This window comes from Amblyomma maculatum, chromosome 1 (genome assembly GCF_055883805.1).
Source record: "Amblyomma maculatum isolate TAMU_Amacu chromosome 1, ASM5588380v1, whole genome shotgun sequence".
NCBI classification, from domain to species: Eukaryota; Metazoa; Arthropoda; class Arachnida; order Ixodida; family Ixodidae; genus Amblyomma; species Amblyomma maculatum.
This window is the reverse complement of record NC_139344.1, coordinates 255,796,419-256,084,776: the sequence shown is the minus strand read 5'-3', so window position 1 is coordinate 256,084,776 and position 288,358 is coordinate 255,796,419. Positions and strand designations below refer to the sequence as shown.

General features: G+C 44.8%; 7 protein-coding genes, 1 long non-coding RNA gene and 1 pseudogene across 11 annotated transcripts; 7 read left to right on the top strand and 2 right to left on the bottom strand.

Moving 5' to 3' along the window:
• Positions 1 to 31,271: 31,271 nt before the first annotated feature.
• On the bottom strand, positions 31,272 to 33,977 carry LOC146206282 (uncharacterized). Its single transcript, XM_084587009.1, has 3 exons — positions 33,663 to 33,977; positions 33,389 to 33,569; positions 31,272 to 31,518 (listed from the first exon to the last, which is right to left on the bottom strand). The coding sequence occupies exons 2-3, from the start codon at positions 33,556 to 33,558 to the stop codon at positions 31,326 to 31,328; spliced, it is 363 nt and encodes a 120-aa protein (XP_084443135.1). The 5' UTR covers positions 33,559 to 33,569; positions 33,663 to 33,977; the 3' UTR covers positions 31,272 to 31,325.
• Positions 33,978 to 56,287: 22,310 nt separating this feature from the next.
• Positions 56,288 to 60,344, top strand: LOC146206281 (snake venom vascular endothelial growth factor-like). The gene is made up of 2 exons (XM_084587008.1): positions 56,288 to 57,116; positions 59,423 to 60,344. Exons 1-2 carry the CDS (start codon positions 56,922 to 56,924, stop codon positions 59,648 to 59,650), a joined length of 423 nt encoding a protein of 140 aa, XP_084443134.1. The 5' UTR covers positions 56,288 to 56,921; the 3' UTR covers positions 59,651 to 60,344.
• Positions 60,345 to 80,840: 20,496 nt separating this feature from the next.
• LOC146206280 (uncharacterized) lies at positions 80,841 to 84,043 on the top strand. The gene is made up of 2 exons (XM_084587006.1): positions 80,841 to 81,205; positions 83,480 to 84,043. Exons 1-2 carry the CDS (start codon positions 80,981 to 80,983, stop codon positions 83,702 to 83,704), a joined length of 450 nt encoding a protein of 149 aa, XP_084443132.1. The 5' UTR covers positions 80,841 to 80,980; the 3' UTR covers positions 83,705 to 84,043.
• A 17,178-nt stretch (positions 84,044 to 101,221) lies between these two features.
• LOC146206279 (uncharacterized) lies at positions 101,222 to 101,884 on the top strand. The gene has a single exon (XM_084608707.1). It carries the CDS (start codon positions 101,222 to 101,224, stop codon positions 101,882 to 101,884), a length of 663 nt encoding a protein of 220 aa, XP_084464833.1.
• Positions 101,885 to 104,692: 2,808 nt separating this feature from the next.
• Positions 104,693 to 105,451, top strand: LOC146206278 (uncharacterized; annotated as a pseudogene).
• An 18,848-nt stretch (positions 105,452 to 124,299) lies between these two features.
• Positions 124,300 to 126,531, top strand: LOC146206277 (uncharacterized). The gene is made up of 4 exons (XR_014703258.1): positions 124,300 to 124,506; positions 124,580 to 124,682; positions 125,958 to 125,999; positions 126,092 to 126,531. It is a non-coding gene; the product is annotated as an uncharacterized LOC146206277 (long non-coding RNA).
• Positions 126,532 to 133,255: 6,724 nt separating this feature from the next.
• LOC146206276 (D-ribitol-5-phosphate cytidylyltransferase-like) lies at positions 133,256 to 139,773 on the top strand. Its single transcript, XM_084590896.1, has 2 exons — positions 133,256 to 133,909; positions 133,996 to 139,773. The coding sequence occupies exons 1-2, from the start codon at positions 133,559 to 133,561 to the stop codon at positions 134,371 to 134,373; spliced, it is 729 nt and encodes a 242-aa protein (XP_084447022.1). The 5' UTR covers positions 133,256 to 133,558; the 3' UTR covers positions 134,374 to 139,773.
• A 2,825-nt stretch (positions 139,774 to 142,598) lies between these two features.
• On the bottom strand, positions 142,599 to 241,714 carry mbc (dedicator of cytokinesis protein myoblast city). 3 transcript variants are annotated; one of them, XM_084590894.1, is made up of 43 exons: positions 241,513 to 241,714; positions 240,959 to 241,042; positions 240,485 to 240,581; positions 240,319 to 240,415; positions 239,873 to 239,962; positions 239,475 to 239,530; positions 239,258 to 239,384; positions 235,677 to 235,822; positions 232,847 to 232,928; positions 232,698 to 232,761; positions 232,096 to 232,194; positions 227,069 to 227,144; positions 221,994 to 222,205; positions 220,957 to 221,081; positions 213,591 to 213,689; positions 210,260 to 210,332; positions 210,075 to 210,178; positions 204,982 to 205,198; positions 199,483 to 199,580; positions 198,504 to 198,593; positions 198,317 to 198,417; positions 192,776 to 192,919; positions 190,336 to 190,515; positions 190,168 to 190,274; positions 185,658 to 185,881; positions 185,364 to 185,557; positions 185,201 to 185,273; positions 185,015 to 185,115; positions 184,875 to 184,933; positions 180,590 to 180,795; positions 170,832 to 170,917; positions 167,916 to 168,072; positions 165,883 to 166,335; positions 164,365 to 164,592; positions 162,708 to 163,046; positions 160,776 to 160,859; positions 160,456 to 160,587; positions 160,097 to 160,215; positions 155,059 to 155,088; positions 152,272 to 152,536; positions 146,298 to 146,397; positions 144,043 to 144,272; positions 142,599 to 143,858 (listed from the first exon to the last, which is right to left on the bottom strand). In XM_084590894.1, exons 1-43 carry the CDS (start codon positions 241,556 to 241,558, stop codon positions 143,703 to 143,705), a joined length of 5,850 nt encoding a protein of 1,949 aa, XP_084447020.1. In that variant the 5' UTR covers positions 241,559 to 241,714; the 3' UTR covers positions 142,599 to 143,702. The 3 variants fall into 3 exon arrangements, with proteins under 3 accessions (XP_084447020.1, XP_084447019.1, XP_084447021.1); XM_084590893.1 differs by having other exon boundaries at positions 144,043 to 144,275; positions 241,513 to 241,713; XM_084590895.1 differs by lacking the exon at positions 155,059 to 155,088 and having other exon boundaries at positions 144,043 to 144,275.
• A 280-nt stretch (positions 241,715 to 241,994) lies between these two features.
• On the top strand, positions 241,995 to 269,342 carry LOC146206274 (kelch-like protein 26). Of its 2 annotated transcripts, XM_084590891.1 has the most exons (12): positions 241,995 to 242,174; positions 242,955 to 243,114; positions 244,785 to 244,937; positions 246,526 to 246,728; positions 248,539 to 248,739; positions 248,902 to 248,989; positions 251,620 to 252,318; positions 255,922 to 256,099; positions 256,171 to 256,354; positions 257,455 to 257,652; positions 267,986 to 268,212; positions 268,965 to 269,342. In XM_084590891.1, the coding sequence occupies exons 2-12, from the start codon at positions 242,968 to 242,970 to the stop codon at positions 269,267 to 269,269; spliced, it is 2,583 nt and encodes an 860-aa protein (XP_084447017.1). In that variant the 5' UTR covers positions 241,995 to 242,174; positions 242,955 to 242,967; the 3' UTR covers positions 269,270 to 269,342. The 2 variants fall into 2 exon arrangements, with proteins under 2 accessions (XP_084447017.1, XP_084447018.1); XM_084590892.1 differs by lacking the exons at positions 241,995 to 242,174; positions 242,955 to 243,114 and adding an exon at positions 244,412 to 244,539.
• Positions 269,343 to 288,358: the final 19,016 nt, after the last annotated feature.

Below are 288,358 nucleotides of genomic sequence, written 5' to 3'. Positions count from 1 at the left end.
ACTGTATGTATAAGGACGTTAGTTTTTGAATAATGCATATATTTGATTGCTACTTTTGCTTCACCTCTCGTTTGCTAAGTTGTGCGTAGAAAGGGCTAATTTTTCTTATTTGCAACAAAACATTGATTGAAATTTTGGTGTTGCTGAACTGTTACCTGTCGCCGGCTCCGACCTCATCAAGCTGCCCTGACAGTTTTTTCTCAGCGAGTCTGTCAAAATTGTGAAACGATGGAAATAAATTTGAGCTGAACTCAATTGAAGTTTACGGAGCAAATAAATTGCGCTCAAAATAAAATTAGAATTGCAGTTAAATGGCTACTGAAACGAGCACCCTTGGTTTCTGTCAGACACGCTACCCCTCGGCCTCGTAGGCACTTTCTTACAGCTTGGTAAAAGCGGTGCTTTTTATCTGTGTCATGTTATGCATCACATAGTGTGGCAGCTTACGACTGTACGTTAATTAGTATGTGTGAAGTTACAGAGGTAGTAGTTAATCAATTAGTGATTAAATCAGTAGCAAAGTGAACTTTGGTGAGAGGTGAGTGTGCGCGGACAAGAGAAGTAGTTGGCAGGATCCACTAACTCTGTCGTGCTTAAAGGCAGACCTTTTATTCATTTTCAAAAAGTTGATTTAGTACACTGCATTACATCGATTATTAAGTCCTATGTCACTGTAATTAATTTACTAATGCCCTCATGGCTCACTAGGGACGTTACAACTTGGATTACTTAGCATGTTTTTGTTAGCTATACTGGGCTTGAAATTGGGTCAAGAGAAAAGAGGTCTTCGCATTTGTTTGACGCCATCGAGAAACGATAGTAGCTTTTGCATCGCTTTGTAAGACCATGTATTCCTTTGAAGAGAGGAAAGCAACTCGGAGTGACGTGCCCCTTGAAGAGCAGACCTCCTTACTTACGTTACTAAAGCGGAAGTTCGGAACTGAATCACTCTTCCGGATACCTTTCTCCACGACCATAAAAGGCATCTACAAGAAATTCGAGGAAGGGTCCGCATTATCTACCGGTAATGCTTTCGCCGCCATCATTGCATCTTTTATTGTTCCGTGCTTTCCTGTTTCAGTCAGCATGAGGTCGTGTTACCCGCAACCAATAGCCAATGTCCTGGCGTGTTCACCGTAGTGCCAGAAGCTATAACCTCCAGTTTCGCTTTCGTGGGGAGAGAAAACGACATGACGTTCGTACCAAACATTTTCACAGTTGCACCAAGTAACCTCACTACACTTTATTCCCCCTTAAGTTTTTTACCTTGACACAGATGGGGACAAGGCGTCTCAATATTACTTTCTCGGGTGACAGCACGAGTATCACAGCTGATGTCACGAAACTCCCACCGTATACCAGACACATTGACCCTGCTTAGCACAGCCTTCGTAGAATCGCAACGGATTCTTTGTGTCTGAGCACCTCACACCCTCGTCGTGGACGCAGCCAGCTTTTTCCTCGGTCATTCCTTGAACGGCTGTACGTGCTGGGCATTTGACGACGCTCGCCCACCGTCTGCAATGCAGTGGATTCGTGGAACGGGTAGACCGGTCACTCCCCAATATTCCGTTACCATGCGTCAGAAAGTAAAGTCCCTAGTTGTAAATAATATCCTTGATCATTTGTGTCTAAACAGCGCATGCCCTGATGTCGCCGCAATGGGAAACAGGCGCTCTTTGTCTCCTGGGGCAAGGTGGACCATGTCACCTACGCAAGACATGTGCCTTTCAAATTGGCGCGGACGAATAAGCAGATTTTAACACTGAGGTACAGTTTAGTGGTATACTTAGCAAAAGATAACTACCGACGCTATACGTAAGGTGGAGAAGCTGCTCGTTGGCAGGACTATGTGGAAATTGCGCTAAGGACATTTCCTCATTAAATGTATTTATCATTGCTGTGGCTCGAGGTTAAACCAGGGGTTTTCATCGACGTCCAGAAAATTTTCTTGACACAGCCACTGTAAGAAGAATCGGCACATCGGTATATTTAGACGGCATTTGCTACCTCTGCCGTCGTTTTCTCGCATTTCTGCCAGTGTACATGCATTCCTTTTTTCCATTTTTTTTTTTTTCGTACACATGACTCTGACTTCTATCCATGGGTATAGCGTTTGAGAACGAGAGAAGTCGGCAGCTGCTTTTGGGGGCGAAAGAGAACATAAACAAGTGCGCCATTTTGGGTTTAACACGGGCTAAGTAGTGAGATGCACTATATATATGTAAATACGCAGCAGCCCCATAATAATACTGATTGGTAACAAAACAAGCATCATTATTTTTTTTATTTCCCCTGCAAATAATGCGGCGGATGGGCTTTTGAGCTCGAGCATGCCAGGCCGAAATGCGCCTTGCATAATTTCACAACAAAATCAATTTTTTTTGGCTGCCTTTAAAATATGAATGACCTCATAAAAAAGAGATGGGTCGTTTTAGAATACGATGCGCATTTTTTTTTTTTAATTTCACGCGTACATGTATTGGACTTTCATTCTAATTTAAACGAAGACCATGGGCACAGAAGCATAGCTTGTGGCGCAAGTAAAATTAAGACTACCTAAAAATGTCACAAATGTAAACGTCACTTCAGTTTTTAGCTGTGACAACTGGTTAGTTTCGTCGGATAGCCTACGTGTTGCTACCGGGCCGCAAGCATGTACGAGCAAAATCTTTAAGTGGTGTGCTGGAAAACAAAGAACATAAAATTACCAACTTCTGGCGGATTGAGGAAAACCTAAGCCGACACTGCGGCCCTTTACATGGCTGGCAGCAATGTTAGACATAACGTGCAGTTCTTTACACAAGTATATCGACTACTCTTTACACATGATAAGCGAAAAACATGTGTGGTGGCTCCGGTTGTTGCCCACACAGATACTTCGACAGTCCCGTATTTGCCTTCACCACGAGCAATCGCCTAATCGAAAAGCAATAAAAGAAAGGATGCGCGAAAGCTTTTGGGGCAAGGCCGCCAGCAAGGTCAGCGGCAACTCGCACACAGTGCGGCGCAGAGCAATTATCGCTCCTATAGCTCGGAGAATGGTGCAACTCTACCGCTGGAACGTGTCGCACATGTAAATCAGGGGTAAACAGGATTCTCTCACAGCAGCCTAGAACCTGACGGCGTCGGGGAATTCGAGCAGCCGCGGAGAGCAAAAGGAAACGAGAGTTTCTCGCTCAAAAGAACTTTACACGCCTCCTGAATATTATAAAAGAGGTCGCAGTACAGGAACACGAGAAGTTTCAGTGTTTCGCGCAACTTCATGATAACCAAATGATCCCGAGTGCTCGAGGCATAGCTTCTTTCACCTGAATAGTGTGATTGCCTTTTGATAAAGACACACAGCGAAAAAAAAAAAAAAAAAACAGACGCAATGACGGCCGTCGAGCCGCAGAAGTGACTTTATACTCCGTCAAACTACGCCGGTAGCAACATATGACATGTACAGAAAAATCTCATGCCCCGCACGTTTCTCTAAGTGCCCGGTGAATTTCCGTTTACAGCCCTATGTGCGCTCGCGTAACATGTTCCAAAGAAACATGGCATGGCTACTTCGAATGGAAGCAACGAAAAAGGTGTAATGAGGTGTCGGCAACGTCGGCGACGTGCCAGACGGCGTCGCTGGTAATTCTCACGTCGTGCGGGTGGCACGTTTCATCCTCCCTTGACGGCAGTTGAAACTCAAAATACACCTGCGCGCATCTGATCCTTTCTCCACGCACGAGTTCCTTGCGGCCTTTGGAAACATCCAACCGTAAAGCGGACGTCAGGTCAGGGCTTTTCTTTTTCTTTTTTTTTTTCCACTAAGGTGCAATACTTGCGAACTAAGCCGATAATGTGCTGACGTCACGAGCACATTCGCAAAGATTTGTGTAAACAAGACATTGGTTGCAGCCTAGAACGTCGATTATGGTCAACACCGACCAGCCCTCTCTGGCGCCACTCAACAAGCTGCGCGGTCGTCGCATTGCATGTTGGACAAAAAGACATGACGCCAGATATTGTACTAAATAGAGTCCAGGCGGTCAATTTTTACAAAAAAAAAAAAAAAATAAACGAAAAAATAATGTTATGTCTGTTCTGCATAAAAGTCACCGACACGTGTTCAACAAATTAATTTTTGAAGTGAACAGTAACCAAAGTCCGATACATAAAAGCATCTCAAGTGTCCTGAACACCTGTTTAACCGCACGTTTCGAGCAATTTAGGTTCTTGGGGTTGAAGCAGCACCGTATGTGTATTTGTGTGTGCATGCCTCATGTGTCAAAGAGCGATGTTCATAGCGGCTCTTAGATCTGCTTTTTTTCTTCGCTTTATTTCGAATTTGCAGTACATTCTTTCACCGGAGTGCCAACCACTCACACACTGTTATACCGATGCACAATTTCCTCTAATTATATTCAACCATTTGAAGTCGCGCGTTTCCTGCTTCTTGTGGTGCTTGCATTCGCAAAAACGAAACTGTAGCAGCTGATAATAGACCCGTATATAGCACCCTTATGTGCTATCAACGAAAGTACATTTTACACTGTTAAGTTGTGCCATATAATGACCACGAGCAAGAGAGAAAAAAAAAAAAGAAAAATGAAATGAAAGATGTGCGAGTGATTAGGCAGTCAGGAGATCCCGTTTAGATACGCTGCGCCAAAAAAGTGGTCCCCTGTACAGAGTTACTTTCGGCAAGGTGCACAACGGCTGTCAGAAGTAACGGTTCACGGTACTGTGCTCTATCTGAGTTGACTTATAGGGAACTGAGAAATGACAGAGTCTGTATACTGATGCCCATAAGTGGCACCGTAATGAGCGTGCAAGCCCTCGTATATTCTGAATTTTATGCGTGAAAAACGTCGATCTCCACAACCATACTCCGCTTACTTTTAACTTGTACATGATTGCATGGTTGCGTGGGTAAACCTCACTCCAATGGCGTCAGAGCGGGCATATACGCCCTACTCTGTTTCCTTTAACTATGTTATAGCCACAGAGAAGAACAATGAGTATACCCATTATGCCAGCCAGTCCGGCTACTTCTGATGAGCATCATCATTGTAGCAGGAAAGAATGGGTTTATGAGTAGAGGAAAAGACGCGAGCGATTAGTGATGAAGAAACGAGAGTAAATAAAGGAAGCTACTTCCCTGTAAAAAAAAAAAAAAAAAAAAAGGGAAAAAAAAACTTAAAATACTTCCATACTTTTCGCCCTTATTGATCGTGCCTCATCCGGGTGCCTGCCTTGGTCTAATCCACCTAAATCACGTACAGCCGCACTTTCGGGTGTCGACTTCCAGACGTCCAGTTCTTCGAGCGACGTCGCAGTTCAGAGCCAAAGAAGTCGACTAAGCCTAAGCTCACAGCTACTTTTCACAAGAGTAATAATAATTGGTTCGCAGGAAGGGAAAGGCGCAGTATCTGTCCCACTTGTTTCTGTAGACACCTGAACCGCGCCGTAAGGGAAGGGAGGAGGGTGGGAGTGAACGCAGATAGAGAGAAAGAGGTGCTATAGTGGAGGGCTACGGAGTAATTTCGACCACCTAGGGATCTTTAACGTGCGCTGAGATCGCACAGTACACGGACGCCTCTTCGTTTCTCCTCCATCGACACGCAGCCGCCGCGGTCGGGATCGAACCCGGGTACTCCGGCACAATAGTCGGGCGTCGTACCACCACACTCACAAGAACGAGTGATTTGCGTTTGCGGAAGAACGATGGAGAAAATATTGGCAGACGCTTAGGAACAGCCCAAACGTTGACCCGATAGCGTGCGTGTGTTTCCCACATCTTCGGCGATTGCTGACGTGATGCCAGGTCACGCCAAGGCATCCTTTCGGCGGAACGAGCTGCACACGCTATCGCGTAAAATTAGCAAGGGTTTACCCGTCTGACATGGATTGGCATGGCCTTGCTTGGCGATGTGGCTTTGATAAACTGGCACATAGTTTGGCAAATTGTTAAACATCTTTGATAATGATTGGTCCACAGGAAAGGAAAGGTGCACTATCTACCACACTTTCTGCGTAGACACCTGAACCGCACCGTAAGCGGAGGAAGGAAGGTGAGGTGGGAGTGACAGTGGGAAGAGAGAAAGAGGTGCGGTAGTGGAGGGCTACTGAGCCACTTCGACCACGGAGTGATCTACAACGTGCATTGACATCGCACAGCACACGGACGTCTCTCCGTTTCGCCTCCATCGAAACGCAGCCGCCGGCGGTCGGGTTCGAACCCAGACTCCGGTACAGTAGTTGGGCATCTTAATCACTGCGCAACCGCGCCCGGGCAAACGTCTTTAGTTGGTTTGCTTTTCTGGTGAAAGGAAAGGCGCAGTGTCCGAATTCGTGCCTACACTTATACTTACCGACTTTCAATTGCAATTCTATTCAATTTATGTCGTAGATTCGATTCCCTTTCGCAAACTAGCTTCCAACTTGTTTAACCGCTGGACACTGAATGGGAAGAGAAATTGTATGTTACACCACCCTGAACGCTGCACAAAAACGGTTGCATCACAGTCTTGATACAAAATGACATGCGTATTTTTTGCGACACGCTTGGAACGATGCCCAGATTTTATATACGCTGTCGCTTAAAGGCCCACTGTCCACCCTCCGGTCGAAAATATTTTCTTCCCCGGTGACTGTGAGACTTCGCCCCTGGAACGCAAGGCCGCAAAATATTTTTGAAAAGAGTAACTAATAACGCAGTTACAGCCACCGCAATCACCCGATTCTATCCTGCCTCTCTCCTTCCGTTCCCTCGCAAAGGTTTTTCACTCTCCTGCCCGAGGTCGTCTAGCCTCCGCAATACAAATTCCCCTTCCTCCTCCGCGTTTGGCGGGAGGTGGGGCGTGGCTCTCCGCGAGCGCGAAAAAAAAAAACGGTCGAGGGAGCTCGCGCCGCTGGATTCAGTCTGGCCGTGGCGAGGGAAAAGCGCGCCGCGAGCGGTAGACACCCATCCTTCTCCCGTCAGTCAGCGAGACGGACCAATGGACGTCGTTCGCGGTACGTACGTCATTATCGGGGCCCGTCGGGCCAGCGCAGGAAGCGGTGAAGCTGGCTTCTCAAAGGAGAGCATATGAGGGAGCTTTGAATTGTATTTTCGATGCTTTGCGGCGCGCGTGTCGCTGTAGAATTTTGCACAGACTATCTCCGGTACCTGATCGAAACACTGGGCTCCTTTTCTTAAAAGGGCCTTCCCTGGACAGTTGCCCTTTAATGCGACGCTTTTAGGCGATAGCATATAGATCGTGCCCTATATGCTATAGCCGTCGCCATGCCCCAGAATTGAGAAAAACGTGTGAGAAAAAATACGTATGTGATTTCGTATCGATTAAGACTGTGACGCAACCGTTCGTTGGAACACAAAGAAAGCAACTGAAACCGGCAGGGAAATTTTAGCTTAAGTATACAGAACACTAGAGCACTTGATTTCCATTTCCATGGCGCAAGCATCCATGCATCGCCTATATACTTTGTCTCCAATGGGTAATACTTTCCAGTGTTTTTGGTTTTGGTTTGCACTTGCCCTGTTCGCTGTTCACTTGATTCTGATAGTGCATGCGTATTGATTACAATAGCCGATGCAGAGTAATAGCGAGTAACTGAATCTATCTAGATTATGCATTACTTAAGCAAATATGGAGAGTACTGTTGATACTGTTACAAGCCTTGCTATCCTAACACATTTCTTTGCAGCTTATGTGCGCTAAAAATACCCTCACTTTGCACGGCAGTGCACACCACGGGGGCTACATCAGTAGGTGCATGTAGGTGCATCTTGTATATCGCTCGCCTAGCAGCCACATAGACAAAAAGATAGATAAAATTTGTGGGAAGGGAACATGTAAACTACGCCTTCAAAGGTATGTCTCGAGCGTTAACGAATTCCATCCGCTGCTCTCTTTGCGGGTCCTCCTTCGCGTGGCGTGAATGCACTTTGCAACTCAATCAATCATTGATCCCTTAATTTGTACCTCCATTAGCTCACGCGTACACTATGTAAACTACCACGCTATATGAGACCACCCGACATAACTATAAATCCCCGCTTAACCAAGCCATTCAAACGTGTCTGGAATACAAGAGTCCTGGAGGGTTCCGATTCCCCTCACCCTGCGATCTGAAATGAGGAACCCGTAATCGCGGCTTCTGCGAAATCAATCATGTAGTGTGGACACGTGATGACGCACGACCAGTCATTGCCCGGTCATGTCACCTGCCAGTTATCACCACCTGCTCCTGATTTATCGCTCACAACGCCGACGCCGCATTTTCAAGTGAACGGAGTCTTATCGCGTTGAAAGCTCTTACGTTCGCTCTCGCATTGCTACGTGCATCTATACTACAGCGAAGCTGATAATAAATGTTCTTTTTTTTTTATTTCACTTGGCATTGCTCGGTTTCGTGGATGGGCGTCGACTGAATATTCGCCAGGTTTCCACCGGCAACCGCGTCCATTATGTAGGCGCAGCAGCAGTGCACATGCGGCAGCAGAAATACGAAGCCATCCGGTGGACGGAGAAGTGCCTTTGTTGGCCGGATTCTGACGCGTATCCGGCGGTTACCGGAGCTCGTGAGGTATGCGGTTACCGACGCAACACCTATAGTCTGAAAGGTTCCGAGACACGTACGGTTGGGGAAATTTCCACTCGACGGTTTCAGTTCTCGATCAGGATTATATTTCTCTGCATGACGGTCACAAGCGACACGTGTAGGCCAGTACCAGAGTATACTCTGCAGCTTCTAGGCATGGTGTGAAATAGTTCACTTTTTACGCACCAAACCAGCCCAGGGGCGCTTTTGCATCTTGCTTCTATGAAAATGCGACCTTGATTTCACTAGCTAACTCGTTTTCAGCAACCGAACGCTGTTAGCTGAGCGTTCCTGCTAAAACACTCATGTTCAGACGGAGCTTGCCACGTCTACCCTGATGGGAGCACGCAGCACCAGCGAACAAAACGTGTTCGTCTGCTTCTTTTAAGTCCGCATCTGTCTGCGCTACTGTACATGTACATGCGCTACTGTACTGTACAACAAAACGTACTGGCCATCTCGCCTCCTTCAGTACGTGTAACCATACAGCGATCCCCCAAAACACCATCATGGGGAGTACATTCATCCCTTGTTTTCTGAAGGCTCCCCCTTAAATCATGCTGAGAGAAGCGGCAGTCGTTTTGGGAGTTACCAGCGTAAAAAAAAAAAAAATGATAATAATAATAATAAAAAAAAAACAAGGTAGGAAGGATACACCTCCCCATGGGTGCTGTGTAGGAAAATCACTCAATGCAGAAGTATCAGGTTTCATTTACGCTCCATTGGACTGCCACGATACAACCGATTTATTCAGTCTGCCTCGTCAAGGTCTCGTCACCCGGAATCTCCCAATTAAAGCAAACAGACATTGTTAGCGACTATATTATTTCGAATTTCATACATCTTTTCTGTAGAAACCACGAAAATCGTGCAACTTCGAGTCGCCCGCGCATAGACTGCATATGATACGTACGCCGTGACGGCAGTGGTGGTGGTGGTGGTGATAAACGTTTAATGATTTAAAAGGGGTGAAAGCAAGCATGAGCCGGATCTTTGAAGATTCGGCCCTTTCAGATACTAGGTGGGGTTCCTAGTACAGGACCCCAGTAGCGTCGGCCGCTGCCCGGGCGCGCTCGACCAAGGCCTTTTGGGCCTGCAGGTCATAGCAGCCGAGCAGGGTCGCCTCCCAGTCCTCCCGAGTGGGGTTGGGGTGAGGAGGAATAGCTGGGTTGGATGGGCAAGCCCACACCATGTGGTAGATGTCCAAAGACTTCTCCGCACAGTGCGGACAACTGCCCGTGAAGGAAGGATTAAAATGTTTTAGTGCTGCCGGGCACAGCAGAGTGTTGGTATAAAGACGGAGTAGAAGCCGCTCTTCCGTCTTAGACAAACCTTTACTCGGGCGAGGGTAAAGGCAATGGCAAGATTGATAATGACGGCAGTGGTGGCAAGCTCTCACTATGCACCTCCAGGCGTGCTTGGTGACAGGAAGATTGTGCTACTGTCTTGGTATTTTTCAGTAGCACCCCTAACTAAAGAGTTAAAAGGCGTGTTTTTCCTTGCGCCATTTCTCAGCAGTGCAGCACACACAAAAAAAAAAAAGAAAAAAAAAGAAGAGCTCTATTCACGGTTTTTTTATGCAGTCTCTTATGCGTCTGTTTCGCCAGTATACGGCCCAGAAACGCTAAGCCTGCCGGTAAATACTGGGCCGACGAAATTATTCGCCCCTGCTTCGTGAAACGTCATTCCCAACGTTGGTACATGATCGTCGCCTCAGTAAGGGCGAGTTATGCTCATGAGGCCATCTTGCGGCAAAGCGATGTACTATATTGCGGCGGAGAGGGGTTTGGGGAAACGAGATGAAACGTTTTCTAGCTTAAGTGGAACCAATGAGTTACGTTCACCCCATTAAGGATATGATTCAGGACCATTAAACAGCTCAGTTATTGCCCCAAACAAACATGCTAGAACACTGAAACATTTCCAAATGTATTCGAAATTTCTTGAATGTGCATCAAAAAGCTCGATTATGGAGAATTGCCTGGGCCGTTAATAGACATGTTATTGTTGCAAGTCGGCGATTTCTAACGGCTTAAATCAGATACAACTAGAAAAGTTGTAATAGTGGGTCCGGAAACCAAACTTTTCTGCAAAAACGAGACATGGTGCTTTGGGATTTAAATAGACTGCCAACGGTTTGGCTTTGCATCGAGAAATGGAACACAGGGGAACGAGGGTACGGGGAAAGATGTCACTGTATCCTTCCAATATTCCTGGTTCCTGGTCAGGTTCCGGTCAGACGATTCTCCTCTGGACAAACAGCAGTTCGTTGCGCACGTGCGTGGTTAGGTTTTATTCAAAACAACATTATCACTTTCAAACTTCCCGCATTTAATTCGCTACTTGGGGCCGCTGGATGTCACAAGTAACAGGTCTTGATTACCCGGGCGTGGAGACAGAACGGAGTGGCCGTTTAGCCGCTGGCCGTTAGAGAAGAATTCGGCATACCTGTGCGCGCGTCACTCGTCTAATTCGCTACGGGCTTCTTAAGATCAGCAGACTTATAGTTAAAGGTCTGCTTCAGAGATTTCGTACCTTTAGATTACTTGATGACAGCTGTTTTTCCTCGCCCATCGCATTGAATGTGATAATCGCTGTTACTATCTTGTCAAACCCAAGCTAAGCAACTCATTACACTGACCTATAATGCCGATGATTATGATCTGACGCTTCACGTAGGGTTTCGCAAGCAACGTCCAGCCCCTGGCGCCGCCACATCCACTATTCTTATCAGGGTGCAGTTGCTGATAGTGGCTGCCTGCTAGCATAGGATAATGAACTTCCTCTGTTAACTAATCAAGTGTTGAGGAGAAGCAGCTAAGTACCGTGCCATTTTTATCACCCAGTTTCACATGTACTGTCGCATCCATTCTGGTGACATATTTTGAGACCAGCTCCCTTGAGTAAATTATTTCAACAGCCCGCGAAGAAAATGCTTAAGAGGCGGAAACCAGAGACATTTTTTTTTCTGCGTCCTTTGATATCGTTTTCATGCAACGAATATGATGTGCTACGCGGTACCCATATTACCCCGCAACCAAAGCTGCGCATTTCGGTGTGACCAGGCACATGTGAAGCTTAATGACGAAACTATAGAAACTACTGGCACGACCCTGGCCCAGCTATTTTTATCAATCTATTGTTTCGAGCGAGTGCTTTTCGTATGTGCGACTACGTCACCAACTCAACCGAGTTCACGCGCGTGCGAAATGATCCGCCTTGGGAACAAACATATTGAACGGGTGAAGTAGACGGGCCACTTTAAGCGCGTATCAGTAAATACAAATTCTCCTGCAGGTGCGAAGATTAAAAGCCTAGTTAGGAGACACTGTGATAATGCCTGAGAACAATGCACACATGGTCAAAAGTTGGTCATTCATGCGCTTACATCTGCTAGCCAACAATCCCGTAATAGCGAGAATTCGCGTCAGTTTTTGTCTCAGTGATTCACGTGTGACCAGCCAGAGTACGGTGAAGCAAATTCGGAGTGTCATTTTTAGCGCCTGTAATTGCACGTGACGAAACGGCAGCGACAAAGACTTGCGTGAAGTCACTTCTCCATTGAAGCGGAAGCTGACGATGGGAATTTTTTTCAGTGGCTCACTGATGACGTTGGTAGAGGGGGCACTGGCGCTGAAATGACGTCTGGGACACTCCACGCGCCGTGGGCGCACCGGAAATGGCAGTTCACGGCAGTTCCGGCTGCCGGAACCAAGCGCGATTAGACGTCAAGCAGATGTGGGAGACGGCCCATATCGGCCGTCACTCGTTATTTTTCCCCGCCACACGATGCAGCCAGGACACCCCTGCAGACACAATAGGATGTGTGGAAATCGCGACGTACACAAAACACACCGCGACAAAATATGGCCCTTACGGGCTTCCTTCTTGTTTTTCCCAGAACAATGAAACAGCTAATCGTGCATTCTTCGTTCGTTTCAGTTCTATCCGTCTCAAGGCCTAGAGGCATTCGAGAGATGGTGATGAAAAGTTTTGCACCACAGCGCTTTCCCCAGCCCCCATTACAGAAAAATTCTAGCTAATACTGTATTTTTCTTGATTTGAATGCTGAAAGAAATAGAATGTTTTGCCGTTTTCGAAGCATAATATGTGACGGTTCTGAAAATATTTCTCCCACTTGTTACTCTAACGCAGCTCTTGATGCCAGTATGGTGCCGTTGAAGTGTTATCTTGTGCTTAAAAAAATCTTGTCAGTTTTTTTGCCTTTCGCTCCTACATAATGTACGAGAAATGTAGCCCATTTAAGTGAAAAGAGAATAAAGAGAAGGCATCCACCTTTCTCTGTATATATAGATATATATATACAGAGAAAGGTGGATGCCTTCTTTTTATTCTCTTTTCGATGCCTTCTTTTTATTCTCTTTTCAGGGAGTTAGGCGGGATGGGAGCGTAGCTTCTTGCTTCTTCACGGTTCTTCAAGCTGTTTCTCATCGCTTGCTCTGCTTCCGATCTGCGTGCTGTAAGTCGACCTCTTTCACACTACTCGAAGCAGGCCGCTCTCACTGTCATAGGTGGCAATGGAATGTTGTATTGTGGCGCTTGATAGTATCTGATGTGTATAGGGTGGGCATGTCGTCGTGTGGAATATGTGTAAATCCTGACAGTGGGTGCATATGTTATGATTGAGTGTTTCGTGTCTGCCCAGAAACCACTTGTCAAGTATGTGGTGTGTAGGCTGCGTTTAATAATACTTTGTTGAGAAATATCTCTTGTGGTCGAGTGAGCCCTTTCGTGTTGTCAAACACCGGCGTTGGTGTTGCTTCATATAACCTAAGCCTGCTGTCGTGTTTTATTTTGGTGCGTACATAGTGCATCACCGCTCTGCCAGGGGACCCTTTAGTGAGCATTGTTTGGTAGGGATTTAAGTCTATCGCGGGTTAGGCATGGAGTTGGGGTATGGGGCGTTGTACCTGTCAGCAAGCTCACCCGCTTGCGCGGCTGCCGAGTGCGCGGCTGCGTTTCCCCCGTCCGTGCCAGTATGTCCCGGTGGTATCCACGTAATTTGAATTTATTTTCCAACTTCCCGCATTCGCTTCGGCCTCTTTCTGATGTCATTGGCCACTGCGTCTTTTGTAGTTGGTGCCGTCAGCTCTGCAATCACTGCGTATGAGTGGGTTAAAATTCGATATCCATTGAAATTATCTCTTGTGGCTGCAGCTGTCGTAATGGTGTTTATGGCTCCCCATATGGCAAGCAACTCGGCGTGTAAAATTGTTCCTTCGGGTATAGTGACATGTGTGCTGTCCGTTGTGTTGGGGTGCTGGCATATAAACCCATGCCACACTCACCCTTTCCTTTCTAACTGCAGCGTCAGTGTAGTGTGCAGCGGTTTTGTGAGGGCCGTTCTCTGTTCTAAATGGTGCCTAGTCACCATGTTATGCCTACTAATAGATCGTTGTGTTCTTAGTGCGATTACCGGCGCCTCCCACGGGGGTGAAATGTCTGTCCCCAGGGGCCTCGGAGCAGTGTTGATTCGGTTTCCCCCGCCATGATCTGCTTCCCTTGAGTCGTGTTTACTAGTCGGGATCGCATTCGTATTTTTGCTTCTCTGTTAATGTCTCGTATAGCTGGTATGCTGACCAGCTTAAGCAGCTCTCGTGTGCTTCTTTCAGGTCGCGATCAGAAAACTCATCAGCGGGTGCCCCCTACAGAATCCTGCCGACAGCAACCGCTCTAGACAGTGTTTGGTACGATTTTTTTGCCGGATTCCACTGTACTTGTTTGAAATCTGGCAAAAAATATGCAACATCGGAGTCCAGTTACGCTGCAATGTACGAATTCATTTACGAGGACTGTTGCAACTAGAAATTTGTGCCCCCAAGATTTTTGTCGGCCCGTTTGCAGACGTGATGTTGTGTTCTCCAATACGCAGTGTAATCTGTTTTTTTTTTTGGCGTTCGTGTCATTCTTGCCATCTATGCTTATGAGTTGTGTCTTTTCAGGCGACAGCTGTAGTCCCAATGCTTCTAAGCTGTGAAAAGGCTGAAGATCGCTGCTTGCAGCTCGGTCTGCATGCTCTCTTCATTTGGGTAATACACTGCTTCTGTCCATATGTTGGCATCGTCTGCGTAGATGGTGAAGCGGGCCGAAATGTCTTTCGAGCGCTTCTGCTACGCGGGTCATGGCCGAGTTAAATAGCAAAGGGCCGCGGACAGAGCCCTGGGGTACCCCCCTCTATCCAAGTAGTAGGTTCTGGGGCTCCATCCCGAAGCTTTGCCATGAAGCCTAATAGGTCTACTTTGAAGGAAGCTGCATATCCAATTGTATGTTTTTTGGCTGGGATATCTCTTTGCTTATTCTTGTAAGATTACCTGTTGTTTTACATTGTCGAATGCTTAGCGCATATCAACCGGCGAGGATGTAATCGGTGTCTGTTTGCGAGGCCTGCGGTTGATTACCCTGCGGAGCAGCCAAAGACAATCATGCACTTCCATATTCGGCCGGAAGTCTGCCTGAGCCGAATACAATCCAGGCCGTTACGTATTCGATGTAATGCTGTATTTTTGTGGCTATCATTCGCTCAATCAGTTTGTAAATGGTTGACGTGAGAGCTATTGGCCGTAGGTCCTCTGGTTTTGTGTGATCCTTCCTTGATTTCGGCATGGGGTAGATCAATGATAGTTTGAGTGCATCTGGCACCATTTCGGATTCCTATGAATCGTTTATGATAGTTAAGAGCTGACCTAGGGCTTCGTCGCTAAGGTTTTGAGCTCCGGCCATGTTAATCCGTCGTGTCCGGGGGCCGATTTCGATTTGCCATGGGCTAGTGCTGCCAATAGCTCCCCAAATGTAAATGGTTTTACGAGTTCCACCATTGTGTTGTCAATCGTGATTGTCGGCAATGGTGGCGTTGGTATCTGTGAAACATGCGGGAAGAACGTGTGAATTACCTTTTCCTCGAGTGCGGCTGGGTTCTCGCGCGGGAACAGCTCTGCCAGCGATGGTGCGCTTTTCTTTTTCCCCAGTAGACGTCGTTCTCTACAGTTTTTTAAGGTCGGGTTCGCGACCGAGCGTCGCGCAAGTGCTGTGCCATGCATATGTTTCGAGTTCTTATTGGTACTCCTTGATAAGTCGATACTGGCTCTTAAGTCTCATGAGATCCCGGTGGCGCTTTCCTTTATATCCGCATTGCTGCGTAAGGATGTTGACCTTTCGCCACAAGTTGGCAAGGTGCCTATCTATGTGTGTGGTAGTGTCGTCACATACGATTTTGTCTCGGCCCCATGGCCGTGCTTCCGCAACCATGGCACCGAATTGCGCGAAGTCCATGAAGTTGCCACCAGTGGCTGTCCGAAATTTTTTCCCAGTCGATGACAACCGTTTGCCTTTTTTCTCGAATCTTTTTTCGGTTAAGAGTGATCAAAATTGGCAAATGGTCACTTCCCCATGTTGTCTGTTCGTCTTCCCATTACCTGATGAATCCTGATGTGGCCAGCGTCCGATCGGGGGTCGTATCTTGTTTTCGGGCGTCTAGTCATATGCGTGTTGGAGTGTCCGGGGCGTTGTATTTATATATAGACCAGACGGTGTCATGCAGCATTCGCCCCCTTGGGCCAGCTCTGGCGTAGCCCCAGTTCGGGAGCATAGCATTGAAGTCTCCTCCCACCGGGATCGTAGGCTTCCTGCCAGGGCCAGGACCTTGGCGAGCCCCTCGTGTGAGTCGGTATTATGACTGCCAGTGAGAGGCAATACACGGAAACTGCCACGGCGTGGGCCGCTGGCCAGGAGGGCATAGCTTAACAGCGACTTCTTCTCTAAACACATTACTTAGGCCAGGAATTTCTAATTTGGTTGCTCTACATTCGTTTCTGACAAGGAGAGCAGCTTGACCGCGTGCATGTTGGTTTCCTCTGTTCTGATAAAGTATGGTAGGCTGCTGAAATTTACGGTAACCATGAAGTGCAAGGCCCTCTTGTTCCATGAAATAGGATGATCAGAGGCTTCAATTTTCTGGCTTGTTCTCTTAGGGTAGGTCTAGACTGCATGAAATCTCTGCAGTTCGATTGTAGGCATATTGGTCTCACTCTTATTGCGCTTCTGCGAGCTTACGTCTTTTTGGTTCATCGTTTTGCCGTTGAATACTTTTGTGCAACTCTGTAAAACTTGCTTCAATCTGAGTCTGTACCGCGTTTGTTATCATTTGAAACTCGTCCCGCGGGCTCTTTTCTAGAAGCTGTGTCTCGTTGTGTCGCTCTTGCCTCATGATCTTCAGCATTTACGCATACGCCGAGTCTTGTGCGGTAAGTGCCTTCGTCGCCTGATGAGTCTTTGTCGTTTCAGTCAGTGGCGTTTCGGTGTGTTGGGAATTTATGGAGTTTGCAGTTGTTTTACGACTGGACGACCGTCCGGGCCGCCTCTTCGAACGCACACATTGCAAGCGCCCAATGGGCGTGACTGAAGCACGTTGCCGCTGCGCGTCTGAGATGCATGAATGTCTTGTCCCGGGGGTAGCCCTGCAAGAACTTTCTCCAGCATTTCTCTAAGTTGCTGATTTTCTTTTCGCAACTCTTCCAGTTGTTGGTAGACCGAGGGCAGCGCAGGTTCTATCGACGTGTTCTGTCGCGTCTTGTATGCTCATGTCACTTCTCCCTTAACTACATTATGGTTCTGCTTATTTTTTTTAGGCCCCTTTGTTGCACGACTAGGACAATCCAAATTTATTTAAATGTGGCCCGGTTTCAAGCAGGCGACGCAGAATAACTCTTGATCGCATTCTGTGTCCTTGGAGTGCAGCCGTCCGCACTCATTGGCTAGCAATATGCCCCAGTCCGTGGCAGTTATAGCAGGTAATAATTTTCAGTCTGTGCTCATAGACCCTTGTGATTTCGTAATCGGAAACGAGCCTTTTGGGTAGTGGCTCTGTATCGAATTTTAATAGCAGAACGTTTATCTTTCCTAGCAGACGCGCGTAGTTTCACACCTTAGGTGGTCCTTGATGTACTCAATGGTTTGACCAGGAGGCACCTTGATAACGCCCCAACGTTTTTCCTGGCCTCGTGTTGGCGTTCGTTCAATCGAGACCTCGTATGTGCAGATGCGTCCCTTCACTTTCCCGGCCAGTAGCGTAAATGCGGTGAGCCTATTTGCGTGTTCCTCATCCCTGACAGTGACCTTGACGCGATTTGCTACCACATCGTAGCGGAAAGTAATCAAAATCTGCCAATTCCCAACATTTTGCAGTCATTTCTAACGCCTCTGTAATTGCTTGTTCAGGTATATCATGTAAATGTACTCCGTTGAGTGACATGATCGAGAGTGGAAATAGAGGTCTACACTTACCCGTTCAAGACGAAGCTGTTCCGGCTTCACTTTCCTTTGGGGTTTTCGTTTCTTAATTAAACTCTAGTACCCGTAGTCGCCGACGTCCTCACTTTCATCATCGGTGTCCATTTGGTCCCTTGCGTGTTGCTCCTTCGTCCCAGTTATTCCCACAGAAAGACCACTTTCAACGTCTGCGTTTGCCAGGTGATGCGTTTCGTCCAAGTTCATCGCTCGTTGGGCGTTGGAACGCTTTCTCTTGGAGTCTGCTTGTGATAAACCCACAGCTCCCGCACTTGGGCCACTCGGGTGCGAGCGAACCGACACCGGCTTCGGCATGGTGCGTCCTGACAGCCAGGGCAGCAGCGGAGCTGCGTCTGGGCGTTGTTAGGATTAGCAGTCTATCGCAGAAAACGATGTCAAAGCCGACACTCCGCATGGCCGGTGGCACTCACTAGGACATTATCCTTTGTGTCGTACACAAGAAAAACATTTTCTGCACAAAGAGCCGATTTGCGACACGGCTGCAACCTGCGGTGATCGCAGCACCTCCCTCAAACGCTTCAGCAAAGGCATATTTTTAATACGTGTAGCAAAACAATGCATCTAATCGATTTCCTTTGGAAAGCATTAGTTATTCGTTGTGAGCGCATAACGAACTCCAGAAGCGAAATTTTGCTATGTATCGAGAGCTCAGGCTATTCTCATCAACCTGAGCATAACACATGTATATTAAAACCCTTCAATGTCCTCGCGATTAAAAGGTGCACCAGAATAATCGACCTGTATTTCACTAAAGCAAATAATCGCCTTACTAGATGGAAAGAGTCTAACAAAAAATTGGTTGTGGTTTAGCTCTGCTTAACTCTAGTTGAATTGCGAAAGCAACAGCGGAGCTTCTTTTGCCTGCTACATTATTCCCATATCACGCCCTATCAGTGTAAGGTGCTACATTATTGGGGACACTTAAGCTCATCCTATAATGGCATCACGCGAGATCGTAAGATACCAGCCCACATATAAAGTCACGCTTCAACCAAGCCGTATGGACGTGCCTGCGTGTCGTAGGGGTAACGAGAATGCAAGCGGTTCTGGCAGGCTGATTCTGATATCACCATCCCATATGAAAGGAGCGGCCCGAGATGGCAGCTCCTGCCCGTGTCATAGGGGTAACGTGAATTCAAATGTCATGGCAGGCTGATTTTTTTTTATGAGGAGACCGTAGCTACGCCTCTTCACGGCGTAGCTGCGGCCACCGAGACCTCGATGTGTGCTCCTCTGCCCGCGGAGCGCACATCTGGCGCGAGCGAGCGGCAGCGGCGCGGCACCGACTGCGGCGCCATCTGGCGGAGCTCGGCTGAGCGGTTGCTGTGCGGTTGTTCAAGGTCACTCGTGACTGCGGCCACGGCATACGCGGCGAGCTGAAACATGGGGTGATGTTGCTTTCGCAAAAAAAGAAAAAAAAAGAAAAGAAACAGCGTTGCTGTGACTAAATATCATCAGCCGTTAACTGGTCAAGACAGTTCTCGTCAAACGAAGCATTATTCTGCCTTCTAATATTCCAACTATGGCTGTGGGTGGCATGTCCGTTTGCATGCTACCTTTTTCCTCTTCTAGCTATTTGCAAATATTTTTGTCGCTGAAACGCGCGTCTCGTACGACAGCTGAATATGGGCTTGCTATTGGAAAACGGCGAAACGGAACCGACATTTGCACTCTGTATAAAACGCTTAGAATGTGTGTGTTAGTATAATGTAAATGCATAAACTAATTGTTTGTTCTCTAAAATACTTTGTAAAGCTTTAATTAAATATCAGTATAGATTTCCGTAATATACGAGTGTTCTTGTTGATCATATATGAAAGAACGCGATGCAATAGGCACGTGGGCGAGCAATACCACAGGCTCTATATAGTTGTATTGCTCTTCCGCGTCACCAAATGAATAAAAAATCAAGTGTGGAACTCGGCGCCATGTTTTGGGGGCGGCCGCGGGAGATTCAAATCGTGCGCAGAAGGCAAGAACTTTTGAATCTCGCGCGGACGTCCAAAAAAGATGGAGCCCAAAAAAGTGGTTCCCCACGTCACTAAATGAATAAAAAATCAAGTTGATAGTGTTAGCTAGCTAGTCCCTTTGTAACGGGTGTGTGGGACTCGGCCAGCGCCATCTAGAATTTTTTGAATAATTCTAGGTGGCTCTGACTCGGCGCCATGTTTTGGGAGCAGCCGCGGGAGATTGAAATCGCTCGCAGAAGGCAAGAACTTTTGAATCTCGCGCGGCCGTCCAAAGAAGATAGAACCCAAAAAAGTGGTTTATAGAACAAAGGAGGATAAACGCAATTCGGTTGCGCCCGGCTCTAGCCGTTGTAGAGATAATCGTATAGCTCGTCGGCTGGAAGTGGTGTGTTTTCAAAGCCCGCGGTTAATCTGAACGTATAGTTTTTAACGAGTTCGAAAACGCAAGACTATGAAATGCTTTTGGGTAGTTGTTTTAATGGTGGAACAAAAATCCGGAAGGCTCCGGCTTTCGTAGCTAAGAATACTGGTTTGAGCTCGCAATAACCTTTTTGGACAGAAAAAGCAAGTTCGTGATCTTAGCACAGTGTTATGCGGCAAGAAACAGCCCTGCACCCAATAATTTCTCGCTAATTGTGGCATAAAAACATTATTGGGGGACACTTAAGCTCCGCCTTTAAGGGTACGACGCGATAGCGTTAATGGTTCATCTTGCGGTTCCTCCTCCTACGCGTACATGTAGTTTCGACTGCTCGCTTAATTACCAATCTATTATTTTTGCCTCTAATATTTTAAATGCAGCTACCAGTCGTAAGCGACCACCTAACATGGATATAAAGCCCCGCTTTAACCAAGCCATGCTAACGTGCGAGCGTGATCTATAGCAGGTGCGTGCCCCATCCGGCACCCGATTAAGAGGCCTGAAAGGTTGATTCCTATCCATCCACCCCTTCTACCTCAAATGAGCAACTCGTGCTGACATGATCCTCCCAACATTTCATTGTCGCGTGGTCTCGTTACATACCGCGTGCAACCCACCGACAAATCGGTGCTCGGTCGTGTCACCCGCCAAAGGTATGCCAGGGATTTTTCTCGCACAACTCCGACAACGCCGGATTCCCTGCGGAATAGTGCCTTTAACGCTACCGCATTAGAATCATGCATGTCGGTGCTTCCCGAGCATTACTCTCGTGAAGGCATCTTCATCGAGATCGACTAAGACGACAAATTAGCTTCGTTAAAAATTCCACCTGCCATGGCTCGCAAGTAGCAGAGTGAAGACTAGGAATTCTTTCCCCCTTCATTTAAACGGGTAGACGAAACAAATTTTTCTTACTGCAGTTAGGCTTTATAATTATGCGTGATACATTAGTAACCATGCATCACCGCGGAACATTAGCCTACTTTTAGTGAATAATTTGCAATTGCATTTTTTTTTTTTTCCTGTTACATAATTTCAGTTTTCGTTTCACGTTACCGAACGAAGGTCCTGACGAAACGAGCGAGTGTGCGATCACGTAACTCATACGAAAACTGCAATATACCCGCTGCTTTGTATTTTCAATTCAAGCTAACTCTTACGCTAAGCTATTCCCAAGACCGGAATAACCTCGACTGGACGAAGAGCTAGTATACGGTAGTTTTTGTGTTGCTCTCGCGATCTTATACTAACGAAAGACTTCGGAACCTTTGCTCGGCAACCTGAAACCGAAACTGAAACAGCGCGTCTGAACAAATGCAGTTATAAATTATTTACTGAACGTAGGTGAATTTCAGCAGTGTTTCATATTTACTGATGGCTCACGCATAATTCTAAAGCATGAATGTAGTAAAAAAAAATTTGATATATCTACCCCTTTCAGACAGAAGGAACAGTATAGAAACGGGTCGCTTATAATGCTTGGGGCTGTGCGCCGAGCGTAAAGAAATTCGCTAACGGAATGGGGCTTCCAAGGGAAGGACCCGGAGGTTGGCTACCATATAAGGAGGAAGTTGTAAGAGGCTCCAGAAAGTGCAACCTGAGGTTGATGCTAAGCGAATGAATGCACCTCAAAGAAGGGTTATAATTAAAGGAGTAGGAGGGACATCCGTTTGGAGAGTGACGAAGGCTACGGCGGAAGAGCGAAATGGTAAAGTGTGAGATGGGTAGAGGCAGGGGAAGGGAGGAGGGGGGTAGTGCGGTTTTGGGGAAGACTGGTTCCGCTCAGTATGCACCGGCTGACGCATAATATCACCCAGGGAGAATTGAGGCTCCTATTCACTGTAAAAAACTGGCGTCTCTGTTGTAGTTGGCCTTGTGAATGAAAAATCACAAATATGCCCCAGGTATTTGGGATCCGACAGGTCACATGGATTTCAGGCATGCAGGTGGTACAGATTTCTACCCGACTGCTGCTAAATGAGAGGGTGAATGGGAATCGAACCCGGGAGGCATGCGAGTCAGGTAAGCAACCGCTAAAACGTAAAGAGCTCAGTTAATGCGTGATTTTATATATATATATATATATATATATATATATATATATATATATATATATATATATATATATATATATATATATATATATATATATATATATATATATATATATATATATATATATATATATATATATATATATATATATATATATATATATATATATATATATATATTCATACAGGATGTCACACAACTTTCCCGATTATCTATTTTATTCCAACAGTTTCGGACGGTGGACCGTCCTTCTTCAAAGTAGAATTGAATATATATATATATATATATATATATATATATATATATATATATACGGCAACTTTTCGATGGAGGCGAAAAATTTCCGGAGTCCTCCATATATATATATATATATATATATATATATATATATATATATATATATATATATATATATCCAAGCTAACTTTCGCCAAGGGTTACAAAATGAAACATTTGAGATAGGCCAGAGAAGCCACCTGTGTACAGCTGCCAGCCATTTAGTGCATCATAAGCAATTTGTTGTTTTGAAATTAACTAATTAGTAATTAAGATAATTTTTCTCATTTACTAACTATTGCCTTTGGACAACAGATGTGATTTGCAGGGTTGAAGAGCATTTTCTAAAACCCTCATTCCATCTATTTCCGATAAAGAAAGCCTCACGTGTATCGTTTTGCCAAGCCTTAACGAATGCCCGCTAAATAGAAAAAAATATCACGTGACTGGCGCATTTTTGCGCAGGTTGAGAGCAGCACAATCGAAGCGCACGAATGCGCTAGTCACTTGATATTTTTTTTTTTTTGTATTTCGTGGGCTTTCTCTACACGTGAGGCTTTCTTTGTCCGAAATAGGTGGAATGGGGGTTTTAGAAGATACTCACCAACTTTGGAATGCAGATTTGTTGTCTAAAGGCAATAGTTAGTATATTAGAAAAATTATCTTAATAATGATTAGTCAATTGCAAAACAAAAAATTGCCTGTGGTGCACAAGATGGCTGGCAACTGTATGCAAGTGGTTTCTCTGGCCTATCTCAAATGTTTCCTGTTTTTAACAATTGGCTAAAGTTAGCATGGACACCGTATATATATATATATATATATATATATATATATATCTTTGTGTGTGTGTGTGTGTGTGTGTGTGTGTGTGTGTGTGTGTGTGTGTGTGTGTGTGTGTGTGTGTGTGTGTGTGTGTGTGTGTGTGTGTGTGTGTGTGTGTGTGTGTGTGTGTGTGTGTGTGTGTGTGTGTGTGTGTGTGTGTGTGTGTGTGTGTGTGTGTGTGTGTGTGTGTGTGTGTGTGTGTGTGTGTGTGTGTGTGTGTGTGTGTGTGTGTGTGTGTGTGTGTGTGTGTGTGTGTGTGTGTGTGTGTGTGTGTGTGTGTGTGTGTGTGTGTGTGTGTGTGTGTGTGTGTGTGTGTGTGTGTGTGTGTGTGTGTGTGTGTGTGTGTGTGTGTGTGTGTGTGTGTGTGTGTGTGTGTGTGTGTGTGTGTGTGTGTGTGTGTGTGTGTGTGTGTGTGTGTGTGTGTGTGTGTGTGTGTGTGTGTGTGTGTGTGTGTGTGTGTGTGTGTGTGTGTGTGTGTGTGTGTGTGTGTGTGTGTGTGTGTGTGTGTGTGTGTGTGTGTGTGTGTGTGTGAAATATTTCAGGTACAGTGGTAGAATAAGGTGCAACGCTTCAGAAAAGGCATAGTTTTAATACGTGTAGCAAAAAATGCATCTAATCGATTTCCTTTGGCAAGCCTGCTACTAGTTGTGAGCGCAGGAAAAACTCCAGAAGCGAAATTGTGCTATGTATCGGAAGCTCAGGTCATTCTCATCAACATGCGCATAACACATGTATATTAAAACACTACAATGTCCTCGCAATTAAAAGGTGCCCTAGAATAATCGACCTGTATTTTACTAAAACAAGTAATCGCCTTACTAGCTGGAAAGAGTCTAACAAAATTAGTTGTGGTTTAGCTGTGGTTAACCCTAGTTGAATTGCGAAAGCAACAGCGGAAGCTTCTTTTACATTATTCCCATATCACGCCCTATCAATGTAAGGTGCTACATTATTGAGGACACTTAAGCTCATCGTTTAATGGTATGACGCGAGATCGTAAGCCACCAGCCCACATATAAAGTCACGCTTCAACCAAGCCGTATGAATGTGCCTGCGTGTCGTAGGGGCAACGAGAATGCAAACGGTTCTGGCAGGCTGATTCTGATATCACCCTCCCATGTTAAAGGAGCGGCCCGAGATGGCAGCTCCTGCCCGTGGCATAGGGGTAACGTGAATTCAAATGTCATGGCAGGCTGATTTTTTTTTATGAGGAGACCGTAGCTACGCCTCTTCACGGCGTAGCTGCGGCCACCGAGACCTCGATGTGTGCTCCTCTGCCCGCGGAGCACACATCTGGCGAGAGCGAGCGGCATCGGCGCGGCACCGACTGCGGCGCCATCTGGCGGAGCTCGGCTGAGCGGTTGCTGTGCGGTTGTTCAAGGTCATTCGTGACTTCGGCCACGGCATGCGCGGCGAGCTGAAACCTGGGGTGATGTTGCTTTCGCAAAAAACGAAAAAAAAAAGAAGAAAAGAAACAGCGTTGCTGTGACTAAATATCATCAGCCGTTAACTGGTCAAGACAGTTCTCGTCAAATGAAGCATTATTCTGCCTTCTAATATTCCAACTATGGCTGTGGGTGGCATGTCCGTTTGCATGCTACCTTTTTCCTCTTCTAGCTATTTCAAATATTTTTGTCGCTGAAACGCGCGTCTCGTACGACAGCTGAAAATGGGCTTGCCATTGGAAAACGGAGAAATGGAACCGACATTTGCACTCTGTATGAAACGCTTAGAATGTGAGTGTTGTGAAAGATTATACTTTTGTTTCTTGGTATCCCACTTGCTGTATCTAATTATATTGCTCTTCCACGTCAATAAATGAATAAAAAATCAAAGCAGGGGTTCGGCGCCATCTTTTTGGGCGGTCATGTGAGATTCAAAAGTCCTTGCTTTCTGCGCGCGATTTAAATCTCGCGCGGCTACACCAAAAAAAAAAAAAAATGCCGCAGAGTCCCTGCCTCGATTTTTTATTCATTTAGTGACGTGGGATGGACAATGTAACAAGATAAAGCAAGTCATATTACTCTCCCACGTGCTCATTGCATCGAGTTTTTCTATAAATCTTCAACAAGAACGCTCCGATATTGCAAGATGTGAACTTATGATCAGCAAATTCGATCCCGCATCCTTGGGCACAGTAAGCGAGCGCCCTTAAAGGCCCGTCTCCATAGACACCTCTGCGTCCTTTGAGCCGGGCGTTGTGCGCGCCTGCGCGGTGAACATCGCGCCGCGGCGCGCAAAAAAAGCGGTACACAACTCCAAACGCATGGCGCGGTGTACGCGCCCGGCTAGCCTGGCCGCGCGCTGCGAGTAATGTTTCTAGACCAACTACCAAACAATGTGCAAGCGGCCAAATGACCAATCACTTGAATTGTCATCTAATGGTTTTGCTGCCGTAGTTCATCAAGATAATAATACAGCGAAGATCCTTACATTGAACCTCGTTGCACAGGACCCCTCCGCGACGAAAAATGAATCTACTGTGCAGGATGCCAGGACGCGGTTCTTTACCAATACTGGCAACTAGCTTGTATCCGTGTGCTCCCAGCCCAGTCCATGATAGCGGGTATTTAGCTCAGTTTGCAGCTCACGTGTTTAAGTGCGATTCTAGTGCCGGTTTGTTCATCATGCCAGCGGTGAGCAGACAACGGCGGCTTCTGCTGCTTTTGTTGAGAGCGCTCTTGCTTCTATTGCTGAAGAATAGGCAAGCGCGGCGACAGCGGAAATGCCCCTGCTGGTGGGTACGGCCTGTTTCAGAAGGGCTCTATCGTACTGCTGTAGGTACATAATTTTGCTTACTATAAGTGTAAAATGAAAAAGTAGCGTGCCAAATGATATGCAGCAAACTATTTTGCAAATAAGCTGGGATATGCTGGAAGTATGCTGAGGGGGAAATACACTGGTAAGCGGCAATAAACCGCGGTTTTGTTATAAAACAAAAGATGCAAAAGCTATTTTGTTCCAGTATCCCCCCACCATCTTTATGACTGACCCACAGATTCGCCAAGCAGTAATAGACCGCTTTTATGTAATAAAACAAAAGGTGGAAAAGCTATCTTGTTTCAATAACCCCCCCCCCCCCTCCCCACCGTCTTTGTGACTGACCCATAGATTCGCCCCTGGTCAGATGTTGCACAGTTTGAAGTTTTTGTTAAGCTAAGGTGCTAGTCATTTAATAAATCCATTGTGTTAGGATAAACCATTCGAATAGTGTGTGCCCCCGTACACCCAAGAAAGGCAACAAAAACACATTTTATATTACACTGTGGCACATCAGTGCGAAAAATTATCAGCGATTCATCCCTCTGTTATGACTGCATGACGGAGAACGGTCATAAACAAAAAAATTGTATCCCCATCATCAGAACACTCAATGAGTGGCAAGTTACGGGAGAATTTCAGCTCACTGGTTCTCATTGTTGCCATATTTTAGTAAACAATTGATCTGTAATATTGAAGGATATCGTGCTAGGCTGTATTTCTGTCTTTTCATCATTAACATATTACATTTTGTGTATTTTTTGTCAACAGATGCGTCGCATGAGAGAAGGGGACTATCAATTTTTTTTTTAATTTTAACGAATGACGCCACCGCTCTTCGATGAATTGTTGAGCTATGTGGCCCCTGAGCTCACCAGGCAACACGTCGCAAGAGAGCCCCTGGAGCCAGGCGAGCGACTAGCAATAGAACTGAGGTATGTTCGATTCTTGGTTTATGTGCAGTGTTTGAAATTGTACTGTGCTTCGATTAATACTTTGTGTGGACAAGAATTTGACAAATGTCGGAACATTGTTGAGATTTCTTAAATTAGGAATAATCTGAACCTGCAATCTTACATATGCTAAATCTTCAAATAGCAAGTCCTGGCACTGTTTTTAGAGAATGAAATTATTGAATACTAGGATGTGGTACCAGTAGAGAGGCTGAGCAAATACTTCAACATAAATTCATTCTCATCTTTTTCTTCCAGTTGCCTGGCTTCAGGTCAAGACATTTGCAATGTTGCTCTGGCATACCGTGTTGGGATAGAAACCACACGACGGTGCATTCATGAGTCTTGTCGGGCCATATGAGCACAACTCAAGGATCGCTTCATGCAGGTTGGTGTACCCTTTGAAGTGAAGTCTATCACCCATTTAAATTGCTTTCAAATCACTAGACCCTATTTTAATTTTGGAAAAATTGAAACCGCAAAGGACTGGCTGATGTTACTAAGTATACAGGATAAGTGGTCTTTTGTAAGCAAATTTTCTTCCTTATATCAGACTTCTCGGCCTAGAAGTTCAATTATTATTTCTGCAGGCTACAAAAGGTATGATGTAATCATTGTTTTGAGTTAGAGCACATGGCATGTCAAATTTTGGCCCATTGCTGTGATACAAATGCTTTTCTGCAGTTATTGAAACTTCAACAGACTTAGTTTGGCAGTCACATTGTGTGTTAACTTGCAGCAAACAAAATTTTAAATGCAACCTGCTTGTATATAACACCTTACTGCCCTGTATAGCTGCTAGTTTGTTTGGGATTAGTTACTACTTAAAAGAACATATTGTTACATATATATTATCCTACAGCTCTTTCTGCTTTTTATACCAATGATGTGTAATGGTTGAAATGTTTGTTTATTAGTTTGCTGCCTGCTTTTGTTTGTATGTCTTGAACCACCATATTTTATATATTGTAAGGCTGCTTGTGCTGCTGTTGTTATGCAGTAAATAAATAAGTTATGATTGTATGTACCTAAAGCCTTCCAGATTACTAAGATACAAGTACTGAAAAATGTGGTTTACAGTTATGCATACAGCTGGCCTGCCAGCTAAAAAAATGTGCACACTTGATGCATGGAAAAGTTCTGAATAATAGGAGATTGGCTTGGGCAGAAAATTAGAAAATCTACATCCATAACAGTCATTAAGGAGCATAAGTGAAAAAAATGAGCCAAATAGGTATTTAAATTTCATTGCAGCAAAAGCGCCACTTTATGTTTGCCGTCATAAGAGTTCAACCTTTTCACTCACAATGCTACTGCTGATTGCTTCCAGATGCCCTCAGAAAAAGATTGGAAAAGAATTGGAGAAGAGTTTGCCGCACGCTGGCAATTTCCTAACTGCTTAGGGGCAGTAGATGGAAAGCATGTGGTCATTGTTTGCCCCACCAATTCAGGGAGCAGATACTTCAATTATAAGGTAAAGCTAGGTGTATTATAGACAACCATTATGTACATAGCATTATTGCCGTGATAAAGTCAGCCTTAGATGTTAGTTCATTTTCATCAACATTATCTGACACTAAATGAATGGTTTCACATGGGAGCATTGAATGTGAGCAGTCATACTTGAGTGGCACAAAGAACTGCATTTCTGACATTTAAGTTAGGTTGTGGCACTTCGAGCCTGAGAAAAGCACAACTTGGTGCGCACAATGCACACCACAGAAAATCTGCAAAGTCTGTCATGCAAGAAACTTCGATCTGAGAAAATGAGTTCATATTTATTTATGAACACATTGAAGCTAGGCACATTCAAATTTACAGCACAGCTAAATGGACTGTAGAATACCCAGGTTAACCTCCTTCCCGTATGTTATGAGTAGCACTGCTATGAGCCAAAAAATGGCATAGAAAGGGATTGGTGCGCAATTTGAAAATACCAAAGACAAAAATGGGTAAACAAGAAGTGAAATAATGTGACGTAGGAAGATAGTGAGAGACCGGAAAGCGTGGCGTGACATGGTCAATAGGGTCACGAAGAGTCGGACACGACTGAACGACTGAACTGAGAGGATGTGATGACACACAACTGGAAGTAGAGCCAAAAATGGCATAGAAAGGGATTGACGTGCAATTTGAAAGTAGCAAAGACTAGAATGGGTAGAGAAGAAGTGAATTAAGAAACCAGGAGCAACCAACCGCAGCACCCGTGCTTTCACATTACTCCAATGCAGATTCTGCAGCTCTCTTTAATTTTTTTTTATTTATTGTTGTCCTTAGGGTAGGAACATTACAGAGGGGAGGGGGTGTAGTACAAGAATACAAAATATGCACAACGAAAAAAGCATACAAGTAATATATAATAAAAGAGGGCAACATAGTTACGAAATGCATAATACTGCACAAGTATTAATTCTTAATTCAGACAACAAAAAGTATGACAGTGTATCATTAAACAATATGTAAGCACTATTTTCGCAGAAAAATTATAAATACATGGCACTCTGAGGTGAACACACAGAAATTAATGCAAAACTTATACAGTACTAATGAAAATTTGCATGGTCTACATTGCTCACGGCAGACTGGAATAAAGAAAAATGAGTGATGGTTGTGATAGGATTAGGAAGGCGATTGCAGTCTTTCACACATTAAGGGGCACATTAAGCTTAAGCATTTGTGACTAATGCATTGAGATGGCACATGTGCTTATTGTGCTGTACTTTCCCATTTCAGGGCACCTATTCAATAGTGCTCATGGCAATTGTGGATAGCAACTGCAAATATGTGCTAGTTGATGTGGGTGCAGAGGGAAGAAATAGTAATGGTGGTACATTTAAAAACAGTGATTTCAGAATAGCACTGACAAATGGGGCTCTTGATATTCCTGAAGTTGGGCGACTGCCTGAAACCAGCCTGACAGCTCCATACGTCTTTGTCGGCGATGAAGCTTTTCAGTTGAGAAAAGATTTCATGCGGCCATATCCTGCCAGGCACCTTGAGGATGAAAGAAGAGTCTTCAACTACCGATTAAATAGAGCAAGGTATGACCTCGTGCTATGTCATTAGGCTTGATAAAATATTGAAAACAAGAAGCCTGCAAAAGAGGTAAAGAAACATTTAACCTTCTTTGTTTCCAAGGATGTGTATTTCATTTTACAGACAATGTGCCGAAAATGCCTTCGGGATCACCGCAGCCAGATGGCGTAATCTGTTGAAAACCATCGCCCTGCTGCCAGAGAATGTGGACTATGTCGTGAAGGCTGCCTGTACGCTGCACAACTTCCTCACTGTTCGCAATCCAAGATCAGAAAACTTCACGGATAGAGAAGACAGCTTTGGAAACGTTGTGTCAGGTCACTGGCGGCAAGGCATCCAAGCGGTGCTGGCCAATGATGCACAGCCTCACTTCTTCCCACTGGAAGCGACCCAGGCACGAAATTACCATGGCAGTGCTGCAGCTGCCCGGAATCTTTTCGCTGCATACTTTTGCAGCAAGGCTGGAGAGATTCCTTGGCAGTGGGAGCAGCCAGGTATCTCCAAGGAGAAAGCCTTGCATCGAGTGAACCAGCAGCAGTGCCATTCATGCCAATGAAGATAAGCTATATTTGCAACAAGAGTACATAATGGGTACCTCCAAGTGCTCGAGTTGCTTTGAGCTGTAGTGGTGCCCCAGAAAAGATGACAATACAGAATGTGCGATTGAACTAAACCATTACATATCATAAGCTTCACAAGTTTGGCCGAACAAACACACATCGCTTCTATTAAGCTGGGAACAAATCGACACTTCGAGCAGTTTTATCCGTAGGCCATTTTGGTACTCTCGGGGAACCCTTTTTATCATCTTTGCAATGGTCATCCCGAATAAATCACATTCGTCGTATACATCGGGGACTGCAGCACATTAGTGACGTTTGCAACTTGAGCGAGAATGGAATTTTCATCTAATGCTGCTCTCTTTTTACGTTTTCCATGTGCAGGTGTCGATGGCGCTCGTGATGCTGGTGCTCCCTGTGATGCTTCGTCCCATTTTGATGCTTCGGGCACTTGTGACGCTTCGGGCACGTGTGACGCTTCGGGAACTTGTGAGGCCACACGTTCCAGCAGCTCCACACATTCACGGGATGTGGAGTCCTGGAACTGGCGTGATGCTGACTATGAGTCAGTTGTTGACGTGTGATGGCTGTTGGGTGATGTGCCTTCCAACAGTGATGGCACATCTTCAAACCGCTCCCTGTCATCTGTTACTAGCAGTATGCTTTGTTGACTGCACTCCTCTAGACTGCTTAGCTCTACCTTTACAGCAGGGCAGTGTTCGCGTGCCCCTTTTGTGAAGTTTCCAGAGGTCCTGCAAACAAGAATATGTATGCACACCATGAGCTGGGTCTTCAAAATGTTTGCTGCACTGTGTTGATGTATTTCCATCTGATACAAACTGTCGTTTTAAAATTGTCAATTTTAAACCTGTCCTGAAGTGTTTCCTTTCAAATGCATGTGGGTAGAAAATGGGGTATATGGCATTTCAACATACAGTGTGTATGCTCTAAGGTAAAGAGTATACTTGCTATCTCATTACCTAACCCAAAAAGAATTTTGTGCATTAGAGTGAAAGCATATTAGAGTGATTAGTGTAGCAAGAAAACAGTTTATAATGTATTTGTTGGTAATTAGTCATGATTCAAAGTGAGGATCAAGCACTCAGTTGTGCAGAATTAAGGAATTTCTGTGATTTGCATTAGCCAGATATTTCATTCAAGCGCATCACATCACATCACTTTATTTTCCTTAAAGACCCCTTGCGGGGTGTTACATAAGGGGTGGGTTTTTATGAAGTACAGGTGTTCAATGCAGTCAAAAAGTGCACTAGTCAAAAACAAAGGAAAACTGTCTGCTTTTAGCCTTGTGGTACAGTTAAGTTACTGTATATGAATGAAATTACTAGAAGAATCAATGTGACTTGTGAACCAAATACTTTGTGTGCATTGCAAAATTTTTGTACTTCACTCATAGGTTAAAATGTAGCTGCCGTGTATATGGCTTTGTCTTACATATTGTTTTCTGTGTTGTTACTTTACGAAGCGAATATATGTATTATGCACCAGATTTGGTTTTATGTGGACACTGCACTTGTGCACTTTTTTTTTAATACTCTGTGCATTACAAAAGTTTTGTACTTCATTCATAGGTTAAAATGTAGCTACCGTGTATATGGAATTGTATTTCATATCGTTTTCTGTGTTGTTCCTTTACGAAGCGAATATATGTATTATGCACCAGATTTGGTTTTATGTGGACACTGCGCATGTGGACGTTTTTTTTCTTTTAGTATGTGTGGTGTGCAATTCAGAATGTATTATATTCGTTATGTTATCACTGCAATGCTGTTTCCATTTTGAAAATGTCATGTAGCACAAGCAAACAAAACATTTGCAGTGCCAAAAAATAAGCTGCAAGCACTGAAGCGTAATATAAAAATGTTCTGCACGGATACTTATTTTATTCCTTGTTCAGTATATGCCCCTTAACATGCATATATAGTAGACCTGTTGTCAAGTTTTTCAGCTATGTGAAGTGTTCGTCAAAGTTCATATTGCTGCAGGTGTTAATATGTAATTTATTAAACTTCTTTTCACCTCACTGGACATATGAAAAAAGAATCATATTCTTGCTCAGCGCTGTAGGTTGTTGAATGCACGCTACTATCTAGAATTTGAAGCACTGTTGCACTGCATTCCCTAGGCATTTATTGACAATTCCCAAACACTCATCGCTTTATACTACCTCGCCTAACTTAATTTCCGACGGCTCTTACCTACATGAATAATTTGTAAATAGACATCGCTTTCCAAAATTAGAAGAGCGTACATCATTTCGGTCTACAACGGCTCTTGAATGACGTACTGCACAAGCAGCCCAAATAATTAAATATTTTTGCTTTGAGGTGGGAAGCATTAACACATAGCGAGGCTTGTTTAGAGAGCTAGAGCTTTCGCCAGTGGGCAACGGATGCAAAACACTAAAACTGCAGGAGCCATTTCTTCAGACCACAGTTCGGCACACATTGCTGTAGCTACACAAATAATAGTCAAGCACAGCGCTCGTAGGGAAGCTAGTACAGCGCCGTTGTCACAGGCAAAACAAACGGGCTACCTGCTTTCTCTACAGTGACATATCATTCCCATTACTTCGATAGCAGCGAAAAACTTTTATCGACTTACGGTCTGCACTCCATCGTGTCCCTTAAAAACATCATCAGGGTGCAATAGGGCCACATGATTGCGCTCCCGTCGACATCGTCAGCTCCGGCGCCGCTTTTCTTACTGTCTTGTTCTGCCATAAATAGCCGGCGGAACTTGTCTCGTAGACTCTTCCAACGCTTTTGAAGCATTTCTACGGCATCTGCGATGAAAACACGAGAACATACACGTCATTTTTCTTTTTTTTTTTTATGTGCGCTACATGAATAACGAACGAACAAGTTCAGTATCTTACCTTCACGTGGGAGCCCCGGCAAAAGTTCCGCGACCACCTCGCTCCATAGAGCCGCTGTTACAAGCTTGTTTTTGTGAAGTGCGTGGCCCGCAAGCCATAGCGGTCGCCGTCGTTAGCAGCTCGTTATTCACGTCATTCATTTGGCTGCTAAAGCTAGACGACGAGCTTCCACAGAGGTGGAGATCCGCCATGTTGCTCAAAATATGCTTGGAAGACGCGCCAGACCAGCTCCGGAAGACACAGAAGCAGGACGCCCGCTGATTAGTCGATGCTTGCACGCCGGAAATAAGGCGCGCGCTGCCGCGTGTAGCGCGCGCGCTGTCGGATCCGAGCGTCCGAGCGTCGTGAACGCGCTCGGCTTTGGCCAACGCGTCGCGCATGCGCAGACTTCCTCTGGCCGACGCGCGGGCCTCCAAGCGCGCAGCCGGCGGGACCAGAAGCAGCTCTTCGTAATCGCTTTCGTTTAATAACAGACAAAGAAATCACGCTGTTCCATTAACAATAATGCGCATCTGAAGTAGCACTATGTAAATGCATAAATTAAATATTTATTCATTAGAATATTTTGTAAACATTTACTTAATAATCAGTATGCATTTCTTAATATAGGAGCGTTCTTGTTGATGATATATGAAAGAACGCGAGAGAATAGGCACGTGGGCGAGCCATACCACCGGCTCTAGGTAGTTGTATGGCTCCCTCACGTCATTAAAGGAATAAAAAATCAAGTGTGGGACTCGGCGCCATGTTTTGGGGGCGGCCGCGGAGATTCAAATCGCGCGCAGAAAGCAAGAGCTTTTGAACCTCGCGCGGCCGTCCAAAAATGTAGTTTACAGAACAAAGGAGGCCGCGGGAGATTCAAATCGCGCGCAGAAGGCAAGAGCTTTTGAACCTCGCGCGGCCGTCCAAAAATGTGGTTTACAGAACAAAGGAGGATAAACGTAATTCGGTTGTTCCCGGCTCTAGCCGTTGTAGAGATAATCGTATACCTCGTCGGCTGGAAGTGGTTGATAGAATAGGCACGTGGGCGAGCCATACCACCGGCTCTAGGTAGTTGTATGGCTCCCTCACGTCATTAAAGGAATAAAAAATCAAGTGTGGGACTCGGCGCCATGTTTTGGGGGCGGCCGCGGGAGATTCAAATCGCGCGCAGAAAGCAAGAGCTTTTGAACCTCGCGCGGCCGTCCAAAAATGTGGTTTACAGAACAAAGGAGGCCGCGGGAGATTCAAATCGCGCGCAGAAAGCAAGAGCTTTTGAACCTCGCGCGGCCGTCCAAAAATGTAGTTTACAGAACAAAGGAGGCCGCGGGAGATTCAAATCGCGCGCAGAAGGCAAGAGCTTTTGAACCTCGCGCGGCCGTCCAAAAATGTGGTTTACAGAACAAAGGAGGATAAACGTAATTCGGTTGTTCCCGGCTCTAGCCGTTGTAGAGATAATCGTATAGCTCGTCGGCTGGAAGTGGTGTGTTTCTCGGCGCCATGTTTTGGGGGCGGCCGCGGGAGATTCAAATCGCGCGCAGAAAGCAAGAGCTTTTGAACCTCGCGCGGCCGTCCAAAAATGTGGTTTACAGAACAAAGGAGGCCGCGGGAGATTCAAATCGCGCGCAGAAGGCAAGAGCTTTTGAACCTCGCGCGGCCGTCCAAAAATGTGGTTTACAGAACAAAGGAGGATAAACGTAATTCGGTTGTTCCCGGCTCTAGCCGTTGTAGAGATAATCGTATAGCTCGTCGGCTGGAAGTGGTGTGTTTTCAAAGCCCACGGTTAATCTTAACGTATAGTTTTTAACGAGTTCGAAAACGCAAGACTATGAAATGCTTTTAGATAGTTGTTTTAATGCTGGCACAAAAATCCGGAGGGCTCCGGCTTTCGTAGCTAAGAATACTGGTTTGAGCTCGCAATAATATTTTTGGACAGGAAAAGCAAATTCGTGATCTTAGCACAGTCTTATGCGGCAAGAAACGAGACAGCCCTGCACCCAATAATTTCTCGCTAAGTGGCATAAAAACATTATTGGGGGACACTTAACTTCGCCTTTAAGGGTACGATGCGATAGCGTTAATGGTACATCTTGCGGTTCCTCCTCCTACGCGTACATGTAGTTTCGACTGCTCGCTTAATTACCAATCTATTATTTTTGTCTCTAATACTTTAAATGCAGCTACCGGTCGTAAGCGACCCCCCAACATGGATATAAAGTTCCGCTTTAACCAAGGCATGCCAACGTGCGAGCGTGATCTATAGCAGGTGCGTGCCCCATCCGGCACCCGATAAAGAGGCCTGAAAGGTTGATTCCTATCCATCCACCCCTTCTACTTCAAATGAGCAACGCGAGCTGACATGATCCTCCCAACATTTCATTGTCGCGTGGTCTCCTTACATACCGCGTGCAACCCACCGACAAATCGGTGCTCGGTCGTGTCACTCGCCAAAGGTATGCCAGGGATTTTTTTCGCACAACTCCGACAACGCCGGATTCCCTGCGGAATAGTGCCTTTAACGCTACCGCATTAGAATCATGCATGTCGGTGCTTCTCGAGCATTACTCTCGTGGAGGCTTCTTCATCGAGATCGACTAAAACACAAAATTAGCTTCGTTAAAAATTCCACCTGCCATGGCTCGCAAGTAGCAGAGTGTAGACTAGGAATTCTTTCCCCCTTCATTTAAACGGATAGACGAAACAAATTTTTCTCACTGCAGTTAGGCTTCATAATTATGCGTGATACATTAGTAGCCTTGCATCACGCCGTAACATTAGCCTACGCTTAGTGAATAATTTGCAATTGCATCTTTTTTTTTTTTCGGCCACATAATTTCAGTTTTGGTTTCACGTTGCCGAACGAAGGTCTTGACGAAACGAGCGAGTGTGAGATCTCGTAACTCATACAAAAGCTGCAATATACCCGCTGCTTTGTATTTTCGATTCAAGCGAACTCTTACGCTAAGCTGTTCCCAAGGCCGGAATAACCTCGACTGGACGAAGAGCTAGTATACGGTAGTTTTTGTGTTGCTCTCGCGATCTTATACTAACGAAAGACGTGGGAACCTTTGCTCGGCAACCTGAAACCGAAACTGAGACAGCGCGTCTGAACAAATGCAGGTTTAAATTATTTACTGAGCGTAGGCGAATTTCAGCAGTGTTTCATATTTACTGATGGCTCACGCATAAATCTAAAGAATGAATGTAGTAAGAAAATTTTGATATATCTACCCCTTCCAGACAGAAGGAACAGTATAGAAACGGGTCGCTTATAATACTTGGGGCTGTGCGCCGAGAGTAAAGGAATGCGCAAACGGAATGGGGCTTCCAGGGGAAGGACCCGGAGGTTGGCTACCATATAAGGAGGAAGTTGTAAGAGGATGAAGAAATTGAAATCTGAGGTTGATGCTAAGCGAATGAATGCACCTCACAGAAGGGTTATAATTAAAGCAGTAGAGGGGACATGCGTTTGGAGAGTGACGAAGGCTACGGCGGAAGAGCGAAATGGTAAAGTGTGAGGTGGGAAGAGGCAGGGGGAGGGAGGAGGGGGGTAGTGCGGTTTCGGGGGAGACTGCTTGCGCTCATTATGCACTGGCTGACGGATAATATCACCCAGGGAGAATTGAGGCTCCCATTCACTGCAAAAAACTGGCGTCTATGTTGTAGTTGGGCTCGTGACTGAAAAATCGCAAATATACCCCAGGTATTTGGGATCCGACAGGCCACATGGGTTTCAGGCATGCAGGCAGATTCCTATGCGACTGCTGCCAGATGAGAGGGTGAATGGGAATCGAACCCGGGATGCTTGCGAGTCAGGCATGTGTGTGTGTGTGTGTGTGTGTGTGTGTGTGTGTGTGTGTGTGTGTGTGTGTGTGTGTGTGTGTGTGTGTGTGTGTGTGTGTGTGTGTGTGTGTGTGTGTGTGTGTGTGTGTGTGTGTGTGTGTGTGTGTGTGTGTGTGTGTGTGTGTGTGTGTGTGTGTGTGTGTGTGTGTGTGTGTGTGTGTGTGTGTGTGTGTGTGTGTGTGTGTGTGTGTGTGTGTGTGTGTGTGTGTGTGTGTGTGTGTGTGTGTGTGTGTGTGTGTGTGTGTGTGTGTGTGTGTGTGTGTGTGTGTGTGTGTGTGTGTGTGTGTGTGTGTGTGTGTGTGTGTGTGTGTGTGTGTGTGTGTGTGTGTGTGTGTGTGTGTGTGTGTGTGTGTGTGTGTGTGTGTGTGTGTGTGTGTGTGTGTGTGTGTGTGTGTGTGTGTGTGTGTGTGTGTGTGTGTGTGTGTGTGTGTGTGTGTGTGTGTGTGTGTGTGTGTGTGTGTGTGTGTGTGTGTGTGTGTGTGTGTGTGTGTGTGTGTGTGTGTGTGTGTGTGTGTGTGTGTGTGTGTGTGTGTGTGTGTGTGTGTGTGTGTGTGTGTGTGTGTGTGTGTGTGTGTGTGTGTGTGTGTGTGTGTGTGTGTGTGTGTGTGTGTGTGTGTGTGTGTGTGTGTGTGTGTGTGTGTGTGTGTGTGTGTGTGTGTGTGTGTGTGTGTGTGTGTGTGTGTGTGTGTGTGTGTGTGTGTGTGTGCGTGCTCTTGCCTTGTTCTTGCCTTCTGAGCGCGATTTGAATCTCGCGCGGCCACCCAAAAGAGATGGCGCCGAGACTCTGCCTCGATTTTTTATTCATTTAGCGACATAGGAGAGCGATATAACTAGAGTAAAGCAAGCCGTATTGCTCTCCCACGTGCACATTGCATCGCGTTTTTACATACATCTTCAACAGGAACGCTACGATATTGAGAGATGTGAACTTACGATCAGTAAAGTTTTGCAAAGTATTCTTACGACTCATTATTTCTTTTGTGCAGTGATATTGAGCTTGCTTAGACGCGCATTTGTGTTAAATGGGTAGCTTCTTTTTTTTTTTTTTTTTTTTGTCTACAATTAAACGAAAGTGATTACTAAGAGCTGTTCCTGGCCCGCCGGAGTGGCGTAGTGTTTAGAGCGCTCGACTGCTGTGCCCAAGGATGCTGGATCGAATCCCGGCCGCGGCGGCCGATTTTCGGCGGAGGCGAAAAGCAAGGCGTTCGTGTGCTGCGCGATGTCAGGGTTACGTTAAAGGGCCACTGTCCAGGGAAGGGCCTTTTAAGCAAAGGAGCCCAGTGTTTCGATCAGGTACCGGAGATAGTCTGTGCAAAATGCTACAGTGACACGCGCGCCGCGAAGCAACGAAAATACAAATCAAAGCTCTCTCATGCTCTCCTTCGGGAAGCCGGCTACCCCGTTTCCTGCGCTGGCCCGTCGAGCCACAGTTATAACGTACTTGGTCCGTCTCGCTGACTGACGGGAGAAGAATGGGTGTCTACTGCACGCCGCGCGCTTTTCCTTCGCCACGGCCAGATTGAATCCAGCGGCGCGCGCTCCCTCGCCCGTTTTATTTTTTTTTTTTATTTTTTTTTCGCACACGCGGAGTGCCACTCTTTGGCCAAGCCTCACCTCCCGCCAAACGCGGAGGAGGAAGGGGAATTTGTCTTGTGGAGGCTAGACGACCTCGGGCAGGAGAGTGAAAAACCTTTGCGAGGGAACAGAAGGAGAGAAGTATAACAGAATCGGGTGATTGCGGTGGCTGTAACTGCGTTATTAGTTACTCTTTTCAAAAACATTTTGTGTCCTTGCGTTCTAGGGGCAGAGTCTCACAGTCACCGGGGAAGAAAATATTTTCGACCGGAGGGTGGACAGTGGGATTTTAAAGAACCTCAGGTGGTCGAAATTTCCGAAGCCCTCCACTACGGCGCTTGTCATAGCCTATCTCGCTTTGGGGTGTTAAACCCCATAAGTCAAACCAAATAAAACGTGAAGAGGTATATGAATCTCAGTCCATTCTCCCATCGGGAATTTCCCGCTTTACCATCATATAAATTTCCGGATTCACAGGTTTTTTGCTCTCTGTAAGCACTGTATGTGCAGGTTGTATTGAGTAAAAAAAAAAGGTAATAGTCAGTTTGCTCTCAACAACGAATTCTGTTATCTTATCAGCTTTGAAACTGAGAATGGCTCACGGACATTACACGACCGGAGGAAAACAGTTTAGGAAAGAAAGAAAACATGCAGTTCCCTCGTACTAACGGAGTAAGCATTCAAATGCCGAGAACATGTTCCCTTTCATATTGGAGCTGCCAGTGCATCTACTTACGACGTGAATCGAGGCTGCAAAGTCGAAGATAATGGCATTATGCCAAGTCAGTTCTTTAACAAGTATCAGCAACCTTCTCCGCACATCAACGATCCGTCACCAGAACCTACACACCTTCTCTGGCGACTCACACAGGCAAGAAAAATGTTTAGAATAGTGCTGCCGCGAACCGCTATACCGCCAGTCGCCAACTCATGCGCAGATTGCGTCTAGCGGCGGCGCTATGCGGTGTGCGATAACGCTCTGCTGTACTTTCCAATAATATTCATGGAGAAATGCAAGAAATAAGTTGCTGCTGACCATGTGTTACTTTTTTGCCCACGTCAAAAGGTTCAGCAGTCAGGCCTAGCTGTTTGCGTTTGCGGGTTCCGCGCCCAAAAACACCCATGAGGTACTTATTACTGAGAGCTGAAAAATGTACGGGGAATATAGAACTGAACGAGGGCAAGACAGGGGCGCAAAGCGAATAACGCGCATCAGCGGACCCTGCAGCCAGCTATACAGAAGCCATCGGAGCGGAACCGAAACAACGAAAGCAGAGCCCCTAATGAGGCGTCTGCGCTTATCCTAACGGAAACAGAGAGTCAACAAGAAAAACCCGGCCACTGACTTACTTCAAAGCCTGTAGAGGAGCATGCATAACTCGTTTCAGGCATTAGTAGCTTGGATACATTTTAGACGAGGTGTAGAATAGTTGTAAGGGTTTTGAGCAAAAATGTGTCACAGTCGTTTTCGCCGTCAAAAAGAAAAAAAGGAAAAAATGTCAAGAACGGCCATCAACAATATTCTGGGCTGGCAGCGCATATGTATATGGAGATGCATATGCAGCTGTAGCGTTGGAATTCGCACCCCATTTACGTTGCCTTTGGTCACGTTCTTTTGTGTCTGCGTGGTGTGTTCGTGGCTTAGTATTAAATGATGACAATGCGTGTTAAAGCGTTAGGCCGGACCGATTATTGGACCCTTGCCAATTTTGTTTTTCACATCTGCAGGCACAACTGTGGGCAGGAAAATGCATGCACGTTTTTGCGACGTCGATGACGAATCATTTGTTCTTCGTGGCTTCGGTGTTGAAGTTCCCAGCGAGGAGAATTGCCGGTGTAGTGAGATCAAAAGAGGCGACGCGGAAGTCTCCATAAATTTCATGACGTTTTCCGTGAGCTGTGATGCTCTCTTCGATGATTTTTTCCATTTTCAGGGAATCTGGAAAGTAAAATTTCGCTGAAAGAGATTTTTACGCTTGAAGGAATTTTACGAGCTAAACGTTTGATTCTTTTTTTTTTTTTACACACTAGAGGATATTTCAAGCTTCTTTTCAATCGAAGCTTTCAAGCGCCTGAAAAAGAGATTTTCGGGTCTTATGGAGGAAATTTCGGTTACGGCATGGGACATCAGTCCCTGAGAGACGGTTCGTTGCGACCGCGCGTTTCACCCGGGGACAGCTAAAGTATAGCCGAGATGCTAGACACGGGTTAATACTATTTCCCTCGCACTCCTCTTCTCTTCCGCGAACGGCGACTACGCGATACTCAAGTACCTTCATTATTTGCAGCTAGCGCTTTGCTTCACGGTATCGATTTTGTCTCGAATGTGTGCATTACTCGCGTATAAAACAGATAGGGTTCAACGCAGGTGATAATACCGCTGTCACACGGGCATTTCGAAGGCCCTCGAAGCGACTGCCCATCGACTCGAAGGCCTTCGAAAGCTGCCACACGGGCGTTTTCAATGACCATTGAGTCGATAGTCTATCGAGTCAGCGGAGCAGCCCAGAACTCTATCGAGATCTCGAAGGCCCTCGAACGTGCGCAAGGTTGCTAGCGCTGAATCGAGGAGCGTCACGCACACACGTGCACAGCACGTTTACGATACAAAAACGTGAACAAGCGTTATTTTATATCTTTAATTTACGCGGTAAAATATTAATATCCGTAATAATTAAAAAAAAACATCGCTCTTTTTAAAGCAAATAATTTATGCACTCTCTACCCCTGTAACATGCGCCGCAGAGAAATGGAAACGCAATGAAAAGCACAGCCGTATAAACGCCAGCGAGTTAAAAAAAAAAAAAACACACAGTTCTCTTTGAATAACAACTAAACATCTGCAGTTATTAAAGAAAAGGTAACAGTTACATTTTATTTTGCATTTATAGAGAGATTTTAGTTCTTTAAGCAAAACCAAAAGCAACCATAGTGGCGCCACAAAAGTTTGGCGCCAAACACCATAACTATTTCAATAGACTTCGAGTTTTGCCGTGTAGCAGCGGCACAACTCCTTCGAGTTCGATCGCGATTGAAAATCTCGAAGGCTATCGACTCAATCGTGTGACTAGGGTATAAGTCTAAATATTACAGTTAAAGTGTGTAACAGACTTACTACATAGCATGCGTCCAGTATTTAAACATATTCTTTCTTAAAGGCTGTAGTGTTATAGTATACGAGCCTGGAATCAACAAACGGAGTGCAAAACCAGGCCGAAGTCGAGTTCGGGGCGTTCACCTGAATGATACGTGGCACAGCGGCTAGCGTGTTCTCTATCGTACCGGTAGTCTTTGCCAAAAGTAGCCAGGCTGCGTAGCTTGCTTCCTAGTCGTATATGACGACCTGCAATATATGGTACGCTCCATTACTTTCTCATCCTTTCTTTTCAACATGGTTCGCTGAACAACACGAGTAGCGTTCTACTCAGGAAAATATCATCGGTGCAGACAAAACGATGTACAACTGTTATGCTTTTCTTTTTACTTTGACGTTCGTTAAAATCAAATCGGCCTAGCATTTTCAAGAACGGACACCCGCGATGTGCGGCGATGCAATTTGCTGCCCCACAATCGCGCACCAGAAAGAAGGAGGGGCGACAAGAAACGCACCATATGTCAACCCCGTTCGCAACGTTTAGGCCCTTCAACTCAGCTGTTTTCGAATTGGGTCTCATGTGTCCGGCGGGAATTTCCCCGTCCGCGTGCATAACCCGAGCAAACTGTACTGCGAAGAGAGGAAGTTTCTTTTGCATACAACAACGTCCCCATGGAGCAGGTCACACATCCAGGATCCTTGCGTCTGAGGAACCAACGCGCTTCCTCAACGCTGCCGGCCCAGTGACGTGCGAGTTGTGCGGTCGCCGTGGAATGCAGCCCAGCGCAGCTGTGGGCCGAGTGTTTCAGCGCAGAGGCGGCTCGTCCCGCAAATCACAACTGCCGATGTAGTCTCATATTTTTTTGTTTTGCATCCGGAGATGTAAGTTGCGTCCTTGCAGAGGCACTCCCAAATTAAGAATTCAGGCGCACGCGTATCTATCTGCAGGCAATGCAGGCTTCTCGCTCCCCAGACGATTACGTATGCGCGAACCCCGGAATGGTGTGATGTCTGACGTGCTGCTATAAAACGCGCGAGTAGCTGTACATGCGGGTGAGTCACGTGCGCAGCAATCGGTCGCTTCGTGTAGCATTCGTAACGCTTAGTCGCATGGTGTATTTTACACGCTTCCGGACAAATTCATAAATGAGACTGAGCATGCAAAGCATGGGAAGCATTCTTGTACGGGTAATAATGACGCGCTACCAGTGAATATTTAACACAGAAATTAAACGGCAACAGACCTCATAAAAATCTTACTGGCTGCTGAAGCTGCTGCTTTCATTGCAACTTGAATATAGATCCCCTGATGCGTCCCTCAGTACAGGAGAAAAGGACGAACCACTGCCACGCACACCCACGCAAAAAAAAAAAAAAAAAAAAAAAAAAAAAAAGAAGACATTCAGATATAAGACGTCAGCAACAGCGGTTTTTACAAAATTCGCCAAATGTTTCCCACGCACTCGAATGGAACAATTTGCTTCAAACGAGCAATTCGGTTTCACGTCCTCCTGTTGCGGTGGTTCTTTAATTTGCAATCACACTTATTATCATGCACCTTTTGCTTGCATTGGGCAGGAACGCGGGGAATCAGTTGCAGCTGGTCTTGATTCAGGCAATCCCGCCTTCTAATTCAACTTTCCAGCTGTTCGAATGTCCTAGCATAGGCTTGGCGATTATGTTGAGAATGAGCGCACGGTCCATTTTTATTAAGCGTGCGTGTCGGAGCTGAAAGAAAAACGTCATTGTCTTATTCGTCGAGAGAGGCGCTGGAAAGAAACAGGCAATGAAATGCCAGAAAGAAGAGACAATGACGTCACAAGAAGTTGAACAGTATAGTTGTAGTGACTCCTGGTCGACAGAACGTGCCAACGCTTGAAGTTGCCGGCACAATTAACTAAGACGAAGTATAGCTCGCAAACCATTCTTTCAGCGCACTCCACTTTTATTTCGCTATGCGTCACGCTGATATCTGCGTTTACTTTGCGCTCCTTCTCACTTCACAGGTTGACGCGTTTGGTGGTGCTGAGCCAATGCAAGGAAGAGTGTGTCGTTAGGCACGCCTAATTCCTTCGTAAGCTGCGCTAACCTGAAAGAGAAAGAGAGAGAGAGCGAGAGAGATCGAATGGTATGGCAATATTTGCCTGACGTTATCATGTACCAAAGAACCTACCATGCAGTCGACGGGCATTCGACTAAAAGTCATACCTGTGATAGATATGTTTAAAGTTAATGATTGTCACGGTTTCTTTTACCCCCCCCCCCCCCCTTTTTTTTTTTTGTCATCATATCTAAGAAAAAGCGTATAAGACTAAGAAAACGAAAACTCGCTGGGAACATTCAACTTTGGGATTGCTTAGCTACCTTTGCCATGTATTACGCCAGCAAGAATGCGCCCCAGTAGTAGTTTTACATGGCTGCACAGATGGAGAGTGACAGAGGGGGCAGACGCGGGAGCATTGAGGGTTTTTCCGAGGGGCACGTTCACGCGCATTCTAATCGCCATCTAGTTCTCCGTATCGGGGAGCACGGACCCACCATTGGAGTTGCAAAGCATTGGTGTTGGCTTGTAGCTGGTCGACAAGCCAAGCGTGCATGCGGACCTGGGGTCGTATGTACAGCCACAAAATAAAATGACGCAAGGAGAAGAGAACCGTTTGCAGACCACTTTGTACACACGTAACATGCATAGAGCCCCTCCAGCCCGCGAGTCACGTGCGTAATGCGCATGAGTAATTGGTTGTCAGAAGCGCCCCCGACCCTCCACCCGCCTCGACACACACGTAGTTCACAGACGCAGCAGCCTGTCATCTGCATGGCCTCCGGTCGAAAGTGAAACCCCCCCTGAAGAGCGCCGCAGCAGCTCGGTGCATGCACAAGCCTGCAATTTGGAGCGCGTCATTAGGCAGACCACAACAGCATATTTCCGCGCAGTCGTTCACCGGTCGCCGGTGCGGCCCGCAGACTTTCCCCTCTTGAACTGAAAAGTCAAGAGCCGCAAGCACTGCGCAAGGCAGTGCGAACGCGCGGGCTGAGTGCCACGCCCACGGACGGAGGGGGGCCCGTCCGGTGACCCTCGTAAGGGGTCCACTGGCACATTCCGGATCGCAGCAAAGTCCAGCTCGTTCGGCGCGTGGCGCGATGCAGGATCGCGTGATTCACCGGGCTACCCCACCTTGCTGCACGAGCGCCCCCTCCTGTTCCGTCGCTGTTCATTGATCGCCCTCGGTGCGACGAGGGCCTTCAACTTGACCTTGTCCTTATATGGGACAGTATCCGGAAATACGAGCTGACTCACTGCGGGAAGATGTCGTTCCGCCGATGCGCTACCCTGACTCAGTCAGAGTACAACTGCTTCGGTTCGATCGCGGTCGCATGTGTTCTTATCTCCGGAGCGTAGCCCGCATTCTCCCGCGTACCAGAGTTCCGCTCTACGCCAATGATAAACAATAACAATAAAAACTTTCGCTGGGAAGTTGTTGCACACACCCTCTCACGATGTCATGCAGAGTGGTTTAGTGTAGTGATGACAGTGATGAAAATGCAAGATCACGTTCACATCTTTTTTTTTCTTTCTTTTTTACTGTCCGTGGACACCATCGGCTGTTCCCTTTGTTATGTGCAGAAAAAAAAAAAACAACTATGAAGTCAGCCACCTTCAATAAGTAAAAACGGGCAATCATAGGCGCACACTTCCGTTACCATATGTCTTGAACAGGGCATATTCCTTCCTTAGTCAATATTAAGGCGATACATTTTATTGATGAGGAAGCCCAGCATCCTGCACTTCAGAAGGAGAGAGACTCCAGCAGGAAAGACTAAGGGACCTGGCTTTGAGCAAAGGGGCAGTATTTGTGCCTTTCTTTGGCACCACAATCGCATTAGGCACCACAAAAATTAAAACAGAAAAAAATGTTACCTTTTTTTCCGGGGGGGGGGGGGGGGGGGGGGCGAAGGGCGCAGTAAGTGCGACACTTATTGGTGGAAACCCGAACAAAGCCTTGAGGGAAGTGATGAAGAAGGAAGGGAAATATTAACAAAATTGTAGAGGTTAAACTATCCTTGAACCAAGTTTCACGATCGTTAGCCATCGGCACCAGACGCTGCTGTTGCTTCGACCTTGGCTCCCTTCCGCGCTTGGTAAGCCTCTCGGCAACGGGAATGTCTAGCTTCTCGTTGTTCAATAGTCTCGGCAGCCTGTCCGGCTTTATTTCATTTGTTTATTTATTTATTCGCCCGACTCTCTGCTCTCAGAACTCGCCCAAACAGTGCATGTGTATGGCGTATTTACCTAGTTTAAAAGAAGGAGCAGTGCAGATGAACAGCGCGAGAGTCTGTTCCATTTGGAACTTGATGAATACGATGATGTTTACTGCACAGCGTGAGAGTGTTTTGCAGTCTTACACGAGACGTGATCGGCCGCGACGATAGCAGAGTGCTCTCGTGCCTGGGCAAGACGATGAAGACGACGATGTTGGCTGCAAATGTTCGGAGCCAGATTAGCTTTAGGTCTGACATGGGAGCTTCCGCTCTAAAAAGAGACGCCGAAATAACAGGCTACGGAATAATTTCGAGAACATGGGCATCTTTAATATACACAGACTCTGCACAGTGCCCAGGAACACTTCTGCACTTAGCCCACCTCGAAACGCAACTGTCCCGGACCGAGTCCCCTAGCTCAACAGACGAGAGAGGATTGAAGCAGGGACAGAAAAAAAAATAAGTGAGAAGGACAAGCCGTAATGGAGGGCTGCTGAAAATTTTCACCATTTGAGGTCCTTCAACGTGCACTGGCACGCAGAACAGGCGGGCATCTTTGATCCCGCGTGCTTGTCCTCAACAGCTGACTGCCGTAAAAGAGGCTGCCAGGGAACTAGCGATCTTGGTGTGCTCGTGCATAATGACCTTCGACTGTCTAAATTTAGCGGCACATGCCAGTTATCATGCGTCTATTAAGTGCAGTGAGAACTCTTTTTTTTTTTTTTTTTTTCAGCAGTGTGACTCTGTAGTATGTCTGTCGAACTATGGGATGTCGCCGTCATCCCTTTGCACCACACAGAAAGGAACTGGGAATTTCTTTTTTGTAAACGAAAAAAATGTAGCTTTCTTAACAGGAAAAAAGAGACAAGGACAAGACAGAGCTACATAGCTCTGTCCTCGTCTCTTTTTTTCCTGTTAAAAAAAAGCTACGTTTTTTTGTTAAACAAATGTCTGGCCAACTGGCCCCACAGTATATTCTGGTAAGCTTTTTCTTACATGTCTGACCACCAAAACTGACACTAATGTTGTCATGTTCGCTCCAAAATTGTTATACTTGAGCATCCAACTGATGCACTTATTCAGGCGAAAGTCCTATATGGCTCATCAGCAACGAAACCAGGCGCTGACCGACGCCCAGAGAAAGTGGTACCTAAACCGGTGGTCTAGTGACGTCTTCAGTAGTGCCCAAGATAGTTAAGAGTGTATCGAGAATACAAATGTAGAATGAAAGGCTAAGTGTATTCGGATTGATGCAATTTTTCAGGAAGCTTCCTGTAACGAAAGGAAAGTAATTGAGCTGAAAATAAAAACTGCCTAATTTGATTAGGGTGGAAATCAAGCCCAACATTCCGATTTCCAGACGAGCCCACTACCCACATGCCATGAAGGCTCGTTGGTAAAGGCGAACCTAGTTAATGGGGCATGAAGTCAGTTCGTGGCAGTTAAAAAAAAAAAAAAAATAGAGAATAAAAAAAAAAAACTCATGTTGAGACACCCTGCCTTCACAGCTCATGAGCAGTCTTAAGTGCCCTCCGTAAATTTCTTATTCAATTCAATTCAATTTTATTTGCCATCTTGGTACGTACAAAGGATAGCGGGAGCCCGGGGTAAAAGCTGCCGTTTGACAGCATGACAAGGCCACCGGCCCCCATTTTGGCAGCACTACAGCAGTCATGCATATGTATGAGAAAAAAGTACATGTCATGTGAATTGAAAATTTATTTCCACTAATATACAGGAAATGGGCCTCGGGCGAAAATTTACAAGGATAGCTTGAGAGATGCCAGACATCCAGTAAAGGCAGAGCAACAAGACGTGTGCGATCAAGGCGAACATATACATATATAACATGAAAATTATGACGCACAGAAAGAGCACAAATATACAAATGAAACAGCCAATTAAAAACTAGGACAGTAAATTAACGGCCAACGATTATCTACAGTATGCACGCAACATGGCAAACCGTAATGAAAAAGAAGTGACTATTCTCATAACAATGTTCACCAAGGCAAGGAACGGAAACTACAGAAAGTCAGCGCGGAATTGATGAAATATAACTTAAAGTTCATAATTGGGGTGGTAAAGATGTTTGGTTTCAATCAATCAATCAATCAATCAATCAATCAAAAGCCTTCTTTATTTGTACGCAAAGAAATATATAAAGAATATTTGGACCGATAGCCGCGGGGCTAGTAGACGGTCCAGTACAAAATATACTCGATTAGGCAGCAGTAATGAGCGCAAAGAGAAAAGAAAAAGAAAAAAAAAGGAAAACAGAGCAAACAAACAAAGAAAAAGAATCAACACGCACGGAGGAATATACATTTCAGTAAACGGTTAATAGGCGAGTAATACAAAACGCAAGCACACAAAAAATTGGAGGGGGGGGGGGGGATGAGGACTCTTCTTGGCTATTAATAAAGAACATTTTGCAACTCAGCTTAAAGTTATTAGCAAGCATCACATTAATAGGCGACCTATTCCAACTTTTTTGCTCCGGAAAATTGTACTTAACGTTCTCCGTACACATTACGGCAGGCAGGCAGGTTGAAATTGCCATTTAATGCATGTCTGGTATTGCGAGATGGCAACAAGAAAATATCAAATGGCAGCGGAATACAAGTATTAACGATGTTATTTACCTATTTACCAATACACAGATTTTGTAATTAAGCAAGGATTCTAATGAAAGTACTCGATTTTCTAGATATAAATTATTGTTGCTGCATTAGGAAGATACGTGACATATTACACGCAATGCTCTCTTCTGTATAGTCTCTGCAAGGCTGAGTTGCTTTGGGACGTTAAACCCCACAAACCAACCAGTCTCTGCAAGGGAAGTAAATAAGTTTTCTGCGTGTGTCCCCAAGATTGGCAGCAGTAGCTAATGTGGCAGTGAAATAACGAAAAATACAGGGAACGTAGTATGGTGTACGGGAAATACCTTTTTGCCTTGGCAAGTGCGTAGAAACTGAAAGCTAACTTTTTAGATAGCTTATCTATCTGCTCTTGCCAGTGAAAGTGTTGGTCAAAGACGATATCAAGGTGTTTGAAAGAAGAAACCTGCTGAACAATATTGTTGTTTAGAGATATGTGAATCGTACTAGGGTCAATGTTTCTTCTCTTAGAGTGGAATATTACATACCTATTTAGTTTTATCTACATTTATTGTTAGTTTATTAACACGAAACCACTCTGAAACATTAATCAGTTCGGACGTTATCGTGTTTTCTAGGCCCAAGAGTGACTCAGATGTGAACAAAAGAGCAGTGTCATCTGCATACATAAAGACCTTTGAAAATTGAACGGCCTGCGGGAGGTCGTTCATGAAAATAGAAAACAAAACAGAATCTAATACAGATCCTTGCGGGAGCCCGCAAGTCACGGGTGGTAGTGTGGAGTGCCTGTCACTAAGCGCTACTTTTTGTTTTCTGGCGGAGAGGTAGCTATCAAAGAACTGGAGAGAGACATTATTAATACCACATGCTTTTAATTTTTTCAGCAACCCTGAGTGACAGACGCACTCAAATGCCTTTTTTATGTCGAGGAATATTACTATTGCAATTTGAGTGTTAATTAAGGTGAGAAAGTGATGTGACAGCAGTGGCTGTTGATTTGGCTAAAACAAAGCCATGCTGCTCAGCACAAATTACATTATTATCAAGCAGAAACTTGTTAAATTCAAGGCTATTAATTTTTCGAAAACACTATTGATTACACTAAGCACTAAGTCTGTAACTATTGGGGTCATTGGGATCTCCTGTCTGCGATCGATGAAATGATTATTGAAGGTATGAGCCACCTCCTCTGAGTATGCTATAATGATTTAGTATGCACGGTAAAGTAAAACGAAGGCTCCGATTACCGTATAACATCCTCGTTCAAGGAACGTCCCATATTTGTTTACTTTTGGTGCGAAAGCGTTTTTCAATAGTCTTTAAAATGTCGGTTAAGCATTGAGGTGATAATTTAAGGCTGTGCAACAAACGATACTCAAACATGGGATGCACACGATGAATCCTATATTGGGGAAATAATGTTTCCGTGTGGCCAGTGTAGCATGTACCAGCGATCAGTCTAATTGTCTTCTTTTGGAGACAGAGTATGATGTTTAGATTTGTGCATTCTACGGACATCCAGTCACCGTTTAATAATTTAATATAAACTGGACGCGTACAAGGTTATTAAAGTTAGCAGCCATGCTCTGCCCCGGCGCTAATTATCAGCAGTCAGTAAGTGAATAAACATTTACTTGGCACAGGCCCAGGACTACGTGCGCAAGTGCGAACTCGTATACGCACGCTGAGATAAATTTAACGGACAAATACGTGCATACCCCTACTTGTTGCAGAGACGTGTGGTGGAAGCCCTGTGGCATCTTTTGGATGCGCTTGGTAGGGAAAGAGAAAGACAGTCCTCCTACTGATTTGGTTTGTCGGGTTCAACGTCCCAGAGCGAATCAGGCTATGAGAGGCGCCGTAGTTCAGGACTTCGAAAATTTTGACCACCTGGGGTTTTTAACATGCCTTTACATCGCACAGTACACGGGCACCTTGCTTTTCCTCTACACCGAAAAGTGGCCGCCGAGGCCGGGATTCGATCCCGCATCCTTGGGCACAGTAGTGGAGCGCCGTAGCCACTGCGTCACCCCTGCGGGGAGACCTATACTGGTCAAGCCATTATAACGCTAAGGACATATAAGGACACTGGCACGACCACAAGGCTGACTGACATCTCCGGTATTATAATAAGTGCACTCGCAATTACCCTGTCAGGTGCTAGGTACACAATTGCGTACACAGCGATTTTGCGGATTGTTCGACGATTGTGGGAAACTAGCAATGATTGCTTTGCTTCAGACAAATTTAACGCTTAGCATAACACAATTAAATAAAATCATCTATTTCTCTTTTATACAAAAGAGGGGAGCAGCCGCAAAATGCTGCTCTGCTTAGGGTGGTTACGGTGCCTTTTTATGTTCGGTAGAAAATGCAGCATATAATATTGTTCAATACAGTCTGCACTGTAGCACGCCCTTCGACATACTCGTGTAGGCAGATTTTGGCACTCGTAATAATGTTTTCTTTTTCCACTCTGTGGCGCCCCGTAGGGCATTACGTGCATTAAAATTTACGTCTTTAATTCATTCGTTCCAGCATAAAGGTTATGCAACAGTTACGCCGAGGTGCTTCACAGTTCGAACTTCTTCAACTGCTACCCGACTATACAATTTGTGTATTGTAATTACCTCTTCTTAACGTTTAACGTTTATTACCAACTGTGAACACAACTGATCGTAAAATACGGCTTGATCATCCTCCGATGTAAGCGTTGTGGGCACACACTGTCGTCTGCAAAGTTGTACGCAGCATATGACTCACAACATCATACGTATAACCCAATTGGCATCGTTTTCTCAAAATGGCTCTTCCTTATTTTGAACTCACACAACAGCAAACTATTAATGCTTCATCAGCGCTCAACAGCCTATATAAAGCATCCCTTAACCTCCCTGTACACACTTCAAACAAGAGGTTCTACGACACAGGCCTTTTTCTTCGCCTCTCCACATTACTCGTTCTCCACAGAGACAGGCAGCTGGCTCGACTGTCTGGCACTTTGCAGGCTCGCTGGCTCCTAGAGAAAGCAAATCTGTCTCCTATCAACCTGACTATCGAAGAATCATCTGCACCCCTTCCCTCCAACATGCGCGTCTCCCCTCTACCCCGTCATATGGCCCCTTGTGTGAATAATGGTCGCAGGGAAGCTCAGGCAGCTCACCACCCTTATCAACACAGACAGCAGCATATACAGACGCCACCATATTGGACACAGGTTCTGTGGCATATGTAATTTTCACTCCTTTGGAGGCGGACCCTTCCCTTCATACATGCGGCCCATACAACAATCCTCCCCCCATCGCTACTCTAGCGATTGTGCCTATCATTCATGTCATCGTGTCCTTCTCTGAACTTCCTCGCACTTCTTCGTACACCATTTACACTGACTCAATGGCGGCTATTCGCTTACTGCAGCGTCGGCTAATTCCTTTGGACCTAGAAACAGCAATACACTACGCCTTACGTTCGTTGGCTCCATCGTCAGTCACTATAAGGTGGGTCCCTGGCCATGCAGGGATCACAGGAAATGAGCTGGCTCATCAGCTAGCCCGCGATATTCACATCCGGGCGCCTGTGATCCCTTGGTCAAGCCCTCAGACGTGGGACGACGCGTTGGCCTATAAACTCACAATTAAGAAACACTACCGCCAACTAAAATGTGCTCTACCTAAAACTAATTTCTTCGTTTCAGGTAAGTTTAGCATTCTTCACTTTGTGAGCAGGAAGCTTTCTTACGATAGCTAATCAGTGACAGCTATTTCAGGAAACAGTGGACCTACTGACGCGTCTCCCGCCATTTTGTTGCTGACAGATTGTGCCACCATTTCGAACGTATTTTCTTCCTCAATTTCTTGTGGCATCTGTATCATTGCAGCTTGAAATTATTGCACATCCCCGCGGTTAAATTTCATAAATTCCGGCGTTTTAACATTAGTTTAAAATTATTTTGTCAGCGTGTATAATATTTCTTTATACGCGCGTGCAAAAAATTACCCATTAGCGTTTTCCTCTGGGAAACTAAGGAATTGGCTTTCCTGTGGCCTGGACGTGAACGCTTTTATTATTATTCTATATGATAAGTGGCGTCTTAAAAGCTATTATGTGAACAGTTAAAAACTATCACTACGAGGAAAAGTTATAGCAACACCTCTTTCAAACACGGGTGTAAGGCGAGCAAATTTAATGCTACTCCCATCAAACGCACTTTGTGTCGCTTAGTGCCATTTTAAACGGTGACGTAGCGATAGAGGGAGCCAAAAATAACGATGATAGTCTTGTACACATAATACATACTAGACTTCCTTGAGAGCCCGCGTAAGTTTTTAAGCGACAGCATTTTTTTCATCACACTGGAATTTTCCTTTTTTGTAAATAAAAATAATTTCGAAAGCTTTGTTCTCATAATAAGGTATTAACCTCATAATAGGGTATTATCTAGAGCTCGAGGCAATCATAAAACATATCCATAAAACATAGCAGAATATCGTATTAAGTCTTACTTGTAACATGCTTACTGTGAACATGAAATCGTTTTTTGAAAGCTAATCTGGTAATACATTTTATAGCACATCAGCACACTCGTTTAGGGGTGCTAATAATTTATTTTCCAAAGCCCTGCTTGGCGGCTTCGCGCGTGGACAGTGTTGCCAGATTGGGAAGTGACCGCGACACCTGAACCTCACCGATATTTCCTAGTTCATTGCTATCATAAAGCGCATAAATATGAGCAAGAATCGATCAGCTGTCAGCAAACACTCGTTTTATTAAAATAAAACCGTGTCTGTCAGCCCCTATTCATTACTTTGCGTATCATAGATGTCTGACGGGAACCTACGTAGTATATCGTCGGCGATAATGAATATAATTCAGCACATCTCCCTGGAGGCCAGCGTTGTGCGAATCCGTGCAACGGCGTCCAAGCTTTTCAGGAACACCTTGTTTCCTTACTTCGTCTTGAATGAAACACGCGACTTGACTGAAGACTTGTTCCACCACCAAGTTCGACAGTGGGAATGAAAGACGGTCCACTGCATATAATGCCCGTTCATTGCAGGGCTTTTCACCCATTGTTATTTCCGCATTCATTATGCTGCAGGATCCTGTGGAAGTTTTCCCTCGAAAATGGCCTCCTCACTCCTAATATGCAAAGCATGACAAATCTCCTTTATTGCACTGCAATAACGTGCAGGTGTTTTTCAAACAAGGTAGTGAAGTGGAAGTTGCAAAACAGTGTCGTAATTTGCGACAACACTCGTGAAGGGAGAAATCTACTCACGCCTCCGAAAATGGCTTCACTGACAGGAAGGCGCTCTTACGTCTTCTTAGTTTTGGAAGTGTTGCTTCAACCCTCGCCCGGTAGCTTTATCGAAGTTAGGCACCTGGTGCTCCTCAATGGAAGACGAGTTCACCGAGAAATTTAAGCTCGAAAGTGTGTCATTCCAAAGAGAAGCTGACTGAAAATTATTGGCTCTAGTGTTTGCAGAAAAGTCAAGCTCTTCGAATATTCTATCTGGGCAAATTTTCATAGAGTGGAAGTGCTAAAGGTTTGGATGAGCAACGCAAGTAGGCGGGGATTTCGACATGCAGTGGTTTTCTCCAGAAATCACAATATATTTTCTGGTGTAGCCGCTCGCTTACCTCGACGTCAAGAGCTCTAAAATTTTGAAAGGTGTCTGAAATCTAGGGACAGATTTCACCAGATGGTAACGCTGTACGCGGACGTCCGTCCTGGCCTGCGGTGGTTGTCGCTGAAGTTCGGCGTGTGCAGCGTGCACGAATGACACCAAAGGCGAGTGCCTCTCTTTGAAGGTGGCACTAAAGTAGCCCGTGCAACAGGCGTATGCATGCTCCCTGTCAAATTCATTAATTACTGTATACCGTTTATTCTAAAGGCATAAGTCGTTTCCGATTGTTTTGTGTGTATGTTATTTTTTCCAGGGCCTTAGCAGAGCCCAAAGATTCCTATATTTGGAATGAAAGAACAATTCAGTTGTTCCACACTCTAATGATTGACGACCACCAGAGTGATGTCTTAAGTTCCACTAAAGTGTTCGTTCTCGAGTTAAGCTGAGCATGCGAATTCAAGGTTTATCCGCCGCGGCACCTTGAAATCAACTTGTGAAGTTTGCTTGAACAGCGGCACAGCCAGCCAGAGCGGTGCGTGAACAGCAGAGCGTGTAGGAACCGAACGAAAACTGCCACTGGCGAAGATGGTCCCCAGGAGTGTGCTGTGGATGTATACCCGTAATTCATCTTTAAGGAAATTTATATTTATGTAAACAAAAAATTGTCAAGATTACGCGGAACCCTCTAAGCTTTTTTTTTTTTTTTTTTTTTTTTTTTTTTTTTTTTTTTACCCAGAACTGCGGCGATTATTGTGTCGGTCTGCTGTTCCAGTTACTGGCGGATGAGGGATTTTGTTACATGGATATCATCAACAAACTGTTCATTATTTGCATGCTTCCGCAAAAAGCGCGTCTTGAGCAAACAAGCGGTGCAGATTAATTTCTAGCGATGCATGACGCAAGGCCCTTTTCTCTTTCCATAACTCTGTTTGGTAGAGTTCACATTCTGAACTATGCCCCCTTTGTATTTTTTTTACATATATTCAGTTGGCTTTTATGTTATAAAGTCCCAATTGATGCAGCTATTCAAGGCTATTCTGAGTAGATCTGTCTGCGGTCGGGCTATGGTGTGCAAAAGAAAAAAAAAATCACTAGCATTTGATTCAGCCCGCTTTCACCAGCACAGACTGAAAAAAAAAAATACAAATAGCAAAAAAAAAACGGCATTTTAAACTTAGAGAGTAGATTGTAAGCGGCGTCTACCACCCGCTGGCCAGAGCTCGGGATTATATTATTTTTGTTGCTACTATCTGTCACAGTTGTTCTCCCTCCCCCCACTCCTTTATACCATTAATCATCTCTCTACCATGGACCGGATGCCAGGTCAGACAGACTCCAGCGGTCCATGCGGCACGTAACTTGCTTCACCAGCCAGTGTCACATTCATTTCTTCTTCACTGTCACGTTTTCAGGCTATCTGACACGGCCGCACTGGTCGGGTTTAGGCGCGACCCAGGCAGCGACGCCGTAACGACGGTTTCAGATAGCCACTCACGTATCAGCCTTGTAAATAACCGCATTCTGGAGGGTCTTCACCGCGCACTTGTGAAGAACTCGAGAGCGTCTCGTCACATCGCGCCGGAGAAAACCCTCTGGCAGTTGCTCCCTTTATCCATCCATCCCGACGGCGGCACGTGGCCCCATGCCTCATCGCGTGCGGCGGGGGCGCGCGCCACTTGGCGCTGCAACGGAGGCTTCTTCCGCGGGCTGCTTCTTCATCGGCAGTCAGCTCACGCGCTCCTCCGTGTCGGGACGTAAACACCCTTGCCTCACCGCATGCATAGTCTGCACGAGTTTGCTCAAGTTAACAAGACCGGCTGGAACGTGCGCCGAAGCGACGGGAGACGCGGCGATCGCGCGCCCCCTGACAGCGAAATTAGTCCCCAACGCCGTACCGGAAGGTCGAATATGAAGAGCCAAGGGCACGAACCCTGCGTGCTAGGTCGGCGGGCCAAGGGAGCTGCTCGACAGTGAACTTTCGCCGGGGCAGCCCCGAGGTCCAGTGAAAGTGACGGCAGCGGCGCAGAGCCGGCCAGCCCCGTCGTCCTGCGGTGAGAGCGCGACCTCTACAGCGGCGGGGGGGAGCGCCAAACGGCTGGGCCAGATTACGCCGTCCAGAAGGAAAGCGGCTCGTGTGACAGACCACGATTGGCCGTGCTTGTTTTTTGCCGGCCCCGAGGAGCCGGGCGCCGCGCGTGGCGTCCTCCATGTGCGTGATAGCGGGCCCATCGTACGGCGGCTTAAAAAGCGCAGCCCAGCGATGCGCCGCCTCGCGCTCACGGTGCTGGTTCTGAGCGCTGTCCTGTGCCGCGCCGCGCCGGCGCCACGCCGGCCGGCCAACCCGGCGTCGGCCAGGGCCGCACGCCACCAGGAGTTCGTGTGGAGGGAGGCCGCCTGCCGGGTGCCGCAGCCGCGCGTTCAGTGCCTCAAGGAGCTGCAGCCCAATGACACCAGGGTGAGCTCCGCCGCGCACTTGCACCAGAGCCAGAGCACGGCAGATAGCTCCCGATAACGTCCGACTCGAACGTTGTTATTAGGTGTATCGCATTGAACGGCGCCCTTCGTCTCCTCATGGGCGCACCGCAGAAGGGATTTGTGCAAATACTTTCAAGTGGGATAAGACCTTTTTTTCGCCGACATGCCGAGCAGTCTGATAGAGAGCTTTTTCCCTTCATCGTGGCGATGCCCCTTCAAGAAGGCAAACACTTTTGTGTTTGGCTTGATGAAGTGGCGCAAGCTTCTGCGGATGCTTGACACAAAGTATATAGCGAGACTTTATCAACTCAACTCTCAGTAAGGCGCACAGCAGCGAGAGGCCTGTTTAGAGCGACCGCTTACCTATCATGGCAAACTTACTGAGCGATTTCTTTTTATATCTAGCTTTTTGCCGCACACTCAATATTACGCAAAGAAAAAAAAAGTTGCTTGCTAGCCTAACGTATTTGTTCACGTAAGTCCGCTGACCAATTCTTCGACAAAGGGTCTTGTCTTCGCCCGACGAAGATTCCCGTTGTCAAAATGCTGGTTAGCGGACTGAGGTTTCCTTCCTTTGGTCCCCTTATTCACTGGCTTACGTGGACTGCGAGTAAAGCAACTTACTTTTCAAGCGGGGCGGGATCAAAATAACTAGTCTGTCGGCCTCCGTATCATAACCTGCGAGTTTTACCGTAAGCGAGTTGAAGAGCTTAGCAACAATTTTTCGGTGCGTGATCCGGTTACGGCCTAACATGCTCTCAACAATTAGCTTTGTAATAACACGGAAGGGCCAGCAGGAGATAGCAGCATGCCGTGGCGCCAAAACACGCTTGTTTTATCCAACAACTGTCGTGACCTTAATGGGGTAGGCTTGGATATTAATTCGTTTCATTTTTTTTTTTTCTACGCTCAATTCCGGTATGTGCGTCATTTGCTTGTTTTGCTGGCTATATGTTAGGTACGGTAAATTAAGCCCCTGTCGAACGGACGTGCATGTGCGAGAGGTAGGCTGGTGACGACTGAAAAGCGGTACTCCAGTAGTAATTCATATCCGCAAATAGGGTTAATTCCTACAAGTAATCGCTTTCGCGGAGTTATACATATTTATAGACTTATCGGATTACATAGTTTATCACATGTGACACCTAGCTTGACAAATTGAGTTGGTATACGCAATTATTCTAGGCGTTTCCCTGTGAATTCAAACACCATTCATAGCAAGGCTTGGAATCAGGCCAGAGCTTTGATAGTGGCCCAAAATCAAACAAATGTACTCTGCCAGGTGTGGAATGAGTAAAGCGAAGCGCTGTTGGGAGCGAAGGTGAGTCCACAGCTGCACGCTGAAACACAGGAGCTGGAGGGAAAGATGAAAGAACCGCGCTGCCTGTCAACTTCCGCTTGGAGAGGGAGTGTATGCAAACGTGCCTCGTCAATTGTTCAGTTGCCTACTTTTTTTTTTTTTTTACGTACAGGTAACTCTAACCCATAGCTGGGACACTGCACGAGCAATTCACACAGTATCCCTATGAATCGGAACCCTCGTCGAAAAAAATTGTGTCTGGGGAGCATTCGGTGTCAGCGAAAGTCAGTTGTCCTGTCGACTCCACGGGAAAGCTAGCACAACCGTCATACCGAGTTAGGAGATTTAACGCATTCTAGACTCATGACTTTCTGACGGAGGAAACTTATACTAACCATGTCAAAGTTGGCGGACAGTGCATTTGTTTCGTCTTTTCTTTTAGCCCGCAGGTGTGTAATCGTCTGCTGTTGCGGGTTCAGTAACATGTGGACAACTAGCCGAGGTAATCGTCCTCAGTGAAAATTGCAACAAAATGTAGGAACGTGTCTGAACCCATATTTGACTCAAACCTAAACGACCTTACGCAGGAAAATATGCCTAAACAACGGAATAATCAGCGTGAGCCATACGGCCGCAAAGGAAAGATTTCACAAAAAATTTGGGCACGCCCAAGAAAAATACGCCCGGGGCGCCGCCAATGTTTTCTTCAGTTAGGAGCATTTGAAAAAGTTTTCCTTGTTTTCCAATGCGACAGCGTGACAGTGCTCAGGTGACTGTGAAAGGCGTTTGCATGTTCCTGCGTTTCAATTCTTCTTTTGAGGGCTCTTTTATGCACATTGCTCCAGCTTTCTTCATAAAAGCGTCTTGTTTTATTATGAGAGGTTTAAAGTTTGCAACTTTAATTGGAGATGGAATTGCAGTTCTGCACAATTCGAGAGGCCGAAATGTGCGATTAAAGTTAACGCGCCTCCTTCTGCACCACGCAGAAGTTTGTGCCCCACTGCACCATCCTGCACCGGTGCGCACCGGACACGGGCTGCTGCGCGGCCGAGGAGCAGCACTGCCAGGTGAAAACAGTGCAGGCGGTGCAGCTGCCCTTCCTGGTGCTTCACCTGGACGCCGGCGGCGGCCCCTCTCGCTACGAGCCGGTCACGCTCGTCTTCGACAACCACACCGAGTGCGAGTGCCGTCTCCGCAATGAGCCCATCCGCTGAACGCGGCCTACCTTCTCCTACGTCGGACAGTCAGTGGCCTCCGGGGAAGGCAGCCTGTGACCGCGATTTCCCCGCTTGTGCGCGAGCGAAGCCGCGCCGACCTCGACACTTGCGCCGACCCCACGCCGTATCGCTTCGCCTTTCCGCTCTGTGTTGACGGTGAGAGCAGTGCCACCTTTGACTACCGGCCAAACCGCGCTCAGTGGTGCTTCGCCAACGAAGGCCAGGGCACCGGCGACAGAACTCCCTCGTGCCGCGCACTTTCACGTGCCACAAGTGCTCGAGAACAGATGAGAGACGGACGCTGCACGCAGAAACTTTGTACAGAGATCATGATTCATTGTCCCCAGTATTGTGATGTTGGATCATAGAAATTAAACGCTTTACACTGCACCCCGTGTGGCGTTCGATGTTACGGGCTGACATTCAAGACAGCTACTTGAGGCGCTCTTCAAGAAGTAATTGTACTGCGATAAGCAAAGAGGTGACCATATTCCCTACATTGATGTTATTGTTGTTTTTGTAGTTTGTTTTGTTTCTAGTTTTGGGGCTTCAGTGTACCCAATCCTGGAACCTGAAGCGAGGGTGAGGCAAAGATAGGCAACTTAATGTGGAACAGGAAACTTTTTCCGCTTCTGCACATCTCAAAGAAGTTGATAAAATTTTGCAAATCACCTTATCTTTTGTGCATAATTAGAGGTATGTTTCCTAATGTGGAGAAAATTATCTATAGCCCTCCACTACGGCCTCCCTCGTAGCCTGAGTCGGTCTGGACGTCAAACTCCATAAGGAAAAAAAAAAGGTGGGGGGGGGGGGGGGGGGGTATATTCCACATGCCGGCATGATCAAAATTTCCGGTAGGTAATCGATCGTGGCTGGACCTTAGCGAATTGGGGATGTTCAGATAGTCTGTAGATTTCTTCAGTGCTCACTTGCTATGCTGGTTTGAGCTCACTTGATTCTCTGAAAACAATGCTCATTTTGATTTCGATACACAGTGCTGCGTAAAGAAAAATTTACGCTAGCTGAAGGAAACGTGATCAGAAAGTGAAGCAAAACGTTTCTGTTTTGCTTCATAAGGCGGAGTTTTGCCTGGCTTCTCAATATTCGTACCTCGACAGACGATGTTCCCTCGAGCTGTCGACTACCCGTGGAATAATGTATACCCGCGTTTGAGGCGGAATTTAAACGTAGTACTGCTATTGTCCACCAAGGTCTCGTGATTAAAGTCGTTGCTGTAAACATGCTTTTCTATGCTTCGAGTATTCGCTTCGACTCTAGCTAATAAAAGTGGCGGCGTGTAGTCGGCTGTATTCACTAATATTTCGCTTACTTCGTATTCGCATCCATGCTGCCTCAGTGAGCGTTTTCACGCTGCAGTCTGGTTTACCGTATTCCTTCTCTCTTTTTTTTTTTTTTTCTATCGTCTTAGTCGCCTAAGTTCCGATGGATCACAGCATCAGCAGGAGGGTCATTCAAGTTCTGGGATGTTCTTGCGAAGAAATATGAAAATTTTGGCGGATCGAAGGCGGTTCGTGACGGCTGATAAAGTGATAGAGCGGCTGGGGTGTTTGCGGTTAAAGGCGCTTTTCAATCATTTTTGCGCGAGCGTTTTGATCCTAAATTTTCAGCAACAATTAACGGAACAGTTATTTCCTTTGCAGGGGAATTTTATAAGAGACAGCGATGAATTCACCCCTAATAAGCAATACGCGTTACGCGAAGTGATTGGCATTTTGTGTGGAGGCAGCCTGATATGCAAACGGATCCACCTGAAATGCAAAAGCACTGGCCAACATAAAAAAAGGAAGCAGAATAAAAATTTGCATTAGGCCTCACGCGTTACACCTCTCAGAGGCAAATACTGGTCATCATTACGACTTTGCAAAGTTTCTACAGTTGCTCGGAGAGCTTTCAGTCGCCTGTACAGGCAGCTCTATATCAGCAACATCTTAACGTTCGAAATCTACACAGGGGCTATGCAGGGGGTTGACATCAAAAATTAATGTGCGCGCGTGGAAGCACGGATATTTTGCTGTTAAGAAGTACGGGTATATTACACAATCGCGACTCGCATTTCGTTTTTTTTTTTTTTGTTTTGTATTGCCATGTCTTCTTATGTCATGCCGTATATTCTGACCATGTCTTGTAATCGAATTGCGATGGCCGCCAGCCGATGCCGAGTGCAGAAGCAAAGATCGTGCTATTTTACAAAAATATACCAAACATCTGTTGAGGAGCCGCGGTGATTGAGTGGCAGGAGAGTGTGCGAAGAAGCTTACAGTATAAAACAGCACCCGTTTTTTTTTTTTTTTTTTTTTTTTTTTTTGCAAAACTGTTGTTTTATAAGAAAACAACAGGAAAAAAAACCACCGGTAAAGTAAAATCAAAAGATGCATGAGTGAGTTTCATGAGACATAGCTAGATTTAGCATGGATTATTCCAAAGTTGTTATTTGGACCTTGGCATGTATATGTCTCTGTACTTCGATATATGGTTCTTCAGCTGAAAAATGTTCTTATTTCCGGTGGTGTTGTTTCGGTTTCCAAACCACCAAAAGGCTATACACTTCACCAGATATGTTTTTGCGGTGTAAAAGTTTACTTTGTGACGGGAAAACTTCTACGCCTATTATCTATACTATGTGAACGTTATTAGTTATTGAGAAAAGCAGCACGTGACCATGAAGAAAAGCACATGGAGTATAGCTGAAACGCGCAGTAGGGAAACTGTTGAAGGAGGAGGGAAATGAAGGGGAGATATATAATGAAGTACAGGTTGTTGGAACAGGAACGAGCATCTGTCAATTTCTTTGCACAGCTCTCATAATGCGGCATACTTAGCTCACTGCGCTTGCTGTGCCTCGTGTGGGTCATGCCCCACCGCTGTGGCTCAGTGGTTAGGACTCTCGACTGCTGATCCCGAGGACACGGGATTCGAATCTCGACCGCGGCGTCCGCCTTTCGTTGGAGGCGAAAAGCAAGACGCCCGTCTGCTGAGCTGTGTCAGTGCACGTTAGAGAACCCCAGGCACGCGAAATCGCCGGAGCCCTCCACTACTACTTCGCTCATACATTGAGTCGTTTTGCGACGTTAAACCCCATGAACCAAAACAAACCATCACGCGGGGCATCTCTTGAGCACGCATTCATGCGGACTGCGGTTTAATATTCTGAAACGTTCAGTACAGTGCGACCTTTTTTGTTCGTCACGCTACTGATTTTAATAACTGTCAGTGTCCCCCTCAAATGACACAAAAGCGCTACCACTTCGAGTCAAGACACCAAGAGTGAAATCGTAAAACTTCCTGCTCTAGTCAACGTGAAAAGTCTTGCTAAGTTATGCTAAGCGTCCATTGCCGTATATGACACTTGTTCTGTTTGATCGAGACTTACGAGACAACAGTTCACTTTGACAAGGGCATGCAGTTATTTTTTATCTCTTTAGTTTACGAGCCTGTTTCCTTCAAGCTACTCATTGGAAACTTGACATATAAAATGAGTTGATACAGGGGCAAATTGCATCATTACCTTCGTCTCGTCCGCTTTTTCTTGTGTCCCTATTTTGTCGCCTTATTTTTATTTCTGCAGCATAACTTTCTTTCTTCTTTAAATTTCAGCTCTTTGAGGTACTGAAAAGTCATAACATAAACGTTTAGTTTAGTTTAGTTTAATATAATTTAGTTTATGGGGTTTAACGTCTCAAAGCGACTATGAAAAATTCCGTAGTGGAGGGCTCCGGAAATTTCGAACACCTGGAGTTTTTAAACGAGCATTGACATCGCACAGCACGCATAGCTTTTCGCCTCCTCCGAAAAGCGGCCACCGATGCCGGGATTCGATCCCGCATCCTTTGCCACAGTAGTCGAGCGCCCTAACCACTGTACCAGCGCAGTGGGGCCAAATTCATATAAGTTAGGCCCAGTGCTTCAAGTTTCCGCTATCTGGCAGAAAGCTCTCAACTTCCCCGCAAATCCGAGTGCATTGTACGGACTTCACGAATCTTTCTCGGGTACAGGCACGTATCCATGGGGGGACAAAAAGGGCCTTTTCCCCTCTGCTGCCTCCTGGACATGTGTCTCCCCATGCAGAGTTATCTTTTAGCTTGGCGCTGCCGCTTCTTTGCTTTTTAAGCAGTAAATACATTTAGTGAAACAATTTTCCGAACCTCCGATCGACCTTCCATCACATTCCTTCCTCATAGACCCCACCGAAGTGGCGCAGTGATTAGGGCACTCGACTGCTGTTCCCAAGGACGCGGGATCGAATCCCGGCCTCGGCGGCCGCTTTTCGATGGAGGCGAAAAGCAAGGCGACCGTGTACTGTGCGATGTCAGTGCACGTTAAAGAACCCCAGATGGTCGAAATTTCCGGAGTCCTCCACTACGGCGTCTCTCATAGACTGAGTCGCTTTGGGACGTTAAACCCCACAAACCAACCAACCTTCCTCATAGTCGTTGTCTTGAATGCACAAAAGTCACCAAGAATGAAAGAGGCAGGCAGTCGGCGTCTACCTAAAAGGACACTGAGCGCCTGCCTGTCTCGACTGAATGGGGATACGCGAAAAGAATACACACAGAGAAAACAAAAAACGAAGAACAGAATGAAATTTTAAGAAATATTAAACGCGAAATCGCCAAAAAAACATGAAAAAAAAGTGAAAGAATTACCTCAAGAATTGGTACACTTGCTATAATGCCGTCAGCTGGTATATTGCCGTCAGCGTTTTCCACCCCACCCTCTGGTTTAGCCGTATGGGCAAAAAGGGAGAACTAGTCCATTGCACAGGAGGTTACAGTGTGAATCTATATATATATATATATATATATATATATATATATATATATATATATATATATATATATATATAATGTCAATTACAACGTCAATGTATCGCTGTATTTCCACTCGGGAACCAAACGCCCCTTTAAAGCGAGACGACTCAGTCTCCGGCGGGGCACGTTCCTCACGATTATTCGCCGTGGAAGGCGACTTCGGAGAATGTGGCTTCAGAGGTGATCTCCAAGTTTGGCTTTAAATAAATGTTTATATTTTTGTCCACAACTTTCAGCAGGGCTTCACAGCGAGAAGGCTTAAGGCGAAGAGGGCCATCAAGAGACGCAGACGCCGTAAGTCACTGTCATGATGCGGCAGCGCACGCAAAGCGACGAGCGTACATTCGAGACTTCGCTTTAATGATGTGCAAATGGCATCATTGGGCAGAGCATGTTCTCGAAAACGATCAATAATAGGCGCGAATATTTCAAGGAACTGCCCTGTGTCCGGCGCAACTATCGTTTGGCGATAGCGGCTGACGATAACAGGTATTCTGAAATGATCATCAAGCAGAGAGGGGGCGCCATCATTTGACAGTAAAGGTTCAGATGCAAGGGACCACATGGGCTCCTACAGCGCAGCGATCTCAGCACCAACCCCGCTAAGCTCCCATAGCAACGTCGGTAATCATTGCTGATCGCAAAAAAAAAAAAAAAAAAAAAAACGGCCAAATTTGGAATGTCGACTACGATGCTTTGCCACAGCAGTGGGTTTCAATTATTCTTATTGACGACGAGCGCGCCTATCCCGTGGATTCCCATCCGACACTTTGTAAGTGCCCTTTTTGTGGACACCTCTTTCACGCCCGTTACGCCGCTACCTCAACCTGTAGAGTCAGGCATATTTTTCATTCCGCCTATGATACCTGCCGCAGTTTGCGCATCAAGTCATCATGCACGCGTTCACAGTGTCTGGTCGTATTTTTGCATCGCCCTGTCCCCATGCCATGTCACGAGCGTGCAGAAACTTCTAGACTCGTACCACATGCCGTCAGCATCACTACAAAAGGTTAGGGTGATCCGAGCCAATCAGGGTGGCGTGCGCTACATGATTTTACTACTCTACTGTACCGCCGTCGGCGACAGAAGCGCAGGAGTGCAATAACTTAGCGCGCGCTGCCCTGATCAATGGTATGCTGGTTTGCATTAACTGTCTTAATGAGTCCAGGCGCCGTGTAGGAAAAGAGGGAAAAAAAAAAAAAACCTTTCAGCATTTCTCTCGCAATGCCACCGACAACACCGTTTTTGTGTCATATTGCGCTAACACCCGTCAACAATCGCCGAGCTTGAAGCGCTCCCCCACCACCTAACGTACTCAAGATTTTAGGTTTTGTCGGCTGCTGCTGGCACGCAGAAAACCCCGCGTGTCGTCCGGTCTCGAGTTCGCGAACCGGCTGTCAGTGCCCAGCAACTAAAAACGTACCGCAGTATATACTTCCTTCGGACCATGCCCGGCCCGATGCCTATGTCAACACCTGCGTTTGACGAACGTACAAGAAAAGAAACACGTCAGCAGTTTAGGCATTGAAAAGTGGACCCCAAAATCTATTATCAGGGGCGAGAAGAGAGTTGCGAAGCAGGCGTGAACACTTTATCGGACTTTCCAGCTCTCCACTTGATAGCGCAGCACAAGCTTGAATAACGCGACATCAGCTACTGCTTGCAACATCGGTCTCTCCTGCTCCTGATATCAAAGATGTCCTCACCGTCATTATGTATCTCGGCCAGAGGTAGAGGGCTAAAGGAGAAGAATAAGTTGAGGCTGGTCCAGGCCTTTATCTTGAGTCGGATCTGCTACTCAACCCCATTCCTTAACATAAAAAAAAAACAGACAAAAACAAGTTATACGCCATAATAAGGAAATGCACGAAACGAGCACTGGGACTCTCAATCTCGACCTCAACCCTGGCACTAGAGGGAATGGGGGTGCATAACACATGGGAAGAGTTAGCGGAAGCAACGAGAACGGCGCAACTCGAACGTCTAAGTCTAACTGAGACAGGGCAGCAAAGTCTAAGCTGGGTAGGACTACAAGGGAACAGAGGCACTAAACACCAGACGTTCCACATTGAGTCCAAAATTAGGAAAGCCCTCACGATCTCACCGATACCCAAGAACATGCACCCACAACACGATCAGGAAAGACGCCAGCACAGAGCCAAACACTTGGTAACAAAACTAAGCAGAATGCCACCCGAGACGGTTGCCTACACAGACGCCGCTTTTGACGATGACGGGAACTCTGTCTCGGTGGTAGTCGACGGGTCCGGATTAGAGCAAGGCAAGATATATACAAGCGGAGTAGACGCCACGGCAGCGGAGGAAGCGGCGATCGCCCTAGCGTGCGTTAGTACGAACGCGAAGGTGATCATCAGTGACAGCAAATCAGCAATGAGGAATTTCTGCAAAGGCAAAATATCAGACTACGCGTTGAACATATTATCGAAAAGCAACATAGACAGAGGGATCACCCTAACCTGGGCCCCCGCTCACACCAACATACCAGGAAACGAAGCGGCCAACGCCCTTGCCCGAGCGCTCATTATCCGGGGGGGACGCCGGCCTCAACCTAACTTTAAGGTCGAGACGCTCGCGACCTACAACGAAGTCATTGAGCACTACAAGTTAGGACGGCGGAAATATCCACCCCCAGATAGGCCCCTCACATCCACAGAGGCAGTCACCTGGCGCCGCCTGCAAGCCAAGAACCACGTGTCTCCCAGATGGAGATACCTCACGCAAACTGGAAATCCGGAGGACCAATTCTGCAGATTCTGTAGCGATATAAGAACTTTAAAACATATCCTCTGGGAGTGCAGCCACTCCCCGGGCTACAATTTATTCAAGGACGCAGAAGCATGGGAGACCGCGCTTCGTAGCGAAGATCCGGCGACACAGGCCAACATTGTCCGTCTGGCAACCGAAGCGGCGAACCGCTTTGTCTACTAGCCCCTGCCTCTTGGGGTGACATCAGGCTCCCTGGACGCCTGCGAGCGGTGCCGGAGCTCCGGTGTCGCCTCTTCCGGACAATAAAAGTTTTCACCACCACCACCACCACCACGGTCGCCCCTCTGGTTGTGTAGCCATTGATAGTCAGAGGAACATATGTAACTGTTCTCGTGTTTTGATCGTAACTAATGTGAATATTTAAAAGGATATAAAGTAACCCAGACACACACGAGCGTCTTCAGTCGTGCTGCCGGGTACGTATCGCACATTCAATCTCAATGCGACAAAACTAGGCGATGGAATATCGCCGCCTCCTCTCTATCGCCTTTTAGTTAGTCAACGGCTCTTTATATAGCTGAATTGGATGCATAGGTCAACGCAATCACGCACGAGTCGACTCCCGTGGGCTCACTCACGCTCAAGTAAAGATTATGGTCTGAGCCATGAGTGAGTCCGGACTCACGTTCAGATTATGCTCTTAGTTGTGAGTGCGGGCTCAGATTATGACCTGTCTTCTGAAGACGGTGTGTGCGCCTTTTATTTTCCCCAGTTGCTGACAGCGGAAGGGAGGAAATATTTATGACCACGACAAAGAACGCTTGCGGGCGTGATGCCTTGGCAACGTCTCCCGATGACCAGAAGAGGCATATTTTGCGCATTTTGCACGCTATGGATGTTACCATTTATATACAACTTAATGTGTATATATGCATATAGTCAAGCTCTTTGAGACTTTTTTATTTTTTGCCTGCTGATGACCTATAATACTAAACCTTGACTGAAAAACAAAAAGTCTGAAGAATAAAAGTGATTTCGAGGATATTAAAGCATTTCTCTTGAAGCATGTCGCAGACATTTTAAGCAGACCTCTAACCTATGTTACTAACAGCATGTTCGAGACCAGTATACTTCCCGATGAGCTCAAGGTTGTTCGTGTGTGCCCCGTCAGCAAAGGATGTGGTGAGGCTGCAATGCATAACCACATACCGATCTCTGTCCTGCCAGTTTTGTCTGAAGTGTTTGAAATTGTCGTCTGCAAACGTCTAACAAGTTTTACTGAGAAGTATAACATTATATCTGCTAGTCAATATGTTTTCCGCAAGAACAAGAGTGCAGAGGAGGCAGTACTGAACACCAAACATGAAATACTGCATAGTATAGTAATTAAGATGTTTACACTAAGTCTATTTCTTGACTTATGCGGACTAACAACTTAGCAGGCACTCGACGACTTTACTTAATTCTGAAGATAGTTTTTCTACATGTTTGTTCCATGATAAATCGCTATCAAACCATACGCCTAAAATTTTCTTTGTCGCTACTTGTTATATTCTGGTATTAATAAATAATATATTACTGGCTGTATCAACTTGCTTATTGCAATTTTATTACAGAATCTCATATTGTAGCCCAGTACGGGGTACTACAAGTAAAAAGAATTATACCCGATTCACTGAAAAAATCTGAAGAATGTTTGAAAGAATGTTTGACATCAAGATTTACGCACCAGACCTCTTTTTCTAAAACATGAAATTGTTAAAGCTAGTCAAATATACTATTACAGACTTACACAATTCATCAAACATGATAAGCTTTGTGAAAATGTCGGGCCTAGGACACAACGTCGGTACAGTCTAAGCAAAGAAACACTGAGAACACCACGCATGCAGACCAACTGCGGCATGCAACACATAAATTACCAAGTCCCCGTTCTTTTAAACCTAGGAAATACTATTGATTTAAGAGCAAGTATTTCGAAAAGATCATTAAGAAGATTCTCCTTAGAGATTGAAATGGGAAATATTTAACTTCATAGGTTCCCTCGTCTTGCTTTGTTCAGTGTGTGAAATATGTACGAGTTTTATTGTATGTGCTTATTTTTGTATTATTTGCATTCTGTCTGTCTCTGCCTGCCGGAGCGCTTGTTAGGCTATGCCTTTAGCTCCTGCCCTACTGACTGCTTTCTTTCTGCATCAGAAGAATGATGAATAAACTTCAAACTTCAAAGTGACTGTCGAGTAAAAATGAGTCCAGATGAGTCGTGAGTCTAAGTGTTGTTGTTGTTGGGTTGGGTTTTTTGGCACATAGGCAACTATGGCCATCATGCGCCAAACACTAGGTTGCTGATTCATGTGGCGAAATGAGTGAGTCCAAATGGGTTGTGAATCGATATGGGTCAGTGAGCCCAAATGAGTCATAAGTCGAAATCAGTGAGTCCAGATGAGTTGTGGTATTAAGTGAGCGAGTGAGCCCAGATGAGTCGCAAGTCAAAGGGAGTCGTGAATCGCAACGAGTGGTTGACTCTGGATGAGTCGGTAGTCGAAGTGAGTCCGAGTGAGTTTCGAGTCAAAATGATTTTGAGTTCATGAGATCGGTGAGCCCGATCATGGGTGAGTCTAGTTTGAAGGAATTTGCAGGTTGACCAAAATTTAGTGGGTGAGCCTGAGTGAGCACTCGTGATTTTGCAGAGGTATGCTTGAATGTCCCCGGTCATACCGCCGCTGCCGAGCAGTGTGCGTTGGTTGTGCACGACAAGGCGGTCATATTGCTCAGATGATGTTCCGGACGGGAGCTTTCAGGGTCAGACAATAAAAATATGAATTAAGCTATGACTTGACGTGGTTTATTCAGCGAGAAGCTGTCATAAAGATCTAGGTTTGGTATCTGTTTTGCTGTCGTGAGTTTTTGCGTCGCCTAAGATGAGCAATGTGATACTCACAGAAAGTGCAAGTGGTACACGCAATGCTTTGAAGAAGTGTTGCCATTGCCTAATTCATTTGCTGTTTCACTGTCTAGTGTATCGTAAAATCTGTTTATGACGCTTCTCCCATTCTTATTACATCTTTTATTGCTTCTCTTCTTCGCCAACTGATTACACGAATGGTTGTTGTCGCAGATGATGTCTCTTAAACAGATTCTCGCTGTAAAATATAGGTTCCTTTTCCTTTTGCGAGGCACCCACACAACTGAATGCTCGCCGCCATAATTGCGACCACCGGAAAATAAGTAAAAAAAGCCGCCATTGATGATTTTGAGCGATCTTTCAGGGATCGCTAAAAATATTCCTCCCTGAACACTCCCTTTTTATTTCCCTTTACCTTTCACTGCAGCCTTTCTTTGATTTGCAAGGACATAGGCATTCTTTGCTTATGTCCTTACATTAGTGATCGTGGTCAGTAACGCTGCAGATTCCTTGTAGCTCAGGAGACCGCGCCATTTTCTATTCGTCATTCGTTGCGCATAGTGAGCAGTCCTTCGTTAGCGCACGTGCTATCTTTTACCAGAAAGAAACTCTAAAGAAACGTCCCCGGACTGTCCCGAACACGGTCCTTGCTTGTGCACGGGGGCAGAAACAACCGACCATATAACAAAAACAGCGCGCGTCTACAGAGATTATTCGAGGGACGACGGTGAACAGGACGCAAACGCTTCACTTTTAGCGCCACGCCATGCATTCGAGAAGAAGCCGAGCGACAAGACCCGCCTCTTCACTCTCCTCAAAAGCGCGATCAATCTCACGCGTATCTTGCGCATGAAAGCGTTTCGAGATGATGGTCGCGAAGGAGAGAGCGCAGAGCTCATCTGGTCGCCAGAGCGTAGATCGCCGCCGTCTGTTTGTTTGCTTTTGTGTGCGTGCGTGTTTGATGTCGCCCGTTTCAAGGCCCTTTTCAAAACCTATTTACGTCTTGAGTCCCTGTTGATACTAACTCGTAGGCAGCAGCATTCGAGCATGCCGCCTCGCGACAGCGGGCCTTTCCCAACAGCTCGCCAAACTTTAGCTCTAGAGATTGACGGGCTTAGTTATCTTTCCTTATCACTGAGTTATTTCGTCGGCTGTTCCGAACAGCCGCGGAGCTGTCATAGAAGAATTCTGAATCTGAACCCCCAATCCTAGAAGGAACTACCGCACTACGCTGGGAAAGGCCGGTGAAATGTACAGGCTTGTCCAAAAGTGTTTGAGCCGCATTGTTTGCTCCGTACTGGGATTTAAAGTCAGTCGTAAAGCCATAAAAATCTGCAGAATGTTGAAATCCTCGCCCTCATTTGGCCTACTGGTCCCCAGGGATGCCATATATGTAGGGTTGTTCGTTTTTGGGTAAAACCCGATTTTACCCGGTTTTTGCACCCCGAACATGTATGTTCCCAAAAAATCGGGCAAAACCTGATTTTTCCCGGTTTCTGGAATAACTGTGCGCACGGAAATTGTTGAAAACTCGTATAAAGCACCAAAACAAAAACTATTCGAGCCATACTTTCTGATAAAGATGTTCTTTATGCGAAGGCAGTTTTAATGAGAGATGCACTCGAGCCACTTTTAGATGTCCAGAAAACGCTTGAAAGCGGAAACCTTCTGATGCCAAGCTTCAATCACCTTGTAAACGTCAAGCTACAGCAGACTGTCAAAGATTTTTCCCTGATTATCGGTAAAAGCGATCGAGCAAAAGGTGTTTTGTTTATGTTACCTAAGAGCAGTGACGCATTAGTAAAAAGAGAATTGCGCGAAGATCTCCACAGAATGGGGCTGCACTCTGAAACCGAATGTCTCCGGCAAAGGAGAAAACCAGTTGACAATGTGGAAACTGGGTGCCTTACTCGATTCATTCCAGAAGCGGCTGCTGAGTCAATCGTTTGATGTCTACCGACCTCTCTTTATTTCCGTGACGGGCGATGCGGGCTCGCTTCGCGGGAGTTTAACCAGTACTTGCTGGAAGCAAGCCCCACAAATGAAAGTGTTGAACTGGTGGACTATTGGAACGACGCAACTGGGCGCTACCCCAAGCTAGCAAATGCAGCGTTCACATTGTTGTGTCTAGCTAATGGCAGCTGTGATGTTGAGCGAACGTTCTTTCAGCTAAGATACCTTCAGAGACCAGACAGAACTCAGATGGAAACAAAAATGTTGAGCTTGCAGATGATTATGTATGTTAATAAGGGCGCGTAAACCTTCAATGACCAGCTCACGTGAATAAAATGTTTCTTGTTCAAAAAGTAACCGTTACAAATCACTGAGAGTAATAATTACGACAAAAACGCCCAATTATTAATTATTTTCTTGAAAGCAGCCCAAAACATAACCCTAATGGTTACCCACCGGTTAGGAGAAATCGAATAAATTATTAGTTTGTAAATTTAACCCGATAAAACCTGAATTTCAGAGTGTTTCCCCGAAAAACTCGATTTCTCCCCTATTGTCAAGTTGAAAAATAACGCCCGATTTTTATCCCCCGAATTTGAAAAAAATATAAAACCCGAAAACGAATAACCCTACATGATATATGGCGCAGTATATGCAGCTCAAATGCAAACCACGTGGCCTGAAGACTTCTGATTGATCAGGGTAGAACGAGAGAAAGAAGATAGCTACACAGTATGAAAGAGCACCGAACAAGAATAGAGGGGAAGCTTCAGCATTTTGAAGTTTAATTTGGTCCCACAGGCTCCTGCTAACTTACTTTGGTGCTGTGGCATATAATGTCATTTTCAACTTGGAAGAAAATTTCTTCTTCCGTTAGGTGGCTCACTGAAATGAGCTTTTTTTTTTCCCCCTCTTGTCGACTCAGGAAGGATCTCAAACCTTTTACTCACAGCCTAACGCTCCCTGACACAAAAGTTCTTAATACTTGGAAATGAGTAAGGCGCGGGTGAATGCTTGAACACGTTTCCGCTGTGGCGTATGGCTTCCATGCCACGTGACTGCAACCGCTGTCATTGCGACAGAGCTGTCTTCGGTCTCTGCAAGAGCGCTTTGGGCGCGGCGAGCTATGAGCGGCAGGCGAGCAATGAGCACTATGCTCCGACTATCCGTGAACCTACGCTGACTCCGTTCCTTCCTCCACTTGCCTCTGTTTACCTTTTCCTGCTTCTAGAGTGGCACAACTGCATTGCAAGCCATTGGCAAAGCCTGGCGAAGAATAAAAAATAGGCCTCTTCTCTGAACCCAACTCCTGCCACTTGAACCGGTGCCCGACTCTCCAATTACAGCCCCTGAACGTTCGTGCGGCAACCCGACTAGCGCACGGTTTGCGAGCTTATGAATTCGGACGTTGCAATTTGAGTCGGAACGCGGCGCACACCTCAAAAGCCCGCTTCAGGAGAAAGAATTCCGCCGCTACATCTCGTTGGTGTTGGTGCGGCGCCAGAGACCACCGCCGTGGTAGTGGTGAGGTTCGGCAACGGAGCTTGTTTGCGAAGCTGTAACACTTCACTCCCGATGCGTTATCGTTTTCTCGCTAACAGAATTTGCCTCCCTCTGATATCAAGTCATTAGACACTGCCCTCGCCAGATGGCAAGATGCAGAAACTCGAAGAAACAGAATATCTCGAAAGAATTAAAGAAATACAGTCTATGCATCCGACGTAACCCAATGCACTGAATCAAATCATACAAACTGATAGTCACGCCTGCAATTCCAGCACGCCGAGAAGGAACCCCATATCGAGACAGAAGGGACATACTGTCCGGTTGATGTTCTACCAACTATAGCGCTGTCATGAGACACAGCCGTTGACAGGCTCCGTTGGTCCCCAATCAGGCCAAAGGAGGGGACCAAGAAGAGCTGCTCTTGTGGCGAGCCACCCCGGAAACAGGCTCTAATGTCCAAACTCGATTTATCATCCCCAAAGGATACGAATGGTATCCTCGGAGGCCCACCCAGCGCGGGTTTTCCCGGCGCCCTTCGGAGACTCCTGCGTCAGACCAAACGACCGTGTCAGTCGTCGCTTTGCGACGGCGTCGCGTTACACTTCACGGAACGGCTCGCATTTTTTGTCAGTCCGGAGATAACGGCGCGGCGGGCGACGGAAACGGCGGCTCGAGCGGTGCAAGGGCTTCCGAATTCTGTTGTAGCGCGCGAGCTTCGCTACTCGTGTGCACACTCGGTCCTCGCGAGCTACGGAGTCCTCTCAAGAAGGGCAGCCGCTCCAGCAGTGTGCGAACTCCGGCGCTGTCCCACACAAGGCGGCGATTGCCCAATCGCCACTATCTGGTTTCGGCCCCTATACTCTTCGTCGGTAATTCCCAGAACGAGAAACTAGCTACGTTGACGACAACACTCTAGTCGCGTGAACAGTTGACAAGTGCGAAAAGGCGTAGAAAGCGTTCACCCCTGTCCAACTCTCATCCCCCCCCCCTCCCCCGCCCAACACCCACTCTTCATAAACTCCCTACCAACTGTGCCTGGGTGACACCTTAACACATGGTTAATACTCAAGAAGCTCCCGACTAAGGACAAACTACGCTTACACAAAGGTTCAGCGTCGCTAGTCATGCGCACACGCAAGACGTTCTCCTATTTCGATTCATTTATGGTTCGCGTGCTCCCAAGAATCAGACCTCGTTCAATGGAACGGCGATTCATCTTGGAGGGTGAATCACATTGAAATCGCGGCTCATTTGCTGGAAGCGCAGATGAGAAATCGCACATGTTGAAGGCACGCGCGTAAGTGGAGCGTATGCGCTCTATCTTCGTCCTTTAGAAAAAAAAAAAAAAAAAAAACTGGAACGTTGACTTCTCCTATGCCCTTCCCCATAATCCAGAAAACAATAAGGTAAATGAGTTAGCTATTGAAAAACCGTTACTTATTCAGTACCTTATTCTTATGCTTCATCACACTGCTATTCTTAGCAACCAAGTGCCCGCAGTGACGCACCCTTTTGGCAACGACTGCTCGCACCATGAAAATTCCTCGTCGGCACTGACTTACCTACGAAAGCGGGTATTTTCTAAATCAACTTTATGCAGCGCATGGGCTTGGCATAATGAAGTATACGATCTGACCTCCAGAAGGTTTTCAGCTCAATCGATAAATGATACCGTAGAGGAATTTTTTTCCCTTCTTACCACTGGGAGGATCAGGGGACGGCTTCAGCCCATTTAGCTGCCCCTTTTGGATACGCGTTCTGCTGTTGGGCTGTGCCATTTTTAACGCTGAACTCGTTATCGGAAGCGCAGCGCGAACTTAACATGTGCTCGCGCTACTGCCGAAGAAGTCCATGAATGTCGATGCCATGCCCGAATTGATCGTGAACGGCTCGCATTCGTCGGCGCAGTAACAAATATTCCTTATTACCTGTGCATCGCAGGTGGCTCCCTACGAGATCCGGACATATGTGTTGTCTCTGTGCACTACATACGATGTCCCCTACGTCAAAGCGCGCGTGACCGGTGCTCACCCCAGAACAGTGTTGTGGGTTCTTTCTTTCGACTGAAAAGAACCAAAGAGTAAATTTCCTTCCCCTCCATTCATTGATCAAGAGGGACTCCGCGCCGCATCTTCGCCGCAAGAAGACTAGTTCGCGTGGTCAGCGTATATAGTGAACTGCATACATTTGGCACACTGTAGAAGGCACATTCATCGTGTGCAGATTGTATACGTTCACTGACTGCTCAGATTTTACAGTCAAGACACTGGTCCCTTTACTTGCGATTAGCAAGAATATTTGGACGTATAGAAACACCCCATATTGCGTTTCACTGCGAGACGTTTTGTGACATGATCGACAACAAATTATTATTCGAATTGTTACTACTATAAAGACGAACGTTACCCAAGCTACAAACAGACTTTGTTAAATCATAGCAGTGTCAGACAAGTATAGGGTTTTTAGCGTCCAGAAACGGCCCATATGGTCTACGATGGAGGCCGTATTGAAGGGATTCGGACGAAAATTTTGGCCACTTGGGGCTCTTTAACGACCACCGTCATTGCGCGGCTCAAGGGTGTCATTGCGTCTCGTGTCCGTAAGCGTAGCGAACGGAATTTAATCCCGTGAGCGGCTCAACAACGCAGTGCCCTATCCACTGCTCCAACCCAGTTAATGCTCCTCGAGGTTTGAGCCTCAAAGTTAGCTTTCGACTTTTATTGCCGCATGGAAACATTTTGAGCCAAAAACAATATACATTAAGTATTTATGTATACTATGGGCATATATACGTTTCAGGGGAGGGAATATGTCACCAAATTCACTTTTCTTTTTTGTAGCGTGATATGGGAGGGGGGGGGGGGGGGGATTGTTAACATGTACTTATATGGCGAAGGTACAGCTTTCTTCCAGGCATAAAAACCGGTTTGAAATTTCAGTACTATCAATTTTAACGTCTTCCATCCACGGTACAGAAGCGACACAGTATAACGTTTTCAGATCATTAGCATACAGCATCCGATTAAACTATCGTTCCGGGCCTTTGAATTAGGCTATTATTTTATGAAAGGAGCCAACAGTCTGCGAGTCCAAGGTAAACATAGGGGATATCTTTTTTATGTTTTATGGTTTATATCGACCAGAAATGGTAATGATTTTATGGAGAAAGATTATTAATTGCAAAGTGCAAGGAAAAACAAGGGCCACCATCGGCGCGTTGTTTTTCCTTCTAATTTGCATTTAATAATATTTCTCTCTAAAATCATTACATGACTAATTCTGGTCAATATCAACAACAAAACTTAAAGAAAGGTATCCCCTACAATTACCTTGGACTCGCAGAGTGTTGGCTGATTTCATTGTGTCATAACGAGCCCTCATTTCCCCTTCAATTTTCTGCTTAGTAACTATTATTCTTAGTCACACATTCTTTTTCCTTTTTCCATGTGCTTCACAATTGAAAGTGTCCTCCTTGTTGTAATAGATACGAAGTAGCCAAAGTGACCACCTGCATTTTACAAACGGCGTTCATTCCAGAATGTATTAAAACGAACATGTATTTATTGCTGCTTCCATTTCTCCGCAATTCGTGCCGTAAACAACGGAGGGGAAATTGTTTCTATTTCCCTAGCGGTAACACGCATAGGCATTTCTCTGCCGCTACTTTCAGTTCTAACTTCTAACGCAGCAGCAAGTAGCATAGTAAACTCTGGCATATGTGACAACTTTGACAGTTATCGTTACGTGAACATGACATATCTTATCATCACATATCAAGGTGGGGAAAAGACAAACGCGTCTTTGGAAATTGATCAAAAGTAAAAATATACATGGCTAAGGCTGAGTACTTGATTGTCGTATTTAAGTGTCTGGACACTGAAGGGCACACTCGTGGACAGCTTCAAACTAATTTTGACCACTTGAGCTGCATTAAAGAGGCGACAAAAGCGAAAATTAAAATATTTTCTGCGATTTGAATGCCATACAGTTCCGTTTTTCTTGGCATGAGGAAAATGCGCGATACCCCATTGCGTTCGTCGCGTAAAGGAAGCCAACGCAGGAAGCTACTTACGGCGATATGAAGGCGTTTAAGGTGGAGAGTACAATGAAGCGTCTATTTTCGGATCAGTGTCGTTTCCGCTGGCTGAATCATAAACTATGTGCACGCTTGCCGAGCAGCAGACGCGACCGCTTAGTTTCATATTCTAACTGCTTGTGTTACAGAGACGTGAAATTCGACAGCGCGTATTCCGTCTTTTACAGCACAAGAAAACCAAATTACAGGTCAAAATAAAAATAGGCAATGGCTGTGCCGCTCACTTGCTAAGCACGTGGACGCGTGTTCGAATCCCGGCTGTGAAAGCTGCAGTGATTCAGTTACCGTGGGATGCAAAAAACAACCGTGAGATGTCTAGCAGTATCACTTTAAGGTAACAATAAACTCCCGGTGTTTGAAACTAATACGTGGTTCCTCTTCTCTCATTTTTTTTTTCTCCTTCATTCCAACCAGTCTCGCGCTCGTTACAGAAGACAAGTCTCCCAATACAATTACGATTACTTACCTCTGAAATGTAACTGATTTCAGTGGTCAGTTACAGGACATGAAGAGCAACCAAACAATTGCAGAGAAGTAATTCGATTACCTTTAAGTTACGGTACGGACTGACGCAGTTTGACCTTCCTTAACCTGTTTTCTGTTGCAACATGTATACGCTGTTAATTTTAACAACCAGATTTTTTTTTTTCGTTCAGTTATCATTGGTATTTCTCGCTAGAACGTCAGCATCGACTCTGACGATTCTCGATATAGGCGCCGGAGGAAAATACATATCGGTTGTGGCATGAAGACATTGCTCACCAGCTAGGTAATTACGCAAAGCACCGCGCTTCGTGCTTGTTTGCGCTCTGAAGGGCAATGTTCCAATTCGCTAATCATGGCATTCTGCTGTGCCCTGGTGAAGACATACGGACCTCGGAATACGTGGTGTTTAGTCAAATGTAGGCAGCTCGGATGTACTTGCCGCAACCCGATCAATGTCTGAGAAGAAATATTCCGCTCCTGTACTATAGTGTTTCCCACAGAGTTAAGGTTTTTGTTTACAACTTGTTTTTAGCATACAAATTAACTGATTACGAGTATCCCATTCTTGAAAAAAAAATGATTACCAAAAACTACATCCCTAGCAAAAACGTAAAAAAAAAAAAAAAAATCATTCGAAAATGTAGACAATGTAGTAAGTTCCTCATGCACAACGAACGCCTGAACCGCGCCTTGATGGAAGGAATAAAGTTCAGCATTGCGGAAATTTGGGCGAGTTGATATAAGAGCTGCACTTGACGCGTCACAAGCAACTAATCACTTGAACGTCATAAGTGATTAGTTGCTTGTGATGCGTCAAGTACAGCTGTAATATCAACTCACTCAAATTTCCGATATATGTTGAACATTATACCTTCCATCACGGCGTGGTTCAGGCGTCCACTGTTGATGAGGCATTTGCCGCGCCTTGCTTCCCTTCGAAACCACCACACCGCTGCCACTTTATGATAATCGAAAGGCAGGGAAAACCGAATTACCTACTCAGCACTCGCTTCTTTTTTTTTTTTTTCTACCTGCCACATGCACATGGCTATAGAGCCCCCAAAGCAACTACTACTCTCTTCAATCGTCCGGCAAGGGTTTGGCCATTCTAACAGCTAAATAATAAACTTTTCTGAATTTGGTGATCACGAAGGCCCAGAGCTCTCTACTCGCTACTTCCTCTTATTATTTTCAGTTTTGCTTTCTTCTTGTCTAGGTTTGTCTCCCTCACTTTATTTATTTTATACTTATGTTTGATAACATTATAGCATAACTTTATTACATGTACTTTACTGCCAGTTGCTTCGGTGGAGCAGGTAAGACTCCCTCCTATCAGCATTGTCTTTTTAGCGAGCCTTTGTCGCTTTGTGTATCCTTTGGAATGTATTGACGAGTTCTCGTTCTTTGGAGCAAGCAGAACTGTACCAGGATCAAGGGATGAATCCACGAGCCAGTCTTCGCGCATCGTGGTGTTTATTGTGTTAGCATATGCATGATTAATCTACGCTCTGCTCGCTGAACCAGGAATTTGCGATCAATTTACAGAGCTCTTAATGATTAGGCTTTGTTTGCAGCACCAGCTTCCTCCTGCCCGTCCTTCCCCGAGAAGAAAAGCACGAGCGGGAATCGAGTTCTTTTATAATCAATATGCTGAAAGAAAGGAAAATTGGGAGAATCAAAAACCCTGCTACACACTCGCAGACAAGCTATCGGGTACGAGCCGTCACGAAGCCGAAATACCTCAAATTGTAACCCTGCTGCTCCAAAGGCAAATAATCGGGTCTGCTGGATTCTCACCGCTCTCGCTGCTTTTCCCAAAATGCACTACAGACTAGCCAGTGTCGAAAAAGATGGACATGGGGGAAGCACTTCGTCTACCCCTTTTTCATGTCGTGTTGCATTATTGTGTGTAGTTGCATAATTGTCTAGAATGTCTACAGCAGCACTTTTAAATAATTCGAGCAAAATGCACATTAAAGGTCCTAAGTTGACCAGTACTAGCATTTAACAAACGTTGTTTAAATTCTACACGTTAGCTGCAGAATAGGAGGAACTTAAGCTTGAGAAAAGCCGAGGAGCTATATACTTTGCCTTGCGTCGAAATTCGAGGAAATGCTGTACATCTAGTATGTACAGGGTATTTTCCCTTATAATATTGCCATGCGGTTTCATGGAGTTGGAACCCGGACACGCGAACCGTAAAGTAAGACTTATCAACAAAGTCCACAAAACATAGTTGCTTCGCGCATTATCAGTGAATACGCATATCGCGAGATTAGCTCCCTAGGCAGCAGGGCTGCCCGGCGTGGCCGTGGGGATAGCATCTCTGCCCCCTCGTTACTTCTCACTCCTTTTTGTGGCACTTCGCTCACGCTTTCTCACATCTCCGGCGGATCAGAGTCGACATCCAATGAAGCTCCCCGCTGTTGCGAATGCGAAAGCTACGGCAGCGTCGCGCGCTGGGCTCTCACCACAACAAAGTCCACGCGGAGGGCGCGGAAGATGCGGACGTCCGAACTGCGCGACCACGCGGGAGGGCGGCAGAGGGAATCAATCCTCGCGCCCCGGCGGGCCGTCCTGGGAAAACTGGTTTCCACGCCATGACGCAAGGAAACGCCTCTCTCATTGGTGCTTCCCCGAGAACCTGACATCACGCGGCGGAAGACGCCGCGCGCCGGCGGGCTCTCAGCGGCAAAGCAGTCTTGGCGCGCTAGCAGCGAGTGCAATCACGGTAACGCGGTAGCATATAACCATCATGGGCGCACGGTCGTTCACCATTCGACGATCGTCGCTCGCAAGTCGCACTTGCCACACCACCAATAGCCATGGCCAGCGAACACGAACGTGTGGCGAGGGGACTCGCCTGGACTGCCCTGCTTGTCTTCTGCACGTGCTTCGCCGTGGGACTGTGCCGTCCGCACAAGAGATACGGCAGTCGCGACTACCTGCGCGCCAGTCAGCATTTGCAAATGGTGCAGCGGGAGGCGCGCTGCAAGTTTCCACAGCCAAGGACCATCTGTGTGCCAGACATCTACCCAAACGAGAGCAAAGTGAGTGCCCGGAATAGTTTGCCTTGCGAGCACATCGCTGCTTTATTTATTGTCGTTGGAAAAGGGTGAGGTGAAAGTTTATTCCTAGAATTTAATTTGCCGCATATATATATATATATATATATATATATATATGAAGGAAAAAAGCCAACAGTCGGCGAGGCCAAGGAAAGCGTTGGGGATGGTACTTTATGTCTTTTTTTTTATGTTTACTTGGATAATTAAACAGATTACATTACTAATTTCTGTGATTATCCAAGTAAACATTAAAAAAAAAAAGACATAAAGTACCATCCCCAACGCTTTCCTTGGCCTCGCCGACTGTTGGTTTTTTTCCTTCATGTATTATAACGAGCACCCTCCTTTCCCCTATATATATATATATATATATATATATATATATATATATATATATATATATATTGGATGATTATTCAGAAATTGATGCCACATCAAGACTTTCGAGGGCTAAATAGTGAAATAGTGGCAAGAAGTACCAATCGCCGACGCAGTCTTGTGCACACGTCTCGGTTAGTGTGCAACGGGGGACACATGCGTGCGCAAACTCCGACACATACAATCTCTACAAGTGCTGTCAAAACAAACGAATCGGAAAGCCCGCGCGCATCTGACGTGTACCCTGGGTGTGCCCTGTGATTGGTGAATAGGCGTTTCTACGGGGCAACGTGAGTGGTGGGAAGGGAGCCGGTCAGCTTCGATATCAATGGGACACGTGAGAGCACCTCCTCCCGTTGCTCACAGTTCTGCTCAGTGCTTGGCAGTGTTAGGCGCTCGGTAGTTTTTGCGGTTTCTCATTAGTTATTGATCTGATCTTTTATGCGCGAGATTAGAGCTTCAATACTGTTATGAGCCCATTGAACACGCGCTGTGGTCGAGTTGCTTGTCGACGTCTGTCATGCTGTTTGTCGAATAACTACTGTTGTCCATGTGGGGAGCTTGGCCCCCGAGCAGTGCGGTGCCAAGGGAAATACATATGCTACGGGGAGGAGATGGAAATGAGCGAACACATGATGTAAAACAAGCACAGTAGCGCTTTGCGCTGTCTGTTCCTGTTTTGTTCGCGTATTCGCGCATTCTTCCTTCGAAGCAAGGTCTGATATACAGCCGGTGATTTTGCCCCGCTAAAACAAGGATGTTTTTATGCGAATTTATTGAAGTTTATGGGCCAAGGTCACCGTTACTATTTTCTTTTTTTGAATGACAGCACTTACTTCCGTGTCGCCGCCAAAGCACGACTATACCGGCATCATTCGGTGTCGACGCTTCCTAGCGGAAAATCAGGCACTTCTAAATCGGGAAGCTTGATAAACACACTGGTACATAGCAAGGACATTTATAATTGCACACGGGGGGCACGTGTGGCCGTCTGTGCAAGTAGCAGGCTGTGTATACTTCTTCTGTAGACACGTGGCCCGTAATATATGTATGATTTCAACGCGACCCACGTCAGCTGGCCTATTCTTGGCAAGAGGCGTCTAACATAAGATAAGCAAAGGGCTCGAAGGCCACATTGTCGGGATGAGTTGAAATATGGCGCTACAACAGTGTTCAGGTAACATCTAAGCGCATGAGGATGTCGATTGCAGAAAAATATATAAACTGTATCGCACGTTTGTTTATTTTAACTGGTTCCGTACCAGGCATCATTTTTCTTTTTTTGTCGGCGGGTATGAATTTTTAACTCTAGAGTTGAATTTATTCAGCGCACTTAAAGCTATCAAATGCTTTCATAAGGGACTTCCGCTGGAAGACTATATTTAAAGCGTCTGTAACATAGTCGCCAATGGTTATATAGACACTGAACGTACTGGGACTAAATATATTCATTTTCTAGAAATGTAATATAAGAGTTGCTGTCTTCCCCGACGGCTAAAAAGTAGGAACTATATTTGTTTGCTCTTTGAGACTCGGAACACAAATTTAAGAGTAAAGTGAAGGGTGTTTCATAAAAAAAAAAAGTGATTTTTTGCCTACCTTTTCTAGCTTCATAGACAAAGTCAATTCCCAGCGGGAGTCGGCGAGCGACTCCAACTCTGTGTCTTTCAGTGCGCTAAAAATGCTCGTCAGTAGCTTCGTGACCTTGATAACTGCTGGCTAATGCTATTGGCGATGGAGAAGTATGACGCCGCCGTGGGTCTGCAAAACGCGACCGTGCACACACTTTATTCCATCTGAAACGTGTACACGTCTCTCGATGAAGTCTGCCTTGCCTAACCACAGCCTCCGTTTCTTTTTTTTTTTGTGCCCCTGCAGCGCTACGTGCCACACTGCACCGTGGTGCACCGGTGCGCTCCGGACACGGGCTGCTGCGCCACCGAGGACGAGCACTGCCAGCCGAAGACCATACAGGTGATCGAGCGCACGTTCCTGGTGCTCGAGCTGGACGCCGGCGGGGAGCAGCACACCAGGGTGGAGTCCCTGGCCTTCGACAACCACACAGAGTGCGAGTGTCGAGCCAAGTACGACCACATTCGGTGATGAAGTGCGCCGCCTAGATAGACAAGCGACCCCGCTCAGCATGCCAGTGCCACGCCGCGCCGTACCTCGACTCTCCCAGCGGCGCGGGAGGCCCCCTCCTGCTGTCCAGGTCCTGGCTGAACAGGGTCGACCACGTGATGCCTTCTACAGCTCACGCGGAGCATGCGCCGTCGCACCCACCTGCTCGTTATTTATTGACTGTGCTTCGTCCGTCATCGTTGCACGTTATTTATTGCGACCATGAACCATTCTCGCAGAATCTGTTCTACATAGAAGCCGATGCGCTCCTAGTCAGATCATCCATTATTTATTTGTAAATAAAAATACATATTTTTACAACGAACTTCTCTATGTTGTCACGGCGGTTCTTTGGGGATTAGTCCCCAGGCTTAGTCAGTTTCGGTGGACGCACTGCTGCATTTTCTGCCAGAATTGAGAGAACAGGAATCACAGAGGAGAAGAGGCTGCAATTTTGCTTGTTTACTGCAGAATTGTGACTTTCTCATTCGCACGAAGCGGCGCAATTCTCGTGCGAAGCGCGTCACTGGTGTCGGCAATGCTCCATCAACTTCTTTCGCGCTGGACCAGTAAACAGACACAACTCTTGATAAAATGTGTTGGGTTACTTTTTTTCTCCTCCTTTGCAGTACGTCAAATCACTGTGAGTGTCATATTCGCTCCTCGGCCTACCAGCACACTGCTAACAAAAAAGAAAAGGAAAGAGATAGGCAGAAGTTGGCACATTACCCCGTAGACATGCGTCCGAAGTAAAAGATGATGTCGTAATAGCGGCTTCTAGAAGTTCGTATAGCAATGCTTGTTTCCTGCTAGCGCTGTGACTCGAGCGTAAATGGCGTTGCCTCAGATCTGCTTTCAGCGTTCATCCGGCATACGCGCTGATATAGCGTCTGTAAACCGCCTGCAGGCTGGTTATGCACGAGGCAAGTTGTGAGGCACTGTAACTTGGACTTCAGAAGCGATACTTGAGACAAACTAGTTTACGCCTCAAAGCTTAATCTCACTACAAGCCATATAGGCCCGGCATTAATTTCTACTTTCGCAGGTTTCTGGTGCACCATATTGCTTTTTACGTTTCGTATCAATCAAAATTCGGTCGCCGCGATCAAAGTAGAGCCCGCTACCTCGTGCATATATAGTACCGCATGTGTTTGGAGTCAGTTGTTGGCATGGTATAACGGTCGAGGTGGAATGATATATGTATACGGTAAGCTAGAGCGCTCAGTTAAGGGCGCATGCGCGCAAAACACGGGTCAAGCTGCAACGCCTAACGGTGATCGGTAAGAACATATGCAAGGTTGTGAAACGCTCTAATCTCATTTTATGCAGATTTAGAGCAACGCAATAAAAAGCCCAATACCAGGTTTCAGTGAGAAGCTCGGTTACGAGCGAACAGGAACACGCCGTGTTGTACAGCTGATTTGGAGTCCTGTGTAGGTAATCCTAGCGGAATGGAAAAGCGACCACAACGCAACACGATATGGCTAAATCAGGGGCACGGCGACGAAGGCCTATAACGAACCCAGTGAGACTGATGAGATAGCTCTTGTGCGTCAGGTACTGGTTAATAACTTAAAATGTACATAAACCATCCAAATGGAGTGGATGATAGACCGTTTCTAAGACTGAAGCCTGGTTTAAACGTTGCAAAGAGATGTCTAAAATGGACGACTGGATCGAAAGCATCGTGACTGCCCCAGGAGTGAGAAGTTCTTGTTGAGAAGCCGCCTTTTCGTGAAGCAGTTTATCTTCATCCTCGATACAAAATCACGTAATTGGCTATGGTGGGGAAAGAAGCCGAGGCTACACATCATCTGCTCAGTGTGTAGAATGGCTTCTTGGAGTCATCGGAGGCGATCAGGTGTATCCACAAGTCGATGCCAAAATCTTTCGCTAGAAGCTGACTTGCTGCCAACATACTCTAGGCCTTCTTGATGGCAACACAAGACGACGGCCTGCTATAGCAGCGAGTAAACGTTCGCTGAACTTCAGATGATTAGACATCCATATCAAGGAATTGTGGTCAAGCGCATTTTTAAAGGCAAGTTGCTATGAAAATAATGATTTGTTTTGGTTCGCAAATCATTAAATACTCCTTAATAATCAATACATTTGCAGATCTGCCCTCTGGAGCCTCGTAGATTTCTACCATTGACGTCGTTGCTAACATCAAAACGCTCCTGATTTATTTTCAATGGCAGTCGTAACTACATGATGCGAGCGAAGGACCAACTTTTGTAAAATAAGGATTTTGAAACGCAATGGAACATTAGACCATTGCCTTCAATATTTCTGTAACGGTGTCTAGCAATGTCCCGCAGTTGCCTGGCAAACAAAATTAACGTCCAAAAAATCTGGACTTAACATTGTAAGCGGTACCGTGTAAAGATTCAAGTACTGGACTTTTGGGAAGATGGAGACGCCAGTGCGCCTGCAGTTTCTTTGCCACGAGAGTACTTGTGATGTCGACCACCTACGAAAGTGTTTCGAGGCCTGAAATGCAAACAAGTCTGCATATACCGAACGAAATAAAGCCGGGTTCGATCCCCGGATTAGCACAAATTTTCCTTTAACTACGAAGTTTCTGAGAAAACTGTACAGCTTTACTTTGTAGCCGTATGGCTGCGCTCGGGTGGATGTCAATGAGTAATTACTCCGTTATTACAAATCTACTCCACCTTGGGGATTCCCCTAAATATTCGACCAAAACCATTCCCACTTCGAGTTATTGATCAATTCACTCTCGCCGTACCATCTATCTTCTGACCGTCCTGGTTAGCTCAGTTAGTAGAGCGACTGCCCCGGAAAGGTGGTGGTCCCGGGTTCGATCCCCGGATCAGAACGAATTTTTCTTTACGAAATTTCTGAGAAAGCTGTATAGCTTTCCTTTGTAACTGTATGGCTGCGCTCGGGTGGATGTCAATGAGTAATTACTCCCTTATTCTAAACCTACTTCACCTTGGGGATTTCCCTAAATATTCGACCTAAATTTTATCGAATTATTTGTATCGGACGGTAAGAATATACCTTTGAAAAAATTTCACGCTAAAGAATGACCCAGCTTGCGTTGAGGGACATTTGGTGTGACGTGCTCCTGAAAGCGATGCTTCTCCTAACTGCGGTAGATGGGTCGGCTACTTGGCAGCGCTAGAGTAGTGAACATGGGAAGTGCATGAAAGCAACCCGCTGGTTTCTTATACCTAATTTTCGTGCCACATCGCCACCGTTCAGTAAAGCTAACCTAACCTAGTGGGGGCCATTGGCTCGTATGTTCCTGTTACTTGTACTTCGCTGCTGAAGGCGTTACGGAAACTAACTGCGCCTAAACTTTAATCACAATCTCTTTTTCATCGTATCACAGGAATGGACATTTATCAGGTAGTAGCTAGCTGCAGAGCACCGCCCGCTGCAGCTTCGATATACATCGAGCTATTCGTGACCTCTATCGTGTTCTAGATACAGTAAGGAACGTGGAATATTCAGAACCTTGGCGACGTAAAACGTCAAATATATACAGTTCCTTTTTAAAACACGCAGTAGGCCTTTCCAGCACACCTGTAAATCAATAATCTTCACAAGAAAAAAACAACAGTCCCTCTTTCTCAGGAGGTATGCGAAATGCTGACTGTGCAGAACGAGACGCATTGCATGTGACAGGGTCGAACATGGTAAGCCGTATGTAATTCAGTGCTGTTTTCGCTTTTGTTTGTTTTAAAACAAACTGGAATTTAAATGTCAAACACCCTGTATACAAGGTGTTCAAGACCAGACTTGAGTATTTTTTTTTTGTTACTCAAATGATTAGCAATGAACGAAAACTCTTTTGTAGACGTAGGTTATGTAATCAGGCGGCCAAGGAGTAAGGGAACTGGAAAGCCTGGCAAGGCGATCCACCAATGATTGGGCTTTGACTTAACTCGGGTATACAGTACATCGGTTGCATTTGAAAGCTGCGCTCACAATGGAAAACATAGTTAAGTGCACCTAATTGCTCCAGATGTACAATAAAGCGTTGTGCATCTAGACTGAACGTAGTTTTAAATGAAATATTTCAAACAAAAAATTGCGAGAGCACTGTAGAATCTGCTCTGGAGAAATATGAAAGCCTGAGCGTTGATGCTGCACACGGTACATGGCACGCCTCTTGTATATAGTTTTTGCTAGCAAGGCCAGGGCTGGTGCCGCTCAGTGGAAATTTTCTTTCCTTGTCCCGATGTCAGTGCACATTAGATTCCCAGGTGGTCAATATTACCCCGCAGCCCTCCACTGTGGCGCCCTTTTCTCTCTTTCTACTTCCACTCCGAGCGGAGAGGCGCCCGTGTGCTGTCCGTCACACTTCTTTCTGTGGACACCTGAACCGTAGAAGAAGAGAGGAAGGCGGGAGTGAATGTGGAAAGGAGAGCCATAGTGGAGGCGTACGTAGTAATTTCGACCACCTGGGGATCTTTACGTGCACTGACGTCGTACAGCACACTGATGCCTCTTCGCTTCGGCTCCATCGAAACGAAGCCGCCGGCGGTCGAGATCGAACCCGGGTACTCCTGAACAGTAGTCGGGCGTTTTAACCACTGCGCCACGACGGTGGGGCACCAGCTGTGCGATCAGAGCTCAGATTGCACCTACGCCATGTCAACAAGGCTCTAGCTCTCTTTACCTCTCTCTTTCTCTCTCTCTCTCTCTGATGGTCGTGCGTGCCATGGTTGCCAGTAGAACAGCAATGACGTCACTTGTATAAGCGAAGCGGTTTGTTTGTTGGCTCGCGTAGCCCGTATAATGGCATGGCATCTCATCCCGTTGGCACCGCATCGTGCACGAAGAAAGGTGGCACTGTTTTTGTCGGCGGCTGAACCAGGGTACCCGGATTAGAACCCGACTGCGGCGGCCATGTTTGGTGGCGGCGAAACGCAAAGGCGTTCGTGTGCTGTGCGACGTCCAGTGCACATTAAAGATCCCCAGGGTGTCGAAATTGTTCGATAGCCCTTCACTGCGGCACCTCTATATCTCCTCCTTCTTTCATTCCCACCTTCCTTCCTTTCCATACGGCGCGGGTTAGCTGTTCACAGAAAAGTGCGAGAGCTACTGCGCCTTTCATTTGTTATAAATCAATTTAAAACGTTGACCTCCTTCATTGTTAGTGGGAAGATTCCGAACGTCAAGTCCTACGGATTTCCTTCGACGCCCTTGGAGAAAAAGCAGCCAGAGCGATTGATCAGAGCAATACAACGAGCCAGGTAAACAAGGGCCCATTTCATTTTCTTGGGACGGCCGTTATATAGAAATGAGCCCAACCAGCTGAACATCCGCAAAACATTGTGCTGAGTCTGGGAACCAATATTATTCGATATCATGAAGTGTGCATAACGCATGAATTCAGTTTAATAAACCCTGTCCTAATTGTCAATCCAACATCTTTAACTGTAGCTGTGTTGCAAGAATCTAACGCTAGACGAACTGCGTGAAATAAAGGAGGATATGACATTATGGCAGAAAATTCCATTATGACATGGCTGTTAGTCCCTTAAAAATACTTGAAATAGTATCCTTCAAGCCTAGGGATGTTCAGCGAGGACTTTTTCTTATCTCTTGACTATTATGCTCAAACCTTGTTTTGTATCAAAACAAATGCGTGTCATCAACATTTCAAACACACATTATAATACTCACCTGTGTGAAATATGGGTGAAATTGTGTTAGAGTGAACTTTACATTTACATTGTGAATGTATTTTACATAACCAACTTACTGATCAGCATCAATAAGTTTCGAATCCTTGGCAGAAAAGGGACCACTTGATTTCGACGGCACAAGTCGTGCCGCCGGTTTTGAACACACCATCTGGGCTGCAGCATAAGCAGGGTTGTTTTGGGTGTGTAACCAGTCCAACCTGCGAGAGAAAAATGGAAAGATGTAGGAAACGCGTCAGTATTCTTGAATATATAAGAAATTATTACCTCAAGAATTGAAAGTCGAGCTCCTTTAATTCTTGTTGCGCCTTTTGTATACTAAGAGCAATGGAGAAACGGACGAGAACCCGGCAGATGTAAGTAGTGAGAGCTAACGCTCTTAAATCCTGGCTCTTCCTTTGACATCTGCTCGACCCGACGCAGACAAAGTCCGCTGCGTGTTATCACCTCGCGAAAATTATATCGAGTACAAAGGTAAAGACACGGAGCTCCTCGACTAACAACTCCAAAGGTACAGTCGTGAGTAAAAGTGTTATACAACGCGCAGCCGATGGCGGAGCTCAGACGGCTGGATAGAATATAGGCTCGAGCGTCCCCTTTGAAACGTTGTCACCATGCTCGGCTTCTTTTTTTAATAACGTTGTTTATTGTCACAGGGCATAACGGAATATGTAAAAATTAAAGGGGGTATTAAATGAAAGAAAAAAGGTTAGCTGTTTTAATAAAGTCCAAGAGAGAGCGATCATAAGGCCCTTGCTTCCAAGCAATGTACGATGATGAGTTGTTAGGCGAAAGGCCCACTGCCGTCAGGTGCCGAATTCTCGTCGGCTTCAGTGCCGGGCAAACCCCCAACAAGTGGTGAATGTCTGCCTCGTGATCTGGTGACTTGCAGACAGGACATCCTGGACGTTGATATAAATATTGATATTGCGGCTATGTTCGTGTCACCGCAGGTGTGAGGGCAACCCCGACCCGGATCCTCCGTAGCGCAACCTCCTCAGCGCGAGTAAGACCGCTGGGGAGGGTTATCGCTTTGTTTCCTCCAAAAATATTGCCGCGAGCCTTTATTTTCAACAGCTGCCAGTATGCAGCCTTATCACTGTGATTGCAGCGAAGGGACCGACGTTGCGCTCTTTATTCATGCTCGGTATCGAGAAACGCGCCTTTATCACTTTCTTTGTAGTGTGGGATGCGCCGAGATTAGTCTGGAATGATCGCAGGCGAGCACAACTGTTTCCACATTACTCCGTACTTTTCCAGAATCCCTTTGCTGGAATGTCTGGATGTTTCTGCGCCTACATTAACTTGAGCACTGCCGAATTGAACGGGCACTCATCGTTCGATGACCGACGAGCACGCTTGCTGCTATCGCCGCCGTCGAGTTGCTTAGTTCTTTTGCAATTCGCAGGTTATCCCAATTAGGAGTTTCTTTTATTGCAACGCTAGTATCTTAGTTTATCCTACACGGCATTGCCACTATCACGTGACAATACCTTGATCATTATCGTTATCCTGTTTCATCATTTAAGTTACTAAATTTTATTTTTACACTTCTAACCTATACTAGTCTAGCCTTGGGTAGAATATCGCCCCTTGGATCCGATAAAAAGCGGACACAGCCCAAAGACGGATCCCGCTTTGTTCCCTCCTCAGCTGCAGATACGATGAACCAGCAAAAAAAAAAAAAAAAAATGAAGGAAAAAATGCGGTAGCAGCGTAGTCGATATCGTGTATGTGGTGTCAACATGGTGCTTGTTGGTGTTAACAATGCTCTTGCTCTTTTTGCTTTGTCATATAAAGATGTATGGATATTTTTTTGCGCACAAAATAGTGTTCAGGGCAAAGATTGTCGTATTTTATTGTGCACATAATGCTCTGTTCTAAATAAATAAAGAAAGAAGTAGGCGAGTGAAATTGTTTTGCAGACGGTTCGAAGAACTATATCAACTGCTTTAGAATAACGATCAGAATCTGTCCAAAACTGCAATAAATTTTAACAGTTTTGTTCGCGTATCTCAATAAATATTTTCGAGCTCGGAAAGCGGCTGATAACGGCTCATTATGCTTCGCCCGGTCGCCACATACGATGCGAACATGCGAAATTGTCTGATCGAATCAGGTACTCCAAACAAATCTGGTGTGAAAAATACTGACGACCAAATGCAATTTTCGTACGAAACTTGAGTCGAAATGATTTAGTGGTTTAGCTGGAAGAATTGTACGGCGTTCTAAGGCGAGCTATAAGGGTGACCAGCGCGCATGCGCAGGTGAGGGGTCTACGTGAATCTGGTAATCGCCTTCTGGTCTTTGCGTTACTGATGTACTTGGAGTTGACGACATGGCAGCGCCCTTTCCTCCCGATTCGCTTTTAATTTGCCCAATCTTACCCTCGCATAAGGTTTCAAGTAACCAAAAGGTTTCGTTTTTCGATGAAAGTGCGAAGAAGCGTTTGTCATCGTCAAAAGCAACGATCCTGCGAGATCACGCGAGGACAAAGTGGCTACAGCAGTGTCTGTATCGCTTTACAGTGAAGGTTGGGCAGGAAAGGGTAGGTTATGGGCTTTTCTTTTTTTTTTGCGCCCTTTATCCCCGTCCCACGGACGGTAGGCTACCTCATTCAAACCCCCTTTCATCCCACCACACTCCTACTCCTACGGATGGAAGTGTCACAACCTTACGTCCTGTTCTTACAGGCGCTGCTGTGCTATGCACCAGGATCGCTACGTGCTTCAAACACGGGCCTGGCATTCAACCGCATCGCTGACCACCGCTCGCCGGAATCCACGTGGCATCTCGATATCAACCGACTTGAGCATGCGCAAGGACCATCGACAGCAACCGGAGTGGCATCGCCTACCCAGCGCACAGATTACATAAGGCCAGTCTACATCGAGCCATCCCGTGGGCACGGCGAAACATTACGGATGAGTGTTACAACCTTACGTCCTGTTCTTGCAGGTTAGTAGGTTTGGTAAATGCTATCGAAGCGATGATAGGTTTCTCATTGTTCTGCCGTGCCCCAAAGTGTGCATCGAACGTGCTATGAAATGTATATCTTTGCTCCTTATGCTGGCTGGGGATATTGAACTGAACCCTGAACCTAACCATGACGAAACAATGCGGCAAGAACTCCTGTCCGGTCAGAAGGTAATGCGTGAAGATATAAAGGAGATTAAGGCCACACAAATGTCTTTTTCAAAGCAACTAGATGATATGACCGCAAAAATTGTGCGGATGGAATACACATTAACGAAAGTAGACGAGCATGAAGCGAAAATAGAAGACTTAGGCGCAACGCTGAAAGGAATTCAGACCATCATCCAGTCGCAGCAGCAAAAGATCACAGATTTGGAAGATCATAATAGCAGAAATAATTTAATAACTTTTGGAATACCGGAACATGACCAAGAAACCAGTGATAAAAAAGTGTTTTGTGATGTCTTCGAACACAAACTTGGTGTAAAAGTAAAAACAGTGGAACGAATCCACAGGCTTGGCCGGAAGCGCGTCAACAGCACGCGGCCGATAATCATGCAGTTTTTTTTATTACAAAGAAAAAATGGAGATCATAAAAAATTGCAAGAAACTAAATGGTACTAACATATCAGTGTCAGGCGACTTTTCGTCGTCTACTTTACAAAAACGAAGAAAACTGTGGGAAAGTGCAAAACAATTGAAACGGACGGCGGATCGAATGTCTGGCTAGTACATGATAAGATTGTCATCGACAAGGAAACATACGTTTGGGATGACCAGAGATCGTGCAGATTAAAATTAGAAAGGAAAGATGCAAAGGATCAACGTTCTGAATGACAAAGCGCGAACAACACTCGCGATTTCACCTTGATAAATGTCAACGCTCGCAGTATCGTGAATAAAACACTAGAATTAGAACACCTTCTTTTTGATTTTAATTTTGGCATTGTAATAGTAACTGAAACGTGGTTACGACCAGATATCAGGGATTGCGAATTAATACCACCTAAATATAAAATTATTCGCAGAGGTCGAGACACGCGAGGTGGAGGCGTAGCCACAATTTTCAAGAAAGATATCCAAGTTAATGCCATTAGACGGCAGCCCCGACAACGAAAGTATATGGTGCAAAACTAACTTGTGTGGTGCACCCTGCATAATTGGAGCAGTTTACAGACCACCTAACGCTCCCATTGAGTTCCTAGAATCAATACATGACTTTCTCTGTAATAACGTCACTGAAAACACACGACTAATTATTGCGGGTGATTTCAATCTACCGGGTATACAATGGAATCTACTTGAAATAGGCAGCACTGCGAACACCAAACACTGCGAAGCCCTAATGAATATTGCATTCAGCAACGATCTGACACAATTAGTACAAGAAGCAACAAGGATTGGAGCAACCTCAGCATCTTTGTTAGACCTGATCTTCGTAAACAGTAAGATTGGTTGATGTAAAATTTTTGTCCATGACGGACTGAGTGACCATCAACTTGTTTTGCCGTGTGTAAAGGCGGCACTGCATGTGAAGAACAAGAAGAGACAATCCCGACTTGTAAATTACTTTTGTAGAGCTGACAATGTGAGCATTTTAGATTATTTAGAAATGTCTTGGTATAATTTTGACGGGGAGACTGACGTAAACTCGCTGTGGAATTACTTTAAGACTATTATGCATTACTGTTTGGAGAGTTTTGTTCCTAAACGCGAGAAAACGGTAAGAAAGCAAAACCCGTGAGTTAACCGAGAAATTATTCATATAAAGCGACAGCTAAAACGCAAAAGGAACAAGAAGGTACGAAACCGATCTGATGTATCGCAACATTCAAAGATATTCAAAGAGAAATTGCGGGCTGTAAAAGAAAAGTATTACTCCGAGACACTAGCTGGGTTTATGAAAGATTCTCCACAGCGATTTTGTCGTCGTATTGCTTCATCGAACGAAAACACTAACTACATTGTTGACTCTGGAGAAGTTACTGCTAGCTGCTCAGAGGTTGCTGATAGATACAATAAATTTTTTCCCTCAGTGTTTTATCCACCTGAAGCGTTGTCTCAAAACTTAAGTATGTCAAAGGATTGTACGTTTCCTACCACGCAGGACATTTTCTTATCTGAAGAAGGAATCCTGTCGCTTGTACTGAACATTGATCCGAAAAAAATCTGTCGGTTCAGACGGTATCTCTAATGAATTTTTGAGACGCTACGCGGAATGGGTCTCAAAATACTTATTAATTATATTTAAAGCATCGCTAGAACAACGCATACCTTACTGGTTGATGGCGAGAGTTATGCCGATTCATAAATCTGGTGATAAACAATGGTGATAAACACAGGGTTGAAAACTACAGACCAATATCGATAACCTGCACATGTAAAATTTTGGAACATATATCAAAAAGTTTGTATGCTCATTTTGGAGGCTCTAATATCTTTATCTCGAATCAGCATGGTTTTAGAAGGCGTCTGTCTACTGTTACTCAACTCCTAGAAACAATGCACGATTTTGCGAAAGCAATAGACGAACGTACCCAAATAGACGCTATATGTTTGGACCTGTCAAAAGCCTTTGACCGCGTTTTACATTCACATCTTCTAACAAAATTACTTAGTTCTGGCGTTCATATCAATGTTATCACACGGATCAAATCATATCTTGCTAACAGGAAGCAATATGTAGAAGTGAATGGCGCAAGATCAGGGATACTGCCTGTGACATCTGGAGTAACGCAGGGCTCTGTACTAAGCCCTGTCCTGTTCTTATGTTACATCAATGACATCACTGATGGACTCGACAAACGAATTACGGTGCGTTTATTCGCAGATGATTGCCTAATGTACTGCAAGATTTCAAGCCCTCAGGATCAGACCGCTCTGAATTTAGCCATAAAAAGGGTAAATGATTGGTGTGAAAAGTAGAGCATGAAAATAAACTACAATAAATCAGTGGGTACGAGAGTAACGAGGAAAAATAAGAACATTTTTCCCTTCAATTATGAGTTATATGAAAAAGTTATATCGCAAACTAGTCATTTTAAATATTTAGGCGTTACTATATCCCAAGATATAAATTGGAAAATTTACATTAACAACATTTGCAACTCAGCCGAAAGAAAGTTATGGTACTTAAGACGGAAATAAAAAAAATGCTCCTCCAAATGGGTAACTCAGAGCCTACCCAAGCTCAGTACGTCCCACATTAGAGTACGCTAGTATTATATGGGATCCGCATAGAAAGAACCAAACTTATAAAATCGAAAGAATTCAGAGGAGAGCAGCAAGATTTATCTTGTCCAAATACAAAAAAAAAAAAAAAAATAAACTGATTCAGTCACAGCCATGCTAAGAGACCCCCCAACATGGATATAAAGCTCCGCTTTAACCAAGCCATGCGAACGTGGCAGCGTGATCTATAGCAGGTGCGTGCCCCATCCGGCACCCGATTAAGAGGCCTGAAAGGTTGATTCCTATCCCCCCACCCCTTCTACCTCAAATGAGCAACGCGAGCTGACATGATCCTTCCAACATTTCATTGTCGCGTGGTCTCCTTACATCCCGCGTGCAACCCACCGACAAATCGGTGCTCGGCCGTGTCACCCGCCAAAGGTATGCCGGGGATTTTTCTCGCACAACTCCGACAACGCCGGATTCCCTTCGGAATAGTGCCTTTAACACTACCGCATTAGAATCATGCATGTCGGTGCTTCTCGAGCATCACTCTCGCGAAGACATCTTCATCGAGATCGACTAAGACGAAAAATTAGCTTCGTTAAAAATTGCTCGCAAATGGCAGAGTGAAGACAAGGAAATCTTTCCCCCTTCATTTAAACGGGTAGACGAAACAAATTTTTCTCACCCCCACCCCCACCCTTAACCGCTCCCCCACCCCTACATCCATGAAGCAACTTAGTTCTGCCGCAAGGTAAACGCCTACCGTAAGCAGAAATAAAGACGTAATAAAAAAAAAAAAACAAATTTTTCTTACTGCAGTTAGGCTTTATAATTATGCGTGATACATTAGTAACCATGCATCACCGCGGAACATTAGCCTACGTTTAGTGAATAATTTGCAATTGCATCTTTTTTTTTTTTTTTTTTTGTTCTGCCAGATACTTTCAGTTTTGGTTTCACGTTGCCAAACGAGGTGCTGACGAAACGAGCGAGTGTGAGATCACGTAACTCATGCAAAAGCTGCAATATACCCGCTGCTTTGTATTTTCAATTCAAGCGAACTTTTACGCTATCCTATTCAAAAGACCGGAATAACCCCGACTGGACGAAGAGCTAGTATATGATAGTTTTTGTGGGGCTCTCGCGATCCTATACTAACGAAAGACGTGGGAACCGTTGCTCGGCAACCTGAAACCGAAACTGAGACAGCGCGTCTGAACAAATGCAGTTATAAATTATTTACTGAGCGTAGCGAATTTCAGCAGTGTTTCATATTTACTGATGGTTCACGCATAATTCTAAAGAATGAATGTAGTAAGCAAATTTTGATATATCTACCCCTTCCAGACAGAAGGAACAGTATAGAAACGGGTCGCTTATAATGCTTGGGGCTGTGCGCCGAGAGTAAAGGAATGCGCAAACGGAATGAGGCTTCCAGGGGAAAGACCCGGAGGTTGGCTACCATATAAGGAGGAAGTTGTAAGAGGCTGCAGAAAGTGCAACCTGAGGTTGATGCTAAGCGAAGGAATGCAGAGGGACATGCGTTTGGAGAGTGACGAAGGCTACGGCGGAAGAGCGAAATGGTAAAGTGTGAGGTGGGAAGAGGCAGGGGGAGGGAGGAGGGGGGTAGTGCGGTTTCGGTGGAGACTGCTCGCGCTCATTATGCACCGGCTGACGGATAATATCACCCAGGGAGAATTGAGGCTCCCATTCACTGCAAAAAAACTGGCGTCGATGTTGTAGTTGGGCTCGTGACTGAAAAATCGCAAATATACCCCAGGTATTTGGGATCCGACAGGTCACATGGGTTTCAGGCATGCAGGGAGATTTCTACCCGACTGCTGCCAGATGGGTGGGTGAATGGGAATCGAGAGCCCGGGAGGCTTGCGAATCAGGCAAGAAACCGCTAAAACGTAAACGTAAAGAGCTCGGTTAATGCGTGGCTTTATATATACGAGTGTATACGTATATATATATATATATATATATATATATATATATATATATATATATATATATATATATATATATATATATATATATATATATATATGTGTGTGTGTGTGTGTGTGTGTGCGTGCGTGTGCGTGCGTGCGCGTGCGTGTGTGCGTGCGTGTGTGCGTGTGTGTGTGTGTGTGTGTGCGCGTGCGCGCGTGTGTGTGTGTGTGTGTGTGTGTGTGTGTGTGTGTGTGTGTGTGTGTGTGTGTGTGTGTGTGTGTGTGTGTGTGTGTGTGTGTGTGTGTGTGTGTGTGTGTGTGTGTGTGTGTGTGTGTGTGTGTGTGTGTGTGTGTGTGTGTGTGTGTGTGTGTGTGTGTGTGTGTGTGTGTGTGTGTGTGTGTGTGTGTGTGTGTGTGTGTGTGTGTGTGTGTGTGTGTGTGTGTGTGTGTGTGTGTGTGTGTGTGTGTGTGTGTGTGTGTGTGTGTGTGTGTGTGTGTGTGTGTGTGTGTGTGTGTGTGTGTGTGTGTGTGTGTGTGTGTGTGTGTGTGTGTGTGTGTGTGTGTGTGTGTGTGTGTGTGTGTGTGTGTGTGTGTGTGTGTGTGTGTGTGTGTGTGTGTGTGTGTGTGTGTGTGTGTGTGTGTGTGTGTGTGTGTGTGTGTGTGTGTGTGTGTGTGTGTGTGTGTGTGTGTGTGTGTGTGTGTGTGTGTGTGTGTGTGTGTGTGTGTGTGTGTGTGTGTGTGTGTGTGTGTGTGTGTGTGTGTGTGTGTGTGTGTGTGTGTGTGTGTGTGTGTGTGTGTGTGTGTGTGTGTGTAACGGCCCCTGGGCCAACAGTATAAATAAATAAATAATACACGCCACGGCATGGTTAGGGTAGCATGGTGCGCCTCTTCCCCTTTCCTGCCCAGCTTCAGCTGACGAGCCATGAGAAGCTGTCAGCTTTTGGCACGCGATCAGCAGCCTCGTCGACTCCAACGAGGACGGCTTCATTCCCGTCTCCAGGAGGAAGTGCGACCGGCCGTAAGCTCGTATCGAACACTAGCGCACGGCATCGGCTAGCAGATCGCGAACCGCTCGGAAGACCAAGCTGCAGTGAACTATAGAATAACCAAGCGGCGGAATGAGCGCGGTGATCGCAGCGCCTCCCTCAAACGCTTCAGCAAAGGCACATTTTTAATACGTGTAGCAAAAAAAAAGTGCATCTAATCGATTTCCTTTGGCAAGCATTAGTTATTTGTTGTGAGCGCATAACGAACTCCAGAAGCGAAATTTTGCTATGTATCGGGTGCTCAGGCTATTCTCATCAACCTGAGCATAACACATGTCTATTAAAACCCTACAATGTTCTCGCAATGAAAAGGTGTCCCAGAATAATCGACCTGTATTTTACTAAAGCAAATAATCGCCTTACCAGCTGGAAAGAGTCTAGCAATAAATTGGTTGTGGTTTAGCTGTGGTTAACTCTAGTTGAATTGCGAAAGCAACAGCGGGAGCTTCTTTTGCCTGCTACATTATTCCCATATCACGCCCTATCAGTGTAAGGTGCTACATTATTGGGGACACTTAAGTTCATTCTTTAAGAGTATGACGCGAGATCGTAAGCTACCAGCCCACATATAAAGTCACGCTTCAACCAAGCCGTATGGACGTGCCTGCGTGTCGTAGGGGCAACGAGAATGCAAACGGTTCTGGCAGGCTGATTCTGATATCACCATCCCATGTTAAAGGAGCGGCCCGAGATGGCAGCTCCTGCCCGTGGCATAGGGGTAACGTGAATTCAAATGTCATGGCAGGCTGATTTTTTAATGAGGAGACCGTAGCTACGCTTCTTCACGGCGTAGCTGCGGCCACCGAGACCTCGATGTGTGCTCCTCTGCCCGCGGAGCGCACATCTGACGAGAGCGAACGGCCGCGGCACGGCACCGACTGCGGCTGCGGCCACGGCAGACGCGGCGAGCTAAAACATGGCGAAAAAAAAAAAAAAAAAAAAAAAGTGGTGCTATGACTAAATATCATCAGCAGTTAACTGGTCACGACAGTTCTCGTCAAATGAAGTATTATTCTGCCTTCTAATATTCCAACTATGGCTGTGGGTGGCATGTCCGTTTGCATGCTACCTTTTTCCTCTTCTAGCTATTTGCAAATATTTTTGTGGCTGAAACGCGCGTCTCGTACGACAGCTGAATATGAGCTTGCCATTGGAAAACGGCGAAATGGAACCGACATTTGCACTCTGTATAAAACGCTTAGAATGCGAGTGTTGTGAAAGGTTATACGTTTGTTTCTTGGTATCCCACTTGCTGTATCTAATTATATTGCTCTTCCACGTCAATAAACGAATAAAAAATCAAAGCAGAGGCTCAGCGCCATCTTTTTCGGCGGTCATGTGAGATTCAAAAGTTCTTGCCTTCTGCGCGAGATTTAAATCTCACGCGTCCATCCAAAAAAGATGGCGCAGAGTCCCTGCCTTGATTTTTTATTCATTTAGTGACGTGAGATGGGCAATATAACAAGATAAAGCAAGTCGTATTACTCTCCCACGTGCTCATTGAATCGCGTTTTTCTCTAAATCTTCAACAGGAACGCTCCGATATTGCAAGATGTGAACTTATCATCAGCAAATTCGATCCCGCATCCTTGGGCACAGTAAGCGAGAGCCCTAACAGGTGCCACCCCGGCGGGACCAGAAGCAGCTCTTCGTAATCGCTTTCGTTTAATAGCAGACAAAGAAATCAAGCTGTTCCATTAACAATAATGCGCATCTGAAGAAGTATAATGTAAATGCATAAACTAAATATTTATTCGCCAAAATACTTAGTAAAGCTTTAATTAATAATCAGTATAGATTTTTTAATATAGGAGCGTTCTTGTTGATGATATATGAAAGAACGCGATGCAATAGCACGTGGGCGAGCCATACCACCGGCTCTAGGTAGTTGTATGGCTCCCCTACGTCACTAAAGGAATAAAAAATCAAGTGTGGGACTCGGCTCCATGTGTGGGGGCGGCCGCGGGAGATTCAAAATCGCGCGCAGAAGGCAAGAACTTTTGAATCTCGCGCGGCCGTCCAAAAAAGATGGAGCCCAAAAAAGTGGTTTATAGAACAAAGGAGGATAAACGTAATTCGGTTGTGCCCGGCTCTAGCCGTTGTAGAGATAATCGTATAGCTCGTCGGCTGGAAGTGGTGTGTTTTCAAAGCCCACGGTTAATCTGAACGTATAGTTTTTAACGAGTTCGAAAACGCAAGACTATGAAATGCTTTTAGATAGTTGTTTTAATGCTGGCACAAAAATCCGGAGGGCTCCGGCTTTCGTAGCTAAGAATACTGGTATGAGCTCGCAATAATATTTTTGGACAGAAAAAGCAAGTTCGTGATCTTAGCACAGTGTTATGCGGCAAGAAACGAGACAGCCCTGCACCCAATAATTTCTCGCTAAGTGGCATAAAAACATTATTGGGGGACACTTAAGCTCCGCCTTTAAGGGTACGACGCGATAGCGTTAATGGAAACTTCGAAACTGGAAACTTGTGTCCTAGATCGTCGCCGCTGCTGCCAAGTTTGTGCTTTGCTTTTGTGTGTACTCTATTTTTTTATTTCCTTGAAATGTCAAAAAACGACTTGTTGAAACTGCAGGAGGATCTTAAGCAGGAGCTTAAAACGTCGCGAGAAGCTTTTGAACGAAGCATGCGCAATGAAACCCGGTTACTTCGAAACGAGCAAACAGAAATGATTAAGAGTATTGACCACGAACATGCTGAAATTGAGGACTTAAAGAAGCAACTAGAAGATGAAGAGGCAAAAAGTTCTAAGCTGGAGCAAGTAAATGATGAACTGCGCCTGAAATACGATGCACTTGAAAAGGACACTAATGAACTTGAAAGGAAGGTGAATCAAGGAGAACAGTACTCCCGAAGGTGTAATATTGAAATTAAAGGTGTCCTGCAGCAGGACGAGGAAAATGCCGTGAGTCTTGCGACTAACCTTGGAAATGTTATTCATGAGCCTATCACAGAGTCTGATGTAGAGCGTTGCCACCGTGTGCCTACCCGCAACTCAGAGAGCCCCAACCTTATTGTTCAGTTTAAATCCCTTGTTAAACTGGACGTAGTACTACAGAAGGCGAAAATGGTGCGTCTCACAAACAAGGATATCGGCACAGATTGCCTATCAACGACACCGATCTTTGTGAACGAACACTTAACGCAGGACAAGAAAAGGCTCCTGGGCGCTGCCATAGCAAAAAAGAAGGAAGTCTCATGGAAACATGTGTGGACAAATAACGGCACTATTCTGGGCCGCCAAACTGACGTCTCCTCCATAGTACAAATTCACTCGCGAGCAGATTTGTCCAAAATGACGGCAGAAATACCGCACAGCGACATATGTTGAAGTACCTCCGCTCAGGCTCTCAATGGAAGAAACACCACTCTTCACACCATCGCAACTCAGCGCATATTTCTTACGAAACACAGACAAATACTGCCAGATCTTACATCTAAATATGCAATCGGCTGTTAACAAAGCTGACCAACTAACATACTTTTTAGACAGCCTCGCCAGTCCTTTCGATGTTACTTTACTAACCGAAACGTGGTATCGCTCAGATAGTGACGTCATCCGCCTTCCTGGGTACAGATCATTTTTTCTTAATCGTGTTAAGAACCGGGGCGGAGGCGTAGCAGCACTGATAAAAGAAAAGTATTCTTCTGATGTCTTATCCGATCACTGCATAACTGACGAGAACATAGAAATGCTGACAGTTACATCTGGCTGCCACGCTTTCTGTGTAGTTTATCGACCCCCACATGGTAATATAGCCCAGTTTCTTTATAGCTTCGAGCGTGAGTTATCTTTTCTTTCTGAAAATTTCCTTACTTGTATCGGGGGTGATTTTAACATAGATATGAGCACGAAAAGCTCAGTGCAAGAAAAAATGCTAACCGCCATACAAATAGCTGGTTTCCAAAATGTGATTCACGGGCCTACACCTGTCACTTCCCATTCATCTTCTTCTTTAGATCTTCTCATTATCAATCATGAAAACGCGTTTCTTGCCGGTCGCATTGCAACCGACATAGTGACCACCTTCCTATTTTCGTTCTCCTTCCTAAAGAAGAAGGAAGGAGAACGCCTCTAGAAAATCGCCGCCAAGTTTCGCTTCTGTGCTTGTTACACAAGTATGTGTATACGGATAGGCCTTCGCCGCTGCCACTAAGCAATCCACTGCGCACGTCTAGACGCTTGCACAATCATCTTAGTTTTTCTCGCATCTTTGGCCGTACGAAAGCTTTCAACTCATCTGCACTTCCTCGCGCCATTTCACTCTGGAATGATCTTCCTGATTCAATTGCATCGATAAATAGTCCTGCTTCATTCCGTGAGAAAGTGTTAAGTTTGTATTGCTAGTTCAATGTACCTATGTTATACTATTATCATGTTGTCTTTCTTTCTAAATGTTTTCTCTCATATTTTTATATGCATCTGCATGTACTCTATTCTGTAGCGACCATGTATAATTACGTTGGGAATTCTGTTATGTTTGAAATTATGTAATACCTAGTGTCTGCTCCTTGTTTACAGCCATTAACCTTGATATTGTAACCCCCCTTACACAATGCCCTTCGGGGCCTGTAAGGTTCAATAAATAAATAAATAAATAAATAAATAAATAAATAAATAAATAAATAAATAAATAAATAAATAAATAAATAAATAAATAAATAAAACCCAAACATAAGCCTGCTGTGTCTGTCGGCAGCTCGTTTCCCAAAGCCGCCTCGATCAATTGAGCAATCGTATTTCACTTGTGAATTGGAATCCTGTTTTCCAGAAGACAGCACCCGATGATGCATATGAGCAATTCCTTCAGCTCTTTCTCCCAATCTATAATGATTGTTTTCCTATTGTCAAGATAGTTCCCTCAAAAAAGGCACGAAAACCATGGATGACTCCTCGCCTAGTACGATTGGTAAGAAAGAAACACAAGTTGTTTGCAACTTTCATAAAGAGTAAAGCTCCCGAAGTCTTAGCCAGTTATAAATCCCTGCGAAACCGCTTAAACTATGAAATTAGATCATCTCGTACCGCTTATTATAATGATTTGTTCAATATACACTTCTCCTATAATTCCCTAAAGAAAAGTGGAGACGGCTAAACATCCTTCTAAATCGAAATAACCAACCTCAGGATCTTATGAGCCTAGTAATTAATGGCAAGGAAATAGGCGGCTTGTCCCTCGCTAATGCCTTTAATAAGTATTTCTCTGAAGTTGGAAACAGTGTTCATAACCCAGGAATTTTTCGGTACATGGGCGACAGTCTAGGGGAATCTATGTTCTTGGAAGCAGCAGGTGAAGCTGAGGTTTATTCCGCGATTAAAAGCTTAAAGAACACGTCCAGTCTAGACTTCTGCAATATTCAGAGTAAACCTGTAAAATACGTCCTGCACTTGATAGTCCCTTGTCTCACTCATATATACAACGCTGCGCTAAGCACCGGACATTTTCCGGCTGCCATGCAGATAGCTAAAGTCGTGATTACGTATAAAAAAGGCGATAAAAATGATCTCGGAAATTACAGACCTATATCTATACTTCCAGTTTTTTCCAAGGGGTTAGAACGAATAATGTACCGACGTTACAACAACTTTTTATTGAAGCACTCCGTAATTGCCAACTGCCAATATGGTTTCACAAAACAAAGATCAGCTGAGCACGCATTACTGGATCAAAAAGAATACATATTAAATAACTTCGAAGATCAGCTTCTCACCTTGGGTATCTTCGTTGACTTTAGCAAAGCATTTTACAAGCTTAACCACGAAACTATGTTTAAGAAACTCGACCATTATGGCATACGTGGGCATGCCCTCTGTCTCATTAAATCATATTTCAGCGCTCGCTATCAGTATGTGCTTATAAATCAGTTCCCTTCTGCTATGGTTCCAATTAGAAATGGTGTACCCCAGGGCAGCCTTCTGGGATCTATTTTATTCAACATATATATCAATGACATATCCAACATAAGCAGTTTAGTTAAATACATCATATATGCAGATGACACAAGCTTGTTCTTCTCTTCGCGGGACATTAAAGAACTAACCTACAACGCAAATACAACTTTGGCGTCATTATCAGACTGGTCGTCGCTAAACTCATTAAAGATAAACAAGGAAAAAACTAAGGCTTTATTATTCCATCCAAAGGGGCAACACATAATCACTGTGCCAATCCTCTATTTAGCCAACGCTCCCATTGAGTATGTACAAACAAATACCTCACTTGGTGTCGTGTTTTCAGCCACTATGTCCTGGGATGCCCATGTGAGCAAAGTCTGCACAGCTCTCTCTAAATATGTCGGGATTATTGCACGGAATAAGTATATTCTTCCTGTCAAGACAAAGCTGCACCTTTACTACGCGTTCTTTTATTCCTATGTATCGTATTGCTTCCTTTTTTGGGGAAATACTACAGCTTCTAACATCCAGAAGATCCTAATTCTGCAGAAAAGAGTACTTTGTGTAATTTCCAACGTGCCATATGCTGCACAAACAAGTCCGATCTACCTGCAATACAAAATAATACCGATCAACAAAATGTTTGACTACAGGTTTGCATCCTTCTATAAAAAAAACAACGGCCAATAACAACACATTCTTTTCTAACATGGTGGTGCTTACACGACACCAAACGCCGTATACGACACGAAAAAGCCCTACCTACTCTTTACCGCGATGCCGAACAAATTACGGCATTTCTACACTAAAATATATACTCCCCAAGTATTTAAACACACCGTTTTATGACCAGTTGCAGAGTATGTCTTCCGCAGCTATTCGGAACACATTTCTTGAATAAATTGATTGTACTGTGCTTCTGCAAACATGTATTGAATTGTAACGCTATGTAACCACTATGTTTCTTTTCCCTTTCTTTTTCTTTTTCTGTCTTTTTATTCCTGAACGTCCGATGTACCCTGATAATTTTGAGTGTATGCGTCTTTTACCTTCTATTCCTTCCGTGTGTAACAAGTGTATATCAATCTCGCCCTTTCAATCGCTACAAAACTGCCTCTTTGTAGGGGTGGCGAGGCTTGTCAAGCGGTCGTAATGACTGCTTTTATCTTGCCGCCCTCAGTATTTTGCAAAGAAAACTGGAAATAAACTGATTGATTGATTGACTGTGCTTCTGCAAACATGTATTGAATTGTAACGCTATGTAACCACTATGTTTCTTTTCCCTTTCTTTTTCTTTTTCTGTCTTTTTATTCCTGAACGTCCGATGTACCCTGATAATTTTGAGTGTATGCGTCAGATGTACCCAGACAATTTTGAGTGTATGCGTCTTTTACCTTCTATTCCTTCCGTGTGTAACAAGTGTATATCAATCTCGCCCTTTCAATCGCTACAAAACTGCCTCTTTGTAGGGGTGGCGAGGCTTGTCAAGCGGTCGTAATGGCTGCTTTTATCTTGCCGCCCTCAGTATTTTGCAAAGAAAACTGGAAATAAACTGATTGATTGATTGATTGATTGATTGATTGATTGATTGATTGATTGATTGATTGATTGATTGATTGATTGATTGATTGATTGATTGATTGATTGATTGGATCATCTTGCTGTTCTTCCTCCTACGTGTACATGTAGTTTCAACTGCTCGCTTATTTCCAATCTATTATTTTTGCCTCTAATATTTTAAATGCAGCTACCGGTCGTAAGAGACCACCCAACACTGATATAAAGCCCGCTTTAACCAAGCCATGCTAACGTGCGACCGTGATCTATAGCAGGTGCGTGCCCCATCCGGCACCCGATTAAGAGGCCTGAAAGGTTGATTCCTATCCCCCACCCCTTATACCTCAAATGAGCAACGCGAGCTGACATGATCCTCCCAACATTTCATTGTCGCGTGGTCTCGTTACATCCCGCGTGCAACCCACCGACAAATCGGTGCTCGGTCGTGTCATCCGTCAAAGGCATGCCAGGGATATTTCTCGCACAACTCCGACAACGCCGGATTCCCTTCGGAATAGTGCCTTTAACGCTACCGCATTAGAATCATGCATGTCGGTGCTTCTCGAGCATTACTCTCGTGGAGGCATCTTCATCGAGATCGACTAAAACACAAAATTAGCTTCGTTAAAAATTCCACCTGCCATGGCTCGCAAGTAGCAGAGTGTAGGCTAGGAATTCTTTCCCCCTTCATTTAAACGGATAGACGAAACAAATTTTTCTCACTGCAGTTAGGCTTTATAATTATGCGTGATACATTAGTAGCCTTGCATCACGCCGTAACATTAGCCTACGCTTAGTGAATAATTTGCAATTGCATCGTTTTTTTTTTTTTTCGGCCACATAATTTCAGTTTTGGTTTCACGTTGCCGAACGAAGGTCTTGACGAAACGAGCGAGTGTGAGATCACGTAACTCATACAAAAGCTGCAATATACCCGCTGCTTTGTATTTTCAATTCAAGCGAACTCTTACGCTAAGCTGTTCCCAAGACCGGAATAACCTCGACTGGACGAAGAGAGTATACGGTAGGTTTTGTGTCGCTCTCGCTATCTTATCAATCTTATACTAACGAAAGACGTGGGAACCTTTGCTCGGCAACCTGAAACCGAAACTGAGACAGCGCGTCTGAACAAATGCAGGTATAAATTATTTACTGAGCGTAGGCGAATTTCAGCTGTGTTTCATATTTACTAATGGCTCACGCATAATTCTAAAGCATGAATGTAGTAAGAAAATTTTGATATATCTACCCCTTTCAGACAGAAGGAACAGTATAGAAACGGGTCGCTTATAATGCTTGGAGCTGTGCGCCGAGAGTAAAGGAATGCGCAAACGCAATGGGGCTTCCAGGGGAAGGACCCGGAGGTTGGCTACCATATAAGGAGGAAGTTATGAGAGGCTGCAGAAAGTGGAATCTGAGGTTGATGCTAAGCGAAGGAATGCACCTCACAGAAGGGTTATAATTAAAGGAGTAGGAGGGACATGCGTTTGGAGAGTGACGAAGGCTACGGCGGAAGAGCGAAATGGTAAAGTGCGAGGTGGGAAGAGGCAGGGGGAGGGAGGAGGGGGGTAGTGCGGTTTTGGGAAGACTGGTTGCGCTCATTATGCACCGGCTGACGGATAATATCACCCAGGGAGAATTGAGGCTCACATTCACTGCAAAAAACTGGCGTCTATGTTGTAGTTGGGCTCGTGACTATGCCCCAGGTATTTGGAATCCGACAAGTCACATGGATTTCAGGCATGCAGGTGGTACAGATTTCTACCCGACTGCTTGCCAGATGAGAGGGTGAATGGGAATCGAGAGCCCGGGAGGCTTGCGAATCAGGCAAGCAACCGCTAAAACGTAAACGTAAAGAGCGCGGTTAATGCGTGGCTTTATATATACGAGTGGATACGTATATATATATATATATATATATATATATATATATATATATATATATGCAAGAGCCCCTGCCCCCCCCCCCCCCCTTCCCACCAACAGTATAAATAAATATATAATACATGCCACGGCATGGTTAGGGTAGCATGGTGTGCCTCTTCCCCTTTCCTGCCCAGCTTCAGCTGACGAGCCATGAGAAGCTGTCAGCTTTTGGCACGCGATCAGCAGCCTCGTCGACTCCAACGAGGGCGGCTTCATTCCCGTCTCCAGGAGGAAGTGCGACCGGCCGTAAGCTCGTATCGAACACTAGCGCACGGCATCGGCTGGCAGATCGCGAACCGCTCGGAAGACCAAGCTACAGTGAACTAGAATAACCAAGCGGCGGAACGAGCGCACACCTTCACACTATCCCATACGCGTGGAGCCGCTGATGCTGTTGATACCAGTGATGAAGAAGCCTCTTACTCGCCCTGTACCATCTGAGGGTGCACCTCATCGCGCCACTGAGACTACTTCGGACTGAGTTCCTCATCCGAGGAAGGGGCAGCAACCCGTGACCGTCACCGCTTTCATGGCGCATAGAGGCCCTTGTCCGGGTTGAACCTTTGCCCTGAACCAAAGAGCTCTCCCCTCCCTTTGAGTTAGGAGGGATGTTACCGAGAGCGTCGTATGGATGATGACAGCTTGATGAATTATGTGTGATCCTGGCACACGGCCCTTTCGGGTGCCAATCCTCTTCCCTCTCTGACAACGGTAACGCGCGGCGTGCGTCGCGTACGTGCAACTATGAGAGTTTCAAACGACATGCGTATAGGTTGCGTGGACATTTTATGTTTGCGAGCATGAACTCTGGGCTACAGGACTTCAAGGACGAGGATACGTGGTAAACGATAGGACAACTCCGGATGACCTCCATAGTGGGGCCGGACGGAGTCTCGAACAAAGTCATCAGGAACACAGACATCGACTCATTGTCGCCCCTAATAGGTTTTCTGAACATCTACTGAAGAAAAAATGAAAGGGCACTGCAGAATCTGCATTGGAGTAATGTGAAAGCATGGATGCTACTGTTGGTGTCTTCTGGTTGCTTCTAATTGCTTAATTCACTTCTTGTTTGCCCATTTTACTGTTTGGTATAATTAAATTGCGCGCCAATCACTTCATATGCCCTTTTTCGGCTCTACTTTCGGTTGCGTGACGTCACATCATCTACCTATCATTAATTTCTTGTTTACCCATTTTGGTCTTTGGTAATTTCAATTTGCGCGCCAATCCCTTCCTATGCCCTTTTTTTTCGGCTCTACTTCCGGTTGCGTGACGTCACATTCTTGACGTCATATCAACTATGGCACCCCTTTCTCTTTCCGCTTTCACTCCTACCGTTCTCTATTCGCTTACGCGCGGTTCAGATGTCCACAGAACAAGTGTGGCAGATACTGCGCCTTTCCTTTCCTGTGAACCAGTTATTTTAATTAATTACCTAATTAACTTATCGACCTAATCATTTTTTCAGGAACAATATTACGTCACCCTCTATCGATTGACACCACTCATTAACCTCTACCACTTCTCAATTACTCACAACTGCCGCGGACACGATTTTGCAGACACGTTCTGCGGACACGGCCTGCGGACACGTACTACGGACACGCACTGCGGACATGGTCTGCGGACAGAATTCTGTGAACATAGCGAAGTATGCTTTCGCATTAAAATATAGAGACATCGTGGAAGTGGAAACACACCAGAGTGAAATTCATATCGAAACAGGGCAAGAAGCTCAACATTGAAAACCAGAGATCCGTTCCATTAAACAGCCTCGGTAAACTCATGGGGCAGATTGTTCTCGAAAGGCTTCAGAGTTATGCTGAAGCTGATGACAACAACCCCCTGAGCATGGTAGGGCCCACAGCCAACACCTCGACATCTTTTGAAGCAGGATATGTCATGATCAAGCTGTCTGGGGCATTTTGGATCGCGGACACTGTCACGGCACAAGGGCGATATTGAGGCTCGACATCAATCAAGCATTTGACAACGTCTCGCACGAGGCGATGCGAAAAACTTATCCTTCCTGAATCCCGGAAAGAAAGCATTCGGGCACATCCGGTCATTCCTTTCGTACAGGACGGCCGAGTTCACTGTGATCAGATCAGACCCCATGTCGCTGAGCAGAAGCAGAGCGCCGCAAGGCGCAAGGCTCTGTCCTTTCGACGTTCTCCTTCAACCTCTCATATATATATATATGTAATATTGTAAAGATGAAGATGGACATGCAAATGTGAAGAAGAAGATTCCATGCGTTGTCTTCAGCGACATCGCTATCGGTGTGTGCGCTGGTCCTGCTTGTACGCGGACTGTTCCTGCCGTGCTTCTAGATCGAGTCCCAGCACCTTTAATAAACCCCTATCCTACATTTCGTGGAGTCGCGGGTTATAAACATCGGTCCTGGAGCTCCGTAGCCGCACTCTTCCTACACCTGCAATGCCAGACGACGTCCAACATGAAGGCGCGCAAGCGGATGCAACTGTCATCTGCGCCGGCTCACTTCGCCAGCGGGACCCGGCTATTTAAGCTTCAGTGGGACCGATGAGCACGATGGTCGAAGACAGGCTCACTGCTTACGAACGGCTGAGCGTCTAGAATAAATCAGACGACGAAACTAAATTGAACAACGTAATATTATATCTTACCGGCGTGGCAAACTTGTGGTTCCGTAACCATGAAAGCGACATCCGTACGTGGGCTGCATTTAAAACGACATTCGCAGAAGTCTTTGGTCGCCCGGCTCTGACGGCCGTCACCCTTCTGCTCTACTACATACCATCCTTCCGTATCAACCAGACGCATCGAAGTACACCGCTGCTTCTGAAGCTGCCCGACACGCAGAGGAGTGTCGCCAAATTGCCCGGTCTCTCACGACTGAAACCCAGGCCCATCAAAAATCCTACCACGACAACAATCAGACGACACCGCAATTTTTTGGCAGTCTTGTGTGGCTATGGATTCCATCAGATACTCCCGGACTATCCTCTAAAGTTATTTCCAAGTATCATGGCTCCTATCGTGTCCTAGAGCACATCTCTCATGTCAATTACATTGTAGAATCTCTGGCGCCCTCACCTGATCTCCTCCGACGCGGCCGCGAAACTGTCCACGTCCAGCGCCTTAAGCGCTACTACGACCCTGCCATCTTGCCTGCGCTGTAAGTCGCCAGGATGGCGCCTCTTCTTCCCGAGGGCCTTTGTAAAGATGAAGATGTACGTGCAGAAGATTCGGTGCGCTAGTCTCCAGTGACATGCATCGCTATCGGTGTGTGTGCTGGGTCTGCTTGTACTCAAACTGTTCCTGCCGTGCTTCTAGATCGAGTCCCAGTACCTCTAATAAGCCTCCATCCACATATATATAAATGAAGGGAAAATGAGGGTACTCGTTATAATACATGAAGGAAAGAAGCCAACAGTTGGCGAGGCCAAGGAAAGCATTGGGAATTGTACTTTGTCTTTTTTTTTTAATTTTACTTCGGTAATCACATAAATTAGTAGTGTAATCTGTATAGGGGAAAGATAAACACAAAGTAAAAGAAAAAACAACGTGCCGATGGTGGGGACCGATGGTCCCCACCATTGGCACGTTGTTTTTTCTTCTACTTTGCAAAATAATATATCGCTTGCAAATAATAAAAGCTTGCAAAATAATACATCGGACCACCACAGCTTACCATCCTCAAACCAATGGCCTCACAGAAAGGTTTAACCGAACTCTTGGTGACATGCTGGCCATGTACGTTTCTTCTGACGCGTCTAATTGGGATCAGGTGCTTCCGTACGTCACCTATGCCTATAACACAGCGTCTCAGGCAACGACTGGATTTTCCCCATTCTTTCTCCTCTACGGTCGTGGGCCTTCATGTCTACTGGACAGCATACTTCCTTACCACCCCGACAGTTCAGAGTACACTTCCCTTTCTGCTGTGGCCCGTAATGCTGAGCAGTGCCGTCAGCTGGCTCGTTCATTCACGTCGGACATTCAGGATCTTCGCCGACATGAGAGCGATCACGGCAAGCCCGCTGCTGACTTTCCTATCAACACCCTCGTTTGGCTCTGCGTTCCGGCTGATTCCAAATTCTCTGCAAAATATAATGGCCCTTATCGGGTATTAGAGTGTACATCACCAGTTAACTACGTCGTGGAGCCGGCAACGCCTTCTTCGAACCACCGTCGCCGCGGCCGAGAAGTTGTTCACGTAAGTCGACTTAAGCCATACTACGATCCTCTTGTCATACCCTCACCTTAGGTCGCCAGGATGGCTCCCTCTTTCCGCCGGGGCAATTGTAAGGAAGAAGATGATACAGCGCCGACACTAACGACCATGAAGACGCCGATCAGCTGGCGCGCGCACTGAGAGCCCGGACTGTCTTGTTCGGACGAGATTGGGCTTCGCTCTACGATCGTCTTGTGTCATCGGTCGCCGTCTCCAGTCCTTCGAATAACCCCCAATAAACCCCTCTTCTGTATATATATATATATATATATATATATATATATATATATATATATATATATATATATATATATATATATTTGGGGGTTAGGGGTAGTGGGTTAGGAATGCGCAATGGTCGGCTGTCATTTGTCCAGACGTATACTTTAGCCTCAGCAGCGGCTCTGGCTCTCTGCACTACTCAGGACCAGGCCTATCTATTTTAGGCATTATGGGGCTAGCCCTACATCCCCATGTTGTGTGGTACAGTGTAGCAGTGTATCCGCACCAGACGCATTCGCTTTTGTATCTTGTTGGCCATATCTTGTGGTACAGGGCTCTGTTTGGATATGTGCTTGTTTGTATAGGCGCCTAAGTGCAGTGGCTTGTTCTCGGCTTAGTGTGTCATGTGGAAGTGCGTACTTTCTACGCCTACCCCTACACGCTCGCATTGTTTCCCCGTATGTTTCTGGTGTTCTGAAAGGCTCCGCGAAGTTTTAAAAATAGTCGGTTCAAACTAGAGCAGAAATATTGCAGGTACGAACTCCCTGTCCCGACCGACATTATATACTGCTAAACCATCTATGCAATTAACAAAAAACAACTAATTAATTTTTGAATTATCGTAGTTGGGTAGTTAGTCCCAATAAGGAGTTTGATGCCGTGAACGAGACTATGCCATATTAGTTTTTTGAAACGAAGAAAAACTCATTTTATACAGCCCTGCAGCGCGAGAAAATTTGACGTTTTTTTTTTTTTTCGCACGTAACCTAAACTGAGCGCCCGAGGAACGCCGGAAGTATGACGCAAGCGATATGTCCGCTGTTGACATGCCGTGATGAATGTACGCACAATTTGAAACGTGTGTGCTAGTTTCCCCTGACTAGGGAGGCGCACCGCTTAGTTTAGACAGCGGCCTGCGTTATCGTCTGCTTCGTCGTTCGACGTAACCACACTATAACGTAACGAAAAGGTTAGTCATCGTCAGCTACGGGAAAGTCGATTTTAAGAACACCGACGAGCGAGAGCTGCATATTTTTTTCTTCTTTCTCCACTTCTGGTATAGCTACCCCAGCTGCCAAAGAGGCTCGATTTGAGGCATCATCATGCATTCAGTTACTCACTATATAGGTTCAGCTGCGATCTGTTTTTCTATGATCGCTGTATGTCATAAACAGTGTCCGAAAAGGAAAAGCTTTGTCCGCGTGGCAAGGAGGGCTTGCGCGGCCGCGGCTGTATGCTATCAGGCAGTTGTCCTTACGGTTGTGTTAGCATGTGTATAAGCTACAGTTTCTGAAAAAGCGCAGAAGTTTGCATTCGAGGTGCCTGTTTTGCGCGTGTGAGGTGCGCGTGTGAGAAGCCCGTTGCTGCGCCAGTGTTTCAAATCACTTGAATGTGGGGAAGTGCCACCTAGGAATAAGACATCACGCTGCTTCGTGTGAATTGCGGAAATGGCCGTGCCAGCGTAACTTCGATACTCTTAATGGAGACATTGTGATCGCTTATTGGTTTGGTTTGATTTGTTTTTGTTTGTGGGGTTTAACGTCCCAAAGCAACTCAGGCTATGAGAGACGCCGTAGTGGAGGACTCCGGAAATTTCGACCACCTGGGGTTCTTTAACGTGCACTGACATCGCACAGCACATGGGTGCCTTGCTCTTCGCCTCCACCGAAAAGCGGCCGCCGAGGCCGGGATTCGTTCCCGCGTACTTGGGAACATAGTCGAGCGCCGTTATCACTGCGCCACCCCGGCGGGATTGTGATCGCTTATGCCAGCGCGCAAATGGAAGCGGAGCCGGCATTCAGACTGCATGTTGCCCAGCATCCACGTCATCGAGTGCCGTCTTTTCCTGCGTCCATATCGATATTTAATCGATTTAAGACTAATGTATCAGTCCACGTTCAGGAAAGGGAAATGCCAGGGGATGGAATTGATGGTTTTGACATTGTTGTCCTCACCACGTTGCTGTCAAGCCGGGAGTAGGTAAATTGCCAACGTGGACGGAACCACCTTCGCTCTAATCATGTAACCATAAGTGTGTCTTCGCCAGGATCTGACGCCAAATGACTTTGAGAAACGGCTTGATTTTTGCAAATGGCGCCTAATGTAATGAAATGTAATGAAGGCTCAGAATTTCTGCACAAAGTGATTTGGACAGACGAGACCTAATTTTGCAGGGACTCGAATGTCAGTTTGCACAATGCCCATTATTGGCACGACAAGAACCCCCATTGGCTATACGTCGGCATATGCGCGAAATAAGATGGTGAGCAAATGCTTTGTGTGGCATTTATGACGGCCGTATCGTCAGTCGTTGCTTCATTGACGGAAGCATTAGGGAAGAGTACACAAACTGCGTTCTAAAAGGCACCGTCTCTGAATTTGCCTCCACTGGTGGTGTTGAAAGAAATAGTGGTTTCAGCATGGAGCCCCGCCGCATTCTTTTCCCCTTGTAATTCCTGAACAGCACCTTTCGCAAGCAATGCATTGGGCCTGGGAGAACAACAACCTGACCTCCTAGGTCGCCCGATTTTTTATCAATGAATACCTTCCTCAGCGGATACGTTAAGAACAAAAATTTCAACTTGACAAAAATAACGCAATGCATGTCAGTATACCAGCAGTCTGCACGGTGTTGTTCCTGTCACAAAGCTAGCGATGAAATTGAAAAAGGTAAAAAAATAAACTCCTTTCGGAGGTAATCCGACTGGCAGGGCGCCAGGCCAGCGCTTATCAAGGCTCTCAAAATTAACGTTCCCATAGCTGACGATGCCTTTTCGTTACGCCGAGCGACGAAGCAGGCGATAACGCCGGTCTAAGCTAAACGCCGAGGCTTTCTAGCCAGGGAATTCAGGGCACGGGCGCTGCATTCATTAGGACAAGGTCCCCAGCGGACGTTGCGTGTTCGCCATACTTCCGGCGCTCCTCGTGCGCTCCGTTCCGGTTGCGTGCGGAAAAAAGCGTCGGATTTCCTCGCGCTGCAGGGCTCTAGTTTTTCTCCGTTTCATAAACTGATATGGCATCGCATCGTTAATGGCATCAAACTGTACATTGGAACTAACCCCCAACTACTATAACTAAAAAGTTAAGTAGTGGATTTTTGTTATTTACATTAATAATTAGAGCAGTATTGCAGGATATAATGTCGGCCGGGGCAGGGAGTGTGTTCCTGGAAATATTTCGTTTGTATTGCGTGCCGGTTGTTCTGAAAAATTACTAAGTCTTCGCTGAAACACCCTGTATATATACTGTTGCTGCAAGATGATGGAACGTATTACTAGCAAATCAACAACTTATTATTTGATGAACAACAATTACTCGATGCAGCATGGGCTCTGCAAAGGCTTGTCTGCGGTAGCTCAGCTCATTGAAATATCACATAGGATTTTTGTGGTAATAACTCACGACTTCATGCCGGTGCAACCCTAGTGATTTTTCAAAAAGCTTTCGACCGTGTCCCACTCTGCAAACTAATTGAGAAGCTGAAGTTATTAGGCAGATTCGAGAACAATAACTAGCCTGGATTCCACTGCGGTGGTACAGTGGTTAGGGCGCTCGACTGCTGTGCCCGAGGATGCGGGATCGAATGCCGGCCGCGGCGGCCGCTCTTCGATGTAGGCAAAAAAAAAAAGGCGCCTGTGTGCTGTGCGATGTCAGTGCACGTTAAAGAACTCCATGTGGTCGAAATTTCTGGAGACCCCCACTACGGTGTCATTCATGGCCTGAGTCAGTTTGGGTTGCTAAACCAACCAAACCAACCATCAAGTAGCTTGGTTATTAGCATATCTCCTACATCACAGACACTTCGTTCAGGTGAGTTTCTTTACCAGTTCAAATAAAATTGTTCGCTGATGATTGTGTACTGTTCAGTGAGGTAACCGGTCGCGATGATCAGATAACCCTGAACAATCATCTTCAAAACCTTCTTTCTTGGTGCAATCGTTGGAACATGCAGGTAAATGCTAACAAAACAGTTTACATGAAGATAACTAAAAAAAAAATAAATAGCCTATCTTTTCCTTACACTCTTGGATCTGAGCCACTAACCGAGGTTAGGGAATACAAATATCTTGGCGTCACAATAACTCATAACTTGAAATAGAACATTCACATTTCTAACGTATGCGACTCAGCCTTTCGTAAACTCTGTCGGCTACGTCATAAACTAAAACAAGCTCCCGCTGAAACTAAACTTTTAGCCTACACATCAATAATAAGACCAAAACTGAAGTATGCCTGCATAGTGTGGGACCCTTACACAAAAACGAACATTGATGCACTAGAAAGAATACAGTGTAAAGCAATCAGATTTATTTTTTCGAAATACCGTATGATTGATTCCCCGACAGAAATAATGCGACAACAGGTCATTCAGACATTGGAAATAAGAAAAATACAACGGCTAAAATTTCCTTTTCTTCTTAAAAATAATCTCCTCACCCTCACTGCTGAGCCTTATGTAACGCCAATGGCAGCACGCAGAACATGTCATCGACATGCTGACTCTCTGACTCCCTATAATGCAAGAACTAACATTTTTAAATATTCTTTTTTCCCACGCACTATAACTGATTGGAATAATTTACCTCGGTCGCTACTAAACAGTACTGATTCCAATGACAGTTTGAATTACTGATTTCATTTTCATGAGAATTAGTAATTCCTGAAACTGATCTTTGTGTTATATTACTTCTCACTGCTTAAACTGTAATGACAGTTCATTTGTACATTTACTCTTCACTTTTTGTTTTGGGAATTGTTTGGTTACAAGACCGAATGTTCTTTTTACCCATTTTGTTCTCGCAGCTGGTGGTGGTGGTGGTAGTGGTTGATTTATTATTTTTTAAAATAATCAAAAAGAAGGAAAAGAGTATTGCCGGCCGCGGCAACTGCTATCTAACAAACTGAAGCACTTGAGCTGCGGCCGGCGGGAAGGAAAAGGGAGTAGGGAGAGGATAGCAAGGGGAAGTAGAGAGGGGAGCGATAGGAAGAAAGGACAGGGGAGCTTTTTACATTATTTACAAAGTAAAGACGCTCAACGAGTTCGCATCGCTCGCGCGCAAGTGTCCGAGCACTGTCCTCAAATGTCTGCGCGCGAGCGGCCTCTGCAATTGTTTATAAAATATATACACATATATATGTAATATCATTGATGTATATACGCAGCTGGTAGGCTGCATTGCTATTGTGCACACTAATAATTTGATCCTCTTGTTCTTACGTCTGCTAATGTAATTAATCTGTACTTTTTATGCCCCTCCTACCTGGGCCGCAATGAGGCCTGCAGTTTTGTATAAATAAATAAATAAATAAATAAATAAATAAATAAATAAATAAATAAATAAATAAATCTGAGCTTTGTCGCTTTACTTTGGCATATTGTTGCTGGTGTTGAACTTTTGCATTTGCATTTTAGTTTTTTTTTTTTTTGCTTGTATTCAGCCCACTCCTGTACAGGCCTGTACTCGCCTATATCATATATAAATAAGTAAATAAATAAAATACTGAAGGCAACCGAGGTCTTTATTCCGCAACAAAAGTGTCTGGCTGTCTCAAATCTCAAAAAAGATTTGTAGCAATTTTTGAAGCAGCAAATCCTTAGTTTTGGAGAAGTAAAATCCATATTTAGAGCAGCTCAGGGAAAAAAAAAAAAAAAAAAAAAGGTACTGCACCTTGCAGCATGAATTCAAATTTTGGAGCCATTAAACATGGAAAAAACTTCACTTTCGGCACAAAAAAATTAAGAGATGTGAATATCGGACCGTGTGAATGTGATCCAAAAGAAACCTAGCAAGGGCCATCTATCACCAGCGCTGCGCGTACCTATTTTTATGAATAAGCGATTTGTACTGCAAGCCATGCTAGCACATTAAAAAACAACAACAACAACAACAACAACAAAAAAGATTGTGAGCCATAAGATCGAGGAGGTTAATTTTTCAAACTTCAGGGACCGAAAAAAAAAAATGAAAAAAGCTGAAGAATACGCATTTATTTTATTATTTTTTTGCACGCAGCGCGGTTCGACAATCTTAATCACGAGACCGTATCTTGCTCGCAAAACTCATAAAACAATGTTTTACTGTCTGCGAAATCCACAGCTTGTGTCATGCGAGGGCAGCTCCAGAAGAGCTCAATTCGAAGCCGTGACTGCGATCAGCATGTGCCCAAAAGCGAACCCAGTACAAAAACAAAGCAAAATGTTTATTCAAAAGCAGGCACAGAAAAAAGACAAAAATTAAAGAAAAACAGCAACCAAAAGGCGAAAGGGCAAATGCCGAAAGCAGATAAGAAAACAAGTCCCAAGCAAAGAAAACTGACGAGCGAGCGCGTCTTCAGCCCGTGATTTACGCTTTCTATGAGCTGATGATGACTCGGTGATTTTAGACACAATATTTTGATTAAGGGGAGGTAGGCGATGACTCGGGATAATAGGTTATATATTCTTGCACAGAGTAAGCTTTATATAGACGTAGCAATATCCATAAATGTTAATTTTGGCAGTCTTGGGCTCCACTGCGAAGTTATGGAATACAATGCTGCTGCACGTTTCCCTGCCTGCTGACGCCCGAAATAAATTTCACATGTGCCACCTTAGCGCAAACACAGAAGCCATAACGGACGCACCTCCTACACTATCTGACGGCGGGAAAGTGAGTCTATCAACGAGACAGCATAAGAACAACCTTGCTGTACTGTACATGAACGGCCCAGCAAAACACCGAAAGCTTCCAAGAGCCGCATAAAAAAACTTGAGCTACACCCGTGCAGCACCTAAACACAGTGTTTAAGTATTGCTCTAAAATCACAAGTACCACAACGGCCCTTTTCGCAGTGTGATACAGTAGCAGTGGTGCCGATCGTTACAAACGGCTCTTTTGCGTTATAGAGACGCTTCGCATACCACACGAGTTGTTATCCGTGTGGTGAAGCATCCTCTAATTGCAACGGTTCAGCGTACTCAAAGAGTGGAGGAAGCACGTGGATACAAGATAGAAAACTATGAGTAGGCGTTAAAACGGCGTGACGCCATCTCAAAATAAAACTTTTGAAAATGTCAGTGACGTGAACTGCAGTGTCTGAAACGTCGTGACCGGCCATATCACGGCCGCAGAAAGTTGTCCCTAAGTATGGCACATTGTTGCGGCTTCTCGGGGCCTTTCGGCGCAACGTGGCACAAATTTAACAAATTTCACGCTTATGGTGCAGCTTGGCGCAGACATATGCAGCTGTATCAAAATGGCGCAGTTGGCGCAGCTGTTGCACAAACTAGTCATCGGAATTGTGCGAACATGAATATGAACCGTTAGCGGAGACACCAGCTTCGTTCCTACCAACAATAAAGAAATCAAAGTTCGGCCATATTAAACAGCGTTAGAGTTAAGACACGATACAAATCCCTTTTTTTTTTGCTGTTGAATAGCCCACTGCGGTGGAGCTCCGGTTCTTTTCCCGTAGACCAGCCCTTTTTGCTTCAAAACTCGCCCCGCGCTGGTGCTGTGCCGACGAAATCTGACACTGGTTCAGTTCCACTGCGCAATTAATGCACAAAGTCATTAGTCCATTGTAAGGGACCGATGGGCACAACGGATTAGCGCGGGAAGTCGGGGAAGGTATGTGGCTAGGAGCCCAGCACTTAATTCTTCGGAGTCTTGCAGCATGAGGGGACGCAGGTGGTGCGCAGACAGAAGGGCGCCGCGAGGTGCGGGGCGCGTTGCTGAATGACAGGCAGTGAGTGTCCGAAGAGGGAGACATAGACGGTATACTGTGCACACCAGCTTGAGCGCGCCGTCTCGACCCTCAGTCGCAGGTGAGACGTCCATTCACGCCAGCACCTGATGGAATGTGGTGGCGAGCTCCTAACAAAAGCGGTACGGCCTAGCTACAGGCGAGCGGTGGCAGGGCCACTGACCGCTCTTTTCTCTCTCTCTCTTGCACCACTAAGCCGGAGTCGCGAATGTGGCAAGTCACTGCAGGCGAGAGATGAGAGACGGCGACTGCCGGCCGGGAGGCAACATTACTCATTGAACAGCCAGGTGCACGGTGTAATGTAGGAAGGACGTGACCCTAGGAGTTTGGCTTTCCTTTTTTCGTTTTTCTCAGTGAGAGAGGGTTTAGTGGGAGCTGTACGTCACAACGAACCAATCAGGTTGATGTTTGTTGTGATCGGACGTTGTGCAAATTAGGGCTGGACCTCAGGGGGTTAAAACCGAGCCCGCGAGGGCCCAGTCTGGCGTTCTGGGCTAGGTTTTGCTCTTAATATTCGGCTATGCCGAGGTGGGAAGATTTCCCTGATAGCCAGTTCCACCTTGTACCTCTGCTGTAAATGCTGTAAATGTTGTAAATATTTGTCGTGTATATAAATATTCAGTTATTCTTCTTGTAAACTCCTGTACTGAAGTCTTCGCTACATACCGTCTCCGACAGGGCGCCTCTGGCGCAAAGAACCTCCGCTGCAACACGTATACCATCTCTGACGGCGCACCCCTGGTGCACAAGGGAAAAAGAACCAACAAGAAACTTCACTTCGATTTACGTTGTTCCGCTCCCTCGAAGCATTTTCGAATTTGTTCCACGTATGAAGCGGTCATATATAAAAAAGAAAACCGCAATGGCGGCCAGCGTAGCGGCGACATATTTAGGCGATTGTATGTTGCCACTCTGTGGTAGCCGGTGAGGCACTCGTCCATCTCTGTCTTCCAGAAGAGGGGCGCGGCTCGCAGTAGTTGCCAAGTGGCGCTGACGCTCCTGGTTGCTGTCGGTGGCCTTCTTGGCCGATTGTCATCTGTAACGGTGGAAGTCCGGTAAGTCTTTGCTCTGGCGAAATCGAGAGGGGACCGCGGTGCTCCACTCCGCATGTCTACCACACTCTTACATATTTTATTTTATTTTATTATTGCAAGTCGACTTGCGCCAGGCGTGTAAGCGCGAAGGTTCGAGCTTCTTCCGGCTCTCCACTTTTAAGGCGAAAGCCTTTATGCCTCATCGTTGCTGATGATGGTGATAGTGGCTTTGCCCTTTGTAGCTGGCCGCCGCTGCCTTCCGGCGCGGCGGAGCCAAAAATTAAAAGAAAAAGTTCCTCAATTTGCAGTCTAGACTCTACGGTCACAAGCACACAGGTCACACGTCCGCCGCCATCCCCCGCCGAGGTCACAGGGCTTCCTGTTGCCACCAGAATTCGAGACGCCGCTTTGTGGTCTCCACTCCCGCAGGCTCCTCAAATCCCAGGGCAGCTGACAGCGTTCGGATCTCGGAGGTCGGAAAAATCGCTGGACAGTCCAAAACCATGTGGCTGATCATCTCAGCTGACGCTCCACAGATGGCACAAGTTGTGTCGAGATCGTTCGTGAAGCGTGCTCGCCACACCCTTGTCCGCAGCACTCCGGACTTCCGCCAGCAGGTCACTGCCCAAGGAGTTGTCATACAGTCGTTTCCGACAGATGACCTTCTTGCTGGCACTGTACAGGTCCAGGGTCGGCTTCACTCTAGCTGCTGTACGCCACTCTTCCGTCTCCGCCTTCCGCACTCGTTCTTACACTTTCGTAGCACTCGAGTGCTACGCGGCAGCAGCAGCGTGGGACGCCGGCGGAACTGCAAGCCGGCGACGCAGATTTGCTGACCATCGGGTCCATCTCGTCGACACCCTCGCAAAAATGGTGTGGAGCAGTGTCTGGTGGTCCAGGATAGCTTTGGGCAGACGGAGAAGCCGGCCCTCGGAGCACAACTTCGCAACTGCCTCTCGCGCCGCACACGAGGACCAGCCCAGGTCTCGCTGCACTCCCTCTACCGGAGTGTTTCTGTGTACACCCAGTGCCATCCTACCGGCATCTTTCTGTCTCCTCTCCAGAAAGTCGCGCGCCCCTGCCGAGCGTTGGCGTATCTCAGCCCGGGCACCGCAACCATCTTCCATAGGGCACGCACGACTTCATAACGATTGAACGCCCAGAGTGCCTGCCGACTCAGGAAACCCTTGTCTCTAGCGGCTCGCACTTTGACGTATCGCTCGTGAGGCGCTAGGCAGTCCGGTCCTGTGTTGAGGTGCACGTCCAGGTACTTCGCGGCTCCCGCTATGCGCACCGGGTTTCCCTGGGGAGACCATGTCAGCTGCTGAGAGTATTTCGCACCCCGTGACATCGCCATGCACTTTTCCGCACTGAAATGCAAACGCAACCTAGTCATTTCCGCTCTGCAGATATCCAGTAGGTTCTGCAGTTATTCCAGCGAGCCCGCCATAACGGTGAAAGCTTCAGCGTACGCAAGTGCTGGGATGCAACAGGTCATCTTCATGGTGCTCCAGCTTGTAGCCGAAACCCGACGCTTCCAGCCGATGCGTCACTCCCGCCACGTATAGCATAAACAAAAGCGGGGAAAGAGGACAGCCCTGCCTTAATCCACGCTGCACCTTTATTGGAGCCATGGAGTCTCTACCAGCGTACAGTGCTCGGAGCAGGTCAACGTCTGCCTCGTCGAGGTCATGCGTTCGCAGAATTTTCCAGAGAAGATCCCTGTTGATCCGATCTTATTCCTTCGATATGTCCAATTGGACATATCGAAGGAATAAGATGTAGCTCTCTTAAGAGAGCTACATAGAGCGGGCCACCGGTCTAGGGCGATCTAAATGCACTGTGTGAGGACAAACAAGTTGTCCTCAATGCGTCTGCCGGCCTGGAAACCCACCTGTAGCTCTCCGAGGATACCCTTGCGTTCGGTCCAGCGCTGCAGACGACTCTTCACAATCTGCGTGGTCAGCCGATACAGCACCGGGGTAATAGCTATGGGTCTGTAGTTGTTTATGTCCAGCTTGTCCCCGCAACCTTTGTACAAAGGGCGGACTCGGCTGCGTTTCCAGTCCCTAGGGCTGTTGACATCCATTAGGACCTGAGAGAGTAGATCCCCCACACGTGTTCATGCCCTGTGCTGCAGTGCCCTTATCAGACTCATGGGAATACCGTCCACTCCAGGCGCCATCCCCGCATCCATCATTTGGGCTGCTCGTTTAAGCTCGCAGTCGGTTGATGCCTGTCTCAAGTCGGCCGGCATTGTGGCGTCGTCCTGTGTGGCTGTGTAGGCAGTGTGCCACACCGCTGGCTCACTGATGTCTCTTTGTGATGCCGCCGTGCTTTAGTCGCTCTGCAACATCTGAATCCATGCTTCCAAAAGAGGCACGCATGACGGTCCTTCGAGCCCCCCTCGTCAGCCGATGCCTGAAGGCAGTTCTGCGGAGCCGACCTCCTCCCTGCTCGGATATGGCGCCAGAAACGTTGTGGATCCTGCCTGCCTGTGCGGCGAAGGTTGTCCAAAAAAAAACGCTTGTTGATAGCCCGCATGCGCGATTGGACCAGAGCCGCCGCCTCACGCTTAAAGGCCCACTGTCCACCCTCCGGTCGAAAATATTTTCTTCCCCGGTGTCTGTGAGACTTCGCCCCTAGAACGCAAGGCCGCAAAATGTTTTTGAAAAGAGTAACTAATAACGCAGTTACAGCCACCGCAATCACCCGATTCTGTCATGCTTCTCTCCTTCCGTTCCCTTGCAAAGGTTTTTCACTCTCCTGCCCGAGGTCGTCTAGCCTCCGCAAGACAAATTCCCCTTCTTCCACCGCGTTTGGCGGGAGGTGGGGCGTGGCACTCCTCGAGCGCGAAAAAAAAAAACCGGCCGAGGGAGCGCGCGCCGCTGGATTCAGTCTGGCCGTGGCGAGGGAAAAGCGCGCAGCGAGTGGTCCATCCTTCTCCCGTCAGTCAGCGAGACGGACCAATGGACGTCGTTCGCGGTACGTACGTCATTACTGGGGCCCGTCAGGCTATTAGCCCCGAGAGCGAACACTGGCGCCGCTGCGATCGCCGCAGTCTGACGTCACGGCAAGGACTCCGCCAGCCGGGCTGCTGCTCCTCCCGGCCGATGCCGGCTCCTTTCATTCGTATTCGCTCACGAATAATCACGATGGTAACTTATTGCTCAGTGCGCAGTGAAAATCACTGAAGAAAGCCGGTGTAAGCTTCCACTTTACCCAAAGTTGTTCAAAATGAAGGAGGTTAGATTGATAAAGTTAAGAATGGGGAAGCAACCGTCGGCATTGCCACTAGTGTGCAGTAAGCACTTCAAAAAGGACTGTGTAGCCGGTGTACAAGATACTAGGTAAGCCGTACGTGTAGCGACGCTTTTACGGGCTGTTTGTCAACTAGTCTTTTTTTTTTTTTTTAATTATTAGTGCACAAGAACAAAACTATTGCCAGACGCTGTTCCATCCGTCAACATTCCCGTGCGTCCTAGCGATGCAAGGCGATCGCTCCCGGGATCGACGAAGCGGCGGCGTAAGTAAATCAGCCATTGCTCAAACTTTCGTTTCCTCGATCTTTGTGTCAGTGAGTGCTCAGACATTTTGCTCAGTAGCGGAATGTCCAAGCTGAATCAACTGTGACTCTGCTTAAGTTTTTGTTTAAAATGTGTCTCACGGCAGTGGTGTTCTCGTGTGCATTCATGCCGCGAAATTTGACACAGTCCGCACAGCTGTGCTGGTCTTTTTGTTTGAATGCTGATATTTTCCAAGTTTTCCAAGACATGGGGCGCAGATTCAATGCAACGCGTCCCTAAAAACAGCACTTTAGTAACGGTTGTGATAGGGAATTTTTTTTTTTTTTCGGGCTCCGTGAAGCCCTGCCTTAGCTACGTCTCAGATTTGTGTGCTATGCAACAAGCGTGGCTTTAAAGTGCACGTGATGTGCAGCTGCTCTGCGCTTTTCTGAGGTAATGCCCAAACTTCGTTAAGGCCTTGTTTCAGTGTTTTTTGAGGTTGTAGCCTGAATCTCTCTATCTGATTCGAGGTGAAAGAGGCGTTCCCGCAAAGTCGTACCAGTTCTGCGCACACGTAGAGGCTTTGACAACATACAAGAATGGGGACAGTAGTGAAAATTCGAGCGCCGTTCCAATGGACGATGCTACACAACTAGAAGAGGAGGTGGAAGTTATAGATTGAGACGGTATGTCTACCTATGGATACGCTATGCGGCCACTATTCCTTTGTGATGATTCACATTGACGTGAACGATTTTTATCAAGCATTCAGGAAAAAGAACAACATTTATATATCCCGCATTGTCTTTAGTTCTGACCATGAAACTGAAATACATGAGTAAGCTATAATCGTGATAAATTATCGGCTTTTGCTTCCTCAGCACTACTATTGATCAAAACAAACAATTAATACCTTAAACAATCTCTATATTACTGCAGTAAATTCGAGTGGAGAGCTTGTTACAACATAAAAATGAAGTAATAAAACCGCAAGTCATCCGTAGATACACGAGGAATTTTCTTTTATCTATAGCCACGTCACCAAATGTACATGAAAATACTGCATTTCAACCTTATCACTCTAAGCATAATGTTACCCTAAGAACTGAGAAGGACTGGCCTGTTTAAACAAGACCCGTTTTTCATCCTCTTCACATATGGATTCAATGAGCTGTTTGTAGTATTTAACAAAACGAAAAAGTTTTCAATGCGTGACGGAAATTTAGTGATATCTCTGTATCTGTAAAGAGTGGTTTAGATGGCATAATAATTCTGTCGTTTTTTTTTTTCTCAAGGACCAACACACAGCGCTAACCAAAGCACAGGATGTTCTGAAGGTATGTAATACAGTTTTATACACTGTTTGCCTGTTTCACCTGCAGCTGTTTTTTTTTTTTTTTTGACAGAGTTTGCGCTTTTCTCTTTTCAGGAGTTACCGTGAAGGTTAAGAAGCTTTTCAAGGACGCAGGGATTCAGCTCAGTGCGAATGACATCTTCAAGCAAAAACAGCTAATAACGGTTGCAAAAATCATTGACGAAAGTGGTTTCTTTGCTTCATTAAGGCAGCGGCGACTTGTTTCGCACGCTTTGTCCACATAGGAATTTATGCTCCTCAGTGAAAGGGAGACTGGAAAGAAATTTGCAAATTAGCAGTGCCCCCAAGACATCCCATGCGCGCACGGCTGCGGCGCAATAGGCAGAGGCGAACGGAATGACGGAAATGTTTACGACGACACGGTTAATAAATCATATTTCTGGTCATCAGAATGCACGTTGCTCTTGGCAAATCATGTGTAATTGCTTTTCAAAAATGCTCGACAAGTAAGATGATTCTAATAAAGTTTTAATCAGTAGCCTCTTTTAAATAGATATCCGTGCACTAATTTCACAGCGCGCAGTCCATAATGCGCGCTCTAAGCAACGTCCACAGCAAAACGGCACAAATTTATCGCGTCGCAGGCATATAGACCTATCTTCATGGTTGTATTACGAATGTAAGACAACCATGAAGATAGTGACTCCACGCACATCATCAGTTTCAAGGGACGACGCACGAAAGGCTCCTGTCGCGGCGATGGCACCAGCTGCGCCCGTCGCGGCGAGCGCTCGGGCAGTCGCGAGACTTGCGCTCACCGCGACGAGCCCATGTTTCGTGTTTTGAAAGCAAGAGGAATCATTATTAAATACTTTTTTTCCCTGACACTCGATCGGTGTTGTCTGGGTTGTTCATAACGCTTTGTTATGAGAACAACCGAGGCCGCAGACTCGAAGCTACGCGGCAACCCGGAGAAGCCAGAGCGATCGGCGCAGGCAGTCCTTGCCGTGACGTCACGTCGGGCTGACCGCCAGAGGGCGCCACTCAAACTTCTCGGGGCTAATAGTCAGGCTAGCGCAGGAAACGAGGAAGCTGGCTTCCCAAAGGAGAGCATGAGAGAGCTTTGAATTGTATTTTCGATGCTTTGCGGCGCGCGTGTCACTGTAGCATTTTGCACAGACTATCTCCGGTACTTGATCGAAACACTGGGCTCCTTTGCTTAAAAGGGCCTTCCCTGGACAGTGGCCCTTTAAGCGCGAGGAACATCGACTAAGCTCTCGTCGTGGCCTCCTTATCCGCCTTGCTTGCCGAGGTGTCGGTGCAAGCGTATGGCCTCCTGCCGGCGCTTAATGGCCACCGCCACCTCTGCTGTCCACCATGCCCTCGCTCGGTGCCGGCCTGTTTTCCGTGCCGGTCGCCTTGCCAGAGCTCTGCCCAACTCTGCCCAACTCTGTCATCATTTGCCCATATGTCCCCATGTCGTCCACCCGCTTCTCTAACCGCGGTGCCATTTCTTCGATGTCACGTTCACTCGGCCGTGCCGATGCACTTTCCCTGTGATATCTTAGGTCACCTCGGCGGTCTTGGCTGAATATGAGGCGAAACCGATTGTGGTCACTAGACAAATTGCCTTCCCCATATTCGTCCACAATACAATGTAGCGATTCATATAGTCCTTCAGACGAGGCAGCAATCGATGCATGACGACATATCACGCACCGCCCACGGGACCTGACCTTGGCATTTGTCCGTCAGGATCAGATTCTCCTTCTGCACCATCTCTAATAGCAATCTGTCATTCGCGTCCGTGCGGCCGTCTAGCTCCTCAATGTGGGCATTAAAGTCTCCCACAATTAGGACCTCGTACCGATCACGGAGAGCCTCCATGTCTGCCCTGAGGCAGGTGCTGATCGACACATTTCTTTTAGTGTTGGCCCCTGTCCACCAGTATACCGTAGCCAGAGTCACTGGTTTGTCAGCCACATTGCCCATTAACCACATGTGCTCCTAGCACATCTGCCGTTCTCGTATCCAGTTGCGGGGGTCCATCCAAAGGTACCCGAGGCCGCCGCGCCACATTTCATCAGACCGCCTGTTGCGTCCCTCCCACTGAACGTCCGTTTCTGCCGGGGGACTTTCTCATCTCGAAGATGTCCGCCTGTTGCGTCCCTCCCACTGAACGTCCGTTTCTGCCGGGGGACTTTCTCATCTCGAAGATGTGTTTCCACTACTGCGAACACCCCGACTTTGTGCTGTCGCATTTCTCTCGTGAGTTCAAGCCATTTTTGGTCTCTCCTGGCACCTTGCATATTCAGGAAACCTACTTGAAAACGGCACTGCCGCTTTCACCGAGGACCTCTTTGTCTTCGCCGCCGCCGATTGACAGCCTCACCTTGCCCTATCTAAGAAGATTGCCACGGGCTCTGCCTGTGGAGCTGCCTCTTCGGGGCTGGCCGCCGTTGCGATTTGTCCGCCGTTTGAAGGAGAGTTTCCTTCAGTACCTCTAGGAGAGACACTTCGAGGTGTGTGGCCGGGGACTGGTTGTGATGGCCTTGTCTCGGGAGGCGTAGTCCTAAAAAGAATACATAGGCGCCGGCCCAACTGCTGTCCTAGTGCCTCCACTGTGCTTGGACTGTACGCCGTGCCTTGCGTCTCCGATTCCATCGCCCAGCTGGTTGCGACAAATTCAACTCTTGGGCCCGTTTCTTTGCAGACGGCTTTCATTTTGGCATTCCACTACTCGCACCTACCGTCGATGCCCTCAATCGAAGCCGGCCGTGCAGGAGCATGGGCGACAAATGGTGTCGCGGCGCTCGTTTCGTCCACTCCGCAAGCTTGGAGCGGAACTCGTCCGCCACTGCGCTTAGTGTCCTTCAGGCTGCTTGAATCACAACGGCCTCCGAAACACTCCAGACACCTTCCGTTCCGTCCACCAGTGCCGCTACTTCGCAGGTCGTGGCGTACCTCTGGACCCTGAACTGAACGCGGCAATTCCATCTGGTGGTCCGGAACACTGAATGTTTTAGGCGCAGAGCCTTCTCATCCCCAAATACAAGCACCCGCCTGTCCTAGTTCGCCTGGGAGGGGGGACCCTCATCTCGTGCCGCCTGGAATCCGGCCGTCTCGTTTGACATCTCTGCTTGCCGCGGCTTCCGCTCCCTGTATTTTTTGGACTGCGCTAATTGCCACTAAGATGCATCCGAAGACTTTTCCTGCGTGCTTTCCTCTGCTTTAGCCTCAGTGGTGTCGGAAGCCTCAGCGCCCACCCTTCATGGTCCGGTGCCCGGTCGATTGTGAGTGTCGGCTGCTGACCTTGGATTGTGCCCTTTAGCAATGCCACTTCATCCTGTAAGGTCTCTCGCCTCTGTCGCTCTGCTCCAGATTCTCCCGCTCTTTGTTCCAAGCCGCCACCCAGGCATCAAAACGGGTGTTCAAACTGGCTATCGCCAGTCTCCATTCCTCCGCCCCCTGAACCAAGCGCAGGATGAAATCCTGTCCGACCACGTTGACTGCTTCCACTCTGGTATCCAGTGCCGCCAGTATGACGCAGATTGCGCACGTGAAATGTTCCCAATCAGCTGCCGAAGCCAGGTCGCCATACAGGGTTTCGTCCAGGAAAACCCTGCGATCGCAGGACTCACACTTCACATCCGGGTTCCCCGTATCCGCTTCCCTGCTCTTACTTCATCTGCCCGTCACGTCCGCCGCCGTAGATCATGCACTGCACCAGGCTTTTTAGGAACGGTGCACCGTATTAACGCATCGGGGTGTCGTACGTCACACTGCCCGTAGCTGGCATGCACTCGCTGGCTCCTGGAGAAAGAGGGATGGTCGGGAAACGAGATGCAAGGTAAGGCCTGTGAGGCTTATAGCGGCCGGCGTGCACTTGCTGTTGGTCTCCGAACGCACTACTCGACACGAGCCGGCGATCAAACCCGATACGCTCTGTGTCTGCCCAGGGCCATGCGATGCGCCTACCTTACGTATGCTTAAAAAAAAAAAAAGCCTGCTCCGGCGAGACAACACACGAGCATGCGCATTCTAAATACAACATAATAACGCCGAGTCAGCATGGTTTCAGAAAGAATTTTTCAACAGAAACTGCATTGCTAACACAAAAAGAGCTAATTTTAGAGTCTTTTGAGCACAAACTTCTAACTCTTGGCATATTCGTTGATTTTTCAAAAGCATTCGATCGCATCAATCACAAAATAATGTTGGCTAAACTCGAACACTACGGTTTCCGCGGACAGTTTTTTCATATATTACAGTCCTATTTAAGTTCTAGATCACAACAAGTAAAAATAAACAATCACTTATCAGATGTCAAGCACGTGGTTTCTGGTGTTCCGCAAGGTAGTATCTTGGGACCGTTGCTGTTTCTTCTTTACGTCAATGACGTTGTCCGTATCAGTAATCTACCAACTTTTGTGATTTATGCTGACGACACCAGTTTATTTTTCAAAGCTGCCCAATTGGTAGACCTTGAGAAACAAGCCTCAAAATGCCTACAGTCGCTTCTAGAATGGTCTCAAAATAATCTTTTAAACATAAACACTGAAAAAACCAAAGCTGTGCTGTTCAGGCCTCGAAACAAGTTGACAAATATGCCACCACTCTGTTTAAAGATCGGTGCTTCATGCATCCAAACGGTCTCGGCTGTAAAAAGCTTGGGCGTTATTTTCAACGAGAATTTGAGTTGGAATGATCATGTTGATATGGTGATGAACAAACTGTCAAAAGTTGTCGGTATCTTGTGTCGATTGAAATATTTTATGCCAAAGCGTATTAAGGAAATATTGTATAATGCTTTGTTTTCTTCTGTTGTTAAGTATTGCTTTTTGGTGTGGGGTACCACGACGTTTACTAATATTAACCGCTTATACCTCCTTCAAAAGAAAGCCGTTCGAAATGTTATGAATGTTCCCCGACTTGGACACACTGAACCAATTTTCAATGAACTTCAAATTATACGAAACATTACTCTTGCGGCGGTATGAAATCGGTGTTCACAATAACAACTGCCTGGTAATAAAACTGTCAGGATTGCAACGCAAAGAGTCCATATACACTACACGAACGACACCCAAATGGCTTGTACCTAAGATCCGAACAAATTATGGTTACCAAATGCTGAGCTACACTCTCCCGCATGAATTAAATAAACAGTATGAACGAATGTATAAATAATGAAAAATCGATTGTTTTATGTTTGTTCTTGTTTATAAAAATGATATTATGCTATGTACCACTGCAATGCCTCTGTAGGGTGCGTCGGCCTCGTCAAGCCTTTCTACTGGCTTTTTGCCGGCGCACCCAACATCCTCAAGATGTTAAATAAACAGTATTCTTATTCTTATTCTTAACTTCCTAGCCATGAGCGCCATGAACCGAACCCAAGTCATTTCAAACAACATGGTTGTCGACACAAGGTTGTCAGCAGAGGTGTCACACTTTTGAGAGCGAGAGTTAAAAATAAATTAAAAAGCCTTGTCTTCACCGGGAATCGAACCTCTATCCCTTGGATCCCCAGCCAGCTTGCAGCCCAGCACTTTACCAACTGTGCCAAGCCCAAGATTTTGTTTTCTTTATTGCGTGGAAGTACCGCAAGCTTGATTTAACCAGGTCGCATGACACCAAAAGAAGACACAGGTGTGATGGTATTGAAATGAACTCTCTATTGGGCTGACTTGCGCCCGCAAAAGAACTAAACAACTCGGCGGCGGCGATAGCAGCAAACGTGCTCATCGATCGTCGAACTAAGAATGCCCGTCGCACTCGTCAACGCTCAATTTAAAGGCTGCTCAGAACAATCTAGAAAACGTCGCAAACTGCTACTACAGTTTTTTAGATAGCAGTTGCCCCGGCCGGCAATACTCTTTTCCTTCTTTTTGTTTATTTAAAAAAAAAAATAAATCAACCACTACCAACCGGAACATTGTAGAAACATACGCGAGTGATCGGAATCTTCGAGGCAGATCTCGGGATCTCGGCGCATCTTGCGCGACAACGAAACTGATAAAGGTGCGTCTCGCGACATCGAGCATTAACAAACAAATAATACAGAACGGATACGCGATTCAGAATCAGAGTGATAAGGCCGCATGCCGGCGGCTGCCAAAAAACACAGAGTTTTGTAGGTTTCGCGCAATATACAGTCACACCAGCATCGAGCTCTCGTGAAACGCTCTCCATAATTCCCCTTCTCTACCGTGAGGATGATAGCGGGATTCGCGAGTGACAGATACTGCGCCTTTTTTTTTTTTTTTCCTGTAAACGAATTATATAGAACGCCGGTGAACTTTGATGCGTTCAATGAAGTGCTGGTTGTGTTCGACAAGAAGCGCGCGATGTACGTCACGACCAGAGCTGGTATGATCCAAAAGCTCTGGTCACGACAGGTCATGACGTCACCAGGCGATTCATGCATGCACGAAGCTGACCCGATACAGGCGTCCGTGCGGCGCCTTTCATTTGCCGCTTCCTCGAACGCCGCACCACACAGCAAACGGAAGCAGACCCAGATGCCTAAGAGGCGTTAATACAGCAGGTATCAGCGGCGTTTGAAATTGATTTATAGGATAGAAAAGATGCAGTACCTGTCATAATTCTCCGCGGACACATGTGCCACGCCGTAAAGGAAGGGAGGAAGGTAGAGTGAAAGAAGAGAGGGAGATAGAGGTGCCGTAGTGGAGGGCTACGATCATACTTTAACTTTAAAGAGGTCCAAAGTGCCCTCTAGAATTTTGTTGTTTCTTCCGCGCGCGTGATAGTAACATTATCTGAATAACAGTATATAGCTGCCTTCAAACACTCACTGCTTCTGGGGCTAAATGCTTGGATTTCGCGAACTGCAGCACTGACAGTGTCGTCCACTCTTCATTCGAACACGCGGCCGCTGTCTTCAAAGCGCCATTGTATCCAACACTGCGTCGCATACCTAAACAAAGTGACGCTAGCACAAAATAACCTGTAGGTGGTATATGTAGGTGGTTGGCCGGGTTAATATAGCGACTGTGTTCAAACTAAGCGTGGACGATCCTGAACGTTTCATAGAGGAAGGATATACATTTTAAATTACCGCGCTCTTGCACGGCATTTGTAGTGGCGCTGAGATCAGTGATGGGCGCATGCAAATGGACAAAAAAAAAAAAAAGAAAAAAAAAAAAAGAAAATGGGAAAAAAAAAAGAAAGAAGAAAAAGCACCGAGTTTAAATGCAACAGTATTTTGCTGAATTTGAAACACGCACTGAGTGCACTTGCAATCATCGTGTTCAGCGGTGTTTAGCGAACATTGCGAACATTTTGACTGCCGGCGTTATTGGCGTTGTTAGTTATTTCGACGACTCGAGACGCAAGCCATGCATGAGCTCCGTGGACGAAAGATGACGAAAGCGACGAGGTGCTGTGGTGCTGTTTCAAAAACTACCGGGCTCATGTGAACGCACCCCGTTTTTCTTGCTGGTTATAATTTGTGGGTGAATGTGTAAAATTTCAGTAAATTCACCAGTCGATCAGCTTTGAATATCTGCATACGTCAGAGTACAGCGTACTGTGGATCTATCAAAAAGGCAGTTTACGATGGACAGCGTAGTAAGCGTCATTTTGCCGGCAGCAGGAACTGGCGAAAGGATGAAGATGAAAACGCCCAAGCAGTTCTGTGAGGTGCAAGGAAAGCCGGTAATCTGTCACACTATTGGTGCGTTTCTCCAGTACAGTTGGATATCGGAAATTGTTGTGGTGTATCCTCCAGACAAGTACTCGCTAGTAGTTAGTGCTTTGAATACCGCTGATTTGCTAGGGAAAGTTACGCTCGTGTCTGGCGGTGCAACTAGGCACATGTCCATAATGAACGGCATGAAGCAGCTTGAACAAGATCCTCCGGACATTGTGATAATTCACGACGTCGTGCGACCCATCGTACCAAAACACGTAAGATAGTTCACGCTTGGTGAAAGACAGTAATTATGTGTAGTTCCGCAATATTCAAACATGTACGCTTGTGGCTTTTGTTGCAGGTGTTGGAGGAAGTTGTGCGGGAAGCAAAGCTGCACGGTGGAGCAGGGCCGGTAGTACCTCTTGTGTCGACAGTACTGAAGATAGACGACAAAGGATTTCTCGAAGAGGCACTAGATCGGTCCAGATATGTTGCGAGCGAGACACCGCAGGCATTTCAATACCCATTACTGATGAAAGCATATCAGAGGTCTACAGAAGAAGATTACACTAATGGAACAGAATGCCTTGCACTTTTGCACAGGCACTGCGGAGTAACACCTAGGTTAGTACCAGGGACAGATGAGCTGTTTAAGGTCACATATAGAAAAGATCTCTATTCTGCTGCTGGAATGATACAGGATGCACAAAACACTGCCATTCCGGAAGTAACTGAATGATTATAATTTCTGCGATAGGTACATGCTAGAGCACCTGTCACAGCAGAATGAATGAATAGATCACCCGCAATCGTCACCGGGGCAAATAAAAAAAAAACATTAACCTATCATACTAGTGTTGCTTTGTACCCTAGAGGCTTGCTGTACCCAGTTGCCATATTTGTCGTGTGCACAGTCTTGTGAGGAAAGTTTTAATGTCGAAGTTAATGTAAATAGTTGTACAGGTGCGTACATAAGTAAACTGTGCACCCTTTTCTGTTCCAACTGAAATGGTGCCTTCCCTATTAGACATACAGAAATATTATTTGTCCTTGAGACAGCACACTAGCATCTGCTAGCAGCCTGCACTTACCAGAGCTGCCAATATCAATTAAGCAGTGTGTCATAAATGTTAAAAGCCAACAGCTTGCTCCATTTACTAATGTCTGCACCTGTACAGTCGTGAGCAAAAGTGGTATACAACACTCAGTCTCTGTCGGAGCTCAAGAAAACTGCGTGCTAACTTCATCTAGCAACAGCTACCTAATATCGAGACAATAGTGGCGGTGCCCCATTTTATCCACATGCATGTGTCACTGTCGCTGTCCCTTACGCAGTCATTAGGTGGCATTTCAATGCAGTTTTCCCGAGCTCTGTCACTGGCTGAGTGTTGTATACCACTTTTGCTCACGACTGTACATCTTTGCCACTTCTGTGCAACTATCATGTTTGTATATATTGTGATGAAGCTGTTTATTTCATCAGTGCACATTTGTGAATGTATAGCTACAGCATGCTCTGTCATGGTCTACTGTCAAAATGGCTTAGCTAACAGGCGGCTTTATTGTGTTTACATGTTTTCGAAGCATGCAATATTGCATTTGTAAAGGAATGCATATAAAGCAGAACTGTGAACACATGGATATATTCAGCTCTTTGAAACTGCACAGACATTTGCATTGTGTGTGACCACTTTGATGCCTAGCATTGCTATTTCACCAGGCTTTCCTACTACTTTATGGACTTTAACCAGAAGTGATGTAGGCTTGAATCTAATCTTTCGGTGAATGCATACTGTTGTGTTGGCCGAGGCAGTCGTTAGTAAGGAGAGCCGGGGTCACTCACGCTGTTTCATGGCCGAGAGCCGAGAGGCAGGAGGAGTGTTGTCCGCCGGGCGTGCACTGATCTCGGCTGCAATGTTAGGGGCAATCGGAACTCGAAACTATGCGCAACGCCAAAGACTTCGTCCCGTGATCGGACAGCATTCGCCGAGCCGGTCGTCGCAGTTAGTCATGAGCAAAACGACACCTTTTTAAAAAGATGCGTGGAAGGTAACTCCGGCCGACACAACACATACCAAGTGCAATAACCTTTGTACTGAAGCTGTACGTAGTCATCGTACAGCACGTGGTAATGTTTATTGAAGCACCACTGCCATCAAGGTGCATGTTTTATTTTCATGCAACACTTGTGTCTGTCCTTTTGGGAGGAAAAATGCTTGTGGACCACTTACTTGCAATGGCTATCAGTTCATGTTATACCCACATTGCTTATTTGCAAGTAATGTTAGCTTTAACGGAGTACAGTCGCATCATTTTTGTTTGCATGCTTCTTTCATTGTATTAATGTGTTACATAAAGTGTAACACGTTACTATGCATGGATCATCATGTGGTATTTGCCTGAATATTTCTGCCGAATACAGTCGTGCCTCGTTAATATGGACACATTGGTTTCCGACCAAAACTGTCCATAAAGCGAGTTATCTGTAATAACGAGTCGTGAATAAAAACAAAAATGATTTTATTGAGAAAAAAGAATTGTAATTAATGACTGCTTTTGTACATAACGGTGTGCACTGGACTCAAAATTTCACAGAACACCAGCAATTTTGAGTGCAATATCATTGTCATTGTTGTCTTCGAAAAATTGTAGTGTAGTCTGAAGCGACTCGCTTACAATGACAACCGTGATGGTGGGCTTTGTTTTGGTCGAACTTTTGAGCACGAACTCCTCACTGGCCGATGAATCAGCGTCCGATTCTCTACTCACTGCCACTTTCAAAATGGCCTCGTCACTGAGCAAAGTAGCCGCTAAGTAGCTGCTTGAGATTCTCCTGAGGCGAGGAAACAGCTGAGCTGTCGATACTAGTCCCTCGCAGCTTGGATTGACTGAGATGGCTTTTGCCGCTTGTATTTACAGATTTCTTCGCGCCTGCGTTCAGCTCTGTTCTTTTGCGTTTAACTCCCGCCATGCCAAAAGCAAGACTCAAGTTGAGGGTTACAGGCTTCTGATGCTTTGCCTTGTTAACCTTTCTGCCCTTCCGTTCTTCTGATTCTTTCTTTTTTTGCCTTGTACTGTTTCTGTAAGGAAGCAAGGGAGTCAAGTTGGCAAGCTGCTATGCAGAGGGCTATCGAACATCCCATCTTCTTGGCGCCGGTTTTATGTGTTCCTATAAAACAAACACTGCAAGCTGAAGTACAGTTTAGAACGACGGCTAGCCGACTACGAAGAGCTCAAACCTTTTTAAGGCTGCATCGTTGACTCAAAGCGAAGCCGACATGCGGGCCGCCTAGTATGCAAAATGTGGCAGTTCGGCAGCGCAACAGGGACGAAAACCAGAAGCATGAGAGGGAAGCGCGTCCAGGGCTGGGTCCCAGTTGCGTGTTCGTACGTCGCTTTACTTTGTGAGTGTGTCTTAACTCTCACCGAAAAGCGTGAACAGCTTCATGGAACACACATTGCGCTTTGGGAAAGAAAACTTTAGTTCCCACCGCCACTGTAGGCACTTGTCTTTCTTCCTGTCATTTCTTTCTTACGCTTTTGCCGGCCTCTCTGTTCACGTTCAGCAGAATTTATTGCAACCACATGTTGCTGTTTTCCTGACTGCGGCGGCACTTCCTCTGCACCCAGAAATCTCCTGGTTCCCCCCTTTTGGGTTCTTTCTTACGCTGACCCTCGGTTTGCTGTGTATGTTTCTCTCCGCTCTTGCGCGCTCTCCCCCCCCCCCCCCCCCTTCAGAACGGCGACACGCCCGCTTTGGTTCTTTCAAACCCCACAGGACTCATTCAAGCATCCCGCCGTATCGGCTGTCGCGTAGGTTCGCGGGCGACGTGCCATTCTTTAACTTGCATTCGGTCTCCTCTGCTTTTTTTCAAGCACTGTCCATATTAACGAGACAAAAATACATGGGCCCAAGTGGGGTGCGTGCATTCTTCCCTGTCCATTATCCAGACAGCGAGTTTCCATATTAACGAGGCATAAATACATTGAAAAGGTTTCGTCCCCAGAAAAACTGTCCATAATTCGGGTCATCCATATTAACGGGTGATGGCTGTGGCATCGTTTAATATAGGTCACATGAGGGATGAAAAGACTGCTATACCATCGCTGCTTCTTCTCTCATCATTCCGGTTCTCAAGGCAGGCAGCATTGTAGTTAAGGTGATGAAGGAGCGATTAAATCAGTTTTTTTATCGCTGATGTGATTTATACAAAACTTTGATCTCATAGTCAATGTTCGGCTGTTGAAACCAAAACAAATGAGTAAAAGCAATTAAATAAATTATTTAGCAGTCGTAGGTAAACACCATGTGATGATCCATGTACAGTCGTGAGCAAAAGTGGTATACAACACTTGGCCCGTGGCGGAGCTCGAGAAAACTGCATCCAGATTTTATCTAGCAACAGCTATCTAAGATCGAGACAATACTGGCGGTGCCTCATTTTATCCACATGCATGTGTCGATGTCGCTTTCCCTTCTGCTGTCGCTAGATGACATTTCGATGCATACCACTTTTGCTCACGACTGTACAGTAATGTTGTACACATCATTAGCAAGAAAAAATGCAGCCAAAATTTAGTGTCTGTGCCCCTTCAATGCTATTTGTTTCTCTTACTTTCTTGAATACTTTTGTGGACAAGGTTTATTTAAAACTGCTAACAAAAGGAAAAGCGCTACTTGGAAAGTGTCGCAGCGAAAAGTGCACTACTCGGGAATAGTTGCGTGTCTGCTGGTTGACCTTGACAAAGCAGTTGTTCCTTCCAGGCACTGGCCCCTGACCCACAAATTGCTGTCACACACACAGACACAGCATCCTTCAGGAGGAGTAATCGGCAATTCCTAGCCGTTCTCAGGACAGGCCGAGGTGTCCTTCCCGCGGAGACAGTGGGAGGGTACTGTGTTGTATTATGAAGACATGCATCTTTAACAAATGTCATGGTTAGCCCTTCAACTCTTTCGCCATGCCTATCCAAATAATTAGTGTGATTAGAAGCAGAGACACGACACTCTAGTTTCACATATATAGTTTTTTTGTCTTCTGCTGTGGAGGTTTGTTTTTTAACCGCACCATGAGAGCTCCCAGCCTGGTGTGATTGTATTGAGCAAGCAGTCTTGTTTTGTGCTGATTGCACTCAAAAAGGTGGTTATCATGTGACTGCAGTGCATAAATCACGACTTATTGGATGAAACTGACAGCAACGAATCTGGAGATGACATCCATCCGGCTTTTAGAAATCAGTGTCCAAGACAGCTGTTGTTAAATCAGTGTTGTTAAAAAGTAGCTCTATCAGAGGGAGGGTCTCTATAGTGATTTGAGCACAGGTGGAAAGGGAAATGAATGAAAGAGAGAAAATGGCTGGTGGCCTGTTTTGTGTATCATTTTATACAATGGGCAGAAATCATTTTTCTCAATCTCAGGTTTTAGAAAACATTTTAATAGTTCTTATTAAGACTCACCGCAAAACTAAACTGACGAAACAATAGAGGAGAAATGTTAACACTAGCACTGACAATAGAAAATTGTTGCCTGCATCATATTCATGCAGTCCTTATACATTCAAGTGTGGGGTAGTCTCAGACCCCTCTTTAATATTGATGGGGGTCTCGGATTTCCAGAGACCCTCGAATTTAAGGCCAGTGTAGTTCACTTGTGAAAATCCTATGCATAAGCCTCACATTATGGGTGAACATTGAAACTGCTTGCTTCGCTTTGAAAGGTGAAAATTTTAACAAGTAACGCACAAATTTTTGCAGTGCCTATGAATTTGCTCATGCTTTTTGTCTCTTGGGGATTCAGAGAATGACATAATTGTCACAAGGCCCTTTTTATTTTTTCTGCTGATCAGGAAGTTCTAAATCTGTACTTCTACGACTTTCCATTACCTGCTTAATATGCGCTGCCAAATGTATAGTACTCTTGAATTCTTTTTTTTTTCAATCTTTACTTTTGCTGCATATTTAAATGTTCTGGTCAGTGACCGAAATTTCAAGCAAAAACGTTTTTTTTGTAATATGCTCCGACTGTCCTGCTTTTTTTCTTTTCAATCCTTGAATAGAGTATCATTAGCGATGTTTCTACATCCTGCAATAAACCAGAATGTCGAAGTTGATAGCTCAATAAATTTTCTAAACACACCAGCTTGAAGCTGCCTTCCTTTATTTTCTGCAGTAAGAAAAAGAGTTGATGCCCATTTTTGGAAATAAGTGACATGCCAAATTATATACAAGTAGAGTTTTCACTTACATGTAGAGCTTGAACAGATTTTTGGGTCAATGTGGTCTTGCGAGGAGTGCTTTTCAATAAACATGCACGGCACTATTTAAGGATGCTGTGTAGAGCAAAAGGGGCATGCATGTAGAGCTGTTGGCTAGAGTGTAGTGATTCGTTTCCCATTGTGGAAAGTGCTGCTAACAAATGAGGCAAGATCTGTTGCATGAGAAATTGCTTACACCTCTTGGAGGCTTCCCATGTTCTGCACCGACTCCCGATGGTGTTTTGGTGAATAACTGTTCAATGTGAACAGTGGGAATTCGTGCTACTCGTTCCTTGATAACATACTGAAACTTACTGCGCTGAAGAACTTTTGCATTTCTCCCAACAAATTAACGAAGGCCACAGGTTGCTGAAATGATGCAGGAGCCGCAGTCACACCGTTGGGCCTAATGCTATTTGCATATTGTCAATACACGATTGCAGTCATGCGATGTGCACAGCAAGCAATGAGTGGTGGCGCACGGTCCGTATATCACTGATGTTGCTATTGCCAGTCGTGCAGTGCACACTGAGCGAGCAGTAACTGCGGCCATAAATAAATTCTGTCAGCTGTAAACAAACCTGCGTGAATGCATTTTCCATACCTCTGCATACGAATTTCGATTGTCCTTTAAGATGTGAACAAGTTTTGAGACATTGAGATTTGCATCATTGGGATTCTTCTGTAATGCAGATTAAAATGAAAAGTGACAGTTTGTTTAGAAGCTGCATATGGGATACAAATGAGTAAAGCAGATAAAAAGCCAACAATGGAAATGAAGAAATGTGTGAATATGCTTCTTTCAGACGATCTGTCACTTATCATTTTACTACCTTCCGTTATCATTTGATGCAACTGTAGGTGAGGTGGCACGAGCAACACGAGGAAGCATGTGTAAAAAAAATTAAAAAATTACAGGGTGCACCCAAGTCTTATGTGGGGGAACGCGAAAGCATTGAGAGTTCTGTCACGCCGCCTGATGGATTCGCCTGACACTATTGCTCACGCACCTCGCCTGCACTTGCACAGGTGACTTAAGCGTATGGCATATTTACCTAGGTTAGATGGAGTGGTGCAGATGGAACTTCATGAAGATGACAATGTTCACTGCACAGTGCAAGAGTGTGTTGCAGTTTTACACAAAGCGAGATTGGCTGTGGTGGTAGTATAGTACTCTCGTGCCTGGGAAGGTGATCTGGTTTGGTTTGCGTGATTTAACAACCTAAAGCGACTCGGGCTATGAGAGATGCCGCAGTGGGAGGGCTCCGGAAATTTCAATCACCTGGGGTTTTTTAATGTGTGCTGACATCGCACAGCACATGGGCACCTTGCTTTTTGCCTTTATCAAAGAGAGGCCGCCATAGCCGGGATTTGATCCTGCATCCTTGGGCACAGCAAATGAGTGCCCCAACCACTGCGGTAGGGCCCATTATGCATCCGCGGAACAAGGAAGTGTGTTTAAAAATATGTAGTGCCATAGTAAATTATCAGTTCATAACTCTAGCGGTGTGTACTATCCTTGCCTACTTTGCAGTAGTCAAAATGTCCCAAATGAATAACCGACTAGCACAATTAAAAGCCTTGGCTGCATGAGCTCTTTACAAAGGGATCGTGCATTGTGTACAGGAAGCTGCTACAACACCAAAGAGGACCACGATTCATGTGGAAAAGAATGCACGCACTAATATAGACTGCTCCGAGACCACCACAATGCCACTGCAACAGGGTGCAAGTGACCACTATGCAGTGGCCAAATAGATGTCCGTTACAGTAGTGCGAGTGCAACGCACCCATTTGCGAGGTTTTGTAAAGAATAAAGCCCCAGATGTTGGTCCTTTATACAACTTTGCTAATCGTGTGACAGGGACTCAATGCCCAGCACCACAAATTAACAGGATACTGATTTACCAAATAGAATGGCTTTTGTATAATGTGGAAATTTCATATTACTCTTCCATAGCTTGGTCATCAAAAGGGGTAGTGTACCAACCAACTGCATGCACCCAGCTAATGTGAATAGAAATTCATACAACCTTTACTAGAGGTTCCCTCATTAAAAGGTTAAGGATACAACAGATGCATAATGCAGATAACTACAAACCTTACTTCAATGTGAATTTTGAACAAACTAGCAGCACTTCGATTTCTGGCCAATTGAATTTCTATACTTAAAGGGGTGGTGACATGAAACTTTTGTTGTGCAGTTTTTCTTTGGAATGATGTGTTATTACATTAGTAAACAAGCATCACTACATGGAATTAATGCGCACCCAGTGAAGGACTCCTCATTGAATTTCTAAGTTTTGGTTTCAGCAGCTAGTAAATAGATCACAAGTAGATAGATCGAATGAGGAATACAAAGACTGCAATATAATTGCTGCATTAATATTTTAGTGCATTCCAAACGTTACACTAGCCTACTCCAGAAGTCAGTATGGTAGTGACTGGACAAACGTATACAGTATTGGATTTTTTTTTTGTGCCTCCCATAACTTCAGACCTACTTTTGATATTGCAATTTCTGTTCAACTGCTAAAACTGAAGCCAACACTAATCGGAAAAGAAATTTGACTAAATATAATTTACCAAGTGTGGGTGTACCTCGCATAGTGATCCATGTTTAGTAATGTTTTGCGCATCATCTGAAAACACAAAATTTTGCTGCTTTCTTTGGAATCCTTTGGTAGTTTAAGTCATGACACACAAGAAGAGTGTTCATAATGCAGGTTTAATACTAGTATTGCATCTGCAAGAGCACATGATACAGGAATGCACAATGACAAGACAATGTCTAGCAGGCTCCTCCTGTACAAATTACAAGCCTGGATTACATGTAAAATTTATGCACAAATAAAGCTTTAAGAGGCTTGCACAAAAGTGCAATGTGACAGTTAAAAACGTGCACAACAGTTAGACAATACAGCATTGGTATGCTCTACAGACAAAATGGCCTGCATACATTATATATAAAGTTCTTTTTAGTTCACAGGTATAAACATATAAAAACAATTGAAATGCAAACCATAAGGTTGCATGTGTCTAAATCTTTCCTCATATGAAAACATGCATCCGCTTTTAAGTTCTGAATAGTGTTCCTACACATCTCCATATTCACAGCGGTAAGCTCTGTGGCTGCAAATATATACACAAGCTACAGTTACAGTTGTACTCAGCAGTAACCACTAAAAACATTCAGGCAAGCAAGACTGGCAAGGTGATACCGGCACAATAATACCAATCAACAGCAGAACATACTAAAACATGTCCGTTTCATTTAGAGCAAAAAAAAAAAAAGTTTAAAATGATATATGCACAGGTATTATGTATTACTACACTATACATAGCCAAGCAAAGCATGATCTTGAGCAAATATGCAGCGATGACATGATGCAAACAATACAAGGACACAATTGTAAAGCAGTGGTTAAGTTTCTACAGCATACTCGAACACAATGGGATTGTTCAAGCATTGGCACATTTAGAGATCAAAGCTGGTACGCTTACACACAGTCAGTTCTATAAACACTGTCATTTATGCCATGCAATTATTTATATAGACTTAGCATAGCAGCAGTTTTCTTAACAAAATTAATTAAAATCATAAGTATAACTAAAATTAAGCCTGCCTAAGAAGTAAGCCTCTGGACTTCACAAGGATGTCTAGTAATGTAGTCTTGCCATCATGCACAAACCTAAGAAAGATATGGTTCGCACAGTATGCCAACAATGATGCTTGTCAAAAAATGCAATGAGTTCTCCCAAATCAGCACATCACAGGAGGAGCATACTGAACCCTGCCGCTGCAAACGGAAGTCAACCTTCCGTGGCCTCAGATGCGGTTCGTGCCATCTTTTTTGTGACATCCTGAGGAAAGCTTAAGTTTCGGTTCGTAGGTGGCCTTTCGGGTTTCTTCGGCAATACTGGTGTTCCTTCCTTACTACCTTCCTTGGCAGGTAGAGGAGGCTGTGGCTGAAATAAAAAATTTGAATTTAAAATTTTACATCAGCTGCACTGCCATCAGCATGGATCACAGCACTTGCGACAGCAACAAGAAAACACACCTTCGCTCGCTTACATACGTAGTACCATGCTCTGTGCCGGATACAAGGGTTCAAGATTCAGAAGAAATATGAGATGAACATGTTCTGCTCACTCGATTCTTGGTCATGCCAGGAATGCTCAGGGAAGGCTTTCGTGCTGGTAACAGTGGAGTATCTTCGGTCACATTGGTGTAATCAGCATAGGCCTGCTTCTGAGGAAGAGGTGGTGGCCTGTCAACCTCCTGTGGAGGTTCTGGGGAGCAAGCCGGCCCGATGGAGCTGGCCGGAAACATGGGGAAGCTCATAGCAGTAGCAAGGCTTGGCGTAGTTGCTCCTCCAGTTGCTGCTACAAAATGCACATCACAAACAGCGAGACAGCCAGTCAATCCACACAATGCATGGGCAAGCGTTTCGTAGTCCAACCATTGCTGAATAATCAACAAGCATTCTGAACATAAACAGGAAAATGGTTAATCCCAAATGTTGAGCCACACACAGAAATGGGAGGCCATAAATACCAGCTTGCATTCTTTGTTTCCCTGCACTACTGCATATTAAGGAGGGTACTTAAAATGATTCAATGGCCAAAGAGAAGTTTGCTGCTGCATTCCAATCACAGAGACCATGCTCACCAAAAGTGGAGCTTCCGTAAACCAGGAAAAGCGGAAAAAAAAATGCATGTGTCGCCACCAGAGGCTATACCGCCACTCGTTTGAAAATGGCAGCAGCCCATCTTTTTCTCTAAGGACAAACCAGTTTCCTACCAGTTTGAACAAACTGGTAGGAAGAATTTTGCATCCAATTTCCTCGATAATAAAAGCGTCTTTTGCTGCTCACAATGCTCAGGCTGAGGCGAGACAAGAAGGTCATGTGGCGCATGCACTGCAAACTCGTGGATGTCGCTTTGTGTACAAATTGGGTGAGCAGCTTTAGAATTTCATAAAAAATAGAAAAAATTTGTTGAGTGACAACTTTGAGGGTGTAACTGCATTTTTGAAATTATAAAAACAAATATCGCTATTGGTAGCAATGATCAACTACAAATGTCTACATACTTGTAACCAGCTGTCTATCTTCAATGGCTGAAGAATTCAGTTAACCATCATGCTAACTAAATATGACTGACCTGCTTTTTGATGTCCATGAAAAAGGGCATTACTTTGCTAAAGAAAAGAAAAAAGCCACCTTTTCCGCTCAAAAAGCATATTTTTAAGCATTACTGCTGGGTGTCCCTGAAACACTTGGTAATTAATATACATAGCACAAAGAATATCTGATATGATGGTCATTAAATTAGGCTGGCAAAGTTTCAAAATAATCTGAATCAAAACACACACCTGCAACTGGGAAATTGGTAATGCAATGTTAGATTCTGTCAAAAAAAAAAAAAAAAAAAACTTTTTAAATTTATAATAAGTGCACTAAGTATGAAAGATGTCAATTTTTTTGACAGAGGTGTTGGATGTATTTAATGAGTGTCTAACACTTTGTCAGTATAGTATAGGTATGGCATAAAGCAGCATGGGCTATGAGGGATGACATAGCAGAGAGCTCCAGCTATTTTAACCACGTGGGGTTCTTAAACGTGCACCGACATCACACAGCACACAGGCACTTTATGTTTTTGCCTACACTGATATGTGGATGCTGCAGCTGGCATCGAGCCTGCATCCTCGGACACAGCAGTCAAGCGCCCTAAACACCGAGGCAAGGCACCGTCAGCAAGCTTGTGGGAAATTCAATGACTTACAATGGCTTCCATAACGAAATAAAAATCTTGGTTCAAAATGTGATGCTATATTTTTGCACAAAGTTTACAAGGTGTCATCAACATCAGTCTTAAGTAACTTTCCTTCCCTGTGTAGCACCACACCACGAAAGTGATGCTTTTAAGAGCCAAATGCACTAGCTAAAAGTGACACTAATGCTCGCAGAGATTTTGTGAAGTTTGTAGAGTAGTGTGAAAAGCATAAAAACAAGAAAAACGAAGAAAAAGTAGTGCCTAGTGCACCCACCACATCCCGTGACCACGAAATGATGCTGCATGTATAAAAATTGTTACTTTCAGGTTGCAAATTCAACTGTCATAGCACAAAGATAAATTTTCCCATTTAGCTGAAAGTTTGCTAGTTAAGTAATTGCCTTTTCATATCACACAGACCCAGGAATAACAGTTCATGACATCTCTTGTAGTGGCATGTTCTGTCATTGTATGAAATTTTAGGGCAAGTTCATTGCTAGAAAAAAAAGAGATAAAAATAAGCCGATAAAAATAAACTAACAAACAGCTGTGCATTCTGCACACACAGGTGACTGCAGCAAAGTGGTGCCTTGCAAGAAAAACTGCTGTTGCAAATTCTTCAGTTACCTTGCGATGGTGGCGTTGAAGGGGGCAGTTTGAACTGGCCACTAGATGGTCTGCTGTGCCTCTTTTCAGCCTCGGACCTCAAGGGGCGGTGGGGAGTCAGCTGGAGAGCACAATAAGAAAGCATGCTTAGAAGAATGCCATCAGGTATGCGCCAAAACCACCTCTGGATGCCTTGCAATGCAAGGCTATGTATGATCATTATCTAATCGTCTGTGAAATGCCTGTTTATGCAAGGCCTACACACATTTCTACTGCACAAGTGCTGCCTTTCTATATACTATATAGAATAGACAATGACCAGCATGCTTCATGATCACAACAGGTGAACAAGTTACTGTACAGCACGGAGTTCACTGCAAAAATTACCACAGGACAGTAAGATACTACAGTCAGCCACCAGATTACGAAGAGGACATGGATCTCAGTTTGAGTCCAAAGGCTCGTGTTACTTGATTTTTTTCTCACAGATTTCATTGTCTTCTCTTGCACTGTAGCACTCGTGTACACTGGAGCCTCCCGATAGTATTAACCTAATTGATATTATTGCATTATCTGTGTGTGTCACAAGATGAAGAGTCCCAAGAAAGAAACCATGCTCATGCATTTTGTTCATTGATAATTTAGTGGGATATGGTAATGCTTGAGTGCAAGTCCCAACAATACGAATGCTTATGTATATAAGATTTTAATCAGCCTATGAAATCAACATCTCAGTAGCGACAATGTCATCATTAAGGCCCCTAGTTCCTCATGATATTGCGAGGAATGTCGGATTTTACGTTTTTTTCTGGGGGGGGGCAGGATTGTGTATTAGCAGCCACGTTTCTTTTTTTATATATAGTATTTGTAGACATCACCAGACATTATAGAATGATAGCAATGTGATTATTCAGCCATCTGAGTTGTTTTGAAATAAAATGTGGTAACAAGTGAAATTCTGCTGATTTTTTGACAGGTTTGTTCACTCATCTGCTCAACCAAGCTGAAGTGCAAACAGCATAGGACAAGTCATGAAAGGCTCCTCTCGAAAGTAATACTCTCACATTCGTGCGCACAGTGTTATTTCCTTGAGTCACCTGCTTTGTAAAGCCCCTCACATTATACTTGGAACCAAGCAACAAATATAGTGTAAATGTTTTTTTTTTTTTTTTGCTGTTCTTTGAGATAAGCACGACGAGCTTACCTACCAGGCTCATGAGCTGCGAGAAAATCCAATTTCTAAACTACCTTGGTGGTTCATAGAGATCAAGTGCGTGGCATGCGAAGAAGGCGGTGCAGACTACTGAGAAAGGACAGAAGGCAGTGAAAGAGCCATGAAGAGTAGGGAAGGGCAAGAAAAGGGCGCAGCAGCACAGAAAAATGTAGCACAAAACGCAAAATAGCAAGGTAAGAAGTAGCAGAATAGCAGCCACACCTGTGTGAAAGGCCACACGTGTGTTAAAATGCTTCCCGCGAAATATAGCAGATTCTTCATTCTCAATTCACGGAATTAAAAATCCTCTGCTACAGCCAATAAGGGGCCTTAATTACCACTATCGTCAAAATTCTACCAATGCAACCAGTATTACTAAAATCCTAAATTACCATTTTTTGGCTCAGGCAAAAAGATATATCTTCAATTATTTTTTAATATATTCAAAATATTCCTGGAACAATGCGCTTATCTGCTATTTTCAGCCAGACGGTGTTAGGGGCATAACTACAGTAAAAGCTCGTTAATTCGAACTTGACGGGACCGGGAAAAAAGTTCGAATTATCGAATGGCCTCGAAAAACTGACAAGAACCATCTGTATTTGCAGCATATTTAGTCGCGTAACCAACTCGCTCGCATAATGAACCCACCTAGCCCCAATTTGTGCCTACGAATCTGAAAAAAGAAAAAAAAAAAAATGAAGGCGTCAGGCCCTTCCTTTCACACCGTGGTCCACAACACATTTCTTGGCAGTGCGGCAAGATGCTGCGCAGCGATAACGGCGTGTTTATTTTTTTACTTTAGCTCCGGCAAGGGGGATGGGGGGCGGGGGAGCGAACTTGGCAAAGTGCCAGCGCTTGTCCGGTTGTGCAAGCCTCCTTTACAGTACATTACCGCCATGGAGGAAGAAAAAAAACTAGGAGGGAGCGCCGTGACGGAAAAGTGAAGCCTAGTTATAAAAAATATAATGGAAAGAATCATGGGAAGTTAGCCATCATGTGATACCGCAAGCGGTAGCCGGTAGCGGTTGCGGTTTCGCACGCTTTCTCCGAAGGAATGCCTTCGCGTGGCCTTCGCTACGCGACACCTGCACTAGAAACCTGAGGCGCGCGCTGCGAGCAGGCGATGCATGGATCTTTGGACTTTTAGACGGGCTGATCCCATGGGGGCTGCCGCGGCTGCGCAGTGCACCCGTGTATTTCGCGAAGTATGGCTGGGTCCCCTCAGCAGCTGCGCCATATGAAATGCTTGCGGGGCTCGACGCACAAAGACGAAGCACGCGAGAACAAGACGAGGGGACGAAGCGCTAATAATTGCTTCATCCTGTCGTCCGTTGTATTCTTGTGCTCTGTCTTTGTGCGCTGAGTCCCGCAAGCATATATTCAAGCCAACTAGCCCAACAGAAAGTACTGCCATATGAGATGCTGCGTGCCGGGATGCAAGAACTACACGGATATACCTCTCGGGGCTGTCGCTCCAACGGTGAGTATCCTGTTATGCGCACTCCTCGAGAAACGAAACATTTGTTTGTCAGGGCATGTGCATGTATTGTTCGAGATGAAAATCGTTTAATTCATTTAGGAAATGCAGACCTCAAATACACATTGTTACGCTGAAGCCAGTTGCCCAGGCATGTAATGTTATGTCGAATTCGTAGTCTCCCTGACGAAACCAAAGATGAAAAGGCCACCTGCAGTTCTCACTAGTGTGCCTATAAACACTATAAACTATAAACTTTCGGCAGACCATTCCGGTAGGCTTTCCGCGGGGACATCCAAAGTCACTAAAATATACCATGTACCCTGCTACTTTTGAGTCTGGCAACTATGTTGGCTAAATTCCCAAGAATCATTGCGCGCAAGAAAGAGAAGGGAGCGGTGTCAGAGGAGGTTGGCTTGCCGAGGCTGCGCACGCTCCCTCCTAGTTTTTTTCTTCCTCCATGGTTACCGCTTTATCATGCTATGAGCGACTGGGGCGGGTGCCGTCTACTGCCACTCCATTCATCGGAACGCGCGATATCAGCAAGCGGCTTTTGAACTTTTGAAGCGAGCGGTGCTCTAAAAGCTGGCGTTATGATCGCGGCTGACTCGCGTGCTTTCGTGGACAACTAATGGGTGTAAGGATGGAAGCTATTGCAAAAAAAAAAAAAAAAAATTCAACCCATAGTGCCCGTCCGGATATCATAGCCTTTCGTGGGCGTTGGCTGAGGCCGCGCTGACAGTACTTATATCCCTACTTCCAAATTAACAGGGTTGGAATTAACGAGTATTTAGTTGCGAGCTAGGGCGGTTCTGCAGAAGAGAGAGCCGGCAGCCGCCGCTGCAGCCATGCACTGACCTTGCCGTGGCCGCCGTCCCCTCCCTCCAACGCCGCTGGCTGCCGCGCCGGTCATGGCGCCATTTAAGTTTTACCCATTCTTCCATGGCTTTACCTGGTACCATCTTCTGTCCTCGTTTTGGATGTGCGCAGCCTCTGTTATGCCTTCCGATCGCGAAGGTGTTTCTTTACTTTTTTTTTGCCGCTTGATGTGTGCCAAGCCGCCCAGACGCGGCGGGGCGTAGTTCGAATTATCTGTAGCGGAACCGACTCGCGTTCGAATTAACGGGCTTTTTTATACACAGATCTCTATGGAGCTTGGCCGGACCAAATAGTGTAGTCCGAATTATCCGAAAATTCGAATTATCGAGGTTTGAATTAACGAGCTTTCACTGTATTTGGCTTCAGTCCACTTTTCATTTTTGCCCTTTCGTGGGCACTTCCAATTGCGTCCATTTTCCATTAGCTCATGTCACAGCACACAAGTCAGACTTTCACCTCGACACATCTGGTCTCCAGACACCGGCTAATAACTGAGCTACGCCCTCCACGTCCGAACGATGCATCCTGGAAACGTTTCTCCCCGAGTAAATGTATAACTGTACATTTCAATAAGCAATGGGCTAAGTGTGAGATGCACGCAACTTCAGTGAGACTGTTCAAACAACGGGCTAAGTGTAAGATGCACGCAACATCAGTGAGATTGTTCAAATGACGGTTATCTGCAGCCACCAATTCAGGATGAAACACCGTAAGCCTTCAATGCATTTCAGAGTAGCACAATCAGCACCTTCGGAAGTTTTGAAGGTATATAGGTTCAGAGGAGGTCTAGTTTTTTTTTTTACTTTCACTGGGATATGCCACATCGACAATTCTAAGTTGTCAAGAAAAACTGTTTGTACTCAGCTAAATGACATAAATCTGGCGCAAAACCTTTTCTCGTGGAGTTTGTCTCCTTCACTGAACTCAAGGTATCACAAGTAAAGAGCTAAATCAGGGGATTGCTGGAAAGGCTATACTTTCATTGGCATTCGAGACTCTGGGTTTAGATATGTATTTCAACAGAATGACCCGAGGCACTCCTTTAAACTTATGGAACATTGGTAGAAGAGGAGGATGGAGTGGTCAAGCTAGTTTGTGCAAATTATTTGAACTGAAAACCTTTGGATAAGCTTCGTGCGATGTCTGAGGAAGACAAGACCAGCAGCCGTCACTGTCGAGGAGAAATTTGACTAGCTGCTGCAGGAGTGGCCAAACAGACAAGACATTCACCGAAAGCTCCTTGGACTACATGCCTCGGTGGTGCCAAGCTGTGATCGATGGAAAAGTAATGAGGACATTAGACTATTGGGAATACATAGTCATTTTTGAAAGCGGAGTCCTATTCTGTAATACTTTTATCGTCATTACCTTCATACAGTACAGAAAGCTGTTGCCTATGCAGTTATTCAATAAATTTGCTGTATGAACAAACTGTGGCTTAAAATTAAGAAAAAGATTAGTTGCTAGGGTGTAAAAACCATGACACTGTCTTCCCATCGATGTACAGTATGGAAGTCAGGAAAAAAAAAAAAGAAATATTGTATTTTTTTGTTCATTACTATTTTTGAGTGGAAGCCTTTGCAAACATCTTGGGCATACCACCTTGAATGGCTACTTCTTTCTTTCCTTATTTGCTATGTTGAGCTACCATAAGAATTCATGCCACCACTACTAATCTGTGCATATACAGCAGTACTGTATTTTATGTGCCTGTTTCACCACATTTCAACTGTATTTGCATATTTAATTCAATAATTATAATACGTTTATGGCACGTTTTAGTCAATCACACCAACCATGAAACTGCTGACAATGTTTCCACAAATACTTTCTACTACCTAAAAATATTCACCCTTTTATCACAGCTGACATATTCACACAAAGACGTAATCTGTTGGTCACTGACAGGCTACATGCGACAAAGGCATAGGTCAGAAAGCTACTAGCCTTGCTTATCTTGTAGACACTAGGCAAGCCACAAGTGAACTAGCTAAACATTCTCAAGAAGCAAGTTTGTACTAAGTGATGTAATTTTTCATCTTGCTTAATGCATTAGAGCACAACGCTATGACTCCAAGCAACCCTTATGCAATCCATGCAAAATTTATCGTCAGCATATGGCATTCATTATCTCCCAATGAAAAAATTGTGGTAGCAAAGTCTAGCAGATCAGTGATATCACAGAATCATTTTACAGTGAACCAGTCTACAGTCTAGTTATTTTGCTACGAAATGTTTCCGTAAAGCTGACTCAGCACTCTTGTTTGGCTGTTTAATTACAAAAGGCAGAAGTAACAGTGATGATATGATCTGCCCTGAAATAGTGTCCCATATTATGATTTAAAATCTGACCAATAATTATCTGTCTTTTTCAGCAACAATACGGGCACAAATCAAGATCAACATCATGAGCATGAGATTACCTGTTCATTTAGTTCAATAATGGGTGCCTCTGAGCCTTTCTCAGTCGCCAGCGGCTGGTCATACCACTGGGACTGCGACTTCTCCTCATGTTGTGAGCTCAAAGATGCAGCTGAGTTGCGCCTCAATGTGAGACCTGTGCTGTCACGGCTCTTTTTTCCATGTGCCTTGTGCGGTGACACCACAGAGTTTTGCTTCGCAAACACTGAAGGCACCAATGCCCGGGTTATCTGTGTGCTCTGTGGTTTTCCAGGCACACTTGGAAGGCTGAGGTAAAAAAAAAAAAAAAGGAAGAGCATTATCAATCAGTATGCAACAATGCTCTATCGGCAACAGCACAACATAACTCTATGGTAAACATAAAGGAAGGCTAGCATGAGACAGCTGCAACAAGCACATTCTATTATTTGCTCATGAGCTAGAGATCCAGAGATCAGGGTTTCTTTGAATAAATAATGTACAGTCAAAACTCATTAATTTGACCTTCAATCATCATCATCAGCCTGATTATACCCACTGCAGGGCGAAGGCCTCTCCCATATTTCTCCACTTAACCCGGTTCTGTGCTAGCTGCATCCACTTGACCCCTGCGAACTTCTTAATCTCATCCGCCCACCTAACTTTCTGCCGCCCCCTGCTACGCTTTCCTTCCCTTGGAATCCAGTTTGTTACCCTCAGCGACCATCGGTTATCCTCTCTTCGCCTTCAATGATTCATACTAATTTGGACTGGCTGAGCTCCACAGAAGTATCCATAAGAAAGCCTATTAATTCGAAACACGGGTAGGCTCCATCATAGATAATTTGAAGCAGCCTGGCACCTAGCACATAGCTACGTTGTCTCAGAAATGGGGAGAAAAGGTGAAACTAAGTAAAAACCTTAGAGAAACGAGTAAAATAAAACTGGAGCCATGCTGGTTGGGCAACCAGAGTGTAAGGGATGTCTCCTCTCTGTTCTGTATGAACTCTGAGACATGCAACTTAAGGCTCAATATTTGACCTCCATTAATTTGGAAATGTGGATAATTCTAACGTCATGTGCTCCCGGCTAACATCCATGTCAGGCTATGGCGTCGGACGGATGCTATTGGTTTTGCATCAGTTAATTCAAACCTTTTTCCCAGCATCTTAAGTTTGAAATAATGACCTTGTACTGTACACAGCATCTGGGCAAAGAGTACAAAATCGCTGGCAAGAAAAGGAAGATGGAAGGATTCCTGGGTGTAAGGCGAAAGTGAACATGGTGAGAATGGTGCAAGAAACAACTTTACAGAAAGCACGTTACAGCCATCTAACATAAATGACAACAATGCCTCAATATTCAGCAATAGGTGGTAATAGAAAATTCATGTCCTTGCAGGACTGGCACATGCTTACGTGATCACTCTGAATGGCCTGGCTGCAACACACAAGAACATAAAGTGCTAAAACGCACTTTCTACCTGGTTCAAATCCACATGCAGTGTGGCAAAAAAGCTTTAAATTCACATCAACCAGTCCCAACAAGTTTAACCTTGAACCTTGATATGCATCTTCTAAGCAACCATTATAAACATTGCGCTGAATTTTTATGGCACGAAGGTAATTTTTTCTTTTACTCAAGGCGCGGTCAAAGAGACCCTTTTCCCAAGCAATTCATTCCAGTTAAAGCTTGTGCCCACTGTATTACTGGTGGGTACTCAGTGGCAATGCAAAACCATTACAAGCATGTATCAAATTCTAACTCAATCATTTGCTTAGTTCTCAACAAGACTGTGAGTTGATATGGCTATAAAACCATAGCCATGACAAAGCGAGGCTGTTATTTCTTTTCATTTGCTTAGTTCTCAACATGTCTACAAATTGGTATGGCTATCAAGCCATAGCCATGACAAATTAAGGCCGCTGTTTCTTTTAACATGCGCATTTATGCTCCAAAAGTAACAATACTATTTCAAGCAAGTTTAGAAACGTACAATGTAAATTCTCCGAGTCTTAATTAAACTACTTCTCTGATTAAGTGCTGACAAACTTCTGCGGCATGGGCTATGCAGTTTGTGCAGCACAGCACTGAAATCATATATATAGTAGCATATTATAACGCCATTTTTAAAAAGATTAAAATCAACTTGTTATTTCTGTTATACTTTGCCACATGCATTATAGCTACGCTAAGCTGATATTCAATAGCCTGCCAAACTTCTCCTTAGAATCTGAATGAGCATAACAGACACAACACAAGACGACAAGGTTGCACAAGCGCTGACCGCCAGCTGAATTTCACAACTGCACACTTCACATGTATGCACTGAGAGCTTGCTCTCAATGCATAGCAAGCTCTCAGTACTGTGTATTCAGTGCATGGCAAAGGTGGCTCTCTACACATGCTTGTCTATTGTCGTCCTGAACTCACTCCATTAAAGCTGTAAGGTTACTCGGCATCTGCATCGACAAAACCTATTGTTCATCTCCTTTCTAACGTTTGCTATGCATACACATGGCAGCAGCACTTTTACCGATGTAGATATCACTGCAATAATGTGAAAACACAATTAGTTCATAATGAATGCCCTCTTCTCCCCCACCCCCCCCCCCACCCCCAAACTGAACTATATAAACAAAAACATTTAAAAATTCTTTCAAGGAAAGTGCACTAGCTCACATGCAATGCTCCATGATAAGTATCATTGAATTTCAAGCACTTAAAAAGCTGAAAAATACAGACATTACGTAACATTATACACTCGGAAACCAAATTCAAAGTAATAATGCAAAGACACGAAAGCTACAAAATGATCAAATATGCAGTACCTGGAGATAGAGGCTGTTTTCTTGTTACTGCTACAAAAGAAAAAAAAAGGTAAAAGAAAATGTTAGTAAATAAGAATTAGTATACAGCCAGTCACACATTTGACCATGAAAAGAACAAAACCCTCCTCTTCATTGCCTGCAGCTAGAAGCAAAGAGTTTGCAAGAACTATGCGTCCAGTGTACAAAAATGTCTACACTGCCGAGGTGAGAGAAGCACACCAAAAGTAGCAAGGTTGCAGTTACTAAGGAATGTCAAATGCATATGGTATTCAACATGGACGAAGTAAAACAATGTATACTGCCAGGCAAAGAACAAGTAGCGCCCCTCAAGCTGTACCAGGTGAGTTTAAGGCACAATGACACCAGAATGAGAGTTTTAGCGCATTTACGCACAGCACATGCAAATAAAAGGTCTTTCATGGGACTGCAGGAACAGTGTTGCAATAAGTTGTATAATGAGCTCCCGTTTGTGGCCGCTACTACAGAATTGAGACTTCAGCGGCCAACCTCTATGCTAGAATTATTCTGTAGGACTCCACAGAGGTAAGGGCATTAAAACAACTGAACTTTGGTGTTTATGATGTCAAAATAGGAGGCATGTTAGGCTGACTGATCTATGACGGTGTGTTTAGAAACACTATGATCTCATCTACAAAGATGCTACATAAGGTCCTTCACAATAACTTCTTGCATCGGAACAAAAATCTTCCTTTAAAACCTAAACTGTGCAAAGTCACATCCGAAAGCTTACTTTAAAAGTTGAAAAATTGCTCAGATCCTCACAAAATACGAAAACAAATTTAATGCGCCACAGCCTGAAAAGCATTCTTCTATATACAGTGAAAGCTCGTTAATTCACAACTCGTTAATTCGAAATTTTGGATAATTCGAAATAGTCATCGTGGTCCGGTCCGCAGTGCATAGAAGTCTATGCGCGTAACAGCTCGTTAATTCACTCAAAAATTGGCGCCGCCACCCATAATTCGAACTGCGCGCCGCCAAGCGGCACTGTTAAAAACCATCGTTGGAAGCTTTCACGGCAGAACGATAGATGGCACAACCATCGGGGCGCCGCTAGGGTGCTGGAACAAGTACTAAACAGTCTTTCCTGCCGCGACTCCTTCGAGGAACGACGTTTTAGTGTTATCGACCACGGTTTCGTGTTGCATTTCGTGAGCCCTCGTTTTGCACGCCGCTTGTTGTGAACTTGTGTCCGCGAGATGTGTTCGCGTGGGAAATACTGTGCCAAGACGGTGAAGGAGTAGTGGCTATTTTACGCGAGGTGGATGAACGGAAGGCCAGCAAAGTGGAAATCGCGAAAAAGCACGGGATTCCACCAAGCACGTTGTCGACGTACGTCCGAAATAGGAAGGCCATCGAGGATGCCTATGAAGCCGAAGACTTCGCCAGCAACAGAAAAAGGCTTCGGTTAGCCAAGTATCCGGAAATTGAGACCGCTGTGATCACGTGGGTGAAAGAAATGAGAAGCGCTGACATTCCACTGAGCGGCCCAATTATCATGGCGAAGGCGGCCGATTTCGCCCTGCGCTTGAATGTGGAAGATTTTGTCGCCTCCGAAGGATGGTTTCACCGCTTTAGAGACAGACATAATCTTGTCTTCCAGGTGTTGTCTGGAGAAGCCAAAGAAGTGGATGCAGAAACTTGTGCCACGTGGCGAAGCGGTGCTCTGCAGCAGTACTTAGAAAGCTACTCGGCACATGATATATTCAATGCTGATGAGACGGCTTTGTTTTATAAGCTCCAGCCCGACAGAACAGTAACATTTAAAGGGGACAGCTGCGCTGGCGGCAAGCGAAGCAAAGAGCGGATTACTGTTCTGGTCGCCGCTAATATGACCGGGACGGAGAAGGTCCCTCTTTTTGTTGTCGGCAAGGCACATAAGCCTAGATGTTTCAAGAACATTAGGACGCTGCCGACGGAATACTCCGCCAACAGCAAGGCGTGGATGACGGGCGAATTGTTTAAAAAATGGCTCTTGAAATTCGATCGGAGGATGGAGCTAGGGAAGCGTCAAGTTCTCCTCATTGTGGATAACTGCTCGGCACACAAAGTCGACGCCGAGCTGAAAGCCACAAGGCTCGTCTTTTTGCCCGCCAACACGACTGCGGCCTTGCAGCCGATGGATCAGGGGGTGATCAGAAACATCAAATGTTTCTATTGGCGCCACATGATCGAGCGCATGACTTTGTGCACTGGAAACCAGAAGACCAGCACCATCACATTGCTCACAGCAATGCACATGTTGGTGCGTGCATGGGAGCAGGTCACGGCGTCCACAATTGCAAACTGCTTCCACCACTGTGGCTTTGCTGCCGGAAGTATGAAAGAAAGTGGCGACGATGGGAGTCCGGAGCCTCTGCCTGCGGCTGTGCGTGCTGTGCTGCAGGACGTCAGTTTTGATGATTACACGTTGGAGTAGACAGCGATGCAGCAGTGTGCGGTGCCCTAAGTGATGAGGACATTGTCGCTGAAATTGTTGGGGAGCAGTCTGTCCCAGAAGAGGCAGAAGACGAGGACGACGACGAGGAGCAAGAGCCCGTGCGTCCATCCGCGGCAGAAGTTATGGGAGCGCTGAATGTCGCGCGCCTTTTCTTCAGCTTTGAAGAGGGGGAAGAAGACTCCCTGCGTCGCATTCGCATGCTAGAAGACCGAGTGAGTACGGTAGCCCTCAGAGAGAAGAAGCAGAAGATGATAACAGACTTTTTGCTAAATAAATGTTTTTCATGCCCTCCGGGCATCAAACGCCTTCATTTTTGCTCACTTTCATTAGTTCGAATTTTGGTTAATTCGAACTGGCCTGGCGGCCCCGTGGAATTTGAATTAACGAGCTTTTACTGTACAGTGAAAGCTCGTTAATTCACAACTCGTTAATTCGAAATTTTGGATAATTCGAAATAGTCATCGTGGTCCGGTCCGCAGTGCATAGAAGTCTATGCGCGTAACAGCTCGTTAATTCACTCAAAAATTGGCGCCGCCACCCATAATTCGAACTGCGCGCCGCCAAGCGGCGCTGTTAAAACCATCGTTGGAAGCTTTCACGGCAGAACGATAGATGGCACAACCATCGGGGCGCCGCTAGGGTGCTGGAACAAGTACTAAACAGTCTTTCCTGCCGCGACTCCTTCGAGGAACGACGTTTTAGTGTTATCGACCACGGTTTCGTGTTGCATTTCGTGAGCCCTCGTTTTGCACGCCGCTTGTTGTGAACTTGTGTCCGCGAGATGTGTTCGCGTGGGAAATACTGTGCCAAGACGGTGAAGGAGTAGTGGCTATTTTACGCGAGGTGGATGAACGGAAGGCCAGCAAAGTGGAAATCGCGAAAAAGCACGGGATTCCACCAAGCACGTTGTCGACGTACGTCCGAAATAGGAAGGCCATCGAGGATGCCTATGAAGCCGAAGACTTCGCCAGCAACAGAAAAAGGCTTCGGTTAGCCAAGTATCCGGAAATTGAGACCGCTGTGATCACGTGGGTGAAAGAAATGAGAAGCGCTGACATTCCACTGAGCGGCCCAATTATCATGGCGAAGGCGGCCGATTTCGCCCTGCGCTTGAATGTGGAAGATTTTGTCGCCTCCGAAGGATGGTTTCACCGCTTTAGAGACAGACATAATCTTGTCTTCCAGGTGTTGTCTGGAGAAGCCAAAGAAGTGGATGCAGAAACTTGTGCCACGTGGCGAAGCGGTGCTCTGCAGCAGTACTTAGAAAGCTACTCGGCACATGATATATTCAATGCTGATGAGACGGCTTTGTTTTATAAGCTCCAGCCCGACAGAACAGTAACATTTAAAGGGGACAGCTGCGCTGGCGGCAAGCGAAGCAAAGAGCGGATTACTGTTCTGGTCGCCGCTAATATGACCGGGACGGAGAAGGTCCCTCTTTTTGTTGTCGGCAAGGCACATAAGCCTAGATGTTTCAAGAACATTAGGACGCTGCCGACGGAATACTCCGCCAACAGCAAGGCGTGGATGACGGGCGAATTGTTTAAAAAATGGCTCTTGAAATTCGATCGGAGGATGGAGCTAGGGAAGCGTCAAGTTCTCCTCATTGTGGATAACTGCTCGGCACACAAAGTCGACGCCGAGCTGAAAGCCACAAGGCTCGTCTTTTTGCCCGCCAACACGACTGCGGCCTTGCAGCCGATGGATCAGGGGGTGATCAGAAACATCAAATGTTTCTATTGGCGCCACATGATCGAGCGCATGACTTTGTGCACTGGAAACCAGAAGACCAGCACCATCACATTGCTCACAGCAATGCACATGTTGGTGCGTGCATGGGAGCAGGTCACGGCGTCCACAATTGCAAACTGCTTCCACCACTGTGGCTTTGCTGCCGGAAGTATGAAAGAAAGTGGCGACGATGGGAGTCCGGAGCCTCTGCCTGCGGCTGTGCGTGCTGTGCTGCAGGACGTCAGTTTTGATGATTACACGTTGGAGTAGACAGCGATGCAGCAGTGTGCGGTGCCCTAAGTGATGAGGACATTGTCGCTGAAATTGTTGGGGAGCAGTCTGTCCCAGAAGAGGCAGAAGACGAGGACGACGACGAGGAGCAAGAGCCCATGCGTCCATCCGCGGCAGAAGTTATGGGAGCGCTGAATGTCGCGCGCCTTTTCTTCAGCTTTGAAGAGGGGGAAGAAGACTCCCTGCGTCGCATTCGCATGCTAGAAGACCGAGTGAGTATGGTAGCCCTCAGAGAGAAGAAGCAGAAGATGATAACAGACTTTTTTGCTAAATAAATGTTTTTCATGCCCTCCGGGCATCAAACGCCTTCATTTTTGCTCACTTTCATTAGTTCGAATTTTGGTTAATTCGAACTGGCCTGGCGGCCCCGTGGAATTTGAATTAACGAGCTTTTACTGTATATGGTAAAATTAGAGCCAATCTATTCTTGGCACCTTTCAAGATGAACACCCTACAGCAAGTGCAATGGGTGTTGTGAATAAACATGCAAATTCCATAGGTGTGTTGCAAAAAATATTGCACATTAACACTCAGTCTTAGTCAAACATTTCTTACCTCTCTGGTGCAAAAACAGAACTGTCAGTACGTTCAGTACGTGACGATGAAGTAGACGGGGGCACAACCTTGTATCTTCTAATAAGTATAGGGTGTTCATTCAGCTCTGGAGGAGGGGGCTGCAGAGAAATCAAGCCCTCAGCTTTTGAAACTAAAATGCAGACATTAACGAGCTTAATACACACTTCTACAATTGCAATAGAAGCTGCCCTTTCGTTTGAACAAAGGTACTATAGGAGACAAACAAGGCATTCTGTGTACTCAACAAATCTTCGAGAAAAAGGAAAGTGTGTACACATATCTGCATTTAACAACTTTTCACTCAGAGGCAAGTTCTGACAGTGCCCAACTGTACTTACCACTTTGCCATAAGTTTCTTCAATGTGTGCCTTCAGTTTTAAATACTTCTCCTGCATGTGCGAGTGGTAGGGCTGAAGGCTCTCAGGGGCCTTATCCCTGTGAATTTCAATGCCAGCTTCAAGAAGTGGTATCTGCAGCAAAGACACACAATGGCTTACAAATGTGTAACACTATTTTTGGATACTACATTTTAATGTAAAATTCCTGTGCGAATCATATCAACAAGATTTCACTGTGTATATATATATAATAATATGGGTTATTATATGAAGCATAAAACAGTTATTCTGTGCTACAATACTTGAGAATAGAGTCTTACCTGGCAGGCAATGAGCTCCTTCAGTCTATTAATTCCATCAGTTGCTGACCTGTTTGCTTCCAGAAACTCTGGTGTAAAGAATGCCTGAAAATGGTATTGTTTATAGGTATTGTTTACAAAACATCCACAGGTTGTCCCAAATCACAGGTTCTCCCACTCATGCCAAGCAAATACCGATTCCTGTGTTTGTCATGGGCAGCATTTCAGTGTATAGAGAAAAACAAAAGATTCTTTCCATGATATCATTTTTCTGCAGCTTCCTTTCCCAGATAATGGATATAATATTTAATACTCGTGGCAGTATGGCTCTAGCAGAGCCAATCTCAGATATTCTTTAACAGGTTTGGAACCATCTCGCAGCAAGAGATGTGACCAACCAGTAAAATATAACCATTTCAGAAAATCAACTATTCATGGAGTAAAAAATGGTGAAATCATGACCTACACTTCTGTTAAAATTAACATCAATTATTTAGATTTCCATTTCATCCAGGCATGTTTCACTCTTGACAAGGAGTGTTCACGCTTTTAAAAGAAAAAAAAAAATCCTTATTAATTCGAACACAGAAAATTTGAACTAGGACAATCGCCTCTGGGCAGGTTACATGTGCTCCAGGTCACTGCAAAGGTGGCAAAAGATAGAAATATGCTATTGATGCTGTGGAGGCTTGCTTCAGCAAACACTGTCAACTTGAAATAAAGTTATACAACATGAACTGGAGGGCTAGTTGGTCTAACATCTTCAAGCGGTGCAGTGCAACGGCACGAAGCCTAGACAAGAGAATGGGACAGACACAGCGCTGTGTCTGTCCCAGTCTCTTGTCTAGGCTTCGTGCCGTTGCGCTGCACGACTTGAAGAAAAAAACTGTCAACTCGAGCTGCATACAGTCAAGCATATTAGCTTTGGAATCTGTGACCCACCCCAAAGAAAAAGTGACTCCAGTGGAGTGCAGAAGCATTTGAGAGGACATGATGATGATGAGGATAATGATGAATAGTGAAAAATGGCAAATGTACTCTGCATCAGTGAGGCCGGCACTCTAGCAAAGGCCATTCCTAGCATCAGCTAATGAGTGGCTAAATTCACAAAGCCAGCCATAAGCAAGAATGGTGAGCAACTACTTATTTCCTTGTTAGATATCAACCCCAATTGGCCAAAGCACGGGTTCTGATCAGACATGCACCATTTGTGAGTGGAAACAGGCTTTCAAAGCTCAACCCCTGCAGCTGATTCAAGCTTTAGAATAAACAGTGCCACATGGTTTTACGAAGACATAAACAGTGAAATGCCAACGACAATGTTCAACAACAACTACTAGCTGAATGCAGTGGAAGGACAAGCTTGAAGAAAAATTCCTTCTGCATAAGCAGTTGTTGTTTTCGATTATCCATAACTACAGCGCAAAAGATGGGGCAAAGATGAAGGAGGGACACCGCACAGCGCTAACTCACAACCAAGTCTTTTGCGCTGTAGTTAAGGATCTTTGGTTGTGAGTCAGCGCTGTGTGGTGTCCCTCCTTCATCTTTGTCCAGTCTTTTGCGCTGTAGTTATGGATTCTTCTGCATACTGAGGATGTAAACTCATTTGCATGATTTCTGCTGACAGAAAGTGTGCCCATTAGTGCAAAATACCTCGATTAAATAAAGGTTTAGTAATTTGCTAAAAAGCTCCAACATATCCTCCAATTTGAACCACAGATATACTGGCTGTTAAAAAAAAAAGACAATTTTCCTTTCAGCTGTGGCTTACAATAAGCCAAAAGCCATTAGCATTATTACAGAAACATGCACAGACCCGAGATCCTCCTTTCTCCCTGCAGTAGTAAAAAATTCCATCATTAAGACTTAAAATTAGATTTTACAAACTGCAGTGCACTTCTTAACAGCACACGCTAAAAAACAACAGAAAACATTCCTGTTGGAAGCCCATACCTTCTCATAATTGCCGATGCCTCCATTGACAGCTGCATCCACAATGCCTCCCAGCAGCATGCTCATTGGGTTTAGCGGAAGGCTTGCGTCAGCCCTGTACTGCAGCACCATGTCCCTAATCTTGGCATTGGTGGCTTCCATGGTCTCAATGGCATTTTGCAGCGGGCTGACCTCAACAATGTGTGTCTTGATCACCACAAACCAGCGAAGAATACCGGGCAGCTTGTGAGCAGTCTCGAGAGTGGTTCGCTCAAGCCAGATGTTACCAATGTCACTGTCTGAGTCCTTCTCGCCTCGCCGCAAAGGTCGTGAGTAGGTGAACTTGCTCACCTCATTCACCTAAACAAGAAAGAGACCTTGAAGACGCTTTTCAATGACTAAAAGCCCTAAAAACATGAAAGCAAATGTAAAATATAATGTTGTGCACTTAGACACTAATCATCCAAATGAATACACCGGAAGTAAAGTAAGAAAGCTCACTTCCCCAAGTTTCTAGAAAGTACAATGCTAGTAACCCAACAGCTTTAGCTTTATTACGTCTTACCATATACCAGAATCCTATTTGTAAACAAATGCATGCGATGTCACGGTAAGCAAAGATTGCCTAGGCTTATTTTGATCAAGAGTGCGGCACATGTTCCATAGGCTCGTTTACATGAACTCGACAGGAACAGGTGTCAGGCTGAGCAAGGTCACCTTAACTCAATGAGTGTCCATTTACGTTCTCTATACTAGCAAGTCAACAGCCACAATGTGCCCTGTAAAGGTGCGAGTGTCAAAGTGGCTTCTGTTGCTTCTTTTTCTACTTTGCCCTGCAGAAAAACACTTCTTTTTTTTTTCAGTGTAATTTGCAGAGGGGGTGTGCGAGTCGACCCACACGTTACCGTCGAGTTGACTGGCCCCAACTCCTCGATTCCTATAACAGATTTGACAGCGTTTGCAAGAACTCACGAATCAGTTTTCTGCCCAACAGATGAACTCAACTCGGCCCCGCTGAGTTCATGCAAAAGTTGGTCATTCATGTGTCGCTTGCACTCATTCCTCATAACCTACAGCGAAAGGTTGCACATAAGTATGTACAGCAACCATCAAATGTTTTTATGCAATAATGTTTACTTGAAGTGGAATAAATGCCCCTCTACACCTTTATGTAGCAGAACATACCAGGCATTCACGAAGCTGCAAGTTACACAACCTCTACAGGAAACCATTTCCCAACATTTCAAGGCTCTTTGCCCTTCAGTGTCGCCGTCATGGCTCCAGTGTGCAGCTCAAACGAAAAGCATTTGGTTTAAAGACTTGACCCAAGACTCCTGGTAATCATGCCATCAACAACCACACATTTCTTATGAGGTATGAATGAGGTCTACTAACAGTTCTAAAAGGCAAACTGCATTCACATCACTTCATTAGCTTTCAGTCTCAACATCTGATGTTCCACTGTGACTGCACAACACCATATATTGTAGCCTAATGATATATTTGCAAACAAAAAAAAAAAAAAAAGGTGCTGTTTACAGAGCAAGCGTAACTACACCACTGCAAATATGTCTAAACGATTTCTAAGTTTTAATGCCTTAGTTTTGCAAAAGGATTACAAAGCCCAAAAAGCCCATCAGCTGTGAGACTTGTCCAGTACACTCCTCAAAAGCCTTACCCTGTAGTACTTGAGTATCTGTTCGTGCACAGGCTTATTCTGGAAGCGGTGAGGATTGTTCATCACAGGGTCCACTTTGTTTATCTGAAGGTACTGGGCCTGTGACTCAGTGACATCTTTGCCAGGAATGGTCAACTTGGTCAGCAGCATTGCATTGGGAAACTGGTTGAGTAGCCTGGTGCTGAAGTCACTTAATCGTTCATACTCTTTCCCTCTGTACACAAAAACCTGGTTGGAAACATTTGGGATACACATGTTAGTGCAAGAGAAAAAAAAAACCTCATCATACGTGGCCTACAATATTTCAGGACAACATGACATGGGCCCGTATTCCAAGTTTGCGTCGTTATCGAAAGTTTCGCTATCTCATGTGACCTCGAGTCATCTGATTGGTGAAAACGTCGGAACATGATGTTGCCTCCTCTTCTGGTTCTGTAGTGGCAACACTCAGTTCTGGCATTTCGACCAATCAGATGACTCGAGGTCACACGAGATAGCGACACTTATTGCAATAACTACGAAAACTGGGAATACGGGCCCTGGTGAGGGTTCACTCTCTGGTAAGTGGCCACAAAAAAAAAAAAAAAATAATAATAATAATATCACCATGCACCTGTTTTTTTACCTGCTTTACTTGATGTTCATCTCTAGTTAATCTATTCTGCTTAATAAAATTACCTGGGAACTTCGCTGATATGAAGCAGGAGTTACACTGGCCAAACAGAACACTGATACTGGTTTCATGATAGGGCAGCATTAATAAAGGTTTTGTGTGCAGTCTACTTATCTGCCTAAACTAACAAATGTGCCTACATGCCAATTACTGGCCATGCTTCACCATGGGGAAGGGTTGAGGACATCAAAAGAAATTTCAAAAGTGCAATAGTTCATTAGTCATGGCAAGATGAGCATTACCCTTTTGTAGATGCACTTCAAAAAGAAACCAGTCAACCACCTGACTGGTGGCCAACATTATTTTTAATATTGCTCACAAGAATTGTGGATGCATTAAATGTTCTTGCTCTTTAGTAATTCTGCACGAGTGGAGCAGTAAAGTGCAACCAGCAGTAGACAGCTGGGCTTGTTGGTTCACTTTGAGACTGGCATCGCAAGAAAAGAAGGAATGGGACAGATGTATTGAACCCGCCTTTCCACATAAAGGTCCTGGAAGTTCAGCGCTTTGTGTGTGTCGCGCCCCGCTCTGTCCAAATATTTTTGCACTGCCTGTCTCGGGCTGCTCGTGTGAGTCCCTGTGACAGTCCATGAGCGCAGCTAAGATGTTCTTGTTCTGCATGTTACAATAACAATTGCAGGTGTAGTGATGCCCGGCTGTTGTGTATGTTTTGTATTTTCATCCCTTCTAAACAATGACCCCAGACCAACCAGCCCTACATTCTGCCCCTACAGCACAGGCAGGACACTCTGAAAATGTTGAATGCCAAATGCAAACCCTGCACAAGATAATTTCTAGTCACTTAAAACTCCAGCGAGGCTCAGCACTGATCAAAGGCAGCTCACCTTGTTTTGCAGGAAGGCAGGAAAGTTGCGGCCATAATAGGCAACTCTGAAGTACTCAGGTTCAGGCCGTAGTTGACGCATGATGTTCTCGTAAAAGGTGGCAATGCGTGCATGCAGCGAGCTCAGCTGCGCATAGTCAAAGGTCTCATTCTCGTATTGAGACAGCAGCTCCTTGCTGAGCGTGACACCAGCTTCCCAAAGTTTGCCCTTGTCAAAGTAGTCGAGAATGTCATGGTATAGGCGCTCCTTTAGTTCCCGGTTTGTCTCGCACTGCGGGTATTTGGCACTGCGCAGTAGGCTTGGTAAACTCTCATCTGACCAGCGCAGCAGCTTGGCGTGTAGCTGCAGTGTAAAGGCCGCCTCTATGTAGTTGTCACACTCCAAATGCAGGTCGCATAGTTTGTGCAAGTACCGAATGTACATTTCCTGCCGGCTGATCTCATGGTAGAAGTCCTGCAAAAATACCAATGCAAAGTCTTCAAGGCAGTCCCGTCTCACATGCAAACTGCTTGCACACAACCAAGAATAGCATCAGGCAACCAATTCACATCATTCACTTCTTCAGAGAGAGTCAAATACAGAAATGAAGCTTTATGCCTTAGGAAACAAAGATGCTAAAAGACAGCGCAAAAATATATTTTGGCAAGCAGCCAGTGACAGACTGCTTTATATACTCCACCTGCAAATTGCTTTCTGATAAAAACAGCTAAAAACTACTGGTTACTTCATGAATGCAGTGATTGATTTATGCTTTGGATGTACAGCCCCTACAAAAAGTGTACAGCCCAAGCGGTTCGCTTCTAAGCTGTTTGGCGTGGCTTCGTTGCACACCTGACAGTCTAAAGCATGGGAGGAGTGAGGACACAAGGCCCTTCCGCTTTCGAGAGATTATATTCTCTCAGAAGCAAACCTCTTGGGCTGTACAATTTTGATAGAGGCTGTATATATACTGTTTCCACCACTGTGCTGTCACCTAACATCTAATCTTGATAGGGGTTTGTCACAACTGTATGTGAAACCTTTAAGATCTCATGTAAGGGCGGAAATGATTGTTTGGATATAGGCTGACCTCAGCATTTAGGAGCGAAAAGTATTTCAAGAGAACAACCTATAAATGTTTTACTGTACAAAACAAAGTGCTGACACTGCCCGATGTTGTACATTACACTTACTATTTGAGCAGCATAACCTTGTAACAAGAGTGAACAACCTAAAAAGGAAGTTTCACTAAACAAATCTAAATAGGACCTTGAGCCAATTCTAGCAGTTTTTAAACAGCAGATCATAGACAGACGTCAAAGTGAACAATTCTAAGCCAAAAACAGCAGAAGCAAATAAACCCACAAAAAAAGAGTGGGAGTGCTTTGATGCTTCCATAAAATATTACAAATACTAAAGAGAGTTTGAAAAACATAAGGCCCTTGAGGATACAATAAAAATTCCAGCACAGGAACACGAAAGACACGCTATGTTATCCCCAGGGGTCCGAGCATATGCTGGAAGCCACTACCCTACCTGCATGCATATACTATATATATTCTGGAGCCTGGCTTCAAAACTGAGCACAAAACTGCTGCTCTTTTGCCTTACAAAACACTTGGTTACATGAAAGCGGTAAAGCCCCCTAGCTAGCTCTCTCCAAGCCCCCCCCCCCCCCCCCCCCCCCCCTTCTTCTCTCCCACTCTGCAAATAGCTTGCCATGCTGCACAGTGGAAACACGACCACTCTGATGGAAAATATTTATGACATTAAGACACCCCCCAACCTTTTACTTTGCACGTTGCCACACTGAAAAGATGAAAAACTCATATAGCCACTACAACTACTAACACATACAATTAATGTGCCTGAGGCAAGCCAAACTCAAGTGGACAGAGTTGTTTCTTCCACTTAAAGTAAGCATCAAGCAAGTAAAGAAAGCAGCTCAAGCAAGGATACCAAATTACATATTTACATGACCATTTGGGTAAGGAGGTAGAATTAGCTTGGTTGATACCTTTATGTTAAAAAACATTCATTAATCATGCACTTACCAGCAGGTTCACAGTGCAGCTCATCCGGTTTTCTTTGTTCTCATCTGTAATAATGGTGCGGTACTCCAAGAGACGCTTCATTAGTTCGACCACTGTGTTGATAAACTTCTCACAAGCATCACGAAGTGTGGCATGGTTCTCACATAAGCTGAACAGGCTGAAAAAGCAAAACCAGAATAGCTTATGCACCTTCTCGTTTGAGCTAGTCGGCTTATAGTGAACTTGTACAAGAAATGTAAGAAGAAAAACAACCAAGGACAAACGAAAGGCACATTTACGAGCAAGATGGGCACAGACAGAGACAGTGCCCGTACTGTAAGTGGGCCTTTCGTTTGTTCATGTTTTTTTTATTGATATACTTACATACTTTCTACATACATACTTTCCTACACACTTACATGCATATAAGAAGATTCTTATAAAAGTGAAGTCAGTTAAAATGAGTTCTCAGATCAGAAAAACAATATAAGGCCATTTGGTTGACTCCCATAGACCTTGGTACGACCACTGATGCAACCTTAATTCAGACTCTCCACCCTCTGATCGTAAATATTTTCTTCCCCGGTGACTGTGAGACTTCGCCCCCAGAATGCAAGGCCGCAAAATGTTTTTGAAAAGAGTAACTAATAACGCAGTTACAGCCACCGCAATCACCCGATTCTGTCATGTTTCTTTCCTTCCAGTCCCTCGCAAAGGTTTTTCACTTTCCTGCCCGAGGTCGTCTAGTCTCCGCAAACAAATTCCCCTTCCTCCTCCGCGTTTGGCGGGAGGTGGGGCGTGGCACTCTGCGTGCGCGAAAGAAAAAAAACAATGGGCGAGGGAGCGTGCGTCGCTGGATTCAGTCTGGCCGCGGCGAGGGAAAAGCACGCAGCGAGCGGTAGACACCCATCCTTCACCCTCAGACAGCGAGACGGACCAATGGATGTCGTTCTCGACAAATACGTCATAGCTGCGGCTCGACGGGCCAGCGCAGGGAATGCGAAAGCTGGCTTCCCGAAGGAGAGCATGAGAAAGCTTCGATTTGTATTTTCTTGCTTTGTGGCGTGCGTGTCACTGCAGCATTTTGCACAGACTATCTCTAGTGCCTGATCGAAACACTGGGCTCCTTCGCTTAAGTCCTTCCCTGGACAGTGGTCTTTTAAGCTTCAATTCTTTCTCGTATTATGAGCACAGTCCAATGTCCAGTATATGGCAGCAATCTTTGACTTGTTTTTGAAAAGGTCTACAGGATCCAATGGAAAAAAAAAATTCTTAAAGGGCAGCTGAAGAGGCTTTGGGATTTTATGAAATTAAAGGAGGAAAATGTGTGAAGGCTGCAGGTAAAATATGCTAAACCACTTTGTGCTATCATTCAAAAATAAAGGCACAATCCCTGCATAAAGCTAATTCAGCACTCAGGCTTCCCGGCACTGGACAGCAAAGATTAGGTAGGCCAATGCGGACGTCATCTATAAAGGTAGCATACATTTTTAGCGCAGAAACATGCGTCCTGAGGAAGAAAACCAACCCTGTTGGAGGCAGAGGCTGCGAAGCATTGTTTGCAGGCATCAAACGATACATACAAGGGTGTGGGCAAAAGCAGCTGGAACCTGAAATATCACTGACAATGACATCCCCATCTAGCTTCTCCGAATTGCTTTTGCATTTTGAGAAGAAACCTGAAGGCTGTCTCAGTTTTAACAGTCAATTACATCATATCCCTAAATGGTAGCACAGAACCACTTGATAACCCCTTTAAGACAAACTGTTTCGCGTGTCCTTCATTTAGGATTAATTTTCTCAGCAACCACGAATCTCGGTAACCCCGTGAAATGACACTCCCAGGACATCTGCATGGTACTGTTGAACAAAGGGAAAAATACTATATAGAATGCTGTCGAGCAAGAAAGTGAATTCCAGCAAGATTGCTTCTGCACAAGTTTTTGCAACTGTGTGGGGGCGTGCTTCCTTGTGGAGAAGCTTTCTTGCAAATGCAGGAAACACAGGGCATCTTTACTGTTCATATGGCAGGCTGTGGGGCCTGTTGGTCAGACAATGTTTCAAAGAAAAATATAGCGTGAAGATGGGGTCAAGTTAAGGCTAATACAGGATGGGTGCTACCGGTGCTCGTTCTGTGGTGCCTGTCCTATCTCAGCTTTTTCTTGTTCATATATTCACGCTGTGTTCTTCTTTGAAACATTCACTGCTGCCTATGCACCGGACAGAGATACCAAATCTCAGTACCACGCACATGTAACGTGCCATGTGTTGTCACCATAGACGAAAAGACGCGTAGGTGCAGGGTGCACCCACTCTCCGACACCTGGCCGAAAGAATTGGGAGCCGAAATTTCATCTGACATGCTGTCTCAGTACACATTATTGTGGCATAGAGGTGGCCAGATATTGGCACTGCATGAACATTACCTATGACGGACAGAAATATACTGTCTACAAAGGTGCATGGCTACCCAACTAGACACCTTCATAGCGCTTGCAGCCTCAAAAAACAAGCCAAACAAAACAGAAAAAAAGTAAGAACTGTGGCTGCTGTGGAAGAGAGAGAGAAAGTGAAAGAGAGACAGTAAAAAATAAACGTAGTCTTCATTGTTTCTTCAACTTGGATAACCACATGCTTTCATGCCTTCATTGTTTAGCCCACTTCGTGCATCATAGTACTATCAGCTATGTTTAAATTGCAATCGTCCTCTCTCTGCAAGGCCATTTTATTCATTGTTTTCATTGAACACATTACTGGACATGCATAGCACGTTGAAAAGCTTTATTGAGGACTATTCTGTTAAGACGAACTTCTGACAAAATAGATTTCATGGTCCCTTCAAGTTTGCGTTAAAGGGAGCCTATTAGTATACACAACGCCTAATGCACTGAAGGCAATGAAAGAAAAAACTGAGACACTCATTATAAACAAACTTACATTTGCTTGAGAAAGTCCTGATATTGCTGGTCCCCTCGTCCACCTTCAACTAGAACATCTAACTTAGTGATCATCTCGTTTTCAAACTGAAAACAAAACAAAAAAATAATAATGGTAAAGAGAAAGGGTGAGGACACTGATTATGTACTGTCATCTCACAAATGTGATAAGACTAAAGCAAAAAAAAAAATATAAACAATGTTTTGGTGCTCATTGCATGTTACAGAAGAGTCTGAATTAAACACTTTTTGCTCGTGGCAGTTGAATCGAGCATTTCCTTCTCACCACATAGTTAAACACAGAGTGAACTTAATTTTCCTCATTTGCTTAAAACTGATGCGGCTCAGAAATGTTGCACATGGGGTTTGTTGCCTAACTGCGCAGCCAGCGTGCATAGTGACGGCTGCACAACTGGCAGTGGGCTTGCTAGGTACACCAGAGAGTGGAGCCAGCCGCGCCGGTGGTTCGCCGTGTGTTTCTATGCGGTCATCACATCATGAATTCCCTTTTCAACATTTGCATTGTGATATAAGCAGCATCTGGTGCCAGTGCATTGCGACACAAACTTCAGGTCAGCTCCAGTGGTAATTAGTATTAGGGTACATGTTGAAGTCGTGGCCGAGTGGTTTGGGCGCCCGTCTCGGCTGCGGGAGGTGGTCAGTTCGAAACCCGCCGCCGGACACCCACCGGTAAAATTGGGTACAAGCGTCCCCCGGCCTGGCGCCCGGCTCTTTCAGGGGTGTGCGTTTGGAAGAGGCTCTGCTAACCCTGCTGTTGTGCTCCCTCGGGAGCTTAGTTTCGAACAACCAAAAAAAAAAAAAAAAGGGCCACATAATGGGCTGTTGCCGCGCAAGGCGGGCTTATTGTTGTCCGATGGCGGAATGAATCACTGCCACATCGGCGCAACTATTTGGGCCGTGACCCCTTTTCCCAAGCATTTCTCCCCAGAAGAGCCGAGCACCAGGCCGGGGAAAGCTTGTACCTATTTAAAAACCGGTGGGTACCCGGCGGCACCAGGGATCGAACCCGGTACCTCCCGAATGCGAGGCGGATGCTCTACCACAAGGCCACCACTTCGGAAATTAGGAGACGCCTGCTTCTGGGAAAGAGAGCAATGGTTAGCCTTGACCGCCTAGTAAAGAGCAGAGACATTAGTCTGCCAACCAAGATCCGTATAACTCGTGCTATGGTCTTTCCAGTTGTGATGTATGGATGCGAGAGTTGGACTTTGAAAAAGGCTGACCGCCGAAGAATTGACGCGTTTGAATTGTGGTGCTGGCGAAGATTCTTGAGAGTTCCTTGGACTGTCAGAAGATCAAATCAGTCGATATTGTCCACCATAAACCCTGACTGCTCATTGGAGGGTCAAATTCTAAAGTTAAAGCTCAGCTACTTTGGTCATCTGATGAGAAGAGAGGAGTCGCTGGAGAAAGATTTGATGTTGGGAAAGGTTGAGGGTTACCGGAGAAGGGGTAGGCAGCGAACGCGATGGTTAGATGGCATCCTCGAGGCACTGCAGATGAAGTTATGTGATGTTAGGAAGATAGTGAGAGACCGGAAAGCGTGGCGTGACATGGTCCATAGGGTCACGAAGAGTCAGACACGACTGAATGCCTGAACTGAATTGACTGAAGTGCTTATAAAACAGACATGTAAACCGTGCCTCAACACCATACAAGACACGAGTTTCACCATACAAGACATGAGACGCCTAATGCCTAACTGCTAAAAATCTGGTAGAACTGCGCATTCCTAAAAGAAAATCTGTTGAATTCAGCCGATGTGATCGATCCTCGCATGATATGGTGGCACGAAAGGCCACATCAGGGCGAGGCACTGAGCTATGTGCACATGTAACGTGCTGAAAATGCAGAGGAGTTGTTAAATGGAAAATAAGAAAAGAAGGAAGTGAAACAACAGCAAATGCCTGATTTCAAGCGATTAACCAGTCAGCGAAGCAAACCCTAGAATCGACCCCAGATTGCAGTGGCTATTTAGCGCTCTTTTGCAGGGCATCCGCCTCGCATTCGGGAGGTACGGGGTTCGATCCCCAGTGCCGTCGGGTACCCACCGGTTTCCAGTGGGTACAAGATTTCCCCCGGCCTGGTGCTCGGCTTTTCTGGGGCTAAATGCTTGGGAAAAGGGGCCATGAATCAAAATGTTGGTTCAAAAAGAAAAAAAAAAGGGCCACAGAATGGGCTTTTGCCGCGCGAGGCGGACTTATTGTTGTCCGATGGCGGAACGGATCACTGCCACATCGGAGCAACTATTTGGGCCGTGACACCTTTTCCCAAGCATATCACCCCAGAAGAGCCGAGCATCAGGCCGGGGGAAAGCTTGTACCCATTGGAAACCGATGGGTACCCGGCGGCACTGGGGATCGAACCCCGTACCTCCCGAATGCAAGGCGGATGGTTAAAGCGCCATCAACATTCGCACAATGCGGTACCTTTCCTGCAGCAAGCCACAACAAAAGTTGGCAAGATCGCGAAAAAAAAATCTTAATCGCCACTGTGAACGCCAGTCTATCTGGACAATAGTTAGCTTCGCGGGTGATATCTCGATGTGACCCCCCATCTGAATTAAATGATGGGGGCCTGCCTGTGTCTTACACCATAGGCTTACACGGCTCAAGACACATGGTAACTAACTAAAACAAGGACAGAAGAGAGACAGACACCATGAAAGCTAGTTCTTTTGTCCTCGGTTTTAACACTAGTTGCCATGTGCCTTGAATCTAGAGATCACAACCTAGCCCAGTTGTCCACTTAAAAGACTTACACGGGCATCGACTGGGACCACGCTTCTAGTCTGGATTATCTATATTAAGAGGGGTTACATCAACTAGATTTTACTGTACAGCAAAACTTCACTTGAACGAACTTCAAGCGACCTTAGGAAAAAGTTTGTTAAAGTGGAAGTTTGCAGAAATAAAGTAAGGGTGTGCAAGCTTGTTTCCATTAGCTCCAAGAAACATCAAGCACTCAAATTATATCTCAACCTATTTATTTTCCACTGTGATCATTTGTGAGCAAAGGGTGCAATAACCTTTTGCAGCACTTTTGAATCTAGGATTGCTGTGGACTTGAACTCGGTTACCGTGCGCAAGCTCCCGTGAACCTTGCCTGGCACAAAGGTCTGCTGGGCAGCAAAGGCCTTCATTTTCTTTAAGCAGATGATTGCTTCAGCAGATCATAATACATATCCAGTCCCTCACACTGTGTAGCATCCGCATCTGAGACCCCTTCACCAGCTCAGCTGACAAACCCTTGAGCATATTGGTGAGCGGCCTCGTTACCTGGAACGCCTGAGTGGGCTGAGACCCATACCAGATCCACTTCATTTCTATCTTTTTACATCATACTAATCAAGTAATGCCATTAAGGCTATGCGCAAAAAAGACAACACAAAAAACAGAGGCAACGACAGGACGAGCGCCAGACGACAGGATTGCGCTCGTCCTGTCGTTGCCTCTGTTTTTTTGTGTTGTCTTTTTTGCGCATAGCCTTAATGGCATTACTTGATTCAAGCCAACTAGCCCGACAACAACTCTTGTTGAGATCATACTAATAATTTTGTAAGCAGTGGTGGAGATACGACCCCTCGCGAAGTTGCGAAGGGCCGCTTTGGAGTCACTGAGAATGGTGCTGATGTCGTTCTGAACTATTCCTAGTGCTATTGCGGCCTCTTTAGCCCCTTCCACTCTGCCCATGACCACCATAGGTGCGACCTTCCGGGAGATACTCACCACGCTCACAGCAATAGAGTCTTTGCCAGTAAGGTTGTATTTTGCCGCATCAACATACACAGCACTATCACCCCCTTGATACTTTTTGCCTAACGCCTTTGCCCTGGCCACGGTGCAAGATATATAGGTGGGGACACAGCGTACCGCGCCGGTTCCAGATAAAGTCCCCTAGTTAGTCTAAGCCATACGAGATGGCAGTTCGCTCAGCGGTCTGTGACGTTGTGGGAGGCACTGCTTTTCTATGGTGAATACATGCTTTTTGAGAGCCATTTTCTCGTAAACTGTGGCCTATGATGAGAGAAAAATATTTTTGTCGCGTTATTTTTGTCTAGGTCCATTATTCAGCGCAGTTTTATAAATCTGTGGCTTCATGAATGCTTAAATAAAAGCACAAAAGGCGAATTAATTTTCGCGCGGAATTTGAACCTGCTGCACGCATAAGCGGCGGCACTTTGACAACAAAGCATTAACCATCAGTCGTTTCATTTGTTCTTTGACTTTACATATTTTGTTCGCCCATCAGTGTGCCCGCTCATCCTTAGTTTGCTCCTTACTTTATTCCTTCAATACATTAGAGGTCATCTAACTGGATTCTGCTAGCTCCCACTGAATTCCCCCCTTCCTCTCATTTCCTCTATACCATTACTTCTCTTAGCTTCTTTTTTCCTTTCCCTTATTCTTTTATCCTCAGGGTATAGGGTACAGTACAGAGGGGAAGAGAATTTCACAATGAAAAAAGAACACCAAGTATAATTTATTCAATACAAAAAAATAGAGGTAAAATTACGGTTAACAGCTTTCTTGAATCTACATTAGAGATTGGCGAACAGTAATGTGATGTGGTGCGCCAAAGCCGCATATAAATCAGTTGATGAACATAAATAGATAGATAGATCGTGCAGCCGTTCGTGCAGTCGGGATTCGTGCAAATATAGAAGACAGTTGAGCTTGCTTGAGGCAAAAAAGCCTTACATCACGACAGCATTTGTGACGTTTTTCGTACACATAACACGTCCGTACTGTTCCTCGCTTGCTTATCCCATTCTTCCACTCAGTTTGCACGTTAGTGATTTATGCGATAGAGAAGCGGTACGGGGCGCTGTTGCATTTCCTTGATTAAGTGGTTAAGAATACCCTATGAATTTTTATATTTTTCTCCCGTTCGCCCAACCGAACGCAGGATTCGCTTTCCCTGCTCTATTTACGCTATCCAAAGTGACAAAACTGCTTCCCCGGCGCCTTCAATTGAATAACGATGACTGAATGGTTGAGTAATGTAGTACTCACTCCCCCATATTTCAACATAAAGTGCAACTTCAACCTTTTATTCACTTCGTTGTTAGGAATATATTACGTCAATAGTATTGACAAGCCAATAAATTGTTCTGGACCTCGCTTCTGCACTGATGCAGTGGGCACGGCTTAAGAATAAAGTGCTACGGTGATGCTTCTGGCGACGGCGGGGAAACAGGGAGAGACGGCGGGGGGGGGGGCACGCAAACGGCTCACGCAGGAAAAACGCGCCGCGCGATATCAGCGGGTTGCTATCGCAACGGCGTTGTCGATGTATGTGTTTTTTTCTTCCAGCGAAGATTCACCGCTACATCGACGCTGACGCTGCGATCAGCGGCCCGGTTCGGAGGAGCGTGGCTGGTACCTTATCTAGAAACTTGCGTCCAGTGCCTCGCCCGTGCGGTGTCCCCACCTAAATATTCTTGCACCGTGGCCCTGGCCCAACCTCAGCCTGTCTGAGCCGCTATTCTTGTGCTGTCAGTTGTACCTCATCAATGAGCTTTGCGAAAGCGTTGTGGACCTTGAGAGACAGAAGTCTCACAGTGGACGCATTTCTGGGGAGACCGACAGCCATGTTGTATGCCTGCCTTATCAGGCAATTCAACTTCTCACCATTGTCTTTCCTGAGGTCCAAGTAAGGGCTGGCATACACCAGCTGATGACGACAAATGTATTAACGAGGCGACATGCATCGCGCTCCTTTATGCCTTTTTGCCTAGTTGCTACCCGTTTAATAAGTCATATTAGGGAGTTTTAGAATAGAGGGACCCAAGGCTTGGGGCCTCCAAGGAAATAGCGGGCGGCAGCGCAACGTGCTAGCCGAGCGGCGAGTTTTAGAATAGGGGTTTTCCCGACGCAGCGGAGCCGGGCTTGCGTTCGTCGACTGCAGCGCCACGACGGTAGCCAAGGAAAAGCATTTTAATATATAAAAGCCAACAACGCTATCTTATTCATCAAAAAGTACTATTATTGTGCAAAAACTATCTTAAGATTACCGGTTATATAAACCATTTTCGTCAGACAAGACGAAATCGGCCAATTGTCAATCCAGGCTGAGACCGGCAAACCTCATTTGAACCTTCCACGCTTTCCGCCGTCTGGTCCCCATGACAACCAAAGGAGGCGAACTCGCTAAGCCTAGCAGCTCGGTAAATCCGGAAGCAATCTGAAAATACAGTGCGTTTTATCGCTAAAATTTGGTTGTGCGGGCATCATGAGATATAGCATAAGCTTCGTTGGCCTTTTGTTTTCCATGGCGTGACACCACAGAGCGGTGACGACGAATGTGTGCCGAGGCGAGTGGCCACCGCTTGGCCGAACGCCGCCATGTTGCCGTAACCCAAGCGACCCAACGGCGGCTTGGGGCGAACGCTATTTCCGAAAAATAAGGGCCACCCCTAGCGTTAACCCAAGACCCCAAGCACGCCTTACGTTCTGCGCATGCGCATTTCGACGCCCCAAGCTCCTTGGGGGCCCCAAAGCTTGGGGACCCCTATTCTAAAACTCTCTATTGTCTGCTGGATTGAGAGCAACCGCCTGTCCAGCATTATCTTTTTGTGTCTATTCGATTGTATAAACAACCCAAGCCCACATATTATGTCTGCCTCCAGGATTTCGTTTTCTTGGATTTCCAACTGTACCTTGTTTAATTTTGTTTTACAAGTCCTTGCATTATTACAGATGACCAGCAGCTTTGACTTTTGTGGGGAGTATTCTAATCCTGACCAAAGGGTGTGGGCGTTTACGACGTCCACCACCTCTTGCAAGACTGCCTGTCGGATCACTGACTTGTCCAAATCGTGATGTCATCAGCATATAGGGTGTGTCCAATACCCTCTATGGCATCAAGCTTCCTAGGGAACGTGATCAGCGCGGTGTTGAATAGAAAGAGCAACTATTACAAGGAGCTTAGAGCGAGCCTGCCACCTCCGCATGTTTCGCTCAGCCGAGAACAAGCTACCACATGGCAGCGCCTCCAAATACGTTCGCAGTGAAACCCCTAGACTTATTCGAATACCTTTCCTGATCTAGTAAACCCATTCTGCCAACTGTGCGGCGAGCCTGCCCCCTTTGACCATATAATCTGGGACTGCGCAAAGGATCCGCTTTCGACAGATCTGGTCACATCTCCGCTTGCAAAATGGGAAGCTGCTCTTGCCAGTTGGGACCCAGACGTCCAGTCCTGGGTCATGGTAAGAGTGCAGGAGGTCACTGACAGACTTCAACAGCCGGCCACCTGGAACCGCTAAGAAACTCGACCTCAACAACCTCCTTCGAGAAATAAATTTTTTTCTCTTTCTCTCTTCAGCAAATCATGGTTAACCAGCATGAAAATGTACGCCTTCCTTGGAGCTAAAACCCTAGTAGGGCTGAGGCTCTAGCCCTTTCACTGTCGGCTGTTTCTGACTGGGACGCACCCCCAGTGTCGGCTTGGTTTCAGAGAACGAGCATATCAGGGAACGAGCATAAAGATTTATTTTGCATCATGATGGGTATACAAATAAATTAGTCAATGCAATTTGCACATTTCAGTGTTCTGCAGGTGTTTAAATAAACATCATCATCATCAGTCTGACTATAAATGATATATGATAAAATAAAAAAAAACACGCTCAATACTTCTTCAGAGTGTGGTGGATCCTGAGTCCGAATCCGAGCTTGGCTGGTAATCAGAACCCGAAGAGCCATCGCTCCAGTCAGCCGTCGAAGGTCCCGCGCGGTCCGCCATCCGAAAGTAAGCGCGCGCGGAGGGCGCACATTCAGTGGCCAGCACAAGGGAGAGAAACGGCGCGTAGTGAAGTCGAAAGAGAAAAAGATGGAAAGGGGCTAAAACACTCGTGTGCTGCTGCTGCTGCTAACGGCAAGCTGTCCTCAAGCGAGGGCGCGTGGAGAGAGCGAATGCAGCAATCGAGTCATATGTCAGTCGGAGAGAGGCAACCGCGTGCGACCCTGAACTTGCCACGCCGTAGCGGAAGCGCGACAAAGAATAAAAATAAAAACCTCCAAACCTGCCGCAGATGGCAGAACAAACTTTGAACCCATAAACGCACGCGCGCGCCGAAGGATCGCTCGCTCGAGAGAGTAGTGTCACGGAGCGACCACGCCCCCTCCCACGAGCAAAGAACGGGCGGGCGCGGTTGCACCATACTCTTCCATATATGTGTCTTATCGGCGCGGAGCGAGCATATCAGCTTGTAGAAAGATTCAACAGATGGCGGAGCAAGTCCAAGCGCGGCAGCTTTACGGTGAGGCGCGAAGATTTGAACGCAAGATAGAATACGTACGGGTACGTTATTGACACTGCGGGGAGGAAACGCGAATACGTACCGGTACGTTCGTGACAGTGAAAGGGCTAGTTATGGCTGGCTATGACTGTGGAGCCAATTAAGCGTGCAAATCCAGTTACGGATTCGGCTGGCTACAAGCTTGTCTAGATGGTTAATTCGGTTTAAAGCTAAATCATGGCCACTTTTCGTCACGCAGTGATGAAACGTGGCTCTCGGTGTAAAAATATGCAACAAAAAGTGCGGGTTGTGCTAGATGAAATGCTAAGTATGATGTGAAAGACACAGGATGACGACGAGGAACATCTTCGTAGAATTCGTAGCAATAACTGAATTTCGTTAAAATGAAGGGCGTTTGCATAGCGTTCAATGAAGCTTCGGTGGGGCATTTAATAAAGTTTGTACAACTGAGTACTTCGTTTAAATGATGTTTGTTCAAGTGGTATTCCACTGAATATGTTATGCTTTGCATGCAAGTTAGAGCAACTTTACACAACTATGTACTGAAAAGTTGAGCAAACAATTTGGTATATATTAGCATGTAAACTTTGGATTTGGCTCAGTGTGGAAGTTGGAATTTGAAATAGTTTTGTTCAAAAACCTCACTTCTGCAGTAAAGATTTAAGCTATACGTATGAACATATTTCTCAAAATTATTGTGCAAGGAATCGAACAAAAACAATTAGAATGTATACTGTGCGCAATCAGGGGCACTTCAGTGCTTCCCAGCAGGTTTCTGTCATAACTGTTGATGTGATAGCCTTCGTTTAATGAGTTTCCATTTTGGGAGTGAAAAAGTAAACAGGCAAGATGGTACAGGATCTAGAATTTACTACTTTGTAGCATATCAAATTCATTATTAAAGGTGGACAGCAGCTAGTCCTGTCATTTCCTGTCCGTGCCTGCCATTCTGCTAGTAATATAATAAATTTAGGAAGACAGCACCAATTGTCCGAAATAAATACAATCAAATGCAGCAGAGACACATGCCTACTTCCTTGGCAATGGGGCTAATGATCCCTTCGTTATCTTCAGAGTTCAGATGTTCCATCGATCTCTTCATATATCCTTTGCATTCAATCGTAAACTACTAGTACTAGAGAAGGAATAAGTGGAACCATGCTCAATCTGACAATGGAGGTTCTCATGAGTGAATTCACGTCTTTTTGATCTGTGCATTAGGAAGTTCTGGCTCACGTATGATTTGAAATATGATTTGTGCACAGGACATCTATGTGTTACAGGGCATCCTTTGTTATTCAAGTCTTCCCAAGAAAAAGATGTATGATTTGCTGGCCATTAAAACATGCGACTCAGTTTTGGTTTCTGAATCTGGCTCATTTAAAAAAAGAAAATAGAAAAAAAAATATATCTTCAAATTATGAAATGCACAACAGCACAGGGCTGGCTGAAGTGGAACAAGATCAACACACCTCTTGGAAGTTGCCCTTGATCTCCAGGTTGTGCACATAGCAGTCATCCTGGTGATAGGAGACTGCCTTGCGTGGGGAGTAGAACTCGCATTGCATCATGTCAAAGAAAATGGGAATAGTAGCCTTGCGCAGCTCTGCTTCTGGTATCATGGTCATCTCCAGGAATGGGCCCACCATGCCAGGAACAAAGTGAATTTTGTTCTGGCCTGTGTTTTCCATTCGAATGAAAGATGTGCAATTAGTCTTCGGCCAAAGCAAGCATAACTGTTGGACTGCTTTACATACTGAGGAAGTACCTATACAAACACTATTCCTCGTAAACCATTCTTCAGAATGCAAACATGGCAACTAACTATAAAATGTAAACATAGCGCTACCCTCCAGTACTTCTATGTTGCTACGGTGGTGAGCATGCCATGTTCATAATGCACTGCTGCCTGTGACAAAATGACCACCAATTCAATTGTCACATTAAAAAATACAGCACACAATAAAAATAGAATAAAGAGCAGCAAAAAGTTTATAGACGCTGTTCGACCAGCAATGTAAGCATCCAATTTTCAGTCTCTTTGATTTCCAGTCTTTGATGCCTCTAATGTAGTGAAATTAAAATTTTCAGTCTTTTTGATTTCCAGTCTTTGATGCCTCTATTGTAGTGAAATTAGAATTTTCAGTCTTTTCGATTTCCAGTCTTTGATGCCTCTAATGTAGTGAAATTAGAACTTTAGAGGATCTTCATCTTATAAGGCAAACACAAAAGAAGAAATGAAGGCTTGCTGTCAATGTATACATGTGCTGCCCAATACAGTTGCCTTCTCGAGGAAAGTTTCATATAACTTTGATGCTCACTTTGTTTACAACTTTCTTTGAAAGTTTTTTTTCTACACACAATTAATAATCATCTGGCTCCCCACAAAGTTATTGAATATACAGTTTTCAAGCAATGAAACTAAGCATGCCACGGCAAAGCACAAACATTGTTGAAGCAGCGCTCCCAGAATTCACTAAATCATTGCAATTTACAGCAAGAGCCCTTGCTTTCTGCATAGCAAGCGTGGGTTCAATACCAGTTGTGTGAAGCAAAACGTTCATGTCAAACAGTATTAGCATCTTCCGGTAGTTGTGGCAAGTTGAATGCTTCTTTTTAACCAGCACAGAAGCGCTAAAGCGACGTTTGGTCATTTGGCATTTGATAGAGAGGAGAAGGGAAAATGTTTGGGCGTGTTGGTTCATCGCCAATACAGCGAAGCGCTCAAAATCACAAGGACGAGGAGGGAACAGGACAATAGCGCTATTGTCCTGTTCCCTCCTCGTCCTTGTGATTTTGAGCGCTTCACTGTATTGATGATAGAGAGCTCTGGCATTTTTTCGACCTCCTCAAATTTTCCTTGAATTTTCATTGTACATTCTCCTCAGTTTACTGGTCCTTCGAGCCCAATTTCGCAATGGTTTGATGTTTTGTTGCAGCACAAATTAATTTTAACATTTCCCATTTTGTGGCTTCAATTGGGGAGATTTCTATGGGAAACCTTGGCTGCGTTAAGTCACTAGGTGCAGGGCCATCTAAATTTGCTCTGCATTTGCTGTAGAGCAAATGTTTGAGTTTCCTTTTGATCACTTCAGACAAATAGCAACTCCAGTAGTAACTTACAGTTGCCAGTTTAGCTAATCCATGCATAGCAACAATAACATTTGTAGCCATATCCTAGATGTCATAGACTGTTTGGCAGCGACGTCACAGGCTGGTCGAAACCTACTTGTCAGGTTTAAGAAGGTTTCCCGGCTTTTGCTCTTTTAATACACACTTCTACTTGATTTTTTAAAAAACAATTTGTTTTTGTATTGGAAAGAGGCCAATAAATGTGATAAGTTCAAAATGCTTAAAAACTAATGAAGTTGCCCTTGAACGCACTTTTCAGTAAGAGTGTGAGGGCATTACTTAACTACTGATGATTTTTACTGCATTTGATTTGATGCACTTGATGATTTTTAGTGCAAGTTCTTATTTGCTAAGCAGTAACAGGCACGTTGTACAATCTGCTAAATACGAAGCAGCACTGCTTGTGGAACCTCTTAGCTCAACACTTGCTTCCAAGGTGACTTACCAAATTACCAATATAACACAAAAATTGTGTCTTAGTGCCTCCAGAGGTTTCTCTTATTTTCTTATTCCTGCCGAGTCAGCACTGCAAGGTGCTTGTGATGCTCCAACCAGAAACTGAAGCATTTTTTGGTTGCCGCTGGTGTAAGCACGCAACAAAGCATTTCCTTACCCCCGTTTCCCACTGGCATACTACAGTCAAACCCGGATATATCAAACTCAAAGGGAATAGCGAAATAGTTTAATATATCAATAATTCGATATACAGAAATCGGCTTGAGACGCGGCTTGCGATCGTGAAAAATGATATCGTATTTGTCGCATAATCGACCCACTTGCATAATGAACCCATCTTCTACTTTTGGCACTGAGAATTTGAATAAAAAAAAAAAAGAAAGAAAGTGTTAGTCGGTGGCGGTCCCTCCGTTTCGGCCGTCGCACCCCCAGCTCATTTATTGGCAGCGTGCCAAGATGCTAACAGCGCTAACGTCATGGCATGTTCATCTTTTGACTATATTTTTGATGCTAGCTCCTGCGGTATTGGGGAGTGAACTTGGCAGAGTGCCCGTGATGACTTCATTGCACAAGCCTGGTTCGATTTATCACACCGTGCTTAAGGTGGGCGGAGTCCACTGCCACAAAATCATTGGAAAGCGTGATAGCTGCAAATGCCGTTTGAAGCAAACAATGCTAAAAGCCGGTGTCATGATCGCAGTGACCACACGTTTTTTGATTCATAGATGCAAGAATGAATGACTCTCGCAAAAAAAAAAATGCCGCTTCTTAACATCCGCAGCTGCCATAGCTTACGCTACGCAGCACTTTCAGCACGACAAGGATGGATGACTCTCGCAAAAGAAAAACAAAACAAAACAAATCTGCCGCTTCTTAAAGTCTGCAGGCCGTACGTTCAGCATGACAAGGAAGGTCGACTCACACACACACACAAAAAAAAAAAAAGAATATCTGCCCCTTCTTAACGCCCGCAGCCGCCATAGCTTAAGCTAGGCTGCACGTTCAGCATGATGACAAGGATGGACGACTCACAAAAAAAAATAAATCTGCAGTTTCTTAACAACCGCAGCCCCCATATCTAACGCTACGCAGCACGTGTAGCACGATGACACAAGACGTGTACCGCACGTCACCCCCCGCTGTGCACAGAGGGTTCACAACACAAACTGGAGAAAGCGTCCGACGTTCTGTCTGCCGTAGGCTGAGCTGGCTTGTCGGTGCATGCGTAGTGCAGGCTGCTGCGAATGAGAACCGGGAAAGAGAGAGAAAGGGGAGAGAGAAAGCTCGGCAGAAGAATGGGCACACCCTTGCGCATCTCTCGCATTGTTTCCCCTTTCCTGAACACCACGGCTGCATTGGCTACGTCTGCTCTGTACTGGCCGTTGCCAAACCGGTTCCCTCTCGTTCCTTCACACACATGGCTTGAAAACGTCCCGCGCTTTACAAACATCACGTACCATCATCCCCACCCTAGATCATCGCAGATGCACGCGCCTTTGGGGAAAGGGCGCAACGCTGTTCTAGACCAGCTGTTGCCGAACTGTTCTGTTCCATTCCTTCCACGAGTGGCTTGAAAGCATCACGCGGCAAACGGCCGAGGCTGATCTATCGTCTTTGGGGAAGGCGTACCTTCCAGTGTGTGGTGTGGAGTTCGATATATTGAACGACCGATGAAACTGGAGTTCGATATACGACGCAAAATTCCTATACTTTTACATGGAAGTTTCAAAGGGATATTCCATGAGTTCCATTTATCCAAACTTAAATTATCTGAGTTCGATATATTCGGATTCGACTGTATCGGCTTCTGCAATTTCTGACACCCAAGAGATCTGACTAATACCTGTCATGTCCTTGTCACTATATGCAAGAAATAGAAGAAATAATGTGCAAGGCACACAAAGGCAATCATCAGGGTGAAAAAGCAGACTGTACCGTGTGCAGAGTAGCCATGTTTGACTAAGATGTTCATCAGCACACTATCTAGCAATCAAGCAAATTTATTTACTGTGTGGAAAAAGTGTTTCAGAGGCACTTTTAAATTCAGACCCAAATCCTTCCTCTGTGCAAAACACACTGGCAGATTTCTGGGCACTTCTCTAATATGGCTTGCTCTATGCATTCCTGTACTGACACAGCTAAAATATGTTGAGAGAAGTTATGCCATACCAAGGTTGAACCACATCTTCCGTATCTCAAAGCCCGTTTCTCGTCTCATGTCTTTGTATCTGAAAAAAATATTGTCCAATATACAGGAGGCAGATAGAGACTGGTAGAAGCAGGGAAATGTCAAGTGACCAAATACAAACCTTGCAATAATCTTGTTTCGCTTGTTGTGCGAGAAGTTCTCCAGCTGCAGTGCATCTTGAGTGAGAAAGGCTATGGCACAATGGAAGTAGTTGTTCCACACCTGTCAAACACATACACAAAAAAACAGACCCTTACTGCTCATTCCGACACATGACCATATTACTGCCAGGAGAACAGGTACAGACCTGGTAATCGAAAGGGTTGGTGAAACGATCTCGAATGGTGTATGAAAAGTGACGCAAGGCTTTCAGCATGACACTGGCAACGAAGTGAAATGTACAAGTTTTCATAAGACACATGGTTGAGATGCTTGTAGATTACAAGCCACAATGCGTAAGTTGCAAGTACCTGTTCTGAAGCATTATCATGTCATTCCAGTCCTTGGGGTAGACATTCTTACTGACCAGATCTTTAAAGACTAGCAGAATTTCCATTAGGAAGTCAAGAAGGTCAGTGGCTGTGGGGAAATGGTCGAGGTAGTTGTGGTAGTGGTACTTGGCCATTTGCCTCAGAATTGCGATCATAAGAGCCACTATGTTGCCCTTTATAGAAAAAAAAAGAAAAAGGAAGAGAAGCAGTGTCAAAGTGCACCTTTCTGAATTGAAATCATGGAAAACAAGTTTGCAGTTAATTTGCACATACCACAATAGGCGAAGAACGGTCCGTCCTAATTACAGTTTGGATCACAGTCCTCAGCACAGAGTGCATGACTACTGATATGTCTTCAACAGTCTGTGCCCGGTCGTGGCCATGAAGGACCACCATGATGTCACTCAGTATCTTGACACATAACTCTAGCTCCTCTCCTTTCTCCATGAGGAGTTGTACATGTTGGTTGATCACGGGCAGAAGAATGGCACGGCACTCTACGTGGGACAGAATTATCAAACATGTTAGTGTTTTGTGAACACAAAATCCATTTTATCTTTTACCCTTTAAAGGCCTTTGTACAAAACTGTGTACACTGCAAACATGCAGTTTTCTTTTTCTCATTGGGGTTTAACTAGCACTGATTTCGTTAAGGTGAATTTAGCATCCTTTATGTAAGAAAAGATGCATTTTTTAACTAGCAAATACAGAAAATAATATTTCTCAAAACAGAACACATGATAACAAGTCCCCTGCCATTTTCTTGCAGACAGATCTTGCCTTTTGAATTTCTAGTGTTATGCACAAGAACAAAATGAAAAACTAAAATGACTGCACACTCTTGGCACTCTGTAATCCCAGTTTCCGACTATTCTGACAGTTTGCAACCGATATCTTACATTCTTACATCTGTATAAAAATAAACTTTTGGAATGAAATAGCTTTCTTGAGGCCTGGATATATATTTAGGCAGAAAAAATTTGTTTCGGATCGAAATGATAAGTAGAGTCTGAAAGCGTTAAAAACAGTATGAAGCACAATGAAGCCTTCAAGAGCTTTTTGAATTTCTGACTTTGTTAAAGAAAGACAACTGAGCCTGGAGCCTGTATCAAAATTTTTACAATGCTGCTGTAGGTGGATGAAGACAAAATACAAGCAAAATCTTTTGCCTGAGATCTTCACAATTAAAAACTTAGCCCAGTCTTCACAACTGTTCTGCCACAGTCTAAAAATGAGGCCAAAATTGACCAGCAGTCTTACCTAATAAAAAAAAATTTACAAGCCTCTTCGGGAACCCAATAGTCACAAAACAACAAAACAACATAACAACACAGGAGCAAAACAACATAAACAACACAAGGGCTGCAGTTGGAGTCTGGCATAAACAAATGGTGAGTAGCAAGAATTAGAGAACAGAAATGTGCAAGAAAAAATATAAAGAAGCCATGTCGATGCTTTCCCTACTACAGACAACCTGGGCTTGCCCCAAAATCAAGTTGTCCCACTACCCTGAAGGTGAAATAACTCTGCCCACACTGAAGACATCTAAAGCACTACCAATGACAAGGTAGGATCGCAGGTGAAGAGTTTTGACGTCTTGCCAAATATGATGCAAGAGGAGAATAAACTATTTCCAAAGATGCAAGTATATGAAGCTGACTTTTACAATGAAAACACTGCTGAAGGGCTGAGCACTTTTTCTGTCCATGGACAGTGTAGAGCTAATACACCTTCTTCAGTGAGCAAGTTTTTTCGACTAAAAACTATTTCTTTTTTTTTTCTTTTTAGTTATATAAAGCTGGAAGGGAAACCCAACCTTCCCTCGAATAATGGTCCCGATGCTACACACAGGCATCATGAAAATGATGCTGACTGCTGTTAAGTAAGCCAAATATTTACAAACAGTGAATACACAAGTGCCATTAAAAACAATACTGCAATTGCAGGTTTTGTGACCCATAAGACTTAAGGTGCTGCAAGTAAAACCTCGTTGATATGCTTTTAAAAAAATATGGGGGAAAAACGTATCATGCAGGAAACCGTATGATAGGAACTGCCTGATTTTGAAAAATTTGCGAAGAAGCCACCATGTTTCTAGTCATGAAGTCATGTTTCTGCGGGCAAGGGCGTCCTGTATGTTGTCTTGTTGGCTTTCTTTGATGATTCGCCCCTTTGCACCCTGGCCCTGCAGGAAAGCAACTGTGGCGAGTGAGCACCACCGATCAGTTTTCCATGTTGAAAGTGCTTGTTAGCACATGTCCGGTTGATCACAAAGAAATTATACGACCACAATTTGTCAAAATTTTGAACTTATTAACTAGGAGAAAAATAGTTTAACTCTATGGGAGATGTTTTGCTGCCCGCAATTTTCAGCAGATGAAACGGGAAATCATATGCACTAGGAAAGTACCAACGAGGTTCTACTGTACATCATCAAAACCGCAATATCTAATGTCCTTTTCTACAGAGAACCGGAAGGGAAAGGTCAATGCCACTACGAATAAAGAAAGATCATGTTCAAGCATTTTTGTGGCTGGCACATACTTCAAAGACACCTCACATGTTTGAATGCAGGCTGAACTGAATGGTACATGAGGAGTTTGCAAAGGCAATGCTGGTGGATATTCACCTAAATCTAATGGGCTTTCAGAAAGTAACTGTATGAATACTTTTTATGTAACATACAGTGAATAAAACAGCATTGATGCTGAGCTGAACTAAAATTTGAAAAGTTCGAACCAGACTACACAATCTACTGCATTTTATTTTTAGTTCTTTATAACAGTCCAGTCTAATCTTTGTAATTATCTGAAAGCCCATTATATATAGTAGCATGGTCTAGGACAATTTATTTTCATTCTTTTTGTTTGTCCCAACATACTCTTTGCAATTACCGGAAGCCCATTGAGCCAAGGGTCATGTAGGCAGGGCATTGCTTTTCTCATTTATTTTTAGTCTCCCTTCAAACAAACAATTATCTGAGGTATACTGTGCTGCCGATTTGTAGGAAGCTCATACAAGTGATGTTACTGAGTGGTTAGGACTACAAATTCAGCTTAATTGTCATGAACATGGTTAAGAGCAAACAAACAGTTCTTTTCACACACAGTGGTAGCAAGTCAACTGCTCTGACATGGCTGCTGAGTACAGCGGTGGGCTTAAAAAGACAATACTATAGTACAAATACATAGAGCTTCTCCCTTTGGCAAATGTCTTGTTCACTGAACCAAACGAGCCAACACGGAGCGAACCCGCCATCCACCTAAACTGCAGGTTACATACGCTTTGCAGATTAGTTTTATAAAGCCGGAAGAGAAACCCAACCTTCCCTCGGATAATGATCCCAATGCTACACACGCTTGACACTAGTTTTGAACGCCAACAAGTACTTATGCTGTGGACAAAGTAACTTAGCTTGGCCAAGGGGCAAAGCCCCAGGAGCCTTAAATTGGCAATTATCATAAAAACTCGCATATAATACGAGGATTTTTTCCCCCAATTTTATCATGTCAGATTTCCGCCCCGCATTATACATGTGGGTCTGACCAAATTTCAGCCTAAATCCACTGTTCCAACCTCTAATTATTCAGCACCATAAGCATTAGGCTTCCAGTGAGAGGAGGTGCTATCTAGTGGTGGTATCGGTTGACTGTTCTGGTGGTTTTGGTTTCACCACGCTGACCCTGCGATCCTCGCGACCACGGTGCCAAGGCGCACATATGTGTCCCGAAGGAGGTCGACTGCACCTCGCACGATGCAGGGATGGCAAAAGGATCACTCAGCACGTTGCACTGGTCTATCATGGGCCTCTTCAGCCATGCTGGCGACGCCCTACAGCCGAATCACAGACGCTTCACCAGTATTCCCAAGGAGTATGTCGGTCGCGCTTTCGAGAAATGCGGGATACCGTAAGCATTTAGAGGTACAGAAAAAGAGTTTCTACAGAAAGGTGTTTCCAGCAAGGGACTTTCGGCAGACGATACATGTATTGGACGATGACGACCGTGAAAACCTCAAATTTGAGAACACTTCCTGGGTGCAAACGTCGTGCGTCTGCATGCTGTGCTGATGCGAACAGGCACGAGTGTGCTGCAGGATGGCCGCCAGCTCATGTGCTGCCGTCCCACCTGCGAGCTGGAAGCAACCTACTAGCTGCTATTTTAATGATGCGTGAAATTATTTAACCAAGCGCATCGGCGTGAGGATGCGATCAACCATGCAACCGCAAATTGTAGTACAAATCAATATTTTGGTGGGCTTTCCTTGTTCGCATTAAACGTGGAGGAAAACTTTTCCGTTTTTGCTATCCCGAAATTGTACCTCGTATTATATGCGGGTTCGCATTATATGTGGGTTTTTACGGTGCATGCAGTGCACAGATGAGAAAAACAAAAGTGTCAGTTGCAGTTGTCGATCTGCGACCCAAAGATTAATCTGATACAAGTGGCAACATAGAACCAATGCAGCTTTCATTCACACTGGAACTCTAGGAGGTGACAACCAATTATCCTAATTATCCGCCGCAAATTACTTGGTCAGCCAGGTACTGACTGCTCAACATCCAGTAAAATTTTCGCAACAAACTTTGGGACTGATAAGAAACCTTAAAAGAAGTAGGGATTTCAAGTAAGTGGATCCTGAATTATGGATATTTCATTGTATATGTTTGCCTTCAGCCCAGCAGGAAATGAAATAAGCTTTACAATGCTGCTGCTCTACTATCTCCTAGGGGGGCAGCATTTAAAATTAGCAAGTGGGAAAAACAAAAATAAATGTAGCTTACCTGGAAACTTAAACACCTCGCTATGAACAATGTCATTTACACACATCATCTTCTGTTTTGTGAGCCTTTCAGGTGGCAGGTTGTTGAGCAGCTCTGTGACAATGTGGCTGGAAAATCACAACACAAATGAAGCAGTGGCCTTGCATGCCAAGCAACACGTCTGCTCACCTCAGCTGCTCGGCATTGTAGACATGCAAGATGTCAGGGATGGTGGCAGGAAAGTACTTCAGACAAGCACCTTGAATGAGCAGCACAGTGTCATCTTTGTACAGCATCATCCCAGTGATGGACTTCAACAGTTGCTCAAGAGAGAGCTCAAACTGCTGAGTTCCTTTGCCCTCATTCAAGCTGAAAACAAATAAATGCAGAATTGCATCACTCCCTTACATAAGCAGCTTTGCTTTCAAAATACCATAATGCACTTGCAAAAATATCTGGTGAGCAATGAAGGAATACATAAAGAATAGAAATTGCAGTTGAAGTACCCTTTCCTTCCCCATTTATGCCACACACACACACACACACACACACACACACACACACACACACACACACACACACACACACACACACACACCCACACACACGCACACACACACACACACACAAACACACACACACGCGCGCACGCACACACGCGCGCGCACACACACACACACGCACGCACGCACGCGCGCACACACGCACGCGCGCACACACGCACACGCGCACACACACACACACGCGCACACACACACACACGCGCACACACACACACACACACACACACACACACACACACACACACACACACACACACACACACACACACACACACACACACACACACACACACACACACACACACACACACACACACACACACACACACACACACAGGTGAAGCTAAGTCATTTTTATAGCTTATAACTTTCCCAGCTGCTGGCAAATGAATGAAAATGAAACGATTTTCTTGCCAACCAGGCAGCCCTCTATTAGAATATTTGTCAACAGATGGCAACACTGCATTGTTCACCATCTCTCATGTTGCAAACCACTCTCCGAAGATACCACGGTCCCTACATTCAAAAAGAGAAGAATGACCATGAGTGTATGTGCTTGGCTTGTAATTCTGAGGTTGCTGTGTGTGATGGCTACCTGTAGGCATAGTATAAAATTACTAGACAAAAATTTGCCCTTATGGTAGCAGTACATTCAGATGATGCCAATCAGCTGAGGCACTGCAGTTCATTACTACTGGAATAGGATTTAACAGCTTTTGCCAAGGTGTAATGTCAGCCTTATAGAAGTTATTAGATGCTTCAGAATTCAAAAAGCTACAAGTGTCTTTATGGAAATGCTAGCTGGGGCATTGCTTCCTGCTAGTGCAGATAGCAAGAAAATTCTACTCCTCATAATTCAAATGGCTAAGCTTAACAACTTTACATGGTCCATGAAAGTTGGCTTGCCCTACTTGATCTAATCCCACCTGGCAGGTGAGCGTGACATGCTTTCCTGCCATATTAACCCCATTGACATAAGTGTGACATGAAAAAAAGTTATAATATGCCGCTGTCACATTCGTGTAAACACAAACTACTTAGATGCAGTAAAAACTCGTTAATTTGAACCCACATAATTTGGAAGAAATTAGAACTAGGAGCATATTTCTGGCTGATGCCCAAGTCAGTCTATGACGTTGGATGCTCGTTAATTTAGATATAGGTAAGCTGCTCCAGTAAATACCTTCAGAACCTCGCTTCAGAACCTGAATAGGCATGAAAATGATAGAAAAGCTCCCCATTTCCGAAATATAGCATCAGCTGCATAGTTTTGGTTTCGATTTGCTTAATTTCACACCATCCCACCGCGGTGATCTCACAAGTCTCACCGTTTCAGATACTACTTGGTGTGTGTTGCAATATTTTTTCTGGCTCCATGAAGGCCGAATTATCAAGATTTTACTGTGTTGTAAAAAAAACTAAGCTAAATAATTATCACTAGATGCTATGAGCAGATCAGGCAGGAGATCACAAATGGCCAGCTGGACATAAAAAGTAGGAGGCTGTATGCAGAAGTTCTAGGACAGCTGCTATCACATGGACAGGACTTGCAGCAGTAATTCTAGCATTTCCATTTCCAAACACATCAAGCAATACAACAGAGTGAAAATTTCAGTCCGCCAAGCCGAAATGCAGTGATGTTTTGTCGTTAATTAAATTGTTACCACACCTAAAACACGCTACACAAGATTTAGCATGCACACAGTGCGCATAAGCCATGTGGCAATTTTTGTGAGGAATTCTGGAAAAAAAAAACAGCATTTGTGCATGAAGCTTATTACAAAGCACAGCAACTAGTGACCTTTAAGTGGACAAAAGAAACAATGTCATTATAGTTGCACTGTCACTTTTGCTCTTGGGGGAAGCTGATGTTAGAGTTTGAGTGATTTAGAATGACATAGCAACCTTTTAAAGCCTTCTGTGACCTGAAGTCAATTTTGACATTATAGACACCTTTTTTGCTGTTGCAATCAAAACAGCACAGTCCTGCACTCGGACAACGGTTTCCCACAAGTCAAAACCTACAGAAAAGCAAAATCTCCTGTTTACTTTAAAATGTCCCTTACCTAGCAAACAACTTCCTGGAGTGAACAATGAACTTGAAGATGTATTCTATACTCTTCATTGCACGAAACAGGAGGCTGCCTTCAGTTTCTTGAGTGTTTGTGTTGATACTGTCAATGTAGTACTTCAAGACAACAATGAGTTTGCTGTAAGAAAAAAACTGCATTCAATGTAAGCAGGACTATACTTACACAGCAGCTAGCAAAGTAAACCGAGAAAAAGAAACTAAGGAATGCAGTCAAGACTACCTGCCTGCGTGTAACAAGCACTTGCATAAAGCCACAAAAGAAAAGGGAAAAGAAATTGCTACTACATGCATTATGAAAATGATGCTGACTGCTGTCAAGTAAGCCAAATATTTACAAACAGTGAATACACAAATGCCATTAAAAACAATACGGCAGCTGCAGGTTTTGTGGCCCGTAAAACCTAAGGTGCTACAAGTAAAACCTCGTTGATACGCTTTTAAAAAAATATGGGGGAAAAACGTATCATGCAGGAAACCGTATGATAGGAACTGCCTGATTTTAAAAAATTTGCGAAGAAGCCACCATGTTTCTGATCATGAAGTCATATTTCTGCGGGAAAGGGCGTCTTTTATGTTGTCTTATTGGCTTTCTTTGATGATTCGCCCCTTTGCACCCTGGCACGGCAGGAAAGCAACTGTGGCAAGTGAGCGCCACCGATCAGTTTTCGATGTTGCAAGACCACAATCTGTCGAAATTTCGAACGTACTAACTGGGAGAAAAATAGTTTAACCCTATGGGAGATGTATTGCTGCCCGCAATTTTCAGCAGATGAAACAGGAAATAATATGCACTGGGAAAGTACCAACGAGGTTCTACTGTACATCATCAAAACCGCAATATCTAACGTTCTTTTCTACGGTGAACTGGAAGGGAAAAGGTCAATGCCACTACGAATAAAGAAAGATCATGTTCAAGCATTTTTGTGGCTGGCACATGCATGTTTGAAATGCCATTGTAAGACATGCAAGCTGAACTGAATGGTACATGAGGAGTTTGCAAAGGCAATGATTGTGGATATTCACCTAAATCTAATGCGCTTCCAGAAAGTAACTTTAGGAATACTTTTTATGTGGCAAACAGTGAATAAAACAGTATCGATGCTGAGCTGAACTAAAATTTGAAAAGTTTGAACATGACTACACAATAATTAGTTCTATACTGCATTTTATTTTTAGTTCTTTATAACAGCCCAGTCTAATCATTGTAATTATCTGAAAGCCCATTATATCTAGTAGCAACTAAAATTTGAAAAGTTCGAACATGACTACACATTCATTAGTTCTACTGCATTTTATTTTTAGTTCTTTATAACAGCCCAGTCTAATCTTTTTAAATATCTGAAAGCCCATTATATCTAGTAACATGATCTAAGACAATTTATTTTCATTCTTTTTGTTTGTCCCAAAATACTCTTTGCAATTACCTGAAGCCCATTGTGCCAAGGGTCAGGTAGGCAGGGCATTGCTCTTGTTTATTTTTAGTCTCCATTCAAACAAACAATTATCTGAGGTATACTGTGCTGCCGATTTGTAGGAAGCTCATACAAGTGATGTTACTGAGTGGTTAGGACTACAAACTCAGCTCAACTGTCATGAGCACGGTTAAGAGCAAACAAATAGTTCTTTTCGCACATAGTGGTAGAGTCTACTGCTCTGACATGGCTGCTGTGTACAGCGGTGGGCTTAAAAAGACAAATTAATATAGTACAAATACATAAAGAGCTTCTATCTTTGGCAAATGTCTTGTTCACTGAACCAAACGACTCAACACGAAGCGAACCCGCCGTCCACCTAAACTGCAGGTTACGTGGACGGCGGGTTCGCTCAGTGTTGGCTCGTCTTTTTTCTGGAACACATGGCTCTGTCGGCAAGAATGCTCATTACCTCGGCTCATTCATGCTGCTGCTATAAAGAAATACAAAATTCCACCTAAACTATCATGCTGCAAAGCATTTTGCAAATGATTGTAATTATGTGCACATTAGAAAAATGGTCAAGAATACAGTACTACCAATTTTTCTCATAAAGAAGAAATGAAATATAATTAAGAACTGGATTGAATAGCACAGCACCTCGCAAGAAAAGAAATGCAGAATAGAGAAAAAGTTAAAGTTAAGTCGTGGCAGAATGTAGAGCTGAATATTGACGATTTTCAAAACCAGCCCTCAGTTTTATACTTATTTTTATAAATTTAGACAATATAATGCATCACCTTTTCAGGCCATAATATTTCTGAGGTAATGAGAATTTTTGAGCGGGATTTTCATGAAAATCGATGATTTTTTTTATTTGGAATCAAAGTTGCGCTTTTTTTGCAGTTTTCGAATCTTATGTGAATTTGATGCATTGTGGAGAACAAACCTAGCAGCCTAGACCTCCAACATTTTGCCTGAAATTAAAGAAATTATCTGGAAAATAAGCTGCGAAAGAGTTAATGCTAAAAACATAACTCATCATGCCCGTATTTAAGGTTGAAAATGAACGTTTTTGTAGCGCGTTGCTTCTGAAACAATGTGATTTTTTACTAAATGAACTGCAACAGCAAATCATGTTTTTAATAAAAGTAAAAGTTGAATAGATTTAGTGGGTAAAAAAGAATAGATAACAAAATTTTAGTCTGCTAGCAGCGGGTCTCCAAGCTTGCAACTTTTTGAAATGGCAAAAACGACATTTTCCACCTGTAGTAATATAGGATATTTTCCCTGAGAAAACTACACCGTATCTTGCAAAACTAAAGCCAATTTCTTTGTGTCAACACATTTGCCCACCATATATAAAAATTTCATTGAAAACAAAAAATGGTCATGGGGCCTCAATCACCGTTCTTATCTGAACACACCCATATATATATATATATATATATATATATATATATATATATATATATATATATATATATATATATATATATATATATATATTGTTACGACGGGGGTTTGACGTCGGAGCGCTGCACAGGTCGAGGGGACAGAGAACTCAGCTGGAGAATGGCTGCGAGTCCGGCACGGGCACGAGAGTCTCCTCGTCTTTCTCAATGTCCTTTTCCCTTTCTTCTATGTGTTTTCCTCTTCCTCAGGATTGCTACATTTCCCCAGGGGACAGCCGAACCCCCCTGGGCGAGGGAGTTAGTCGTTCCCACGGGATTTACACGGCTTCATCCGGGCGACATGAGCGAGTTCCGTTGTAGCTGAGCAACGACCAGATGCGGTCATGCGTGTGATTTCGTAATTCAGGTCACTGATGCGGTCGAGGACAACGTAAGGGCCAGTGTAACGCGCCAACATTTTCTGGGCCAAACCACGTTTCTGGAGAGGTCGCCAAACCCACACTAAGTCTCCAGGTGCGTAAGATACATGGCGATGCTGTCTGTCGTACCAAACTTTGGAACGGTCTTGCGAAGTCAGAACCCGCAAACGGGCGAGACAGCGAGCTTCTTCGGCCCGACAAAGAGTTTCGGCGATGCAAGGTTCGTCATGGACAGAATAGGGAAGAATGGTGTCGAGGGAATACCAAGGATCACGGGCATAGAGAAGAAAAAACTGGCTGTAGCCGGTCGTCTCATGTGTTGCAGTGTTGAAGGCAAACGTTATAAACGGCAGTATTGTATCCCAGTTCTTGTGGTCTGATGCAATGCACATAGAGAGCATGTTTACGAGTGTGCAGTTGGTGCGCTCCGTCAAACCGTTGGTTTGAGGGTGGTATGGTGTGGAGTGTCGAAAATGTGACGAGCACAAATGGAGAAGCTCTTCCACAACATCTGCCGTAAACTGCCGACCTCGATCACTGATGATCACTCGCGGAGGTCCATGGCGCAGGATGACGGAATGGAGCAAGAACATGGACACGTGGTGAGCGGTGGCTGAAGGAAGAGCGGCCGTTTCGCAGTAGCGGGCGAGATAGTCGGCACAAACCACGATCCAGCGATTTCCATCGGAAGATTTTGGGAAGGGACCCATAAGGTCGATTCCAACTTTCTCAAATGCACCATGTGGTGGAGTCACAGGATGCAGCAGGCCCTGTGGCGTGGACGTAGGCCGTTTGTGCCGTTGGCACTCAGTGCAGCTCGCCACATATCACTCAGTCATCTGGCGCATCTTCGGCCAATAAAACCGGTCGCTGGCACAGTGGAGGGTTCGTGCAGAGCCCAGGTGACCGGAAGTGAGGTCGTCATGCATGGCACGCAGGATGCACGAGCGGTAACTCTCGGGAACCACAAGTAGAAAATTTGTGCCGGTACTGGAATAAGCTTTTTTGTACAGAAGGCCATCACGGAGACAGAATGGGCTGGTAGCTATGGAATCCCGCGCAGCCGCAAGCAGTGGCTCGAGGCTTATGTCGGTCTCTTGCGCAGTCCGCAGAGCCGAGGCGTCAGGAAACTCGGGAACAACGGAGGAGATGTAGTGATCGAAGTCAGCAGAGTCACATTCGGTCGTGGGAAGGGGGAGACGTGATAGGCAGTCTGCATCGGCATGTTTGCGGCCACTCTTGTACAAGACAGTGAAGTCGTATTCCTGCAGACGAAGGGCCCAGCGTGCCAGACGACCAGATGGATCATGAAGGTTGATGAGCCAACAGAGGGCATGATGGTCCGTCACAATCGTGAAATGGCATCCATATAGGTAGCACCGAAACCGCTGTACAGCGAAAACTACAGCGAGACACTCTTGCTCCGTAACAGTGTAGTTACGCTCAGGTTTGCTGAGGGAATGGCTTGCATACGCAATTACATGCTCGCCTGTTGGCGAACGTTGCACAAGCACAGCGCCAACACCGATCCCACTTGCATCAGTGTGAACTTCCGTCGGAGCGGAGGGGTTGAAGTGCCGTAGTATGGGATGTGACGTAAGCAGAAACTTTAGCTGGTGGAAAGACGCGTCACAATCTGAGGTCCAGTCGAAAGGGACGTCCTTTTGTAGAAGGGACGTCAGAGGGTAAGCGACGTCGGTAAACCTTGGGATGAATCGTCGAAAGTAGGAGCACAGCCCCAGAAAACTGGGGAGCTCCTTTTGATTCTGGGGTCTTTCAAATGCTGCAACTGCTGCAGTCTTCTGTGGATCTGGCCGAACTCCATCGCGGTCGATGAGATGTCCGAGTACCAGCGCTTGACGCTCGCCAAAACGGCACTTTTTAGAATTCAGGACAAGGCCAGCCTTCTGCAGGCAATCTAAAACAATAGCGAGTCGCGTGTTATGTTCAGTAAAAGTCCGGCCCCAGCACCTACACACACACACAAACACATATATATATATATATATATATATATATATATATATATATATATATATATATATGCATATCCCTGTGTATTCTACAAATATGTCATCTACGCCAAGTGAATCCTCTCAGGATACACTTTACAAAGGTGGCACATATGCATTACATTCAGATGCATCACGAGGACAAAAAACTGCACACATGTTCCGATCCCCAAAAACCAGTGCAAAGAAAATGCAGTAGCATAGCTAATGAAGGCAATGCTACCCTTAACACGTCAAAATAAAAATGCAGAGCTTACTTGTAAGCTAGAGTTGCACTGAATGTTTCCTCAATGTACAAGTCTAAGACTGGCTTGAAGTGCTGGTACTTCCGGTCAGAAATGAGGCCAATGATGAAAACCTGAAACAGGAAGAAGATTTTGCTTTATGGTTAACAGCAACAAAGGAAACTTATAAATAGGATGACAATGCCAAAATAAAACTTACTAGAGCTTCAAAGACTAGGTTATCATACAGCTCAGAATTCGAGTTCTTCATTAAAATGTCGAACAAGGCATCCAAGATGTCCTGTAGAAACTGGAAAACAAGTCAGCACATGCTAGTGAGTACAGTTGTCAGAAAGCATGGTGAACACAAATATGTCCCATGGAAACAAAGCTAGTGTATTATAAAAATATTGCCTTAAGACATCCACCCTGTTGTAAACAAAGTTAACCAACAGTTAGCCAAAGTTAGCCAGTGCCTATGGAGCACCGGCGTGCGCGCTGATAATTTCCCACTTGAATCTTCTAAAGCACATTTTTTTTTTATTTCAAAAATGTATTTATTTCTGAATACAGTTCAGAGTTAAATTCATCAACCAAACATGCTATGTGTAATGGTACCCACTGGGAGATGACATTGTGGAGGTACCCACTCCAAATTTGGCATCTGATATGGCTAAATATGTAGTGCTCTCCTTTGCTATGTCAGCAACTTTCACAGAAGACATGGCAATCAGCAAACTGTCATATCAGATGCTGACACCACAGCCTTACAAAATTCATGCACGCATGTGCAATCAATTCACACGGCAGATGTGATGCACGTCCCAACAGAAGTGAGAATTGGTGGTGTGATGCCAGATTTATAATGTATGAAGTTGGCTATATTTTTGAAAAATGTTTGCAAAGTTTAAGTTGTTAAATTCAGATACGCTTTTTGAGAACCAATTTGAACTAAAGTATGTGCAACACCTGTAACCCATTCACTCTCCAATAAAGTTGCTTTATTCAATAGAGGCCTAATATCCTGACACAGCATGAAATGCAAGCCAAAGCTACACCAGCATAAAAGATGCTGGTGTTGCTGTACCCTACAAGGGTGTCTGTGGAGCTATGAACCAAGGGTAACTACAAACTACGAAGTGTTTCCTTACAAATGCTATGCAGTAAAAACAACAAAGCAGTGTTCAATAGCTCAGTACCTTCACGACTTCTTCTCCATCAACTTTCATTAATGCATGGAGGTTCTTTTCCAGGTTATCAGGGAGAGTCCACCACTTCAACAGGCCAAGAAGGTCGACTGTATATATATAAAAAAAAATACTGCATCATACATATTGTCAAATATTGCTCATGTATAGGTCAACTCGAAGTAGAATGAAATCCGAAAAGAATGAAATCATTCATTTTTTATTAGTAACACGGTGGAAGAAAGAGAGGTGCTTCGACGGCGCGGCCGCTTAGTGTGACCGGAAGAGAGGGCCGCCGCTAGAGGCAGCACGTGTTCTGGGGGCCATCCTCTCCGCCGTTTCTGCTGGCGTGCCTGTAGAGCACCGGCGTGCGCGTTGATAATTTCCCACTTGAATCAGCATTAAAAGGCCCCAACCCTTAGATATTTCTTTTTCGATATTTGCACCCTGACTTCTGAGTAGGTAGAAACTTTCGTAACGCTGACTAAACTAATAACTGCATTTCCGAGCAAACAGAGACGCGCAGACGACACGCTGCGCTCGCCGCTCCGGAGCGTGCACCGGGCACGCTTCTAGCGGATTGTTGCCTCGTCTGGCCAATTAAAGCGCAGCTTCATGGCCAGTGCAATGCCTCTTGAGTAGCTGTTCAACGCATGTGCAACGAAGCTTCACTATTCTATCCGCCCCTTGTTCGCACGGTAACCAGACGCCGATAACTCGGCGGTGAAGGAAGCAATATCAAAGCGCTGTCATGGAGGTTTGAGTATGATGAAAATAGAATGATGGTATAGTTAACAAATCTAAACCAATAATTAAGATATAGGGAGAAAAATGAGCATGATAGCTACTGCTACCAACCCGTTTCAAAGGGGACACTCCTATATTGCCTCCATCGATCCATCGAGCGCCCGCTTCACCCTTCCGGGTACGACAGCCATTTTCACATGAGAAACCGCGCTGCGCCAGATGGTATCAGAATATACGTGGCGCTCCAGTGGCAAAGCGAAGTATCTAACACAAAGAAAAGCACAGCTATCTGTAGCCGGATGCGCGTGCCTATCTCAGATGACGGCATTCACACGGTCAGACTGTGTCTTTTGCCGCGCGTTCGATCTGCACTTCACACTTCATGCCGGCATGCATAGCCTGGAGTGCATCAAAGAAACAAAGAAACTGTGCACAGGGTAATGTATGTCGTCGAATGATAAAAATAAACGATTGCAGCCAAGAAACATTCTGTTTTAATGAGGCAGTGCTCCATGACCTTCACAATTTCTTGATTTCACTAATTATATTTGAAATTCGTTGCTTGCTCATTGAACTTTATTGTATTTTCGTGCCATCCGTGTTTTGGTGAAGGTAAAATTCGAAAAACATCTCTGTGCTGCCTGATGCCACAAGCGCATCAGGAACACCACGCGTACAAATTTCTGAATCATTCACTACGGTGTCTGCCAGCTAATTTGCAACGTGGAGACATAAATGACTAAATACAATATAATGCCACAGATGGAAAATAGTGTGCTATTCACAAGTGTCGTAGAATCTTGAAACCTGCGTCGTGCTCTGAGACTTGCGCAACGGCGTTATTGGAGTGGCCGTAATTACTAGCACAACAAAATTATGCAATGTTTTCAATGAATTTGAAAGCTGAAGTAAAGGAGAATTGGTGGACAATGTTCAAGAGATATAAAAAAAAAATTAGTTGCATTCTGAAATTTTCATTGTTTGCTGTTTTCTTGAAATTAGTGCAATCGTACGTCTGTATGAAACGTTTATATATATATATAAGCTTTCACAGTTTGATAGATAAATATGCAGAGAACATAGTGTGGAAGTATTGCCGCTCTACCACAAACTTTTTTTGAGACAAAGGACTGCAAAATCGATAAAATTTCATTTCCTGGGCCGATTTTGCCCCGCCGCGGTGGTTCAGTGGTTAACATTCCCGACTACTGTGCTCGAGTACCAGGGTTCGATCCCGATCGCCACCAGCTGCGTTTCGATGGAGGCGCAAAGAAGAGCCATCCGTGTGCTGTGCGATTTCAGTGCACGTTAATGATCCCCGGGTGGTCGAAATTACTCCTTAGCCCTCCACTACGGCACCCCTTTCTCTCTTTCCGCTTTCACTCCCACTTCCTCCCTTCCCTTAAGGCGCGGGTCAGGTGTCCATAGAACATTTGTTACAGATACTGCGCCTTTACTTTCCTGTGAACCAATTATTATACTTTAAGAAATATTATAAAAACAGGCCAGGTGTTTCTTATAAATTTGGTGGGATGCAGTAGCCAGAACCGCTATGCTGCACCAACCTCTCCTTTAATGTTCATGCAAATATAAAAACCTACACTTCCCAAAAAGCCAAAATTAATTGAATACAAATAAGAACTCGTGTATTTTTAGTGAGACCATCTTCAGCTACCTAACTTTATTATACTTTCTGTAATTAACAACAAAAGTTCTCAAAAACAGCAGAGAACATAACCGCGTCACTCCACTCCTTCATTATTATTAATTTCCTGTGCCCCGAAAAAAAAAAAAAAAAAAATTGGCAGCAAAAACAATTGTAGATATCTTCTTTCCAGTCATCAGTCAACAATATATCAAAATTTAAAATCAATTTATAAAGTTGGCCGACCTTCTTTTGATCTTACATGGAATCGCCCTATAGAATCGTACCTTCAAATTACGCTGTAATGCACGACACGCACATGTGCATGGTAATAAAAAGAAATGCGAGCAAAGACACGCCTACGGGTTCTGCTGTTTAAATTTCTTCCGTCATGTTTACATTTGGGTTGCAGTAAAAGCCTCCTACAATTGTTCGTAATGCAATAAATCAGGGCATTAGCGTTTTTTATCAACCAGAAAAAAGAACAGCGAGAAGAAATTCAAATATTGGAGAGCACGAACGTAGCTTTTTTTTTTTTTTTTGGCAAAAATATAAAAATGCATACCTTCTACCAAAAAAAAAAAAAAAATTCAAGCCGGCAAACGCCCCTATGTGTAAAAATCAAGCGCCCGTCCCAGGCGCGCCCATAGAAACACAAGCGAAACGAGCGACGAGATAGGCCCCCAGTACCGGTGCTGCCCCTGGCGGCAGCGTCATGTGTAAAAGTCACACTAAGCAGCCGCTCCTCGTGGCGCCGTCGGAGCACATCTCTTTCTTCCACCGTGATTAGTAACCTAACCTAGTACACTCATGATCTTTCAAATTAAATATGTTTTTGTTGATACCTGAGTGCCTGCAATAAAATGCGAATGAAACTTATACTTCACTGGCACCTTTGACGAAAAACCTGAGTATCAACTTTCACAATGCAAATGATTGATAGCTACCTCTGCACAGCTCACCCACAATTTCATGTACCAGTTACCCCAAACCTGCAATGCAAACTACACAAGTTCCAAGCTTTGCCAAAAAAAAGTGCAAAATCCTAATCAGTGCACCATTTCTTACTTGCTCTGCACCTTTTACCTATTGACTTACTTTGAAAGTCCTTGAAGGCATTACATGTGATAATCAAAATAAAATTTTCAGCATAATTCTATCAAGAATTTGTGCAGCAGGCATGAAGCATAAGGTAGTTCTTAATCGGTGCAAGTTAATGACATGTAAAATACAAAGACCACTTAAATTCTGAGGACTACAGCGCAGTGGTAACACGGACAGAACAAGAGAGACTGACGCAAATACGGGTCAACCTACCAACCAAGGAAACAGTGAACATAGTAAGACTCTTCACTGACTAACAATGTCAGTAAAGAGTAAGTAATTGACGCTGTATCATTGGTGTTGTGTGTATGTGCGTGGCTTGCCATTATCGCTTGCGGCAATCTGCCATAGTGTTCGTCAACAGCCGTGGTGTTCTTGCTGTCCACCATGTGCTATGCATGTTGCCATGTTGTCATCATGACAAATCAAGGCATTCGTAATGACATTTTTCAATTCTCTCTTCTCCTGTGCACCTGTTGTGGCAGGTGACCATTTTATTTTGACGGCCTTAGAAAAGTCACGACCAAATGGTACACACGTGATGTCCGCACATGCTGGAGGACACTACATGTCCATCACTAGCCTTCAGTGCCGAGAAGCTCCAAAAATGCGAAAAAAAAAGAAAAAAAAAAAAAAACGCCAGTCACATGCTGACATGAGTCCAACACATTTTACTACACGGTTAACTACATCAGTTCCTTGTACTGATCAACCTACATTCACTTCTAACTTCACCTGACTGACACGGCCCCCTTTAGGCTTAAATTATAGTTTCAATGGTTACATTATATAAGCCAGATTCTGAAAAGCTGACATGGGAATGAAAAAATACAATGAGCAGGCTCATTATAATATACAGTGAGTGATAAGTGGCTGATGGAGTCACCAACTCCCTTGGTGCTTAAATACACCAAAATCTATAATCTAACACAAGGCCAAACCTTGGGAGTCAAAGTGAAGGCTGAACAAAGCTGAAATTAAGCCTTAAACTCTGGAACTCATCTGATTGCGGGAGCCTTGAAGCCACTAGATTGGAAATAACAGTTCGACACAGATTTTGCCAGCCCTAATATTGGAGATATAGGAAAATACCATGACAGGCTGCAAAAAAACAAGAGTTTGTCAATAAGTGCTATCTATGAAAAGCAGGATGGCCTACTGCAATGAGATTAAAAACTACAGAGCATTTTGAAAAATAGCAAGCCATTCTTAATGAGTACCATTATAAAGGATGGAATACCAGGACAAACTCTGACCTACAGCAACTTTACTCTGATAAAGCTCAGCTGTAGGCAAAAACATTCTAGAGGGCACTTTGGACCACTAAAGTGCGATGAGGCGAAAGCCATTATAGCGCGGTAGATCGTAGCCCTCCACTGCGGCACCTCTATCCCCCTCTCTTCTTTCACTCCCACCTTCCTCCCTTTTTTTACGGTGTGGCACGTGTTCGGGGGAAAATTGTGACAGATACTGCGCCTTTTCTATCCTGTAAATCAATTTGAAATGCTGCTGATGCCTGCAGTACTACCCCCTCCTAGACCTCTGGGTCTGCTTCTGTTTGCTGTGCAGTGCGGTGTTTGAGGAAGTGCCAAATGAAAAGTGCCGCGCGGATGCTGGATCGGACGCCTGGCGAAGTCAGCTTCGTCTATGCATGAATTGCCTGGTGACGTCACGACCTGCCGTGACGGTACATTGCGCGCCCCTTGTGTATCTGTCACTCGCGAAATCCCGCTATCATCTTCATGGTAGACAAGGGGAATTATGAAGAGCATTTCACGATCCGGGGCGTGGCGCAGTTGGTAAAACGCTCGGCTGGGGATCCAAGGGATGGAGGTTCGATTCCCGGAGGAGACAAGGTTTATTTATTTATTTTTAACTCTCGCTCTCGAATGCGTGACACCTCTCTGACAACCTTCTGTCGACAACGACGAGGCATTAAAGGCTTTCGCCTTAATAAGCTCTGCCGTTTTTACCATGGCAAACAGCACAGCGATAGCCCCCAGTCGTGTCCTCACCGTTCTGCGTGAGCTTGGTGGAGCACACCAGTGTGGAGATTTGGAAAGAATCCTTGATTGCAAGACTAATTCCTCCCGTCTGGAATGATGCCAGCTGGGCCTTGTTGGGCTGTGCATTGGGTGTTGACGAGTTCTGCATTATCGAGTTGAACTCGGCCCGAGTTGCTGGCAAACTGAGGTAGCTGGTATCCATTTCAACATGCCGCTTGTGGTCCAGCTGTGGTATGGGTTCATTCCTTAGTGCAACAGAACCAAGTGCACCACACAAAACACTCACAACAACACATGAACGAAGAAATGTACTTGGGGGAAACCACAATGCGAAATAGGGCAGCTTGGTACCGTGACTATGGCACACATACCTTTCTGAAGCATAATTTGTAACATTTAAGATGCTCCACTAAAGCTATGGCGATGCCTTGTCTAACCGAAAGCTGTAAGACGCTTTTTACAGGATGTCGCTGCAAACAAAACACGCTGTTCTAAATTATGCACAAGAATCAGCTATAGGAAACTTATCAAAATTACAGAGAACATTACAGTCATCCCTGTACCATCATGCAAGTGCAATAACATTAAAAGTACTAAAAAAATGTCATTTTTTGAGCAGGTCAAACATCGGTATAACCAAGCCATTGCATTGGCACAAGAGGACTAACAAATAAAACAAAACTTTTAAGCATAGCGACCAGCTTCTTGGCCTAACACAAGCTGCATGGAGCAACTTTCAATACAAGGTGAAAGGCTAATGCACAGAAGTGACATTCAGCTTGTCCTGTACTATATGTTGCCAACGAAGTAACCCAACTGTGTCACGTGTCACAACCTTATAAAGAAAATTTCAATTAAAGACTTAAAAATTAAAAAAGAACTTTTCTGAATTAAAAGATTTCTCTCTCTTTGGCACAGCACTGTCGGAGATGGTGTGCATAACACCGCTAACTAGCAGCGCTGCTTCTACCTAGGCACTGCTAAAAGGCATGTGACCTATCACTCTCCCTGGCTGTCAATTACGGTTTCCCCTTTGAGGGGCCTTGAAATTCCTTGCTCTGCAGTGGTGACAAGAATGGCACATTCTAAGATCTAAAACTTGTACAGAGAGAAGCTACAAATCTTTCCATAAATGAAGACCTTAACTATAATAAATAATCAGTCAACTATTCAGCATTAGTTAATTAACCTACCATTTAACACAGCTGTACTGTAATTCACACTTGCGTTGACAAAGCTCCTCTGCCAGCGAGAGTGCACTTCCAACCTTAACCCCTTAAGGGCTTATGACGAGCTCAGCTTGTCACAAGCGATCGGCACTTTTTTTATGACGAGTTGAAGTCGTCACAGCTTTTCTGCACTGTTTCAAGGGGCTTTTGGTGAGCCCAGCTCTTGAAATGGTACTTTATCACATAAAACATAGATGGCAGCACGGGTCCCATCATTGGCGTTTTTCTTGAATGAGATTTTGAACACTAGATGGCGGAATTCCTGCATCCCATTTCCCGCGTTTTCTAAAACATGGCATCATGCGTGCATGGATGGTGCGGGAGATTATTCTGCGTCGCATGATAGCACAAGTGATGACGATGCCGTTTTTTGTTCTTCAAGTAAAGAGGATAGTGATGACATTTTTACCGACTGCGACAGCGAGTGTACTACCTGAAGCGAGACTACAATGGGAAAAACATCCGCAAGGAAACAACAGTCTGGTGCAGGTGGTGCAAGAAGGCCCTCTGGGCAGTGCCATGCTTCGAACACTACCACACGGATAGTGGTCTCATCTAGTTTGAATGAAACTAGAAGCAATGGTGCATCTTTTGCACCGCAATTCTAAGCCACTTCGTACCATCTGTACTTTCAAGAATTTATTTTTTTATTTCTCAATGCTCCTCAAAGGTGTAAGGTATGGAGTATTGCACAAGGAGGCAGGTAATGACTAATAAAATATAATTATCTGCCAGAAATTGTTTCTGTGATTTTTTGTGCGTTTCAAACACGATACTGAAGCATTTTACGTAATAAAAAAATTTGGCAATTTGGGAACACAATTTTTTTTTTATTTGGCCCTTTTTATTTGGCCTAATAAAAAGAAGCGTTTGTTTCGCTCTGCCAAGTTGTCGAATTCTAAGCAACAATGGGAATCCTATTTTCTCGCGGCAGCAGAGTACAAAGCTGCGCTAAAAAGCGCCAAGGACTCATTCTTTAACCATACTTTACCTGCTATGTTGATTAACAATCCTAAACAATTTTGGAACATTGTCAACAAGAAAGACACATCCACAATATTACTCACATCTTCTGACTGTGTTGCGTTTCCACCTAACGAATGTGCTTCTATTCTTAACAATGTTTTCGCGGCAGCTTTTTCTGACAATGTTTCTATTGCTAATCGTGAGGGCCCTGTTTTTGATGTTGTTCCCATGGATCCAGTTCTATTTGACGTATCAGGCATTCTGAATCTTATTGAAAATCTTAAGGTCTCCTCCTCCTGCGGGGTTGACAATATTAATTCTAAGTTTTTGATAAACACAAAGTCATCCTGCTCCATAATCCTTACTAAATTATTTGATCAGTCTCTTGAAACAGGTTGTATTCCCAATGATTGGAAAGTTGGGAAGGTGATTCCTCTGCATAAGTCTGGAAATAAACATTGTCCTCACAACTTTCGTCCTAGTATCCTCACTAGTATCCCTTGTAAGATCATGGAACATGTTATATACTCGCATCTTGTTTCTTTTTTAGAGTCGAATTCCTTTTTCAGCATAACCCAGCATGGATTTCGTAAGTCATTTTCATGCGAAACTCGGCTAATATGCTTCATACATGACCTTCATTGCATCATTGATCGCGGGCTTCAGGCAGATTGCATATTTATTGACTTTTCTAAAGCGTTTGACAAGGTCTCTCATGCGCTTCTCTTCCTTAAATTAAATAACCTGAATGTTGTCCCTAAGGTGCTTGCATGGCTGAAGAATTTTCTTTCAAACCTTCACAATACGTTACAGCAAATAACGTTGATTCACATTCTATACCTGTCCGTTCTGGCGTACATCAGGGGTCCGTTCTCAGGCCCCTCCTTTTTCTCATCTATATAAATGATTTACCGGCTAACATTTCTTCTTCAATTAACCTTTTTGATGATGACTGCATTATTTATCATGTAATTAATGATGATAATGATGCCTCTTGCCTTCAATCTGATATTAACAAGGTTCCTGATTGGTGTAAGGAATGGAATATGGAATTAAATATTAATAAATGTAAGCATGTGCACATTTCTCGCAGTTCCAGCTTACCCACTACTTATCAGATTAACAATGTTTCTCTTGAGACTGTGTACTCTTACAAGTATCTAGGTGTTTACGTTTCTTCTAACCTATCTTGAAAACCCCACGTTGACTATATCATAAATAACGCAAACCGCATGCTAGGGTACCTTCGGAGAAATTTCTCTCGTTCATCTAGTTCTTTAAAATTATTGCTTTATAAAACTCTGGTACGCTCCAAATTAGAATATTCTGCATCTGTCTGGAGCCCTGGCATTGATTCACTCGTTTCCGATTTGGAAGGTGTGCAGAACAGCGCCTGTCGCCTTATACTGTCAAACTATCACAGAACAAGTAGTGTAACTGCCATGAAATAAGTTTGTCCCTTCCACTTCTATCTCACCGCAGATCAGTAGCATCATTATCCCTTTTTCATAAAATTTACCACAACAGCTACCTGAAAGAAAGATTACTAACAAGACCATCTTACATATCAGTGCACATTGATCACCGCCATAAAGTTGGGGTTCCATCTAGTCACACAAAATATTTCCATGACTCATTCATACCTAGAACTTGTGTCAGTTGGAATCACCTTCCCCATGATATCGCATGTATAACAGATAACGACGCATTTCGCAAAGCCATTGTTTTTCTTTGAATGTATCTATGCTTGTTACGATGTTGTTTGCCCTTTACTTCCTATCCCCACTGCATTGTGAAGTTTTGTTTTCCTTTTTCTTTTTGCGCATGTTTTTTGTGTATTTGTACTGTATTTTTTCTGTAACTTTGCTGTACTTTCATATACTTTTATGTATCCCACTCCTCTCTGTAATGCCTCCGGGCCCTGAGGGTAAATAAATAAATAAATAAATAAATAAATAAATAAATAAATAAATAAATAAATAAATAAATAAATAAATAAATAAATAAGGGGTTAAAGACTATTTTTTAAAAACTGCGAACAGTCTTTGATACATGATTCTACTATATATGACCATTCAATCAACCTGCTGCACGCAGAACTGCAATGAAATAACTATATCAAGGAAGCCAAGAGACAGCAAAACCAACAAGAGCATAGTGGGATGTTTCTAATTTTTTTTTTTTCTTAATGCGTGGAGTTGGTCAATGGAAAATTAATAGTTAATAATTTTATGCATGAAAGATAACTGATTAGAAAGTAGAAGAAACAATGACCACATGCTACTGGTGAGGTATGAGCCAACAGTCTCTGAATTTCACGTACGTCGCTCTACCAACAGAGCTACAGCGGGAGCTGTCCAATCTGATATTTTCATGGGCATTTATGTAGCGTGTTACCTATCATTAAGGGTGTCCACCAGCACCATCCTTGGTCACAATGGTGGAGGTAGTAAGTCATATTATTGCGAGCGCCACGCAGAAATTTATTGATCAGAGAGGGCGCACCCGCACCAGTGCTACCTATGGCATTACGACTACCAGAGCCAAGGCACCAGTTAAGCTATTGTGGCGACAAAGGTGGGGAAAGGGGTGAGCTTGTTATGACATAAACAGAAATCCAACAGTCACATTAGGTATCTCATGTCAAATTCCCATGATCCTTCAATGAAGTAACTTCTAAAAGGCCATTATATCATTTCCAACATTAACACAAGGCCCTAGTTCTCATATTAACACAAATTTTTTGTGGGAGATGAAGTGATGGACTGGCAAATAACTCCGTGAATGCATGCAACTATGAGCACGTCTTGTCACACAGAGGCCTCACATTGGCAAAAGAGGGTGTTAAAAATTTGTGTTAAGTATCATGCAAATGTGGAGCAACAGTGAAGGAAGCATTCCTCTTACCCTATACACCAGTAGCTCATGAACTTCGTCATTCAGTGTGGTGCCATTTTCTTGCATCAGCTTGACAAATGACATAGCGAATGGTTTCTCAACCCTGTCTTTGGCTATATCAAAAAGAAATAAGATAGCATAGAATTTCAAGCCACTTCGGAATAGGCTAGAGACCATGCACTAAAATTGCTCACCTTCATTTGATGACCTGTGTTTGAAAGTGAAATGCAAGTGAGCCTTGTAAAATGCCTCTATAGGAACTGCAACCTGGAAGAAAAAAATATCAAAGTTTCACAAAAACACAAGGACAAGCAAGTTATTCAAACAGAGTGAGTGGGATTACATAAAGCTTAATTTCTTGTTTTTCTCAAGAGGTGCCCCCAAGTGGCCTTATTACTGCAATTGTAGCGGTTGGAATGATCTTGTTCCTGCTCGTTGTTCTGAGACGCAGCTTTATCACTTTCTTTGTAGCGCGAGATGTGCAGAAATTCTCCCCGAGTGATCGCAGCAAAGCACGACTCTTTCCATATCGATCCAGACTTTTCCAGGTTCCTTCAGCCGGTTATCTAGACGATTCTTCACCGACTTTAAATTGAGCATTGCCGAATGCAACAGGCATTCGTAGTTTGACATCTACCCAGCACTCTTGCTATCGCCCCTGCCAAATTGCTTAGTTCTTTAACTGACACAAGTTGGTGTAATAGAGAGTTCACTCCAGTGAAATCAAAGTCTCCTCGATTGTGCCTGCAGCCTTGTCGCTACCATGTGACAATACAAACCATTATCATGCCATACCAGTGAAAACTGCTCATTGTGCAACAGTGATTTTCCAAGTGCTTCATTATTATATGCATATGCCAGTGCATGCACACCACTTCCATAGGTGCAGTAATACTTTCCTATCCACAATTTGGCAATGCATCATACCACATAAGCGATACGAAAGAACACAAGCTCGCAGTTCTGCCATTAGGTGTGCTGAAAGCACGATGTCTCTATGCAACTGCTTTCAATGCATTCTTGGGGTAAGCTTCAAAATTACTTAAACCACATTACCACAAAGCAAACTAAGTATGGTCGTTGAATCTAAGCATGGTAACCAATTGTGATACACCACTGAGTGCAGTAAGCCAACACAAATGAATAGGTAAAATGAAACGTGGACATGAAAAATGAAACAAATACAAAATGAGGCTTTACTTTGCAAAAATAAAGGTTACTCCTTGGAAGTGCCAAGCTCATTCTCATCATTATTAGTCTGCATTTGCGCTTCTGTTGCTCATATGCATGGGAAAGGGAGGCCGCTTTTGCAATGATGGAGTAACAAGAGTGCTAGAAGTTCTCAATTGACGTGCGAGTGTGAGTGGTACGGGTTGCATTTTTGCTTGTGGACAACTTGTTTCGTGCTGCTTGCAAAAGTTTTTAACAAGTATATCAGCTGGTGGTTGCCATACAACTTCAAAGCAATTTGGGGTAGAAAACTCTTGCTTGTCCACACACATCCACAGACTGAGCAAACTGCCTGCAGTCAAAGTAAAACTTGATCAATAAACAATGAAGTATGCAAGCAAAAAAATTTAAAGTAAGCAGACACCTAGCATTAGAGGTTGTGAGGTCAGAGAGGTTAACAAAGGGGGAAGGTGGAGGTAAATAAAAGGTTATGAGAAGAATGAGGCAGCAGGGGGAACATGGCAATAAAGATGGTAAAAATAAAAATTATAACAGAAGATGACAAAATGTAAAAGCACAACCAAGATCAAGCAATAGAAAAACAAAATTTGACTGCTTTTGTACACAAAAATACATATCTGAATTTATTAATTTATTTGGCAATAGCAATGGGTACTTTGGCGTACACTATGAATCTGCTGGGTGATCATTACGCGTTTCGTATTTTATTGTTCCAATGGGCTGTTCTATTTTCCTATTCAGACCCCATGCATAGGGTATATTTCCAGTCTTGTTACCGAAGCAATAAAAAAAAAAAAAAAAAAAAAAAAAAAAAAAAAAAAAAACCTGCACGGCTTTCATTTGACGGCAACCTTTATTCCCCCAGAGGAACAAAGCTGCAAAATAGTAAGCTTTGCTGAAGATTGTAACTGCAAACATCCGATCTTGGCACTTTCTGGCTGCGTGTGTGACTCAGAAATTTAAGAGCAGCGACATGCAGTGTCCTCAAGAGGACACGGAGTTAGCAAAATGGCACTGTAAAAAGTTAAGTAGCCAAGCCAAATGAGTAGCTCTATGAATAGTCTCACTTGCAATTTCATCGCATGCAAAACTATGAGCAGACAGAACCACACTACCCTATTTTGCTGTGACGACATAACACAAGGAAGCCAACATAGCACTCCTGTTTGGCTGTCTGTGACGATCACTGCAGAAGCAACTGACTCTCTTCCGCCAGTCACCACACTGCCCAACCTTCTAAACCACTACAGTTTTACTACCAGCGGGCACATGTGCACAAAAAAGTCGGTATCTGCTGAAACAAGAAGAAGCACTGTGCTGCTGCTGGAGCGAGGTGTGGCGCAAGGCCAGTGAAAGCTGTGTGGGCTGTCACATGTTCCTGTGCACATCCCAGATGGTCAAGTATGCGAATGCTGTGGATTGTGTCTTGTGACTGTAGTTTTCTGCATTTTCATCTTGGAGTTCAAAGCCTGAACACGAGTGAGTGATTGGCATTCCCTAAGTCAGGGTCTAGCAAGCCGTTCTGGCATGGGCAATGCTGCCCTTTTGCTAGCCACACACAAAGAACAATAAATAAACAATTATTTTTACTATAGCTGACTGCACAAAAGCAAATGATTACAAAGGTTAACAAAATGATACAACAGCATGCATAATCTCATTAACCAACGTGGATTGATTGGGAGGGCTTGAGGCAAAAGCCTTTGCTCTACCACATATAAGGAGAGAAAATTATCGCTCTATAGTAGCTGAGAATAGAAACACCTCAACTAGCCGCTAAATTCGCAAAGAATAGCAAAATACTGCAGCTTCCAAAGTATAATCACAATGACCACAAACTGTTTATCACTATAAACAACTCAACAATTTGCCTCTGCTCAGCACAGCATTTCACAAACAAAGCTTCCCACTAACAAGCATACTGAGCTTCTCCTTGCCTGCGTCAACTGCCACACAAGATAGTTCCTCTAAATGCTATGAACATGGCATTGCAGACTTCCATTTATTACAAATTCTAGAAGGTAAAAGAAAAATGTTTCTTTCAAGAGGTGTATGGATGATTTTTACTTATTGCACCTAGTCAAGCACTCACAATAAAGGGCAAGAGCATAAAAAATAAAGCAAACAAACACTATGAAAAGAGAGTAGCCACAAAGAGTTTGCGAGTTTAGTCAGTGATTTCCATTTCAGCTCATAGTCCTTATGCACAAGGCTTACTCACAAAAACATGTTAATAGGAAGCATAACGAAAGCGATACAATCTAGGTTCACCCTTCAAATCGAACGCATCATTTATAAATAACACGAGCATAACTTTAACAGCCTCTCCAATACCTTGAAGGTCTCCATCCAACGTGGCTTGTCTTCATGGTAGTAAATCACACTGTGGTACTCATCCAAGCTTTCAGAGCCTGATCCAATGCTTATGACTCCCTATGTGAAAAGAAACAGTACCTCGTGAGACCGATCCAAGCCCTACTATAGTCAAATATTGTTACTATGAACACCACATTAACGAATGTTTCAAACTAACAAACCTTTTTAAAAATCCACCACAGATTTCCTATGTTTTCACTGTAAAAATATTTCAGAATTGCGAATTTCAATATAGCGTATATTTCAGAATAACAATTCATTTTTCTTCCATAACCTAGGAACATCAGTATTATGAATTAGGCTAAAATTAACAGCGTCTCCGCTCGCACTTCTCGCGTGAAACAGAAACTGCCATTTCTGCGTGTATGGTCCGTGGGCTGTAGCTATCATCATCAGCATACCTAGTGCCAGCTCCTAGCGCCACCACAAAGCTGTGGTTTAATATCCAGTAGCCAGCAGGCCTAGCCGCCTGCCTTTTTTTTTTTCTTTTCTTTGTTGTGTGGCGTTCGCCAGTCGATCGTTCGTGCCATTCGCACGTGCGGGAAGGTATTTTTTTGTCGCGGATTATCTTATTGCGAAGTCTGTGCGAGATCTGACGATGATTGCAGCCAGCGAAGGTGCCAAGACGATGGAAAAGCAGCTTTTGCTGCAAGAAATCGACGCAGGGAAAAAGTGAATCGATCTTTGCAGAGAGCTAGCATTGCCCAATCAACTGCTGCGATCATTTTGAGAGACCGAGACAAGATTTTCAAATTTCAGGGAACACTGAAGATGAAGTTAAATCGAATTGTGATGTTCTTTGTTTTTTTTTTTGAGCATGGACAAAATCTGTATTTTCATTGCTCAGTGCAATCACGTACCCGATGAGGTTTTGCACAAAATGGAAGGTCTATGTGCTGTAACGTAGTGTGTGGTCGCATGTGCTGCATGCGGCAGAAGAAAATAACTAATTTCTTCAAATAAATCAATTCTGAAGTTAGTGCAACATTTTCATTGAGATTTTGCTCGTTTATACACGTGCTTACTGCCAAGGTGCATCATTTTCATACCTAGGTTTCACCACTGGCTCGTAACCGAAGATTTTTCAATACAACGATATTTAAAAATAATGAATGCTTTTTTGCAGTCCCGCGTGATTCGTTATATCAAGATTTGACTGTATTGTCCAAAAATAAAAAGACTCATGCAAGTGATCAGACATATGCAAAAAAAAAGAATAAACACTGCATCCCCTTTAGAACAAGGTTAATACAGGAGTGGGATACAAACACCACGTAAAGCCATTGTTAATCAAAATACCTTATCAAATAGCACAGTTCAATGAAATTTTTCCAGCAAGCTACACTGACAAAACAAGGCATCTGGGCTTGTCTAAAGAAAGATTCATTCTCTGGAACCATGCTATAGTACATTTGTATATAAGTAAAAAGACAGCTGTAGCAACGTGGAATTGCAGTCCCATTTCACCTTCCAGTGACAACATACATTTCATGCAGTCTAGGACATCTCACAACAACAGACATATAGCAGAGTAATGTTAAGGCCAACTGTTGGAGGTAGATGGGTACTGACGACGATAAAATGGCACTCTCTAGAATGGTTTAAAAAGACACTGAGAACCACTGATCCAATAACTGTTCTGAGCAAGAATTTGCTCTGTGGCTTTTTCTGGCTATGCTGGCATTTATCTGGCGAGTGAAAGATGCACAATTTTAATTAAAATTCCCCCCCCCCCCCCCCCCCCCCCCCCCAGTCAACAGAACTAGCCATGTCCTTACTGAAAAGGACAAGTTTCTATTATTTTGAAGTGAATGGCAGAGCAGTTACAGCCTTTGGGATCTGAGTCTGAAAATTGGTGTCAGTGCAGGCATTTCACTCATGAAATCAGGCAGAGATGACGACATCTGTATCATGTTTTTGAGTGTTTTCTAGCTGATAAAAGCCCAGTATTCGACACGAGAGGTCTCTCTCTGATTTTCTAGGATGCTGCAGCTTATTGATACAGGCAAACTTCTTTTTGTCTTTTGTGTTAACTACCAGGCTCATGAGGCAAATAGCAAGTAAAAAAGAAATAGTAAAGCTGGCTATAAACATATAAAGAATGTGGCGCAGGATGGTGTAAAAAGGAAGCCAGACAGAGTGTAGTGAGGAGCAGGGAAGAGAAAAGGGGCAAACTGTGACGGCACCAGGCCACACAAAGCAGTAGCAGTAAGAAGTGGAGGCATCACAACACTGTGCGGGGAGTTTTCCAACATTTGAGTCATACGCGTCTCTCAACTAGTGTCTTTAAAAGTTGCACTGAGGCTATGGAAGACAATGTCGCATTCCTACAATGCTTTCATTTTCGTGCAGACTCCAACTCCACCCCCGTGTTATATTTGCGGCCATGTTACATTTGCGCAAACGTGGTACAGTCAAACGCAGACATATCGAGCTTGAAGGGAATTGCGAGATAGTTGAGTATATTGATTATTTGATACACAAAACATGCCAACGGATAAGCTTCTCTGTAGCCCAGAAGCGCGGATGTGATGCACCCATGAAAGCAGCATGCTTCCTGTAGCAATGTGCTGCCTGCTGACAAAGTGGCAGCACGCTGCTTGCCACGAGTGAGCTGACCCCCTAAGGCGTACACGCGTGCACCTGCATGTCAAGCAGTACCCCGTGCATCTCGTGCCGCGCAGCCCAACTACCATTGGAGTTGGGGCTCATCAAAGTTGCAGCAGACAGTTCTTTGGGAAAAGACATTGCCGATCAAAAACGGTCTCACTCTGTTACTGGTGCACACTAAACGCAATAATGACAATTAAAACTGGCTGATTTCTGAGTCGCCTTCAGCAGTGAAGCAGAGCGCGCAAGAGCCTATACAAGCCTTTGGCAAATTAGATGGGCTTCGCTGGACAACCACCAGAGCATTGCATGCCAGCTTCCCAATACGAAAGCAATGTCGCATTGAAAACAACACGCCAGACCTAAGGTCACTTTCAAGCGGATTTCATCAGGCCCTTCACCTCGTCACGCAGTTTTGTAGAGCTACCGCGACCAGCAGGTGTCCAAGAATGCTCAGCTGACCCGGCTCCAAGTGCACAAAGTTATCGTGGGAATGCTATAAGGAGAAGCGTTCCTTGCAGGGGCACGGCGTGCCATTCGATATACCTAATGCTCAATTAATCAAAGTTCGATAAAAATACAGACAACACTGGTATACTTTTGTATGAAATTTTCAGGGGAATATTCAGGCAGTTAGATATATACAGCCTCGACTTTACTTTTATAAGCTTTAATAAAATGAAAGACATGACAGCATAAGATGCGATAATTGAAAATAAATCATTAGTATATAACAGGACCATTAGAACAGTGTGTAGTTACTCCTTTTCTATATTAATGCTACATGTTTAGCAAGTAGCTGATAATTGAAAATAAATCATTAGTATATAACAGGACCATTAGAACAGTGTGTAGTTACTCCTTTTCTATATTAATGCTACATGTTAGCAAGTAGCTAAATTACCAGACAACAATAATCCTCAGATCCATGCCATTGACAAGAACTGATATGGTAAAGACACTAGTGTAGTAAGGCACTTCAAGAAGAAAAACTGGAATAGCCAAACGCAAAGCCTAAAAAAAAAAGAATTTATCAATAAAACACACTACACAGTTTTTTCACCAGCAGAAAGGTATACAATGTGTCACAAATAAAAAAATAAGGTCAAAATTATACTGTGGACTCCATTTGAGACAAATCTTATAATAACCTGAGCAGTTCAGGAAGCTTTAACCAGTTTTCCATGCATGTAATAAAGTCGAGCTAACGTTACCGTATAAATGCATATAAGGGCCGCACCGGTGTATAGGCCGCACCCCCTGTTTCACGAAGCAAATATTAAAAAAAAAAAAATCCGTGTAAAGGCCACACCCAAACTTTCCATGATCCATGCGGGAATAGCCTTCAAAATGCACGCGCACAGAAGCTTCCAGATGCCGCCCACGAATGGTGCCCGAAGTCGCGGGTCATCATCATTATCATATTTTTCCTTTGCTGTGAGCTTCCGCAATCCATATCGGCATCGGTATCGCCAGCCCCTGCCACTCCGGCTTTGTTTTGCGACTCATGCGGTCAATTTGATGGATAGGGTTAAAGAACACCTGCACAGTAACCGCACCGACATGGCAGTCATTCCCGGCAGCCTCACCAGCATGCTGCAACCCCTGTACGTCAGCATCAATCGGCTGTTTAAGGTCGAATTCCGAAGACAGTACTCAGAATTGATGGCAAGCGGCAATCACGACTAGACACCGACCGGTGGTTCAAGAGGGCACCACTCGCGACTGTGCTTGGCTGGATTTTGTACGCGTGGAACTCTGTGTCTACGGACATTGTATCTCATAGTTTCAAGGTGACTAGGATTTCAAATAGTTTAGACGGGACTGAAGACGGCTTGTGAGGTGAATGTGCACCAGAGCACAGCACCAGCTTGGAGTCAGAACACATCGTGAGTGACAATTGAATAGTAAATAAACGCCGGACATTCACTGATTGGGCTGTTTTTACTTGGAAAATGTTTTTTTTTTTTTTTCGTATGTAGTGTGTATAGGCCGCACCCCAAAGATTGGCCCTCAAATCTGAAAAAAAAAAGTGCTGCCCTTACACAAGTTTATACGGCAATTATATCCCACTTGTACATATTGGTTAACAAACGCTAACGGTCATGCCAACTACAGTCGAACCCGGTTATATCGAACCCGGATATATCGAATTTCGGTTATATCGAACTCACGGAATATCCCCTTGAAAATCCCATGTAAAAGTATAGGAAAGCCGCGTCATATATCGAACTCAATTTCAATGGTCGTTCGATATATCGAACTCCGCACCACGCACTGGAAAGTGTGCCTTCCCCAAAGATGATCGCATCACTCTTGGCCGTTTGCCGCGTGACGTTTTCAAGCCACGCGCGGAAGGAATGAGAGCAGACAGTTCAGCGACGGCTGGTCCGCAGCGCCGCCGCGCCCATTCCCCAAAGGCGCGCGCATCTGCAGTTGTCGTTTCCCGCGCGCCAACACATGGCGTTTGCAAGCCATGTGCGTGGGTGTGCCCATTCTTTTGCCGAGCTATCTCTCTCCTTCAGCACGCGCAACGCATGCGCCAAGCCAGCTCAGCCCGTTTTCAGACAGACGTCGGACGCTTTCTCCAGCGTGTGTTGCGAACCCTCTGCGCGCAGCGGCGCGGCGGCTGACGTGGCTATGGCGCCTGCGGATGTTAAGAAGCGGCAGCTCTCTCTCTCTCTCTCTCTCGTTTTTTTTTTTTTTTTTTTTTTTTTTTGCGAAAGCCATTCTTTCTTATCTTTGTGCTGTACGCGCGGCGTAGCGTAAGATATGGCGGCTGCGGACGTTACGAAGCGGCCGTTTTTTTTTTTTTTGCGGGGGTCGTTCTTTTTATTTTTTTTTTTTTTAGCGTTTATCCTTGCATGTATGAATCAGCAAAAGCATGCGGTCAGCTGCTGCGATCATGACGCCCGCCCCAAGCGCGGCGTGATAAACCGAACCAGGCTTGTGCAATCAAGCCATCACGGGCACTCTGCCAAGTTCGCTCCCCGCCACTGCAGGAGCTATCAAAAGATATACGCGCCCTGACGTTATCGCTGCGCAACATCTTGGCACGCTGCCAAGAAATGAGCTGTGGATGCCACGACCGAAACGGACTGACGCGCGCCGTCGACATGCAAGCGAAAATGCTCGCGATTTCTGCCGCCGCGGCGACACAGAAACCTTGTTTTGAGCTGCCGTGGTGTCTCGAGCGGCGAGAGGGACGCAGTTCCAACAAGTTTGAAAATTTTCGCTCTGTCGCTGCTGCTCGTCGCTGAGATCGCTCAGTCGCTTGCATGTTAGCGAGCTAGCCTTAACGCACTTTTTTTTTTTTTTTTCAAATTCTCGGGTGCAAAAGTGGAGGGTGGGCTCATTATGCGAGTGGGTTGATTACGCGACAAATACGGTATCGTTTTTCCGCATCGTAAGTGCCGTCACAAGCCGATTTCTGTATATCGAATTATCGATATATCGAACTATTTCGCGATCCCCTTCGAGTTCGATATATCCGGGTTCGACTGTAGTATCATAAAACAATAAGTATCCCATAACATTTCATGGTGGTGCTGAAGGAAAGAATGCAAAAGAGGGCTTTAAAAATGCTGGCAGAAAACATGAAAGGGTGCAGGCATATCATATTTACTCAAATCTAAGCTGCGTCAGCTGGAAGTCTACACTAAAAAACTGAGGTAAACAGACGTAGGCTGCCTGAGAAAAAGACTAGCAAAATTGAGAAAATTGTTCATTGAGTCATGCGAACACTTTTCTTAAACCCAGCTGAATGTATTCAGCATTATGGCTCAATATTTGTTTTACTTCTCTGATCAAGCATCTGTGCTTTTAGATACGGCTACTTTTAGAGCCTAACGGCCTCACAAAGTACAAGAAATGTGACAATTGCTGTAGCATTGCTGAACAAATGTTCATGCGCTTTAACAATGAATATTTATTTTGTGAACACCACACCGTAGATGTGCTGAATGGATTGATAACTGCCCACTGCAGGAGTATAGGCTTGCAGTGCACACTAGAGGCCACTGTTTCGCTGAACAAAGCAGTTATGTATTATGTCAGCGCTGCACTGAAAGGTGTTGCAGCCACAGCATTAAGAGATTGATGGAGCCCAATCCTCAAATCTAAGCTGGCCTGCAATATTTTTTTACTCCAAGATTCTAGCAAAGGCCATTAGTTTACATTTCCACTAAACAAGTACAAGGCTCTTGAAGAAACAAACATTTAGACTCTTTTAACATAAGGGCAGTTTATCCGGAAACATGAGGGTAGCAAGTTATCTTAACTTTAGATGCATGTCCTCCCGGGTGACAAAACAGAAATGACAGAAACGTTACAGACATTGCATAATATCAGAGAGGATGCTTAATAAATATTTACATGTGAACTCATTACTAATGCTGTCATACAACTATTCACTACTTTTTGTGCTTATATGTTATCACTAAACCTAATATTTACCTTGCTCATGTAGCAGAAATGATGCTATCAGCTTATCCTTACAGCTCCTTATCTTCATAGGTGAAAGTTCTAATTTATCTCCAATGGTAAAAAATCTAGCTGATCATTCGTGATCTCCTAGTAAGGCCCAAAAACACTTCTACATGCATAAGGAAACTGCCAATGATGTACTGCTTCAGTCTACTAAAATAGGGCACTCCTTTCAAAATTTTTGTTCAGTGTAACACAAGATGCCTATGAAACCAAGAAGTAGGCTTACAGGAATGACGGCACCTTGATCATTGCACACTTTCACTGTGACCTCTATGTTTCTATCCGAAGTCTTGGCACCTTTGGAGAACTCAGCCTGGACAAGTGTCAAGTACAAGTCATTGCGCACGTCACCTGCAACAAAGCAAGAGTAAGTACATTCATTACCACCATAAGATACCACTATTTATTCAAAACACTACACCTTTGATATACTACACATAGTATAGCCAACAGACCCATCACTCAAGCTACTAGAAATGTTTGGAAAACTAATACGTTCACTAATAAGGCCATGCTACACTTGGACCAAATGTGCTGGTCAGAACAGATGTCTCCCCACTCTCAAAGCGAGTAGACCAAATGCTATATTATCCATTACTGTGACTCCTGAATAACCAGAATCTTATGGCATGGTGGCAATTTGCAGCACACATCACTTACACTTGCATGCACATTAGATGGGCACTGCAGAGCAGAGCTGTCAATAGCAGTGTCTGCCCAAGAACAATAATTACAGCTCAATATTCCTACCATTTCACACAATATGTGCTGAAGACTGCATACTCTCAAACAACTACGCAACAGCAATTTCGCCCCCCCCCCCCCCCTCTTCAAAGAAAGGAGAAAATCGTAGGATATGATGCGACAAATCTGTTTCCAGTAATCATTGTAAATTTTTTCTGCGTTGATCACCTTTCAAAAGCACTGATTTCCATTTCTGAAAGCCATTTCTTCTTAGTTACGCTGCTGCATGGGCTTCTGTTGGGCAGAGGGGGGTGGATGTGTGAAGGAATGTAATCGAGAAATGCATTTCAGCGGTGGGTCACAGGTGCACCCACAAGAGGGTGCTCTATCTAATCCACTAGGGGCACTGGAATGAAGGCTTTACTTAGATATACAGACCACAACTTACTGACTTTAAGAGTGTAGTACTGCCAATGCAGTAATAAGAGCATTTAAAAAGGGTGGAAAGAAAAGGCTTTCTCGTGAAGCGAGCATTATGCAGCTGGGGGGAAAACTGAAAGGCTTAGTTAGCAAACTCACCCGGCAAGATAACTTCAGGGAAGCCCATCTTCCGTGCCACAGCTGTGGTCCCAGAAACAAGGTGTGGGTTCTCTTCCCGCACTTGCTTGTTGTCACCATGCAGCAGCTTGAGGCAGATCCAGAGGCCCTGACCCTTGTGCTCCTTCTGGGTCACTTCCTTGGCTGCTAGGGCCTTCTTGATAGCAGTGTCTAAGAAGTCTCGCTCCCCACACCTGCCAAACCCAAGTACCCCAAATTCGAGTACCAGCAGAATGTTTGAAGGTTCGGTACAAAACACAAGATTTTAAATTCGTCTGCCCCAGTGGCTGCCGAAATGCTGTGTAGAGTCAATATCCTTACAAGAGTACAGTGAACTCCAGACCATTAGTGCCTTGCCACCTTTCACATGAATGCACCACACTGTAACAGACAAGCTTCATCCAGCTAAGAAACAAAGAGGTTCCTGTTGTAATGAGTAAAGCCCAGTGTAACCTAGCAAAGTGCAAATGGGTTGTGGCATGAGCAGTAGCAATGTATAAAGGTTACCACACACTTGCCTTAGTCAGTGTAAAAGCTGCAGCCCCATAGAAATTTTGTGCTCTGTGATATGGCAGAGTGGGCACCGTATTTGAAATGGCATTACAGCAAAATTACAGCATATCATGAAAAGAGTTAAGAACACAATACATAGAGAAAATTTTCAGTATTGTGAAAGAAAAAATAGTTTATATTTACCTCTGTTCATCACAATATGTCACTGTGCACACATTTAGTTAAGCAAGCTTGAACTTCAGCAAAAATTTCCTAAAATTGTTTGAGTTTGTTCGTTCAACTGGTACCTCATAGTGTGCTTTGCAAGAAAATGTAATCAGCATCCTGAATATGTAGAGATGTAACCCTGACAAATCGCACCCACTACCTCCATACGCTCTGGCTGACCTAATTTAGCAGATGACATGCCCTAAACAACTGCTAGAGCTATTAGAGACATTTAGTATAGCGTATGGACGCTTTCATATGATACGTCAGCAAATTATGGGACGTTACTCCGTGTGTTGCATCGGCGCTTTTAGTTGGGCGTGCGAAAGTGCAAACGCAAACTACAGTGGCAACATCTAGATTTAAAATAAGAAAACACATTCAGGCTTTTTTTTTACTCGCAAGCCAAAACTAGCAAAGTCGCACTGGGACTTTAGCCAGTTTCTTTGCTGCGGCAGTTTCGTTGTACTCCCCAACGTTGGTATTGCTGTGTTGAATGCTTTTATCTTGTATTGCCATCATGGTGTGTACCGGCCTCTTTTCATCCGCATACTGCCAAGCATGTTTGACCTGGGACGACATAGAAGCGCTGATGATGCGCGAACGAGAACCACGGCGCTGAGTATATGCTTCGCGGTATGTGGATCGGGAGCTTCCGGACGTGCAAGCTGGGTTTCGCAAGGGCAGAGGAACTAGAGACCAAATTGCCAACCTTCGCTGGATCATGGAAAAAGCAAGAGAGTTCCAGAAACCCATTTACTTCTGCTTTATTGATTATGCGAAAGCGTTTGACTGCATAGATCACAGCAGATTGTGGCAAGCTCTCCAAGAGATGGGAGTTCCAATTCACCTCACCTGTCTCCTCAGGAACCTTTATGAAGGGCAAGAGGCCACAGTCAGAACTGGGCATGGCCTTACTGATTGGTTTCCGATTGAGAAAGGAGTGAGGCAAGGCTGCATACTGTCGCCCTGCCTATTTAACCTATATGCAGAGTGCATCATGAGGAAGGCCGGTCTGGACGAGTCTTCAGCTGGAGTGAAGATTGCTGGAAAACGTATCAACAACCTTAGATATGCGGATGATACCACTTTAATGGCAGAAAGTGAAGTGGAACTCAAGAGACTTCTGATGCGCGTACAAGAAGAGAGTGAGAAGTTTGGGCTTAAACTGAACATTAAAAAGACGAAGATCATGGCGTCTTGCCCTATCAAGTCCTGGAGCATCAATGGACAAGAAGTGGAAGCTGTGACAGATTTTCTGTTCTTGGGCGCCAAGATTACCTCGGAAGGAGACTGCAGCCATGAAATTAGGAGACGCCTGCTTCTGGGAAAGAGAGCAATGGTTAGCCTTGACCGCCTAGTAAAGAGCAGAGACATTAGTCTACCAACCAAGATCCGTATAACCCGTGCTATGGTCTTTCCAGTTGTGATGTATGGATGCGAGAGTTGGACTGTGAAAAAGGCTGACCGCCGAAGAATTGACGCGTTTGAATTGTGGTGCTGGCGAAGACTCTTAAGAGTTCCTTGGACTGCCAGAAGATCAAATCAGTCGATATTGTCGACCATAAACCCTGACTGCTCATTGGAGGGTCAAATTCTAAAGTTAAAGCTCAGCTACTTTGGTCATCTGATGAGAAGAGAGGAGTCGCTGGAGAAAGATTTGATGTTGGGAAAGGTTGAGGGTCGCCGGAGAAGGGGTAGGCAGCGAACGCGATGGTTAGACGGCATTCTCGAGGCATTGCAGATGAAGCTATGTGATGTTAAGAAGATAGTGAGAGACCGGAAAGCGTGGCGTGACATGGTCCATAGGGTCACGAAGAGTCGGACACGACTGAACGCCTGAACTGAACTGATGAACTACTGAACGTCGACACCCTCACAGATCACGCATTTTGGAGCCATTTTTGTTTTTGACAAAGGCCGACTTCCCCGTGCTTGTGTTCTCGAAGTAGCGCTAAATCGTCTGCGGCTACAAACCGCAGACGAGGAGCAGGCTTTCGCTGTGCTGCAATCGCGGAAGCTGCCATCTCGCACACGCGACGACGCGACTGAAAAAAATCAACCACTGTTTACAAGCTGTTTACGGATACATGCGTGTAAACAGTCAAGCCAAGGCGATCCACTTCATGACGTTGCCATGACAACAAAACAATGCTACTCGTCAGGCTTAGGGACTGCGCTGCAGCCGTGCAAAATAAAAAACAGAGCGAATTGTTCACTAATTATCTAAGCTGAATGCTACACAATGCAAAGAGAAGACCCCGTGTGCCTTTATAGGTGGCAGCGGGCCCAAAAACGCGGTAATGAAGACAAATTCACTCTGAAGCGGGCGGCCTGGACGCCGCCACCTTGTCAACGCTGACCTCCCATCGTACGCGAGGGCTGAACACGATAAACTCAGGTTTCGGCATACGCTGGCCGATCATATGAAAGAGTTTGGTCTCGGGTATTGTAAAGCGCATGCTAAGTGCGCGTCACGCTATTTTTGATGTGCGCTATTCCTCTGCGTGTGTCTGTGTACGCTATACTAAAAGTCTCTATTGACAATTAAATTTTACATAAATATAGCCCTTGATGAAGTAATCCAAGGAATAATTCAACATTGCTCTTGTTATAACCCAGGCAGCGCCAAAAAGCAATTTTATGAATGAATCACTTACCAGCAACATTGATGCCTGTGAATAAAGTGAACTACACAGGAACCAAATTTCAAAACTATACTTCCCAATAGATATGTAATTGGTGACCCCTTTACAGAAAGAAAGGTGTTAAATTCCCCTTACTTACTTGTGAAGTGTATAAAACTGCAATTGTACAGTAATGCGCAATAAGACACACATCATGCAAGCCAGCTTTCAAGGCTAACGTTTGAGAACTACACAAGAACAAAAAAAATGCTTTCACAGCTACCCCAGAATGACTTGTAAGACCATATGCAAAGTGCAACATTGCAGAAAAAGAGAAATTGACAATTCACTGTAAACTTTTAGAACTGGACATATTGTTTTAGATTTAGCGTCATGTGCTCATGTCCACATTCGAGTGGGCCGGTTTGTACGCAGACGAAACATAAGCACAATGAGGAGTTGGTATAATTTACGAGGCACTCAACCCACCATCTGCACTTCTGTTTGCCCACCTAGCTCTGCCATCAGTCCTGGTTGGCACACAATACACATTAGAGCATCTCAGTGACGTTGTTATGAACTAATAACATACAATTTTTTTTACAGGCACACATCACATTTTAAATGATTAAGTAAGCATGTAACACAAAAGAAGTTAGTTTATTCATAAAAACAAGGAATATCTGATAAACGAAGTGATCTAATGACAGTCCTTATTGATTGGGTTGTTAGGTGATAGAGGCTTTGGAGACCTAAATGACCATTATACAACAAATTCTCATTATTTTGGCCCTCGTTATTTTGAAAATTCGGATCATTTGAACTAATGGGGTGGTCCCGGCTGACAATCATGAAAGTATATGGTGCTAGACGCGCATTATTCCAATAGGCAGGCTTACTCTGGTTAATTGCGACGAGGAATTGCATCAAGGTATGACACATGCAGCCAGCGATTACTCAAATAGACTTCCTAGAACATTAGCTGTATGGAAAAGTGACACTGCTGCACTTTGTGCACGCTATGGCAATGACAATCAGAAGTTCCCATAGTTTCGGTTTCACTTTAACTTCACACCATCGCACAGCTAGGATCAGGCGCATGTGTTAGTCAGTTGCAGTGTTTTGAATGCTGCTTGGCCGAAACGGTGTTGGTGCATTTCCATTCTCTTTATTTTAGAATGCGTAACACTGTTCTAATTCCTACACATACATCCCTCACGTGCATCCATATGCTGCTTCCCGTACACCAAAATCACTGAAACTGCGCAATGCTTCACATGTTGACTATGTGGTGAAGCATGCTGAAAGCACGACAAGGCCATTTTGCAGTGGCACAACTGGTACTGCGTCATAGTTCAAAATGAGTAACAGAGAGCTTGATGATTTGGGAGCGCTTCTTCAACGTTCCTGACAGTGTGCGCAAAGTAAAGCACTTGAAGAAACACAAAAATTGTCATTCTCACTTGTGTTTCATCTCAAATGCAGGCCAACATCATACAGGTGTTCATTAGATAAAGTTGCTGGGATGCAAACAGTTTTCAGTTTTTTTTATCAGGCCCTTTCGATAACTTTTGGTTAACTCGAGCATTTTTTTCTCGTCCCTTGAAGGCCAAATCATTGCGAGTTTACTGTATATATATATATATATATATATATCACGCAGCTTTACGCCTAATATACTTCCAGTGCTTTATTATCTACTACACTTACTGAACATAGGGGACGAAATGCTGCTTCTCTTCATCACTGTCAATCTTCCCACTGATGATGTCAGTAATGTCCATGGCTGAAAATGTTCCAACATGCTTGTGAACAACACAGCTTATGTATTAAGTGCACTTTCACAAATACCGGCAAATATCAATGCCTCTGCACCCCTGGCATGCTGATGTTAAACTCTTACACAGAGCTGGCAGCCAGTGATAGTCCTGATGGATGTAACAAAATCAAAATAATGATACATATTGAAAATAAACAAACATATGACATTCCACAGACAGGCTAATCTAAAACTGCATATTTTACTAAACTAAGAGAGGTGATTCCAAGTATCCAGGATTATTAAACATGATTTACATCAGTAAATCAAGGGGCATGGGATACTACTAAGCCATTTGGCCATGTTTCACAGCTTCCACTATGTAAAAAGAAAAACTTCTGGCAGCATCACTAGAACTTGCAACAAACTTTTTATGAAACAAATGCAACACAGTGTATGCTACTTTTCTAAAGTTGGCTAGAGCAAACTTAGGAGCCAACATGGTGAGGCTGAACGTAATGGATGGCCTACGCTGCAATAAATACTACCGAAAACTCTCCCACCAAGAATGATGCCCATGCCCACACTGGGAATATGGGAAAAAATAAGAGCACAGCTACAAGGCAGTGGATGTCGTCTAGGGAAGCAGATGGACGACTTAAAGCTTTTCGGTGTTCCTTGGAATGCCAACAAGATGACACCAGGAAGGTGCTAATGTGCATTTTACTTCTGTAGCTAAGGATGGCAAAATACCCTCATACTGACAATTCTAGGTTTATAGATGGGACCTGTCCTAACTAAAAAGTGAACAGAAGCAACTACACTGTTAAATCTCATTACAAGAGACACTGTTACAAGAGACATGGTTACAAGAGACACTCTGTTACTAAGGGCAACTTTTTCAGGTCCCTAGAGTAAATTGCTCACTATTTACAAGAGACACAACCCAGGTATGCTTATGCAATGCAGCTGAAGTATACCAACTAGTACATGATGCACCTCAGATTCCCTTGGCTAAATTCTGTTCCATATCAGCATCTTTTTCGTTGCAATATGTCAGGAACTAAGAAGGAGGGTTTTCCCATGATTGGAAAGTCAAAACGACCCCGTTGTTTCAGCCACCTGGCATCTCATTACTGTCACCTACGAAGATCAAAATGCATGAATGACATTCAGCATTTTTAACTCCTCGTTGTTAAAATTTCATCACAAGATGAAAGCTCAGAATCCTGGTGTCTTTCTCTTCGTGGACAATGCTTCAAGCAGCACTAAAATTCTCGTGCTCAAAGCCACCAAAGTTATTTTTTTCCCTTCAAACTTTACACGCTACCTTCAACTAATATTCAAAGGCATTATGCACTCTGTCATGTTGCTGTATAAAACACTGTTTGTAGAACGCCAAGACTGTACAATAGTAATTGATGCGAAGTTTGCTGTTCAGGTGGTTTCAGGTCTGGAATAGCCTGAGAAGTGAAGCTGCGAAAAACTGTTCCAGACAAGCAAGCTTTAAATGTGGTGACATGATGTAAGAGGGCCCATATACGGATACTGTGGAAAGCTTCCTTGAAAATGAAGCTTGGGCGAGCATCCAAGAGAGTGCTGAGGTACCAGAGTCTTTTGAGGAATTCGTATCTGCAGATGTGGATCTTGTGTGCTCCCGAAGAGCTTACAGATTGTGCAATTCTCGCGCAAGTAAATTGCAAATGTACCACAGCGGATGACAAGCATGTAAGAGTGATTCAAAGGTATTAGAGCAACAGGAAGGCTTGCAAAGTGAAGTGCTTTACCTCCATAATTTGGGAAAGAATATACTATACACTCACAAATATACATACTAGTATGAATAACTTCTTTAAGCTTTCCTGACTAATTTCCTGTTAATGCATGTGAATGTATTTATATGCTGATGTGCAGTAAACTGATCAACACATTACTTTTAGAATTTTTGGTTACAAGATACCTTGCTTACAAGAGACAACTTTTTCGTGTCCCTTGAGTGTCTCTTGTAATAAGGTTTTACTATATCACCAAATATGATATCAGGTGAGGCCCAGCAGCACCCTCTGCCTGAAACAAGAGTAATTTAGCCATAAAATCAGTTAAATTACCTATAAAATCAGTGTACAGATTCTATGAACTGAACTCGTGAGCCTTTCACTTCTTCAGTATATAAGAATAAAGTTGAACCTCACTGCTGTGAACAGGTAAAAACATTAAAAAAAAAAAAATAGTTCAAAATACTTGAAATTCATAACATAAAATTTTGTTTAAAATGCATGCAACAGCAGTGCAATTTAGTGTATGAAGGGACCAGCAACTTAGGTAACCGTCAGCAGGAAGAGAGTAATGGCATTTTGATGGTGCTCAGTGCAAGAAACCAAGCATAGGACACTGGCTAAGTTGCTTTCCCTGCACTCCGCTGCAAGCAAGCGGTGCGGTAGTGAAGTGGACCAAACGTCGGGTTGGGTACATTTTCTGAATTACAGTAGTGTTATGTGGAAAATGGTTTGCCAGAATGAAAGCTGACACTCTTTTCGTGCCTCCATATATGCCAACGTGAGCCCATTGTTTAATGCATAACCATAACTATACTTTTCAGCGTGATGCTGATGGGTGCAAGAGATGTGAATGCATGCATTTATACTAACATTTATACTTTGATCGCAATTAACTTGTGTAACGCGGTGAAGCCTGCCATCACGCCCCCCCTTCCCCCCCCCCCAAAGCAAGTACTGTTCGGCACTGAGAAGTTTGATGTAACAATTTCATAGCCAGCGGCGTTTGATATATTAACAAAATCGCATCTTAGTAAAAATAGTTACGAAAAAGTGGTCAATGCAACAATACAAGCGATGATATATATTATCAGTGTTTGACATAGAGAGGTTCGACTGCAGCTGGATACATCTATCTTCCTGAATTCTGAGCATGGAAAGCTGTTTCTTTAGCTAAGGAGCTAAGAAATGAACATGTGAATCCAGTACTGCTAAAATTTAGCATCAAGCATAAAGCCCTGTTTCTGCAAGATGCGTATAATAACTGGGTTAGTTGCACCTGATGATATTGCACTATTAATTATTCCCACAGCAATCTAAAGAAGCTACTCACTCCAAGCCACGAAGCAGCTCGACATAGTCAGGGGCAGATTTAGAGAAGCATGAGGAAGGGTGCTCATCTCCTCCCCTACAAGAGAAATTGTGGACAGGCAAACTACCCTGAAACCCACTTTTTGGCAAAAACAGTCAAAGGAATACATGGCTTAAATCAAGCCATACTCCTTGCTTCCAAGTTTAGCCAGGCTCCGAATGCTGTTATTTGTGGTAATAAATTACGAGGTTGAGCCAATCAACTCGCTCATGCAAAGCCTATCACCTGCCGTGGGAAAAGTGTATGGCAAGTACAGTAAAACCTTGTTACAAGAGACACTCAAGAGACCCGAAAAAGTTGTCTCTTGTAAGCAAGGTCTCTTGTAACCAAAAATTCTAAAAGCAATGTGTTGATCAGTTTACTGCACATCAGCATATAAATGCATTCACACGAATTAACAGGAAATTAGTCAGGAAAGCTTAAAGAAGTTATTCATAGTAGTATATATATGTGTGAGTGCAGAGTATATTCCTTCCCAAATTATGGAGGTAAAGCACTTCACTTTGCAAGCCTTCCTGCTGCTCTAAATAGCTTTGAAGCACTCTTACATGCTCGTCACCCTCAGAAGCTTACACTTTTCCTCTGAAAGATCCACGTTGTCATCCTCTGTGGCACATTTGCAATTTACTTGCGCGAGAATTGCACAATCTGTAAGCTCTTCGGTAACACACAAGGTCCACATCTCCAGTTACGAATTCCTCAAAAGACTCTGGTACCTCAGCCCTCTCTTGGATGCTCGCCCAAGCTTCATTTTCAAGGAAGCTTTCCACGGTATCCGTATATGAGCCCTCTTGCATCATGTCACCACATTTAAAGCTTGCTTGTCAGAAACAGTTTTTCGCAGCTTCACTTCTCAGGCCATTCCAGACCTGAAACCACCTGAACAGCAAACTTCACATCAATTACTATTGCACAGTCTTGGCGTTCTACAAACAGTGTTTTATACAGCAACATGACAGAGTGCATAATGCCTTTGAATATTAGTTGAAGGTAGCGTGTAAAGTTTGAAGGGAAAAAAATAACTTTGGTGGCTTTGAGCACGAGAATTTTAGTGCTGCTTGAAGCATTGTCCACGAAGAGAAAGACACCAGGATTCTGAGCTTTCATCTTGTGATGAAATTTTAACAACGAGGAGTTAAAAATGCTGGATGTCATTCATGCATTTTGATCTTCGTAGGTGACAGTAATGAGATGCCAGTGGCTGAAACAACGGGGTCGTTTTGACTTTCCAATCATGGGAAAACCCTCCTTCTTAGTTCCTGACATATTGCAACAAGAAGGATGCTGATATGGAACAGAATTTAGCTAAGGGAATCTGAAGTGGATCACATACTAGTTGGTACACTTCAGCTGCATTGCATAAGCATACCTGGGTTGTGTCTCTTCTAAATAGTGAACAATTTACTCTAGGGACCTGAAAAAGTTGCCCTTAGTAACAGAGTGTCTCTTGTAACCATGTCTCTTGTATTCAATTTTGTTAACATGGCAGACATAGGGAAACCAACTGAACCATTTTCAGATGTCTCTTGTAACAATGTCTCTTGTAATGAGATTTAACTGTATCACTGTTTACAATAACTATTCTTTACAGCCATTTCTATCACAATAAAGCTGTTTTCAGTGACACAGGCATATCAGATATTTGAAAGGTGGCTTTATTGAGTGAGTAATCATCACTTTAAGCAGAACATTTATGGCACTTTCATTTACTGATGCAAATGTCCCTGTAGTACTAAACCAGTGTTTCTATTTAGTGAGATGGCTGAAAACAACTAATCCTTTGGCTCATAAAGGCAAGTTATACAACACTAAGAGGCATAATGCTACTCACCAGCAACACCGAATGGTCGTCGCATGCCTTCAGACTCAGGTACCTTTTTCGAGTACAATGTTGACCTTTTGTGTTCATTTTCCTTGAGCTCCATTGCACCTTTAAAGAGGAAGAATGGTGGGGGTTTAAGCATGACTTGAACCTAGTTATACGAGTGAAAGCTCTGTTAAGAATAGTTTTGCACGGTTTAGCAAGGTTGCACATGGTTTGATGGTTTGAAATAGGGGTACACTCAAGCTTCGCCTTACGAGTAGATTAGATAGCGCATTTAACACCATTCTCTCATTCCGTAGTTTTGGGGAGAAAAGAAGGTGCAGTACCCGTCTCGCTTATCAGTGGACACCTACACTTAATTCGGTCAAGGTCAAACAACCTTTTCATTCTGCAATTTTTAAAAATATTTTCTATTTAAGTTGGTTTTTGGGTGGCCGCCTACACTTAGTCATTCAGACCAAGCAAGGTGCAATGAGAAGCTGCACCCCAAGTACTAGAGTTTACACTCTAAAAGCAAGATCGTTACTTGGGAACTGAACTTAAAAAAACACTGACAAGAAAAAAAAACCTTGACTACGTGGTTCAAACATGAAACTTGTGTACCTTACCTATGCGAATGATCTGACATATGAAGTACACCCGCTCACGACTGAGGTCTCTGCTGCCCAGGTCCTAAAATATATTTGTCCACAAGTAAATGTTTGCATTGGCACTGATTACACAAATAAATAAGCAAGATAAATATCTAGAAACTTACAGTGAACAGCACTCTCAAGTTGTTGAGCTGGTCCAAGTCTTTAATTAGACCACACTTGGCCCACTGGACATAGTAGTTCTCACTGCAAAAGGAACAATAAGCAACTCTTGGCTACTTCACTTTCACATAGATGATGAAAACATGGCGATGCCCTTCCCATGGCCAAGAACTATAGGCCCACATTCATCCCCAATGACGCCATTCACCTGTTCACAGCTTTCACATACAGATGATAATGGTTAATTTTGCTTCGGAGAAATTTTAGCGCAACGAAGTCCACATTTTGAAGTACCCGAAAATTGTATGTAGGGCAATTTGAAGCAGAAAAATATTTTCAGCTTTCGTTGGCAAAAAGCATCACTACACCACTCTGTCCTGTCAATTCATTGCTTCCTGTGTATGTCTGCGCTAAAAATAATTTCAGTTAAACAGGCAATCTTGAGCATACTTATGAACCAGATCATCAGAAATATCAAAGCACTATAATTTTTTTTGTCATTCCAATGCCCCTCTGAGCATTTCAATATGGCTGTTGCCACAGTGCCTTACGAGATTTTTCTCGGAGTTACAATAAGCAGAAAAACATATTTTTCCAGTGTCTTTTAGCACAGACATCTGTCAGCATTAGCCTTTGTAAAGTTTGTAAAGTACTCTATGCATTCAGTGGCAGCAATCGGCAACTTCAGCACAAGGACAGTATGGCGACACGCTGTAAAGGTGCCTAAAGCCCTTGAAAGAAAGTGAGAGAGAACATAAGGCTGTATACTTGGCCCTGTAAGCCTGCTGATTATTCTGGTGCAGACTATTACAGTGCAGGCAAGTTTAGAACCCTTGACTGCAACTGCACATAGCAGCACTTTGACCCCCTAGGAACACAACTGATGATGACGACAATGGATATTATGCGAGTATGTGTGAGCAAGCTAGGGCTGTAGTTCATCCTTAGAACTGAGTGGTTCCACAAAAGCCATGAATCTCGCAAGGTTACTCGCAGGCAGGAGGCTTTGATGCTCAAAGCCTTGTCACTACTGTGTGTATTTTCAAGTCCTTGTAATGAGTAAATCATGCCAACTGCACAAAAACGTTATGGTCACGTACACAAAGGGCTGAGAAGAATTATGCAAAGTTAACTCTCAGTCAAAGCGCTGCAGCTGTTGCCATGTTACAAAAGTCTTTCAAGTCCAGAGCACAGAAGAAAGACTATGTATTTCATATAGAAAGTTACAATAACGAGGGTAAGCTCAAGAAATAGCTGCTGTAAATACACGGTGTGAATCATGACCTTAACATAAAGCCTGATATGATATAGTAGACCTTAGTGCAGCAAATGTTTAAGATATGTAGCACAACTCATGACTGCACAAACTACGCACTCAAACCTATCTGTACAAAACTCAACCTGCCAAACTACAAGGCACAGCAGAAACTGCTTCACAACACTATTAGGGCCACTTAAAACTTAAAGGTGCACTAAACAGGATTCTCAAGGTGTCTGATTTGCGGGAACTCTACCTACACTCTCAGAGCATTCTTAAAAACTCCAAATTATTGCCGTGTGGCGGATTTTGCCGTTAAAATCAGGCAAAACGTCCTGGCTCCTACGTTTCTTTTAACTCACTGCAGAGAGCAGGAGGAGTCACTCAATGCACGAAGTTCGTTTCAGGCAATCGTATGATGCCTTGTCGCTCTGCCATTGGCGAAGTAATGCAAGGAATGATCTTGTGAACAAAGTGCGCTTACATCGAGCTTGGTCTTTTGGCGACATACTCTCCGAACCACAACTATGTAGCAGTTCTATCAAAATGTCATTTGCATCGCATCCAAAAACACCACTAAAAACTACTTTAGGTGTCTTCACAGAATTTTGCATCGGCCACCGCAGGCGAGTTTCATGGAAGCTAAGAATAGGGGTATTTTTATTGCTGTGGGCTTAACTCTACACAGCCTGCAACTAAAACTATTATCCACAGAAACCCAGAAAACAAATTAAAACAATACCAAGTTTTGCAGAATGCTCTTTAGTGCACCTAGGCTAAGATTGATAATTAAAAAAAAAAGAAAAAAGAAAGCAAGCTGTAACAGCATGTGAGAACAGGAAATAAGTGTCCTCATTTCCATCTCCCAGCTAATATAAGACGGAGCAACTCTGTCATGTTTTGCTGCAACAGCAGCTACATATTTGTCACTAGCAAAGAATGACGGACACCTAGTCAGATGTTTTAGGAGGGCAGTATATGATAGCCCTCTGCTAACTGCCTTTCTGTATAGAAAAGCTATGAACTAAGGCTCTGTACACAACAGCTTCCACAGAATGTAGTTTAACAGTCCTTATTAAGTGGCAGCTTTGCTTTCTGCAGTCTGCAGTTTTCACACTGTGCAATACAAAGAAACACACAACATACATCATTACATAGCCTCTCTTCACTAGTGGGCATGAAACCAATAAATACCATCTGTAGGTGGAGCCACCACTCAGGAGCTTAGGAATCTGCGGCATCAGCCACTACCTGAATGCAGAACCAAAACCACAAGCCAGTGGCACAGACATCTCAACAAAAGCTTTGGAAGCTGCAGAAGCAATCACTCTATGAGTGCAAAACTAAAGCCACAAGTTGCTGACAATGGCTTAATGGAAACTTTAGAATCTGTGGCTGCACTCACCCTTCAATTGGCAGGAAAGGTTGTTGAACTAGACAACACCATAAAATGCCATATTTCATTGCAATAAAGAGCCACACACAGGGCTAAAACTTAGTAAAGATCTTCAAACTGTAATCTACTCCTCTACATGCAATGTTTTTGGCTGAGGATGTTAGAGCGATAACCAGACCTGATGAACTTCTGCTCTTTAGCATCGTAGAGCGTCATCAGAAGATCTGCATCATCTCCAATGCGGCAAACGAAGTTCTTAACAACAACAAACAGATTGTGACAATAATGGCTGGATGCCTTTGGAGACCCAATATCCAGCTGTGCCTAGGGGGAAAAAAAAGAAAAGTAAGCTAGCATGTGGGTTGAAACTTGCTCAGGCTCAGCAATGAGACTTGCCATAAGTACACAAGGTATAGGCATTCTAATTCCCAACCTTTTTTTAATGCAAAAGCATTACTTTTTCCATTACGCAAAAAGCAGGCAGTATTGGTGCCTGAAAGATGGCACAAAAATACATCAGCGGCTGCCCAGGTAGATAAATGAACGACAAGTGGCCAAGCATCCTTAATACATCACTTGGACGAATCCAGACCCATCCACAACGGAGGTTACTGCCCCTTCAAACAGTCGTATACATGTTGTTCATTTATATATGGTCGCCACTGGCCGGCCTCAATGTGGTGCCAGTTTTCCCAATTTTTGTATCAAAATTTTGATGCTTGCTATACAGTCGTGCCTCGTTAATATGTACACTTTGGTTTCCGACCAAAACTGTCCATAAAGCGAGTCATCCATAATAACGAGTCATGAATAAAAACAAAAAGGATTTTATTGACAAAAGAGAATTGTAATTAACGACTGCTTTTGTACATAACAGTGCACCCTGGACTCAAAATTTCACGAACACCGGCAATTTTGAGTGCATTATCCTTGCCATTGTTGTCTTCTAAAAACTGTAGTGCATGTCTGAAGCGACTCGCTTACCATGACACCCGTGATGATGGGCTTTGTGTTGGTCGAACTTTCGAGCACGAACTCCTCACTGGGAATCAGCGTCTCATTCTCTACTCACCGCCACTCCCAAAATGGCCTCTTCACTGAGCAAAGCAGCCGCTAAGTAACTGATTGAGATTCTTCTGAGGCGAGGAAACAGCTGAGTTGTCGATACTAGTCCCTCACGGCTTGGATTGACTAGTGAGATGGCTTTTGCCGCTTATATTCACAGATTTCTTCGCGCCTGCGTTCAGCTCTATTCTTTTGCGTTTAACTCCCGCCATGCCAAAAGCCAGACTCAAGTTGAGGGTTACAGGCTCCTGATGCTGTGCACTTTTTTGCCTAGTTAACCTTTCTGCCTTTTCGTTCTTCTGATTCTTTCTTTTTTTGCCTTGTACTGTTTCTGTAAGGAAGCAACAGAGTTAAGTTGGCAAGCTGCTATGCAGAGGGTTATCGAACATCCCATCTTCTTGGCGCCGTTTTTATGTGTTCCCATAAAACAAACACTGCAAGCTGAAGTATAGTTTAGAATGACGGCTAGCCGACTACGAAGAGCTCAGACCTTGTCAAGGCCGCATCGTTGACTCAAAGCGAAGCCGACATGCGGACCACCTAGTGTGCATAGTTTGGCAGTTCGGCAGCGCAACAGGGACGAAAACCAGGAGCATGAGAGGGAAGCGTGTTCAGGGCGGGACGCCCGGTCCTGGTTGCGTGTTCGCACGTCACCTTTCTCTTGTCGCTCTACTTTGTGAGTGTGTCTTTACTCTCACCGAAAAGCGTTAACGGCTTCATGGAGCACACATTGCGCTTTGGGAATGAAAACTTCAGTTCCCACCGCCACTGTAGGCACTTGTCTTTCTTCCTGTCATTTCTTTCTTAAGCTTTTACCGGCCTCTCTGTTCATGTTCAGCAGAATTTATTGCAACCACATGTTGCTGTTTTCCCGACTGCGGCGGCACTTCCGCTGCACCCAGAAATCTCCTGGTTCCCCCCTTTCGGGGTCTTTCTTACGCTGACCCTCGGTTTGCTGTGTACGTTCTTCTCCGCTCTTACGCTCCCCCTCCCTTAGAACGGCGACAAGCCCGCTTTGGTTCTTTGCAACCCCACAGGGCTCGTTCAGACATGCCGCCGTATCGGCTGTCGAGTAGGTTCGAGGGCGGCGCGCCCTTCTTTAACTTGCGTTCGGACTCCTCTGCTTTTTTTTCAAGCACTGTCCACATTAACGAGACAAAAATACATGGGCCCAAGTGGGGCGCATGCATTCTTCCCCTGTCCATTGTCCGGACAGCGAGTTTCCATATTAACGAGGCATAAATACATTGAAAAGGTTTCGTCCCCAGAAAAACTGTCCATAATTCGGGTCGTCCATATTAACGGGGGTCATATTAACGGGGCACGACTGTACAGTGCTTGGTGTCTTACTACTTCTCGTTGCATATAACATACATTTGCTAGTCAAGCTGAAGGCTAGCATGGTACAGGGATTCGAACAGACATAGGTACCTCCATTTGCATGCTCTCAAACCAAGATTTTAGGTGAATATGACTCCTAGATGCCCCGCAAAACAATGCAGTCAATGTGAAATATGCAAACACTCCCACAGAATACAATACTACCAGAGAGAGCTTATATACAAGCAGAAAACTTCACTCTAAAAACATTTCCTCTGTGCGACTATAATGCTTTCACATTCATGCACACAAGTAGTCTTAAGTGTCCTTGCTGATTTTTTTCTTTTTCATTTATTTACTTCATAACCTTGCTCTTTTAATGAACAGCTATAGCTGCATGCACTAAATCAATTTGAAACAGATGTACATTGATACACGGAAGTATGATAATTTTCATCTCCAGGATTTAACAAAAAGTGCTATGTACTTTTTTGCTCTTCAAAGAGCTGTTTAGAAAGCTAATTACAACTTAAACAGTAAAATGCTTTCGACAGCAGATAGATTAAGATAGCTTTGAACAAGGAAGTCCTTTACTTTTGCTCCCTGGTGGACATAAAGCCACATATGCACATGGTAAAAAGAGTAAGCTGATGCTGGGATGAATACGCTGGGCATAATGCACCATGGCAGGAGTGAGTGTGGTACTATTAACTTTCTTAGCATTTGCTTTATATTCAGCATAGGTACTTATTATGGCCTGTTAACAGGTGTGAAAAAGCAGGCTATGTTTCACCTGAGCAGATGCTCATACAAGATGTCACAGGCAGCTCATTAGCAAATTATTTGTACCTTCTACTGTGAGTTTTAAGATAAACAAGTGAGACAAACTCACAAACTTTCACTGCACTCACAGTTCACCACTACAGCAGCCATAATGACAACATAATGCATGAATTCTACTGAAATTCATTATATGAGATGCCGGTTGTTTCACATTCCTTAATCACTTATGTGTTCATATGCTGAATTTTAACTCTCAGTATGAATGTCAAACCTACCCCATGAAAGCAGCAAAGTCATGCAAAGAAGTAAAGCTAAATGTAACACTGCCTGCACTGAACAATTAAGTATTCAAAAACACCATTAAAAGCACACAAATTACAACATTCGGAAAGCATAACCCAACAAATAGATGGTCCTGGCCACATTACACCAGGTGACATGTTTACCCTAAACAAAAGAGGTAAAATTTGTGCACTGCACTCAAAATATGTTTGAATATGACGTTTCAAAGTAACTGATGATGAAGGAGCACATTGAGGTCTCTGCACTCCTCCACAATCTCATTAGGAGAAAGGTACCAGCGGTTTTTACCGAAGACATCTGTTTTATCCTCTTTGTGGCATCCACGTGTGCACGGTAAAGGTCAATGGTACTAGTTACGTCTGGGTTTAAAATATTGCCGCTACTGTGTCGGACAACCAAATCCAGGTCAAGGATCCTGTAAAGATTCAAGGAAAGCATTGGTACAAGAAAAAGCAACCAGGAGAAATGGCACTGACAAGTCTTGTAAGGTGCCTTTCCAACTTACGCATTTCCCATTTCAATCTTTGCAGTCACTTTCTGCTTGAGTTCTCTCAGTTCATCCTAATGGCAAAAAAAAAAAAAAATAAAATCAACCTACTTCTCAAGCCATTCTTGTTACTTTGATTGTCCCAGTGCCTAGTGTATCAATTGCACAATTATGCAACTTGATAAAAACTGAGATCAACCACACTTCCTCATATTGATCTGTAACATTGTGCGATATGTGTGCTTCATATGAAGGGCATTAAAAATTTTAAATAACAAATGGCAACTGTTTCATTTATTAAGGATGGTTATATAAGTGGACATCCCTATATAGCTAAAGTTTTAGCAGGAAGTAAGTGCTATCAAAGAATGCAAGACATTAAATTTAAGACAAGCAGAAAATAAGAAAACACATACCACAGGTAAAGTTCCAGACATGATCTTCCTTCTTGAGTCCATTAGCTCATACATCATGTTCCGAACTGAATCAAACTCTGCTCTGTTAGTCTGAAAAAAGTGATGTGTTCATAAAGATCATACAATAGTAATGAAGCTTGCCACACTAAAATGAATGGATTGTTCAATTAGCAGCAAGAAAGGGAACGTGACCCACATACTTTCATCATGACTGCTACAAATGACAAACACTGAACTTAAGCATGCAACAAAGTATAAAAAAACAATACATTCTAGTATTATTTGCAGGAAAATAAGCGACCATTACAATATAATGTGTAGTAAACGTAGGTTATTCAATGACAGTTAATTTTACACACAAAAAAAAGGTACAACCACCCACATAACAAATTTAAGCTGTTCAACAACAACGAATGTCATGTTAAAAAAGAAAAAAAAAAACATACAAGGTACAACTGTTTCCAAATGGGTCCCCATTCACGGAGAACAGCAGTGATCTCCTTGATGATGGACGGCTCCTTGGGAATAACCACTTCATGGGGGCTGGTAAAAAAAATAGATGCGTTAGATAAGCAAGAATCAGGCGCTCAATGAGTGAAGCTAAGAAAGTACCCTGTTTTGTCAATGATGGAGTCCTTGACAGCAATGTAAGCCTTCGGAAATATTCCCTTTTTTGTTTTGCTATTGGTGCAGCAGCCATAGTACCAGTCTAAAAGAGAAGGCAATGTGAAGGGAATGAAGCGCCTTAAATGACAATTTTTTTATCGTGAAATGAGAAATCGTAAGATTTAAATTATAGTTTAGGCATTTAATGAGAGTAAAACAATGTGGAAGACCGTCTACAGAAGTATATATGGTCAGGAATTACTTAACTGCCACAAGCATGTAGAGGTACGCATTAAAACAGAATTATTCAATAAAACTTTTATTGGAGTGCCGTTTTTTTTTTTTTTTTTTTTTCCCGAGCATCCACGCATTAAGCGTGGAGATAAAAAACAAAAAAAGTTACGTCTCAAGAATCTCGAACTCATGAACATTATAAGCATGATATACACACACAGGTAAAGGCACAAAAAAAACGTATACCTTCGAGTTCCTCACAGATGTACACAGAATCACCGACATTCAGCCGAAGTCTATGGACACCTTCTTCTGTGAAGTTGGCAATTGCTATGCGAAAAAGACGAGAAAACGAAAGCACACATCTGAATATGACATCACGAACTTACTCACCCTTGAATTAAGAGGCCACAGCAAAGCCTCCGTAACGCGATAGACTTCGCAAAGTGAACAACATAGGACGCCTTACCTCTAAGTAAACGAATGAAGTTGAGTTAAGAATCAAGAACAGAACCTTTTTTTTTTAATGGAAGAGAAGTGCCCATTTGATAAGCGATGTTGAGCAAGACAGCGAACTACCTGTTGCCGCGCGCAAATTAAAGTGCAGCTTCGATTACTATGACTCATTTGGGGCAAGATTAATTTCCATACAAGACCAACCGATATGCAAGACAGGCAGGACGTAACACTATACCGTTCACGCGCATCAAATATCTCGCAGACGCCGTCGACAATACAGAGGCTAGCTAGCTCACAGGGCGGCTTAAGCGAAAGAGGATGTTTCAGCACAGCAGCCTTACCCACTCCATATTTTGCTTTATCCGACACGGGTGTCCACTTGGTCATAGTGGCGAAGCACTTAAAAACAGTCACATAACATGAATACTTCAGCAGCACAGAAAACAGAAAGCGACATTGCCATTCCGCGACGATTCATTCGTCACCCATAGCAGCATCCGCTGCTGTGCCGCTGAGTTTTCATGCGGCGGCTTACCGCACCGAGAGGGCGCGTGAATGTTTCCGCCAGGAAGCTATTTCCGGTTGCTTCCACTTAGGAAACAACAAAATACAAATTGAGAAATGTGTTTTTTGTTTTGGTTTTTTTTTTTCTCTGCCTAAAATACACAAAGTAAAACTGCTCATTTGCTTTTTTGCATACTTTTAACTTCACGCCATTTCATTTTGTTTTGCAAGCAAAAGCAAAACCGTTGCAAAACGAAATATGCGCCTAGCGAAGTGTAGCTGGCGTAGTCGTGTCAGTCGTTAGCAACAATGGCCGTGAGGCGGTCTTGTTTAGGCGCGGTGTTTGAACTTACACAATTCGCTGCTTCTTTATTTTCATAGGGTCTTCAATTTCGGCTGTGGTAATTGCTGTTCGGTCTCGTGGCTTCTATGAGGCGCACGAGCGCGCTGTGCGCGGGAGCAGGGCGCCTACATCTTAAGAACGCTCCAGACGCGTGAGGTAAGGCAGACTTTCGTGCTGTCACAATCTAAATGTCTTTTAGGAATAGCGGAGGCATCGCTAACGTCTTGCTAGACAAGCAGGCATTGACACCTACAGCACAGCTTCAGCTTGAAATGTGATTGCGTAAAATGCTCAAGACGCTTGCCAGTTACACCTAGAGGAAGCTGATGTTCGCATTCTGATTCGCATGTAGCAACTGCGACACAGCAGTCGTGAGACGTAGCAAAGCGGTTGTGTACGTCGAGGGTCTCATGTTCGTACGTCTTGCGTGTGGAGTTTTTTTTTTTTTTTTTTTTGTTTTTTCTCAACTGGCCGCTGCGCTATATTGTAAGCCGTACACCTTTAATAAATCGCGAGGCACAGCGGCAGCCTCAAAACTGAGCTCTTCCCTTGCGATTATCGACCTTATTCACGACCTTCGTAGCAATCGTTTTTTTTAGGCTGTGGGGAGAGCCTCTTCAACTCTGTCGTGTTCTGCGAGCAGATTTTAGGGCCAAATATGTCTGCGCCCTTGAGGCCTTTTTGAAAAAATCGATACGGAAAATTAGGAAAGCTATATATGCTCATTGCTAAGACTTCGATCTACAGAATGAGGTTTGTCCATATTGGAAGAGTGGTTGGGACACATGGGGTTCGGAGACCCACCTGCATATGCGAGACATGTGCAATTAATTTTAACGGAATTAAACCTGAGGCCATGATCCTGAAATTAGCTCCCGCGCTTTTCCTGCCTGTGCATAAACCTTTAACACCTTGGTCTGTTGCTCCGATTTACAGAACTACGTCAACAATGGCCACAAGCTCACCTCCAGCAGATGAAGACCTGATTGAAATGGTAGTTGATGATGAAGTACTTTCATTCAGCAAGCACCTCCTAATGCAGTCCAGTCCCTTCTTTCAGCACACGTTTACAGATGGACAACCAAAAAGGAAACGGGTGCGTTTTTTTTGTGTATATTTTATCCATTTCACCGAGCGCGGGATCGAATCCCGGCCGCGGCGGCCACTTTTCGATGTCGGCCAAAACCAAGACGCCCGTATGCTGTGCAATGTCAGTGCACGTTATAATAAAGAACCTCAGGTTGTCGACATTTCTGGAGCCCTCCACTATAGCGTCCCTCCTAGCCTGAGTTGCTTTTTTAAACAATTCCAACCTATTTTATCCACTTCATTTGCCTCAATTAAAGCTTTCCTCTCGCTACAGAAAAGCTAATTAGCACTTAGACTGGTGTGGATTTACATGAAAGTGCAAAAAAAAAAAAAAGTCGAACAACAGCAAAAGACAGACACTCGAGCACTCATATATGAGGTTCAATCTTTTTTTTCTTAGTGCATTTGCTTAACTTTTTATCTAAAAGAGGGGAATCAGAGTGGCTTTTGTCGTAATAAATGTAAGAATATGATGCGACAGCATTATCGGTTCCAATTGCATGTTCAGCAGCTCCCCTTGCAAATCCTCATTTGTGTACATGCAATTTGTTTGCTTAATCACTAAATCTTTTTTAGCTCATATATCAAACATACTCATTAGTATACAGTCAACAGCTAGCACATTGTGTGAAAGACCACCCGACAGAGATATAATGCCCCTCTTTAACCAAGCTATATGGTCGTGCCTGCATGACATGGGGTAGCATGTCTGACTTGGTTGGGATCCAAGATTCCCAGGTTCAGTTCAGGTCTCACCCTCCCATTTCAAAGGATGTGCCTATGTTGTCAGCTTCTACCACCAAGGCCATACGTCATGCGGTCTTGTAACATTACACAACCCGTTGACCGATCAGTGCTTGGCCATGTCACCTGCGAATTACCATCTGCCAGAGGCATGCTTATGATTTTTCATATAACATTAACAATAGTGATGCCAGATTTTCTGGTGAATGGGACGTTTAATGGTTTCGCATTAAAATTTATTGCTTAGTAGGCCGTGTGACCAACACCATCTCCCTTCCTCTTTTACTTTCTCCTAAAAAGACTGTAGACACCAAATTTTTGTGTCATTTTTCTTCTTGATAATGATACGTAAGTTATTACTGTATATCAATCCGCACACAGTTTTCGCTTACGACAGCTAAATAATTTATAACTTAATTTTCTTTTCTCACCAGTTTCGGTTTCGTTATTCGAGAGATGGCTGTGATGTCACAATCATGTCTTGATGCGGGGCATGAAAAAACAGTAATATAATTGTTCATTATTCACTTGTAATAATTCTTGTTCTTGATGCAGGCTGGCTTTATCGTTGTAGTGAATTCAAATGACACAGCAATGATTATATCGCTGTATTTTCATCCCTCGCGTGACCTAGACCTAGGCTGTGACGTCGCAGCCATCGCTCGGCTGTTGACCGAAACCAAAGCAGGTGAGAAGCGAAATTCGATTATAAATTATTCAGCAGTCGTAGGTGAATGTGACATGGGGATCCGTGTACAGTAATGTCCTAGGCATCATTACAAATTGTAAAACACGAACCCAAATATGAGGTGTCTATTGTCCTTTAAGTTCTCCCTGGAATTTAGGTTTACACAGTAAACGGCAGCAATTAAAAGCAAAGTGACTGGAGTAATTTTACTGGATACTGAGCGTGTATGTGAACTCTTTATGCAGGTAGTCATCTCTGGAGTGAGCGGTCAGACGTTTAAACATCTTCTGGGGTATATGAAGTCTGGAAAGCTGGAGTTGTCTTGCAACAATATAGCAGATATATTCCATGCTGCCTGTAAGCTTCAGATGCCAGATATTATTCGACAATGTATTGAGGTGAGTGCAGGAATGTTATATGTGTGTCATTCTTTACGTGCTTCTCAGGTTGGATATTAACTCATGTTTGCAGTAAATGCCACACACAGCTCCTTCGTGGCAGAAAGTAGTCTGCTGTTAAGCTTTTCTCTTTGCCTAAATATAATGCTAACCATCAGGCCAAATTATATATGCGCAAGGATTTTGATGCCTGTGGCTTGTCTGGTATGCAGTAAAATATCAAAAACTTGTTTTATTTACTGTTCAGCAAAGTGATACACTCACACATCATGTACGATAGCCTGTAGTTATTAAGTGCCGTGCTTTTAAGTTCTTTCTCTACTATAGTGGACAAATTTGGATTAATTAGGGTATGCAAAATTAGGAATACTCAGGGCCATATTCCGAGCTTACATTGTTTTCAGAAGTGTTATATTTGCCATCTGATTTGTGGAAGCACCAGAACTAGAAGTGGTGTTACACCACTGACAACTGAACTGACATATCTGGCTTCGGTGCTTCCACCAATTAGGCGACTCAAGGTTGGGGCGAAAACGACACTTCTGCAAACGATGCAAACTAGGAATACCGATCCAGTTTTTTTTTTTTTTTAAGAGTATTAGGGCCCACCTCTGTAATGGCCTCAAAGGGTCTGATAATATATATATTTCAGTTTGAACAAGGGAAACAGCATGTCTTCAGGTACCCATATGTTGTCTTGACTCTTCATTTTCCATGGTTGTCATGCAGTTTGTCTTTCTATTTGTATTGTTTCTATAGCTGAAGGGCTGTGAAAGTCTTTATGTAGTCAGCAGGGATAATTAGTGCTTTCTCTTCTCGAAGCTAACTTCTAGATGCTTTTCTATGTTACATTTATACCTCTGGGGCTCAAGTTGTAGAAATTTTGCATAGGAATTTCACTGGAACTTATATGGCCATAACTAGTGTAATACATATCTGATACTTTTTTCCTTTCATTCTTGCATTTTTATGTAATAGCATTAATATTCATGGTGCAGTACTGTGCCATTCATTGGGAGTGTAATCACGATGGACCTACAGAATGCCTTTTCTTGCAAGAAATAAATGCTAGCATCACATATGCATTTAATGTACTTGTTACAGGCAGGCTGTAAAGGTGGTAGAGCAAGATTACGTTAAAAAAAGGCAATTGTCCAGGCTTATTCTCACAAGAATACCAGCTATTGGCTGCTTTAGCTAATGCATGCTAGTTAAACTATACTCAAATATTTCTTTTGAACAGCAGATGAATGTTGCTTCTAGAAAAGTTGAGCATGCAGTGGCAACAACCTAAGCATTACACTACAGAAGAAAAATGCTATACCGGTTTCATAGGTTTGTGAAGTGCATACAAGTAGGTGATTATTACAAATAGCATCATATACCCATTTTGCTACTTTATTTTAACTACCATTCTCAGTCTTCCTGTCCTTAGTGGTTTCCTGAACTCATTTAAATGGTGGTCGGAGACCTTTTATCACTAGTATATGTCTTTTTTGCTTTCACAAGAAGCTTTGAGACTGAATGCCAGTATTCACTGCCACAACATGGCGCTTTGTATAACATGTGCTGTCATCTATGTTTACAGATGGAAGCACGCACAAGTGCAGTTGGTAGACAAATTATTTTGTACAAGGCAGCGAAGCGTGTGAATAATGTGGAGGAAATGAATGCTGCATTGTACCGCATGGCTTCAAATTTCACGCTAGTCACACAGTCAGACGAGTTTCTGGAGCTTGACTCTAAAGATGTATGCGAACTGCTATCATCTGATGTCTTAAGTTGTGACAGGTAAGTGTTCAGTTGTCTGCTTTATTGTATTTTATTTTGTAAATGGAAGAGGTGTAGTAGGGGCCCTTTGGCTTTTTTATTTATTCTTTAGTGAAGATGTGTTGAATTAATAGTTTAAAATTTAGGGTTTCGCAAGGTTTATTATGAAACTGCACATCTAAGTAAAACATTTTGGTACCATTTGTTCGTATCGCAGCTGAAGAGATTGCATGTGCACTACGAATATAAATCTGCACAGTCCACATCAGTTTGTTAATGCCAGTGTTTAATTGATTCCGTGCTTTTAGGTAAACAGCTAAATAATGAGGCCAGGCATGTGGTAGCTAGTGCTCAGCTCTTGATCTGGCATGCATTTAAAGGCTGATTATATGGTTAGTTTTTGACTATTTTTCATTAGTTAATGCAGTTTGCATTGAGTGGATTTTTACAGCCTAGCTTGCCATCTGTCATTGAAATGGGCTCACAGCTCGCCCTTTCTTAGTATCTACCAATTAACATATGACACACAAGGATAGGGCATGCCTGCTATTACCTGTTAATTATTTGCAAGGCATTGCAACTAAGCCTCTTCATTCATTTTCTCTCATTTTTGCCTGCTTAAAATTTTCAGTGTATTAAATTTAGTAAATTTCGAACGTGAAAGACAAGATCATGCACATCACATAAAAAATATATTTAAGTTAGGCACATGTGAACGGAACTTAAGTGGGCAGCTGGATCACGTGTCTGGTAGTCTCACTAAATTTTACTTAGTGTGATTCATTGTGCACCCTCTGGGTAACAATTAAAGTTTAGTTACGAATCAAGAGGGGACTCTTCTTTAAAGAAACAGAAGTGCCCACTTGATAAGCAGTGTTTGTAGCAAGAGACCGAACTACCTGTTGCTGTGTAATTGAATATATAGTTGGCATACTTAGGCAATGTGGCAAAGAGACCTGAAATAATTTTTTGAGGAAGTGTGATTGTAATGTTGGTCAGCATTGTATCCTCCTAGCTTTTCTCTGCCTTTCAGAATCAAAGTAGGAATCTCTATGAACTGGGTCAATTATCTTTCTTCCTGCAGTATATTTTTGGTAGGCAATCTTGCGATGCCAACATTTAATTTATTAGAGTGCTGTACTATAAACTTATTGTTGGATTTACTGTCTCAAAGCGACACATGAATTGCAAGGGACGCTGTATCGGAGTGATCCGGATTAATTTAGACCACCTGGCGACGTGCTCTGACATCGCAAAGCACATAGGTGCTTTTCGCATTCTGTGTCGATATATACATGGCCTTCGTGGCCAGGATATAACCTGGATTCCCTAGCATGATAGCAGAGTGCCCGAACAACTAAGCCATTGCAGTTGGGTAAAGAGCTCTGTATTGAAAGTGATTTTACCTTCTGAGTACTATTCATAACTGTTCTTGCTTGCTTAGCTGGTTCAGAAGTTTATTTACTCAACCGAGCTTGAGTTTTAGGAGGAAGTACTACTTCATTTTACATGCTTAGAACTGTCATTATTCAAGACAGCGTTTGCATTAAGAAAAACCAAGAGATCACTCACTTTGCACTGAGAATGCTAGCCAGGGAACAGTCACGTATGCACACTCCAGCACTAAAGTCACTGGAACTCTGAAGTATCACAATCAGCGGGTGGTGTAGTGAATCTGGTCTACGGGGTGTTTTCATAGCCGGCCATTGATTCTACAGATCTTTTAAAACACAGGGTTAATAACATCGCTGAATTCCACTGCATAGTTGTGCCATGTTAAGCAATTTGCTGTACAAGCTAACCAAACTTCATGGCATGCTATTTTCTACAGAGAACTGGATGTGTTCAATGCGGCCTGCCGCTGGCTAAACTACAAGGTAGATACAAGACTGGCCCTGACTTCAAGGCTAATGTACTGCGTGCGGTTCCCTCTGATGAGTCTAATGGAACTCAGCCACTGTGTTGAAGCAGACACCCCACCTGGCCTTCAAGATGACCACAATTTTCGTGTCATGGTCCTCAGCGCTGTGTGGTGAGATAGCATATTTATCATTTTTTAAAGGCTTTGCTTTTTAGTGGGATGCATGTGTCATGCTGAAAAGATAGTTGCAAGCTTTGCCTGCGAATGTTTCCCTTTACAGTTTACAATTCTTGTTCTTAATTTGCTCCTTTTTTTTTCTTTTTTTTTACTTAGCTTCTGGGTCGCTAAGACAGCTGGCAAAGAAGCGGAAGTTGGACACCTGTCTTGCACGCCACGCCATTACATCAAAAAAGATCCTGGAGTAGGTATTTTTACTGCTTTCCTTACACTGTTCTTTCATTGACTGAACTCTATGCACGCTCATTTAGAAATATGAAAATAGTTGGTAATTGAGAAGAAATAAATAATCTAGTTTACAGGCCTTAGTCATAAAAAACTTCCAAGGAACATTAGCTGATGTTATGCATTATCTAGGAACTGCAGCACATATTTGATTTTCTGTTACATTTCGAATTGAAGCTAAGTTGAAGCATCATTTCATATCCAAATTTTCTAGAGTAATAATTTGGTTCAGGACTTCTGTTGACTTACTCTATTCTTTTTTACTTTAGGAGATTAATTTTTTTCATGACTTAATTTCTGCACAAGCCCTCCTTGCCAATATAAATCCATTGGAAGCTGAATGGTGCCAAAGGATGCAATGTGAGGAGAGAAATTAGCTTTTACCATATCCTCTAGGTCAAAAATCTCACATTTTCTTTTGATTTGTGCGTGTCGACAGGTCAGCCACAGTATCTGGCTCAGTCACTCTTGAAATTCTGTGTTCACTTTTAGCATTTACTCTGAGAAGCAGCATGGGTCAACGCCCATTGCCATCCCACCAAGCTCAAAAGGACAGGGTTCAAAAGGGTGATTAACAATTAATGGTTGATTGCGATCATTCTCTAATTTTTCTCCGCTGTTGGAAGCTCCAGCCCTTAACCATAGTGCTAAAATGGTTTCCACTGGTTGAAGAATCCAGCCTCTGCCTATCATTTGCCAGCTGTTCTGTTTAGCTAAGCAGGTACAGCAACTGCCCTTATGTAGCATTAATCATGCAGGCTTTCTATTCAGTTTGAAGGTTTGAGAAAGCTGCATAGCCCTCTGTAGCTGCATGGCTACATTCAGGAAGATGTGAAAGTTCATCTTAACCGAAGTGCATGCTTGCATGCATTTTTACGGAAACTAACCAATGGTCTCACATAGTTGAATTCATCTTAACCAAGTTCATATTGTTGGCAGTTTGCTACTGTATTAGGTATGGGCTGTCCAAATGAGGTCAGCTGAAATAAATATCCCAGGAACTTCTACGAATTTAGTTATTCTAAGGAAATGTATACAAGCAAGATGTTTGTATCCTGGTCGCATGCATGAATTTACATTTTTGTGCAGTTCTAATAACCATAAATCATACATGAGAAATAACACTGGGATTGAGCTGAAGACAGTTATTACCAGTTTCTAATCTTATGCGTGCACAATAACACAATCACCTCCAAAGAGGTGAATATTGAAAGATGTTTGGAGGCCTCAGTACAGACCCCTGAGGTGCACCAGAGAGTGCATCAGAAAGCAGAGAGTTATGCTAACTAATTGAGATGGGTTGCAAATGATTAGTAAAAGAGTGCTCAATCCATTTTAAAATGCTAGGACCCATGTTAAGATGACTATAAGGTTATACAGTAGCACTAGTCTTTAAGAGAAACCTTCAAAAAGCAAGGGAAAAATCTAAAAATGCACAACTGGACTAGAATATGGTCTAATTTATGGGTGAATTAATCTAGTAAGTCAGACTGCTTCATTCATGACTGAATGACATGTATTATAAATATAATTTTCATAATCACATGTACGGTTTCAGCTGTTGCACTTGTAAAATTTATTTAGATAGTGGTGTTTCACATTGTGATATCATGATGTTTATAGTACTTCACTTTCTTTTTTCTTTTTGCTCTGTGCGAGTGATATGTCATTTTTTTTGGTGTCATCCTTCGCAAGACAGAATGTACTTTGTATTCTCATGAACTCTATTCTTCTGTACTGTCCACTCCTGCCTAAAGCCTAATATTTAGGCTGGCAGTATAAAATAAATAAATAAATAAATAATGCTTGCCATCAGATGTAAAAGTGTTTTTCTGGTTTTATGGTAAGATCTCTAATCTATTGCTTTTAATTTTGATTTTGGTGTATGTAATACTGGTCTAGCACTTTTTGAATATTGTTGCCTTTGACCTTTGTATACTGATTTAGATTTGCCAGAAGCCTTTTGTTTTTAGTACTTTTGAGCATTTTGTCGTATGTGAATAGGGATCAACAAATTTGTCTGCGATGTTTCGGATAGTTGTTTTTTTATACTTGTACTGTTGGACGAATTGTGTATATTTTGTATGTTGTTGTAAACCTTGTATGAGGGGCCAAGGCCTCATTAGGCTTTTAGCCTTTAGCCTTGGCTTCCTTTTTTTGACACAGTCTAAGGGACAATTATAAAGCAAAAAAAAAAAATACTACTATGTTTTCCATCAGTGCGACTTAATGACTTGCAAAAACCATGCTGAATCAGATTAAATCTCAAGTTAGATTCGAGAACTTCTTTGAAGGCTTTAAAAATGATCAACACCATCAGCCTGACTATGCCCACATCAGAATAAAGACCGCTCCCATATTTCACCAATTAACCTGACCTTGTGCCAGCTGCAGCAGCCACCTTATCCTTGCAATCTTCCTAGTCTCACCTAACTTTATTTTATAACTTCTAGCTTTTTACTTTCAAAGCTATATAGTCTTTCATCCAGAGCAAATGACATTGCTGTGGTGACTGGAAACACATTTGTGAGCAAGATAAATGCTTGCTGCCACTGCCACTGCAATTTTTTCTTTCTTCTGTTGTTACAGGCACTAGCAGGAGGACTGGAAAGAGCGATGACTTGTGGGAAATCAGAGCAGCCATCGCTTCTTTCAGTGACCTTGGGAGCAGCAAAGGCCAGGCTAGATCCAGCCGTGTATTCAAACATTGGAGGCACTGAAGAGCTGCAAATTGCAAGTGTGCTGGAGTCTAGCCACATTGAGCCTAAGCCCAGTATTGAGCAACAAGAAGTGGGCCCATCATTGTCCTCTTCCACTGCGGAGTGTGGCAGCTCCATGGAGAGTGTTGCAGCAACAGCGTGCGAGTCCACAATCAGCAACATACTCTCATCGGATACCCAAACCACATGCCTATCCACACATGAAAGTGATGAATCAAGTGTAACGCAAGACACACGGTGCACTTATTCCCCAAGTGATTTTTGCTCTCCAAGTGATGATGACAAAGATCAGCTGTCAAGTCAGTCTGTTGACTCGGTCATCTTGACAGGGTACAGTGGTGGTGACATAGATCACCGAGAATATATTGCTAACTTGAAAACTAAGCTACTGCTTAGCAGCCAAAGAGGCGCCGAACATGAACCTTTGCTCACAAGGTCACCACTGCTCTCTGAGCAGCCAGAGGTCGAGTTTTTGGTGGCTTGTGCGAATATAGAGAACTCAGTTTTACCATCAGCCTCTTTACCTATGGGAGTGGAACGACACAACTTCAGTGACGCTCCATGCAAGGTATGTTTGCTCTAAGTTCTGGCCGTTGTTCAGTTGACCAGAAATTAACTCTCGTTCATTTCGCCTTTGAGGGACTAGGAAAATTTTTCGAATTAACCAAAAGTTTAGATTATCAAATGGTCCTGAAAAAATTGTTAAAAACTGTTTACGTCACAGTAATTTTATCTAATGAACACCTGTATAGTGCCTATATTTGGGATGAAATCTAAGTGGGGACAACTGTTTTTTACCAGTCGTCAAGTGCCTTGCTTTGCACACGCCATCGGGAACATTGAAGAACTGCTCCAAAATCATAAGTGCCTCCGCTACCCTTTTTTTAGTGCAGCACAGCAGCAGTGGTATCTCTTCACCAACTGCCTTGTTGCGTTTCAAGGATGCTTTAACGCAAAGTCAACGCAGTGAAACAGTGTGGCAAAGCGCACATTGCGGTCAAATTGCACATGTCCAGAGTGCAGTTTCAGCGCACTGAAAGCAGCATGAAGGATACATGCGTAGATGTTAGAACAGCTTAACACTATCCCAAAATAAAGAACAGCAACATGCCAAGCAGCATCTGAAATGGAGGGACTGACCAATGTGCGTGCCAGATTGCAGACGTGAGATGGCATGAAGTTAGGGAAAATGAAACTATGCGACCTAATTGTTTTGGAAATGGAGTTTTTTCCGACCGCCATCGTGCCTGCTGCCTTCTTCCATGCAGCTCAGGCTCAGGGCGGTCTATTTCGATGATAGCTGGCTGCGCAGCTCGTGCCTCAGCGGGATCTCCTGCCCAAACTAACCGGAGCGAGCCCGCTCATGTCTGAATTAGCAAACGTCTGATGTCATAGACTTACAACTTGCAAAGGCGTTGGCAGGGACCTTGATCCTTGTTTGAATTATCCAAACTTCCTAACTAACAGGGGTCGATTTTATGAGATTTTAATGTATTCTGCTACCCTCTCACACAATTCCTGCAGAAATAGACAGCAGAGGCCTGGTACTGAACACCAGCATTTTAATTAATAGCTGGTCACAGTCATTGAAGTAGGTTATTAAGTTTTTCTGCCATAATATTTTTATGTTCTAAATGTTATTACCAAAAACATCTGTCACGGCTATGCATTTTCATCATTGCACATGCACAATTCATATGAGTAGGAGCTTATTAAAATTCTAATATTCATTACAAATTACAATGAATAAATAATGTTGTCAGGTTCTATTCTTTTACACTACAAAAGTAATGTTCAAGTAACACCATCAACTACAGTCTAACCCTGTTATAACTAGGTAGCATTGAAAGCAAGGATCTGGTTGCTTATATCGCATTTCTTAACAGAGATGCAAGGGGGTGTGCTAACAAATCAAACAAATAAACCTATGCAAAAGTGACTCTGCAGTGGGCTTTGAACTTGCAATTGTGAAACAGGGCTCCAATATACGTATTTATGTCCTTTCTGCTCACACCTGAGGTGCTGACCAAAATATTCAGGAATGGCTCCCTGTGAGAATTTAGCCATCAGTTGGAATTATCTTTGCTTGCTCAATATTAGTGCAGAAGATAGATGTTTGAAAGCTGTTATGTGTTAGTGTGAAACATGATGCTCAGATAATCCATATATTGGAACTTTGTGTGCCTGTAATATATTTAGCATAGTGAAGTTTAGTAGGGTTTTTGTTTTGTTTTTTTCCGTGGGCAAGCCTGCTAGTGGTTTTTTAGCGGTAAAAATTAATCCCAAACTCTACACTAAGGTGTCTATCTTAGCCCCGCATGGGAATTATGTTAAAACCCAGGTGCTGTACCGTACTGTACCATACTAATCCACACCATACCATCGGAGCTCTTTCTACAGTAGTTTTTTTTTTTTTTAGCCCTATGCTGTTACAGGAATGGCTTTTAAGCAACGGCACCTTATCATAATTTTAAAACTATGATTGCTAATTGCCTGTGGCAGTGAATGAGGTGGAGCTCATTATTTTCTAGTTCAGTCATCTTTATTTTCACCATTGAATGCACATACCTGGTATTACCAATATAACAGGAGGAGGTCCCTAAGTATCCATTGTTCAGGGCACCTCCTATGACAAAATGAATAAGTCTAGCGAGTAACTTACTAGGCAGTAATAACGGAGGAACTTACAGGAGTATGTTCCTCATTGGCAGTGGCAGTGAATGCCCTATAATTTGTTTTAAAGACGTTACATTAAAGTGCCATTTTTAAATTTCTCACTCACTAAAAAATGTAAGTAAAAGCTGTCCACATTTCGTGCTAATATTTTAGTTAATTGAACTCGTTTACTAATTGAGGACTGAAGTATTCATAGGAGCGCGCAAATAGTAGTTTTTCAAAATTTAATCAAATACAAATAGTGAAGCTTGTTGCTGAATAGATTATGAATAATGTAGCTAATAATTGAATCGAAAATAGATTGAATACTCCTTTGACTATTTTATTCGACCCCTGTGGCGTGTGATTGAAATCAATGGCAGCACTATAATTCATGAAGTCATAGCTGTAGTTGCCAGTGTGTGTAACACTGGTCTCTATTTGAAGATCCCAGCATAAAAATGACTCTTTCAGTCCGTGTTAGTACTTGTTTGGCAGCAAACGTTGCAGTGAAAATTGGATTTTTAAATGAAATATTCTTTTTGGGCTGGTTGTTTCAAATGGTGATGTTAGTACTGAAAATGATTTTATGATCACTGTTTAAAAGTAAATAGTGGTGTAGCTGGGCCTCTGAAATTCACACAGAAAACTGTGTCGGTATCAGTACAGCTTGCTTACAGAAACAGCTGGTTGTGACGACATTTATATTTCTCTCATGAACCTCTTATAGCTTGTAAAACCTCAGTTTCCAGCTAAAGTACTCTCCTTATAACTAAAATGCAGTTTTTGGTCAATAAAATCTAATTTTAACTTCTGCTTCCTGAACACTGTTACTGAACCTTCATGCCCTCGTAGATTGCAGGCAGCATGCAAGTATGGCATTGATCGAACACTGTTTTCGAAACAGTCGTTGAAAAAATGTTATTCAAAAACTGTTCAGATACTTAAAAATGTATTCAATTTTTTTCAAATAAATTAAATGGTGCATTATTTGATTTTTTCAGCAAACTGAATGGAGAATACTTATAAGCTTTTCGAAAATTTTGAATATTCACACACTTCAAAATATTCTATGAAATAAAAAGCATTTTTTTTTTATCAGGAACACTTGTTGCTGCTGTGTACATAGCCACCTCCATTAGTACTGAAAGGTGCTTCAGCTTAAACAAAACTGTCCTCAGTTTATCACGGCAATATGCGGTGCATAGAATGAAGCAGCTGTTCATAACAGGATGCATGCACATAGTGAGCTCTTCTTACCTTATATAATTACAATTAATTATCAAAAGATAACTTGTGAAGATTTGTTTAACTGCTTCACCCCTGCCAGTACTGCATAAGCTCTTTCATGTTTCTTTTTCACTTTAATGAAAAGGAAGCTTTTGAAATGTTCACGTTGAAGCCTTATGTATGTAGAAAAAAGCATAGGCTATTTCTCACGAAGCTTTATACAAATTCTGGAGTTACATGTGTATGAGGTCCATTGTCTGAATTAATACTTGACATTTTATTTCAGGATGGTGAGCAAGGCACATTATTCTTGATCGGTGGAGTTGACGCTGATGAAAGCCCATCAGCGTGCCCTATACTGAGCTATAGCATTAAAGGAAATATTTGGAGCCCAAGAAAAACACTCCCAGTTCACCGCTATGGACACAAAGCTGTCTTTTTAGATGGTTGCATCTATATTATAGGTAAGCTCCATTATAATCACATCACTACAATTTAAAATTTTCATGAGAAAGAAGCAGCCTGCTTTCTCCAGGTGGCTTTGAGAACTTCAGTCCTGTAAACTTGGAGAAAGCATCTAGCCGCTGCTGCTTTTGGTTTGAAGTGAGTTCAAGCAAATGGGGAATCATGGCTCCCCTCATAAACACCCGAGCACACCATGGGCTTGCTGTCTTGGATAATGCCATATATGCCGTTGGTGGAGTGGACAGCAACAACAAGTAAGCATCATCAAATAGCAGGAGAATATTTTTGGCCTGGTCCTTGCCTTGGACTGGCAGTTGGCCTTGCTTTGCACTGGTTTGCTACACTCGAATAATGAGATATGAACAAACTGCTATCATTCTGAAATAGTCTGGATGGTTCTGGCCTAGTATTCTGGTCACATCCACAGGAAAAGCAGTTAATAGCAGAGGCTGGACAAGAGAGCTCGAGCAAGTGGGCTGCATAGATTATGAAATTGCCTAATGCTGGAGGATAGCACTGGTTGGCTCAAGGCATAGGACACCAAATGTCTTTCGTGACATATTGAAAGCCATAGAGATATTCAAACAGATAGAAAAAAAAATTACGGTTGTATTTTAGTAAATTTGGAAATGTATAAAAGTGTTCAACAGCAATTAGTTGAAACTTTGACGTTAAAGTGTAGAATCGGGCCAACTTGGTGATTTAGGTAGTGCAAATGTTTAATATTTGGTCAGCTTGGGTTTTCTGCACTTGTAAACTGCTCGCTAAGCAATCGGCACTTTATATATATAGAGGGTGCAGCACTTCTGCAGACATCATGCCGGCATGGATTGTCTTACTTCCCCAGGAGTGCTAGCTTTACTGGTATTGTGCTTGTTTGTCATGCAGCAGTAGTCATTCTTCATTGCTGCTGACTTCATTATGACTGCACCCTTTCACTCTGTTGGAAGATAAGCATATTAATTTAGTTTGCATTATCTGAGATGTGAAGTAGGTGCACTTAAATCTTACGCTACTAGAGAATTAATACCTGTAGTCAGCCCTTTGAGCACTGTATAATTACCCCTTCAAAGTGGTAAATATAGCTAGGCCATCTATTTCATCTGCGTATTACATATATTTGTAGTAAGCAAATGATGGATGCTTAGGTCGCATGAATTTTTTATCCGTTTCATCTGCCAAATTGAATCTCCAAGGTGTAATTCACAGCGTAGCTGCTTGTAACCTCACATTTAATTTGGGCTAGATGATTTGAAGAATGTATGCAGATATTTCTAGCCTGTGCTGCTTTAGAGCAACTCAGTGGTGCACTGGGACTGCATTGTATAGAAATCATACTGAACGTCACTTTCAGGCTGCTGGCTTGTCTTGAACGCTACGACAAAGCAAAGGACGAATGGACAAAGCTGAGTGGTGAGCTTTATTCCCCAAGAATGGCTATGGGCTTCTGTAGCCACAAGCGACAGCTCTGGGTTGCCGGCGGAATAGTCCAGATTGGCCGGAGAACATGTTCCACAGCCTATGTGGAAGTCTACAACCCTGAAACGGAAAGGTAAATGCTCTTGTTGATAACCTGTAAGTTCTTGACAGTTCTTCTGTAAGTTCTGATGACATTGCCTTGCTAAGCAACTCGGGAGATGAACTACAAATAATGATTGATGACCTAGACAGGAAAAGTAGAAAGGTAGGCTTGAAAATCAATATGCAGAAGACTAAGGTAATGTTCAACAGCCTCGGGAAGGAACAGCAGTTTACATTAGGTAGCGAAGTACTGGAAGTAGTAGGCGAATATGTCTACTTAGGACAGGTAGTAACCGCAGATCCGGACCATGAAAAGGAAATAACAAGAAGAATAAGATTGGGATGGAGCGCATTTGGCGAGCACTCGCAGATTATGTCTAGCAGCTTACCAGTATCGCTAAAGAGGAAAGTATATAACAGTTGCATCTTACCTATACTCACCTATGGCGCTGAAACGTGGAGGCTAACCAAGAGAGTTCTACTTAAGTTGAGGACAACCCAGAGGGCTATGGAACGAAAAATAGTAGGGGTAACATTAAGAGATAGGAAGCGTGCAGAGTGGGTCAGAGAAATAACTCAAGTTACCGACATTCTAGTGGAAATTAAGAAGAAGAAATGGACATGGGCAGGACATGTAGTGCGAAGAGAGGATAACCGATGGTCGCTTAGGGTAACAAACTGGATTCCAAGGGAAGGAAAGCGTAGCAGGGGGCGGCAGAAAGTTAGGTGGGCGGATGAGATTAAGAAGTTCGCAGGGGTCAAGTGGATGCAGCTAGCACAGAACCCGGTTAAGTGGAGAAATATGGGAGAGGCCTTCGCCCTGCAGTGGGTATAGTCAGGCTGATGATGATGATGATGATGAAGTTCTTGCATTCCCAAATTTTCGATTAAGGAGGCCAAAAGCGTGCTTTCTGTGATAAGCTTCATGGGTATTGAAGCAATAGTGTCATTATGAGCTGTAGTGAATGAGTGTGCATGCATGATCTCCATCACTTCAATAGTGTTTGGGTTTGTAGAGCTGTTGATTTCTTAATATTTAAAAGAGAATAGGCTGGGTAAGTCAGACGTACCTTCAGACGCTTCATTTATAGCTTTGCACTCATCCTTAAGATAACACACCTGACACGCTTCCAAATTTGTTTTAGTCCGAGGCGAAACAAAATTTCAGAGTTTATGCTATTTTTCCATTCACCAATATTTCGGGAAAAGAATAAAAAATAATTTCCTATTCTTCCTGACTGTCGCCGAACTCACACCCAACCACCGTGGAAATCGGTGCGCTACAGCCACTTTAAAGTTAACAGCAACACCCTTCTCTTTTATGGCTATGCTGTTTTGGGCAAGAAATAACGCATTTCAATGATTACCATTGTGCTGCGGCAGTATAAGGAGATTTGTGAAATTTACAAGTCCCCGGCCACCAGATTCGCTTTCTTTCTAAGTTGGCGTACATAACTGTCAACTAGAAAATAATATTTGCCCGTACTATCGGAGTAAACTGAAATGCGGACAGCGGAGCGCGTGGAAAAAGTCCAGCTGAGGCAGTATGCATGGGTGAAAGAAACGCGATAACGGAAGCAAAATCAAAGCGCCGTAGGCCAGCGAGCCGCAGCCGCCAGCGAAACCGTGCTGCCAAAGTCACCATCTCTGGAAATAATGAACATGGCGCTCCACTGGCAAAACGAGGAAACTATCGCGCACCGGATAAGCGCATCTATCTCCGGTGACGACAGGCAGACTGCCTCAGCTGGAACGTTTTCCACGCGCTCCGCTGTTCGCACTTCATTTGACGCCGATAGGAAGTTTCTACACGGTGTGATGAACTCATCAGTGCGAGTAACATAATCTCTCACACATACTTCAGTGCGCGCTTTGGTAAAAGAAAAATCAGTTCATTGTGTCTGAAGAGCCGTATCCGAATGAAATTCACTGCATGAAAATGAAGGGTAATTACAACAGCCATAATTTTACAGAGTGCTAAAAATCTGCGGATGTTAGGACTACCGGCAAGCGTGCTTCCTTGCACAGTAAAGCATGATGCGGCGAAACGGACTTGCCCTTAATAGAAGGAAGGATTTTGACAACTCTTCATTCCTTTGCCGAACCCTTAGCTGAAGCCTTCGATACGTTTTTTTTTTATTATTGAGGCGTAGACGTTTTCACACTGCTTTTTCAATGGCAAATATGACCCTCCATAATCTGTGCTGTTAGTGTAAGTAATTTGTATATTACCTTGTATATTCTGTATAACTTGCGCATTATAGCTCTTATCGTTTGGCTTGTAATTTTGTTATATTCATGGTACGAATTCCTTCCTGTATAACTCTCAATGGGCTCTCTTCTATATTTTTCTTTTTTTTTTTTTTTTGTCGTCTTACCATTTGTATATATTGGGGTCTTTCCACCCTGCAACAAACCCTAAGTATGGGCTAAAATAGTATTACAAACAAATAAAACCGATGAAACGTGTTGTGCCAGTTTTTCGTACGTGCTCGTAAACAATGGTAACTTACGGCGCTCTCACTATGTAAAGATTTATTTTCGCTCGCAGTGCAAGATATATGCGTGTAAATAATTGCTAAAATATTCAGCAAGCGCCTGAGTTTCAGCAAAAATACTCGGCAGCATCATATTCGCATCATAAAGTGGTCATTGAAAACTTTAAATATGCTGACATGTTGAATATGTAGTCGCAAAGTTAAACTTGCTGGCTTTTCGCAACGTCAGGAACTGGAAGGAGAAGTGGTTCGTTGGTATGCGACACGTTGCACAGGGATAACACAGTTGGACGGACTTCTTGGCACAAATCTGCGGATGAATTTATTTACATTATATACAACTTTTTACACTACGACCAGGCGGTCGCTTCTATACTGAACGATCGGGAACGTCAGGCCAGAGTTCGCCCGCAACGAGACCCTGTCCTGTCTGGCCGACTTGATTCGCGCAATTCGTAGCGGTTCCTCGTTTTTCGGAGCGCGGTCAGCGCAAAGGTTTACCCGGTCCAACCTCTTTCCTCTGACTCTCTATCAAAGAGTTCTGTACAAGTCTCCTCTTTTTGGCGCCAAAACACGCTGAAAAAAATAATTTCACCTAGCATTCTGTGGACCATCTCAATTAAGCGCCCCATTTCGGCGCGGCGGCTTGTACGTGTGGCGCTGTACGCCCGTACCTTTCGATGCGCTACACTTTAAAACTGCCCAAGAGCAGGCTTGTCCGAAAAGGGCCATAAACCATAAACCGCTGTATGGGAAAAATGCTCGGCGAGCGCGACACACAGGCCCCGTCGCCGAGCGCGCGCTGCCTTCCTGCTGGCACTGTTTTTACTTTACCGCCCGACGGCCCTCTGCGAGCAGCATTTCGGACAGCCGAGAGCCGTTCGAAGGGGAGAAGGGGCGGGTGACGCGAGGAGCCGAAAAACTCAAAATGAAGACCAAGTAAGCAGCCTATGCGTGAGCTGCTAATAGCTGACTGCCCAGCAGCCTGCAAACTTAACTGGCACAGAAACACGGGACTTCTAAATGCTTGCAAGATAATGACAGCAACCTGTCAGCTACGTTGAGCTAGGGAAGGGTGGTGTGAAAACTTGCTGCGATTTCTTTTGTCTTATTAGCTCTATAGTAATGGAATACAACGGCACAAGAAAACAAGGGCAAGAACACGCGAAAGACAGGACAGGTGCCAACTGCCAGTTGATTCGTTATCTAAAAAAAAAAAAAAAATAAACGATTATAACCACTTGAGAGACATGTAAAGACAGCAGAGGAAGGGTGGAAAAGAAGCAAACATATTGAAATCGAGCATAGAACCAGTAGAACCCTTCAGAAAGGCAACCTCTTTATCTGTTAGGGACAAAGACGGCTTACTCACGCACAAAGGGCCCCGTTGCTTAATCAGGTATGCCCTCCATTATTTCTTATTCCAATATATCTTTCGACCGACCAGTGAATCTAGCATTATCAAAAAGCAGGATAGCATGACAACTTTTGCAGTCATGTGGCTACAGTAAAATTTCGAGTTCTTTGTTTTCTTCTATTCTCCTGCACCTCTCCAAGGTGCTCGTCGATTCGGCAGGCGACGTGTAGTTCGCAAACACACACTGAGATGAAGGACGACGAACTTGCAGTAACAAAACGAAAATTAACTTTATACGACACAAACACAAGATACAGAAAACTTATTTACACGAGGCAGAAAGGCGACACACAGAGACTAGAGAGACTGAGCGAACGACTAACTGCAAAAGAGCGCATAGCTCTTTTTAGGACTTCTCAGTCGGGGCCTGCCTGCTACGCTATCTTCGTCGACGGCCAGAATCAGAACCAGAACCGCCGATGACTGCGCGGCGCGCTCTTAAATAGCCAGCGCAGAAATTTCCAGACGCGGAGGAGGAGCTGAAACAGCTTAGCGCTGCCAAAGCTATGCCTCCCCCCCCCCCCCCCCCTCCCTTTGGTTTTCTAGAAAGAACTGGAAGCTAGTCGAAAGTCACCGTCAGCTCGCGCGGCCTTTTTAGTGAACAGGAGGGCGAGGTCCGTGCGGGGGGATGCACGCGTGAGTTAGCCCATGTCGACGAGGGCGAGGAGGCGCAGTGCGGTGGCCGAGACTTCGCAATCGGTCGCGTCGCGTGGAATGTGATGGAACTTTCCCCCGCCGCTTTCTGCGGCGCGCGCGGCGAAACATTACAGAATGGGCCACCCTCGGCCTTACAGCTACCATTACCATTCTTCACCTGCTATCTATGCTCTCTCGCGTTATATTTAAAACACTAGCAAATCTGGCCTATGTATTCAAGGCCACAGCTGTGAGGTAATAAGGGAGCAATTACTCATTCACATCCGCCCAAGCGCAGCGAACGGCTACAAAGAAAAGCTATACAACTTACTCAGAAACTTCGTACTTAAAGAAAAATTCGTTCTGCTCCGGGAAAGAACCCGGGACCACTGCTTTATCGGGGATGTAAATGAGTAATGAGTAATTACTCCCTTATTACAAATCTACTCCACCTTGGAGGATTCCCCTAAAATATCGGATCACCACAGCTGTGACGCATCAGTGGTGAACTCAATGAATAGTTTTTTGCAACATTCTCTGAGACGCTTTTCTTTATTTAAATTTCGGATCTGCGAGAAGTTGTAGGGTGCAAATAGAAAAACATTGGTTTTGCATCGGTTGGCCACCTTCTTGATAGTGTGCGATAGACGATGAATATGTGCAATTACTGTGACTCGTCTCTTTCCTTTGTTCTTCTTCTGTCCAATTGTTCTTTGAGGCAGATTTGAGTTTTCTTCAGAAGCACCTACGAACTGTCACGAACCGCGTCTTATGCACACGCCACTCACACAGCACGTTGCCCAGTGGCACCGTTTTATAGTATCTGTGTTGTTTCTTGACAAGGGCGACACAAGATTGTGCATGGTCTGGCCATATGGAGTTGAAGATGAAAAGTAGCAGTGAACGTCAGCAAATGATAAGCCCTCTCATTTCTTTTGGAGAGCCACCAATGAACAGTGATTCTGATTGGTGTAAATTCTAAAAATGCCCTATCGGAAATAATTTTCAGCAGTATTCTCTTGACAAATGAAAGCTACGGATGGAATAGAAGGTAGTAGTAGAAGTATAAAACATTTATGGTGGGAATTGAGCTATGGGTTAAGGGCAGGGTCGGTCGGTCGGGACTCCGTTGGCTGATGCCGCTGCCCGAGCTCTCGCAAGCAAGATTATTAGTGCCGCAAGGTCGGAGCTGGACAGGGCCACCTCCCAATCTGCCCACGTTGGGATTTTTTTTACGAGGTATGGTTTGGTTTTCCTAGCAAGACCATACCATATGGAAAAGGTGTAACCTCAACTTCTTCGATGACTGACCACATGTGCAGTACTGGCTGCTTAGGTAGCTCCGTCTCGACAAAATTTCTGTATATAGAGGACTACTTTGTAGGCAGAACAAGCGCATATGAAAGTTATCCATCTTTAACCGTGAGCCAACTAGCCCGAAACGAAACTGATCAAATTTCTACACACCTCGCCGAATTTATGTGAATCAGAAAACTACTGGTTACAAGGTTACAAGCGGTCAAAATCGCTGCTTTTGGTAGCGCGAAGAAAAAGAAAAAACGTCACCGGCGAATTCAAGTGTTCATGGCAGACCTTCGTGTGAAAAGTGGACCTTGATTACCTCGAAAAATTAAGGCAGCGCGAAAAAACATGAACGACGAAGAAATACCGAACAATAGGACAGCTACAGCTCTAGTTGAGGCCTTTTCTTTTTGTCTCGCTTCGTAGAGTTCGTTTTTTTTTTTCTTGCTGGTTTTAATTTTCATGGTTAGTAACTCACTTGCCCGCATCAAAATTTTTATTGAACAGATTATCCACCCCGTTTCGAGACTAGAATCTAAGGGGGAAGATATAAAAAGATATATAAGATTGTATCGACTTTGATCGCACAGTTCGAGCATTCCGGTAGCGATTGATACATATCGCTTTTTCACAGCCATGACAAAGGCGATACTATAGTTTGGGGAATCTTACGCCCATGGGACGCAGCGGCAAAGACCATGCATGCAGGCTGGTGCTCTTGCCGAGTATTACCATGCGTTTCTGGAAAGCCTGAAGGGGTGACTTCCGGGCGAATAGCCTTGTGGAAGATGGGGAAGTTGCCCAGCTCGCAGCCTGGTCTTTCGCGTGAACGCGCATCGACATGAATTTTAAACAACCGTGGGTTCGAGCTTATCGCGATTCGAATGGCCCCCCTCAGCCATCGCCACACGCCACATGTATATTGAAGCCAGTGCGGCGCTCCCTCAATCGATTGGAAGACAGATGCTCGCCGTAAGAGCACAAGCATCTAATTTCACGAAGCGAACTTGGCTCACGGCAGATGTGCCCCGTGTTGGCAAGGAAACAGCGAGGAGTAACTTTGCAGTTCGTAGCTGCCAATCAAAGACGAGTGGTACAACCGAAAGCGCTCTCAAAGTACACGCATCGAACGCCAATCGCCCCGTTACGAGCAGTGGGTAATCATTCTTGAACCAAGGTGTAACATCCTTTTAGATGCAGGTAGAACGAGAGAAAGAAGAGGGCTACACGGTATGAAAGAGGACCGAACAAAGGTAAGGGGGGAGGGGAAGCTTCAGATCGCAGGTCGAACCAACGTTTCGACAAGTGGACTTGTCTTCGTCTGGGACAAGTCCACTTGTCCAAACATTGGCTCGACCAGCGAACTGAGGCTAGCCCCCCCCCCCCCCCCCCCCTCACCCCCCTCTTGCTTTTTCATATCCTTTTAGATGGTAATTCAAAGCATCGCACCGAGGACAGAATTGAGCATGCTGCTAAGCGAGAATCAAATTATCGGACTTTGGAAAAATGCTGGTCACATTCAGCCATTCCCTCAGGGAAGTTCGTGTTAGGAGTCACTCTAATTAGTGCCGATAATTACCGATATTAATGAACTACGCGTTACTGTACTGTGTTAGCAGACACTCAAATAAATTAAGAGAACTAATTTATTGAGGTCGCATTAGGAAATTAGGTGGAACGTCAGTCCGCAAGAAGAACGCGCCTGTGCGAACTCCGCTATTGCGATGCGTGTCCGTTCTATCGCTCTGTCCAGCTTCGACTGACCCTCTCGGTATTCACATTTCACACCTTCACATCCGTTCTTTCCACGATGGAATCCCTGGTACCGACGCGTACACCAGTCACACACACGCAGACACACACAGCTGTACACGTCAGAGACGGCTCGCTCTCTCTCCTCATGTGATCTTGCTCTGCGGTTTTTTGTGATGCGGCGACGGCCGTGAGAAAGTTTGTTTTAGCCTTGGCTGGGCGCGGTGTCGGATAGCGGCGTGGTAGACGATGCCTAAACGGGCGCTTTGGTCGGCGTAGTCGGCCTAGCGCTGACAACTGTAATCCACACACTGTGTGAGGTTAAGGGCTAGACCAAGGCTAGCTCCGTTTATCCTGAACGAGCGTTCCTTGGTAGCGCAGAGGTAGCTTGCCTGGCTCTCACCCAAAGGTTTCGATTTCACCTCTTGACCACCCATTTTTTTTTTTTTTCGTTTTTAAATGGCAGCACTTCATGTAACTTCCTCATTGCAGCAGGACGCCTCTCGATCAATTAGACTTTCTTGCGAGGGGCACCGCCGGCTCGATTTTCACCACAGCGGTGCGTTTAATGCCGTCGCGCTAAAATGTTCGGCGTCCGTCCAAACTCCAACGACATATCCTGGGCGTCGGCGCTCAGCGTGGGCGCTGTCAGCGCCGTGCCCCAGTGGACGTCACAAGCGGTGCGCATCTCCATGGGACTCGGCGCTGGCGCCGTTGGCGCTCACTGCTGACGCTTGTACTCGCGCTGGTGCGTTGTTGCAGTTTTAATATCCACTCAATGATTTCTGCTTTTTAAAGCGTTAAGAGACGTAATTTAGACATGGAGCTTAATTACAGTTTACACTTACTACTTCTGAACAAATAAACGTACATCTTCCACATTTTTCTCGGCTTTTCAATACAGTATGCAACGCCATCGCGCGCGCAGCCTCCGCTACCTTCTCTCTCTTGCGCGCAATGATTGTTGGGAATTTAGCCAACATAGTTGCCAGACTCAAAAGCAGCAGGGTACATGGTATTTTTTAGTGACTTTGGATGTCCCCGCGGATAGCCTACCGGAGTGGTCGGCCGAAAGTCGTAATACATAAGTTTACTTTGTTTACAATTGTTGCATTGTACTCCATATTTATAGGCACTCTAGTGAGAACTGCAGGTGACCTTTTCATCTTTGGTTTCGTCTGGGAGACTACGAATTCGACATAACATTGCATGCCTGGGGAACTGGCTTCAGCGTAACAATGTGTATTTGAGGTCTGCATTTCCTAAAGGAATCAAACGATTTTCGTCTCGAACAATACATGCACATGCCCTGACAAACAAATGATTTGTTTCTCGAGGAGTGCGCTTAACAGGATACTCGCCGTTGGAGCGACAGCCCCGAGAGGGATATCCGTGTAGTTCTTGCATCCTGGCACGCAGCATTTCATTAGGCAGTACTTCTTGTTGGGCTAGTTGGTTTTATTCCATGCTTGCAGGACTCGGCGCACAATGACAGCACAAGAACACAACGGACGACAGGACGAAGCGATGACCAGCGCTTCGTCCCCTCATCCTTGTGCTCGCGTGCTTCGTCTTTGTACGCCGAGCCCCGCAAGCATTTCATTTGGCGCAGCTGAGAGAACCCAGCCATACTTCGCGAAATACACGGGTGCACTCCGCGGCGGCGGCAGCCCCCACGGGATCAGCCCGTCTAAAAGTCCAAAGTTCCATCTACCGCCTGCTCGCAGCGAGCGCCTCAAGTTTCTAGTGCAGGCGTCGCGTAGCGAAGGCCACGCCAAGGCATTCCTTCAGAGCGAAGCGTGCGATACCGCAACCGAAACCAGCTACCGACTACCGCTTGCCGTATCACGTGACGGCTAATTTCCCATGATTATTTCCATTATATTTTTTATGACTAGGCTTCACTTTTCCGCCGCGGCGCTCCCTCCTAGTTTTTTTCTTCCTCCATGCTTCTGAGTTTTGTTTCTCCACGGCTGAGATCAACCGATGGGCGGCGAAGGGTTTTGCCATCACGGCCACGTGCGACGATGCAAAGCGTTGACAAAAAAAAAAAAAGTAAATAAAAAAAAGCACGCGATGACTCAGCGCGAGCGAAAACTCGCAATCCGGAGGTCGCGACCACCCTGTCCTCTCATTGGTGTACGGCGCCTAAACGTGCCCCCAATGAGAGACCTACGCGGGTGAGCAGCTCGGCGCCTGCGTGGACGCTGACGCCGAAAACTAGCACAGACAGATCTCGGCGCTCCGCTCAAGTTTGCCGGCGTCTCGTACCGTGCGCATGCTCAAACCGGTTTCTGCATACGCCAACAGCGCCGACGCTGAGCGCCGACGCCCAGGATATGTCGTTGGAATTGGGGTGAACACGCGCGCGTGTAGTAGCTCTCTTTGGAGCGCCAGCGCGTGGTAGGCCTTGCGAAGCATCTCCTCTAGATCCATCAGTGCATGTGCAATTTTTATTCGGTCTGCGGATGTGTTGTCCGAAGTCGTAACTGCTTGTGAAAAAGAGCAACTGCTTGCTCGCATGTTCTCCCTAAAAGTGGACGACCCTGTACCTTTAGCCCCAGTCATTCCTAAATGCACCATTTAAAGTTGGTCGTGTAATTTCATATATACCTTCTGCTCATGTGTAGTCACCAATGTTGTGAGGAGCATACCTATAGCTGCAACATAGTGAGCCTTCGCAGACGCCTTGCCCCGAATCTGCTGGCTCGAAGATTGGGTGTGTCTTCAGGGCTGGTCGGCGTTTGTTTGCGATGCAGGTGGTCGTTCGCGGTGAACTTCCTGCCGTCTCCACGGAGCTGCCTGACGCTAGTGGAATGCGGCGGTACCATGTACGCTGTCGGAGGCCTCCTCAGCCACCGGTGTGGCAGGAAGCGCAACTTCACCACGGTCGAGGACACGCTCGCATTCGTGGATGAGCGCAAGACTTGGGTCCACCGGACGCCCATGCCCAACGCGCGCCACACCACCGTCGCAGCCGCGCACGGTGAGCATATGGGATGGCCCCAGCCGTCTTGTGGGCTATGACAGCTCTGAGCTGGGGCCCGAAGCAACGAGAGAAGGAAAACTTTTCTGTACTCTAACGGTATTCAGCAGCATTGGTAGCTACGGTACATGATGTAAAAACCATACACACAGAAAAAAAATGTAGGAGGGTCTCGCTGGTGTTTGCTGGGACGACTTGCACAGGCGGCACTGAATTTTCCCAAGCTCGCTGCCACTTAGACGTCATAGCTATAGTCATAAAATACGCATGCGGTCACAGTGGTTCTCACGAGCAGGGCAGCGGTAGACGTGGAAAACGTTACTATTTCCCTTGCTTTCGCATTGTTGTCTCGTCCGCTTGCCCCAATCAGTAGAAAATATATAGACAACTGTATACGCATCCGTTCAATGCTGTCGACTCCGACACCACCAGCCTAAGGCTACTTTACTATGGACCTCTCTCTCGTGTGAAGGCAGACTTGGGTTACATAATTCGAACCGGAGGCTCAAACCCAGACCATAATGCAGAGTACACTTTTCCTCAGTCACAAATCCGCACCATGTCTGATCACTCACGTTTTGTTTTTTGTTTTCTTAATTCTTTTTCTTGGCAACTCTCCTGGCTTTTTAGAAGCTCAGTGTCCGTTGACTAGCCCGATGGTGTTTACGCGTCAGGAGACCCGTCGCTGCCTGGCATTTTGTCTGGTCTGGTATCTGGCTCTAACAGGCGGTATTCCCTCGATGCTTATCCAGACGGCGTGATCTTCATCATCGGGGGCCGGCAAGCGGAGAGACCGGACTACCACTTCGACAACATCTTGGCCTACGACACCAAGCTGGACAAGTGGATGACGCTCGGAAACCTGCCGAGAAACGTGACGGACTACTACTGTGTGTTGGCACCCCCTGGAGAGCCGTCGGACCATTTGCGAGAACTACTGACGAGCCGCGGAGACCACAGGTTGCCCACCAAGATGGCCGAAAGATTCCCGGTTACAGCTCCGGATGTCAAGTCCTACTCCCAGGGAGACATCGCTGTCCAACAGCAGAACAAATAGCGCACCTTTATAGAGCTACATGTAAATTTAGCTGATTAAAGCTGTCTTCTTTACGGCCTTGAGCCGTCATGCGGAGCACACACCGAGTCTTACGTGACTGAAGTCCTTCCAAGGTCACCCATCACAGCAGCTATGGTTGCAAGATAAGAGAACCGAGATAGGCGGCGATAAGATAAAAACAGGACGAAGTGGAGGGAGAAAATAGCGGCACACTATTGTCCCCTCATTTTCTCCTACTTCTTCCTAGACAGGACGGGGGAAAAAAATGAAAACTTTCACAGCAGTAGCGCAGACTGATTGGCGAGCTGGTGTGTCACTCTAGGATCAGGCAGTGCACCAGCACAAACACGAGGGAGGAAGGGACAAGACACTGTGCTGTGTCTTGCCCCTTCCTCGTATTTGTGCTGGTGCGCTGCCTGATCCTAGAAAGTCGCACCAGATTTCCCTGTTTTGGCTTTCACTCTTCGCTGTCGGCACTGCGTCCGGCTGTCGTGTGTGATGTTATGACACGTGCGCCGCCGGACGTTTGTTGTCATCGCTATCTCGTTTCTAGCTTTGTGTCTTTATCTCACCCTTGCATAAACGAGCGGCTGCAGCTCAAAAGCGGGCGGCCGGGAGATAACAAATCAAAATTGGGGAGACACGTGAGCTCCACCCTTAAGGATTGTGGCTCCCGTTTGACGGGTCTCCTTACAGATCACTCTTTCTTTTAATTTAAGCCTCTCTAATATCCACATACTCATTAGCATTCGCACAAGCTGCCACGTTATATGAAAAACTACCCCACATTGCACTGTATAATGCTCCGCTTTACCCACGCCATACGAGCGTGCCGGTGTGGCTTAGGAGCAGCGCGTCCTAATTCGAGATCCAAGGTCCCTAGAGGGCGACCGCAGCATCCCACCTCGAAGCCTGAGTTGACAGCGCGTTTAAAAGCAGTGCGCGACGTGGCGTGGCCGCTGTCGTGCTGCGATGCGGAGGGAGCTCGTTCCGGTCTTGAAGCTCGGCGTAGGACGTTTTGCTTGCAACCAAGCCAAGAGCCAGTCTGCATTGTAGCAAGAACGAGGTGCCGCAGGCCACGAAGGGCTCGCAGCCGCATTTGTTGCGCTGGTGACTACCGCATTTGGTATATACATACAAGGCAGACCAACTTTCGGAACTGCCGTACATGTTTTATGTCAGGAGTGCCGCGCTAGAGCGAGATTTTAGGAGCGTCACTACGAAGCAGCCGCCGGTGTTCTCTTATTGTTTAACTAAACCGCTGTCTAGTTTAGGCTATTTTTCACGTGATACAACCCATACGGCGTTCATTGTGGCACTAGGCAACCTATACCGCATGCATCGCTCGGGCATGCCGAACCAATCCACAGCTACACCAATTTCATAACCTATGCAAGTGCAGTCGGCCCGGTGAGCTAGTTCAGACCCGGACCGGCAGCAGTGTCTGGTCCTACGGTATCAGCGGTCGCCGAAGACCAGTGGGGTTGGAAAATAGGGATATTGATATCGATGTTTATTTCCAGCATATTGTTGGGGGCGCGCAGGTCATAAACCGATTGAGAAACAGCTTGAAGGGGCCTGAGGCGCGCACAAAGTAGCAACATGCAAAGCATTTCTGCGAATTAATATCTGAGACAAAAATAGTCGTTTTTTATCCAGTGTACATGTCAGGATAACAAGCACAACAAACACACATCACATATATCGTTGAAAGTATGTTTCACAAACGAAAGTCAGTATCATGCAAATTTCATAGTGTTCAAATGAGCATAGAGAATGAAGGCCGTCAGCAATCTGTTATAAATAATTCGCTTGTCTTCGGGTAGCAGTCGTCAAGTCTGTACCTTTTACAACTTTATTGAAACTGATCTGTGTTTTAGGGACTGCAACATGCAGTCTGTGAGAAATGAGCCACATGTCACAGCTGCGGGTACGGTGGTCACTATGGTACACTGTCAAGTTCGATATAAATTCATGAAATGTTTTAGGCATGTTGTTGGTAAAGAAAAATGAGTAATTAAGATGGAAGTCATAAATTCCTTCAACACTCATCTGGAATCGAGAAAAGCAGTCCTTTAGACAGCTTTAGGTAAGGTAAATTGACGATTTAACGCAACGCATTCTTTCGCATAAGCAATATAATATTCCTCTGCGTGGTGGTGCCCCACACCAATGTACAATAGTTGATGTAAGATGAAAACAGGCACCACCGACTTTGCTTTTTTTTTTCTCTCAAGTAAATGTTTCAACTAATGCTTTCACTGTGGCACCTCTTCCGTCATTCTTCCACTCGCTTGTTAATCTTTTTCCTACCGGTGTGGTTGGGTGTGCCCCGACGGGACTGCTACTGCGCTGTTCCTCTTCTCAAAGCCAATTTTCAACCGGTAAACACGGTCTTCTTTCCCTGCTGAACAACTTTCTTTAACCCATTGACCAATCACATCCGGCTGGGCCTTGTTCATGTTGGCACCGGTGAGGGCGCCTTCTCCAAGCCGCGTTATCTGTGAGCTTCTCAATCAGGTGTGCTGAACAGTGGGCGCTTCTGCGGCAAGACTTTTGGAGCGTTGAGTTGTCCTGTGCGCAAAGGGAACAATCCATAGTCGCCCTTCGCCTTGCAGGACCGTGCCACTGAGGTGTGTGCGATGGCGCAGTCGCTCGATTTTATAGGAAAATGTATCACTTTTTATCCCGTACAAGGGCTTCCTAGCCGAACAACAAACGAGATACTTCAGGGATCGCATTGTCGTTGACTTCATTGCTGCATCTATCTTAAAAGCCACCAGGGCTCATGGGGAGTGTCTATCCTTAACCTTCTAGATGTAGCTTGTGCCCCCGATAACCTTCCACATTCATACACTTCGGGCAAGTCATTTCCTAAACGCCTTCCACAAAGGCGTTTTCATAACAATCCATGTGGGTCCCACATTCAGCTCACAAAAGTCAGTCGTCACAGGGGTCCGACAGAGGCCTAATCGGCTCCTTTTCTTGTCAACGGATCAATGGCAGAATTACCAGGTTCCATTCTAGCAAATTCTACTTTTCTGGTCTAGGTACGTGCACGATATAGGTTTATAGGCGTCTTGCCACCGCGCGTGAGTCTAAAGAACGCGCTCAACATTGTTGAGGCCTTCTTTACCTCTGTTGGCTTGCAAAATATCTTTTATCACAAGGCTCCGAGGGCTCCGAGCTGAAGGATTCCCACCCCGAAACTAAGTAGTTCGCCTCTCCAGTGGTGGCAAGAGCTTCGCTCTGTCGTACCTCTCATCGACTACGCCAAGAGTTATTTTCAATCCACTTTTTCTACTTCCATACCTTTAGTCAAACAAGATCCGCCAAACCATAGTCTACCCTTTTTCTCGGTTCTTCGCAGTCCATGAAGGAGTGACGCAACTGCTCACTGATCTAAAGCCCAACTTAGCTTCTAGTCCGGATTTCATTCCTTGTTCTGTTATAAAGACCTGTGAGGCAAGCGTGCCAGGTTACTGGTTGTCATATTTATTAAGTCGTTGAAAACAAGTGAGCTACCCGGCCAAAGTAGTTCCGGTACAAGGCAGGTCATCGCTGCCTTGTCTCAAATTATAGACCAATTTCCCTTACCTGTGAGAGTTACAAAGTCTTAGAACGCATCATCTACTGCAACTTAATCCATCGTTTGCTGGCCAACAATTTATTTATTAATACTCAACATGGATTTAGGGCAGGCTTTTCCTGTGTCACTCAACTCTTGGAATTCTTTGAGGACATATTTTCTGCATTTGATTCCGGCACGCAAGTCGACTGTGTTTTATCATACTTAAAAAAAAAAAAAAAGCTTTCGATACCGTACCGCACTCTCTGCTCCTTTTTAAACTTTCCTACGTTGGTCTACCTCCCTCAATTCAAAATTGGATCGAACAATACCTATCTGATCGTTCTCTGAAAGTTTTAATCAACGGCTCTGAATCTTACTTATAACCTGTAACGTCTAGGGTACCTCAAGGCTCAGTCTTGGAACCACTACTAGTTCTAATATACATAAATAACATAGGTACTATCGCTGCCTCTCATATCCGATTGTACTCTGACGATTGCGTCATATACAAAAATATATCCACACAGGCCGATGCTGCTAAGCTCCAAGCATATATTAATCGTATCACGTTATGGTGTTACAAATGGAACATGAAACTTAATTTTTTAAAATGTAATTACGTCCGGTTCAGCAGAAAGCGCACAAATGTGAAGGCAATATATTACTGGGATACAGAAAATTTAATTTTGGTTGATTCCGTTAAATACCTTCGCATCATTGTTTTTCCTCAACCCTCGCATTGAATAAACACGCAATGTGTAACTTCGAAAGCTGACCTTGCACTTAATTTCATCAAGTACACTTTCAAGGCTGTTCCTCGTGATGTTATATTAACGTCCGATCCATCCTGGAGTATGCCGCCGCAGTCTTTGATCCGAATTACATTACACTTACAAGTAAATTATAAGCTGTTCAAAATTTGACCGCAAGTTGCACGTTTCGTGACGAATTGCGTTATCGCGTTGAAGAAAGCTTTTTTTTAGCACCCTCTCGAAATTCGTTGTTCCGTATCTATAGGCTTACACTGTTGAAGCAAATAGCGCAGGGAAAGGTTTCAGTTGATCGCGATGTTTATCTAAGACCACCTATGTTTATCTCTGCGAGAAAAGACAAAAGTTGTCTACCAATCTCCTTCTTTTTTTCCCACGACGATGGAACAGACTATCAGAATGTGTCTTCTCGGCGGCTGACACTTTTCCAGTTCTGCTGGTGCAGCACCTAACCTCAGTGTAAAGATTGTATTCCTGCTTTTCTGCTTTTTAGTATGCTGCTGGCAAGTTGTTTGGGTTGAGTGTTCGCAATCTTTTCACTTGACTGCTTCACTCATATCTTGACAACCTCCCGTTCTGCCTGATTGCCTTGACTATTTACACATCACATTTGTGTTCCTGCTTTTCTGCTTTTATTCTTTAGCTTAGTATGCTGCTGGCCAGTTGTCGGTGCTGGGTCTGCTTACCTTTTCACCTTCGTCTCAGTTTGTTGTTTCACTTCTACGTTGACTTACCACTCTGTGAAGTTCGGTGAACTCTCGCGCCATTCGGTTTCGCGTTCAGAGCGTAGGAACCGAGGTAGATACTTTGAGATGTGCACCTGTCCTTGGTCACGGGGCCTCCAAATTTGGTGGAACCGCGGACGCACGATGGAGGCGTGATGGCAGCTACATTGTTGCCGATGGCACTCTCCGCCGCAGAGCACTCGTTCAATTTGTGCAGTGTTCAGTGTTGAAGTCATATCAGGGACCAGTGGACGTTTTCTTTTGTATGCATTCCCGTATTGCTACATGCGCGTCTTTCCCTCTGCGCATGTGCATACAGCATTTGTGGGGTAGCAGATGTGTGGTGGCTGACCGGTGCGCAACGAAGCGCGATAGGTCATTGAGCTGCAGGTGCTCAAGAAAAGGGCTTGGTCAAATTGGAATTTCCAGGTAGCGTTTGAGCCCTCACTGACAGCTTTCTGTTTGTTTTCTTTTATAAAGAACTTCAGCTGTTGTTTACGCGGCATACGTTCGTCCCGCATTCACGTGTGCGAAAGGAAAACAAGGGAAAGCACAGGTTCGGAATGTGGTGACTTCAGGGCCGTTCGTATGTTTGGTTATCTGGGACCTCTCCTTTCCGAAGTGTTTGTTTAGTTAGTATCCTTTCCCCAGTCTTTGATTGGTGAGAAAAGTTGCCTGATTGCTTATTGGTTGCTGTCCCCGCCAAGGGCGGAGGCAGATGGCTTAAAAGTAAGCGCTTTGGGTTAAGTCAGTGCTGATTTCATCCGACCAACGGGTCAGTCATGTATATAGTTTTCTCTTGCTTGTGTCTTCTTGTTTTATTTATGTGTAAATAAATGGTTAATCTTTCTGATCGTGCCATGAAGTAACGTGATTGTTGCGAGTCTGAATCTTCAATTTAACACGAAAATAGATATCATCAAGTGTTTCCTCACCTGGCCATCTGAAGGGGAAACTCAACTCGCACTTTTAATGATTGCCCAGATGACTGTGCCTTGTTTTACATGTCACTTTCTGTAATATACCTCCCCTACTGTAATGCCCTCTGAGTGCAATGTGGTTACAGATTTTGTCAAAAGTATAGAGCCCAGTGGGTCTGCCTCTGATCCACGTAGTGGCACTGATTTAGCTTTAGTGGGGGTCCTTCCCATAGGAGAGGGTAGGGTAAAAAATATTCTTACCATGAGAAGATTCGGAACACTGGAATTGCATTACAAGCCGCACGAAGTGGCTCAGAAGCAGACCCCCTGGGCTCTATACTTACTAAGACTGTACATATGAATAAATGAAATGAAAATGAACACTTATCAGGAATACCTCGTCTGACTGTAACTGCCGCGCCTAATTACCACGCAAGGGTACGAAGGGAGGCCCAAACGAGTCGCCAGCGACCCATTTGAGGGAATCGCTCGCTGACTGATTTCTTGCGACGCGTCAAGTCCCAGAGCTTCTCAGCCAACCCGCGGCGCTTCTGCCTTCTTACTTGGGAGGGAAAATTCAAGAATGCATGCGCGTGTGTGCACGACTTACTGCGCCCGCAGTTGTTGGGCACACATGTCAAGGATCACTGCTAGAGTGAAGCGTACTAATTCGCGTTTGTACTCGTATTCTTGGTCATGTGCTCGACGCTCGGGTATGAGGCGATTGTGTGATTTGCTATTTCGCGAGACCGCAAACAACGGCGCGCATCACCGCCGCAAATTCCGGCTTCGTCGAACTAGAGCGCTTGTGGCTGTCGAAACAGCCCTAAACATGGGCATAACCATAAGATCTTCCTTGCTGGTAACTGCACATATTCATACCCGAAATGAGTCCGAATTGATCTACCCCGAGCGCGGTAGCAGAGGCCGTAAAGGCGCCAAAGTCGGCTCTTCGTTGAAATCTCGTTCGAAGAGGGGTTGTCGTGAAGCGAGGAGGAGACCGCCGCCGCCTCCTGAGTCGCCCGGTCATACCGCTGCGGGCAGTGAGCGCGTAGTCACTGCGAGGAGAGAAGAACATTCCCTCACCTCTCTCCTTCCCTTCCCGTGTTGCACATGCTTGCCCCCTTTGCTGTTTTATTTCACAACGGAACGCGAGCAGGACGTTCGCTCGCTACGGCGGTTGTTTCTCGAGCGTTGTTTTTGCCGTAGTATATTTACTCGGGCAGATACACGAGTATTTTATTTATTTACCAAATACTGCAGGCCCTAACTGGGCCCTAGCAGGAGGGGCGAAAAGAATACAATGCAATAAAATATGAATTCATCAAAAGTAACTACTAAACACAAGTGACAAGCAAATTACAATAAGACATGTTCAACACTAACAAGAAAATATACACCAATATGAAACACGACTATGGTTAAAACGCCAGCAATTTATCAATAGATTCAATGGACATTATTACATCAGAAGGCAGCTTGTTCCATTCTTCAACAGTACGAGGGAAAAACGAATACTTAAATGCATTGATTTTGGCTTGATGCGGAGTTACAGATTGTGCATGATGATGTCTTGTTGGACGTGTTGTAAGGGGCGTAAGGTAAGGTTCAGGCTCATAGCAAGTTTGTTGTTTTTGAGCAAAAATAGATACTTTAGTCTCTGGAATTTTCTTCGTATTATGAAACAAACACGAGTACGAAACTCGTGTTTGTCCCCTCTGGCCCGAATCCACCGCAGTGGCGACTTCTCTCGTCGGGTGTTGGGGGTCACAGCTATGACATAGGGCTGGAACGCTGGGGCTTGAAGGAAACTTCCGCGTCTAGCCCCCTTTGGAGCGTTAATTATTAAAAGAATAGCCTCCAACCATCCTCCCTAACAGCGTGCGCGTAACATCGCGTGATAATTACGCGCGGCTGTTACAGTGGGGCAGGGGATTCAGGCGTATCCCCTTATCCTTTAGATCTACCGCATTAGCAAGACGTTTATGAGGCGTATGGCAGCTGGAAACGGCTGTAGTCCATCCTGGGCAATCAGACTTTAGGTTTGTACTAAGGCTGTCGGTCCGACTCTGTGGTTTGTTTGAAGCCTTCAGGCTCGTGCTGCAGCGACGCTTGTGTCTGTGTCGGCGGTTTGTGTGACGTAACAATAACACATGTCATGGCTGAATTGGAAGCAGCTGCCAGCTCGGACAGCACATTTGAGACTGGAATCCAGCCAACCAGGACCCCAGGAACAACGAGTCAGACACGCTGCTCCCGGGCCATGCAGGCACGTTAAAGCGGGGCTTTCTATACATGTCGCTCATATGCCAGTTCGGGCAGCGTACACCGTACGATATGTTGACCGAGAGAAGGCAGTTACAATCAAGTCAAACCATGGAAATTCAAGATGAACCACGCAAAACAGGGCTAACCGTGTGTCACGAAATCGGCGCACATATTCATCAAGTCGGCACGGCGCAAGGCCCGCGCGGCGTCGCGTGGAAAGCATGTAGAGAAAAGCCCCCTTCCCCGCGCGGGAGAGCGCGTAGCTTTGTACGCGTTGCCGTCACCCTCTTTCCCATTGCCCGGGGAGGACGGTGGTTCATCGGACTGGAATCAGCCAGAAAATTCCAGCATCTTCTATGGGACCTGTCCAATGGCGACGCGCGGCTCGACGGGAGGAAGAGAGAGCGCTATAACCAGCGAAGCTAAGTGTGTGTGCGCGCTAGCTTTAACGCGTGCTAACAAACAGACGCGGCGCGCCCTAGTTAAAGAGACCGCGCCGCTTGATGAGTCAGTCAGTCAGTCAGTCAGCCAGTCAGTCAGTTGGTCAGTGCTTTGCGACGTGCTCGCCTGTGCTTCGGCTGGACTCCCGGGGATCACCCGCTGCTGGCAAGCCCACGGACTTTCAAGGGAGCGGCGCTCGTCTCGTATGGCGGCCACATCGTGACTCTTGAGACGTCGGACTGCAACAGTGCCCGGTGAACAATTTGGTGTTTGTTTATGTAACTCTCTCGTGTTTGATCTGTTGTAAGGCCTCTGAGTTATTGAATCATTCTGTAGTTGCATGCTTAGCGTTCGTATCCTGTGAACCTCTCGTCTGTTGTATTTCAAGTGACCTTGTGTATTCCTTTGTATCGTCTCTTGCTGTGCATAAATTGTGTTTTGTTTGTTACTTTTGACTCCGATCCTTACTCTGGTTTGAACCGGCGACAGCTGGGCACCAAACGGCCACCCCCTTCTGTCACTACTAGGTAGCTGAATTCCGGCTGAGCTTGCCACGCAGGTCGAGGGCATCTCCTTAGCGACCGGAACAGCTATCCCCACTCACTCTAAGGGTGCCTGGGAGTGTGCGCTCATTAAGGGCTTATCGTTAATAATACCTCATATTTATTAACGGGTGACAATTACTCTGGCGTCCGCGACAGGGCGTTTGGTGCATTCAAGCTCAGAGGACGGAGAACGAGTTAGAAGAGTTTACGTAGAGCTCGTAAACTGTGTAGCAGCAGAGCGATAGCGGGAGGTAGTGCCGCGCGGAAGCGTTTAGGCGAAGTTCGCTAAGCAGTGTTTAGGCTACACCCAGACGGTTCGCGCTTCAGATATGAATCTGAAAGAGTTGGTAGAGGCTGGCACCCAGCTGGGGTTGTCCGGTGCCGAACTGCGCAAATGGGTTCGCCAGAGAGAAAAAGAAGAAAGAGAGAGAGAAGAAAAGGAACGAGAGAGGGCTCGAAAGGAGCGGGAAGAGGAATTTCAGCGAGAAAAGGAATTACTGACTATGAAACTTCAGCTCCAAAACTCCGGGAACAGCAACGGTTTAGCTGAAGTGCATAGCTGCAGTGAAGGACATAGCAGCTTGCGGATAGACGCAAGTAAATTGATTCCGAAATACGACGAGAGAAGAGACGATCTCGACGCGTTCCTCTTGCGTTTCGAAAGGATCGCCGTAAATGCAAATTGGACAGACAGTGAATGTGCTACCATCTTGAGCACTTGCCTTAGCGGCGAAGCATTAAGTGTGTTTGGAAGACTTCCTCCTGAGGATGCAGGCAGCTATAACAAAGTGAAAGCTGCATTACTTAAGAGGTTTAGATTTACGACGGATGGGTTTCGTGAGAGGTTCAGGACTGGAAAGCCTATGGACGGTGAAACGGCAACACAGTATGTTGCGCGACTGAGTCATTATTTCGACCGCTGGACTGAACTCTCAAAAATTAAACTAGAGTATGGCGCACTTCGCGAACTCCTAAGGAGCAATTCCTGGGCAGCTGTCACCCTGGTCTGTCGCTTTATTTAAAAGAAAGAAAAGCGAATAACCTGGAAGAAATGATGGAACTGGCAGACCAGTATTTGGAAGCCCAGGGAGGCGAAAATTTGAGCAAAATTGTAAATTCTGAAACCCCTCGAAAGCCCGAATTTCGGCAGACAAAGCCTAGCGTAAAGTCAACCCCGAGGTGCTATCTCTGCGGACAACTAGGCCATTATGCACCTAACTGCCGCAAGCTCGCAACCAACAATCCATCCTCGTGTTGGAAATGCGGACAGAAGGGCCACAAAGCAATGTCGTGTCCCGACGCTGACAAGGCAGCACCGCAGGCGGCATGCGCGAGGACTCCGTCAGAGTCAGAATATCGCCTGGAGGAAGAAGATGCCGATGGCTTTGTTGAGCTTAAGAACGGCAGGAAAGTCCGCGTGGTGCACGACCTTGAGGAGGAGGAAGCGGAGAAAGTGGTTAATCGGAAGAAGGACAAGAAAATCCGGGTGGTGAACGCCGTAGAACATGCACAACCTGGATCTGCGGTGAATCGTATGCCGGTTTCGATGGGAAAGATAGGAAGAAAGTCAGTTTCTGTGCTACGAGATACAGGTAGCAGTGCCGTAATCGTGAAACGAAGTTTGATTCATGAGAATGATCTGACTGGCGAGAAATGCCCTGTGAGGCTAATTGATGGCTCCATTAAATTGCTACCTGAGGCAAAATTGGAAGTGCAGACGCCATACTATTCTGGAAAACTGACAGCCCTGTGCATGGAACGCCCTATCTACGATTTGGTGTTGGGAAATATCAAGGGCGCAACATTTCCCGAGGATCCTGATCAAAGTCCCGCGCCTGTGCGCTGCAAGGAATCAAAAAAGAAAAAGGCAAGGCAAGGAAAGCAAGGCCATGAGAAGCCGGAAGAAAAGCCTCGAGACATGAATAAACAAAAGGAAGCCTCTCAGGAGGAAACCGAAAAGAAAGGGACGGCTCAGAAAATTAAGTCAGGAATGCCTAGGCCGTCGTTGATGCAGGTAGCCCAAGTCTTTGTCCTACTTATGGGGGCGTTACTTGGGATATTTCACCTTCAGCGGAAGGAATACCGGTGCCTAGGAAAGAACACTATTACAGTGATTCTTTTTGTTGGTCTGTGCGCGTTGGCACAGGTTCCCGTGTATCCGTCGGCGCTACTGGTTGTAGGGGTAATTATCGGCACACATTGGTTGTGTGATTTGCAAGGGGACTATAAGTCATGCATCAGGGAATTTTCTGTAGCCCGATCGGGGAACATAAAGCGTCTCAAATGCGAGAGCCTAGAGCGAAGGCAGAATTCCTGGCGGACAGAAGCGTGTCACGCGCTGATCGCGGGTTGGAATTACGCTCGGAAATTTAGGTTTGTGCGCTTCGCATTTGAAGAGCTGTGTGTTGTTGATTCCTATGTGTATCCGACAACAGTGTGGTGCTATGTTTGTGAACATCATGGCATTGAGGTATGAATTTTGTAATGTGTTATTGCAGTTTGTGAAATTTGTGCAAGGTGTGTGATGTAGACATTTGCCCTATATACTTGTGAGCACATGCATGTGCGCGCGATGTTCGTGGTTGTTGTGAATATTGTGGGACAATATTCTTTAAGGGAGGGGCATTGTCACGAAATCGGCGCACATATTCATCAAGTCGGCACGGCGCGAGGCCCGCGCGGCGTCGCGTGGAAAGCATGTAGAGAAAAGCCCCCTTCCCCGCGCGGGAGAGCGCGTAGCTTTGTACGCGTTGCCGTCACCCTCTTTCCCATTGCCCGGGGAGGACGGTGGTTCATCGGACTGGAATCAGCCAGAAAATTCCAGCATCTTCTATGGGACCTGTCCAATGGCGACGCGCGGCTCGACGGGAGGAAGAGAGAGCGCTATAACCAGCGAAGCTAAGTGTGTGTGCGCGCTAGCTTTAACGCGTGCTAACAAACAGACGCGGCGCGCCCTATTTAAAGAGACCGCTCCGCTTGATGAGTCAGTCAGTCAGTCAGTTGGTCAGTGCTTTGCGACGTGCTCGCCTGTGCTTCGGCTGGACTCCCGGGGATCACCCGCTGCTGGCAAGCCCACGGACTTTCAAGGGAGCGGCGCTCGTCTCGTATGGCGGCCACATCGTCCTATTTAAAGAGACCGCTCCGCTTGATGAGTCAGTCAGTCAGTCAGTTGGTCAGTGCTTTGCGACGTGCTCGCCTGTGCTTCGGCTGGACTCCCGGGGATCACCCGCTGCTGGCAAGCCCACGGACTTTCAAGGGAGCGGCGCTCGTCTCGTATGGCGGCCACATCGTGACTCTTGAGGCGTCGGACTGCAACAGTGCCCGGTGAACAATTTGGTGTTTGTTTATGTAACTCTCTCGTGTTTGATCTGTTGTAAGGCCTCTGAGTTATTGAATCATTCTGTAGTTGCATGCTTAGCGTTCGTATCCTGTGAACCTCTCGTCTGTTGTATTTCAAGTGACCTTGTGTATTCCTTTGTATCGTCTCTTGCTGTGCATAAATTGTGTTTTGTTTGTTACTTTTGACTCCGATACTTACTCTGGTTTGAACCGGCGACAGCTGGGCACCAAACGGCCACCCCCTTCTGTCACTACTAGGTAGCTGAATTCCGGTTGAGCTTGCCACGCAGGTCGAGGGCATCTCCTTAGCGACCGGAACAGCTATCCCCACTCACTCTAAGGGTGCCTGGGAGTGTGCGCCCATTAAGGGCGTATCGTTAATAATACCTCATATTTATTAACGGGTGACACCGTGCTAACGCACGACATATCGTGATTCACCCTAAGACTGGCCATTTTTTGAGACCGCGGCCCCATTGCGTATGCTGTACGTTTTACCATATTTGTCTCATCATTCCGTCCGACTCATATCTCTTGAGATTCCTCGACACACTTACTCTCGAATTTCTTGGCCGTCCCGAACGGTTTACAATTAATTTCCACAATATTGCTAAAACGGGTCTTTACCCCCCCCCCCCCCCTCCCCCTTCTATTTTTTTTTTTTAATTGCGGTTAAATACCTCTAACAAGCACTGGATAGCGCCCTTTTATCTCCTATATAGAGGACCGGAGACAGTCCTCTGGTGCGCATGTAGTCTGGCTTTCAGGGCTTAATGTCAAGCGGGTCTCGGTGGGTCTGAGACCGCCCAGTAAGGCCTCATTCTCACAGCCAGTTTTTCTCTCCTCCGTCGCCTCCGTCGCGCCGTCGCTCGCCCGAGAAGGGGAGTTAATGGTGCCAGTACTCCCCGAAATCGGGTGGCCGGCGCCGTGGGGTTTAGCTCCAAGGCGCCGCCGGTCCGGCGAGCGGCGGACTCCGCCCCACGAAAGACGGACCAGTGAGCGCGCTCGCTTCTCTCACGTGACTCTACGTCACGGCTTGCGTGCCGCGACCGAGCGAGCGCTGGCGGAGCGGCCGCGCGGCCATCGCGGGCTCGCATGCAGACGGCAGTGCGCGAACACACAGAGAGAGAGAGAGAGACAGAGAGAGACAGAGAGAGACAGAGAGAGAAAAGCGGGGGTTGCCCTCCTATTTGGTACCCCGCGAAGCGCGCGCTGACAAGAGACAACAGATGCCGTTTTTTTTTTTTTTTTTTTTTTTTTTTTTTTTTCATCTTTCAATTCATCGGGTGTCGCAGCTAAACATGACCTCCTACAAAACTTGACGATATTTCAGTTGTATGTTTGAATGGGTGTATCAAAAGAAATTTTGCAAGTTCTGGCGCCCCATTCCTTTAGTGATGACAGTTATTATATATGTTCCTATAGATTTCTTCGATTTCGCTAACTGCCATGAATAATATTATAGATGTGCGCATTTATGCTGAGCTTGGACACTGGCTTGATATATATCCGTACCCATTTGTTGTTCCGTAGTACGTGCGGTGTTTGTACTGAGGCTGACATAAGAAGGCGTTCCAACTCTGAACTGCTGCGAGAAGTCGCGACACTAAAAGCGGAATATAAGAGACGGGTAATTTTTTTTTTTATCTGAAATGCTGAGGTAACACTATTTTCAAGTAGATTTGGAATTTCACACCCTTTCATTTTGGAGCTACGCAAACGGTACCTCGTTGCAAATAGTTAATCTGGTAGTTTTTCTCGCCAACCTAAGTCGATCCAAACGCAGAACAGGTTCTTGACAAATTGAAATCATGTAAAGCATGTGGCTCACAAGTTGAGCTAAGAGCCATTATATAGACACAACCAGAACCAAAAACAAGTACGGAGTGGCAAACAAGGTTCGAGGCAGTAAAGATTTGGATAGACGGGAAACCTGCTGGCTAGGCAGGCGAAGAAGTCAAAACGACTGCCGCGCAGGTGAAGAAGGGAAAGGAAGAGGTAATGGGGGAGGTGAGGAAAGGAGCAGAGGAGAAAACTGAACAAAGAAACGAGAGAGGGAGAGAAAAAAATGCGAGCAGCGGGTAAATGGCGCGGCAAAACTTCGTCAAGGGGTGGAGGTCTAAGAAAGCAAGTAAAGAAAAAGCATATCAATGGGGAAAACAAATGTAAGAAAAGGTCGCAATCTCTCCGCAAGACCGAGAACCCTTTAAAAAAAAAAAAAAAAAAGCTGTGACGAAACTGCGTTTCAAGAGGAATCCACCGCTTTTGAAGCCGCATTGCTTGCACTTGCAGATGATAGCGAAATATTAAGCGCTGCCTTAATATCACGAATGGTGGTATCGAGAGGAACGTTTCATTGCTGGTGAACAATGCTTATATTGATAGCAGTCTTGAGTTGCGTGGAGTTTCGTACAGCTACTGAAGCACCAAAGCGCAAGAGGCTAACAAAAAATGCCGATTTTATTTAATTTTGCAATATGCAGGACGTCACAGCTAACCTCGACTTCCGACAGATTTGCGTGAAATATTATTTCAGTCGGCGCCATTCTAACTTGATTTTTTAATGCTTGTATCAAAACCATCTTGCCATGTTGTCGCGAACAATTCTTTTATTGATAGAATATAGTTCATTACGTTTTCTGTGATTGTGCTGATACAACCAGAACCAAAAACAAGTACGGAGTGGCAAACAAGGTTCGAGGCAGTAAAGATTTGGATAGACGGGAAACCTGCTGGCTAGGCAGGCGAAGAAGTCAAAACGACTGCCGCGCAGGTGAAGAAGGGAAAGGAAGAGGTAATGGGGGAGGTGAGGAAAGGAGCAGAGGAGAAAACTGAACAAAGAAACGAGAGAGGGAGAGAAAAAAATGCGAGCAGCGGGTAAATGGCGCGGCAAAACTTCGTCAAGGGGTGGAGGTCTAAGAAAGCAAGTAAAGAAAAAGCATATCAATGGGGAAAACAAATGTAAGAAAAGGTCGCAATCTCTCCGCAAGACCGAGAACCCTTAAAAAAAAAAAAAAAAAAGCTGTGACGAAACTGCGTTTCAAGAGGAATCCACCGCTTTTGAAGCCGCATTGCTTGCACTTGCAGATGATAGCGAAATATTAAGCGCTGCCTTAATATCACGAATGGTGGTATCGAGAGGAACGTTTCATTGCTGGTGAACAATGCTTATATTGATAGCAGTCTTGAGTTGCGTGGAGTTTCGTACAGCTACTGAAGCACCAAAGCGCAAGAGGCTAACAAAAAATGCCGATTTTATTTAATTTTGCAATATGCAGGACGTCACAGCTAACCTCGACTTCCGACAGATTTGCGTGAAATATTATTTCAGTCGGCGCCATTCTAACTTGATTTTTTAATGCTTGTATCAAAACCATCTTGCCATGTTGTCGCGAACAATTCTTTTATTGATAGAATATAGTTCATTACGTTTTCTGTGATTGTGCTGATTGCGAAGAATAATTTTATTGGAGTAAGCATAACTTTTTGCTGTTTAATACATGCTTGCTATAATTATACTAATTTGTTTTGGCGCAGTACGCGGGTGTTTGTACCGTTACCAAAGCTGAGAAAACGCTTTCTAGCTCCAAACTGCTGCGCACGTGAGACAGCACGCTTCTTTTTTTGTCCCCCGTACAGACGCGGAGCACACGACTTCCACCGCTGCAGAGAGGGCAGCCGCCCTCCGTATTTGTTTTTTTTTTTTTTTTTCTTGCAGGAGAAAAAAAAAAGTGCTCTGACGTAGAGTCGCGTGGGAGCGGCGAAGCCCCGCCCGAACAGGTTTGACGGCGTCTGGCGGCCCTTTATGTTTGAACATCGCGCCGTTCCATCCGTCGTGCGGTGTCCCCCGCCGGTGCCGCCGCGACGGAGAGGAGCACCGGCTGTGAGAATGAGGCCTAAATTTAAGAGGCGTCCGAGTCCCCCGAGCTTGAAAGCTTGAAAGTATAAGGACTGTATGAATACAAAGGAGGCAACCATTTTTTTGTTCTTGTCAGTGGTGTAATCAGAAGATTTCTTCTCTACCGTTTCGAGAGTTTTACAGTGAATATTAATGAGAACCACTAACACGTTTCGAAAACCAGGGATGGAGAAAAATAATGATTTCTCCCCTTTGTATAAAACAATTTGCAAAATAGGCAACCAGCCGCTTTCTCCCTTTCCCGCTTTATTTCCCTTTTCACCTGTACCGAACCACTACAAACCCCCCTCCGATGGAGCTAGATTTTAAGCACTGGTAGCTTTCGAGGTGCTTTTCGACGAACTCCCACCACCACGCTCAATTTCTTCTCACCTCCTTCTCCAACTTGCTCTAACCACCAGTCTTCAAGGTCTCAATCAGTGACAGACCCCTTCAGACCAGCTCAGATGGCCTTTTACTTCGTCTTCGATTGAAGGCTAGCACCTCTACAATGAAATGTCAGTTATACCATCACATGACTCGCCAAAGTGGGTGCTCTTGTGCTCTTAATATTTTCTAAAACCTGTCGTATTGGTTTTTCAATAAGACTGGCAGCCCCAGACGTTGCCGCCTGGCATCTGGCTGTCAACGTTCTGGAAGCCTTGAATTCATTCCCCGTGTATTAAGCGATAGCTTATACAGCTCGTTCGGTAGAAAAGACGTTGGGGTAATAGTCGGCATCGCGTATCGTAAATAATCGAGGGCTGCGTAAAAAAAATCGTATCATTATAATTTTTGCTTCTAGTGATTGATAGCTGATTGATGTGTGATAGGCGATAACGAGTTAATGAAATAATTGTAATTAATTGATGAATCAAATAAATGAAAGAAATTGGAAAATGAGCTCCATAGATGTGAATATACTCAAAATGAAATGCCAATGCCTGATCATGCTAACTAAAATTAGAGTGTGTATTCGGTCACTGAAATAATTGAAGTAACTAAAAACGTGAAAAAATGCGTTCAAAGGTGTCAAATTGATCAGTACGGAAATGCAATGTTTGCTGATGCTAAGTATCGGTGCATAAATAAAATACGAAAAACAATACAAACTTAAGAAAGTGAAAAAAACAAAAAACAACAACAACAACGTCATGAGTGGGAAATGCTATCCCATCATACTCATAGCGACGGTGTTTACGTGTCCCCTAAATTTTTAAAGGTTTCCTTTGCGAGGTTGCATTACAATTCAGGTGGTTGCAAGCTACCAATGCTGTTAGCGTTGCGGGATCTGCTGTCAATCGCTGCACCGTATCAACCCTTAGATATTATTTAAAGCCCGGAATCATAATGCACAGAGGCAATACATAGCAAAAGACAGCTGCTCACAGGACGATTTCGAGTTCAAATCAGTCTCGTAGCAACCTTAGAAGAAAACGAAAAGCCTACAAGACTGGTATTGCAAACAAAACCCCGGTAAAACTCCCCGTCAGTATGTGCCATGTCATCAGAAGCACACAACGACGACGGCGACTGGTTGCCATTATGTAAAAATAGCTTGAAGGGAACCCCGTGTGGCCCTCCCGTCCTCGTCAGGGCTTTATTCGGGCGTTTTATCCACAACGGCTGAAGGTGTTGCCATTTTATGCGGCCTTACGAAAGCAGCTTCCTCTGTTTTCCATGCCGGGTCATCGGCGCCAATGTGACGATCACGGTGGTCACGATGTAAGAATATTTAGCTGGGGACACAGCGAGGCACTGCACGCAAGTTTCCAGATAAAGTACCAGACACGCTCTTCTGAACCAGGCCGCTGATTGCAGCGTCAGCGCCGATGTAGCGATAGATCTTCGCCGAAAAAAAGAGCGCGTACATCAACGGCTCCGCTGCGATAGCAATTAGCTGATATTCCACTCCGCGTTCCTCCTGCGCGAGCCGTTCGCGTGGCCCGAAAAGCTTCTCCGTCGTCGCCAGAAGCATCAGCGTAGCACTTTACCACTGCTATACTTCCATTCCACTGCCATCGCGTCGCAAGACCGAATTTTCTTTCTAGGTGTTGTTATTGACCCTCACCTAAAATGCCATTATCATATAGCGGAAACTTGCAAGAAAATTTCATTTGGGTTACGCGCACTAATCAAAGCCCGATCCTTTTTCCCAATCCACACGTTACTATCACTTAACTACGCTTTCGTCCACAGCCACTTAAACTACGGCATTTCATCCTTGGGTAACGCCTATCATGTTCATATTTGGTCATTAATAAAACTGAAAAAGCAAGCCATACGCATCATAACCTCCTCCCCTCGAATGTCACCGTCGCACATTTTGTTCATGAATTTAAATGTTCTACCCCTCTTCGCTCTATATCTTTATAATATCGGCATTCTATTCTTTAAGATTCTTCACCATCAGTTCCCATTTAGTATTTTTTCTCCCGGCATGATCAAAAACAACAGCGTTACACGGTTCGCTCTATGTAATAACTTTCTACTACCTAAGGTCAATACTAACTACGGGAAACAAGGCCTTCAATTTTCGTCAATATCATTTTGGAATTCTTTGAATTTCTACATTAAGGAAATACACTTTCTTTGTTTAAGTTGAAATTAAT

Coding starts and splice junctions, on each gene's coding strand:
- LOC146206282 (XM_084587009.1), bottom strand. CDS start 33,558: ATGCTTCAAAAGCGTTGGAAGAGTCTACGAGACAAGTTCCGCCGGCTA. Junction 31,519..33,388: donor GACACGATGGAGTGCAGACC/GTAAGTCGATAA, acceptor TCTTGTTTGCAG/GACCTCTGGAAACTTCACAA.
- LOC146206281 (XM_084587008.1), top strand. CDS start 56,922: ATGCGCCGCCTCGCGCTCACGGTGCTGGTTCTGAGCGCTGTCCTGTGC. Junction 57,117..59,422: donor TGCAGCCCAATGACACCAGG/GTGAGCTCCGCC, acceptor TGCACCACGCAG/AAGTTTGTGCCCCACTGCAC.
- LOC146206280 (XM_084587006.1), top strand. CDS start 80,981: ATGGCCAGCGAACACGAACGTGTGGCGAGGGGACTCGCCTGGACTGCC. Junction 81,206..83,479: donor TCTACCCAAACGAGAGCAAA/GTGAGTGCCCGG, acceptor GTGCCCCTGCAG/CGCTACGTGCCACACTGCAC.
- LOC146206279 (XM_084608707.1), top strand. CDS start 101,222: ATGATTAAGAGTATTGACCACGAACATGCTGAAATTGAGGACTTAAAG.
- LOC146206276 (XM_084590896.1), top strand. CDS start 133,559: ATGGACAGCGTAGTAAGCGTCATTTTGCCGGCAGCAGGAACTGGCGAA. Junction 133,910..133,995: donor GACCCATCGTACCAAAACAC/GTAAGATAGTTC, acceptor CTTTTGTTGCAG/GTGTTGGAGGAAGTTGTGCG.
- mbc (XM_084590893.1), bottom strand. CDS start 241,558: ATGACCAAGTGGACACCCGTGTCGGATAAAGCAAAATATGGAGTGG. Junction 160,216..160,455: donor AAGAAACTTATGGCAAAGTG/GTAAGTACAGTT, acceptor ATTTCTCTGCAG/CCCCCTCCTCCAGAGCTGAA. Junction 143,859..144,042: donor CTGGCATGACCAAGAATCGA/GTGAGCAGAACA, acceptor TTTTTATTTCAG/CCACAGCCTCCTCTACCTGC.
- LOC146206274 (XM_084590891.1), top strand. CDS start 242,968: ATGGCCACAAGCTCACCTCCAGCAGATGAAGACCTGATTGAAATGGTA. Junction 248,990..251,619: donor ACATCAAAAAAGATCCTGGA/GTAGGTATTTTT, acceptor CTGTTGTTACAG/GCACTAGCAGGAGGACTGGA. Junction 268,213..268,964: donor CACCGTCGCAGCCGCGCACG/GTGAGCATATGG, acceptor ATGCTTATCCAG/ACGGCGTGATCTTCATCATC.